Below are 268132 nucleotides of genomic sequence, written 5' to 3'. Positions count from 1 at the left end.
TGGTTGATCTGAAACAATAATTTTTCTTCTAAATTGGCAACATTCATGCTGATTAGAATCAACTTGAAAAATACCCCCCCCCCCCCCCCCGTCAAACACCCTTCACTTTTTTTTAAGTTTTATTTTCCAATTCAACTTAAACTTTTTACTAGGTTTCAACCAAGAAACAAAATTGTGCAGCAGATCAATAGAAAAATTGACAAAATTATACTATATCAGTCAATTCATATGTACAACAGCCTAATTTCATCTTGTGTACAACTGAAAAAATTACATTTCTGTGAAGGATCTGGCATCAGTACGGCTATCAGGAAAATCAATTATGTAATAGTAGATTCAGATTTCCTTTTGTAACATAAGAGATAAGGAATGTAAAATATGATTAATTAATGATCTTGTGTTCATGGAGCTGAAGCATCATCCAGCAAGAAAGTTTCAACAATAAGGATTCATTTGATTTCTTACCTCATCGGAAATAAAACAGACGAAAACAACATGCACTTTATTGTACATGTAGCATACCAAGCAAAGCATAATTGTAATAAATATCAATCTGAAATTTTTTGTGGGCAAGGTTTGAAATTTGCAAAAATTACGAAAAAGAGACAACCTCACCCTACTAATATCACTTCATAATTTCTAATAAATTGTGATTTTATTTCCAGTTTATTTTGTGTGATTTTGCACTGCACGCAGCAACTCCAACTTGCACTTTACACAGTCCTTATATATTAATCTACCATATTCAGAATTCCAAATACATGTACATGTACAAATAAAAGTCTACAGAGGTCAAAAGTATTAAAGAAGACAATGTACATGTGCATATGACATCTCAGACATAAACAGTCTCAATACACGTGCACTGTGGAAATCTGCCTTGAGAAATCACACCGGGAAATAAACCAACATTTAATTTTTCACGATTCTTTCCCATTATATGTTTTTTTTAATACATGAACAATTTTTTGAGTGGTATTCTTGCTCTCGATTAGATGCCTACATGTACTTTCAATACTGTATGCTATCTTTGACCGACACATATTACAAACAAGTACATTTATAGCGTTCCAATGTAATTCAAAATTACAGCATCACAGCACTAGCATTAGGTTGCATTTTATAGTCTATACTGTACACACATGTACAACTGAATCTCAATGTTCACTGAAATTACATGTACAGTATGATTTTAAACTATGAAACAGAACTTGCTCACTGATCTAATATTCTCCCTTATCTAAAGATCCATAGAAAATATGTTTATTTTACTAGAATTTCAGACATTCCAATGGATGTTCACAAATCATATTTGTGAGTACGCAATCAAACCATACTGTACATTATTGTCCAGAGCTACTGGAGTATTCCACACAAATATGAAACCATCCTAACTACAGCTTATGAGTATTAAATAATTTATGAAAACTGAAGAAATAATAATAGTATAAATAAAATGTCTGAATTCAATCCATACTACTACATGTCAATAGCAAATAAACAAAGAGACAAGAAAAAAAAATTACCAATCACAGATAATAACTTTCCTCGTATCGCATCACAATGTGCACTATATTTTTGATACTGGTACATAACTCAGTCCCGTTTGCTCTTAGGCGGCCGTACGGCGAGTAAAAAACGCCCGTTTTGACTTTTTTGTACCAGCAACGTATACATGTAGGTGGTTTGAATGAATTATCAAAATGGCCGTTTCCGACTCGCCGTACGGCCGCCATAGGGGAATTGTGACTGCAATGTAGATCATGTCCTAGGATAACACAACATCATTCGTGTAGCAGATTTTTACATAGGACTGTACAGGTCAATTCCAGCCAAATGTTGCATTTTTCCATTTTCAAAAATTTCTTTTCTGAGCAATTTTGTTTATACTGTTTATAAGTATACAGTTTAAGGTTTACAAAAACACACTTATATTTACTATACCCTCATTCATTCATAAAATACACAATGTGCACTCTGTTGCATTGTGGTACTAAGATTTCATAGAAAATGTACAACTTTCACCCATCCCTCGCACCTGGCAAGCAAAGGCTGCTGATGAAAAATTCCACTGTCCATGTGACCTCCAAGCTATAATTTAGCATTAGCTGTATTGTTTTACACGCTGCAGTTAAACTGTGAGGCACAAAATACATTTCAAGGTGTGTATGTTTGATGTCCCATAAGTCACAGTTTTGAGCATTAAGTTTCCCTCATATGCTGCCATAGACTCCTGGAGACAAGTATTGGACTTTTTTATCTACCATAGTACATGCTTGCTTCAACAAATCAAGCAGCATCTGTATTGGACTTGAAATAGCTATACTGGGGGGACATACATTTCAGTCCCATAAGTCACATGTCCCATAAGTCACATATACAGTTCGTAAACCATGCCACCTTAAAGCTGTCCATGACAGCAAAGAGAGAGACAAGAATGCTTAAAAGCTGGAGAACAGTATGCTGACTGTCAGAAAAAAAACAGTCTGAATATCATAGGCAGTGCATTGAACAACAACAAAAAAGTTTGCATTGTGTGCCCAGTCCAGAAAGAAGGAGAAAACTGAATATGATCGCTAAAATGCAAAGCTGAGTGCAGGTAAATTGGGTTTGTTTCACCCTAGCTTTTATTCATTTTTTAGGTCCAGATCATTCTCTTGGTTTTCTTGTCCCCTTGGAGTATGCATCCACTGTTTTACATATGATGTGAACTTGGTATATACATGTAGTTCCATGGAAACTATTAAAACCTATGTCAATGTCCCATCAGTCACAAATTTTGTAGTTGAGCGACCCTCTGGATCCTGTCAAAATAAGAGCACCAGTCCTCAGATGCATTTAAGGCTACCATGAGCAGAGCTATTAAAGCCCCTGTAAATGCCCAAAAATTGTTCAGAAGCTTGCAATTTGCTTGCAGTTTTCTCAGAATCATTCCTGCCGCCTGCCAATAGAAAGGAACATGCACATATAAAGAGGACCAAAGGGTGGTGTCACAATGTCATGAACATCGAATCGCCGGTTCTAAACCTAGTCGCAGCTGCATGATCGTCTTACACATTTGTATTTGCAAAAATGGTGATGTGTGTTGTCCCTGGTTGTTACCATCATTCTGATAGTCGTAAAAGGGCACTGGTTCATAAAGCTTTTCGTAACTTAAGAGCGACTTTAAGAACGACCGATGATCCTTGTGGTAAATGTCATCATAAATTGGCAATGTTTTAGCATATAAGAAAGGATCACTAGTCATTCTGAAAAGTTGCTCCTAACTTACAACAGCTTTATGAAATGGCCCCAGGTTATTTTGTTTAGAACCAGGCTGCCATTACACCATGACAACTAACATCACTTTGGTACTCTATAAATGATGATGTCCTTACAGGCATTCAGAATTTCTATGAAAGAGATGACATATCAACCCAAGCAGCTGGCAAAAAAAGAAGTTGTGATAGGGTGCATCCCCATGGTATATTTTAACCAACATTTTTTGTATTGCCTGAAGTGTATAGTTAATGAATCTTGATGTTCCCTTTGTCAAATCGTGTCCCATGGGGTTCCAAATTGGCAATTTTTGGCGGCCATCTTGGATTTTTCATGAAAATCAATTATTTTCATATTTTTTGCACAGACAATGGTAAATCTTCCATGTAAATGAATACAAGTATACATGTACGTGCAGTTTAGATAGTAGAAAGCGATTGCAACCGTTTTCTAGACAGTCCAATTAATGAATTTTAAAAAAATTTATGCCAAAATTTTAATATTTTTTGTCAAAAATTTGCCTGTGCACTGATATCCATCTGTTTTATCATAAACATCAACAGCTAATGAAAAATATGAGCATTTGACACAAAAAAGAGTATATTAACAAGAATATTGATCATACTTCATGGAAGCATTAATGTCTTAATTTCTTACATGTAATACACTGTAAAGGTCATTTTCTTACCATACTGTATGAGACAGATAGAGAAAAGCAACATTTATTTGTCCCATCTGTAACAAATATGTCCTATCGTTATGTCCCATCAGTCACAATTGAAAGTGTGTACATTCTTTCTAATTGTTCATTGTTCATCTGTTTGCTAAATATTTACATGTATGATTGTAATTGTTTATTGATTATTTTGTACTTATTTGATTACAGTTCTTAAAACTTGATGACAAGGGAGCTTTTTTTTGGTTAATGTTCCCTTTATATAAATGAAGTGCATGAAAAGATGTTTCTGCCCTTTGTTGAATTTATTTCTGACACAATGGCATGAATTATTAAAGGTGTCATCTTATTAGGGAATATTTATTCATGCTGAAATTAAGTTTGACTTAAAAAGTCATCGAGAGGAAATGTAAATTCCATGAAATGAGATAGGGTCCCATCAGTCACATTCACTTGTCCCATAAGTCACACACGATTGCACACAACTACTGAAACAAATGAAATGAATCAAGTCCAATTCAAGTACTGTTAGTGAGCCCTATCACTAGTTAATCTCCAAGCCCAAATCTAAAAACATTGTCATAAAACTGAGATAGATATGGCACTTTGAACAAAAGAGCCCAATTTGTGTGGTCCATCGATGTCCCATAAGTCACAATGACATTTCTGAATATCTAGCACCCTATGCAACCAAGCTGAAAGCATACATTTTTGTATATAGTAAGTTTAAGTATTCTTCTTACAGTTTAATAAAGTAAATCCATGTTTGTGCAGCTACTATTTCAGATATGCACCTCAGTTATGTGGAAAAAAGTATCAAATGTCCCATAAGTCACAATGGAATTGACCTACAGAACTTTATTAAAGAGCTTTTTTTCTCAAGACCAAACACGCTAATCAAACTTGGGAAGCCTGCAATCATATTGTAATTCAAACACTTGTCTCCATTAGTACCCACTTCACATAAAGATCTCTCCATGCAAAATATGTACACTATTCCGGTTAATCTTGCAATTTTTGGTAAAGATGTATTACTGAACAATTCCCAAATACTCAAATCCCTACTAGCATAACCCTGTTTTTATACTTGATCCCCTACCCCCCCCCTTTGCTTAATGTGATACTTCAACCTATTGTATCAATTGTTTACACATCTCGTTACTACTCACAAGAGCCGTTCACCCGCTCGTTGCACCCGATTCTCCACCGCTCGGAATTCAAAGCGAAGGATCGACTTTCAGAAGGGCGCCCTCTTCTCAGGTCGTTGGGTCTGTCTTCTTGAAGCCAAACGACAGCTTCGGGCGACTGCTCTTTTTGTTCAGGATAAGCTCCTGTTCGGCCTTGTGACGGCGCTTTTGCTCGCGCTCAAACGCCTGGCGCTCCTCGTCCATTTTGCGTTGCCTCTCGACCATTTCCAAGCGTTCCTCGGCCTAGAAACCAGATAGATAAGGAAGCATGTGAACACAAGTCCAAAAGACATAACTTCATTCTCGCAAAATGAGATAAATCCCTTTTAGCGGTTCCTGATCTACATTACATAAAAAATCTCATTACTTACCGAAAATTGAATTCCCACATTTGCAAAAATGGCTTTCGTGTATAATTTAGCATGTACATGATTGAATTTAGACCCCTTTTTTCTCCTTTCAAGTATAAAATATGTAACCAAAGAAATACAGATACCCTTCATGATAATGATCTCATTTTTCTTTCAGCAATTCAATGAATCAGTGAAAGAAATTCTGTAAAGAGTGCAAGTAATTTATAACCAACCCCTCATCCAAAAGTCAAGGTAAAGGAGAGAAAAAGGAGAAAAAGGGGAAAACTGAAAAGAAAATACCTGTTACATAAATACTGCACTCTTAATAATTAAATCATTATCATGAGAGTAAACTGTATGGCACTGAAAATGATAAACTGATATTGAAAATGAAAATAACTAGTTTACATGTCACATCTTCAGGAATTCCCCCGCTTGCAGCATGTTTTATTGTTTGCAATGTTAGTACAAAAGCATCTTACGTACATGTAAAGAATTCATGGCATGAATGCACAATCAGTAAATACTCACGATTTGATGAAAACCATCATGACAGGGGCAAGAATAACCATTTTCTTCCTAATATTTTATAGACATTGTCTTTAAAAAAAAAATAGAAAAAATAACACTGGCCAATTTCGTATACCACTGGCTAGTATACTGTCAGGCATTAGCAGTATTTTATTTTCCCAAAGTATACCCTATTATTGTAACTCTAGATGTATATTAATCAATATTATCATGTATTTTGATTTTGGGTGCAGATCATTCAGAGAGTTTAACCAAAATTCCCCATGAATATATCATTTTTATGTGATTTTTTTAAAGGTTTAATAGGATAAGAACATTTGGGGGACCAAAGGGCATTAAACAGGGATTGAAAAGCTAATTGATTGGAGCTTAAAGATTGAAACTAACAGCTACATGTACTTCTGTGTAGGACCATGAATGCACTCCATGTATGTTCATGGAGTTCAGAGTAACTTTAGAGGATTGGGTACACACAACATTTGTGCAAAAGGGTCCCAGACATTCATTGGCATTTGTACGGTGTATTCTGGGACCGGTTGCAACCGTGTTTGGGGGGGAAACAAACCAAGTTAAACCTGCAAGCCATCAATCAGCGGGTACTTTCCAACTCCTTTTCTTGGCGGATTCCGGCTTTACAGCACTGCAATCTAAATGGTAAAATTCCTGTACTTCCAGTTTATTTTTAGCATCAATTGTAAAAAACAACAAGGCTCAGGAGTGTCTGAAAATGTCATTAGAACGCGAGTACATGGTTTCAAGGCAGTTGTATGGACTGCCTAGTCCTGGCACTAAAGCGTTTAGCTGTGGAGGAAAAATGAATGGTCAGCTTATATTCAAATATCGCCTACTATATACTGTACAGTAGAATTCCATTAAATAGATCACCAACCAAAATGAATATGAAACAGTAAAGACATACATTTTTACATTACATTCACCAGTGAATCTACATGTACAGATTATTTAGAAGGAAAATAAGGAGCTAACATTACTAATTAAAGAAAAATAAAAAGGGAATAATATATATCTGTTTAAATTTATGAATCCAAGCTCTAGATCTACAATGTAGCAATTCAATTATAGGAAAGATAAAAAGACATAAAAAAACAGAGGAAATTAAAATAAATTTTTCAGACCATGTACAATATTTTGGCATATTTTTCCCCATACATTTAATTTTTCCATTAAAAAAAATAGAGGCAGGGAAGGTTTACTGTCTACTGAAAGTAAGAGTAAAAGAGCAACGAAATCTTTACCAAGTTTTAAGTCAATATTATCAAAATTTTATGTTTAAGAAATCCATATTTTTATTTACATGTAAGGTGTATGCAGGAAGAAAATTACCCCGGTTCACATTCTTTATTTTTATAAATAAAAAGGCAAGGAGAATGTTAAAAAAAAGCATAGTAGATGAAAGAAAGGGCATTTTTAGTACTACAGTATGGAAATGGTAATAATGTACATATCCATTGCACTCATCAGTAATCAAATTAAATAAATGCATTTTATTTTGGCCCTAACGACATAATGAACACACAACAAGAAACACAACGATGCTAGCTTATTAAAGGTCAAGTCCACCCCAGAAAAATATTGATTTGAATAAATACAGAAAAATCAAACTAGCAAAAAGCTAAAAAATGTCATCAAAATCGGATGTAAAATAAGAAAGTTATGACATTTTAAAGTTTCGCTTATTTTTCACAAAACAGTTATCACATCTCAGTGACATGCAATTGAGACAGTCGATGATGTCCATCACTCACTATTTCTGTTGTTTTTGTTTGAATTAAACAATATTTCATTTTTTTTACAGTTTTGACAATTAGGACCAACTGGACTGAACCATAGTATTATAGCAATGCTACTTCCACATGTTCAGGGAGGAATTAATCTTTGTTTCACTTGACAATGAGAAAATTAGAATATTTCATATATCATGAAATACAAAAGAAATAGTGAGTGGATGACGTCATCAGTCTCCTCATTTGCATAGTGACCGGGATGTGCATATAACTGTTTTGTGAAATTAAGCGAAACTTTAAAATGTCATAACTTTCTTATTTCACATCCGATTTTGATGAAATTTTCAGAGTTATTCTTGTTGGATTTTTCTCTTTTTATTCAAATCAACAAATGGTTGGGGTGGACTTGTCCTTTAAGAAGACAAAAACGTTTTATAATCATTCAGGGTTTATTTTATCGTGTTAATATCCTAAGTCCTCTATCTCAATTGGATTAAAATTCTTCTCAATATCATTAACAATGGAGGAAAAGGAAGATATATCATGGTATAGCCTCAGCATATTTAAAATTTCTGCAAATGTTAGAATCATGCAAAAATGGACTGTTAGAACTTTGAAATTAAATCACAAACAGATAAAAGTGAAATAGCTGAAAAACAATCAAACCCAATAGAACTCAGTACAATGTATTCCTGGTGTCATTATTCTACTACAAAAATACAATACCCTCATCTATTAAACTGTCATTGTACTATCATGTAGCCCTTCATAGTTTATTAAACTCCAAATGTTTATTTAAATTTCCTTCACAAAGACAGAAGGAAAAGGGCAAATCCACTACCACAAATCAACCTAGATATATTTTGTCTTTACTCTTATTCCCTTCATGTAAATCTTCCAGCGAGTTCTCAGCAAATAGTTCAAATATCGTACATGTAGTCAAGATTCCCCCCAAAACAGAATGTTGACAGAAATTTATATTTATAAAACCCTACAGGAATCTCTGCATTTCATGGTTTTTGACACAGAACACATACTATACACAAACATATGGCCCAGTAAACTTCATTTACAGTTTGATGTCATTGGTTATTTTCAATATCCATTACGAGTATATCTGTAAATTTCACGGGTGTATAATTTCTTGAAGACCAAGGACTGGCATCTAAAAATGCAATATTTTGGTTTGACTGACCTTTTATTTAACAAGAATGCATGAAATTGTCAGGTAATGGGTCCTGTTTAACCCTCAAAAATGATAACCATAAATTGGTTGATGAAAAAAATAACTTGACAGATTTTGTTGTTCGGTGATTTGATCAAAGTCACTTTAGAAAATTAGGATCACTGCAATGTGGCCAGTGGTACATGTACATTGTATTCCAGTTTTATATTGATAATGAGTGCAACAGTGAAAGCTCAATGAGTGCAGGTACAGTAATACAACAAGGATTAATCAATGCCATCCTAATTTCTGTACCGGTAATCTATATGTACAGTTCATCAATGTAACCTGATTTCCCTTTTCAAAACTCATAGTAAATCGGAATATAGAACCAAGACAATATACTGGAAATGTGGTCTGCTGGACCCTTTCATGACATGTATACATAAAAATATATTGGATAATACTAGGATGGATTTAAATGATTTGTCAAAGAAAAGCAGGAAATATAAAATATCATACAGATATAGATGAATGTTATCCTACATAGGGGGAAAAACAAGCAACAAAATTAAATTACATGATGCAATGTAAAGAAATTGTGTAGATGCAAAAAAAAATAGAGAGAAAAAAAACCTGTGGAGGGAAAATCAAACATGTTAACTTGTGGGGAGGATGAGAAGGTTTGGGTCGTCAGGAGAAAATAAAATTAAGTTCCTTTCTTCATATTTATCTACCCTCCCCTCAATTTCTTCCTCGTCCAGTCTGCATAAACTTATTTCTCTTTCCAGTCTTTTCAAAAAAACTTTATCAAGATTTTTTTTTTTTTTCTTTGCTGTTTTGGGTCTTTTTCTCAACCTCCCACAGCGACTAGACATCGACAACTCACCAATTTTCTTTGAGCTTCCTCAATCTTGCGCTGATTTTCATGCATGATCTTTTCGAGGGCCTCTCGTTTTTCCAATTCTTCCTCCTACAACAGGTTCAACAAGGAGAAAGAAGTACACATACACTGTAATATTCATCTAAACTGGCTTCATAATCTAGATGTAATGAATAAGCAATGATACTTTATCTGTATTTCGTGAACATCAGCAGGATTTATTACATCAGGTGAAATATAACATTATTTCTTTGTGTTATATGCCCTATAAAAGTCAGGGGCCACAGAATGGTTTTCAAAGTGGGGGGGGGGGGGGCTGAGCCTAAAGTGGGGAGGGGCTGACAATGCAAAAAATCACAATAACATGGTAATTTGTACGTTTTTGTACAAGGTTTGGGGAAATTTCAGACCCCCCCCCCTGCTTCTGCGGCCCCTGTAAAAGAATTGTTAATCACCATCATCAAGAGTTAATATCGAAAGGCTATGATAAACATTCAAGTACTGTATTTGTGTGTAAGGAACGAGGAACTGTTTGTGGGGGTCAGGACACAAGATATTATCTTTGTGGTTCTGGTTGTATTGCCTTTAAAGATTTTCAACTGACCTCTTTAGCTTTCTGTGCTGCCAATTCAGCTTCCCTCTGTTTCTCCATCTCCTCCATCATCTCCTTCTCCATGATCTTCTTAGCTTCCTCCACCCTCCTTCTCACTTCCTCTTCTATGTCATCTTTCCTCTTCTCCAATTCCTCCTCCACCCTCTGGGCCACCATCTCCTCCACTCTCCGAGTCACCTCTTCCTCTATCAGCTTGGCTTCCATTTCCTGCTGGCGTCTGTAAAAACAAAACACCCAAAAAGGATATGAAGTTATGAACAGTAAAGATCACTCATCATCGTCTGCCTGAATACTTGTAATGTAGTTGCCTCAGAACTAGGAATACTCTCCAGGGAGTGGAGATCATGCATTACATTGTATGCAGGAAAATCTTGATCTGATCGCAGAGATGATAATACATGTATCTGCCAAAGCACTTGAACTTACATGTAGTCATCATTCCAATGTGCTACATACACAATCCACAAAGAACAATCCATTTAAAAAGCCATGTTCCAGTATTTCAGTGTACAGATAAGGGGAGTCTACAATTTACAGGTAGGCCTTCCTTAATTTTTTTTTACATGTTATATGTTATCATAAAATCATAATCAAATTGTCAGATGAAAAAATACAATGATGCAGGCCTTCCTTACATCTTATCCTGCATCATTGTCTTATTTTTTTTCATCTGACAATTCAAGTTTTCAACCAGATATATTCTGACAAACTTTCCCCAGATTTCAATCACAAACACATGTCTCAATATCATTCACTTATCAGTTTGAAAATACAGTCAAACTGGACAACTATTTATTAGTAGTCTTGGACAACTTTTCCTAGACTCTTTACTCAATCACTTTGTCTTCCCCGCTAGCCAGGAGGCTTCAAGAGAGTAAAAATCCTTTACTGACGTAGGCTTACTCTCAATGAAGCCAGGTCTTCCTTCTCATTCACCTACACGAAGGACGCCAAAACCTGACCCCCTTTCCTTCTAAAAGATCTAGCCCTTAATCATGTACATGGGATAAAACTTCATTTCTGACATTTCTACGCTCTCGTTATTTTTTAACAAGAATTCATCAAAAAATTGAAAAAATATTGTGAAAAGACGGAAGAGACTTGCCCGATGTTTACGTCGTCACCTTGTTTCCTATTGTTCTCCGCCAGCGTTACGTTACGCGACGCACGCATCTGTAACGTTGGTGAAGAACAATAAGAAACTAGATGGCGGCGTAAACATTGGGCAAGTCTCGACTCGACGTCTCGTCCGTCTTTTTACAATATTTTTCTCATTTTTTTGATGAATTCTTGTTCAAAAATAACAACGAGAGCGTAGAAATGTCAGAAATGAAGCTTTATCCCATGTACATGATTTAGGGCTTGATCTTTTAGAAGGAAAATAGAAATCTCAGGGGTGAAAGTTTCAGGTTTTGGCGTCCTTCGTGTAGGTGAATGAGAAGACCTGGCTTCATTGAGAGTAAGCCTACGTCAGTAAATGATTTTTACTCTCTAGAAGCCTCCTGGCTATTCCCGGCACAGTCACAGATTTAATTTTTTTTTTGGTGGCGCAACAATTGCTTCGATTCTATTTCATTTGAATGTTACGGTTGAAATTTGCGGGTTGCGATTTTGTTGCAGACTTTGCAATTTCAGTCAAAAATTTCAATTTTTTCGCTCCAAAACATAAAAGATAATCTTTGCACCAACGGTTAGCCGACAGTGACGCCCAGCAAGTTTACGTCGAGCCGAGGTCCAAGTTCTAACTTCTAAGTTCTAACTAGGCCTAAGCCTAAGGCTAAGACTAAGTAGGCCTACCCTAAGTTCCTAAGTAACGCCGTAACTAACATAACGGACATGAGAAACCTATAAAAAAGTCCTTGCGAATTTTGCGGGGAAAAATGTGAACTTCACATCCAAACTCCAAAGTAAAATCAAAGCCCAACTTATCCTCACATTCTTCTCTGTCTTTCCAGTTCCACCCTCCTTTCTTCTTCTTGTCTCCTCTGCACTTCTTCGTGAGCATTTCGCTTGCTCAAATCCCTGCCGAAAATATCAATTTCAGGACTTGGCGTTTTCCGTTTTGATTTTGATCTTTCCCGTCTCCTCCTTTCCCGAGATCTTGATCTTGAACGACGAGATGATTTGCTACTCTTGTGTCTCTCCGACCGCTCTCTGTCCTTTGTCGATCTGTCTGAGTCCTTTCTTTCATGTCTGTCATGTTTGTCTTTTTTGATCTCCCGCGCCTTCGATTTTGACCGCGATCTCGATCTGGATCTTGAACGAGTGTGAGATCGCCTTTTCTTGCTAGATTTTCGCTCTGTTGATGAGCTCCTGCTTCTTGAACGAGGCATGATATCTTCTGATTCCGAATTTACAGTTTATAAACGATACTTTCACGTAAAAGTTCTTAAAAATGCAAGAACATGGGTCACCTTTTGGCCATTTTTGAAGCTGAATAATAAACGTACGCAAATTGCAAATCCGCAATTTTTTTCCGCTCACACAGTTCGCCCCCACGGTAACTCGCGATTAATTTTCGCTCTCTAAAAACTGCCATCTAATCAAAATTGATTCTATTCTTTAAATGACAAAAAAACTCAAAGAACTAAAGAAATATTTCTATAAATATATATCAAGTATGACGCCGATCGAATTATCATTGATATTTTAAACTGATTAGAGTAATTTAGACCCGGGAATTTAGAACGCGATATCTGTATTATACCGAAACTACAAGCAATTTTTGTGAGTTAGAAAAGGCCGAACTAGATTTTGGACGACTTGTTTCGATCGGGTGCAAAAGCGGAAATGTACTGAATGCATACACTGTGTGTGATATGGATATGATGGTCTGTGTATGGCGGGCGAGGTGGATAAAGCGTCTGTAAACTCTTGGGGGGTCAATGTTGGTTCGCGTGCAGGGCCTAGGGGATAAGGGATAAGCCCTTTTCGTAAAAGAGGGGGGCGGGGGAACGCTAAAGGGGAGGGGTGGTCGGGGTTCCCCATTTTGAAAATAATACTACGTTTCATAATTCAAATCACGGACAACTTTCCGATTTTGTAATGGTCACCGAATAATGGTTTTCATCCATGTGGAACAATTCACGCTGTACTATGTATGAACCAAAAAATATACCAAGGCTTATCACTTTTAATCATTGAGGCACCCTTCAAGACAGCGAATTTTTAGGTTTAAATTACTTCGATTTGATCCCAGTCTTATAGATTAAAAATGTAAATTGCTTGGAAATAATATAGTCCCCGGATATGGGGAAAAAAGGGATTTGTATGCCTACAAGTACAAGATTTATCTTATTCACCGTATGGGCCTATAGCATATAGTGTCAATCTTCTTATATTTATTATATAAATCATCAAGAATTATATCCACAATAATCAAAGCTGAACCGTCTTGTAGGCCTATGCCCTGCCCATTGGCGGCCGGCGCAAGCCCACAAAATTTAGAATTTAGGAGGGGTCTACCTGAAATTTTGTGATGAATACATGTAAAAAAAATTGACAAGAAAAAAAAAGGTCATCAACCTAAATTTTAGGGGGGACAAGAGACATTTTTAAGGGGGGTCCACCCGAATTTAGGAGGAGACGCAAGAAACAAAATTGACAAGCAAAAAAAAAAAAAAAGGTTATCAACTATAAATTTAGGGGGGAATTGTCCCCCCACCTCAATTTTTTTTCTTTTTTTTTTGGGGGGGGACCGCCGCCTATGGCCCTGCCCATGCCGTCAGGAACATAAGGGGCTGGCCATGCAAGCTATCGCCAATATAGCGGGAGAGTGGGAGACGCCATTTTTTTTTCACAATCGGCCGGCAAAAGCTGACTTTTATATTTTTATTTATTTTTTAAGCTGCAGTTTAAGTAATTTTTGCAACTATAAGGATAGGTCTATAATGCGAGAGCGACTGAACGTTTTGAATGAATAAACTGGCCGAAAATTGGGCCTAATGAGACAGTTTGCGATTAACCATAGAATATAACAGGGGCCGGCGGATCCAGCTTTCGCTAAAGTAGGGGCGGGCAAAATGTTTTTCACCTGATTTTTTTTTTCTTTAAAGGGGGTAGTATACTACCTAACAGTCACTTCATAGCGATCTTAATTGAGCAACATAAATATATAATAATCTTGTAAGCCCTGTTTAAGTGCGAGCGCGAAGCGCAACCGAAAACTGTTAAGAAATTTCATAGATTCTTTTCAGGATCATAATCATTATGATCCTGAAAAGGATGCGTATATATAATTACTGCGAGCACAAAGCGCGAGGAGAGATTTTTAAAACACGTTCTGGCCTGATCGAAAAGGGAACTGCTAAGGATTGCAGTTATATCCATAATCTGAAGACGATTAGTATTTCAACAATCAAATAATGCGAGCGCGAAACGCCAGCTGATTTTTTTTTACATAATGACCTAAAAATGGACGTTCTTAGCACTTTTTGTACAAGATAGGTAAGCCATATAACTATTTTCAGCGGGGAAATTCTGACCTAAAAACAGTTAGGAGACTCGATCTTTATAGGCCTTTTCATGTTTTGTAAAAAAATGAAAAGGGTGCATGGTAATTGGATATCTTCCTATACAAGCGCGAGCTGACGATTTCATAATTATTATTTTGACCTATAGGACTGGGAAATTTTAAAGACATTGTGCCATCATTATGAAAATGATGGCTATCTTGCTACTCCTCTTCATAAATGGGAGATAAAACTTATCGATATTCCTTTTATGAAAAAAGGACAATCAGAAATTCGTAAAAATTTTAATTTGTTGTTTTAATCTGATACATCCAATGCATGAGAGCACGAATTGGTGGATATCAAGGCCTGAAAACTAGAAATTTAAGCACTTTTTTTTATTACACGAAAGGTATATAATGTATTCGCCAATCAAAATGCGAGCGCGTAGCGCTACAATCAATCTTGAAAAGAGGTATTTTGAAAACCTTATGGAATACAAGGGGGAGAATAGTATTTTGACAAATCAAACAATGCGAGCGCGCAGCCCGAGCTGAAATGCACTATATACATGCACTTATTGCACTATACAGTCTGGTTTTCTATCCCCTTTCCTTTCGAGGCCTCCATCACTCTCAAGCTTATAAGATGGAGGTCTCCCACATAATTAAAGAAAAATGTATATATAGATATCATTTTCACAGTACAGTTGATATTTTATAATGTTTTGTATGTACATTATTCATTATGTTTAAACAATATTTGCCTAAGTAATATTGAAAAAAAAATTATAGGGCCTACTTGTATATACTTTGTTTTTGTTTTGAAATGTGGAAATAAAATAAAGCAAATCAAATAAAAATTGCTGATACTCAAACAAGATACTTTAATTTTACAAAGCACTTTTTGAAAATCAGTCTGTAAATCAAATAAAATAATGAAAGCTCGATGTCTGAGCTGAAGTATTTTTTTTATATTGACTTCAAAACTTCTATAGCTCTATAGCTATTAAGCAAGATTTGTATCTCATCGGACATGTAATGTGAGCGTGAAGCCCGAGCAAAATTTTTGTATAATGACATGAAAGGGTTTTTTCCCAAGCCTTCCCCTTATAACTTTCCTTTATTTTTATCCATTCGCATTCTTTACGTTTCTTCTCTCATTTCCCTTCTTTTTCTTTTTTTTCTTTCTTCCCCCTTTTTTCTTCAGTAGTTTTTTTTTGCTCCGCAAATGGGGGGCGGGCGGGCCCTTCGCCCGCCTGAATCGCCTATATCTCACTAATCAAATAATGAGAGTGCGCCACATTCTTTTTTTTTTCTTTCTATATTCCGACCTAAAACTGGACCGTAAGCACTTAAAGGACAAGTCTATTCAGAATGACGAGTTTCGGATTAAGAAAATATTGAATAGCTGTTCTATTCATAAAAATGAATCGGCTGTCATAGAGTGTAGAGCAGCTAGACGACTGATGGGAGCTCGAAGCACTATAGCTGGAAATGTTTACATTATGGAGATTCTAAGCACTTTTTGACGCAAATTCACCAAAATTGTGCACAAAATCCTCGAATTTTACTAACAGGACAAGTCCGCCCCAACAAAAAAAGGAGAAAAATCCAAGGCAAGCATAACACTGAAAATTTCATCAAAATTGATGTAAGAAAGTTATAACATTTTAATGTTTTGCTTAATTTCACAAAATAACTATATGCACATTCTGGTCTTATGCAAATGAGGAATTGATGACGGCATCCAATCACTGTTTCTTTTTTATTTTATTATTGTATATGAAATATTCGAATTTTCCCCTCCTTGTCATCTGAAACAATGATCAATTATTTCTCACTGAACATGTGGGAATTGGCATTGTTTAATACTATATTGTTCAGTCAAGTTGGCCCTTATTGTCAAAATACGTAAAAAATGAAATGAGGGAAGGACATCATCGACTGTCCCATTTGCATGTCACTGAGTTGTGCATGTTATCATTGTTTTGTGAAAACTAAGCGAAACTTCAGAATGTCACAACTTTACATCCGATTTTGATGAAATTTTCAGCGTTATGCTAGTTTGATTTTTCTCCATTATTTTATTTCAAATCAAAATTTTCTGGGGTGGACTTTACCTTTAAGAAAAGCTACAGCGACCAGTTTAAACAGTTTAAGCAACATTATTTATAAAGAAGACCTCATGTTCTCATACAGTCATGTGAAAATTAGAAATGTAGAAAGTCGATGTATGAAAAGGGGATTTTTTTGTAATCGTGAATACAGTCTAGGAAATACACTGGGTCTCATGCGAGCGACATGATGCGAGCTATTATTTTTTAAATGATTTTTATATTATTATAGGCCTATACTGACCCAAGAAAGCAACATTTTGAATTAAGAACTGTTTCTAGGAATCAATAATTGAAAATGATACATAGGGAGGGGAGGGGGTCTTCTTTTTGCCAGCAGCAGATTCCGGATCAGGGAGGCCGGGGCACTTTTTCTTCCGAAATTTTGTGATAATAAGCAAAAGAAAAACATAACTTTTAGAATTATCACAATCTTCTTTCTTATTCTCACACTTTTAATTATTATCCCCCACCCCCATTATTTCGTTCTCGGTACGTGTACCATTATTGCTCCCAGTAATAATTGAATTACGTAAAAAAATCAGAAAACTTTAATAGCAATGATCGTAGAAACATTTTTCTACGATCATTGATTCCATGTACGTTAACTTTTGTGTTACGGGACCCAAGTGGTTTCTGACTGGTCTGCAGAATTGGACCAATCACAGCTCAGTTATAGCCACACTTCTGACCACTGAGCTCCTTCTCTGAGACCGCATAGAGATCTCCAACTGTAATGCGGTAAGCTGTATACTATACAATGCAAGCCCTTATGCAAGCTCCGCCCACTTGTGGTTTCATAACATCGGCTGTTAAGGTGTGAATTATTGTCATTACGGAACATTTCACGAAGCTTACGAAGCTGTGTCATATCCATTTGGAATGTTTTGAGAGAAGTCGCGCAAGACGATTTTCTTAACATTGATAGGTATGTTGTCATTGCATTTATTCATTGATTCTTATGAATAAGATCGTTATTTATGTAGGTCGATTCTTTTGGAATCAGTCCCACACGCTGTATTTTGTGTATGCTTTGTTGTTATGAATTCTGCCTGAGCTGACGAAACTGAACTGAACTTCTGAAGGCAGTGAAGTGAGAGAAAATGTGCCATAGATCTAGAGCTACTTGCTTTTGTAGCAACAGGAAGCGAGAGGAGAGGAAGGAGAAGTAGAAGAAGAAGTAGAAGAAGAATGGGAAGAGAAGATGAAAAAAAGGGAGGAGAAGAGCAAGCCAAGAAGAAGGGGGAGCTGGAGAAAGAGGAGGAAACAAAGGGAAAGTCCCAGAGAGCTAGGGCCCTAGTGGCCCCTAGTAGCTAGTTTACATATATTGCATACCTTTAAGAATGTCCCCGGAGAATATAATTTATGCTCAGCATTCTAGCACAATTCACAACTGAAGTGAAGGAGAACCAGAAGGAAGACGAAGAGAAAAAATGATGATAAATAAGCAGCAAAATGAGAAGAATTAATAATTTAATGAGAATAAGATTGCTAATTGCTTCAACTGGAATGCAGTTGTTGAAACTGGTCAGACGGCCTCCAGTTGTTTTTTACTGGTCCGGTTAAAAATCAACTGGCCCAGTAAAAATATACTGGAAACCAGTAAAAATCTACTGGAAACCAGTAAAAAAAATACTGGTCTTACTGGTTTTTCCTTCTGGGAAAAGAAAAGTAAATGAAAAGGAAAGCAAGTCGAAACAAACGAAAATGACAGCCCCCCAAGAAGGGAAAGAAAAATTTAGAGAAGAAAGAAATAAAAAGGAAACCAAGGCATTAGAAATTTTGATCACCTAGAATTAGATATGCATATTATTATTAGAGGTCTTGCACGATTTCCTCAAACCTTTACTTTTCTAAATTAAATGTTAGAGTCAGATCGATTACTAAATAAATTATTAGTGGAACCCCCCCAGCATTTTAGAGAGGCAACAATAGTCTAAAATGACTAGATTGCCAATATTTAAACCACAGCAACAACTGAAGTGTATTGAGATCACAGGGCCCTGTCTTACAAAGAGTTACAATTGATCCAATCAATTACAACCATGGATGGCCAGCAACGTCATTATGCATATTTGTTCAAAATATTTTCTATGTTTAACTTATGCATTCATTCTTTTTCTTGAAAATTTACTGTGCTTCTCTATGTTTACAAAGGACAATGTGCAAATTTCCTGTAGGAAAAAAATATGGTATGGATGGATTTCCATAGAGTTACGATTGATTGATCCAATCAATCATAACTCTTTGTAAGACGGGCCCAGGTGTCTTCATGTGAAGGTGACTTCATTGCGGGAACAAATATCTTAGCCTTTTGTTTATCTTATTTCTCTTACATACTAGTCCCATCTATTCAAGTCTATGTCTTCGAGGACCATCGTAAGGAAGGGAACTCATCTGCTCCAAGGCCTGTCCCATTTCACCAGACAGCGGAGATTACTGCCAGGGGTCACCCTCACTGCTGCAGCCTCCATCCTTGGTTGGTTCGTGGTAACAAACCTGCACCCGAAGACCCAAGACCAACTGTCAGCATCCTCTGTCCACACATCATCGGAGAAATCAACCTATTCAAACAGGTAGGCCCACATTCAAATCTTCTGAGCTTTGAAGGTTTGCATGGTGGTAAGACTGAATGGAGAGTTTTGCGATAACACCATATACATGAAGGTTAATAGTCCTGAGAAGGACTGATGGTTTATCTTTCTGATAGTAGCTCTGAAAAGAACTGTTTTCTTGACATTTTAAGCACATAAGCTTTGCTCTTTGTCAGGAGTCAAATCTTGTGATTGATGTTACGTTCATTAGAATATCTTTTGATCACCAAGAAATGATTAGCTATCTAATACTGACTCAATTTGAGTCCCAAATGTGAATTACAAATGAAAGAGGTCTTTGCAACCATGGCTTTTGTTCTGGCTGTCATCTTAATGACTAAGTGATTCAAGGAATGTCATCCCTGGTTGATAGTGGTTCAATTCCAGATATAGTTAATTTTTGTCTTTCGTTTTGGGCCTGTTCCATGCCCTAGAGGTCTCCTCAGTAAAGCACTTGGTAAACATAAACTATTATTCTGTAAAACAAATTTATTTTTTTCGTTACAGTCTCATATTTGCACAGTTTTAATGTTAATGCATTTATTTGATGAAAGGAAATACATGTACCAGTTTTTAAAGTTAATGAACTTATGAAAAGTTATTTTTCAATTGAGAAATTATTCTCAAATTTGCAATTCATGGCTACCCTATTAATTAACGTTTAAATATTGTTCTCATTCATTTCAGTACCATGCCGAACATGAACAAGAAGAGAGAGGGAGCATTGTATGGCATGTTCATAGGCGATTCTCTATCAATGCCTGTCCATTGGTATTATGATGTTGATAATATAAAGAGAGATTTCAACGGGTGGTTGACTGGATTTGAAGCTCCTCGAAAACGACATCCAACTAGTATCCTGACCATATCAGCAACAGGTAGAGTTTAAAGGGGAATCCAGCCTTGGCCATAAAATGTTGTCATGGGAAGGAGAAAAAGAAATTGAGGAGAATGGTAATAGTTTGAAAGAAATCGGACAAGCAATAAGAAAGTTATAGCAGCTTTAAGATTGTGATCACTAATACTATGACTGTAGAATTCAAATTGGCAACTGGGTAAATAAATTATGACAAGGGGCAAGGACAATTTTCCCATAGGCCATGTACTTAATTATCAGGGATTTGTGGTTTTCTCCTAAGTACCCATCCCCCTGGGGCAGTAATTGTTTTATGTCCTCATGAACGAAAAACATAATTTGAAATTAAACTTATGGGAAAAATGACATTTTAGCCAGCCTTTATATGTATTGGAGTACATGGAAGAGTAGTCCTTGCCTTTACATCACTATGACATCTCATATGCGGCCAATTTGAAGTCTCCATGGGTATAGAGATTACCAATATTTACAACTTATAAAAATTCATAAGTTTCTTGTTGTTTGTCCAATATTGTTCAAACTTTCACCTATCAACTAGTCTAATTTTCCTTTTTCTTATAAAAACAAGTTTTTATTTGGGTTGGATTCCCCTTTAAGTTGAATATCTTAAAAATATCAATGTTCATGAGCATGATTGTTCCAAATATTACATAAGCGTGCAAGTTGGAAAAGTTCATTCAACGAAGCGAAGTTGAATGAACTTTTTCAACTTGCACCGTTGAACTTGAAGCAAGTTTTGTGCTCATCTCTGTGTGGAAAATGTGATTTGGAAGAGTTCTTTTGTGTTATCTTATCTTGAAGTGTTCATACTGAAATATATATGTTTTTGTAATTTTCTTTGCCGAATGAATAATAATGATAAGAATAATAATCTCATTTGCAATTGATAATAGTCATATTCAGAATACATTTTTAGTCCTGGGGCCGTTTCATAAAGCTGTTCGTAAGATAAGAGCGGCTTTAAGAACAACTGGTGATCCTTTCCTACGCGCTTAACCATCGCCAATGAATATTCCATTTACCATAAGAAAGGATCACCAGTCATTCTTAAAGTTGCTCTTAACTTACGAATAGCTTTATGAAACACCCACCTGGGGGGTGTTTCACAAAGATTATATTATGACTTAAAGTTGTACTTCAATGCCAACACGTACAAGATGTGCAACGTGCAATCCTATTGATCAAAACGCAGTTGTGTGCGTCCTCTTCACATGATCTGTCCAATGCGGTCACGCCTTCCTTCTACGGCACGCAACTAGACATTTAATTGCGACTCTAAGTCATACTTCAATCTTTGTGAAACACCCCCTGATCGAAAGGGGGTATGATTGAAGAATAATTTATGTATGGATTTCAATTTAATTTGCCAACTTTTTTGTGTACAGGTGTAAGCTGTCAGCAATATAAAGCTGTCATCAATTGGTTTCTTGCTTTTGTTAATGATTCCATTGGGCATTTCTCGTCATAATCTTTCCTTTTCTACTGACTGTAAGCAGGCAAGGCCAATATGCCTTTTGAAGATTAATTATAATAGTTCATTGTATGTGAACCTGTATTGGACACCATACTTACTTTAACTTTGAATATTTTGTTTTAGGTGGTGCTGGGAGATCAACATTCAGTGGGAAACAGAAGAGTATTATTGGTGATATTATTTTACATGGCAAGCTGCAGTACTGGACAAAGAATGACAGATCAATCCATTATCATCAAGGTAGGTCTCCACACCATCCCTTTTTTCTGCTGGTCGGACCTGATCATGTTGGACCAGTAGATACCTAGTTTTTCCAACTTTCACTGGTCCAAACTTAAAGGTCAAGTCCACCTCAGAAAAATGTTGATTTGAATCAATAGAGAAAAATCAGACAAGCACAATGGTGAAAATTTCATCAAAATCGTATGTAAAATAAGAAAGTTATGACATTTCAAAGTTTGGCTTATTTTTAATAAAATAGATATAGGAACGAGCCAGTTAAATCCAAAGGAGAGAGTCGATCAGTCGATGATGTCAATATTTCTTTTGTTTTTTTTATTGTTTGAATTATACAATATTTCAATTTTTACGAATTTAATGATTAGGACCTCCTTGCCTGAAGCACAAAATGTTAAAATAATGGAATTCCACGTGTTCAGGGAGGAATGAAACTTCATTTCACATGACAATGTAAAGAAAATCAAATTATTTCATATACCATATTATGAAATACAAAAGAAATAGTGAGTGAGTGATGTCATCAGTTCCCTCATTTGCGTACTGACCGAGATGTGCATATAACTGTTTTGTGAAATGAAGCGAAACTTTAAAATGTCATAACTTTCTTGTTCTACATCCGATTTTGATGAAATTTTCAGTGTTATGCTTCTTGAATTTTTCTCTTTTTATTCAAATCAAGTTTTTGTTGGGGTGGACTTGTCCTTTAAAAATAACTGGTCCAAAGAAACAATAAAAACATAAAAAAAGATTTCAGTGTATTTTACTGTCTTTTATTGCTGCAAGAATCTGACAAAATCACTGCAAGAATCTGAAAGAGTTCAATATGTTTTCGTTAAAAAGCATGAAGCTCTAATGATTTGCTCTTATCATATCCGTAAAAACAATTTTTTTGGGATGTTTCATTCTGTTTACCGCCTGCTTATGAGCTTCAGATCATCAACATCATCACCATTACCGAGCTTGAAATCATGATTTTTCCCAATCCCTGGGCGTTGGTGAAAGGGGAATCTGATCTTCAACACCAGCCATTTTGCTCGGTTCAGCAGACAACATTGTGCATCATTGTGCCTTAACAGAAATCTGTGCCTTGTATTTTAACTGGAAAATGTTCTTGTCATACTATCTGATGCAGTAATCGTTAGTAGTAGTAGGTGTAGAAGTGGCAGTAGTAGTAGTAGTAGTAGTAGTAGTAGTAGTAGTAGTAGTAGTAGTAGTAGTAGTAGTAGTAGTAGTAGTAGTACTACTAGTAGTAGTAGTAGTAGTAGTAGTAGTAGTAGTAGTAGTAGTAGTAGTAGTAGTAGTAGAAGTAGTAGTAGTAGTAATAGTAGTAATAGTAATAGTAGTAGTAGTAGTAGTAGTAGTAGTAGTAGTAGTAGTAGTAGTAGTAGAAGTAGCAGTAGCAGTAGTAGTAGTAGTAGTAGCGGTAGTAGTAGTGCTAGCAGTAGAACTAGCAGTGATATTACCACTTCTATATGTAGCTGTAGTAGTAACAGCAGTCTGTACTTAATAGTCTGAGATAACCCAAATCCATTTTCCATTTCAAAACTTTTTTTATTATCTTGTAGGAATGGCAGCAGGTGATAACACACTAAACGTCCATTGTGCGTTGAGGGCAGCAATCCAAGCATCTAAAGACACTGATGGGTCAGATGATGCTGTCCTAACCTCCATCATGACGGACTATGTCCATTTCATGACCACACCAAACACCCACAACGACACCTATGCAGAATCCTACCACAGAGAATTTTTCAAGTGAGTATAAATGGAGGAAAAGTAGTTACTTGTGAAAGGGGAACACTTAATTGAATATGCAACAAATACAATGCAATGATAATGATAATAATTATATAATATTGACTCTGATTTGGATGATGATAAAATTATTGACTAATCTTATGGGGAACATGAAATATATTGCCAGGAAAATAATCATGTCTTTAGACAAGGGGAATATGGTTCTTTTATGGGCAATATATTTGATGTTCCCCAAAAGAAGAGCCAGTCAATATTGTATTATCATACAAATCAGATATCTCGAACAAAAATCATGAAAATTTAGAACATTTTTTTTAAGAATAGATTTCTATTGTGTCATGTTTATATTACGGTCTAGGCTCAGCACTTAACCAATATGACGTACAAGTAAGTGCCCGGATCCAGCGTTGTCATTATTATAACAGATATTATTGGTGCGCAGATCATTATGAAGCGTATCTCTTTACATGCAATGTCAAATTCCTCTAGATGAGACCAGGAAAATACAATGGTATATTTTGCGCCATCTCTGCATGCAAAATTAATACGAGCATAGAGACCGAGCAAAATACAAGCAACATACATATCCCTTCCCAATATTAAGAAAATCTAGGGCAATACAGTTTTGTAAAGGGCCAGCTCAGATGTCTGATACAGGTGATAAATAATAATGATAATAATTATGATAATGATAATGATAATAATAGTAAACACATCATTTGTAATGCAACGTCTGTCTTGTGATCTGTTTGATGCACAGAGGAATTGGGACACCCCCACCCCCCCAAAAAAAAACGAGAGCTAAGGAATAAAAGATAAAATAATGTTTGGGTGCATGAAGGACATGGAATTAGCTAACAAAATTCAATAGATGATGGAAACGTACAGTATATTATTAGTCTGAAGACTATATGCATATTTCATTTCACACCAATGACATTCATATCTTAATGATACCATCAAATACACTCACAATCTCTGTTTGATTTCTGACTTACGACGACTTAGCCTTCCTTTGTCAAAACTCCTTTTTGCCAAAAAGCGTTTTGGGGTGTAGCAGCTACCGAGAACTTGCAATAAATTTGAAGCCAATTTTAGGCCACAAAATCAATTGCAAGTCCTGCATTTCATTGCAAATTCGTAATTGATTGGTTTGCATCTTCCATCATCAAGCTTATATAATAGCTTGAGTTAAAATTGATCTATGGCTCGTTTATCTGCATCTGAAAATTTCAATAGATAACAAATACTTTCTTGCAACAACCCCTTGCAATGCCATCCTAGGTGTTCCAATGGGGAAGGCTTTCAGTATTCTTGGCTTTAAATCTTTGGTTTAAGGCTTAACCTTTCCTCAATGATCTATTTCTCTGTTTGAAATGCTTGCCTTTGTGGGTAATTCCATCCCGTTTGGTTAAAAAAAAAGGCATGACAAGCTGTCCACTAACGTAGGTTTCGAGTCTTTCGACCATTCTATACAGCAAAGATCAAGTCAGATATGGCTAAGTTTTGATGTGCCAATGTGAGATAGACCTCCAACCGTAGAAATTCATGTTTGATCTTGAAATCTTTTCTGGATTTGTTGTAGTTTAAATCAACATTTTAACCCCAAAAATGCATTACATCATGATGTAAACCTCATCATTATTGTTATTGGGACACCAATTTTTGGGCTAAAGTGATCATTGGATAATGTTTACCTAGTTTAAATGAGACACAGTCTATCAGTTCCAGTATGTCATAAAAAGAAAAAGGACGCAAACCTGACAGAATGGCCGTTTTATTAAAAAATGTGGCTGATTTTCTTGAATTGTCTTGTGTTGATTACAGGAGCTGGGATGCTGCTGGTGGCCCCACCCAACCAGAGGAAGTGATGTCATTTGTGGAGAAACGGATAAAAAACTTGGAAAACAAACATCTTGATCACAATATTGATGGAATAGGTGCCGTGGTTCATCCAATCCCTCTTATCATCCAGAATGCTAACAAACCAGTCGATGTGGCCGCAAAGGTAAGGATGCTGTTAGGTGCGTGTGGGAGTTTTTGATTTTGAAACGGGGAACTCCTCTTCTTTGACAAACAAAGTTAAGATTTAGTTAAGATGGAGATAGTGGTTGAGCAGGATTCAAGCTTGCATCACGATTATGATTCCATTTCCTTCAACGAAGAATATCATTCATATTAAATTGTTCACTTTTAAAGAAAAGCTTTTCGGATGCCCTCTTATTTGAATGACTGAAAACAGCTTTTTTTGGAATAAAAATTTCTTTGTAGTCCTGTACATGCATTTCTGTGTGGAGTGTTTGTGACTCTCAACAAAGTAGAATTACTGATCATTTGGGCATTCCCCAAATACTAATTAGTGCATTATAATCAATATATCCCAATCTCTTTCAGAAAGTTTCTTCTAAATAACAGAATTGAATATCTGTAGGTTTTGGTGTCACTTTATGAAGCATTTCAGCCTGACAATTTGCCATTCTATGGCAGTCACCATAGAGACAGTCAGATGCTTGTGTTTCTCAGTCAATGAAAAGTTGATTTTACCGAAGCTGACTGACAAGTTTTTATGAAGCACTGTGACTCTGATATTCATTTTAAGCCAATCAAATACAAGGATCTTAGTAGCTTATAACATTTTTCATTGATAATCACTTGCAAATCATTGCTGTAACTCTTGAAAATTTATAAATCACTTGAAATATGGATAGACTCATAAAAAATGATAATTCAGGGAATAAAATGATAGTTTTGCTTTACAAATTTTAATAGCATTTTTGGTCATAAGGGAAAATCTCTCAAGTAAGTAAGATAAAGTCCTATGTAAAAATATGCTATACAAAAGACTTTATGCGTAGCAGTCTTAAAAAATGTGAAGCAAATTGCGATGTGATACCAGGAAAATTGTTCCCTGTAATTTCTCATTATTTGAGTTTGCACAGAGTTTAATATTTGCCAAGTCATGAACAACTTCAACATATCTTCTGTGTATTGGATATATCCTGTTTACAGGTTGGCTATTTTAAATACATTTGACCAGAGATTTGTTTGTTTGAGACAGGAAAGGCATGAGTTTCATTTAGACTGAAAAAATAATAATTTTAGAAAAATTAAGCAAATACAGAAGAAGTCTTGCGTACACTGTCATTCGTAGTATGCATTGCAGCATAAGAGTAGGGCGCCTTTGTCTTTCTTTTGCAAATGTACAATAGCATATACAGTGTATGAATATATCCATAAACATTGATGTTGCTCTTTTTATGTAATCTGACCTTTGTTTCTATGACCTATGACCTTTTACCCTCAGCAAGCTGTGAGATTGACTCGCATGACCCATGCCTCTGTCAACCTTGATCCCTTCGTTGATGTCTATGCTCGTACCCTTCATGGTGTCCTCAATGGGCAAAGCCTGAGAGAGAAAATCAATGAAGCTCTTCTGTCGCCTCCCGTTGGTAATTTCAGGCTGCCGACGCTATTTGAAGAATACTCCAAGAAAGCAAGAAAGTGAGTTTAAAGGCCAAACAGGATCTCTCAAGATCATTTGTGTTGACAATTTCAATATTGATATTACTAAATGCCTACTCGCGTATGATTGTATCTTTTTGTAACCTCGTAACCGGGCATCGCAAATTTGGTCTCAAAAGTTGCGCAAGACTTGAAAGTAAAAAGTCAGCGAGAGGCACGGTTGAAAAATTTTGCACGGCGGGTTAATCACCAAAAATGTTGGAGAGGATGGAGGGGCAAATTCTGCCCCCCGGCCTTTAAGGGTTAAGGGTTGTACGTTCGGTTATGTGAGATTGGAATATTAGATGACAATTGAGTATAATTCATATTATTGAATCATTACTTGAGCTTCTGACTGTCTGTAACATATTCTCAATTTTGTTCTACACATCCAGTGAACTGGATGAATTAATACCCCGTATGTTGTCCACATTTTCATTACCTCATAATCTGTGAGATAGACCTGCTCATGCTAAATACTTCAATCACTTTTGCTTATTGATCTTCATGTCATTGAAAAATAACTTTTATTAAAATGTTTAATTTTTCTGTTAAACAGTAGAACAATTTTGATACCATATATGTTTCAGGATATGATTGAATATGCTATAGCAGGATAACCATAACCCATTTTCCACACATTTTATTTCTTTTTTTTTTTTTCTGGGGGGGGGGGGGTGGGGAATATTGAATGAAAAATCCCACAATGACAACCAATTTTGATACCATATTATATTTGTTAATAATTGATTATCTGTACTATCATTTGAAAGATTTTTGTGTCCTTATTACCTTGTAAATTCATCAGAATTCAGCTTTTACACCAATGATGCTTTGATTTTTATTAATAAATCATTCATTTATTTATCTATCTGTAAGGTATGAGAAAGGCTCAGAGAAGAGGTTACAAATCTACCAGTCTGTTGTTAGTCAGTTGGGTTTGGCTTGCTACATGAAAGGAGCTATGACATCCATGTTTTTCCTAGCATATGAATTCCATGACGACTTTGAAGGTGGTGTTTTAGCGAACACAAACTGCGGAGGTAAGCCTCACATTCCAAGTTTTCTGTTTCCGTTTGTCATTTCAGTTGAAACAACTTTTTTCCCACTACTATTTTCTGCATTGTAATCTTCACAGGCCATCATACACTTGTAAGACTTAATATCATTTAAAAGAATCATGATATGGGTAACATAATATTTTTTTATTGCTATGAAAATTCAGTATTGTCAGTATCAATTTTGGAGTAGTACAGACCCGTCTTTTAGTTTGGAAGAATTATACATTGTATTTTCAAGTTAAACTATAACTTTATTGGATGCCTATTATTTTGTGATGATAATTGCTTATTTATTTCATGAATTACATGCGTAAGGGCACTTTAGGGGGAGAAGGGGGGGGCAATGTGACTTTTCCCTTCATAAAGATACATGTAGTTATGCACTTTAAAATTTGTAATGTAGTAACTTTCTTATTTCACGTCAAATTTTGAGGAAATTTTCATTGCTATGCTTGTTTGATTTTTCTGTGTTGATTAAAATCAACATTTTACTGGGGTGGACTTGACATTTAAGCAGCATTTTATTCCTTATTTCTCTTGAATCCAGGTGAGAACTGCAACCGAGGCGCAGCCCTTGGGGCTCTACTCGGAGCGGAAGCAGCAAGGACAGGCAAGGCAATACCCGATAGATTTAAATCTGGATTAAACATTCTAAAACCTGGTATACAGTCGGTAGTAGAGTCATGGTGATGAATATTCAAGACAGAAAGGGGGAGGGAAAAATTATTTAAGGGGCAATTCCATAAAATCTGTACGTCCGACACCCCATATGTGGGACTTCAATGAAATTTTTTGTCTCTGATTTCTTGTTCTTTTGACAGTCTATAATGCTCCCAAATGACCATGACTTGGTCAGTGTATGAAGTGAAGTAAAACCTGAGAAAAATGGGGGTCGGACGTACAAAAAGGTCGACTATTTTATGGAATGCCCTAAGGTAAAGCCTGTTAAAACAAAGTTTTGTTTTGAATAAAAAAATAAATTTGGCAAAACATGTTGCTGAACAGTTCATCCCAACTGGATTTGACCTTTGAGCTTTCAGATCCTGAGGAGCGTTTTATTGATATTTTTGCAAGACGAGTTTTCAGATCTTGGGTCCGTTGCGGAAAGAGTTGCGTTTAAATGCAACTCAAATAATCAATTGCAAGTCCCAAATACGCGCTGTTGATTGGTTGAAAATTAAGTTGTGCATGCATTTAGAGTTGGGATTGATTGCAACTCTTTCTGCAACGGGCCCCTGATCTTTGACATTTCCCCTTGATTCCAGTTGGCTGAGAAGCACTGTTGCCATGGTAGCTGTTGGATAAAACAGGACTTTTCCGATTAAACATCCGACAAGTCCTTTCGAGGAACGTTCCCTAGAAGGATTGCAAGTGACAAAACTGTTGATATCACCCACTCACTATTTCTGTTGTATTTCATGATCTATTTCCCAGTCTTCATTATTCATTTGTGTCATTGTTGCATTTCAGTCAGGAGCTACTACTGGTTAAATTGACAACAAATCATGCAAGTGGAATGGTGAATGTACACATTATGACATCATCAGCTTTCTCAATTGCATATCAACAGCCTTGCATGTGCATATAATTGTTATGTGGAAATCTGATTGTGATAAAAATTTTCAGTCTTCTTATTTTTCTTTGTATTCATATCTTCAATGTTTTCTTGAAAATTAAGCACACTTTAATATCTTTGTTAACAAAGGACATGTGCAAATTTCCTGTACAAAATATGACATTTATGGATTTCCATACATTTGAGGTTGAATGGATCAATCATAACTTTATGTTAGACGGGCCCTAATTTCTCCTGCATTCTCACTGTTCTGATTTGTCCCACAATGAAAGCGGCCAGTTTCGTCTCTACCCCACTAGAACTTGCTAACATTCTTTGATGATTGGATGTTTTTTCTTCTGTTTTCATGTTTGGCACGTGCTACCTACATTGTTAGAAAAAACTTATACCCTTTTCATAAACCTATCCTCCAATTAGCCGCCTAAGAGTAATGCGGATAATTCAATAAAAATTGCGTTCATAAACTCCGAAAATAAGCCGCATTATTTTTACGAGCGCCCGTAATTAAAAAGGCGGATAATCGCCATGACAACTGGACACGCCCCCTCCGATGCGGTTGTGTTGGAAAAGGGTGACCTTGTGACCGCACCATGGCAATTATCCGCATTATTTGGAAATGCGTTCATAAACTCAAAATCTTGTCCCGATGCTGCTATTATGCGGATAATAGCAGCATCAGAGTAATGCGGATAACTCTTGTCCTCCTCCAATTTTACGACCAAATTATGCTGCTATTAGCCGCCTAATTCATTTTAATGGGGTTTATGAAAGGGGTATTAATTGACTTGCAAGGAAAAGGACACTTTCTTGATAATCAACATTCGTGGCACATGTTTTCTGAAACACTTGAATTGCAATATCTTGTGGATGGTGATAGTTGTGAATAATTTATGTTTCTATTTTTTTGTGTTTTTATATATGTTGTAAATCATAAAATTTTTAAAAATTTTATCATTTACAGCATATGTACTGTATGTACACATATGACTATGAGAAATTCTTATTAAACACATCTGATACATTTGTATTTCACCATTTGTGGGATTGATTTGCTACATTTTTTTGGCTCCTCAAAAATGTTTGAAAGTAGTATTTCAATTATTTCTAATTCTCATTCTTATTTCTCTTTTCTCTTTAAAATGTAATACCCGGTGATAAAGACAATTTAAGTTTGTCTTTAAATGATATCCTATTGTTCAGATTGGGAAAGGCTGTACATGCATTTAAAACTTGAGATCTGACTCGACGATGATCACCAGTAGTTTTGAAGAGTTAAATTAACATGTTTTTGAGCTGTTGATTTGCTTTGCATCCTGTCAATTTATATTTCATTTCAAGCATTATGCCTTATCAATAAAAACATATAAATCACTGTTTAGTACATTTTGGCAATTTTTTTAAAAACAATTTTCGATTTACATTAATTTTCAGTCATATAACACAGGTATTCATTTTATCAAAGTATGAAAACAAGTAGAAGAATGGCATTGTTGCCAATTTGAGGATCAATTAAACAGATAACAGCTGGACCCTATGAAAGCCGCATTATACCTCTGTGTGCTACAGAGATGCATATAATACATGTACTGTGCTGAATTTCCCAAGTGTGTGCATGGGCCTGTTTCATCAAGTCTTGTTATAATAACAAATGCACAGTTTCTACAATAGGTTTTCTTTCAGCCAATCAGATTGAAGGATTCCGGTAGCTGAAGACTGTTATAGGAAATTAGTTATTTTAAAAAGTCTTATGAAATGGTACCCTTATCAGGACTGAGATAAGAGACCAATACCTATCAAACTTATATTTTCAAACCGTTTATAATCAAATTGGAGAGAATTTGTTTGTTACCAACCCAAAATTTCAAGTGGAGGTAAAGTATGCAGTGCTTCAATGAATTTGTGTAAAGTGCTCTATAAATTGGGCATGTTATTATTCATCATATTTATATCTTAGCAATTTTAATGACGGTGTTGCAAGCAGTTCTAATGGGCGATTTACACAAAAAATATAGATGCTGACTCAATGAAACTCCATGATTATAGGAATGAAAAATGTAGTTGATAGTTGATTAAAGAAATTTATCTACTTTTGTTAATACCAAATTTTTGAGTGGCATATGCTCATGCTCTATTGTAGGAGGTATTGTTTGTAAGCTTGTTATGTGCCCTGTCAAGATATGCAGGCAAGTTACAGGGGCCGCAGAACTGGAAAACTTAAGCCCTACCCCCCCCCTTTCAGTAACCATGTTCAGGAACATGAAAATGACCATCACATTGTATTTATATGCATGTTCAGCCCCCTCTTTCTCTTTTAAAATCATTCCAAGGCCTGTGGAGTTAAGTTTGTACAAAAGTGAATTCCTATTAAAGACTTAGTACTACAAAACATTTATTTTGTCTTTTCATGTCTAATATAAAATTGAAAACATTGTTTTTTTAACCCACCTTCAATTAAGTATATTTAGTATTGTATCTATATTGAAGAAACTCCTATATGTTCTATATGAATTTTGTTGGTGCATATTATAGGTATAGTATATATTTTGTGTATTGTTTATTAACCAATTGTGTGTAATATTTTAGAACTTGTGTGTGTTGTTTGCAAATGGCAATATAAGTATGGTATCAGTTTTAAGTTAACATATAAATGCATTGATGAAATGTGAATTATGTTATATTGTAATGGAGCTATTTTCATGATTAAATATGAAATTATGTGATCTATAATTTTTATAAACACTGTATTTAAGTTGACACTGTAGTTCTTTTAATCAAGGAAGAGCGGAAGAAATAGGAAAATCGAATGGTGAAAGCTTAGAAGAAATGGAGCAAGGTATAAAGTCATTATTGAAAGAAAATGAGATGACTAAGGCTGTAAACCTCAATTGACAATTTGGTAAAGATGTAAATTGTCGTAAGTTGTAAGGAATACTTTCCCATTTGTGTTGCACTTATATGAAGTACATGTATTTGTGGTTTCTCCTTGAAGCAGTTTCATCCAATTAGCGATAATCAAAATACATTTCATCACACATTGTCCTTGAAACAAAAAATTTTGGGGTACAATTTGTGAAGAATATCATTTTAATAGAGGGTCCGGTCACTTAGTGCATTGGAGTACATTGTAAATGAAGGAGTTGTTCAGACCCTATGTCACAATGACAAACTTTATTCAGCCAATTTAAAATCTGTATTGGTATTGAAACGATTACTTTTTAATACATTCTTATGGAAATTCATCACTTATTTTCAGAACAAGTTGATCAAACTTTCACATACCTGCTTCTCGGATCTTTCTTTTTGATAAAATAATTTCCCAATTGAGTGTGACTCTGTTTTACATGCAAATCTAAGCTACACTACAATCAAATGCAAGCAGCCATTAATTATCACATGATTTTAATATGACTGTCTTAATGTAAAGATCAACAGCTGGGAGAGAGGCAAAGACCTGGGGGCGTTTCATCAACATTTTTGTCCGACAAGTTGTCAGATCTGACAACTTTTCTGGATTTTGATTGGCTGAGAAGCACTGTTACTATGGTAACTGTCGGATAAATGGGAGATTTCGGATAAAATGTCTGACAAGTCCTTTCATGAAATGCTCCGCTGGGCCCTGTGCATAGAAGTTACCATAATTATGGTGAAATTGCCATGCCATGGTAACCTGCATGGAATCCTTGATTCTGATTGGCTGTTGATCAGCATTACCATGCCACGGTAATTAACATTGGATGGCAAAATTACCATAATAGTAAACTTTCATGGAACGGGGCCATGTATTGGTCAGAGTGGTTGGAATGGTTTAGAAAGGAGGACAGCGTATAGTTTCGAGTTAATGAGGGAGAAAAAGAGAATTGATTGATAGAGGTTCTCCTTTTTTGATTGGCTGAGAAAGTACCGTGTCTGAAAACCGACTTTGTTGTGGTAAACATCCGACAGGTCCTTCCAAGATAAGCGCCCCAGGGGCCCGTTGCATAAAACTTTTTACCTGAGATAAAGCGGGTTGTTTTTACCGGAGTTTTTGCCCTGTGTTAAAGTCAATGGCAGAAATCAGACTAACCTTAGTTTTCAGTTTTTACCAGAGTTTTCTCAGGTAAAATGTTTTATTCAACAGGCCCCAGATTTGATTGGATAAAGAGGAGGGATGACAGAGAAACACAGAGAGGAAAATGGGGCGGAGATTGTACAACAGATATCAAATTACTACAGTATTGTCGAATCTGCATTGACCTTAGTGAATTGTCGGACAAGTCGATACCTTTTTCGACCAGACTGCAAAACATGCATTATTTACCACTGAAGTAGACTTTGGCCCAAATCAAACATAATTCTTTGGTCCCAAGTGATTTTGCATGGGCAGATTACCTGTAGAAGTGGATTAGGGGGGGTGTAGAGAAGAGAAAATACAAAGATAAATCGGTGCCACCATGACACCATCACCATCACCACCATTATCATCATCACCATCATCATCAGTATCATCTCCATCATCATCATCATCATCTTCTTCACCAGCGCTGCCATCACTATCACCATCATTGTCACCATTATAATCACAATCATTGTTAAATAACAGCATTATAACATGATAATGATCACATGTTTGACAAAAATGATTGCAAACTGAGTAGTTTATTAATCGCAGCTTTCACACATGATCATATATATTCACAAAATACGCTAGAAAGAATTTCATACAACATATTGAATCAATAATATTGCTTAACTCTGTGTAAATTATTTTACAAAATATAAATCCAATGTTTCAATTTTAATTTTGAACATGTTGAACTTCAGCCTTTGGCTGTAAGATCATGTCCTCATTTTACTTTAAATAAACCATTAATTATTCGAAATGAGAAGAGCGGAAAATGAAAAGTGGTGCCAATAGTCATGCCTTGCTATGCAGGTGGGACAAAAAACCAAATTAATTGGGAGAACATATTTTTTTAAATATATATTTTAAATACACATGTACATGTAATTTTTCTCCTTCTAATGGAACTCAGCTTTCCTTAAAATCAATTGGAGTAATAAACATAGTACATGTAAGACAAAAGGTGATATTTATATCAATTGTATGATTCAATGCTGGGCCATAACATAACTTTTAAAATGTGACAAAAACTGTGTTAAGTTTTATTTTCATTCCAATTTACATGAAATATATAGTTGAAATCAATTGAAATTTTATATTCATTAGATTTACATGTACATGTATATCCCTGTGGATAGTGCATTGTTTGTCAGGGTAACAATAAAAATTACTGAAATGCAAAGCTTACAGGCACGCACTTTTTTTTAACAGGGGCAGCGGAAGAGGGGGGCTGGGGCTTCAGACCCCCACTTTTTTTCCAAAACCATGTACAAAAACGTAAAAAATTACCATATGATTGTGATTTTCTGCATGGTCAGCCCCCCCCCTTTGAAAACCGTTCCACGGCCCGTTTAAATAGTATTTTCTGTTATCACATGATTTACTACTGTCATTAAGGAAAGAATAAACCCAATGCATTTGTGACCAATAATATGAAATGCAATCCCTTAAGCCCATCTCACACTATGCAATCTAATGCGACGCAATTTTTCGAGAAATCTCATTTTGCATTAAATATGAAAGTGCCAAGAAGTAAAATGATTTTGTTTAAAGCTTGGCATATTCTTAGGAAAACTAAAATCATATTTTCACTTTGCGGCAAGACCTATGGTCGAAGTAAAACCCAAATCGGCCTCAAATTGACGCCGATGATGATGTCATTACAATTTGGAATTGAATTTTTCATTTTACTGGACTGAATTTCAATTTCAGTAGTCCGACCACTATTCTGAACTCCGATCCGTAATATTTTATTAGTTGGAATATCCATATCAAATGTTATCACAATTAATTTGAAAATGGGATCGCAATGAATTGCATAGTGAGACGAACATTATGGAAATGAAATGTGCCTCCTATTTCGACTTCTATCCTTTACAACTTAATTCTTTCCTCATAACATATCAATCTATCTCTTAGCACTGGTCAAGAAACAAAGCTGTTTCTTGGGTATAATTTCTTGCAGAGTATAAGAATTAGACAGAATCAAACTTCTACAATAGTACTTCTGGGGTAATAGACAAACTTCCATTTTCAAAATACACATTTGTGATTTAAACACTACAAGATTACAAATATAAATGAATCATCATTATCATATTGACTTGGTCAAGATACACACACACACAATGTTATTATTCTAGCATACACATTTCACACTATAGTACAAACTATAATTTTTCAGATATTTCATTGCTCTTAATAAAACAATTAAAATGTATAGAAATCATTTCTTTCACAATGATATCAATATATCTCCAACCTCAAACATTGCAAAGTGTATGCATTACTTGAATGTTGTTCCTCTTGACTATACATTTGAAATGCACTTTGAAGCTATCACACTTGTGATTTATACACTACAATATTAAAAATATAAATCATTCTTATCACAATGACTTGGTCAAGATACATTCACAATAATTCTAACCATACACGTTTCATACACTAGTAGAACCTCTATTTCTGACATTTCATTGCTCTTAATAAAACAATTAAAATGCATAGAAATCATTTGTTTCACAGTGATATCAATATAATATGTCCTCAACCTCAAATATTGTAAAGTGTATGCATTACATGATTGTTGTTCATTTTGACTATACATTTACACTTTGGGATGCACTTTATCAGATTGAGGCTAAATACACCTGAATACAAATGTAGCCTTTGAAAAACAGGTTCGCTTCTACTTTGATTCTAACTAGGTTATTCAGCTTTGGTATATAAATTCAGCATTGAAATAGCAAAGTTCTCTTGGAGAGCTTCTTTGAAAAAAGAAAGAAAGAAAAGACCATTCCTCATTCTAAATATATATTTACAAATATTTACTATATAAGAAGTTTACACATGAATACAAAATATTCTATAAAAAAATCACTTGTGATCATGTTTAGAACCTACAGGTATGTAATTCAGCTTTTGACACATACTACACACTAAGGAGGAATGTATATATTATCAGCATTTAAATTGGAAAAAAAGCTCTCTTTGGGGGAATGGGGGAAAATGGAAAGATTGTTGGCCCATTAAAATATATATTTACAGAAACACTTCTACATAAGAAGCATATACTAGAATTAGAAATATGTAGACTTGTAGATATGTAGCTTCTGATGATGTTTTATCTACACTAAAATGCATGATTATCAGATATAGAAAATTTGCAACAAAAATCTTCCACTGCTGGGGTTTTGAATAATTATTGTAAAGGCTTTATGAATGCGCAAGTTAAAGATACCAGTATTTTAACATTAGCTAATTAATAAAAATGCTTGCGAATCTGATTTGGCATCAAAGATCAAGAAAATAAACAATAATGACATAATGAAAATATTCTCAAAACAAAATTCACTTTGCACATGATGCTTTCAATACATTTATGGACTTGATTCTAGTAGTTAACATAGTTTTAAAAAATAATGTTCATGATATTTTTAAAAGTTTATATATATTCTGAATTGTTTATGAGGGGAACGTCTTTCAATGTGATGGGCATTATCAAATTAGTTAAAGAAAATGACAAATGCAACTATCACGCCAAAGTTTGATGTGTGCACCGAATGCTACTTTCCACCCCTAAATTCAACAAACATTGATATATGATATACATACTGTATATGTACAGATAAAAAATGAGTAATAAAATGGATATCAAGTGCAAAATCAGTACTTAAACAAAAAATATTCACACGGTGAGGCCTGCATTTGTGCCAGGCATTTACAAATGTCTGTACAATGCTATCCTATACAAATTATACTATGCTCTACAAACTCATACTTTGATTTATTGGCATACAGTTGTTTGAGGTTATCATCATTATTACCAAAATCAGAAGTACACAGTTAAGATAAATGTTTAAAATACAAAGAGAAGCTTTCCTGGTAGAGTCCCCAGATTATTAAAGTGAGTAGAATATCAACTGATGTCTTGCCGGAATACCTTAATACAAGAAAACACACCTACATGTATTAAGTATTTTTATTCCAAACATCTTCAGTCGTTTACAGAATCAGCATACTTTTGAACTGTTACATTTACATGTATGACTTACTGGGTTTTCAAGAGCAATGGCCTTATACAGAAAAAGACATTTTAAAAATGTTGAACTAGAACAATTAACACAAATATAACAATACACAACATTAAAAATCAATAGCTTTTATGACAAGACATTGGGACAAAAATATGAATATATATTTATGCATTATGATTTGCAGCATAAAGGGACTTACATGTATAATCAATAAAATAATAAAATATAATGCAGGCAAGACATTGTAATAGTATAAAGTATATATTGCAATAATTATAGAAATACATTGCATACATTCTATTCTACTGCAAGAGCTGGTAGCTGCTGAGATAATCTAATACAAGCAAATGAGTTGTTAATTTTCAGTGAAAAATTATCTAGTGATGATGTTTTCCATATTTCAAGTGATACTAATTCCCCAATCTGAATGCTTCACTCATGAATGGGTAAATATTCAAGAGTTGAGTTGAATGAATTCACTTGAATTGTAACCCAATATCAAGTGGGTTTTTTTAAAGCAAAGCACCCCCACACTGAAACACCAATAATGACATACATATCAATGAGTTATTATTTGCAATGATCTTAACCCTTTGATATTTCGTAGTTTTAGACATACATTTATAACTGATTGCCATTGTTTCACTTGATTTTCTAGAATGCCATAATTATTTCATTGTTCAGTGTTTTTATCTGTGAATAAATTAAAAAATTAGTAGTTTTAAAATTAGTAACTGTTCCCTTTCGATAAATTACAATATTTTAGTTTGTTTCATATCATTTAAGTAACAATATATTTATTTATGTTACTACTGTAAGTATTGTTATCTTTGACTCAGATTCTGACTTTATTTTCATGTATTATATGATGATTTATGTTGTTCTTTATGTTTTCATCAGGTCATTGATGAAAATGTTTTATGCTGATCTTTTGTACCTGAATAAATAAATATGTTCTAATAAATAAATAAATATCCACCAAAAAATAACAGTGCTATGGATTTTCTGTGCATAGAAGAGGTGGCCGATATTGTTATTGAGATCGATACATCTCATGCTTCGAGCCCAATTTATTTTGGCAATCAAGTGATAATTTTGTCATTTGCACGATGAACCAGTCACTGTCATTAGATTATGGAGCTTTACTACGCGTGAACACAGTCAATGGACAATTTTCCAACCTCCTGCTCCATATCATTACCTACCAACTGAAATAAGATCTCACCCCAACAAAAGAAAGAGAAAAATTCAACAAGCACAACACTGAAAATTTCGTCAAAATCGGATGTAAAATAAGAAAGTTATGACATTTTAAAGTTTCACTTCATTTCACAAAACAGTTATATGCACATCTCGGTCGGTATGCAAATGAGGGAACTGATGACATCACTCACTCACTATTTCTTTCGTATTTTATTATATGAAATATTTTGATTTTCTCGTAAGTGTCATGTGAAATGAAGTTTCATTCCTCCCTGAACACGAGGAATTCCATTATTTTAACATTTTGTGCTTCAGACAAGGAGGTCCTAATCATTAAAATTCGTAAAAATTAAACTATTGTATAATTCAAACAATAAAAAACAAAAGAAATAGTGTGTGAGTGACATCATCGAATCTCTCATTTGGATGTAACTGGCTCGTTCATATAACTATTTTGTTAAAAATAAGCGAAACTTTGAAATGTCATACTTTTCTTATTTTACATCCGATTTTGATGAAATTTTCAGCATTGTGCTTGTCTGATTTTTCTCTATTGATTCAAATCAACATTTTTCTGAGGTGGACTTGACCTTTAAAATTTCATTTGAAGAAGCATTCAGCATTAGCTAGTCATGACCCATCAGCATTCTTCTATTCAAGCTGTACCTCAATCTCTCATATAATCTAACATTCGGCCCTCTATTTTGATATTTTTGTTCGACTCACAACTTCAGCTTACTTCCTTAATTTTGTAGATTTTGGCTAATTGTAATAATACACGTCTCAATACTTTCACGTCATCTGCTTTTTAAATCATTGTAATTGTATTGTTAATTATATGTTTCCTTATTTCCTTCACATGTACTTACTATTTATGCCTCTCTTATGTTGTTGCTATATAAATGAATTGTTACGATTGTGATGTTATGCTACGTACATTGTCACATTGTAAGAATATTCTGTATATCATTCCAGACAATTGTAGTTGGCAAGTTTTTGGTGCAGGAGTTCATTTGTTTTGTATTTCAGTATTTAGTTTTGTAACCTCTATGCAGAAATGGTGTCAAGCAATGGCGGGCTTATTCTCGGAATTGCTTGACATATAAGCTTGGATGATGTCACATGACTACGCTCATTGTTTACTCGTATTAAAGAACTATGACCTAGTAATGATAATAGGACGCTAGCCCATGGTGGGATTCAAACACACGACCCTCTGATTACAAGGCGAGAGTTAGAATAGCTACACCATGATGCTTCCCTTTAATAAAATGTTATGTTTTTTTCTATCGGTGCATTCAATACATCAGACATACATTATTTACATGAACCCTTCTCTGAGAAAAAAAAGTATCCTCAGGATCATGAACCAGTGGATATGGGAATATATGGAACCTTATATTACATGACATATGCAGCAGTTGATTGCTGTATATGAGGTCAACAATAAAAGCTGCCCTACCCATAAATAAGTTATTATTTTATGGATTTCTAACAAACCCACAAAAGCATGATTCTTTCATTTTTCTGTTTTCATTCAACTCATTTTGATACCAAGGTGAACTCCCCCTTTAAGCAAGTAAAAGTACATCTTTATTTCTGGAAGATAGACATGATTAATCCCTCACTAGACAAACTTGAAGACTTGATTAACTTTATAGTGGCTGATCAGTCACCTGACACTCTCTGTAGTCACATGGTGCATCACATGACCCTGCACAGGCTTTTATCCCAGTTGTATGTGTCTTGTTCACCTACATCAGGGAGAGTGAAAAGAAAAAGGGAAAAATGCATATAATCAAGTTACATGCATTCATACAATTTTGCTGAAATGAAAAATAATCCTTGCTGTGAATAAAAAAAAAGTTGAAATCGTTTGATCAAGATCAAAATTCAAAATGCACCAACTCCCCTCAATACGGGGGAGTTGTGGTCTAGTGGTTATGACTCTTGTCTTTCAATCTGGGAGACATGAGTTCGATTCCTAGCCATGGCGCGCTTTCCTTCAGCAAGAAACTTACCCACATTGTGATGCACTCAACCTAGTCTGCAGGCACAGACCCTGATTGGAACTTTAATCAACAAGTGTGCCTCCATGCAAAGACTAGCACATACAGTACACAAGTCATGAGTAGGCTGCACATTCAGACCCTTAAGTCAAGTGAAGGGTTTGCCCAGCAGACTACACTCACCCAAGTTGGGGCTGAATGGATACCCCGTAAAAAGAAATATTCTTGAATGCTTAAGCGCCTAGGTAGCCATGCTACAGCCAGGGTAATAATAGCAGGGCCCGCTGGGAAAACCGTTTCCGAAACTGATGTGAATACCCTGGGTAAATATGCTGCTATTATTATCATTTATAATAATCTTCTATGTCAAATTTAGTCCGATGTGTGTATTATGTCTTGTGAGCATAGGGAAAGTTATGAATAGTTAATTTGCGTTACATGATATACTGCCATGTGTCATTATCATTGTAATAAAGTACCTGACATGTCTTTATTCTAGAATGTGCCCAGTCTTGTGAGTATTGGAAGAAAAATAAGGAAGTCGTTCCATCCACAAGAGTTGCAATGGACAGCCTGCCCGCCGCCTAGTCTGCAGCACAGACCCTTTTGAGTCTACTTTTTTTTTTGGTGACTTTTTTTTTACCTGATTGTAGGCCCGTTTCGGGTACACGTGTACACGCACGGTCAAGTCAGTGCACGTGTACTAAATTCCATCACCGTGTACACGGTAGCGTCTGCATAAAGCTTGCATGGGGCTACAAAGTCAGTGAACAAGCTCACAGCCTCACATTAAATCTTAGTTCTCAGACACTGCACATGTTTTAAATACTAATATGTCAATATATTTCAATTAATCCAGAGTGAGTTCACTTCCAAAATCGCCAATTTAATCCACATTCTTTCTGGAGACTCACGTTTTTGTACCACAAAATCGGTCTGCTCCGGTCTCGAAAGCTCGGAAGCGTTGCTCAATCACACTCAGAGTCAATTTGAGAATCACCAATTGCGATAGCGATCATCGCTTCAACTTACGTGTTATACGCTCGCACACATGTGCTACAAGCCTACAAACGCTCTTCAAATTGGCAACATAATAATGAAAATCAATCGATAACTTCAGTTACACTTATTCTGCAGCGATCTGTGCATGCATGTACGGTACAGTATACAAAATGCGCATCCAACGGGCGTCGGCGCTAGCTAGGGCCCTGCACTGATTTTCTTTTGCATTCTTTATTAATTTAATGCGCTGCTAAGCCGAGTAAACTTTTAATTTGCACCAATTTTTGTGGATTGTAACTTCAAACTTATCAGGTAAGCTTTAAAACTGTGACTTAGGCTATATAGACCCCTTTTTTATGACATGTTGATGCGGGTCCGTGTCGACATGAAAACAGAACTCGCTCTCACAGTGTTTACAACGTGTACACGACCGAAAAACACGCCGTGTACACGTGCATCAAAAATGGACTTTCAAAACGGGCCTACCTGATTGCTAAGAAAGCATGAATGCTTGTAAGCAAGCAACCAGAGGACCGACGGCTTAAGGTCCCCTCCGAAGGACCTGGTACTGAGGATTAAGGCCTTACCAAAGGGCACTAGCGCACCAAGTGGGAATCGAACCCGGGTCATTGGAATACGAATCCCCCGCTCTACCGACTGAGCTATCGCGCCTCCTGTCTTCACTCTAGTCATGGTATGGTTAATGAAAGTGTCAAACTTGAGTCTGAGCTAACAGACTACTACCCTTCGCCAGCCCAACTGTACACTGATTCTTACATAACCAGACCTGCCAACCTCCGGGAATAAAAAACTCTATTCTGTGATAAATAAAAATGTATTTTGCCCACAAAAAGTGTATTTCATTATAAAATGTGTGGCGGACTCGCTCAAGCTGCATGCAAGCTAAAATGCGCACTGCTCTTGCACATAAAAAAGAAAACAACATTGAAACATGTCTATATCTCACCCTGGTTTTAACAAAATGATTGGGAAAAAAAAAACAAGTTACCTGAAATTACATTGATCTAAGAACCATATTTGTGTCATTTTTTTTATTTTTATAAAAACATATTTCTTAAAGATAAAAGTGTACTGCCGTATTTCGATTGCAAAAACGTACTAAATATGCCCCCAAAACGTACTGGTTGGCAGGTCTGCATAACCCCCTTCTAACATGGTTTGGTGGTGGTACTGAATGAGTAGGAATGCAATATGATATTCAAATAAAATATAATGATCCATACCTTCTTCTTGCGATCCACCATCAGAATAATCCCTTCCTTCTTTCTCCCTCTTTTTCTTCTCCTTCCTCTTCCTTTTGGCCTGCCGCTTCCTCTCCTCCTCTTCAGAATCATGGTCATAACCGGATCCATCATCGGTCCTGTCCTCTGATTGGCCAAATCTGATGGGAATAGGCGGAGCCCCCGAGTACCCGGTATCACCAGAGGACAAAGAGAACGTCTCAATTTGAATAGCCCCCTCACCCAAATCCAGGTTACCTTTGGAAGATATAAATAAGAAGGATATCTTAGTGAAACTCAGTATGCTATTTAAAAAAAAAACCTTTCATTGGTTAATAGGGATGATAAGAAAATGTTTAAAATTTTACCAACCTTATCAATATCAGTATGCCATATTTTTTATTGCGGATGTTGTAGGACAAGAGTCTGTGATTTTCACTTGTACGCTATTATATCCTCGCATCTGATTGGCTCAGAACAAATCAGTATATGACTACATACATTGCTTCATGAAACAGTCCCCTGGTCAGGGGGCCTCCTCTCCCTCTTTCAAACAATTCTGTGTGGGTGGGGTCCATTTCATCATCACAATCTAGCTTTCCATTCCAACACTTCTTTCCTTCATTCCCAATACTTATCATCATTATCATCATTTGTATGTACAGTACACCCTTCTTGAGGCACCCTTGTAGAATCAGCTTCATCTCCACCAGACGGTAGTACCTTTTCCTTTTCTCCTTTACTCCCTCCTCTGTTCATCTCTTCATTGTAATTGTGATCATCATCCCTCCCAACCCTCCCTTCCTTCGTTCCAATCACTTACCATCATTTATATCTATAATACACCCTTCTTGAGGCTCCCTTGTATTATCAGCTTCATCTCCACCAGGTAGGAGTACAATTTCCTTTTCTCCATTCCTCCCTCCTCTGTTCATCTCTTCATTGTAATTGTGATCATCATCCCTCCCAACCTTTCCTTCCTTCGTTCCAATCACTTACCATCATTTGTATCTATAATACACCCTTCTTGAGGCTCCCTTGTAATATCAGCTTCATCTCCACCAGACGGTAGTACCTTTTCCTTTTCTCCTTTCCTCCCTCCTCTGTTCATCTCTTCATTGTAATTGTGATCATCATCCCTCCCAACCCTCCCTTCCTTCGTTCCAATCACTTACCATCATTTGTATCTATAATACACCCTTCTTGAGGCTCCCTTGTAATATCAGCTTCATCTCCACCAGACGGTAGTACCTTTTCCTTTTCTCCTTTCCTCCCTCCTCTGTTCATCTCTTCATTGTAATTGTGATCATCATCCCTCCCAACCCTCCCTTCCTTCGTTCCAATCACTTACCATCATTTGTATCTATAATACACCCTTCTTGAGGCTCCCTTGTATTATCAGCTTCATCTCCACCAGGCAGGATTACATTTTCCTTTTCTGCTTTCCTCCCACCTTTGTTCTTCTCATCAATGTGTTCTGAAGAAGTTGTTGTACCGCTATCAGAGGACGACCTTGCTCTCTTTGCAGGAAGAACTACACAAAAAACAATCATTTAAAAGGTAATTTAGCACAAATTAATAGTTTTCAGAGAAAAAAGAAAAGTCAGACAAGCAGAAAGGTGAAAGTTTTCAACCAAACCAAATTAAACCCAAAAATCATTCAAGGTAAATTTTGGTTACATTTTTTCATACCAATACCATATGATCAGAGGTCATTAACCCTAAATGAACTTTGACCTATATCATGTGACCTGAAACTCATGTCGATAATCTGTGACTTGCTTCCTTTATGCCCAAGTTCCATGAAAAAGTTGTGACATTTAAAAAACTAAAACTTGGTGAAAATTTCAGATGTCGGAAAAGTGGTTAACAATGTCTCTCTTCTGTTGCGCAGGCCAGACAAGAACGGGAAGGTATCATCAATAATTGCTTCCACATAGAAATTTTGCACCTGCATAAGGCAAAGTTCTAAAATCTCAAAGCATTGTTATCAATTACCTGATTAACCTTACTTAGTTATTCAATTCTATTTGTTTAGGCTGAAATAATGATTAATAAACTAACCTATAGATCCTGATGATGATGTAGATATTGAATCATCCTCTCCTCTGTCGATCCAGCCACTAACCTCGCCTCGATTTCGATCCTTTTCTGCTTCCTGAATAAAAAAATAAATATATTTATTAATATATATACATAAATAATTTGATGATTTGGCACTTAAGTGGTTTCCAGTTTGATCTCGTTCAATGTCTGCAATTATCTTGGATCTTTTCTTCAGTGGGACTTTTTTTATTACAGTTACTTTCTCCTCCAGGCGAAGATTTTATGCATCAGTGGAAATGCACACCTGAGAATTGACCTCCAGTCAAGACACCTCAAGTCACCTGACCTAAAGTCATGTTCGTGAACTTCAGAGAGTACTATTGTCCATAGCAATTTTGGTAGGGGAGGGTAGGGTTGTTTTTTTCTTTGACTCTATGTCCTATTTCTCTTCCCCTATCTCTGCTGGACACATTGCTTTTTTCGTAATTCTAATCATTCTCTTCTTTTCTGTTATAATTTACGTAATAACAGTTCCCTCTTTTCTTCATCATTCAAAGACCTAATTTGCTCTTCTTCGTATAATGATCATGAGTACAATGTACTCAATTTTTATTAACTTGTGATTAGGATCATAAATATTTTTGTCCAAAGTGGCTTACCAAAACTTTTAATATGTCTGTCATTTTCATTTTCTTATGTTATTTATTTAAAATGTCCTTCATGTTAATTTTCATATGTTACTTGTAATCTGTAATTTGTTTAATAATATAAATGTACATTGCAACAACATTTCATATACAAGTACTGATCAGTTTCCTACAATATTATTTACAATGTTTTGTTTATTGTTAATGTACATTGATTATTTGACAAATAAATTTTACACTACATTAAAACTGTTAATGAACTTTCAGCAGCATGGTATCAATTTTTTTTTTTGGGGGGGGAAGGGAAGGAACCTTTGGCAAGTTGAACTCTACATTATTTTGCATTTTATGTACGAAGCCATTTTTCCCATCAAGTGTGTGGAAAAATTGAAACATGCTTGATTTCAACAAGCAAACTTGTTCAAAGGCTTTCATTCACCTTGAACCTCTTGCGGTATCTTTGGATGGCCTGGTTGTTACCCTGGATGACAAGAAGACGATTGAAGCGATCCTTGAGGTGTTCCCAGTCTGGACTATGAGGCATCCCCCGGCTCCAGAGCGTCTCCTCCATCTCCAGAGCCCTGTCAAAGTAGCGCCGGGCATCCCGGTACCTCTTGGATGCCAGGTGGATGGCACCGACAAAGTAGAGACTGCGGGCCGTGTTGGGGTGCACTCCTTGAAGCGCTTGACGGCCTTCGAGGGCGCGTAACGCGAGTGGAAGAGCATTGTCGTACCTAAAGAAAAAAAAGAGAATGAACCGTATTACAAAGAATGAATTAACCCACCATCAACATTTTCCATGACTGATTCACTACAAAATATTTCTTTACCACGCTGCTCTCTGAAATTTTAGCTTTCTAGCTTCGTGCATCCTTTGACACAAAATTTGCAATGCACGAGTACCTTGCTTTGAAATTTTGCAACAATGGTGCATGATGTCAGACCCAAAATTGGTCTAAAACACGATTTTGTGTGCAACGTTAATGTGAAGAGATATGTGGCTATCACCCACTGACTGCATGTATGATCAACTGTTCAATCTGAAAAATAAGTTGAAGAAAAAGAATCTTAGAGACCATTGGAATTTGAAACCATTATCTACTGATTGCCGGGCAGCGACTCTATCACCAGGACATTGCTGGTCGATGTCACAGTCATAAAATAATAGGAACAAAACCCTCATCCACTCTGATGTTATTCTGACATGCATTTGGTCTGACATATTGTAAGATTAGAAAATTGAATCTTATTCACTAGGTATTAGCCAGAAATGTCTTTATATATCATTAAACCTTTCCCAGAAAGTCTTCCACATTCCATTAAAATAAATTTAACTACATTATTATGTACAGTATGAATACAAGTACCAAGTGTAAAGTTGATTTCTATGACACTCCATTCATTATTCCTGTTGATAAAATATAGGGCTCGGGATTTTATAACAGGATTTTCCATTCAGAATAAAGGAGGACAATAAAAAATTGAGGGGTTAAACATGTAGGCTTAAGTTTGAATCGAACAGTTGTAAACTTATAGCCTAAATATCATGGAACCAATTCACAAAATATTTTTTTTGTTCTACAGTGCAATAACTTTTTTGTTGTTATATTAGATTTTTGTGGAACATTTTGTTATTTTGGACCATAATTACCAGCTTTGTAAACCATGGTAAGGAAATGTCAATGAAGTTTTGTATATTAGCTATAAAACAATTAAGTGGCATTGGTGCAGTTATCATTTACATTCAATAAAGTCTACAAAGTCTGTCATCTTACTTTTCTTGAGCAAAGTAGCTCATTGCCATATTCTTGAGCGTAATGCAAGTCCCTGGCGTTCCATCCATTCCAAGAAGACGTTCCAACTCCAGGGATTTCTTGAAGAATTCTAATGCCTGCCCATACCTCGACAGCTCATGCAAGCATGCTCCAATATTCAGCTGGATGGTTGGAGTATCAACGTGTCTATCAGATCCAGTGATACGAGTGCACATGTCCAGAGCTCTGCGGAAGTAGTCAATGGCTTTCAGCATGTCCTCATGGATGTACCCGAACCGTTCTGTCTTGGCAGCAGACTGCATGGCCTGACCAAGGAGGTTCAGGGTCCGGGTCGTTAGGAAGTGATCCCCAAGAATCTCCTTGCGTATCTGCAGGCATTTCTTCAGCTGCTCAAGTGCATCTTTTCCATTGAGACGGCGAGTTATTACGTTGCCTCTGAAGTGGTACAGTGTGGCATAACTGAGCTGGACAGAGTAAGATTTCTGGTCTGGCAGTTCCTTCAGGATACTTTCAGCTTTGTCGAAGAGAGGCATGATGGCTTCAACATCAAATCCAAGATCCACAAGGTGCTGGGACTCATGGCAGCAGAACTCTGCACACATCTGTTTCTTTCCTTCTCTCTCTGCCCTGTCCTTGCAGCTTCTATAGAAGGAAAGCCTCTCTTTGGGAACCATCATCAGCTCCACAGCCATGTGGAGCCAGTCATTTTCCTCATCTGATGGGAACTTCTTCAACTTGAAGCACTCAAGCACATGCATGAAGTTGGCCTTCTCGTCTTGCTTTGCAGACAGTGCCTTCACAAAATCCTTCTGGAAAATTGTTGCTGTACGCTTTATTTTCTTACCAAAGTGACTCATGAATCGATCCTCACCCTTTTCATACTCTACCGCCAATGGATTATCCGTTTTTGTGCATAGCTGCTGGAGAAAGGATCTAAGAAGCAGATGAATACTGTATCTTGCAGATCCTGTGTTGCTCTTTCCTTCTACCTCTACCACATCACTTTCTAGGAGGCTCCTGTACTTCAAGGCCTGTAGATCCAGCTTGAGACCCACCCGATCCTTGTGGGGATATTCCAGGATATCCTGCGCTGCCTTCATGTTAAATGTCCCAGGTATCACTGACAACCTCACAAGGTTGCGCTGGTATGCCTCTGGCAGCTTCTGGATAGTGTTCATTAGGCTGTAGGCCAGCTGATCATCTTTAGCCAGACCAAGGTGTGTAAGGCTTCCAACAAGCCTCTGGGCTTGAACATCATCATGGCGTGACAAATGCTTGATCATGTCTCTGGGAGTGACGGTGCCATCCTGGAAGCGACTGGCCACAACCTTCAAAGCCAAAGGGATCTTTCCACATAGATCAGCCAATGTACGGGCATCTTCGTTTTCAACTTCCGTCTTGCCAGCATGGTATTTGATGATCTCCATAGCAGCTTCAATGTCCAGGTCATTCTCCCCATCCAGGCGGAAACAATGGAGGTGACGGCTGGTAATCCTTGTATGCTCTAGACCAATCCTTGAGGTGACGACCACTTTGACCTTAGGATTGGCCAGGTTGAGCATGTTGTCTATCAAGTCCACAAACTGGCTATAAGCCTGATTGGGTTTCTCTGCAGTCCCAGGGTCCAAGGGCTTGTCAGCATTATCCAGGATAATAACAGCCCCAGCTGTAAAAAATGAAATTAAAAAAAAATCTCCATTTTAAAAAGGAATTTAAAAGATTAAAGTCTCAATATCAACCTCTATAATAAAATATTGAATGTACTATATATCCCGAGATATATTCCACATAGATGTGTGTATTATCATATTCATGATCCTCAGTATTTCTGGATGTATATATATCATGCTTTAAACACAAAGCTAATGAAACGTACACAGGATGTTCAGTAATACTTGATTACTATTATGTCCATGTTTCATGAATCAGACCCATAAACTTTCAAAGTAATGATGGTAATTTAACAGATACCCACAATTTGGCTGAAGTTCATTGACCCTAAATGACCTTTGACCTTGGTCATGTGACCTGAAACGCAGGCAAAATGTTCAGTAATACCTGATTAACCTTATGGCCAAGTTTCATGAACTAGGTCCATATACTTTCTAAGTTATGCTGTCATCTCAAAAACTTTACCTACGGTTAAGATTTGGTGTTGACGCCGCCGCCGTCAGAAAAGCCGCGCCTATAGTCTCACTCTACTATGCAGGTGAGACAAAAAGCATAAGTTACAGGTTTTATCAAATTTTCCACAAAAACTCTTGTTCCCATGGCAACGTTTCTCCGCCCACAACAAAATCAATAGACGGCTTTGCTTTACCTTAATGGACCTTCATGCCAAATTTTGATGATGATCGGAGAAAAAAATGCAGATGGTAGAGCACTTACAAGGAAAAATCTGCGGCGGCCAACGCGGTGGCATTGCGACGAGGTCAAAACAGAGTTCGTAGGATACAATTAAGCACGATAGTGGTCTAAACTCTTGCGAGGTTTAAGTTATTAGTGATTGATTTTTTAAAAATGAAAAAATTCAGAAATTTTCTCAGTCACGTTGCTTTTCATGAAATCAGCAATGAATCAATATTACCATTAAACCAAAATCTGAATAATTACCCCTACTGCAGAAACTCACAGTGCTTCTTTGGGTCGTAGTGCTCAAGGTAAGCATAGAGCATATCAGGTTCATAGCTGCGGCACTCCACACCTAGGGCATGCATAATAGCAAAGAAGATATCCTCTACCATAGGGAGCTCTCTCAGATCCACGAAAATGACCTGTCCATAACGGATGAGCCTATAGGTGGACTCTTTCGCCAGTCGGGTCTTCCCTGAACCAGGCATTCCACTGATACCTATACAGTGAATACGATCGTAAGTCTCGTCTAGTATGCCTACAATCCTGTAAGGAAAACAATAATGGAGAATGAAGTGGTGAAATGACTGTCCTCAAATCCCGGCAGTTAAAACCATAAACCTTACTCTTGAGATTTAGAAATTGATGAATCTGCCACTGTTGCAAATGTGGCACGTACATCTTGCTTCTAATAGACAGGAAAGATCAAAATAAAGACTAAAAACAGACAAGTGGAATGCCTCTGGCCGTATCACGCGGTTCAATATAGCAGCAGTGCTGACTTTGAATACTACTCTAACTCGCACAAGATGTTCAGTGATACATGGTTACTCTTATGTCCACTTTTTATGAACTAGACCAATAAACTTACAGTGATATGATGGTTATTCAACAAAAAACCCCAACATGGCCAAAGTTCATTGACCTTACATGACCTTTGACCTTGATCATGTGACCTGAAACTCGAACAGGATGTTCAGTGATACTTGATTACTCTTATGTACAAGTTTCATGAATCAGATCCATAAACTTTCAAAGTTAGGATGGTAATTCAACAGATACACCCAATTCGGCCAAAGTTCATTGACCTTTGACCTTGGTATGTGACCTGAAACGCGCACAGGATGTTCAGTGATACTTGATTACTCTAATGTCCAAGTTTAATAAACTAGACCAATAAACTTTCAAAGTTATGATGGTAATTCAACAGATACCCCCGATTCGGCCAAAGTTCATTGACCCTAAATGTCCTTTGACCTTAATCATGAGACCTGAAACTTGCACAAAATGTTCTGTGATGCTTGATTACTATTATGTCCAAGTTTCATGAATCAGATCCATAAACTTTCAAAGTTATGATGGGAATTCAACAGATATCCCCAATTCGGCCAAAGTTCATTGACCCTAAATGACCTTTGACCTTGGTCATGTGACGTGAAACTCATGCAGGATGTTCAGTGATACTTGATTACCCTTATGTCCAAGTTTCATGAACTAGGTCCATATATTTTCTAAGTTATGATGATATTTCAAAAACTTAACCTCAGGTTAAGATTTCGATGTTGATTCCTCCAACATGTTCTAAGTTCATTGACCCTAAATGACCTTTGACCTTGGTCATGTGACATGAAACTCTAATAGGATGTTCAGTAATACTTGATTAACCTTATGGCCAAGTTTTATTAACTAGGTCCATATACTTTCTAAGTTATGACGTCATTTCAAAAACTTAACCTCAGGTTAAGATTTGATGTTGACGCCGCCGCCGTCGGAAAAGCGGCGCCTATAGTCTCACTTTGCTTCGCAGGTGAGACAAAAACCATGAAGAAGTGTGGGCTAGGTGAAGAGATAAGGGAGGATGTAAATATCAAAGCATTTCATTAAGTAAATGAGAGGGCCTTACCAAACCAGCAAAGACTATTGGGGACAGATTTTTCAAACACTGAGTTGTTTCCAACTGGGGAAAAGGAATCCGCCAGGGATGCATCTTATCGCCGCACCTCTTTAATCTGTATAGAGTGCATTTTTGTTGTTGTACAACCCGGTTTCCTCCTCAATAATATATTATTGATTGAAGATTGTGAGTGTGATTCTTTGTGTAAATGACTTCTTCTTGCGTATACGAGTCCGCAAGGGATGCATCTTATCACCATATATTTTCAATCGATACACACTGCATTTTTTTAGTAAAGTGCAACCTCGGCCCCCTCAATAAGCATAATACCCATGACTATTTGGTTTCACCGACAGTTGTCTGGGACTATGTGACTTATTTATTTTTTGTTTTTTAATTTTTTTTTTTCCTCTCGGTATTCAAGTTGTATCTGGCATCATATAATGAAGCAAATAACCACCTTATGGCTTTATAGCAATATAAATACACACAATATCATTCCTGTCAGTGGTAGTTTACTTAATATAAAAAAAAGCTATAGATGACCCGTACTGCTCTAATGCTACATAGCTTAGGAAATAAAAAGATATTCCATCACCTTAACCAATGGTACTTCCTGTAATCCCCTCCCCTCCTGCAGGACTCGCTGTTATGCAAGATTTCTATCATTATTTGTCTGAAAGGTAAAGCAGAGTCCTGAACGATCAAACGTATCTTAGACCACCCCCCCCAAAAAAAAAACATCTTGGACCAACCATAAATTATACCATACTGGGTAATTGCACATTAACTTCAGGGGCCCACAGCAGGAGTTGCAATCAATCGCAACTTAATTTACAACCAATCAACAACGCGTATTTGGGCCTTGCTATTGATTTTTTGACTTGCGTTTAAACGCAACTCTCTCTGCAACGGACCCCTGGTCTACATCCCGCATCATGCAGCACACGTGCACGCAATATTAACCTGACCGTGTTGAAAGCTCAGGCATATATAAATTGGGGAAACCCCCTTTTATCCATTTTCACTTAGTCTACTAGCACAGACCCTGAGCCTTGTAGTACAAATGGGAAGATGGATTGGGACCAAAGGCACTGGTGTAGGGCTTTGTCCGTATCTTGGGAAGGTAACTGTAATGGCATCTAACATTGGATCAGTAGGGGTCATCTATAGCTTACCTAAAGGTCATTTTTTACAATTTTTAATGATGTTTCATCCATGGTGTCTATATGGCACCCTCCCTGAATGAACCCCCTGGCTGGTCCAATTGGGTAGACTGCCCTCTCTTGACCAAGCAATGCCAATAATAGTGTACATTGTATCCATCAATGAAACAGGTACACGTATCAATTTTGCTGTATCACGGCAACTACATGCAGATTGCATCAGTTTCCTGACGAGACCATAGGGTTTCTGGAAGCATCTATTTTCTGTGACCTCAGGGTCATAGGGGAGGAGTCTAGCAGTGGGTTTACCAGTGGAATCTTTCCACCGTCTCATTTTGATATCCCTCCGCTGATTTAGAATATGAATGAGAGTCACGTGATTTTTTTTACAAGTGACATGCGAGGGTTTTTCCACGTTTTTTTTTGGCAGCTCTCCAACGGTTTTTCCAAACTTTAAAGAGCAGATTGGATCTTTTAACAGGAGTATGCATTTTCTAAATTGCTTTGTAAGCAACATTTGCTAAAAAAAGGGTACTTAAAGAAAACAGTAGAATATATTCAAATGGATTGATGATTATATCAATGATGATGATGGATGGGTAAGATATGTACATGTAAGCCTCTCTTTGTATAATTAGAAGAGGAACAGATGCCACATCTGGTCTTGATAGAATATGATTTCAAATGCCCATGAATGAAAATCAAATGCATCTCCTTCATCAAAAAAGATTAGTTTTGTCAGAAACAAGAGCAAAATATTTGTATTCCACTTAGATCAGATATGAAAATGAAGGAATCGCAGCAACCCACCACATACCTGTTGCTTCTGGGAAAGAAAGAAATTAGGAATAGCATGTTAGACCAAGAGAATAACGTAAGTTTCTGTGCGATAGTCTTGAGAAAAGCTTCTGATTGACAGGTCTATCCAGTACCTTTAACAGAAACAGAGAACCAACTACAGAGCAAATTGATCCACAATTTCCTATACAAACAAAAGACAACTGAACCGCACATTTAAATTGCTTCCGACGACAGGTGAATAGCATTATCATTCTATGAACACATGAGTTCATGAACCAGTGGGGGTGTACCGAACGCATTGTTGACATTACTCATGAACCAAAATGCAGGGAATCGCATATGCTTACTATATGAAAGAAAAGCAGCACAATCTTGAATAAATTTCTTTATTTTCATGACATAGACAGCATTTTTGGGTTCCTTTCAATCAAGATAGAAACAAAAGGTCACGGTCTGTAGTTTTGAATTTCAGCTTTCAATACAGAAAGCCACCAAGACTGGCTGGCAATGACCTGAAAATAAGCATGTGACTATCTCTATGGCTTCATACATGTAGCAAATTAGCGCTGAATATACAGGCTTCCGTATGACTTTCTAACATCTGTCCGGCACTTTCAGCATACATTCAGAATCTCTCTCCATCTACATTTAATTTTCAAAGTCCATATTTTACCTTTAAAAGACACGCAAGCTGGGGATTTCTATGAGGTAATATGAAGGCATTTTGCAATATCGTAAAGAGAAGGGGAATTTAGAAAAAAAAAGATGAATGCCCCGTTGCTTCTAAACAGTTTTCTTTGTTGTGCGGGAAAACCCAGGATGAAAATTGCCTGTTTATTCCTTGTCACGATCATTGTTACAAGTTAAAAAAAAAAAAACAATCTGCAACCATCCTTAAGTTACTCGTTGCAGAATGGGAATCCCAGCGGTTTTGAATAACTTGCCACCATTATAGTTCTTATGCTGGATTTCATGAAATCAAATTCATTCTTTTTTAACTAGAATCAATTTTTTTTCTCATCCCTATGCATTCTACATTAAATAGGACCATATGAGCCTAAGCTACATCAAATCTTTCAAAAGAAATTTGAATGATGGATTTTGCTTGCCAAGGCTTTGGCTTATGTAACTTAACAAATTCATTGTTCTACAGAATAAAGTATCAAAGAAAATGACATTTTCTTACTGCAAAATATAAAATTTGGCAGATGATCTAAAAGCGACATGGTACATGTAAAAAAAAAAATCTGATGAGTCAAGCTGCATAGCAGCGTCCCATCTGTTTTAGAATACCTCTCTGTCAACCCCATTACACCTCATAATTTGTTTTCATTACTAAATGGGCCACTGAGGAAGTTATTCACTAGCTTCGGTGCAATATGGAAGTTGTTCATTATTTGCCACAAGGATCATTAAAAGGGTCTTCCAGGGTTAATGTTGACATGTATCTATGTGATTTTCTATCAGAACTTAGTGGACACATAAAGATCGAGATTTGTTTCTTGGTCAATTTCCTTTTCACATGAACCCTGGCATGAATTAGAGTACTGTAAAATTGGAATTTTTGTGGATTTCGCAGCAAGATCGGCGAGCGCAAATTTGAAAACACGTGAATTAATGAACATCTATTTTAATGCAAGTTTTAATTGTATCGTTTTAGCAAAGAGACTGCATAATTTGACCTAGAGGGTAACATTTAACCAAGCAAGCTTGAGCTCCAAAATCATATGCATCGCAAGAATTTGTTCCAATGCGATCATTTTTTTTAACAGTCGCTTATCGTTATTTAAATTATGATATTGCTTGAAATATCAGTTGCTTTTGCTGTTTGATTGGTGTTTAGATCTGCTTAGTGTTTAAGAAAATGTCTTCTTGATCGCCAAGGTTTGTTGATTGATCCAATGCACTTCGAATAGCCGTAATTCCCCCGGTCCTTACCTGGTGCTCGGCAGTCCATACCAGGCCAGCAGCACCTCCGTTTTGCCTTCCCTGATGTCCGCCCCGCAAAAAAAAAGTTGCACTTATTGTCACAAAAGCTAATGATTGGATCAAAACAATGCAGAATTATGCTGATTTAGAGCTAGAATTATGATCAGAAAATACAATTTCGTTGCTGAAATGTTAGTGAAAACCATTCACAAATGGGGAAGAACTTTGTGCAGCGCACATTCAAGAACCCGCGAATATGTTTTGAAGCCGCCAAGCACAAAAAATTAATCCGGTAAAAATAACAGCGATTATAGTATTCAGTATTTGAAAGGAGTAAATTCTTGATAGGATAGTCATTAAAAAAAAGCAGCTGCAAATAGGACTATAAGCAACACTACAAAGCCACTGAGTCATGCAATTTTCAACAAGATTTGTTATTTGGAATTGACACAAAATAAAAAGTTTAACAACTTGATAAACTTGTTTCCCTGAATTCATGTTTATCTTAAAATTCATTTTCATTGGGTTTTAGGGGGGCATGCAATAACCTGTGATTGAAGAAAATGTCTGGTTCCCATTCGTAAGCCGATTTGGATATACTCCCTTCAAACTTTATCTGGAGGTGGGTATAAAAATGAGACATGATTTGTAAAAATGCCCTCATTTTATGTTTGTTGCTTTAGTGTCTGACCTAGGGTTTATTTGTATAAGCCAAAAGTATATATAAATTTTCAATAAACGCTGATCTCAAACCACAGCATCAATTAAGCCCTAAAGCATATTTTGATAAATGTGTGTGCATATTAGAGCAACTTTCTAAACACAGGCACTTTTTAAAGGACACTTAATTTGGCGTGATGCACTGCTCATTGGCCATTTATAATTGTGTTTGTACCATTTTCTAAGTTTTCCCATTTGTGTTGTCATATAAAAATGTAGCCATGTCCTAAAAGTGTTGATGTTGAAGGGCCGTCTGCAGGACACACCAGGATCGGGTGCAGGTTGGCTGTTCAAAACCAAAGAAGCAGCCCTCACAGTAAGCCCTCAGAAGGACAGGTAGTGGCTGATCGTGACCCGGAGGATACAAAGCATTTGAGGGGCAATGTATTGTTTGTGAACAATGCTGTGCCGCTCCAATGCTTTGTTTCCTCCGCGTCACAGTCCGCCACTGAGGACAGGATAATTTTTTATCTATAGAATAAAACGCTACTGAACCACTGTCAGTAACGGGGATTTGGGGCTGTAAGTCTGATAAGTTGGGCACCTAAGACCTTCATCGCCTTGGGATAATGCAGGCCCTCTGAAGAAGTCTTTCCTGATATCATTTGTGGGACCTCACCTATCCATGATCTCCTTCCGCCCAAAGAAGGGCCCTTCCAAGAGTGAAGGATTTCGGAAGACTTGGCGAACCACCACCTTGCGCTCCCTCTCATAGTTTTCCACCTGCTCAATCAGATCATTGCGGGAGACGTGCTCCAGCAACGTCTTCAGGTAGTTGGTGTCTCCATCGTTTATGAGGTTCTGGTTCTCCAGCTCATCAAAGAATGCAAGAGGCTCATCTATCTTCTGGTATGCAGGCCCCAGCCTATCCTGTTATGTTACATGTAGGTCAAGAAGTGGAAATAATTCAGTTAGGAAAAAGCAATAGTCTGATCTTCATTAGCTGATTGCGTTGGGACTGGAGGTCTGTCTGTATATGAGATTTAAGAAGTGGGACACAACTTAAAAGAAAATTCTAGGTCAGATTGGTCTATTGTCATAGAATATCTATTTCTTTGGGGTTGGGGTTATTCTAAATTATTTTGTTATGTTCATACAAAATGAAACTTAAATAAAATAAAATTGTAAATTACTAGCTACAGTACATGCAACAGTTAGCAAGGTTGGGAGAAATGGCCGATTAAAGACTTATCCTGATAAATAATGGTCAGATAGATGAGGTTTGACTATAAAGATTTTTTTCTTGTTAAATAGAAAATATTTTAAAGGGGTCTGGTCAGGAAATTTGGGAAACTCTATAAAACTATCACTAGAATGAAAGAAAAAATGACCCGTCTCACCTGCATCACGCGATTCAACATAGCAGCATTACTGACTTTGAAAACTACTATAACTCACACAAGATGCTCAGTGATACTTGGTTACTCTTATTTCCACGTTTTATGAACTAGACCAATACACTTACAGAGATAGGATGATAATTCAACAAATCCCCCAATGAGCCAAAATTCATTGACCTCACATGACCTTTGACCTTGATCATGTGAACTGAAACTTGCACAGGATATTCAGTGATACTTGATTACTTGTATGTTCAAGTTTCAAAAGTAAGATCAATAAACTTGCAAAGTTATGATGGTAATTCAACAGATACCCCCATTATGGCAAAAGTTCATTGACCTTTGACCTTGGTCATGTGACCTAAAATACGCACAGGATGTTCAGTAATACTTGATTACTCTTATGTCCAAGTTTTATGAACTAGACCAACATACTTTCAAAGTTATGATGGTAATTCAACAAATACCCCCAATCGGCCAAAGTTCATTGATGCTAAATGACCTTTGACCTTGATCATGTGACCTGAAACTTGCACAGGGTGTTCAGTGATACTTGATTACTATTATGTCTAAGTTTTATGAACTAGACCAACATACTATCATAGTTATGATGATAATTCAACAAATACCCCCATTCGGCCAAAGTTCATTGATCCTAAATGACCTTTGACCTTGGTCATGTGACATGAAACTCATGCAGGATGTTCAGTGATACTTGATTGACCTTATGTCCAAGTTTAATGAACTAGGTCCATATATTTTCTAAGTTATGATGACATTTCAAAAACTTAACCTCAGGTTAAGATTTTGATGTTGATTCCCCCAACATGGTCTAAGTTCATTGACCCTAAATGACCTTTGACCTTGGTCATGTGACATGAAACTCTAACAGGATGTTCAGTAATACTTGATTAACCTTATGGCCAAGATTCATTTCAAAAACTTAACCTCAGGTTAAGATTTGATGTTGACGCCGCCGCCATCGGAAAAGTGGCGCCTATAGTCTCATTCTGCTATGCAGGTGAGACAAAAACCAGAATATGCTGAAACTTGGCAACACAGGTTTTATAAAGTGGCATGTGTACGGTAACTGCTTAAAAAAGACTTGACAAATCAACACAAATACCATCCTTACATGTATTTTGCATAATAACATCCAGCAAATTACTGGTTTTCTACTGGGATCAACTGACACATTTGTTTATTTCTTGATCAAAGCACTTTGGTTGTCATACTGCTTAATTTTGTTCAAATTTACATTTATGAACAGTCTGAGATGTGTCTTTCTGCAGGAAGCATGCTAGGAGTTGCTTCCTCTCTGAATTGTCCAATGTAGAACACAACAGGGAATAAGGGAAAGCCACAATCCTGGATTTATGCTAGGATTTGTGCAAAAATATGTCGATCAGACTTTTGTAAAGGTACCTATTAAAGACATTATGTTGAAGACATAATGTTGAATAATGAAGGCCCAACCCCAACTAGACCTCCCTGTGGAACACCAAATCATCAAATATCATAGGTCCATGGGCCATAATAGCTATAAATACCATGAGGAAAACCATGAAAAACTATTTAAAAGAGAAAAGAATCAAACAAAAAGCAAGAGTAAAAAAAAATAGAGAAAGAGGGACAGGGAGAGAGAGAGAGAGAGAGAGAAGGGGGGGGGGGTATCGAAACAAAGGGCAAATTCATTAACCCTCTCCCCAATCCAATTACACAAAATCTACCTTGACAAGACTTTTAGCCCTGTCCAAGTCAGTTTTCTCAAATTCATCAGCAAGCAAAACGATCATCCACCGGAATCTGCTGATTGAGGTCAGGTCTGAAGACATCTTGGTATCCTTGCCTTATTCTTCCTCCGCTATAAAAGAACTACAGCTGGTTGTTGCAAGGGTAATGCAGAATGTAACTCATCAAGATTGTGAGTGTCAGTGAGTACCCCTTCCCTTGTGATCCTGCAAAAATAAATAAAAAATTGTGATGGTGTGGTCTAAACTCTAAAATGTATTTTAAAAAGATAAAAGTAATGTATGAATCTTTCAGTGAATGGCTTCTTTTGTTTAAGAGAAAGCCCACACTGTTATGACATCAAGCCGGATTTTGTTAAAGGAAAAAAATGAAGTTAAAAAAAGTTTAAGAAAGTTTGACAAAAATCCAGAAAAGAATATTAAGAGACTTATTTTTTCTAAAGAGAATTCAAATATGTAACAAGGTTAAACACCATGGACAAATTTGTTTACACTGTACATGGTAATGATGCCTATCAATATCATGAAAACTAAGAAAAGTCAAATCATAAATGCATGCTTTCAGCAAAGGAGTCTTGAATGAAACATGATGATAAATCTGCATAACACAATTGAAACTTCTGGTGAAAAGACAAAATTTCTGTGACATCACATGCGAGCAGCTACACTTTTTTGTCATACACATGTAATGAATTCACTTTAACTTTTAACCCTTTGAAACCTGAATTAATTGGGACGATCACGACCCTCACCCTGAATTATAAGCAAGTATAAAGCTTATCAAGGAATACATAGCACTTGATATAAATGATCTCATATTGTTAGGATTTTAACCCAGCCATGTCAGCGGGACCTTATAATCCACTGATACCCGGCCTGGCCCAGCTGATGTTGTTTAGCTTTCTGTACTACAGTTAATGATAATCTCAAATTCTGTCTAAAAAATTTGACGGTAGAAAATTCAATAATACATGTGGCTTAAGTGTAGTACGTACATGTATACGACTTGCCGTGAATTATCCCAGGCACTATTTTGGTCATTTTTTATATGCTAGAACCTAAAGGAAAGCTAACAAACAATGAAACTATAAATCAAAGTTATCGACTGAATACCTCTAAAATGACGTCACTTTTAAAGGTCATCCAATATCTAAAACCCTTGCCTTTCGCATCACATGACTTGAAGCAGGTATTCTGACTTTTGGGGTTCAAAGGGTTAATAATTGTCCATGTTGCCTGAAACCATTCTTTTCCCCATGATAGAAGCATACATGCGACTCAGTATTTGTTATTAATATTATACATGTATTGTACAGTATATTTCAAAGTACATAAGGAGAAAAATGACCCCCCAAAAATTGGGCTACTTCTGACCTCACCAGGCAAAATTTACTACAGTTGCAAAAGACCCCAAATGACAATATGAGGGGCTTTAAAAAGAAGTTTGCTCTTTGTGGCACTTCTATCCTGCATAATTTTTATCCTGCCAGAATCTCTCTCTCCCTCTCTCTCTTATGTCCATCCCACTGGCTCTATCTAGACCATCTTTTCCAATGTAAACCAAAATGTAGGACTAGGACACATCCAGGTAGGCTGGGTAATCACTTCAAATGAAAAGAGTCAGACACTTGTCTTAATATGCATCTTCAGTCTATTTTTGATTTTTTGGGGCTACATGTACATGTGCTTGTCACATCCTACTACATGTTTCTTAATCTGAATCAGTGGATAGGCTTTAACATTGCAGTGAACTGGGATTTTCCAGGGCTCTGGGAGCTTTCACACTGAACCTTACATGATTTTTTTTATTTCTGATCTTAATCCACTGTGACTGTTCATGAAAAGTATTTTAATATTGTCATGATGTATTGTACTTTGGTCTCGGTAGATGCGCAAGGCTAGAAAGTAAAACATCACAGAGCGGCGAGGCCAAAAAATTCCTTGCGGTCATGTAGTGATGAAATTCGTCAATGGGAGGTCAAATTGACACACTTCCAAATTAAGTAAGGGCTTAATTTTGAGTACAAAGACAACGTTTATTCATCTTTTTATTGTTAAAAGTGAATTCCTTGTCCAACAATACAACGTAAAAATTGCTGCAAAAATCATTAAAATAGCTTATGCAGAAGCCGAGATATACAATTTTGACAAAAATAGGTTAGGGTCAACAACCTTTTTGCCCCAAATCATTTTTTGGGTGGCATCCCCTCAAATGTTTGACCTATTTTTCTGAAAATGGTGCCAAAATACTCAGGAGCACAAGCTGCATCTATGGAGCTGGTCCTCTCTGTGATCTGGAACATCAACATTCTATAGCCCACCACTAATAAGAATCAATCTTTGGGATTCATGGTTTAGTGCCATCAATTATGGGCATGTGCTAAAGGGAAGCTTGGACATTGTGGCAAAGTGAAAGCATGCTCTACCAACCTGTAGCCAGAGTTTATTAAACCGAGTTTATTAAACCAGCTCATGTTTGTAATGTGCAAGAGTACAAGGCATTATTGTAATACATTTATGTGACATGCTTTTTTATATCATTGGAGTATCATATGGTAAAAACAAGTGGAAAGCCTCTGGCTGTCAAAGATTTTGATATTGATTCCCCCAACATGGTCTAAGTTCATTGACCATAAATGACTTTTGACCTTGGTCATGTGACCTGAAACTTGGGCAGGATAATCAGTAATACTTGATTACCCTTATTTCTATGTTTCATGAACAGGTCCATATACTTTCTTATTTAGTTATGAGGACATTTCAAAAACTTAACCTTGGTTAAGATTTCAATGACGACTCCGCCGCCATTGGAAAAGCGGCTCCTATTTCTCAATCTGCTATGCAAGCGAGACAAAAATGTTGAAATGCAAAATTTTGTTGTCATGTCATTACTTTGGTACTTTATAAAATTTTTAAATTCAATTTCCATACAGATCCTCAACAGTTTGTGCCACCATACACAAAACAGAGTGCTACATTATATTTCAATATGAACCATAAAGGAAAACCCGTTTCAAACTGAGATGACCAAGTTTTCATTTTTTGTTGATTTAATCATAACGGCTCCTTCAAAAGAGTCAGAGTCATTTTCAACTTCAATTCTGCACAGTTTTTTCCTCATTTAACCCCCTAATTATTTCACAAATTATTTGCTTTCTTTAGACTGTGCTCTGAGGAGCGTTTCATGAAAGGACTTGTTGAACATTTTATGACCTTTGGCCTTGGTCAGAATGTGACCTGAAACTCACACAGGATTTTCAGTGATACTTGATTACTCTTATGCCAAAAGTTTATGAACTAGAATAATACACTTTCAGAGCTATGATGGTAATTCAATTAATATCCCCAACATGGTCAAAGTTCATTAAACTTTGACCTTCGTCATGTGACCTAAAACTCGCACAGGATGTTTGGTGATACCTGATTACTCTTACATGTATGTCCAATTTTTATGAATCAGGTCCATAAACTTTCAAAGTTCTGATGGAAATCATCAAATACACCCAACATGGCCAAAGTTTTTTTGACCCTTAATGACCTTTGACCTTGGTCATGTGACGTGAGACTCTGACAGAATGTTCAGTAATACTTGATTATGTTTATAAAGTTTCATGAATTAGGACCATACACTTTCTAAGTTTTGATGAAATTTCAAAATCTTACCCTTTAGTTAAAGGTCAAGTCCACCTCAGAAAAATGTTGAATTGAATCAATAGAGAAAAATCAGACAAGCACAATGCTGAAAATTCATCAAAATGAAATTTTCAGTGTTATGCTTGTTGAATTTTTCTCTTTTTATTCAAATCAATTTTTTGTTGGGGTGGACTTGTCCTTTAAGAAATGATTTTGACGACGACACCGGCGTCAGAAAAGCGGCGCCTATAGTCCTGCTGTGCTATGCAGGTGAGATGAAAATGGAAAAATCAGACAAGTGGATCTGGTGAAAGTTTTAAGAATATAAGAAAAATAAAAAGAAAGTTATAAATTTTCTAAAGTTGTAATAAATTGGTAATCCCTTTCGTGTATACTGTATTACACAGATGGAGACTTCAAATCAGCAGCATTGGTGATGTCATAGTTATAAAAGACAAGTTGCCTGTTGCATAAAACTTTTTACCTGAGAAAACTCAGGTTATTTTTACCAGAGTTTTTGCCCTGTGTTTAGTCAATGGCAGAAATCAGACTAACCTTAGTTTTCATTTTTTACCGGAGATTTCTCAGGTAAAATTTTTTATGCAACAGGCCCAAGGACTTGTACTCTTCCGTATACCCAATTCATAAATTATAGTTCTTAAAGTCTTTTTTTCCTCATAAGTATTACTTCAAATTTAATTTTTTTTTTCATGAGGACATAGTACAACTTGTCCAATGGAATAGGTAGATGTGCTTTGGAGAAACCACAAATCCCTGATAATTAGTATATGGTCTATATAGGAAAGTTGTCCCTACCACTTGCCATAGTAGCCCTAATGAGCAGACATACAGTATAACTACATGTATGTAAGTTTGGAAATACATGGCACCAAACCCTTGATCCCATTGACCTATATTTGCATTATAATGGAGTAGCACAACACAAACAGGTTTTATTGCACTTGTTCCTTGTTCCATGCAAATTACATTGTGTGCAATGTGCAACACATGGCTTGTGCCAAAATACATACATATGTGTAGCCAAGCACAGAACGTCGCCCCCCCATCACTCTCTCAGTGCATGTGCTTGTTACTCCAGTTCTCTCTCTCTCTCTCTCTCTCTCTCAGCTCTGTGTGTCGTGTATGAATTATTACATCTTCTGTGTATACATGCTAATATTTACACACACAATACATAAACATCCCCAAAACACACCAGCAATTTTGCCTTTTAGTGGTAACGGAGGGAAGGCTCCAAAATGAACTAGGCTAGGTTAATGCACAGCTGAATGAAGATGTATTCAGACAGACTACAAATTTGAGAACAGGAACTTTCTGATCAGGAAATTTACCCTGACCTTCCTCGGTCACAAAATACCAGGGTTGGGGCAAAGAAAATATCCCCCTAAATAGTACAAACTTCATTGTCAAAATTACGAAACTCTCGCAGGTCTTCTTGACGTGTGTTCAAGCAAATGATGAGAACTCTCTCAACCTAGCAACTAAATAGGCGCAAACGATTCTGAATTACATGCCCCGCCTGCTAATCACACCCCACCTTTTATTTTTGTAATTTTGGGAACTTAGCCTGAGAAGGTCTGCTTCCAGTCGTAATGAATGTTGAAGAAATATTACTTTTTTTTAGGCTTACAAAAATTATAATAAATTTACAAGCATTTTCTAAATCAAGTTGGTCTGAATATGCTGAATGATTGAAGGCTAAAGAGGTCTTCATACATGCACCTGCCCCTGAATGTTCAAGACTTTACATTGTCAGATTATTCTCAGTAAATCCTCGAAAAAATCCATAATTATTATAATTTTGTGATCAATCGAAATTAATTAATGCTTTCTCCTCTTTCATGTGATAGATGGAACTATACATGCATACTTTTATAAGTAAAAAAAAATGAGTGAAGAGAGAGTATGTCACTTGATAGGCAGCATCTGAGTTTCAAAGTGAAATAACATTTTGAGAAAACCTATTTCCTGCCCTTATTACAGCTTAAACAAGAAGAAATGAACAAGGAAAATTAAGCTTGATGTTTTTCAATCAATTTAGATAATGAAACTGGTCTTCCTGCCACAACAAGCAGTGAAAGAATTTCATTTTAAAGATCAGCATAGATCTTCTCTTCTTTCACATTTTATGCCATGGAAACAGCCTATGAAAAGCGATACTGTGTTTTAGAGTTGATGGGACATTCAGAATTTGATTTCAACAGACAGAAGTTTGTTTTCCTTTCTCATTTTTCTTGATTGAGCTGTCATATCATAGGGCAAGAAATTTACCTCCTAAAAATATTATTTTTTTTCCAAAGTATTCAGGTTTCTGTACCCCAGATCTGTCAAATGACTTTTAGGCAATACATGTAGTTCATTTCTTTTTCTTACTCTCATCTTTTTTGTTGTTGAATGAAACCCATATTTTCTTTATTGTTACTTCTATCTATATTTATTTTTGAGGTCATAACATGATTCAACATTATATTACTGGATCACTTTGAGACAAGATTCAAAGCTTAATTGGGTGAGTATATGCATACACAGAGCACACCAATAGCATAGTGTAAAAGAACACAATGTACTCCACATTGTACAATGGAAGCACAATTGTGTTTGTGCTGGTGTATGCAACATTATACAGTCTACATGTACATGTATCCCTCTCCCTTTCTCTCTTTTTCTTTCTCTCTCCCTCAATTTTGTTATTCTATTTTCATTTCTATTCCTTCTTCCATTTTACAGAGGGCATTTTTTACATTTCTTATAAGATTATTGCTACTTCTCTGTGAAATCATGATCTAGCTTCATTTGTTTTATATTAAAAAAGAATAAAGATAATGAAAGGTCTGAGGGCTGCTTGCAAGACTACCTGTTCTAAATCATTGCCTCATATTACTCATATGCAAACACATGCTGGAATTCATGAACAAGCACTTCAATAATACAATTTTTAACAAAGAAATCTTCAGTGCTGGCTGATAATGAATTTGGTGGTTACACAAAAGAAAGGTACAGATGTGTTCAGTGAGTTTAAAGGGGACAGTCAATGAGCTCCAATATTCAGTATCCACAAAAAAGAAATAAAAGGGAGGACTGTCCAAGCATTGAATGACAATGAATTTGGTGGTTATACACAAGAAATATAATTTGGATAAATCTAATCAACTTAATTTACAATTCAAATTTAATGTAAATCATATTTAATCACACCTGATCCTCTTGCACTCTATACATGTATTATTTTGTTTCATACTGACTTGTACAAAAAAAATCAACAATAGCTAATATTGTATAGTACTGTACAGCCAGTGGAATAAGAGTGAATTTAAAAAACAAAAGTTGAAGAGGCAAGAGACCAATTTTGAGTGCAAAAAAGCATGACTGTGTTGTAATGTGATAAGTATCATACCATGTTCGGGATTTCAAAAAAATTGTGGAGCTTCGTCAATTCATGTCTGATAAAGCTTCAGTTTCAATGATTTATCCTGTTCAAGGTGATTTTTATGAGAAAAATATGGACTCTTTTTCTGTTGATTCTGAATTATGAGATTTCTATACACGTACACATACACTAGGAATATGAATGTGCATGGATTATCCTCTGCTATCATCGTCATCATCGTCATCATCATCATCATCATCACCACCACCACCGCCACCACCACCACCATCATCACCATCATCATCATCACCATTATCACCATCATCATCACCATCATCACCATCATCATCATCATTATCACCATCATTATTCATTTATTTTCACTATCATCAACAGGCTGATTATCCTCATCATTTAAATCATTGCCATTATCTAGTCATTGTCATCCTCACCATCACAATTACAATAAACATTGTCATCATCATCGTCACTATCATCTTCATCATCATCTTCTTCATCAATCATCACAGTGGCTATATTGAATATTGGTCACTTTCATTACCATCACCACCACCATCATCATTGTCATCATCATCACTATCATCATTATCATTATCTCCACCATCATCGTCTCCATCATCATCCTCATCATCATCATCATCATCATCGTCATCATAGTCATCATTGTCATCATCACCACCATCATCATCATCATTATTGTCACTATCATCAACATTATTAGCTAACCATCCTCATCTTTTCAATCAATGCCATTATCTATCTCATTGTCATCCGAGCACCATCACCATTACAATAAACATAATCATCATCATCATCATCATTTAAAGACAAGTACATGTACACCATAAGTAGAAGTTGATTTTAATAAAAAGAGAAAAATCTAACAAGCATAAAACTGTAAAATAAGAAAGTTACATGACATTTTAAAGTTTTGCTTAATTTCACAAAATACACAACCTGGTCGGTATGCAAATGGGGAGACTGATGACATCAGCCACTCACTATGTATCTTATCATATGAATTATGAAATATTTTGATTTTTTCCTCAATGTAAAGTGAGAAATTGATAAATTCCTCCTGAACATGTGGAATAAGCATTTGCTTACTATGATTTACTCAAGTTTGTCCTTGTTGTCAAATCTGTAAAAAAATAACTAATAGTATATAAAACAATTAAAAAACAAAAGAAATAGTGAGTGAGGGACATCATCTGCTGTTTCATCACTGACTCAAGTATATCATTGTTTTGTGAAAAATAAGCAAAACTTTAAAATGTCATAACTTTCTTGTTTTACATCCAATTTTAATGAAACTTTTAGCATTAGTCTGGTTTTATTTTTCTCTTTTTATTCAAATCAACATTTTCCTGGAATGGGTCTGACCTTTGAGCACTAGTCACAATATCAGGAAAAAATATACAGATTGGGATTGATTTGCCTGCAAAATACCCCCCCACCCAAAAAAAAAAAAAAAATCAAAGAGCCCCTGTACTATAAGTGGACTATAATGTAGCTAATTTAAGCTGGTGAGATAAGAAAAATAGCTTGACAAAAAAGATGCAAAAAAAGTTCCCTTTGTCATAGTATCTGAAAAAAAAGACCACAACCCCAACAATGATTGTTACCACCACCATCTTTCTTTTAGTATTTTTGGACATTATCCTCAATTTAAAAATGTATCCATACCAATCTACTCAGTATGAGAATTGGTTGATTGAAAGGGGGGGGGATTGGTAATGATTTTGCATTTGGATTAAAAAATGGAAGTAGGTGTCATATCCTAGTATTTATTGTGTTCAATAAATTGACAGAGGGAAGGCAGAGAGAGAGAGAGCAAGAGAAGTTACAAGCAGGGATATTAAAAACACTATATAACATGCAAATGCCATGAAATATCATGTACAAAGTCCTTTAATAATAAATTACAACATGCCAGATACATTTGCCAGATACATGTACAGTGGTATTTTGATATAGATATCATTGTTTTGACAAACATTGTTTCTGAAACAACATATTGAATCAACACCGTATTCACAAATACATTTGATTTCACATAGGCCTACTAAATGAGTGATGAAGGGGCCATAACTTTAGAAACAGTCATTGATGTAAACTTTAAAAACTCATTGTTTTTCAGAGCAAAGTCAACATAAAGAAAAAATTTCCTGAATGAGGAATAAAATCATTTGATAACATTTAACAATTAAAAAAAAATCTCCCTGCATTATATTTTCACAAATGAAATTGAAGGGGAAGTACACCCTGATGAAAAGTTAGTAGTAAAAGTGCCAGAAAAAAAAACAAAATATTGCTGAAGGTTTGAGAAAAATCCATCAAACATTAAGTTATTAGATTTTTTACGTTTAGATTTGTGATGTGACATACATGTACCAGTAGCTGTCTCATATGCTATGTAATATAAATGCATAAATGTCTTTCTTAATGGTTCAATGTGACTAGTTTTCTTTTTCTTTCAGGAGTGGGAGTGAAATGATTTGTCTGCTGATGATATAAGGTACAAAATAATTTCTTATTTTTTTTAACAAAATGGAAGTTCATTGATGCTTTTTATTCATGATACGTGGAAAGTTTCTTGCATATTGTCACACAAATAACAAAATTCTAATAACTTTTCTAATCTTTGATGGATTTTCATAAAACATTCACCAATATATTTTGTACGGTGAACTTTCTCTTTAATTATATCATTGGAAGAGTGGTAATGAAGTAAAATATAGTACATGCATACTCAAAAAAAGTAATAAGATTTCAAAAACCATTTTACAATATTTCTGTTATAGGGTCAGATTTTTGTTTTTATTTTCAATGTTAGATTTGTACCCACATATTTAAGATTAGCAAGTTGTAGTGACTAGTAAAGAGTTAACACATAAGCCCCTCCAGAATGACAAACTAACCAAACCAAAATACAAGTTATGAAATGATGTTGTCAACTCACAGAAAAGACAACAATCATGTCATTTCGTCATTGTCACTCTCATTAATTGACTCAAGTCAATGAACAAGACCAAGTCTCAAGACTAAGTCTCAAGTCAAGGAACAAGACTAAGTCTCAAGTCAAGTCTCTCATGATCATGAACTAGCTAAACTCGAACATTAGCATATCAAATTTTACAGCACATGTCCAAGTTAATTATGCATGGGTTAAGCTGAGAAAAAAGGTCTGATTGTCTATCTTTCAAGAACTATATCCCGACCTTGCTCGGGTTCAATGACACTATAATTTTTATGAATAGCTAGTATCTTTATTACGGCTTCGAGAGCGGAGTCAAAAAGCTGAAATGTCATTCAGTCTATTGAGAAACGGCGGGGCACTGAAGGGCATTGGCAGGTCAGCTAAAGACACAGGTGGTTTTCGAACATTCTTTTGTCAAACCTGACAAAAATAAACTAATAAGTATATAAAACATATATCAAAGTTAATTATCCTACCTGCATCTAACACTTTGGATATCTTGCAAGCGTCAATATCTTCAATTGCAGGAAATATCTTGAAATTATAAAATAATTTGGCCAGAAATCTTGTCCTCCATTTTGATAAGCTTTGCACACTGAGCATGCTCAGTACATTGGTTTGCTAGTGTTTACGGCTTCTCCACTAAGTAATCTTAGTAGACGAAAATGTAAGCTGGCGCATTATTACGTAACATTTGAAGACAAGTTGAAAAATCAACTGGTACTTACTGGGTAATTTGATCTTCAAGTAAAAAGAACTTAAAGTGTGATAAAAATGAGATACATTGGAATATAATATGAATGTGCATATAATGTACATGCAAATTTTTATGTTAAACAGCTCATCCCATTTAACGAGTCAAGTTGGGACAAACGAAATGCAACAGATGGTCAACGCTTTTGCCATTAAAGACGCACGTTTTATTGTGTGAAGGAGACAAAGACTGCATAAACAGATACAAATTAAATCCTTGACCATTTTAGTCGACTTAAAAAATGACACATAAATTCAGGTCTTGGATGAAACAGCAACTGTCGAAATATATATGCTCATCTCAAGTTCTGTAAAGGTTCCCCAGTTGGAAAAATAATAATAACCCCACTCAAGGGCTGCACATTTGGAATTCTTGCATAACTTAGCCGCTTGCCAGGGCATCTTCACTTGTTGGGATCCACATCTTTTCCCACAGAGTTCTGATGTTTTCTATCACATGGTGTCCCAACATCACAAATGGTTCATAGCAAAATGCGGCTCGAGCATTCATCTTAGGACTTGATATCATCTGGCTTTTCAATGTACAAGGTATAGTATCAGGCCTGTCCATATTACACAGTTCCTTCTCTGAAGGCTCATTTTCGGATTTTTCTTCAAGGGCGTCGTTGCTGTCGACTTCCTCTGAATTCGAACCCCCTTCATCATGTTGTAGAGCATATTCCTTTTGGAGATCTGGGGGGAAATGAATCAATGCAAAAACAAAACAACACATTGTTAGATGATGTTCCTGCGACTGCACCTTTTCTGTACAAGTACTGCGATACTCTAAACGAGGGATGTACTATAAATGTAAGAAGGAGAAGAGGAGGAGGGGAAAGAAGAAGAGGAATGAGAAAGAGAAGAGGAAGAAGAAGAAGAAGAAAAGGAGGAGGAGGAGGAGGAGGAAGAGGAGAAGAAGAGAAAGGAGAAGAAAACAAAAAAAGAAGGAAAAAAAGAAGAAGAGAAGATGAAGAAGAAGGAGGAGGAGAAGAAGAAGAAAAAAGAGAAGAAAAAAAGAAGAAAAAAAGAAGAAGAAAGAGAAGAAGAAGAAAAAGAAGAAGAAAGAGAAGAAAAAGTAGAAGAAGAAGAAGAAAAGGGAGAAGAAGAAGAAGAAAAGGAAGAAAAAAAAGAAGAATCAAAAGAGGATTTTTAATCATATTTTGGTCACAGCCCTTTATATTTCCCCGTTGACCATAGTTTTAATGTTGTGCATGATGAAATCGATAATTTTTAGAGCTTGGGTAATTTGTAAAGTAAGTTGAAAAAACACTTATATATTAAAGAAGCAATCTCTTTGGTAAATTTTAATTGCTTGGAGAATATTTGCTACGGTTTATGAAAAAATGTGGTACAATTTATGTAATTCAGCTTGAAGCTATTCTTCATTGAAACTGTTTTACAAGACTGGCCAAACATTATTATTAAGAGTCTATGATACAAAATAAATTTGTAAATCATTCTAAATAGCTTACGACAAAGATGCATAGTAGCACTTTGAAATTCATTAGAGAAACCATATTCCTTTCAATAATCCTTTAAATCCTATACAAAACGTTACAGCTTATGAAATAAGGGAATGCTAAGATACAAAATTAAAGATATAAATCAAGCATACTTTTTTTCATTTCCATTTCTAATTGGAATATACTATAGACCGGATGCTGAAATACACTTAATTCTATGCATTTTCTTAATGTTAAAAAGAGTCATCATATAAAATGTACTAACGTTAAACATAATGATTCTTTAGTCGTCTGTTTAAAGGGATACTCCAAGCTGAAAACAATATGATTTGAAGTGATAAAAGGCATACACACAAAGCACTGCAAATTTGATCAAAACAAGGAATAATGAAGTTACGAATTTTTTAAAGATTTGCATACTATTTCGGTGAAACAGTTCTTTGCATGTCTTCATGAATATTCAATGAGAATATTGACGATGTCATATCCCCACTTGTAAATTTTGTCCTCCAAGAATTGAAAAGACTGGATACACAACTAATTCAATGCATTAGATATTTATTGCTGCAAAATTACTTTATCACATGGGTTTCATATCATACAATATGTAATAGAAATATGAAAAATTATGGCCCGAATTCACAAAGGTGGTTTTGAAAACCCACGGTTGAGTCCATGGTTTATGCAGATTTCTCATATAAATTACGCTTAGTTTAGCGCTTATCGGGCGCGTATGTAAGAAATGTCCAATGCTGATGCGCGCTTGTGTCACAGTGCGCCAAATTGACGCCTGTAACCATGGTTAGATGCGCTATTTTATTCATGAATCCACTGTTTGAAGAGTGGACTCATGAATAAAAACAGTGGACTCATGAATAAGATTTTACCATGTATTTTACCATGGTAACAGGCGTCAATTTGGCGCACTCTGACAAAAGCGCGCATCAGCATTGGACATTTCTTACATACGCGCCTGATACGCGCTAAATTAAGCGTAATTTATACGAGAAATCTGCATAAACCATGGACTCAACCGTGGGTTTTCAAAACCACCTTTGTGAATTCGGGCCATAATTTTTCATATTTCTATTACATATTGTATGATATGAAACCCATGTGATAAAGTAATTTGCAGCAATAAATATCTAATGCATTGAATTAGTTGTGTATCCAGTCTTTTCAATTCTTAAACCATGGACTCAACCGTGGGTTTTCAAAACCACCTTTGTGAATTCGGGCCTTTAAGTTCATGTCAAAACATAAGAAAAGGGAAAGTGGGGACATGAAAATATCAACTCACGTAACATATTCATGATGACGTGCATATAATTATACACTATAAAAAGTATTGCTAAACTTACAAAAAAACTAAATAACTTCGTTATAATAATTTGCTATCAGATTTTGTTAAAACATTCAGCATTTTGCTCAGAGAATTTTACTCTTTTCATTTAGATATAATTTTTTTTTGGCCTGGAGTATACCGCTAGTACTGCTAAACGAATTCGGATCTACAAGGTCTCAATATTAGTTTGTATTGTTAATTACCTGATTACTGAAAATTGCACTTAATTATGACAAGATGGATAAAATAATCACTAATGTATATATATCATGGTTCTGTGTGCCAATTTTTGTTTTCTTTATGTGACAAACAAACTTTTTCACGAAGCATTTTAACGGCGTAGAATAAAGATATGTAGCAGATTCTGAAGCTTAAATAAAATCACACAAAGACATGCTAAGATTCCTTTATTTTTTTGAATGCATTTTCATTTGATTTTCAAATATTTTTGGACATTTCTTAAAAGAAAAATAGAGTGGAAATACATGTAAACATCGTTGAAATATTGAAATAAGATATAGGAAATACAAAATGAAAAATATATTGCAATTTCTAGATATGAAACTGACAGGGATAACACTAAATTGCAGTTTAAAACTAACGTAAATTCATCAGTGTTTTGAGTTATCATAGAGAGGTCCAGAGTGAACCCATACTTGTCAGCTGTGTCATTCCGTATGCATATCACTACAAAATAACATCGAAACATGGACTTTTCCAAATTACTGTTACCTGTATATGATAAAGGTTCATGTGCCGACATCATAATATGACGATACATGACTTTACACTATCCAAGTGGAGAGAGAGGAGAGGGGGGGGGGTGATGCAATAGTTTATTATCACCCCCGGAAATATGTTTGCTGCTTGAATTTAGGCCTATGGGGAATAATATGCATTAGTGATATCTGTACGCTAGTTTGTATTTTGCATACCATTGGCACGTTTACATTGGGAAAATTTGGTAATAGATTTCATTCAATGAATAAAAATCAAAGGGATCACACTTATATCTATAGTCACCACCACGATCTATAAGAATAATGTTGTAATAAACAGTTTTTGAATAATTCCAATGTCTTTTTGCTCTAGTAGGCCTTCTCGCTTCGGTTGTGTATTACAATTATTCTGTAAAGTGTTTTTCCATTTCCATTATAATCGACACACAGTAGCCTACGCCCTTAACAAATATTTATCACTATATTGTATTTTACGTACTTAATGACCACGTAAGAACGGAATACATTTATGTTTTATGGCAGAGATTATTTGTTATTTTGTATTTTAGAAAGATCATTTCTAATCAGTCACTACAGTCAATTTACGAGGTCTGCATGACTATCCAAATAGAGATAAATATGATTGAGCAGTATAACTTATTTAACACACACTCTGTATGATTATGTGATGAAAGCGAATTTATGCGCATTTTGGTTCTAAATGTCACAAATCAAAGGTAATTCACTCACCGTTAATATGGCAGTCACTAAGATGCAAAGGTAAAGAATCGGATAGCTCTGTTCTTGAAGGTAATGTCGCAAACTCACATATCAGTTTAAGACTTTCTGTGCTGGATTCCTCCAATAGTGTTTTGTTGGCCGCCATTTCTTCCTTTTGTCTATTCTGTGTATGTGCGTCCGCCCCCTCCATACAACAGACGTGGTAGCAGAATCAGACTATTATCATGCGCGTTTTTCACGCATCATGTATACAGGGAAGTGGTAGAAATTATAATATTTGGCGTCGGGTGAATGGGGTCATACATATCATTATCTTGATATCAGATTAAGGTTCGATCCACTGAGCGTATGGAGTGCACATAATTTAGGAGGGAAATCTGGTGGCCCTTGGGTTTCTAGTCTCTCATTTCAGAATGGATTTCGCAATATTTTCATCATCTTGGTCAATACAGTCAAGGTATGTACAATATGCATTGTATCATTTTATATAAATGTTATAATTCAAAGAACGGGATCGCAAAAAATACATTTTCAAGACTACTATTCTGTACAAGTATGTGAATCGGTTTAGTTTATGCGTTGCTTCCATCTTTATTTCTCATCTTTAGGCAAAACGTAATAAATAACAGTTATTTAATTTATTAATTTTATACAATTAATTTCTATTTCTTTTCTAGGAAGGGATCTATGAAATAAGTTTCGCCGACGATGATAATAATGAAATAAGAAGGAACTTTTTTTATCTCGCGCTCACTCATGCCGTTTTTTCACATGATATTAAAACATATCAATGCGCGATTTATATCAACTGGAATTTTCTAGATGTCCTCAGTTTTGCAACAAGAATTGAAGGAAACGTCACACTTTTAAGTGCAGTGATAGCCACAACCATGGGTAAAACCGAATTAGCTAGTGATATAACCGTAGAAACTTATACAGAATACTTTCCCCTAAGTGGATCTGAAACTACCGATAGTTCAGGTGAGACAAATTTACGTATTTTTTAACCAAAAGGAGACAATATACTTACTTACGGATACTTTTGGATGCTTCTGAGCGCAGTCTAAGACTCTGTATTTAGCTCCAAATTCTGTCTCCTCTTTAGGTTGACCGGATCATGTCCTGGTGGGCCAGCGTCAAACTTGTACTTCACTGGTTCACATCTCCAATACTTATCAAATCCATTCTCGAAGCTGTGGACACTGGGTGTATTTACTAATTCATTACTGAGACTATTCCAAGGTTTCCTAATTCTTATGTAAAAAGAATTCTTACGTTTCTCAATTACTGACCTAGGAATGTACAATTTTTATCATGTCCTCTGGTAGGCCCATGCACCTGACCCAAACCTGGCACTACCTCCTGGTCATACCTATGAAATAACTGGTATGTTTCGATCATATCTCCTCGCTATATGTAGGCTATTTTAGTTGAAGCTTCGGAATTACGAATGTATGCGATTATTTAAATGCCCCTTAGATGCTCAAAGTTAGGTTATTTTGTCCATTTCATAAGAATATATCAAGAAATTGTATTTCTAGCTTAGCCGGGTAATATAGGAGCGCCTTGAGCACTAAACAAGGTTGATATGTGCGCAATATAAATACCCTATATCATTATTATCATTATTATTTTATATGTCACCATCATCCTCATCCTTATCATCTCCATCTTCATTATTCAAATTATGAACAGATATTTAAACGTAACAGTCAACTCAAACAGTTTCGAATCTTGAGCAGCCGTTTTTTGGGCAATCTGCTTTCGATGACAATCTTGCCTCTGCAAATTGCAAGTGTTATAATAATTTGGTAATAGATCATTTTTGCTTGGAATAATATTTTTAGTACAGTTTTTCCATGATTCTACAACCATAATCATATATTGTGTTATTTCATGAAAAATATATTATACGAAAGATTTGCAGAAGTAACTTCATTTAATTTAACACAAGGAGATATTTTGGAAGTGGTTCATAAACTGGATCCCAGTAAGAGTTCAGGGTATGATGATCTTGATCCTAAGATCATTAAATGTAGTGTTCTTGCCATAGTTATCCAGTTTGTGATATTTATAATACATCTCTTGCCCAAGGGAAATTTCCTAGATCTAGCAAAAGTAATACCAGTTTTAAGAGTTTTTCAAACCAATTATAGACCTATATCTTTATTTTTATTGAATTGTTACATTAATAGGTAAATTCAACTTATTGCATGTTACCCCCTTCTCCACCCCCACCCCTGATTAATATATATATATATATTTATGAAGGGTCATTCATAACTGGTTTCATTTTTTACAGTATACAAGGGATCAGCCTAGACAGGCCAATGGCTTATTGCTGATCCCCCACATCCGCCGCTACTTTTTATTATTCACTGCAATCTGTCCACGTTTTTACAATTGATTTATCGTGTATTTTTTACTTCTTTGTTTCTGTTGTGTATATTTGTATGAAAATGTTTTCATATTGTATCTGTTATTTGAAGGTTTTTATGAGAGATGTGAAATAAATGAAACTGAAACTGAATTGTAGAAGTAAATAATAAAATCAAATGAAATAAAATTAAATAAACAAAATCAAATAAAATAGAATCTTTCATCCGACAGCGTGTCCATACTTCATTGGAAATCCACCACAAGCAAATGGAATGTGGACAACGACACTCCGTTTCGTTGTTGGTGGCATACCGTCGAAGAAGATCCTGGGGGAAATTATCCGACCGGACAAATCCTCCTCCTCCAGGTTTTACATCAAGGGAGGTGCTAAAACTGGAAATTTGAAGGCCCAAACTCAAGTTCACCTAACAGTCAACAATGCAGCTGGAGAGTGGACACTTAAAGTTAATTACGAAAATTCGGATAAGAAAGCGAGTAGCAAACGCTCTGTAGGTAAGAATGTAGATAATTTAAGTAACACATAATGGTAGCTCATAAGTTCATATATGCAATTTCATGTGGGACAGGCTTTCAGGCAAAATGTAACCCCCCCCCCCATTATGCCATGTTGTTAATTCTACTGTCAATTTTGCACGTTTTGCTCGACTAAAAAACAAAAGAAAAACCCGGCAATAAGCAAAAATTTAAGGACAGAAGATGTATCATCTTCCTCTAATAAATATGTAAAATTCAAATCCCAATCTCTTGTATAGTTTTCTACTGATTTCTAAAAAAAAAATGTCATAATTAATTGACCATATTCTGAACTAGAATTTAAATTACACTCTTGTTTAAAGTTTTTGTTGTCTCGGATAGGCGATTGTGACATGTATTCTTAATAGTACAAGTACAGTTTGTCAGCTCATTTTAATAATAATAATAATAATGATAACGGTATATTTACCCATGGTAGCCACTACAGTTCCGAAAGCTGTTCTCCCAGCGGGAGAACTGACTGGAAATAATTACCATTATAATTCTCTTCATCATGGCATGCTAAGAATTAAGTCACTTGGAAAGAGCCAACTAAGCTAGTAGTCTGGTCTGTTAGCGAAATTATGTAGACACGGTGGACAAAAACATGTTTTTTTTTTCTCCAGACCTTTGTTTAGGTATAAGAATTAGAAATGGGGTATGCTCCAAAAAATCTGACTGCAGGAACAGTGAAAAAATGGGTGAAAATGTCAGAATTTATGAGTATAGATTGGTCTGATATATAGACTAGCGCTTGTGCAAAACTTAATAGCAGTGCATTATTTAGCATTGATTTAGTTCTTGAATTCAGACCCTTTTTGAACAGATGTTCTGTTTGCCCTCACATCTCATCAATGCACTAAATAAAAATATCTGAATGCAGACGCTAAACAAGCCGAAGGGTGGCGGCGGAGGGGGTTGAATGTTTGTGTGTATGTAATATTTTGGTTTTGGGGTAAAGATGTGCAAGACACATTTTTTTGCATGTGTTGGAAATTGTGTTGCCATGGTACCAGTGTATTATGGCAAAAATAAGGTACAAATATTGCAGTTAGAACTACTTCCTCTGTTTTCATCTGAAATTTGGCACACATTGGTCTTGAGGTGAAGATGTTTAAGAAACATTTTTGTGTGTCTTTCAGAAATCTTGTTGCCATAGTAACAACATCATTTTGTGAAAAATGGTAAAAAAAAACTTACAATTCAAACTGCTTCATCAGTTTCCAATCATTTCTCAGGAAATTTGGCACACACATTGGTATTAAAGACATAAAAAGCACTTTTTGTGTGTGTTTCAGAAATTGTGTTGCCATGGTAACAACATATTATATGTCAAAATTTATGTAAAACCTTGCAATTTGAACTACTTCATCAGTTTTGAACCAAATCTCATGAAATTTGGCTCACACATTGGCCTTGAGGTAAAGATGGTGCAAGAACCATTTTTGTGTGCATTTTTCAGACAGTATATTGCCATGGTAACCACGTATGACAGCCAGAAATGCAGGAAAACTCATTGTGGATCAAAGTATACTTCCCCCTTTTCTAGTCAATTCTCATAAAAGTTGGAAGAAATATTCATCTTGGGGTAAAGATTCATATTAAGTTCTAAACTGCATTAAAATGTTCACGCCTGAGTGTGGGGGTATTAATCACCTTCAGTAATATTTCTAGGTGTGGGGGAGGGGCGGGATTGGTTCTTAATATCTGACATAAAAATAAGGAAGGTTAAAGGCGATGGCTATTAGGAACATAAACATGGTAAACACTCTTAAAATAAGCATCTCTCCAAGGACATAGGCTGGGGTATACTGGGTGAATGTGTAACCGTCCGCTGAAGCAGAGGAGTTCCGACACTGGCAAGCAAAACGAAGTGTGTACCCCTTCTACTTCCAACGGCTGATTTTCCAAACCTTAGTTCCACCTCCCCAAGATGTGCAACCCTCCTAATACCACTTTTAGTTCTACTTCCCTATGCTCAAACCAGTCTACGCCTTTGCCCCTCAGGCGTCTTTGCATTTTTAAAGCGATACATTACTCCCTTTTTTTTTGGGGGGGGGGTCTCTAGAAAATGACCTTATAAAAGTAAAAGTTAAAGGATTATGACTAGGAAAACTTAACCCTCCCCCCCAAAAAAAAATAGGGGGCTGATATATTTTTGAGCAAAGAAATGCCCTCCTTAAAAGATAAGAAGAGTCCTTTGCACTTCAGAGTTCAGACCATTCATTTGAAGTTTAATGCATTCTGCTTTGATAAAAATTGTTTACAATAGCCAATTAATAATTGTTTATTTATATTCACCTACTCAGTCTTTTATTCATATTTTATTCCTACTCTTTTTTTTTTACTTTATCACATCACTCTTGATTTTGAGCTTCACCATACCATCTTATGTTTCCTCTCTCCTTTTTTTATTCTCTCTCTCTCCAAGTATATTTTTTCTGACATATTATAAAGTGTACCTTTAATCATTCAACTAATTATAGAAATATATATATATATAGAAAAATATCTGCACTTGTTAATATAAATTCAAGGAAAAATCAGACAATAGGTTAAAGTTTGAACAATATCGGACAAACCATAAGAAAGTTGTGAATATATAAAAGTTGTAAACATTGGTAATCACTACACCCATGAAGGCTTCAAATTGGCCGCATATGTGATGTCATAGTGATTTAAGGCAAGTACCACTCTTCCATGTACAGGAATAATTAATTGACTAAAATGTCTTTTTTCGAAAGGTTTATTTCAAATCATATCTTTCTTTCATGAGAACATAGAACATACTGACGGGTTTATATTACGGCCCCAATGGAATAGGGATTTAGGAGAAAACCAAAAATCCTGATAATTAAGTACAAGGTCAATGGGAAAGTTGTCCTTGCGGCCTCGCCCCTTGTCATAATTTACTTACCCATTGCCGATTCGAAATTAACATACTAGTAGCCTCAGGGATCTTGATTTTAAAGCAACCATAACTTTATTTTGCTTGTCCGATTTCTTTTAAATTTTCACCATTTTATTTTTCTCCTTTTCCACACAACATTTTATGACAAAGGCTGGATTCCCCTTTAATATTGAATATGAATCTTTACCCAAAATGAATATTTGTGTCAGGTTTTGTGAGCATTGATTAAAAAAGGGAAGTAGATTGATCTACAATGAGTTTTTCTGCATTTTTGGCTTATCATTTGTGGTTACCATGGCAATATACTCTCTGACAAATGCACACAAAAAATGGTCTTGCACATCTTTACCTCGAGGCCAATGTGTGAGCCAAATTTCATGAGAATTGGTTCAAAACTGATGAAGTAGTTCAAATTGCAAGGTTTTACATAAATTTTGACATATAATATGTTGTTACCATGGTAACACAATTTCTGAAACACACACAAAAAGTGCTTGTACATCTTTACTTTAATACCAATGTGTGTGCCAAATTTCATGAGAATTGATTGAAAGCTGATGAAGCAGTTTGAATTGTAAGTTTTTTTCACCAATTTTCACCAAATGATATGTTGTTACCATGGCAACAAGTTTTCTGAAAGACACACAAAAATGTGTCTTAGAAATCTTCACCTCTAGACCAATGTGTGTGCCAAATTTCATGAGAATTGGATGAAAACAGAGGAAGTAATTCTAACTGCAATATTTGTACCTTATTTTTGCCATAATAAACTGTTACCATGGCAACACAATTTTCAACACATGCAAAAAATGTGTCTTGCACATCTTTACCCCAAAACCAAAATGTGTACATACACACCAACATTGAACCCCCTCCGCCGCCAACCTTCGGCTTGTTTTGCATTCAGATATTTAGTGCATTGATGAGATGTGAGGACAAACACAACATCTGTTCAAAAAGGGTCTGAATTCAAGAACTAAACCAATGAAAAATAATGCACTGCTATTGAGTTTTGCACAAGCGCTAGTCTATATATCAGACCAATCTAAGCTCATAAATTCTGACATTTTCACTCATTTTTTTCACTGTTCCTGCAGTCAGATTTTTTGGAGCATACCCCATTTCTAATTCTTATACCTAAACAAAGGTCTGGAGAAAAAATCTTGCTTTTGTCCACCGTGTCCACAAGTAGGTTTTTTTTTATGCTAACAGACCGAACTATAGGGAACATAATATTATTAGTGGTGGGCAAATGAAATGTTTTTTTTTTTCAAAACGGGTATATCCTATGTAGTATCCATAAATTAGCCCCCAAAAGAACCAATTTGGAATAAAATTATTGGAAATGTTTTTTTTGACTGATTTGAGTAGGTATGGGTGTCAACATTTACCCCCCAAAAAGGTAGGAGGAATACGGGTTGGGGAAAGTGCTTTTTTTCAAAGGCCAAAGGTCAGTGACCTTTTCATATATACTGTATAATGGTATCTCTGAGATGGAAAGGTGCAGGTTGGTGATAGTGGGGTCAAAATGCACAAATTCTTACCAGAATATCAAATAAAATAAAAATTAAGTACCTACAATGCACATTCACCGATAAAATTGAAGGTCAAAGACTTTCAAAGGTCAATGACCTTTGTTTACATTATATGCCATACTGTATAATGGTATCTCTGAGATGATAAGGTACAGGCTGGTGATCATGGTGTCAAGATGTACAGATTCTTACAAGAAGATAAGATTTAAGATTTTCGACACCATACCAATTATAATTTCCTTTGTCAGGTGAAGTTGACAAAGGAAATTATAATTGGTATGGTGTCGAAAATCTGTCTGACGGTCTGACGGTCAATTGGATCAGGGTCGCCTAGCCACTAACCCGTCTCTGTGGTCTAGTGGTTAAGGCACCGGCGCACAGTGGGCCAGAATGAGTTGAAAGTGCGCCCAAATTATATTCCGTGTTAGATTTTTACTTTAATATGTTGATTAAGGGTAGTTTTGGGCGTAAAATCGACTGAACATAATTTAAAGCTGATATTACATCACCTTGACACCAAATTTTGATTATCTACTTGAAATGTCTGTGAAAACACAGTTTACATAGTGCCTATATAAACTTTATGTTATGCATGTTATGTGCTTCTTTAAAGTTGGCCAGAGTGAATGTTAGTTTATGCCTAAAAAGTGTTTTAAGAGATGCCGAAAATAATTTTTACTGCATCATAATGATTACTAATTACATTTAGAAACAAAAATTTTAAAATCTGAAAAATATTAACCTTGTTTTATCAAGCTGTATTGACTTGTGTAAAACGCAGAGTATATAACACCACGAATGTATCACTAGTACGAGAGTTTTGGGATGAAATTATTCTACAAGTAAGTTTTTTTCCCTGGAAGAGTCGTGGGTATAGGCCTTATTTGCTTTAGCAACATTTATTTTGTTTAGATTAAGCCCGGAATTCATGTCACTTTCATGGAATGGAAGGGGAATTGTCCTCACCGTGCAAAAGCCAACGGCAATGTACCCCCATGCGGTGCGCTAAAGATGACTGCGCGGCATAAAAATGACCGTTTTTGAACAGGTTTTTGGGGCGTTGTGTCAAGTTAAATCGGCTCTAATATAAAAACTAATATAAAGGGGCAAATACGGGCAGCTAAATTTGGTATCGACTTAAAGCTTAGACATCGGGAAAAATGATGTTTATAGAATTTAGACGGAAATCAACGGAAATCTAAACTATTCTATTGTAAATGCAAAAAACATGGATTTTTCAGCCTATTTCGAGGAAAAATCATCCTGTAAACCTCTTAAAATGTGTCTTTTATCTACTTTGAACCCTTTCACACGAAAAAAGAATATTATCAGGATTATGTGGGAGCCATTTCAGATTCCTACATGAAAAACCTCCTGTGAAATGGCCTGTTTTCAACTATAGGATGTCATATACGCGACATTTCGCAAAATGTCACATTTTACGATTTGAGGTAGGAAATTAACAACCTTTATGCATATTCCGGAATGAAATATTTTGCTGAAATATTCTTCAAAGTATTGTCTTTCAGCTGGGCATGACAAATATTAAAAATCTGAAATTGCCCAAAATGGACTTTTGGCGCACTTTTGTTTCGCCCCGGCCTACTGTGCGGCGTTCAAAGCTGGGGGCCCGGGTTCGATTCCCGGCAGATACATTTTTTTCTAAAGGGTAGATAGCTCTGGGGAACTTAGCTTGATTTGGTTACACTTCGTAATTCCGAAACTTCGTAATTCCGAAGGTTCCTTATTCCGAAGGTTCGTAATTCCGAAACACGTAAATTGCGTATACTTCGATGTTCGTTAATCCAAAAACGAAAAAGGGTTCGTTAATCCGATCATTTGTGGCGTTATTCCGACGGTTCGTTATTCCGAAGGTTCGATAATCCGAAAACGAAATAAGGTTCGTTTTTCCGAAGGTTCGATAATCCGAAAACGAAATCAGGTTCATTGCTCCGAAGGTTCGTTAATCCGAAAACGAAATCAGGTTCATTGCTCCGAAGGTTCGTTAATCCGAAAACGAAATAAGGTTCGTTGTTCCGAAGGTTCGTTAATCCGAAAACGAAATAAAGTTCGTTGTTCCGAAGGTTCGTTAATCCGAAAACGAAATAAGGTTCGTTAATCCGAAAACGAAATAAGGTTCGTTAATCCGAAAACAAAATAAGGTTCGTTAATCCGAAAAATGAAAACCGGGAAAGCAGAGGCAGAGGCAATGGGGAGGGGGCGGGGGACACTTTTGCCGTTCAATTGTTATGAGGATGGGAAGGCAAGGGCGGCCGAACGAATTTTCGTTTGGGGGGTAAAGCCAAAAAATGAAACTCATACGTCAAAATGGACACTTTGGTGATATTTTCACCTTAAGATTATCATCTGCTTTTTTGAAGTGATTTCTTTTTATGGCAAAACGTATATTTAGGCTTTATTTTTCGGGAGAGAGTATATGAGCGAGCGGCATGGTAAAACAAATTCAAAGGTGAAGTTGTAAAACGTTTTCTTAAAATGGCATTATTGCGAGGTGTTGCGAGTGTGAATCACAAGCTAAAACTTTAGGGATTTCAATAACAAATTAAAATAATTTTTTTTTTAAATCCGAGCAAAATTTCTGCTGTCATTAAAAAGATGTGCATCTAACTATAAAGAATTAACACGAGCGCGAAACGCGAGCTTAAACATACTGACCAGAAAAGGAACCTGTTAAAGAAAGCATTTAGTGACCTCTTTAGGATGCATATTTCACCAATCGAATGAGAGTGCGAAGCGTAAGCTGAAAATTTGCAATTCCAGCCTGAAAACTTAACTTAACTTGTATACTTTAAAAAGAGTATTTTACTTCGAAAAAACACGAAAACGGCATATTTATTTTTGAAAAAGGAACTTTCCCATTTTGGAAAACATTAATTTCCCTGTTTTTTATTTCATTTTTGGGGTGCACGTGTCCCCTGCCTCCCTCCCGGCGGATCCAACTTTCGTCAAATAGGGGGGGGGGATTTTTTTTTTCAGCCATATTTTCCTCGATCGGCAGCTTAAAGTTGATAATTGTTTGTTTCTTTGAAAGGGTAGTCCTAACAGTCAATAATTAGCTTTATACTTATAAAATAAACTTAATATGTAATAACATGATAAACCCTTTTTAAATGATGCGAGCGCGAGCTATATTTTTTTAATATGATGGGCAATTATGGTTGTGATCTTCAAAACGAGATGCCTATGTAAATAAATTTAGATAATAACTGCGAACAAGAGGCGCAAACAGAAATTTTAAATGTACACAACAAAAAAGTAAGCCCCCCTAAACAAACATCAATAATTCCCGAACCCATGCGAGTTTTTAATGTATTTTTACATGAGTGTGTAAGTAATTTTATAATCTACCCTCTGAGTAAATGTTGTGGACGTATCTTACGTCATGCTTCAATGAGCAGCATTAGAAGTAAAAAAATGTCACTTTTCAAAAGTCACAAGCAAAATATCACGACTCTGATTCCATTTTATTGGAACTAATTCCACATTCTCATCATGAAAAATAGTCAGAAGGCTTGTAAAAAGTACTTTTTAAAAAACGATACAACTTTTTAAGCTAAATTTCACGGTTGAATAAACTCAAGTCCAAATTTGCTATAATTGGGTTTTTACACATTTCTAATAATAATAATAAAAATTGGCATTTATATAGCGCCATCTATCTAGAAATATTCTATTCCGAGGCGCACAAGAAAAGAAAGAAAGAGAAAGTTTGGATGAGTGTCAAAGTGCCAATAACTAATACTGTTAGAAAAGATAAGATTTTCAGTTAAGATATCAATAAAAATGCTATAATATGATGACAGTTATTTTGGGGAAGACTATCTTCAACAATATTCATAGTTTCACGGTTCAATGAACATTTATTGGAAACAAAAAAATGCGATTTTCAAATATTGTAGGCAAGTATTGCTTCATTTTGGTAACTGAAAATGATCTTTTCTCAACTTTTTCGTTATGTTCATGACCAATTATCATGCTTCAATGATCCAAAGGTGTCAAATTAAACATTTACGCTTGAATGAACATGTGGAATGTGATTAGCTCTTTTTTTACGTTATTGGAAAAAATGCAATTTGTAACTATGGATATATGGCACAAAACTCCTTGCACAGTTCATTTGATTTGATTTTCATGAAAATCCCGATGTTTAATGCATCAGTGAGCACACAATATTTAAAAATTATGCAAATGAGAATAAAGTTCAAGGCCTTGGCCCCACTCTGCACCGTATCGAAGGGTTATTTTGGTGTGCGCACCTTTTGGATAGTGTTACTCTGAAGCCATGTGCGAAGTTTCATGAAATAACTGTTGGCAGAAGTAACAAAAACCATCCACGAAACAAACCCTCATTTCATATTTGTTAAAATTTTGACTTCCTCTCTCATAGACTTGTGTACATTATTGGTGCATATGTTTAAGCATACGTAACCCCTTGTTCAATATGGTGGAACTTTTTTTTCAAGGCTGTCTTTACCAATGTCGTTTGGCAGTAATGTTTATCAACCTACGGGCAGAATTCTGTGCAAAAATGAAATCGATTTGTTTATTTATGGATGTGTGAGCACGCATCAAAGTGGGAAAATTGGTATTTTCAATGTCGCAGACTCATTTTAAAGGGTAATAAAGTGAATATTGGAGGCAAATTTGGTTTCAAAAGTGTCTCTAATTGCTGTAGTTTTTATCATCCACCATTTCTATCACCAAAACACTTTCCGAACTTTAACCATTTTCATGGTTGAGCGAGCACATTCGAAAACTTAGGAATGAATACACTTTATACTGCATAAATGTATACTTTTCCTAACAATTTCTCAGGATCAGTTAAATGAATGGACAGATCAGTGGTGGATCCAGAAGTTTAGATGGGGGAGGGGCCTATAATCGGGGGAGCCATCAACATTTTCAAATTTTAACATGATCTAACAAGTTGTAGAAGATACTACCAAAAAACCCCTATGATGATACGTCACAATACAGGGCCGCAGAGCAGTTTTCAAGGGGGGGGGGGCTGACCATGCCAAATATCACAATCGTATTACATTGCTTATGGAAAAAACTAGGGATCTGAAGCCCCCCCCCCCCGCTTCCGCGGCCCCTGCAATACATCATGATCACTCAGCCATGAACATACGATATCAAAATTTGGTATGAAGTGGGTAAATGATGGATAGTAAAACAGCATAACCCCATAAAATTCACCTAAAAACAATTTTTTGCCCAACTTTATATTTGCGCAATCTGATAAATGACTCTTGTGACTTTCAAAACTGGTCATTTTTAATTCAATCTTTAATTACTCATGCATGACTCAACCGATCAATCTCATTTTTCCCCAGGAGTTGCTTAATGAGTATAAGAAACCAAAATAAATTAAAACAAGGAAGTTATGAAAATTTTACACTTTGAGACTTTTCAATAAAGGGCGCTATTTATTATGGTAATGATCACTGATGCGTAAAAAACAAATTAAATAATAAACATGTTACCATTACAAAACGCTGAAAATGTCAGACCATAATGAATGAAAACAAGGAAGTTATGGCCATTTTACTATTTTCGACTTTTCAACAGAGGGCGCTATTTCTAGGGTAATGGTCACTGATGCGTAACAAACCAGTGAATTTTTATGAAGGATGTTACCATTAGCAAACACTAAAAATATTAGACCAAAATGAATGAAAACAAGGAAATTATGGCCATTTTACTATTTTCAACTTTTCAACAGAGGGCGCTATTTCTAGGGTAATGGTCACTGATGCGTAACAAACCAGTGGATTTTTATGAAGGATGTTACCATTAGCAAACACTAAAAATATTAGACCAAAATGAATGAAAACAAGGAAATTATGGCCATTTTACTATTTTGCACTTTTCAATAGAGGGTGCTATTTATTAAGACAATTGTCACTGATCTCTATGGTAAAAAACAAATTAATTAGTAAACATGTTACCATTGCAAAACCCTGAAAATGTCAGACCATAATGAATGAAAACAAGGAAGTTATGGCCATTTTACTATTTTCGACTTTTCAATAAGAGGTGCTGTTTTATAATGGTCACTGATACGTAACAAACCAGTGAATATTGTGTAGGATGATACCATTAGTAAACCATGAAAATATGAGAGGGAAAAAAAAACAAGGAAGTTACGGCCATTTTACGAATTTCCTTCTTTGCATTTCAATAAATATGAAAATTTTGAACATAGACTATCTTGGATTTGAATTTAGGGCAAGAAGACGGCATTTTGAAGGGCAGGTCGTTTTTTTTCAATATAAAAGAACAACTCTTAAATAATGTACTGCAACTAGTTAGAAGTCTTTAGCATGCAGGATAAGGGAGTTAGGACGGGATGAGGAATAGTATGCAAATGGACTTGAAATTTACAAAATTGCGCCGGAATGGTCATGCATGAGTGATTTTGGAAAATGGAAGACATGGTGCACAACTAGAGATGCTGGACAACATGTCTACCAAATTTGGATGAATTTGAATGAGGAACGGATCCAGGGCAGAGCTAACAAAAACTACGTAATAAACGAATGGGATTTTGTGGAAGAAGCAGACAGAAGATTGAAGACAGAAGAAGAAGACGACGGAATAGGAATACGGAACAACAGGGCATTGGCTGCTATTACTCAAGCATTTATTTTGCTTATATAGTTTGCCACTGCATTTGTTTTTCACTACTTTGTCTTAACCTTAAATTGTATTCATGTCTAAATATTGTTATGACACTGATATAAATTTTTCACTTTACACTGTACTTTCTACGATTATGTTTATGTATTGTAAATGCATTTTGACTTTACAATAAATGCAGAAACTCCTGCAAAAGAAATACTTGTCGCCTGTAGGCGTCAATGCAAAAAAGTGGAAAGTTTTATGCAATGGCACAGACATGATATTTAACACAAATAATGGCTAGTGTTCGTTCGCTTATACACAGTTAACAGGATACGTACAATGATACGTGTGCAGATGACAAACATTGTAAATTCAAACTTCCATTTCTTAAAATGAGCCGCGAGTTTGTGTCTTTTTTGGTCCACACAATATTCAATTTCTTTTTGCTTCTTAACAAAGGATCAAAAGGCTCCAAAGTTTGGGTCAACTTTGCTGAATTTACAAATGTAAATGAAGAACTTCAATATTAAAAATAAGTAGGATATGAAGTTATCAACCGGATCACCAAACATTTTTCTGAAATTAGATAAAGTAAAATTGGAATTAAACTTTTGTATTTAAACAGTTAACAAGTCTTGCCACAGGGATGAAACCTTTTCACAATCACAAAATATATGAACCGATGTTTCAGGGAATTTTAATGCACAATTCACACAAAGGGGAAACTTTCATTTTAATTTTAAAAAGAAAATCATTAAAAGCAATGCTTTGAAATAAAAATGCGAATTTTAGTGTCGAACATGTGAAGTTATTGCACTGTAAGATACTGCTCCAATGTTCATTACGTGCGTCAGGGCTATATTTTCCACTCAAGATATTATAAGCATAGCGGGGTAATTTTTAAATACCTATCAATTTGAGAATTAACATAATTATAATGAACATCATCACTATTATAGACACCAGCAGTTTGAAGATTGGGAATAAGCAATTCTTTAGGTATTCTGGATTAGAAAATTTTCTTCTGTCAGAACGGGTTATATTAAAATCCAAGATTAATTCTTCAAACAATTTATGGCCAGGGAGGGTGGATTAAGCAAATCTGATATCGTGTGAACATTTTTAATCATTCCATGCACCAAAGTAAAAAAAAAATTGTTTGGATTTGGAACTAATCAATCTGTTAAACCATAATGACTGACATGCACCTTAGTAAGAAAAACTACAATCAAAGATATCAAAAGTGGCCTGTTCTTGATATATATACCAGGTGCTTAGAGAATCAGCGAGTTGTGTACATCCCAGAGATCTTAAAACACATTCAGGGGCATATGCTTTCCAAAGAATATTTGAATCTTGATGAAAAGATTCAAAAAAGGACAATGCAATATATTTCCATGTCGAAGTTTATCTGTCATCAAGAAGATATTGAACCCAATATATCTTTTGAGATAGAGCATAGGGGTCTACCATTCGAAGGCCACATTGGCTATAATCATTGCACATTCAGTTTTCTTTAAACACTGTCCTTGCCTCCTTCCAAACGAATCTAAAAACAATTTATTCAAGTCCTTGTAAAATTCAGAAGGAACTTCGATACCAAAAACAGAAAAGAGGTATAAAAGTTATTATTATTATTATTAAAAAAATTGAGGTAAAATAAAAGACTTTATAACGCAAATTCTACCAATCAAAAAAAGATTCCTCATTTGCCAGCAATTAAAAGTCTGTTCCATTCTTTTCAATTTACCTTATAATTGATATCAAAGAGTGAACCAAAATTAAGTGAAAAATGGATTCCCAAAGATTTAAATGTATTTGTCTGCCACGTTATTCCCCGGTTAGCAAGGGGAAATTCTTGGCAACTCTGCTTATAGAACCAAAGTTGCAAAATGTAAAATTGACATAACTTCCTCGTTTTCATCCAGTTTGGTCTAATATGTTCAAGGTTTGCTTATGGTAACATTCCTTCATTATTCACTTGCTTTTTGCGCTTCAGTGACCATCGCCCTAATAAATAGCGCCCTCTATTGAAAAGGGGAATATAGTAAAATGGCCATAACTTCCTTGCTTTCATTCATTTTGGTCTCATATTTTTAGAGTTTGCCTATGGTATCATCCCTCATAATCAAAACGTTTTTTTACGCATCAGTGACCATAACCTTAATAAATAGCTCCCTCTATCGCAAAGTCGGAAAAATAGTAAAATGACCTTAACTTCCTTGTTTTTATCAAATTTGATGTCACATTTTCAGGGTTTGCCCATTGTATCATTCAAACAATCCAAGAGCTTTTAGGCATTAGAGACCATTACTTTAAGAAATGGCGCCCTCTAATATCTTGAAAATGTATATCATCCACTGATCTCTACAGTGATATCATCTAGAGTTTTCTCTCTCTCTCCTTCTGTTTGCTGCCCTCTATTAAATCACAGGTGCCAGTGCATGCACAATGTTTTGATACGATTGCAGTTCTAGTTGGTGTGAAGTCATTCCAATGAAAAATCTCTACTTCGAGAATTGTAAGTATAAGTAATGTCTAGCTTTGCATATTTTGAATGAGTTTGTGGAAGAAAGAGCTGAAATGAAATGTAATATTTCAAAAGGCCTTTTTTCATGTTAGAAGATTGCCTGCAAAGGTTATAAATCTGGTCATTTTTTTTTTTGGGCTTTCATTTGTAACCAGTTATTCAGGGTGGCGGAACGTATTTTCGTTTTGGGGGCAAAGCCAAAAAGGGGCATTTATATGTCAAAATTGGCATTTTTAGTGCAAACGGATATTTCACCATGAATTATTATCTGCGTGAAGTAGTTGTTTGTTGCGTAATTTTGGCGCTAATTGCTGTTAAAATGGCATCCTAGCAAGATGTTGCCAGTGCGAATCCCAAGCTCAAACTTTTCAACATTTCAATGACTTAGATTTGAAAGCAGTTTTGGTAATCATGAAAAAGTTGTGTATCTAACTAGCGCATTCGCGTGAGCTGAAAGTTTGGTATGACCACAAAAGGGACCTGATAAGAACTGCATTTAGTATCTGATTAATAGGACAGATATCTCGCAGATCGAATAATGCGAGCACGAATCGCGATCTGAAAATGTGTGATATTCAAACCTAAAACTGGAGATTCTAAGCACTTTTGTAACCAAGCACAAAATGAGTATCTCATTATTATGCGAGCGCAAAACGCGAGCCCCAAATTTGTGACATTCCATCCAGAAAACTGAACACTCTAAGCTATTTTGTAATCAAGGAAATTATGAGTACCTTACTATACGATAATCAATGCGAGCGCGAAGCGCGAGCCAAAATTTGTTTGTTTTTCTAGGTAAACATAAAGTGCATTGTTTCATATCAAAAAGGGTATTTCATTTTGAAAACGGGCACATTACATTCGGAAAAAGGGCACTTTCCATTTTGATAAAGGAAATTTTTATTCCCTAGGGAAATTGTGTGTGTGTGTGTGTGGGGGGGGGGCACTTGCCCCCTAGTTTCCTCCGCCCATGCAGTTGTTTATGTGCTTTGTGCGAGGAATTATTGTTCTTTCATAAAGTCTAATCAAATTTTCAGATTCAGAAATTCTCGACAATTTCAAATTTTTCGATATAAAGTATTATGAAGTCATTGAGCAGGGTATCACTATTATTTATTTTTTTGATAGAGATAGATTTTTTTATTTCTTTCACAGTTTACAAATCAAATTTGAAAAAAAATCAAAACACATACCCGCCAAGGATACGCGAAATAAAAACTTAATGGCCATTCTGCTAAAAGATCCAGTCTTTAAAGCACTCCTGGTCAAGCCATCCACTAATTTGTTCTCAAGGAACAATTTAAGACAAAAATAAGTTTGGATAAAGTCTTTCAACAAAGCATATCATTAGAATGGATTCCTGGATGGATAGAAGCACTCAACTGATCAACCTAATATTTTGTAGAGAGAAATACGATTCTTTTAGCGTTAGGAACTCCACAATTTTCAGCTATTCTGATTTTACATTATTTACAATCATAATCAGATGAAGTATCTCTAATACCCTAGTCACACTAGAGGCAGAATGAGCCCTAATGCCGTCGGAATGAAAATTCCTGTCACATTCCTGTATATTCGAAGTGCATTTAAAAAATTCTGACTGCATTCTGAGTGCATTCCAAATATTCGGGTCCATTCTTGTGTTCAACCCGAACGTTTTGCTCAGGCTCAAAACTTTCGAGGTGCATTCGAACTAGAAAAATATCGAACGGCATTCAAAGTGCAGTCCAACAGGACTCTTACTGCGTTCCAAATATTCTGACGACATTTCAACAACATTCGAAACATTCCGATTGCATTTCTTGAAGAATCGAATCGCATAAAAGCACGGCTAGATGTTGCTGCAACGTCAGTCAGCACTGAGGAGCATTAAAGTCATTTAATGTCATTTTTACAAATTTAGATCAATTAGAAATTTCCTCCCGAATGTGGCTCGAATTTGGAAAATTTTAATTCCTGCTGGTTTTGCTTGATTCCTGCTGATTCCGAATGAGTGTGACGGGGCTTACTTTTTGATATTCGGCCTTTCGGCTTTCATGGGCTATCCTGTCAAGGTATTCTTCAATTTCATTGTAATCTCTTGTGATATTCTTGACAAATAAGATCAATCAATCAATATCTCTAGGGGGGAGGCTCACTAACATATAGCTTTCTATCAACGAACGACTCCCCGCTTTATCACTTATTCCGAATCAAGCAGAACTGGCCGAAATGAAAGGACTATTGTTCGACCACACTTTGGTCATTTAAATCTACTTCGAACACCGTTTGAAAATACCCCTCGAATGTTTTGAACATGACCAAAACCTTCGGGACGGCCAAAAGAAATGACAAAAAAATATTTCGAATGCACACAGAATACAAACAAAATATTTAGAATGCGCGGATAATGTCCAAGAATGTAGCACTTTATCCGCCAATCTGCAGCAATTATCAATCTGACTCCATCATGTCCATTGCGGTTCATTTTGAAGAGTGTGTGATGATTCACCTGGTCAATTTACAGATTTTCAACTTCAGTTTGGTGAATTCATAAGTTCCTCCCAAAAATTTCTAGATTTTTTAAAACATTTTTTGTTTCCAGCTTCTGCTTGATTCCGAATAAGTGTGATGGGGTCTTTTTAAAGCAGTTTTTACGATAGTTTTTATATGCCAAATTTAAACCCTTTTCAACATGTTCACGCATATGGTATTTCTCTATTTCTTTCTCTCCAATTTACAGGTTTAACATTAAGGAATTTTCGATCGCAAGGAAATCTGGACTAATATACAGTATGAAAGTTAACCCTCTAAAGTGATAGTAATAATAATAATTAACACAGCATTTATTATGCGCCATCTATCTAGTGAACTATTCCGAGGCGCAGAGGGATTGGGAATTACAGATAAAATAATTTGCATATGTATGGGTGCATGAATAAATGAAATTAGCTACCAATATAAAGAACATCAAAACTAATTGTACAAAGCGCTTAGAGCAATTTCAATCGATTATGCGCTATATAAGTACCAATTTATTATTATAATTATTACAACTAAACATATCTAGATGCATTTATTTAAAACTGTTACGAAATTGTAATACGTTATCAAATATCCTAAATAACTGAGCAGACATTCAAATTGGAGTAGTAAAATCTTGTTGAGCTATTTCGGTTAATCAGGTGTTAAACAAATTATGCTAAAGGAAAATGGAACCCAGGTATCTAGTGAGCTCTTGTGAAAACAGATAAAAATCAAAGAAAAAAAATCAAGGAAAGTTTGAAAAAAAGAGATCTCAAATTTTGTTGGTATCCCCCCCCCCCATTGGAAATGTGACCATCATGTATGATGACACAATTATACAACTCCCCAATTGCTTTTCTATTTATTTTACATGAATTGTTAATGTTATCAAGTGTATTCACAGATTTTTAACGGGATGACATGTAATAGAAGTTTCATAAAATATATCATGGACAAAGAGTTTTACACTATCATTAGAATGTAAAAAAATCAACGTTTTGTATAAAATTCTCAGTCACAGATAATATACCCCAAAACATCTACTTAATATTCAATGTTTATTTAATGTATTAAGGGCAGAGTTATTTTCATGTGACATCACAAATTGTAGTAACATTGCCTTGGTGGATCTTTATTTACCATTAGCTAATTGGAGGAGCCGTGGTGTAGTGGTTCTGACTCTCGCCTTGTAAACAGAGGGTCGTGTGTTCGAATCCCACCGCGGTCTGGCGTCCTTTGGCAAGGCGTTAATCCACACTTTGCCACTCTCGACCCAGGTGCTAAATGGGTACCCGGTAGGATGTGAAAGTCATTGTAGCTTGTCCAGTATTGTGTGCGCCTCACAGGCGACTGACTGGAATACTCCCCAGGGAGTGGAGGATGTGCACACATTTGTGTGCGGGAATGACTGATTGAATCCGATGACCGGGGTAATAATATATCTGTAAAGCGCTTAGAAACGTCGTTCCGATGGATTAAGCGCTATATAAAAGCGGATTATTATTATTATTATTATTATTAGCGATTTTGACATACAAATGATAATAGTTTTCTTATTGTTTGCAAAATTGTTCACTGTGGCGTATATGAAGATTTCAGTTGCAAAGGGGTTAGGTCCATTTTTCATCAAAAATGATTTCTTTGTCTCAATGTATAGTAGCTTTATAAGATGATTCCAAAGGAAAGTTCCCATTAAAAAGTGAAAAAAAAATGGCAAAGAAAAATCACCTTTTTCAAAAAGGGGTAGGTCCAATCCAGTTTGCTTGCAAATTGATAATTTGATAATTTTTGAAAAAAATATAGAGAAAAAAACTGAAGACAGGTAGATTTCTTTTATACCCAATTTTATGTATACATGATAGGGTAGTACATCATGACAATTTAGTTTTTCTTTAGAATATTACAATAAGTGAGAGTAAAAAAACATGATTTTTCTCGGAATGGTTCAAGTGGACCTAACCCCTTTTGCAACCAAACTTTTCATATGTAAATTCCAAAATTCAAAATTATTTTAATAATATTTCTGTTTTAAAAAGCAAGCTTACCTTTTCCAATGCTTTCATTCTCCTTTGATATCAATAAAGAAACTCAAATTTTTTTATGTGCAATTGAGAGATTGCCATGATCGAGGTTAGAATAATTCAGTTTGTCTTTATGTCGTTTTCTTATTAATTTATCAAAGTTTACGTTTCAATACACGCAATTTAAATTGATATGTCAGCAGTTGTTTTTTATATCAAAACTTTCGACCCATATTGAACGTTGTCCTGGGTTCTCATTTTTTTCAATTAATCTGCTTATAATGACAATCCTCATGAAAATTGTAAATGCTAAAATTATTTGGTGGCAGGTCATATTTCTTGAGAATGAAAATTTATTCAGTCATTTTTCTTTATGCAAAAAACAATAATAAATTTTGTTTGTCATGTAATAAAAAGTCTCAGCACGTACAACTCAATAGATTTCAGAGATGGTGCTCTGAAGTTTTTCATGACTATATCATAAAAATCACATATTCAATGATTTTGTAACTGATTGAAACTCAATCTGTAATTACTGGGGATATGGTTTGTTTTATTTTACTTTGTGTTTGAAGGACATGTCAACCAATTTCCTAAAATCAATTCATTACATACAAACAGTTGTTTAGTAATTCGTAGAGGTTTTTAATATGAGTGTTAGGTTGATAATGTTTTGCAGATAATGCGAAATTACATCTGTGCCTTGTTATTATATTTAATTAGTATGTAAAATTAATTAACTCAAGTATTATAGGTGTTCATGAATCACACAAACGTATACTGTATATACAGTGTATATTAAACAGAATTATATTGAATGTTTAAAAATAAAGACCTCACAAAGTGTCTAAATAAAGTGATTTTCTGCCCGTGCCTCTTGTCGCAGCCTGGACTTACATTTAAACAAATAAAAACAAATAATTTATATCATACATAATCATATTAATGCAGGCAATTCAACAACAATTAAAGGTACATTTGACCAATTTGGAAGCTTATAAACTGGATCACCAAGATATAACCTGTATTCAGCTTGCAAATATTTTTAATACGAAGATTGCATTTCAAACTAACTAAATTTTAGTGTCATATGTCTCTATTTAGATACAAGAAATAATTCAACGCGTTTTGCGCTTTCATATATTGTACATGTAGGCTACATGTATCTATGTGTGAACGCCTTATAGTGATAAAAGTTTTATGCATTTTCAGTACTTAATAAAATATCAAGCGATATCAATAATCATCAAATGATTCTTTTTCGTTTGTTTAGTTAAAGAATATATGCCGATGAGTTAAAGGATTGAAAGAAAGAGAGGGAAAGGAACCATCTACTTATAAAAAGGTGAAAGACATCCGCAGAGGGGGGTGTGTAGGGTGAGAGGGAGGAAGAAAAAGAGAGAGCGGGAGACAGAGAGGGGGGGGGGGTGAAAAAAGAGGGAGAGATAAAGGGAGTGGGGGTGGAGAGAGATAGGGGGAGAGAAAGAGAGAGGTATGGATGGGGAGAGAATGGGAAAGAGGGACAGTTTTGAAAAGTCTATCAAAATTTTGAGAAAGAGAGAGATATGGATAGGGAGAGGGTGGGAAAGAGGGAGAGAGAAAGTGTGTATGTGTATGTGAGAGTGTCTGCGATGGTACCATTCATATAATTTTCGTTCTCTTCTTCCTATACAGTGCGTTTTAAAAAATAATTGGGACAGTTTTGAAAAGTCTATCAAAATTTTGAGAAAGAGAGAGGTATGGATGGGGAGAGAGTGCATGGGAAAGAGGGAGTTAGTGTGTGTGTGTGTGAGGGTGTATGTGTGTGTGAGTTTGTGTGTGTCTGAGAGAAGGGGGGGGGGGGTCGGTCGTGTGTTATTCATATAACATTTCCATTATTTTTAATTTATATAGATTCGGTAATAAAGATGGTCTAAAAAACCCGTTTACAGTGAGCGTCTGCGATGATACCATTCATATAATTTTCGTTCTCTTCATGCTATACAGTCCGCATAAAAATGAGACAGTTTTGAAACGTATATCAAAATTTTGTTTCAAATTATGATGTCTATATTTTGATGTCAAATGGATGCTCTGAAGTCTTCTCTTTCAATTGTCATTAAATGTATGATTTGTTCATGCTTGAGCGAACACGAAACATTTTTGCCAGAGGTTCAAAAAAAGTTTACGCCAAGTGGCAGAAAATGAGAAAATATTGACGATCGGACATCTAGCAAATCTGCAGACTTCCTCTTAACCTTTTCATTACCTTTTCCATAACTTTTAAAATCCATTTACAAAGCATTAATTCACTTGATATTTTCTTTTTTGATTTTCATTTAAAGGTCTAGTCCATCCCAGCAAAATATTGATTTCAATAAATAGAGAAAAGTCAAACTAGCATAACGCTGAAAATTTCATCAAAAACTGATTTAAAATAAGAAAGTTATGACATTTAAAGTTGTTGGATTTTTCTCTCTTCATTCAAATCAACTTTTGTTGGGGTGGACTTGTCCTTTAAATATGTTAGCTTTCAGCATTGAATATTCCTTGAAAAGTAAAAAAAATGTTGTGAACCCAAGCAGAAGATTTGCATCATTAATGGAGAGCTTGTTACTTATTCAAATCCTTATAATATTTTGCGAAATAAATGTATAGTGCCTTTGAAAAACATAAATCCTATTGTCGAGAGGATGTTGATTCCTTGAGCAAGTTAAATTGTGTACTTGACACGGTATTGGAAACAATTTTAATAGGGGGTAATGGCTTGAATTTGACATGCAAAAAAAGGCTTTTCACCAAAAAATGAAGCTCTTTTTGATTAAGGGAAATTTGACAAGCAAAAAGGGGGGGGGAGGTTGTTGCTACAAAATTAAGGTAAGTTCTGTTTAAAAAAATTGCTATGTAACATACATAACAGTTATCCAAGGGGTGCTGCCTATGATAAATACTGCACGTAGCACCCCCAGAACCCCCGTTTCCCAGGGCCAAGGTGCTTGACAGTATAACATTAATTCTTACATGATCAGTTTGATAATGTTCATGTCTTTCAAATGCCCCAAAACCTTTGTTGTACATGCCATAATTAAAATAAATTACAAGGTCTCCCTTTAATGATGTAAATCTTCTTGTTTGGGTTTTTTTTAAACCATGAAGGAATAAACCGGGCATGGTGGCTCAGCGGTAGAGCGTCCGCCTCATGAACGGGAGGTCGTGGGTTCGATCCTAGGCCGAGTCATACCAAAGACTTATAAAAATGGGACCTTCTGCCTTCTTGCCAGGCGCTCAGCATTTAGATTGGAGAAGGGTAATGATAACATGTTATGTTATGCAGGGCCCGCTGGTAGAGCAGTTTCCTAACTGAAGTGGCTACCCTGGGTAAATAAACCGTTATTATTATTTTTATTTTTTCATTAATACAACACATTTAAAGAAAATTACCAAACAAAATTGTGGCAAAGATAATGAAAACGTTAAGGGGTTAGTCTGCTGATTAGAAAGATGTAAAATCGTCGATATTTTCTAATTTTATGCCACTGGGCGCAAGCCCTTTTTTAACCTCTGACAAAACATTCCATGTTCACTGAAGCATGACTTTTAAAAAAAAATTGTATTTGAATAAGACTTCAGAGCATCTATTGATATAACAAAATAAAGACAGCATAATTTTAAACAAAATTTTGATAGACATTTCAAATCGTCCCGTTTTTTATACGCACTGTAATTTGTCACGCACACACCCACACTCACTTTTTTTTCCAAATAAGTTCACACCTGGTTACCAATAATGCATACAGCATTTCCATTTATTTTAAAGCAGGATAAAAGAGCATTGTAGATTAAATGCCTTGCTCACGGGCATAGCTGCCGCGGCCGGGGATCGAACCCCGGACTTTTTCATGCATAGCCAGGCGCCTTAGACCCATAGGCGGCGGAAGCGGGGGGACGGGGGGGGGGACAGGTCCCCCTAAAATTGAGGGGGGGGGACGGTCCCCCCTAAATTTTTAGTTGATAACCTTTTTTTTTTGCTTGTCAATTTTTTTTACATGTGTCCATCACAAAATTTCAGGTGGACCCTCTCTTAAATTTTGTGGCTTCCGCCGCCAATGCTTAGACCACTCGGCCACGGCACCTCCTCACACACACACACACACACACAAACACGCTTTCACACTTACACACACACACACATACACACACACACCCACGCACACATGTATATATATATACACACACACACAGCAAATCAGCAGACCCACCCCCACGTTCACACACACCCACACCCATTTCCACACACACACATACTTACACTTTTTCTTTATATTTCCTTTACCCCAACTGAAATTTTCTATATTCTTTTATCATCACAATATTCTCTTTCTTATTTCCCCCTTAAATATTTGAAAACCAAAAACATCAGAACCTTCGGAATACATTCTTTTAATTTCATATATATATCGCAATTGCCCATAACATATATAAAAAGCCTTAAAAGTTCTAACCGATTCTGATTGTGACACAAACACTCAACTACAAATGGAAAAAAAAACATTAATAATATGCATCTGCTCAGTTTTATTATACGATATAAAACACAAGCGAACATTACAATTTATAAGGATAAATAAGAAAAGATAATAGAGTCACACAATTAGTTTAGAAAAATACTTCAATAATAAGTAGAATCAGCATGGAACTGTTCTAAAGTAATCAACGGGTTTCATTCATTATTTACAACTAGATTAAGATTGTGTGCGATGATATTTCAAAATGGCCAACAGATGGTGTGAGATCTAGGTCCTACAGCAATTACAAACAGTGGCATTAGGTTAGTGATATATTTACTTAGTTATATATTTATTTATTTATTTATTTATTTATTTATTTTGTTTTATTTACACACGGTGGTCTCTTCAGTACAAAACTGTTTTACAAGAGACCCTGTCAAAATACAAACATATTACAATAATATACAAGATAAAAGAGAGTATAACTTCACACACATCATACAGAGAAATTTCAATTAACTGTAAAACCAGAAAAAACAACAGATAACACCAGCATAATAAATGGAAATTCTTAAAAATATGCAATACATTAAAGTCAATGAAGGATGAAGACAAATCATGCAAGCAACTGGCATTTAACGTCATTAAAAACATGATTATGGAGGTATTATCCTTGATTTTTTTAATTAAAACTAAATTTAAAAGAATGCTAAATAGGTAAACGTACGCATATTCAAACGGTACATAAAGATTAATTTTAAAAATAAAATAGATTACAATACAACATGAACAAAATTAATTAGTATTTAACAATTTTAACATGTACATTTGTGCTTTATATGGAAATACAAACAAACAAAATTATATATTTAAAAGTTTGTACCAGCATTGGTACCAATCCAATTGTATTGTTCAATATCACAGATAAATTCAATGTACCAACAGGGGCGTCGATCCATTTTTCAGATGGGGGGGGGGGCAAAATTATGAATCAACGTTCCAAAGGTGCTTGATCACACAAAACAAACACACTTACCCACCCCACACACACATAATAAATTAATGCGAGCGAGAAGTACGCGAGCTGGAAATTTTGATATTTCGATTTGAAAAAAAAAATTGAACATTTAATGGACGTTTTTGATAATGAACAAAATATATAGGCCTACCCAATAAACGATTATTACAAATCGAAGCGGGGGTTCTTTCGAGGTTTACATCACAAAACGGGGCATTGTATGAACCTATTTAAGTATGAAATGTATGGGGTTTTCGCTAAAGAAATGATGCGCGAAGCGCGAGCTGAAAATTTTTATATTCCAATCTGAAAAGCGGACATTTTGAGCAAGATTTAAATAAAGAACGAGATTTGTATCTCAATCTCGCTCGTCGATTTCTGTGTAAACTTACAATCTTATTTTATTTTTGCACATCCGGTGGGGGGGATGGAGCAAAATGATTTGCTTGCCCCCAAGAATTTTCATTGGTGGGGCGATCGCCCTCCTCCGAAGATCGACGCCTCTGTGTACCAACACATATTTTTCTTAGATGATTTTGGATTTTTTTTTCAGATTTAGATTTCTTTATTTCCGTTCAACAAAATAATTAAGTATCAGTAGAAGTACATGTTCAAAATAATACATACAATTCAGTGACATTTCATAACAAACTTTAAGATAAATTGACTGAACGGAGGGAGTTGCCAATATTGTGTGGATGTTCTCATATCTGACTGTGGGTTTCGCTGTTAAAATAGTATCGAATGATGAAATTCAAACGTTTGAAAGAGATACTCGTGACATCATCATGTATACATACTGCTTATCCAAAAAATTCCCTTTACTATTATATGTATTACAGATCATTAAAAAAAAAGAAAAGTCAAGTTATTTTTTTTTCAAAATTACCTGCATTGCATTAGTCTTTAGTACCGTATATGCGGCACCAAATACGCCATTTGGCTGCCGACTATAGCCTATAGTCACCAATATCGAAATAATGAAATTAGACAATTCTGATGGTTTTGAGTAGTTCACGGAATCAACGGAATTTTCAAGGAAAGTATTATACAATAAGTAGTAAAGACAGCAAAACGGCGATTTCAATCAAATAAAAATCAATTGAAAAAGAAAGAAAAAAAAAACAAGTTGATGGAAATTACATTTCTATATATCCTAAAGAAACGGTAAACGAAAGGATAGAGACTTTTATTTATAGAGGGTGGAAACGGTGAATAATGGAGAGCGCCAAGCACCCCCCCCCCTCCACCACTCCACTGATGTCCCCTTGTCTAAAGCTGATATTTCCTTAAATAAAAGAAGAAGAAAACTTCTTCCCAGTTCGAGTGAGATAATACAAAACGCGTGACTGACAAGGCCTCTTAGATTTACCACGACATGATGATTCCACTTTGAATACTTTGGTTTGGTTGGGACGACAGATGATAACTCTATACAATGTAGATCAGAAGCAGGAAAGACGGATAGCAAAGCTGAGTCCAGATCTTTGGCCAAGAATCTCCATCTGAAAAAAACACAAGGCACCTTAAGATTAATCTCAATTGTGGTTTAACGTTTTCACCAAATTTATCTATTTTTAACATTGAAGAGTTACAGCAGGGGCAGCGGAACGGTTTTCAGATGGGGGGGGGGGGAACCGACCATGCAAAAATCACAATCAAATGGTCATTTTTTACGTTTTTGTACACGGATTTTGAAAAAAAAAGTGGGGGAAGGGGAAGGCTGAAGCCACCCCCTGCGCTTCCGAGGCCCCTGTTACATGTACATGTTTAGAGATGACGACATCGACGAAATGGCAATAACAAGAACTGGGACAATGAAAAAAATTTCAATAACAAAAACCTACAATAAGTTGATTCGGTTTGCTAAACTTTCCCCTTGTCTACAAATTAGGAATAAAAAATGTTGATGAAGATTACACTTTCTGTTTTTTTTGTAAAAGTTGATAGGCCCTTCTGACCCAATATTCTATTGGTTAGGAAGAAAAGTCCCCATGAGCAGCCAAATACTTACTTTTATGATCCATAAAAGTGCTAACTTAAGCATTATTTATTCATGATGAAATTTTTGACTTATTGCTTTGTTTTAACATTATATCTTATTCAATTGGTATTTCATGGGAATGAAATGATATTTCACTTAATAAAGATTTGGAATGTGTACCTTTATTTCTTTCTTCCATCACTCATCCAATCAATCAAAAATTTAAGCCAACCATCGCCTGGTTTTCCAATGCCCCTTTCTGTCCTGGAACATGCTGCATGAAAACGAAAAGGAATGGAAATGCAAAGTTTTTCAAATCCAAAACTCTAATGACTGCAATAAATATATGTAAATAAATATATGTATAATCTCCTTAATAATTAGTCAGTGGTTTTTAGGATATCGAGAAACAGAAAATTTTCCTAATTTGCAATCATATTTTTATGAATATTAAAATCCTACACGGTTTAAAGATAAATAAAGGTATTTGCATTAAAGACATTTCGTGAGAAAGTCTGTAAAACCAAAATTGAATATTACATTATCAAAGTAGATTATACAGTTGCATTCATTGGCGGCGGAAGGCAAAAAATTTAGGGGTTTCCACCAAATATTGGGATGGACACAGGAAAAAAAAGGTTATCAACCAAAATTTAGGGAAGTCCACCTGAATTAAGGGGGGGGGGGACGCAGGAAAGTAAATTGACAAGAACAAAAAAGGCTCTCAACTAAAATTTTTTAGGGGGGCATCCCCCCTGCTTCCGCCGCCTATGGTTGCATTAATCGAACTTTGTGAAATCATGAAATCTAAACTGAAAAAAATGAAGATCACCAACAAAACTAAGCACATGATGGTCAGTGCATCAATATTGCTTGGAAAAAGACCCGACATCGTGCATTCAATTTCTTCCAGTATACTTATATTTTTATTCATACATACAAACGTCTGGGTGGTCTTTCGGTTGGAATCTCTACCAACTTAATTATAAACAGTCAACACAGCTAGGATTATCCATGGTTGGGAATTTAGCCCAAGTCCCCCAGATTAAAAGATGACAGTCATAATATGGAGAGGCGCGATAGCTCAGTCGGTATAGCGGGGATTTCGGATTCCTGTGACCCGGGTTCGATTCCCAAGTGGAGCGCTAGTGCCCTTTGGTAAGGCATTTAGCCTCATTACTAAGTCCCTCGGAGAGGTCCTTAAGCCGTTGGTCCCCTGGTTGCTTGCTCACAGGCATTCGTGCTTTCTTAGCAGTCAGGTAAAAAAGCTCGATACAACCACTAGACCACGACACCCCCACATTTGATATTATATTAGATATTATACAGTTTATTCTTGTTCGTGGATACTCACCGCAACCAGATGGGGAGGACTGAGTTGGTTCGTCCAACTCTATTCTGTCATCCTGCCCGCAATAATCATCTTTCCAACCCTTCTCCTCCTGACAATCACCCATGTTTGAAAATTTCGTAAAGTATATATATATATATTTTACTAATGGTGCAATTCCCGCTTATCTGCTACATATGATGACTGAATGACAAATATATTTGTATTTATACCTAGAGCTGGTGTTGTTTCTCATTATTGAAATGAAAATAAGACACACCCCATTCAAGGAATGAAGGAGGTCGCTTAACGTGACGTTCATCTACTGGGGTTTATCTCTTTCACCACCATCATCACCACCGAAAATAAGTTTTTTTTTAAAATAAATATATGTAATTTGAAAAAATCACAGAAAAAGTACTAATTCAGTGGAATGTACTATAAATTCTTTTTTTTTTCAAAATAAAGCGGACTGAATCTGTATATTAAACAGAAAGAATGGAACTATATTTTGGGGGTGAAAAGAATTTATGTTAATTACATGCCCGATTGTTGTACGATCGACGAGTCCTACAGGAAAGGAGGACAATTTAAGGCTATTTGTTTGCATTGCATTTTAGATTGTATCATGTTTTAAGTAGAATAGGTATACTTTTCCGCTTTAATTTACGCATCTTTCCGGCTAAGAAAGAAAATATTTTTAACATAAATTGATGGTTCACTGATTGGAAACGTATTTTTACTCGATGATCATTCACTATTTTGTTTTTCATTATACCATTTCATTATCATTCAGTGGCTTATTCGATAGACATGTTTCGCTGCAGCAAAAACGAATTGCACAAGCTTTACCGGGTATTACAGGGGGCCTCGTGGTCTAGTGGTTACGACTCTCGTCTTTCAATCAGAGAGACGTGGGTTCGATTCCCAGCCATGGTGTGTTTTCCTTCAGCAAGAAATTTACCCACATTGGAAAACTGTGACATACGGTCGCTCTATTTGAAATAAATTATTGCTTCCAATTTGCATGCTGAGATTCTGCGTTAGCAGTGTGCAAAATATAACCATCGTCAGAAGGAGTTGGTACACTCTAAAAAAAAGTTTACCAAATATTGGGTAAAATTGAAACATTTTATCCAGCAGACGTGCATGTTCCCTTTCTACCCAATTTTGGTTAAAATTTTACTCAATCTTTTTAGAATTGACTGGCAGAAAGAGAATCACATACCCAAGGCTCTATGCTTACGTTTCATAATGATAAAACAAACCATCCAATCAGATTTAGAGGGAACGGAACTACTTTATTTCTTTGCTCACCCCTTCAGTGTGCTACTTAGATGCATGTATGCAGATAAGATAGATCATAATTCACATTTGAAGTCATGGCAGGAAGAAGTGAAACAATAAAAATTGTCTGGCAAGATACGTATGATAGCCCTGCTGGATGGTTGGAGACCAATGACGAGGAAACGAGTAGGTTTTTTTCATATATACATTAATAGGGCGATTATTTCACGCACTCGTTGAACCTTTTGTATAATTTTGTACATACATGCAATGCTATGGTTTGTCACTGCTAGTATTCGTCAAATGTCAAATGCTGCTTTCCTTCAATGCTTGCTCTACACGAACTTGGGTGGGGGGAGGGGGCGAGGGGCGAATCCCCGAGGAAAAATAGTTATCGTTTATCCCTAAATACGTTAAAATGTATATTGAAATCGTTTCTTCTGTCCAGCTATAGCTGGACAGAAGATGGACTTAGTTAAGACGCACTGGCCGAGCAAACATAATGTATTTGCCTTTACGTTTTTATTTGATATTTTGTTTATTTTTCTCCTTTTTCGCTCACCCCCTCCCCTCTCTATCTTTCTTACTTGTCCACTTTCCCTCTCATTCTTTACCCCGTGGTTTCTCTATATACGCTTATATTTGGTTTTTCCAATCTTCATTGCTAATTTCATTATTATTTCAAGGAACCTGCAGACATTACAAGTTCTGCTTTTTATGCAGGTTGCTTTATATTCAACTTTTATTTACTGCCATTGTCATCATCCTCTGTATTCTGTATGTATAAAAAGGATTTCTTGTAGTATGTTATTAGATTTTGTTGTGAAGTATGAAAATAAGTTAAAGAGAAATCCCAGTAGTTGCAGTAAACACTGATTTCATGAGAAAATCTGTAAAACAAGGCCTAATTGTCAGTATATCATCGAGGTCTAGATCTGGTACAGTTACATTAACTGAACTTTGTGAATCTTGAAATCTACGCTGAAAAATGTTCACACCGAAGATCCCACCACAGAAAAGCGCACGTGGGACAATGTATATAATATTGCTCAGGCGTCGGGCTCGACGCTCTACCCGAATCCTGTGCTTATTTGCTGATTTCTCAGCAATTACACAATTTCTTCCAGAATCCATTGGCTCATGCGTTTTATTTATACAAACAGACACTTTGGTGGTCAATTTATTGGATTCTGTACGAACTCATTTTGATATCGTTACCAAAACTAGCATTTACCTTTAAATCAAATTGAATTCGATTCAATTAATTTTTAGACTTTGCCGAATAAATACAAGGCTCTAGAACTAAAATTGATTCAAATTAGCTTAGAAACAATAGATCAGTGTTTTCTTTTTCTGAAATACGTTTTCCATTCATTTATGTTTATTGGTCAAAATATTTATTTGTTGATGGCCATATTGGATGAATGCAATGTAGACGTCTTTCTAACTTTCTGTATGAATGTGGACCTCCAAAAAAGTATTGTATGGGAAGTAAAAATCTGCCGTAATTTGTTCTGAGTGAAAAGTTAACTGAATAGAAGAATAATCATAATAAATAAATATAATAATATCTTTATTTTCTCATTTACAGACAAGCCCTATATTTTAAAAAAGGCCAAGAAATTAAAGAATTGGCGAGTGCAATTCAGTTTTCATTACTTTCCTGAAAAGAATGTTAAGGCCCAGGTTACCAGCCCGGAGGGTAAACACTCACCACCCGTTACCTTTCCTCATACCTCATTATCAGCAACGAAGGAGAAACTTATCAGAGTCGATATAAGTGCAGCCAGGAAAAAGACTGGAACGTGGAGATTGACTGTATACAATGAGGGCGGTGCAGGAGTTCATTCAGAGATAAAAATTGAAGGTTCTGATTGGTGTTCCCTGTCCTGATCACATGTAATTGACTAATCCTCCTACTTTCTCTTCATCATTCATTAAGCTTTACTATTGCCATCAACCAATTTCTGAATTGGTAAGTTTAATTGAATGTATCAGCCTATATTGGATCAGTTTTATATTTCTGGATTCAATCTAATTCAAGGAAAACAAGCAGAATTACTCCTAAGACAAAAAACGAGTAAGTGCTAAATTATATATATATAAATAAAGAAAGATGTATCTAGCTATACCTTGTTATATTTTGCTGCTTGTTTGTTTACCGAAATTTTACTCTGTACAAATTCATGCAATTCAGCCTTTGGCTGGTAATTGATTTTTACCACAATAAATACCATTTATCTATCTATCTATTCTCGAAAGTAAAATATGCACAGTAACTGATTTGTTCATCATGTTCATTGCATGAGTGTTTTTTGGTGTTCACATCTTTCATATTAACTCCCCAAGAGAATGCTTTTGTAACTTCAGAATAAACCTTCGATGCTTCCCCCCCTTAAAATCAAGTGTAGTAAAAAAGGATTTAATAAATAATGGATGGGGAGAGCCCTGCTATAGGGTTATCCACACCTCACATTTTCTTTCTCTGTCATTATATTACAACCATTTACAAGAATGCATTATGGTACTTTTCTTTCTATTGTTGTATTAAGTACACTTTTCATATTTTACGATATTTATTTATGCTTACCTATAATAATTTGTATTGTATAATATTATTGTTTGTCTTGTATAATATTATTGTTTGTACTGAGTTGTCGACATTGTTGAAAATGTGGTATGTTTGATATTTCAAGTCAGCTTTTACCTGATTCATTGACCAAGTTAGAAATGCGTTGAAGGGAACGGTATCGTTCATAATAAATCTTGAAATGTGTCGAAGTGTAATGATATTCCTTAGTTAAGTATATATGAATTCTAAGATTGTTTTGCGTATTTGATTTGTTTATTAGGCTCTTTCGTAAACTGGAATCGTATAGTACTCATCATGCTTTTAGAAAGTAATTGATATCATGGAAATGAACTTTTTATAGGATACAAAATTTAAATTGATTTTCATGGTGCATCAATTGATATAATTTTGTTTATTTTGGGGGCAATTCAGTTTCCACAGAAAAAAACTTTGAAAGATCTAAGTAAAGAAAGAAGTTTGCAAATGTCGATCAGCACACGGTAAAACGCGGTTTAAATTTTGTGATATTTGAACTTGAGTTGATAACTTGTTAATATGCACTTAAGTAATCCCGGATGGATGATAAAGACAATCGAAAAATTACTGAAATATCTTTTTTCGGAATCTTCATTTTCTTATACCGTTGATTGTAAAATATACATTTAGACGATTCCATGATAGAAAAACTAGCCATTTTCACAACATTTTTCAACCTGCTGTCCAAATGAACAAAGAACTTTAATTTGCTTTGTGGTAATATCAAAGTACTGCTTGGTAGACATGCAAAAAACTGACAACCAACAAAATCTATGTTGTACATAGGTGAATTAGAACTTAAAATATTGCATGTCGTACGGGACATTTCTGCTTCTCGTACGACACACAAAATTTTCACCTATAATTAACCCATAATCAATTTTAATGTGTTGGTCATTGGTTTTTCACATGACTACCCTCTATAGCTTTATCATTGAAAAAAATGATATCTTTTTGCTCAAGCATTCGGCTAAAAATAGAAATTGTTGTCAAAATGTCCCGTATGACACGTATGGAATCGCCCATTTATGGTATTCAAGATACTAACAATTTGCTATATTTATAGTTCAAAGGTGATAGAGAATCGTATGGTTGTTATATTGCAGTACAAGTGAGATACAGTACAAGAGTTGTAATTGATTTGTCATGAAATACATTATTGGGAGAAATAATGACAGTATGCAGCGGAGGGGGCAGGGTTTAGTTACCCGTCATAATTTTAATACTTTGGGTTGTTTTTACTGATTCTTTTTTTCGAAATTCACCAAAGTTATGCATGAAATCCTTCAAAATCACTTCACAAAATGCAAAATGCTCGCTTTCATTTTTCTTTTCCGAAAGAATTTACACGTCCTGCCCCCTATAATTTCGTTGCGTACGGCCATGAAAAAAAAACTGATCAAAAAACGTATGCAAATGACTTTTCACAAAAATGTGAACTTATCATCATGCCATGATAACGTTCATCTAATTCAAAAGCCTATCTCAGGAAAAAGGTAATCGATTTTACATACATATAGATGAAGAGTAAGGTTTTAAGTTATAAATCGAATCTAAATTACAAAGACATTTTATTGTATTATTAGAAGCTATTACATGATTACAAAAATTTGAATTTTCAGATCTAAAACACCCCTTCATACAATGTGATTTTGAATGATAAAATATTATTCTTGGTAAATAGGTACCCGGTGTATTTACTTTAGTACATTCTGTATCGTCGCCATTGTCTTTCTCAATTTAAATTCATGTCTTTGATATCTGTGATATCAAAAATCATTTCCATTAGTAGGGTGGCAGAAGTTAATAATCTTTTGTAATATTTGACTCATTTTGATATATGAATACATTAGGTAATATGCCTCGTCGTTTTTGTTAAAGTTTAAATTAAAATTACTCTTTAAAGTGTGAATTTTTTCGTTCGTTTTTATTCATAAGACAGATAGAGACAAAGAGACAGGACGAGCGCTAGAGAGTGAGAAGGGGGATAGATGGGGGGGGATGAAAGAGGAGAGGGAAAAGAGGGGGAGAAAGACAGAGATTAAGAGGGAGAGACAAGTAGGGAGAGAATACGAAAGAAAGAGAGTGCGAAGGGTAAAGAGAAAGAGAGGAAGAGGGGGAAGGCGGGTTGGGGGAGGGGGTTCTGGTATTTCGAGAGAAATAAATGGGAAGGGGAAAGTATAAGAGGAGACGGAGAGAAGATACGGAGGAAGAGAGGTGTTTCGACAGACGGGAATGGGATAGGAATATCACAAGAATAACAACATGCTAAACTCCAAACTCAAGTAAACTTTTAAAAATGATCCTCTCTATCCTTCTTTCTTCCTTTCTTTCTTTTCTTTCTTTCTTTCTTTCTTTCTTCCTTCCTTTAATTCTTTATTTTTTCTTTCCTTCTTTCCTATAATCTTTCTTTCTTTCCCTCCTTTGTTTCTTCTTTTTATTTCAATCTTTCTTTTTTCTTCTTTATTTCTTTTCTTCCTTCAATTCCTCCTTTCTTTCCCTCTTTTGTACCTTCTTATTTTATTTCAATCTTTCTTTTTTTTTCTTTCTTCCTTCCTTTCTTTCTTTTTTATTTCGTTCCCTTTTTCCTTTTCTTTCTCTTTTTCTTTCTTTCTTTCTTTTCTTTCTCTCTCCCCTTTCTTTCTTTCATTTTTCTTTTTTTCTTTCTTTCTCTTTCTTTCTTTCAGCCTTTCTTTCCTTCTTTATGGTATTTCGAGACGAATGAATTGAAAGGAGAAAGTAAGAGGAGAAGAAAATAATACGGAGGAAGTAAGATGTTTCGAGAGAAGGCAAGGGGATATGAATATCACAAGAACAATAACTCCAATCTCAAATAAACTTTTACAAAGGATCCTCTCTATATATTCTTCTTTCATTTCTTTCTTTCTTTTCTTTCTTTCTTTCATTCATTTCTTTCTCTCTCCCCTTTCTTCATTTCTCTTATTTATTTATTTCTTCTCTCTCCCCTTCCTTTCTTTCTTTCCTTCTTTTTTCTATTCTTTCGTTCTTTCATTTATTCTTTCTTTCTTTTCTTTCTCTATTTATTTACTTATTTACTTCCTTCCTTTTTTTCTTTCTCTCTCCCCTTGCTTCTTTCTTTTTTTCTTTCTGTCATTTCTCTATATCGTAGGGAGTTTCGTTCCATGACGGATTAAAAAACCTAGATTGTTAAATCCACCCCATGAAGAGAACAACCAAGAAGTCTTTGTCAAAAATTGGTGAATCAAAACAGCAGTTTTGTGATTGATTCTGGACAAACGACTTATTTTCAATTTTTCGTCTGCCTCGTTACTGGTGCTCCGTTCCACCAAGTTTCGACAAAGACCTCCCAGCTGATCTTTGTCATTTGACAGGCATCTTCGATGCTTTTACTGTGTTCTTAAACTCGTCGTGCGTTCCGGAGCAAAAACCTGCCATTGTTTTCTGATAATCCTCCTTCTCCTGTTCACTCTCTATTTAGTTCCCCCTTCCTATTTCCGCGCTCTCTACCCCTCTCTCGATCTTTTCGCCACCCCCCCTATATCTCTGATCTTTTTATGCCCCTCCAATGTGTGTGTCTCTCTCTCCCTTCTCTTCCTTCCTTACTCCCTGTACTTTGCCCCCCACCCGTTTCTCTTCGTCGGACGAGGTGCTTTTTCTTTATTTATTGTTCATTATTACAACAAAATGTTTCAATTCTAATGTCATTTGATATGTATACTCCTTATACTACATCTCGACTTTAAAAGTATTTTTTTTTAGAATTCAATTTATTTTGTGTTCTGTATAACCAAACCTAATCGGGTATCATGACATTTATATCACATACATTCTGAGCTACAAAGCAATCAGTCTTTTCGATGAAAAAAATCTAATCTCGTCCCAAGATGTTTGTGGAAAAAATAAATAATCGACAACTATTTATGTGAAAATAAATACATAAAAGTACTACTATGATGGTATGAAGTTTGAATTTCATAATACAATCTCGAATAACGAAAAATAAAATTTGAAAGCAATACATTTCATTGCAGAATATTAAAACGTTTAAAGTTAAAGTCCACCATAAAGATTTAGATTTGAGTCATTAGAAAAAACGAGCGTAATGTTGATTTTTTTTATCAAAATCGAATGTCAAATAAGAAAATATGAAATTTTAAGCTTTCGCTTTTATTTTACAAAACGGTTATAAGCAAAATTCAGTGATGTGCAATTGAGATGATGAGTCAATGATGTCCCTCACTTAATGTTTCTTCTGTTTTTTATTGTTTGAATTATAAACTATTTCAATTTTTCCAAATTTGACAATAATGACCAACTTGACTGAACCACAAATTTTAAAACAATTGCAATTCCACATGTTGAGGGATTAATAACGCGTTGATCTTTGAATAATAATAATAATAACAAGAATGATAATATTAATGATAACTGTTAATAGCTATACTGCTCATGAACATAATTATGATTATAATAATAATAATGATAATAATAATAATAACAATAACAGTTGGATTTATAAAGCGCTTTTTGCCTGAGGATACAAAGTGGTGCTATTATTACCCCAGCTCCAGCTCGAGCTACCCTCCCCGGCGTTCATTGCATTCAAAGAATTAATCCTGCCGGCTAAAAAAGAAAGTCTATAATACTTTTACTAAAACAAAGGAGAAATAGAAAAAATATTATCTTAGTAATGCAAAAAAATTGTATATTTGAAAAAAAAGTAATACCATCACAATTATTGATTAGTTTAATTTATCAAAAGAAATATATGCATGTGTAGTGATTTGCAAATTCAATATGTAAAATAACGATCAAGAATGTTCCTTAAAGGAAACCAAAACCTCAGAAGAGAAGCAATCTTATTGGAAAGAGTAAAATGAGAGGAACTATTCAAAACAAGTTTCATCAAAATCTGTTGTGAAATAAGCAAAGTATGGACGTTTAAAAGGTCATGTTGTACTTTCTATGGGGATCCTCAAATTGGCAAACATGCTCCAAAGTGGCTGATTTTTATGGACAACTCTCCATTTGTTTTGTACACAATTATTTCAGATTTTCCCCATTATCTTTCAAATTGCATATTGTATCATTCCGAGTATAATGTATGTCATGGGAAAATGTAATTTACACCACATATGTGAAATATGTAAAATAAAGGGGAAAATCTGAAAATTTTTGTACATAACAATTGAAGAGTTGTCTTCAAAATCAGCAATTTTGAAGCATGTTTGCCAATTTGAGGAATCTCATAGAAAGTACAACAAGACTTTTTAAACGCCCATAACTTGCCTATTTCATAACCGATTTTGATGAAACTTGTTTCAAATTGTTCCTCCAATAAAATTGCTTCTCTTCTTGGGTTTTGGTTTCCTTTAAACAATTCAATTCATACTACAGTACCCTTTTTTACGATTTAACACACGATTTCCATCACTGATAATATCAAAATTGAATTCATCTAAAGAACTGAATACTGTAGAACTGAATATCATAGTAGAATACAAATATATTTTGAAACATTTCAAATTTTCCTATAAACTCAGTGACCTTCCCTAGTTTCCGTTCTAAACTATTACATCGTTATAAACTTATCAAAACATAAAAAATAATTGTAAAAAGTACTGATGCAGAATTTTTAAGGCTAATCCTAATGAAAGTTAAAGTTCATTAAAGACCTGTATAAGGTAAATAAAACCAAACCAAACCAGAGATAGAGAAAGAGAGGGAGAAAGAGAGAGAGAAGAAAACAAGTGAAGAATATTTGAATACATTGAATAATACGTTGTAATCACATTTTAATGACTAAGTAGCCTCATACATCATATCACTTTGATATATAATGCTAGAGACAAATCATCAATTGGCTCTAATAAAAAAAGACTGAAATGTCATCCTTTTCAAATGTTCTACTTATCATGTGCTATTTGAATTTTTTAATTGAATGGGTGCAGGGGATAATTCCCCTTCAGTATTTGCTATCACTAGTCAGTGTTTGTAATACAATAGATATCACAAATTTGAAACTCACATTGTCTTGGTGACCTTATTTTTCAAAGTTCCCTTATTCTATTTTGATTACGTGTTTTCCTCCGCACAAATCACAAATCCTCCTAAATCAATAACGATTTTTTTTCTCCATGTACATGTATATACAATATCTTAACAAATGATTTAAAAATTCAAGGTAACTCTGTGGGCCTGCTACAATTTATTTAAGATGACTTACGGATTGAGTTCAAGCTGCTTCTAAAGGACAAATAATAATAATAAAACAATATATAGTGTACTAATCATATTGCTTCGTTTTAAGGAAAGGCTAAAATATGTTTGAAGAACAAAGAAGAAAAAAATGAATTAATGGAAATGTTTATCAGCTCCATTGCAATCAAATATGAAGGTGAGACGATTCTTCTTTGGCAGATACGCAGAAAGTGATATTATCAATGAGCGCTGAATCCATCTGAAAAATACAAGAAGACGTACAAACATTAGATTAAAAAGAGTATAAATCAATCCACCCATACACGCAAATACCACATCTTAGAAACACACCCCTTAACACACCAACACACTGTCTAATCAGATACAAATCGTGAACGCGTCAGTATAATACTCTTGGCTTGAACTTGTTTAGCACATCAATTTAATGTAGGATAAATAAATTAAAAGGATATACAGTATTCTTGAGATCGAACCCCCAACTGGTAATAATAAAATAGTATAAATTATGATAATGACAATAATGATGATAATGATTATAGTCATAATAAGAAGAAATAATATTAATACTAACAATAACAATAACAATGATGATAATAATGATGATAATAATAATAATGATACTACTACTAATAATAATAGATAACGATAATAACAACAACAATGACAATATTAATGATAATAATGTTAATAATAACAATGATGATAATAATACTAGTACTATTAATAATAGTAGTAATGATGAACGATGAACTAAACTTGTATCGCGCCACATCCACCCTGGAGAACGCTCGAGGGGTGTTTGTGAGCGAGTGTAGTGTGATGGATGCACTGCAAAACATGGTTATTTCAAACAACCCCCCAAAAGAAAGTTTAACTTAACCATTAACCATCAGCCAAACATTGTAAGACAGCAATGAATGCTTCTGTATAACAGATTGCATGTTTGTTTTGCGAAAAGGAAGAAGCAGATACTAATTATGCAAGGTAATTTTGCATAAGCACATGATGATAATAAAAAATGATTGCTAGTTTACCTGACTTGAATCACTTCTTTTTCCTACTAGCTCCTGCACGTTTGGTTTTTCCACCAGCTCCTCTACGTTTGATTTTTCCACCTGCTCCACCACGTTTGGTTTTTCCACCAGCTGCTCTACGTTTGGTTTTTCCACTAGCTCCCACACGTATGGATGTCCTTCCAGATCCCCCACGTTTGGTTTTCCCACCAGCTCCTCCTCGTTTGATGCTCCCACCTCTTGCCTTAAGTTTTTTCGCAGACTTTGGAGTTCCCTTACCTTTCTGAGATTTTTCTGTGTGTTTAGAGAGGTTAAATGATTAAGTAGTCTCGAAGGCATAATTTTAAATTCTTGTTCCATTTAACACCCTGCTTAATGTACGTATTCAGACCTTGTTTCTAACTTGTAAAAGAAAAGAGTGCGCCTAATACGTTAAGTAGGCCATACTGCCCTGAGTCCCCATTGCAGGAAGAACTGCAATCAAACACTTCTTCAAACATCAAACGTAACTTGACTTTCAACCAATGGAATGTGCGTATTACACTGCAAAATCTCTGATGTTGATTTAACACCAGCCCGAAATCTATATATGTCCACACTAGAGAAGTGTTAAACAACACCATTTTCGTTTTGGTCTAACACCAGGTAGGTGTTTGTACAACACCAATAAGTATTAAAACAGCATCGGCTTGATTCCAAACTGGTGTTGTTTCAATACTTCTCTGATGTGGACATATATAGATTCCGGGCTGGTGTTAAATGAACACCGGAGCTTTTGCAGTGCAACGTGTTTACGTAAACATGGTCAAAGGTCAGGAGTCAACTGGTATGAAGCCTAGAGTGGTACTCCTAGGGGTAGTGTGCTCGATCCCTGTCTATATTCTTGGCATAACATTAATGATCAGATCTTCCCAATTCAATGCCTTTTGCGGATGATAAAAATCTTTATGCCTGCTCAAATTTATCTGGGTCTTGTCAGCAACTTCCCAATGACATGCCACTGTTAGAAAGCTGGGCTGAGAAATGGCAACTTTGCTTCCACCCAGACAAGTGTATTGTTCTGAAAGTTGCTCGTGTGCAGTCTGCATTTGAATATCACAGGGGTAAAGAAGATGATTCTGTATTTCTTAAAGTCGGGTAGTGAGGGACCTTGGAGTACTAGTTGATGCACGACTCACCTTCAAAGACCTCATCTCACAAACTGTCTCTAAATCAAATAAAGAGCTGGATGTAATGAGGAATTCAGTAAATTTGGACGAAGGGACAGTGAAACTTATATGTTTAAGATTCCAATAAGACCGTTATTAGAATATGGCCATTCAGTTTGGTCACCGTTTAGAATAGGTGATCACAAACGGCTAGAGAGTGTGAAACAAAGAGCAATCAAGCTAATCCCACGACTGATGAACTTGTCCTATTTAGAGCGGCAGCATCACTTGAAACTACCATCTCTTCTTCACAGACGTTGAAGGGGGAGATATGATTTATTATTCATGTATAAGTTTATGAATGGTATCTATGACTCTAGCATAGATCTGCTTGTACAAATTGAGGACGGGAGGACTAGAGGTCATTCCCAGTAACTTGAGAAGCAATTTGCAAGGCTTGATGTAAGGAAGTTCTTCTTTTGAAATCGAATTATAAGTTCTTTGAACAGTCTTCCAAAAAATCTGGTTTCAGCACCTTCTGTAAATTCCTTTGATAATCACTAGAAGGATATTGCTTTACGACTTTGAATAATGGATTGTCTGTCTTGCCACATGTAACTAATTGAAACTGATAGTGTGGATCATACAGTTTATTCCCTTGGATTGAATAACAGGCATAGTCCTAAAGCATCGTTGGATAAAGTAAGTAAAGTATTTTTTTGTTGTTCAGAAAAAGTGACACTGTAGTGCAAGCAGTGGCCACGACTGGACTTTCCTTTATAAATTATATTATGCTATGGTTAGACCAGGGGCTGTGATCCTGGAAGGGCATAGTTCCCACCCCACTATTTGAAGCACTGAAAAGTGCCCCTTTCATGCAAGGAACATTCCCCCCTTGCACCTGAGAAGGACCCGTTTTATTTGTGAGCAAGTGCCCCTTGCCTTCTTGTAAGTGCCCTTTCTTGAATCAGTCCCCTATTTAACCAAGAAAAGTGCCCCTCACGAACGTGTTCTGTGTCTATTTCATATCTGAGAAGAACCCGTTTCGTGTGAAACAAGAAAACAATCTTCTCATACTACTTATGAAGGGAAAAGACTTGTTAGAATAATCCTTCGTGCCTTAGGTTTATTTTCTGAATATTATGTCTAAATTTATCTTTTTAATTGGGTTTTCGTTTTAAAATATCAACATTTTTGCTCGCTCGCTTAGCTCGTAGCTTCCTAAAATGTTACGTGATACGACATATCTAGCCCCCTTAAACTTTTGGCTATTACACCGCTGTAGATCTTTTTTAAGATAGTGCCCTTTTAGAAAGAAATGGTGCCATGTTTCCCCTGTGCTCCATATTTTCAACTTCGCTCCGCCGCCCCTGAGTTAGACTCGAGGATAGGGTCTAGTAGGCCCGTATTCCATAAACGAGATAGGCATGCTTAAGTCAAAAATCTAAGCATTTTGTCTTATTTTCTGTCTAAGATAAAATTCTTAGCAAAAACGCGTATTCCATAAAGAATTGGCTAAGAATTTTGTCTTAGAATTTGGCTAAGAGGTTTTGCGCAACTAAGACAGATATAGGATGAATGGCTAAGTAACTTTTCTTAAAACTGCAGATTCTATATTTCATAAATACAACATGGCTAAGAATTTAGCCCTAACTTTAAGACAGCTGTGAGTTGTCTTAATTGTATTTAGTTTCAAGGTAATTCAGCCAACAGAATTTATACCTATATTGCATTTCGAGCTCCTGCCTTATTTTTTAAACCGATTTTCATGAAATTTTGAACACACATTGGTCTTAAGGTAAGGAGGTGGAAGATGTTTTTCTTTTTCAGAAATTGTGTTGCCATGGTAACAATATATTATGGCCAAATTTTTGCCGTTTAAAATACTTCATTAATTTTCTACCAATTTTCATGAAAGTTGGCTCACACATTGGATTTGAGGAAAAGATGTGCAAGACACATTTATGCATGTGTCGGAAATTGTGTTGCCATGGTAACGGCATATATTGGCAAAAATTATGTATAAATCTTGCTGTTCCAACTACTTCCTCAGTTTTTATCGAATTTTCATTAAATGTGGCACAAACATTAGTCTTGATGTGAAGATGTGGAAAACATATTTTATGCCTATATAAAAAATTGTGTTGCCATGGTAACAAAAAATACCAAAAATAAATGAAAATCTTGTGATTGAATTACTTTATCAGTTTTCAACTGGTCCATTCTCCTAAAAACTTGGCATACACATCAGTCCTGAGTTGAAAATGTGCAAGAATATTTTTTGTCTGTATCAGAAATCGTGTTGCCAAGGTAACAACATATCATATAATGAAATTAGGTGAAAATCTTGTGGTTTGAAACCCTTTTTAGTTTTCAACCAATTCTTATAAAAGTTGGCTCACACATTGATTTTGAGGTATAGATCTGCAAGACATATATTGACATATAAGTCTATATTGGAAAATTTGTTGCGTGAACCAATTTTTCTTTGGCCGGTCGAGACAAGTATTTCCTAATAAAACCAATATTTCGCAATTGGTAGCGAACTGATCTACAAATAAAAGAAATGTGATTCTGACATGTGAGAATAAAAAACTATACCAAGATTGCAACAAGAACTTGACAGATTTACAGTGAGGCCAGAAAATGAGATTGAGTCGATGTGGATTTTACTAAGATGTACCGGTACTTTGGAGCCAAAAAGAAGAAATTCACATTTGGCTGGATTCAACTTAATGCTACATGTAGATCCCTAGGCTGCTTCCTTTTTCAGAGCCTACTGCAAGATGAATAGATCTAGACTAGCCTACATTTATTATTTTTTAGAACTAGAATCTATATTTTGATAGATTCTACAAGTCTCTTCTTTAGATCTCGACCTATAACTATTAGCACCTAGATTGTTATAGTTCTTCTTGTACTAGATCTAGATAGGGTCTAGCTTTTAGTCTTATTTTTCGTCTAGATCTAGGCCTACGTTAGAGATTCTAGATCAAACAGTAGACTAGTCTGACTAGATCAGCCAGTCCTAACGTTAGGGCTACCGGCTAGGCTAGTTGTAATTAGTTTCAATAAAATCCAAATTTTTAAGAAAAAACAACTTTAGTCACATTTTTGCAAGTTTGTTGCAGTGACCTCTGCAGCAATTTATCATTAAGAAGGTCACTGAAGGTCATAGAATTTAAGTTTGGCTTAGCCATATCGCCTGACTTGAGACAAATGTCTTAAAGTTTATAGAATATCGTTAGGGAAGATTTCTTAGACAAGCAAAATGCTAAGACAAATTGCTAAGACTTAAGCAAAAACCTTATCTTGTTTATGGAATACGGGCCCTGATTCTAGACCCCCAAGCAAGGGTACATGTAATAATACATAACAGGAACGGCAACGCTAGCAGTTGGTTTTCAGATCTACTTACTGGGAGGTAGGCCTAGTAGTTTGGTGGTTAACTCTATTCCATCCAGTCTGTAATATGTCCCTCGCTTCCAAGTTGCCTTTACTTTAGTTTCAGTCATATTTATTTAGTTATCCTCTAGACCTATAGACAATGATACCTTGCACTATGAAATTATATTGACTATTTAGGCTTGAATTCAAAATGGCGAAATTTTTGGAATCTAGCAACACGTAGGCCTATACATTTTTGAAATAGTGCCGGCTGGTAATGAATGCATTAAAACAATTAGGGGCGGGTCTTAGCTTACTTGTAGTTTTCTCGGTGCAGACCTTGTTCATGAAATCCCCAAAATGCACGTCAGAAATCCTGAAAATGTTTACACTCATTATTTTCTTTTAATCTTCAAAAGTCTCATTTCGTGAAATGTAAAGAGGAACAATTTTAGAAAATGGTGGATATGTTTAATATTTCAAACTTTCTCCTCCAGGGCGCTGTGAATTTATTCATGTTTTTGTTTTTTGCTTACAATTCATTTCTGTAAGATTTCCTACTTTTTGTAATTTCAATCGATTCATCAATTAGGTAGGTCCATAGTTTTAAATGACAGACTCCATATGAGAACAAAAATGATGATCAAATTCAATTTTAATAGAAATTTGATTTATAATCATATTGTAATTTTAGAAGGATGGTAAAGTACGATTGGCCCAAGGAGTACCTAATTAAAAGAATCGGATTACAAAAATAATCACAATAAACACGTATATAGTTTTCATTTCATAATTTTGTCTAGGTCCTATTACCCTACTTTAGGCCTATTTTCATCTTATAATTTATCGAAATTATCATAAGAATAAAATAATATATGCCCCGTATCAAGATATTTTTGATAGCACAATAATCGACACTGATATGGGTGATATCCTAAATTATAAGGAAGTAAACAGAGTCTCAAAATATATACCAGATAATTGTTTTACCTCGTTTCTAAAAATAAAATACTTACCAACACCTCATTTTTAGGGATTTGTAGATTTTTTGACACCTTAAATCCAACACTCAAGAATAGCACTTTAATTACAAAAAACTTCTTTGACCACTCTCAGTTCAAGAGGGGAGGGGGAGTATTAAAGTGGAATTCCACCCAAACGCTAAATTGATTCAATTAATATCAGAAAAAAGGTATGTCGAAATTTTGGTTACACTTCGTATTTCCGAAGCTTCGTAATTCCGAAGGTTCTTTATTCCGAAGGTTCGTAATTCCGAAACACGTAAATTGCCTATACCTCGATGTTCGTTAATCCGAAAACGAAAAAGGGTTCGTTAATCCGAACATTTGTGGCGTAATTCCGACGATTCGTTATTCCGAAGGTTCGATAATCCGAAAACGAAATAAGGTTCGTTGTTCCGAAGGTTCGTTAATCCGAAAACGAAATAAGGTTCGTTGTTCCGAAGGTTCGTTAATCCGAAAACGAAAAAAGGTTCGTTATTCCGAAGGTTCGTTGATCCGAAAACGAAATAAGGTTCGTTTTTCCGAAGGTTCGTTAATCCGAAAACGAAATAAGGTTCGTTAATCCGAAAACAAAATAAGGTTCGTTTTTCCGAAGGTTCGTTAATCCGAAAACGAAATAAGGTTCGTTAATCCGAAAACAAAATAAGGTTCGTTAATCCGAAAACAAAATAAGGTTCATTAATCCGAAAAATGAAAACCGGGAAAGCAGAGGCAAGGGGAGGGGGGCGGGGGACACTGTTGCGGTTCAATTATCATATGAGGATGGGAAGGCAAGGGCGGCCGAACGAATTTTCGTTGGGGGTAAAGCCAAAAAATGAAACTCATACGTCAAAATTGGGACTGTGGTGATATTTTCACCTTAAGATTATCATCTGCTTGAAGTCATTGTCTGTTTGAAAGTGATTAAGTAGAGAATAACTTTTTTGAAGTGACTTCTTATTATGGCAAAATGTATATTTAGGCTTTATTTTTCGGGAGAGAGTATAATGAGCGAGCGGCTTTGTAAAACAAATTCAAAGGTGAAGTTGTATAACGTTTTTTGTGGTCAGTTATTCTTAAAATGGCATTATTGCGAGGTGTTGCGAGCGTGAATCACAAGCTAAACTTTAGGTTATTTCAATAAAAAATGAAAATTAGTTTTTAAAAATCCGAGCAGATTTCTGCTGTCATTAAAAAGATGTGCATCTAACTAAAGAATTAACACGAGCGCAAAACGCGAGCTTAAACATACTGACCAGAAAAGGAACCTGTTAAAGAAAGCATTTAGTGACCTCTTTAGGATGCATATTTCACCAATCGAATGAGAGTGCGAAGCGCAAGCTGAAATTTTTCAATATTCCAGCCTGAAAACTTAACTTAACTTGTATACTTTAAAAAGAGTATTTTATTTCGAAAAAACATGAAAAACGGCATATTTATTTTTGAAAAAGGAACTTTCCCATTTTGGAAAATATTAATTCCCCTGTTTTTTTATTCCATTTTTGATGCCCCCTGCCTCCCTCCCGGCGGATCCAACTTTGGTCAAATAGAGGGGGGGGGGGATTTTTTTTAGCCATATTTTCCTTGATCGGCAGTTTAAAGTTGATTTTTGTTTGTTTCTTTGAAAGGGTAGTCCTAACAGTCAATAATTAGCTTTATCCTTATAAAATAAAGTAAATATGTAATAACATGATAAACCCTTTTTAAATAATGCGAGCGCGAGCTATATTTTTGTTAATATGATGGGCAATATGTTTGTGATCTTCAAAGCGAGATGCCTATGTAACTAAATTTAGATAATAAAAGAAGCGCGAACAGAATTTTTAAATATATAAGCTCTGATCTGATCTAAAGGGGACATTTTAAGAACTTTTTGCAGTTAGCCATGAAGACGATGCGTGTTTTAGCCAATGGCGGCGGAACGTATTTTTTTTTTTGGGGGGGCAAAGTAAAAAAAAGGGGGCCAATAGGGGCAATTTGGTGCAAACGGATATTTTCACCATTAGATTATCATCTGTGTAAAGAGGTTGTGTGTTTTTGTAGTAACTAAATTGAGCACAATTTTTTAAGTGATCACTAAACATGCTAAAGTTATATATTTACGTTTCATTTCTGCGAGCGTAGAGAGCAAGCGGTTTGGGGGAAAAAGTCAAATCTGAAGATGTAAAATTCACCTTTTTGGTCAATACTGTGAAAAGGGCATCCTTGTGAGATGTTGCGAGCGAATCACGTGCTCAAACTTTTGGAAATTTCATGTGGGCCTAGAATGATGATATTGATATAGATATCATTTACCCAGGGAAGCCACTTCAGTTCTGAAAACTATTCTCCCAGCTATTATTTTTTTTACAAGAATGCTATAGAATGTCCAGTTTTCAGGTTGGAAAATCGGGAAAATTTGGCTCACGTTTCTCGCTCGCATCAAGTATTGTTTATTGAGGAACTCATTCTATTCCTGGTTACAAAAAAGAAGTATGAAATGTCCAGTTTTCAGGTTGGAATATCACACATTTTAAGCTTGCGGTTCGCGCTCTCATTATAGTTCGTGAGATATATATTCTATTCATGAGTCCCTAAATGCAGTCCTTAAAAGATTACTTTCTGAAGCCTGTTGCATAAAACTTTTTACCTGAGAAAACTCTGGTAAAAACTGAAAACTAAGGTTAGTCTGATTTCCGCCAATTACTTTAGCACAGGGCAAAAACTCCTGTAAAAACAATCTGAGTTTTCTCAGGTAAAAAGTTTCATGCAACGGGCCCCAGGTCAGTATATAAACAAATTACAACTCGCCCTCGCATTAATTCTTTAGAAAGATACACATCTTTCTCACGATTACAAAAAATGCTCCGAATGCTCACTTCACGTCTTGTTACATGAAATGTCTACTAGTTTCAGCTTGCGATTCGCGCTTTCAACATCTCACAAGGATCATTATTAGTATTATTTTTATTTTTATTACCAGCAGAAGCTGTTATTAAAATGACATCCCCTCCAATACAAATCCTATTATCTAGAGGTTGCTCGCACGCTTCCAACACACTTGATCCCCTGCATCTTTAATTAAACCATTTGCTTATAGGCAGCAATTGCTCAGATAAAATCGAAATTAGCCTATGCTTGATCAGGGCGCCATTCTTAATGAAATACATGCTTTGGCCCGAACACACATCATCGATCGTTATTACTATCATTGCATAATATCGTGTAATCTTGTAATGACAACATCGTTTTTGTTACCAAAATGAATTATTTTCATTTTCGGAAATACGAACCTTATTTAATTTTCGGATTAACGAACCTTATTTCGTTTTCGGATTAACGAACCTTATTTCGTTTTCGGATTAACGAACCTTATTTCGTTTTCGGATTAACGAACCTTCGGAATTACGAACCTTATTTTGTTTCGGATTAACGAACCTTCGGAATTACGAACCTTATTTCGTTTTCGGATTAACGAACCTTCGGAATTACGAACCTTATTTCGTTTTCGGATTGACGAACCTTCGGAATTACGAACCTTCGGAATAACCGAACCTTCGGAATTACGAAGCTTCGGAATTACGAATGTATGTGGAAATTTTAATACAAAAAAAAATCGGTTAGAAGTAACGGAATTATGAATTTTTTGAGGATTTGATTTTGTGACGTCATCGGTGCATAGCTCCATGTTGTGTTTTGCAATGTAAACTCCCCTAAATACAATTTAAAGAAATGAATGAACGTTGTTATTTTGCGCAGGGTATATGTCACCCAAACACATAACAAAAATCATCAAGTTCTATGAAAATGTTGGAATTGAGGAGATATCGGGGAACTGCCCACGTAAACGTCACAAATTAAAATCTTTAAAGCTATTATAAATTTCCCACATAATATTGAGTGTTCCCTAATAGGCGCTTCTTGCCCAGATGTGCATTATGGACATGGAACGATGGGACAATAGGACTTGCTTTTACAGTAGCGTACAGGTAGTCCTATATCATATTTATCACGTAATTATATTGCTGTTTGGTGTCTTATTTAGATTCAGATATTTCTTTTTTCTATAATGCAATCAGGTACAAATGTAAATTCAATTTGTTCGCACGAAATAATGTAGAATGCCTCATGATACCTGCAAAGATTGCATGATACATATACTTAAATACAAATCAACAAACAAAGATAGTGAAATTAAGATAAAGGCCGGGGAGGGGGGGGGGTAATACCATTTAAGGTATGGCTATTATATTTTGCAGGGATTGAAAAAGGAACAAATGTGTTCAATATGGCTTTAAATATTAAAAAAAACTAAGGGATTGGAGCTGCTGAAATTTATTTTCCCCTCCAATGAAAGAAGAACCCCCGCCCCTAATAAAAAAAAATGGTCAGTGTCCTTCGAGAAGCTGATGACGTGCTAAAATAATGATTCCATTCTATTTTCATATTTCTTGTGACCACGAGCATAAGATTGATAATAGTCTCTTAGCTGCCCAAAGTGCATGCTATTATGAAGGGAAGTGAGACTTGCCCAATAGAGAAAAAATAGGAAAAAAATGCGTGGGAAAAGGTCAAAATTTAAACTGATTTTCTGGATATACGTCATTGCATAAAATTAGATTTTAAATCGCGAAAAGTCAAATTTCATTCCCTTTGCTCTCTAGCGACTATTTTAAATAGAATTTTCACCTTTGTTTGCCAGGTTGTGCGCTTCCATAGTTTTGATTCATTCACTGAGGAAATGAACGGCAAAGTTCTGTTCTCAGTAACGGCAGTCGCATGGTCTTTCTTAATTACGACTGTAGATGGCGCTCTTGATTTAATTGAACCAATCATGTTTAGTACAGCAAATTCATTTCATCAATGACCAAGGTTTTCAGATATTCGTCATGATAGTCAATGTTTGGATGTTGTAAAATAACCACTTAACATGCCTAAAAGAGTGGATTAAACTTGTTAATTTAGGGAAGAGAAGCACATTAACAACACGTGATCTAGGGTAGATATGAAGTTAGTGCTAAAATATGCATGTATTTACATTATGAATTACGAAAGAGAAAGCAAATCTACTCATCTCTAGACTTACTTTTACGAAACGAAGAACAGTTTCATGTCAGATCCGGGACTCTTCTTGAACTCGTATGAATTTATGATAGATATCGTCGTTGGCTCTTGGCGCCGACGCACAACACCTAATACTACTTCGACGACGACGACGACTACTGCGACTACTGCGACAACTAATACGACCTTCACTGCTACTGCTACTTGTGCTACTGCTGCTGCTACTACTTCTACTACTACTTGCTACACTTGCTGATTTTGTTAGAATACATCAAAATACAGGAAGTACTTTAATTGTAATCATTATTAATATACGCATCTCACTAATAAAATATTACGAGCGCGAAGCGCGAGCTGAAAATTTACGAAATTCAGACCTGCAGAGGGGTATTTTAAGGTTTGATTTTAGGAATTCACGAAGATCATACGTATTTCACTAATCAAATGATACGAGCACGAAGCGCGAGCTGAATTTGTGTATTTATTTACTCCAAACAAGGACTATTTTTTAGGAATCCATGAATAGTATACATATCTCACCGTAGTCATCTAATGCGAGTGCCAAGCGCTTGCTGATTTTGTTAGAATTACATCAAAACACAAGAAGCACTTTTTGTAGTCATTGTAATCCTGATTATCATACACATCTCACTATTCAAATATTGCCAGCGCGAGCTGAAAATTTAGACCTGAAGAGGGGCATTCTCAGGTTTGTTTGTAGGAATTCACGAAGACCATACGTATTTCACTAACCAAATGATGCGAGCGCGAAGCGCGAGCTGAAAATTCTTGATATTCAGATCAGAAAGAAGGGGTATGCGAACGTGTAAGCACGGACAAAAATATTTTATATTAAGACCTTAAAATGGGGCAATCACTTTAAGTAGTCATGAAAAAGAAGCCACTACATAATCCCTTAATGCTTGTGGTTTTGTGTCTCACTTTTCCCTTTGACTCTTTATTACCTTTTCTATTTCTCTCTCCTTCCCCTCATTCTGTTTCTACTACTTCTTCCCTTTCTTTCCTCATCCTTTTCCTTCTTCATCATTTGATTCTTTTCAGTATCTCCTTCCCTTTTCTTTTACCCTTGCTTCTTTCTTTTCACCTTTTGTCTCTGCCTGTTTATTCCTTTTCCTTCTCATTATCACAGTCCTTCTCTTCACTTTTCAGTTTTTTTCTCAACTCTTCCTCCTTTTTCGCTTTTCTCCATTCTCTTTTTTTTCAACACAAACATTATGCACTCTATTTTTCATCTTTTTTTTGTTTAAGGATGTAATCTGGTACAATACAGACAAATTCTACTCTTTCTATCTTCACAGTTTACTATGTTGAAATCGAATTATCTACCAGTGAGCTTTGAAGCTCCTTGCTATAACTTCAACAGTTTTGTTTTTAAAGTAGCCTCGTTACCGTTCTCTCTTGTCCTTTTGTTTCGTTCTATATTTACGCTGTATTCCAAATTAAGTTGTTTTCACTATTGATCAATTACTCCATCTCGTTTTCTATGCTATTGTTCTTGTTTGTTTTTTGTTTAGTTTTTTTTCATCCGCTTTCTAATTTAATTGCTGCTTCGTTTTTTTTTATCTTCTGCCCCTTTTCTCCTCACTCTTGTTATTCTGCCTATATTTTTCTCCTTATCCTTCGTCTCTTGTGTATTCATATATTTAATTTATTCCTTAATTGTATATGATCTGGTAGTTTTTTGCATAATTTGTATGTCTCATCTATGACTTTGTATTTTTTTGTTTTAGTTCTGTAATTCTTAACGTCATTTTGAACTCATTTTGTCTTATAAGTTTCTCTTTGTGTACCATATCTGTTGTTTTATTGTATTATGTTTTTGTTGTTAAATGCCACACTTTGTTTATTCCTTATGATTTCAATCTTTTACATTGTAAAAACTTTTTTATAATTCGGCTCTGTGCTGTGATGGAAGTTTTTTTTATCTAAATAAACCATTTTGAATTGAATTGAAAAAACAATAGTAATTCAAAGTGCGAGGAAACATATTTTGTGTATATTAAAGACCCTGACCGGTGTAAAAACAATCATATATCAAAATAAAGGTAATGGTTCATAGAATACAAATATACCAAAGATATTACATAATATATCTCCTTCCATTTCTTAAAAATATTAAATAAAAATCAAAGAAACTTCTCCTCCAATGTACGCTTCGATTGAGCACCCCTACGTCGCCTGGAAATGATGGCGTCACGTTGTGTCTGGAGGGTTGTGATTCCATAGGTTTGTATACAAAAGCATTGGGTAATTTCTTCCATTTCCATGTTATGAATCCATTTTTTTTTTCGTTTCCAGATGAAAATGGCACTCAAATTTATTCACTGTTCAAATTGATGTAAACCTACAACTATTCACTACCTTTTTTGTGATTTCTTTGTTTGGCTCTTATTGGGCCTAAATTGCTATGTCAGGAAAAGTTGTTATACATAATTAAAATGCAATTAGAATTGAAATCTGCGCCAAATAAGCAGGAAATAAAATATGGCAAAAACTAGATCAAAACTGTAGATTTCATAAATTCAAGCTTGTGGGAAAAAATATATGTGTATCCCTCTGTGATAGAAGTAAAGAGAATGAAATGCGTTATCTTGAAAGCAAAAAAAAAAACACCCAGTTTTACTGTGTACAAACCTATGGAATCACGACGCTTCTTACACAACGTGACGTCACGGTATCGAGGCAGGTGAAAAGCACAATAAAGCCTATTTTCTAAGCCGGGTTCGAAGCCCGATAATTGGAATATTCTTAAGCCAAATACTCAGCTGGGCAGCGATGAAAATGCATAAAGCATACATTGCTGTATTTAGAAGCTTATAAGCTTACGATTGGTATATAATTTATCAATTTCATTTTTGGGTCTGGTCTGGGTCTTTAACTTGATTTGACAACGTCAGGTCTCTCAAATATACTTGAAAACTAAAGTGTTCCGAAAAAAGTATTTGATCTATTATATAAACAGACAATGCGAGCACCAGGAATAGTGAAGAAATAGGTCCTGATCAAATTATGTCCCTTCTTTTCCCTCTCCTCAATTTTCACCCTTCCTTTTCTTGGGGGGGGGGGAGGTCCCATGGATCGAAGTAGTTATAGTAGTAGTGTAGTGTTCCGAAAAAAATATTTGATCTATTACATAAACAAACAATGCGAGCACAGGAACAGTGAAAACATAGGCCCTGAGCAAATTATGTTTCATAAATTTATGAAAAAATTCTTATAACAAAACATTATTATGATATAATATAATATTAAAAGGAACAAAAATGTCTTCTTTCCCATTACGTTTCTCTTCCTTTCTCCCCCTCTTTTTCTCATTTTCCCCGTTTTTTTTGGGCGAGCCGATTGGGGTGGGGGGCACGTGCCCCCATGCCCCCCGTAGTTACGCCACTGACTACTACTATTTCTACTACTATTACTACTACTACTACTACTACTACTACTACTACTTTTAAAACTCCTTCTACTACTACTACTACTACTACTACTACTACTACTACTACTACTGATACTACTACTACTACTATTACTACTACTACAACTACTAATACTACTACTACTACTACTACTACTACTACTACTACTACTACTTCTACTTTTACCACTCCTTCTACTACCACTCCTTATACTACTAAAACTACTAGCCTACTAATACTACATTTACCACTCCTTCTACTACTACTACTACTACTTTGATCCATCGGATCCCAAACCCCCAAAGAAAAGGAACGTGAAGATTGAGGAGAGGGAAAAGAAGGGACAGTGGAAGGAAAGGGAAGGGAATCGAACAAGAGAGTGAAAAAAGACAGAAAGAAAAAAAGAAAGGAAAGAAAAGAAGGAAAGAGAGAGGGGAAGGAGAAGAGATAACAGGGAAATGTAAAGACGAAAAGGGAAGAAGAGATAGAAAAAGAAAGGGAAAGAGAAAAGGAGAAGGGAAAGACGTTAATGGATGAGAGAAAGAAAGAGGGGGGAAGGAGGGATAAAGAGAAACAAAAGAGAGAAACGGGAAGGGGAGAACAGAATAAACAGTGCCAGATAAATTTTAACTAAAGGACAGTCTCTCATTTATAATCAATCTTTCATTCAATCAAGCATGCAAGCAGTGAGTATTGAGCACGATGTTATTCAATTCCATTCACGTTTGTAAAGTAAAATGATATACAGTTCAAGTTCAAGCTTTATTTTCCATTTCCATTATCAACATTACAAGCAAATACAAATCAAACATACATTATAAATATAAACAAAAACAAATGAAATGTGATAACAATGATTACAAATCAATTACAAGTTACCAAATATTTGTAGAATAGTTTTAATAGAATCTGATATAGAAATGAGGGGATCCACTAAAAAGCATTGCTTGTAGAGCGTGGATCCCCTAAGAAAGTATATTAACCATTTGAGAAATGGGACTCATTCGCAGGTGTAATGGGACTCATACAGGACTAAGTCATCCTCATAAATGCTCTTCGGTTTTCGTTTTAAACACCTGTAGTAAGGTGTGTATCAAACGAAGACCGAAGCCCCCATAAACAAAAAAAAAAGAATATCTCAAGTTCTCTTTGTGTCCAATATTTCTGCATAGTGTGACCCGGGAGAGATATTTTTATCCGAAAATCAAACTGAATATAAGTCTTCTGAATACGTGTCTTGGTTCTCGGTTCCGGTTTTCCATGTCCTTTTAAACACCCAACTACGATGCCTAATGTGTAGGATTTTGAAATTTATCTTTATTCTTCGGTATTCGGTCTTCGATTTCAGCCTTCAATCTTCAATCTGTGGGGGTGTCGTGGTCGAGTGGTTACGACTCTCGTCTTTCAATCAGTGGTTCGATTTTCAGCCATGACGTGTGTTTCCAATAGCAAGAAATTACCCATATTGTGATGCACTCAACCCAAATAAGGTGAATGGGTACCCGGTAGGAATGTTTCCTTGAATGCATTGAACGCTGGAAGCTAGCTCGAGCTCAAGCCGCGGTAATAATAATAATAATGATAACAATGCGCTTCGGAATAGATTATTTCTAGATAGATGGCGCTAGATAAATACCTATCATTATCATTATACTTTGTTAATCTTCATTTCGCATGAACAAACTAATTCGATGCCTGATGTGTGGGATATAGAAATTTGTCATCGTTCATCAAAAGCGACATTTCTTTGTTGTATGGCTGGTAGAACTCTTCCAATATTTTTCTGGTCTCCGGCAAGAAGTGTTTTTGTCTTTTGTTAACGTTGAGTTGAGGAGAATTAATGATTTTATCCACTTCCTTGTCGTTCAGTTCTCCTGTTGATGAACAAAACATTAAAAAAGAAAATGGTTATTCCAAGCTTGCCTAGCGAAGGACGTGATTCAATCTGCATTTACAGTAATCATTTGCATAAAATGAACAACTACTTCCACCAGGCGAGGGTAGGGGGGGGGGGGGGTTGTTGGGAATTATTTTCGACATGGACATGAAATCATGAGTGCACCTTTATGGCGGTGTGCATATAACCGTTTCACACAATATTGCCAAAGTGTAAAAATTCAATACTTTTGTCATTGTTTATTAGAGTTTGATGTAACGACCAGCGTTTTACTCTGTGAATATTAATTTATTCATTCAGAAATAGTTATTTTTCAGCCCGGGGTACCCTTTAATGCTCACCAATGGGAGTCAATTGGGTTGTTACCTCATAGAAGTCGGAAAAGCAAAAAAAGAGTCTATTTTATAAAAAAAAGTCGACATTTTCCTATTTAAACGAAAAAATCTAAGCAAATAGATTGGTCCGTATTCCGAATTCGGGTTTAATATGAACTCTGGTCTAAAATGGTGGTTTACCAATAATATATTGTGGCACCAATATCTAACAGTAGAAGTCCAATACAAAACAATCGCTTTGTTTGACCCCAAAAATTAAAAGCTATCTGGGAAATAAATTTTCTCCACATTACAAATGAGCGAGACCGCACTAAAACGTAAGAAACATACAATTTAAACAAAATTTTGATATTTTGTGGCATGGCTTTCCATAACGATTTTAGTCCAGAGCCCAATGACCACGGTGTAAAGTTGAATTAGACATCGGCGGGTACGGGCCATTAGAGTACGTGCCATTGTGTTTAACTTACTCAAGTCAAGAAATTCAATAATCTTTCTATAAACTTGAAGTGGATTGGCTTGCCAGTCTTCCAATCGTACGACGAGAACGCCATCACGTGAGAAAGCTTCCATCCAATCACGGGCATACACATAGTAGAGTCCAACTTGGAGTTCAGGTATTAGATTATATGGCTGAAAAGGGGAAAAAGTTTGTCTCTTAAACATGAAAGGGTTCTGTACGAGTTGCATGAGTATAAAGTATTACATAATCATTTTTTTAATGGTAAGAAGGTTGATTTTAAGACCTTTTTGGAGTGTAGAGAATCTATATAGTCAAAATCCCTTGTGACAAAATAGTTTTAGGGTGTGTTTATGCGCCACTTTTTTTTTTACTCTAGAATCATGATTAGAACCATGATTCAAATCATGATTCTGCAGAATCGCGATTGCGTTTAGTCCAAAGTGAAAATAAAAGTCTTTCAAATCACAAACATGAAACACGGAAAAGGGGGCGTTTGGAAAGACGTTTTTGTAGAACCACGAACGATAAAGTTCGTATAAACGCAATCGTGATTTGAATCATGATTACATGACGTCACTGTGTCGGGCTAGTTTCGGTTTGACTCTTGGAGTTTTAGGGTGCGTTTATCGGCGCGATTCTGAGGAGAAACAGCATTGGAATGAAGGTTGTCTAAGCGCTGATTCTGTGATATTGTGATTCATGTTTATGTTTTAAATCATGATTCAGATCATTATTCAAATCATGATTCTGGCTTGAGGTCGCATAAACGCAACCTTAGCCTAAAATCGGTGATTCAAAACAGCAGTGTCGTCCGTGACTCTGGGCAAACGACATTTTCGTCGGCTCAGAATTTGACAACGATTAGCTGTCCTCCATCAAACGTAGAGGGCAGCAACACACAAGCGCTTGTCGCTTTTGTGTTACTGCCCTCTATGTCCTCTTTCACCAATTTTTGTCGACGAAAGCCTCTAAATCTAAATAGTTGGGTCAGCAAAATGTCGTTGGGAGACATATCCACGCTAACGTAGTGAAGAGAGTAGCGCAACGTGTGTAGAAGACTTTTATAGAAGTTGTTCAGCTCTTCATTTTGATTTGACTGGCATTCTCAAAAGATTTACTTTGATTATAATGTTATAAGATCGTTCTCCTTTAAAATAGCGAAAACTAATGTCCTGTTGATATACGCAGGCGCAGATCCAGGAGGGGGCCGAGCCGGCCCCGGTCCCCCCCCCCTATTTTTTGACAACCTGCAGAAAAAAGTGTACTCCTTATCTTGATAGAAACTACAAAAAGCAGGAAGAAAAGTAAGAAAGAGCTGTTATACCCATGATGTGTAATTTACAGCCTCGTAACGGCCGGCCCGACCCCGAAGGGAAACAAGAAAAAGATGAGGGGAAGAATTGGAAAATAGACTTTATATAAAAAAAAAATTCGCTCGCGCATCGCGCTCGCATTGCCTATGTAATGAATCCCATTCAAGAGGATTAAATGGCACATTATATATCAAGTTCTGAAATCAATTTGCACACAATATTTTAGCTCACACATCAAGCTTTCATTATTTTGTTTGATTTACACAAATTGTTATATCAAAATTTTCAGCTCGCGCGGCGCGCTCGCATTGTTTTTTTTATTTGTGAGATACCTATCCTCTTTGGAAATTCTTTCCAAAATTTGTCAAAATGTTCCTGTATCATGTCAGTATATCAAAAAATTAAGCTCGTGCTTCGCGCTTGCATTTTATTGTTTGAGACACACAAGCTTGTTCTTTAATTTTGAATAAAAACGTGCTTAGACGGTCCAGTTTTTAGGTCGAATATCACTCTCATTATTTAATTGGTGATACTTATATCCTCTTCATTAATCACTTAAAACAGTCCTATGAGTCCCGTCACGTTACTGTAATAATATTTCGGTTCGCATTGTTTAGTTGGATACTTATCTTTGTTCATGATTATAAAACCTGCTCAGAATCTTCAGTTCAAAGGACATAAAATATCAAAGAATTTTTGCTCCCGCTTCGCGCTTGCATTTTATATTAAGACCACATGAGATACCTTATCTTGTTTATAACAATAAAAACTAACATATACTTGAAACTTCAGTCTTTAGTTAGGACTACCCCCTGAAAAAAAAATAGCATTATGGCGGCCAATCGAGAAAAATGTTGCTGAAAATATTTTTCACCCCCCCCCCATTGGCAAAAGCTGGATCCGCCCCTGATACGGCCAAATTAATTTCAAAACAAGGTCTCAAATGTGCAGAAACTAGAAAGTCCATTTCATGTTCTAGTTTAAAAAAAATGTAATTTGTCTCTCTTCAGTGGTTTTGAACAGACAATCTAACATTTTCGGTAAATGTCCTTACCCAAACCACAATTGTTTCAGGGCACCCGTATTAATATGATAAAAAAACGGAATAGTTGCACGCCCAAACTAAAAATAGGCCTTAATATCATCAAAATTCATCATCAAATATGGTCATCCTCAATACCCCGATAAGAAAAAAGCCCCGTTATACTTACACAATTTGCAGCATATGCACAATAGCGAGGGTTATGCTTTTCCAAACAATTTCTTAAACAACCGATATTCTTGACGACGAAATTATGAAAAGTCTTTTCATTATACCCTTTTGCAGAGCTGTGAGTATACCAATACCACGATATGGCCCTGCATTTTCAAGGGAGACAAAAATGTTTATTTCATTTATTTTAAATAAATACACTCATAACAAGTCGACATCATAAAAAATAGACCAAAGTCATTAAATCAACTTGAAAAAGACATGTTAAAGAAAGTTACATACAAAATTATCATGTGTATAAGATTTTTTATTTATAATTTGTGAAAATGGAGGATCCCACTGAACTGAAATTGAAATGAAAGAGTTTATAAGCACATACATAATACAAAATAATGACAAATTATCACTTGAAGCTGAAACAAGACATTATACGTTGATTAAAATGCTAATAATATAGGCCAAAAAATATAACTAGTTATTATTAAGGTCGTGAAGTATTAATAGACACCTTCGTTTGGCAACATGATTGGCCACAAAATATTATGCGCATGCGCAATACTAGGAAGAGTATTTTTGCACAAGCAATATACATATCTATACGGAAGCTTAAAAGTACCCCCAGAAAAAGAGATGAGAAGACGAAAAAGAGTCAAGATGACAAGAAGACGAGGAAAGAAGACAAAAAGACGAGATCTTCGATTTTGTAAAGTCGATTTGACGAGACTACAAGATCCTCAATCTCGTCAAGTCGATTTCGTCAGGATGATAAGATAAGAAGACAATATCCCAAATCTCATCAAGTCAACTTTGTCTACACGAGACTATAAGAAGACAAGATCCTCAATCTCGTCAAGTCGACGATACAGAATCTTGTCAAGTCAGCTTTGTCAGGACGAGAAGAGAAGATGACGAGATCCATGATCTCGTCATGTCGACTTATTTTTTAATATAATATCATTTCCTCTTCCCCCAACACGTTTCTCCTTCTCCCTATTTTTTTCCTTTCCCCTTTTTTCCAGCCAATGGGGGGCGTGTGCCCCCCCCCCATCTGCTGAAGAAAAAAAGTTACGCCACTGAATGCTTCCAATCACCAGAGTTTAACTGCGCTGCCAATGTAAGTGCTCAAGCATTCACGGAATTTCTTCCTACCGGGTACTCATTCACCTGAGTTGAGTGCAGCACAATGTGGGTAGATTTCTTGCTGAAGGAAAATATGCCATGGCTAGGAATCGGACCCACGTCGCTCAGATTGAAAGACGAGAGTCGCAAGCACTGGACCACGAAGCCCCCACAAAACGTAGGGGGCAGTTTAATTAAAACTTGCCTTTCTGTGGGATTCCTGACCATAAGAATAATCTTTGCATTGGGTTGAACTGCCCGGAGGAGTTGGGCGTTTGTGAACACTGGCTCCGAAGCATTTGGAAAAGTCCTCGTCCAATTCAGGCCAATGGTGTAGCTTGTGGAGATGGAGGCATCACCTGAAATTTACGACAGGTTTTAGAAACGATCAGGAAAAAAAATGATTCAATGTACTTTTGTCTGACGAGCATAATTTTTGAAAGAGACCAATTCTTGATAAAAAACGACATTACGAGGTCTGCAATTATTTTACTCCTTTCAATTTAAGCATATATTAGTAAGATCACAATTTTGTCTCATTAGAAATTGTAAGAAATTGAATGTCTCCTTTTATTCAAATATATAAGTGCACTGTAAAAACTCAGGTGATGATTTAACACCAGCCCAGAATCTATAAGTCCACACCACAGAAGTATTGAAACAACACCAGTTTAGAATCAAACCGATACTGTTTTAATGTTACTTGGTTTTGTATAAACACCTATCTGTTGTTATAGACCAAAACCAAACTGGTGTAGTTTAACATTTCTCTGGTGTGGACATATATAGATTCCGGGCTGGTGTTAAATAAACACCGGTGTTTTTGTAATGTGTTTACCTCACTGGGAAGTAACAAGAAAGACACTGAAAAAAGAACTATCACTATTATTTTACTGTTGTGTTTGTTCATCTCTTTCATCATCATTATAAATGAACAAAATTTTCATCATTTCACAATCAACTTTGTCTTACCTCACAGACTTTCGCCTACTGGTTTGTAAAGGATTCTTTAAGTGAGACCCTCGTTTTACTAGTCAGACGCCTTACCCATTCCCAAGACTAGCTCTGAATCGCCGTAGATGGGGTGGTTTGAGTATAGGCGGTAGTGCTCCATGATTACTGCGAGAGTCCGGGTGAAGGCATAACACAAAACTTAGTAATGATCGTAAAACATTTTTCTACGACTGATTTCATTGACTACTGTGTACAATCGATCGTGAAAATGAAGCGTACGATTAATTGCTAACCTTTGTGTTACGGGACCCAGGAGATACATTCGCTGGGATGTGATTTTCTTTTTCGTCAGTTCTTATGCACCCAACACGAGATGGCCTTTTTAAGGCTTCGAATCAGACTACAAATTTTGGAATTTTTAGAGTCTTGCCTCAATATTTAATTTTTGAATTTTTTTGAAAAATTGTTCTCGGCGAGACTCGAACCTATATGATTGCTTTACTAATTGAGCCACATGCATAAATCGAGCTGTTCGAGGGGTCGGAAAATACGCTATATTCTAACGTTTCGTGTCGCCATGAATATTCGTGAGGCGTACGCTGACTAATTTAATCTACTATATCGTTATTCCCATACACTTATAGCTTCGGTATTCTGCCCTCTTGTGTGAGGTGCAGACGGAAAAATGGTTGACGGGATAAATTGTATTGCCCAGCATCTCTGGGATTCATGGGCCTAATACATGAACTGGCAGGCAAAAGATATTCATTCGAGCCAACCCATTCTTTATTTTTAAATTTGATATTGCTTATTATAAAAAAATGAATGAATATGATTGACAATCTAAAAATGATTCTAAGGAGGGTACCTACTGAACTTCCTTTTTTTCCAAATTGGAAAGATATATCACCACTTTGGAACTATGTTTTTTTACGGGCGGAAGAATTAGGTCCATTTTACTCTCTCAAGTGATGAAATTGATCCTTTCAGGTGTAGTCTTCATAAATCCTGAGTTATTTTTTTAAGATGAGCCGATCGAGGTACCCTTTTCTGGTCAGATATGAAATGTCAGACATATATCCTATCCACTGCATTCAACCCTCGAATTTCCTCCTTATTTTTTATGATTATTTTTTAAAGTGCCACTTTGACACACGAGCCTATGGGAAATTATTCAGGACTGTGCCCGGGGGGCCACTTACATTGACGAGTGGATACAATGCGCGACCAAAAAAAAACACGTAAAAGGGATTTCTTCTTCAAGATAGGGCACGTTACGTACGTAACGTTATAAGGGTGTCAAAACACCAAAATAATAAAAAAGGGTATATAATTTCCCTCGGAAAGTTACGTGTTTAGGGTCGGATTTGCGAGGGTATAAAAATTAAGTCTAAAATGTTTTATAAAGGATGTACTTTTTTGCCCCAAGAGTCAACACTACTGTTTAGTGTGGGAGGTGGGGCTGTACTAAACCCAAGGATGTAGGTAAAGCTAAACTTGACGGCCGACGTCCGTGACATAACAATTGAAATATTGCTGTACTTGTTTAGGGGTGCAATTAAGGGAATACTTGCCAATACTATCGTTTTGTTTCCAATACTTGTTAAGGGTTGGGGTTCACACGCCGATACTTGTTAGGGGGAGCATTTTCAGAATATGGAAAATACGTGTATAGGGTGCTTTTTGAGACCCGCACATGGTATCCACTCGTCAATGAAAGTGGCCCCCGGGGGCCTGTGATACATCTGACAGCGTCAGACAAATAAAGTGGGTGGTGACCAAGGATGTAATGAGTGTCGATCCTTCTTTTTCGAGCTTGTGAAGTGATATTTGCTCATTCTCCGCCTGTAGCTTGTTTTCAGCCTTTTTTATCCTAAACCTTTTCTCCGAAATAAACATTATTGCAATCCTGGCAAGGAATTGTAAATACCACCCCAGGTATTTTCTCGGACTGTCGCACCACCGCCGATACTCAAACTACCCCATCTACGTCGAGTCAGCGCTAATCTGAAAAAAAAACTTACAGGAACCAGAAGGCGAAGCTTTCGAGGTAAAAACAAAAAATGATGAGAATTTGTTGATTAGAACATTATTTAATAATCATATCAATCGGATGGACTTGACATCACAGTCCTTGGTTGCATTGCCAAATGAAGGTTTTACATAGCATTAGTGATCTCAATAATGACACGCTCAAAACTTTATTATTTATTCAATCTTCCTCAAACTTTCATCGAGTTTATATGAATTCAAATTGTTTAATTCAAGGGTTTCATTCTTTTTCAAAGATATGTCTAAATAACGAGGAATCAAATTTCTAAATACCGAAAATCTTTGGATGATAAGGTACTCCTTCTGCCGTTGAAACTCTGTTGTGGATTAATTTCGAAACTCCAGTTGATTTGTAAAGATTAAGATACCATTCCAACGAACTATCATCTACGCCTCCGGTTATCTTCCGCATGGCCAGCACTGCAAAAATGTTAAAGATCAAGTCAACCCCGAAAAAAATGAATAATAGAAAAAAAAGTAAGGCTGAAATTCTGCAGGCCGATTATTGTAAATTTCATCAAACTTGGATGAGAAAATAGAATGTTATGACATTCTAATGTGTAACTTAATTTCACAATCAAAAGTTATATGCACAACCTGGTAAGTATGCAAAATGACACATCCTCAAATACCTTTATGATCACCGTAAGAAACCTCTGCTTTGACTCACCAATAATAATAGCAGGGCCCACTGGGAGAACAGTTTTCGTAACTGAAGTGGCTACCCTGGGTAAATATACCGTTGTTATTATTTTATAATAATAATAATAACGCCAATTTCCGACAATCACTCTTTGGTTGTTCCTTACCATGAAGGGCATTTTGACGATACGTTTTCTAGGTTCTCGAATACGTCATGCGTCTTTTCGTGTAGGTGCAGTTTGTAAGTAGATCAACGGTTTACAAACCTGGGTGAGTTTCATATAGCTGTTCGTAAAAAGTTACAGACAATAATATTTTACGCACGACTGGAACCTGTTCTTAGGCGCTAAATCAGTTACATAGGGATATCATTTAGAATCAAGAAATGGTCACCAGTCGTAACTTACGAATAGCTTTATGGAACGGGTCCCTGAAAGAAAAAAAATGTACTTTTAATTACCTTCTCGCCTATGAATAGGTGTTCCAGTAAAACCATGGCGACGAGGACCCCACCAGTGTGGCTCTTTGGGTACGTCGACAACATCAGGATGGGCAACGATCTTCGACCAGACATCAGTCGTGCCACATTTATACATACCAATCACATAAAAGTAAGGAAGACAGTTGAGTTCCGTACCGTTTCGTACCCAACATGGATTCTTGAAGTTGCTGAGGAAATGCTGGGGAACTTTCTCAAAGATCTGCATGATTACGAATCAAATTACATGTTTTAGCTGGTTAGGTTGGGTAAGTTTTTGTGCACATTATATGTTTGAGGGTGGGGTTGACATAATGCTAAAGTGACCCTACTACAACCTTTCAAAGTCTTTAAATTCAAGTAATCACCCGAATATGTGGCATGGGTTCATTTTATGAAAGTTACCAGCATCAACAAATAATCATTTTCTGACAGCTCGTTACATCTTCAACAAGTCGGACTTTGAAATAGAGGGGCAAGGGTTCGAATCCCAGCTAGCCGCGGCGTGAATTTTCTTTAGCAAGAAATTAAATCTATGTAATATTGTGCTGGACTCAAACAAGTTGAGGTAGCTCTTCGCAGGAATTGATTACTTAAAAATCTCTTAGCGTAAAAGCTGCTCTGCTAAATAGACAAGACCAATATGGGGGAGAATTTGAGTTCAAGGAACATTTTGGGGTAAAAGTTGGGAACCGGTCAATTTCACCTAATTTGAATGTGCTGAATCTGACAAGACCGGACCCCAAGCCGATTTTTTATGTTTTGACCACCTTATTTGCATAAACAAAATGGCTGCCAAATTGACTATTTATAATCTTATTTCTACAATATTCATTTATGATATTTGCTTTCACCGAAATGGATACTGCAAAATCCTGCATACAAAACCTGTACCTTTTAGGAAAATTTGTTATATCTGTTTGCTGCTAACTAATTATGAAAATTTATGCATATTTTGGAAAAATGTGCTATAATTTGATAATTAGACCTTAAAAAATTATTATTCTGTGTACAAATAGCATTAGTATCATTGTGATAAATGTTTGGCCCCTAAATATAATATTTAAGTCAATCTTTATATATATATTATTTTTCTTTGATGTTTGTATGTTCTTGTATTTTTTGCCATTTTCTTTGTATACGTTTGATATGAGATCTTTAAAAAACTAAAATCAATGGCAGACAAATATTAAACTTCAATCATTGAATCATTTTATAGACTTCTTTTGCCGCAACTGTTAATTGTACTGAGGAACAAATACACACACATGCTCCCACACCCACACTTTTATATACATGTAGAAAGTAATATACATGCAAGGTATTATGCCCAATATAAAACACATTGATGCTGATCCTATAATCATGACAATTACCAAATTGAATGAACCCAACAGAAAAGAAGGGTTTAGAAGTTAGAAGAAGTGTAATCACGCTGGAATTAGATTTTTTTTCCTTTTTTTTCTTGAAATAATTATATTAAAATGTCTTATATATCCTTTATAATTAGATAACAGACCCAATAATCAATTAAACGCCTGATTTATGCAGTGTAGTTTATCAATCGGATTTAAGTATCAGTACATGTTTTATGTTTTAGTCAGTATTCCACTCGTTTATCTTAATAATATGCATTTTAGTGCTCAATCTTGTCATTTTGGCCCGGCCATTGCCATTGTACTTAATACTGTTTGGGCCAGTGGGCTATTTTAGATATCAAAATACAGCAATGTTCCCATACATGACATAATAAATGATATATCTCGTTAGTAATGATGATTTGCATATACTAGATGTTCATACATCGCGATTTTTTGCAGTTTAGTGCTCATTTTGTGAAAATAAGTTTTTTCCTATTCATATTGTACATAAGTATTCTAATGCCTATGGCGGCCATTTTGAATATCAGGAAAATAAATATTTAGTCACCAATTGTTTTTCAGAGAATTTTACTCCTGCCTCACAATTTCATGCATTTCATAGCCAATATGCGGACAATTTCATGATTTTCATGGATAATTTGCATATTTTGGCGGCCATATTGGATTTTTCAAATTTGTGCAAAATGCTCAAGGTTACACGGGTGGCATCATTCAGATTTGTAATCAGCACCCTCGAATTGACAAGAAACCATAAGAAAATATTGCATATATAAGAAAACAAGGTTTTGCCTCTTCTATCCTGGACTATAGAGCGATACATATTCAATAATCAAAGAAAGCAAGTGCGAGCTGAATTTTTTTGACATTCTAACATGAAAAATTGAAATTCTAGGCATATTTCATAATCGTGGGAAGGATAGGCCTATTTAACAACTAAATAACTAAAAAAAACGAGAATTAGAAATGAAACGAGACATGAAACGGGTCACTTTGGCATGTTTTGTAAATCATGAAAAGAATTAGGTATCCTAAATCAATAATGTGAGCGCGAAGCGCGAGCAGAAATTTTTAGTCTGAAACTGGATAATTTAAGCATGTTAAAAATAATGATCAAGCTGTGTATCTCAATTAACTTGCGCACGTGTGTTTAAGATTTATACCTAGTAAATAGACATTCTAAATATATTCTTATCATGAAAATCACTAATGTGATCGCGAAGCGCGAGCTGAAAATATTTGATATTCCTATCTGAAAAATTGTCAATTTGAGCATTAATTCAAGCACCATGTAGGAAAATTGTGAAGAGGACATTATGGATCGCTCTTGATGAATAATGTGAGAGTGAAGCGCAATCTGATATTTTTGTTTTTATATTGATCTAGGACCTGGACATTCTAAGGACATTTTGTCATCATATGAAAATGATGACTTTCTTCTATTTTTTCCTAAGTGCAAGATATTGCATTCTGAAAAAAAAGGACAATTTAATTATTGAGAATTCATGAAAATTTAATTTTTGTATTTATCAATCTAATAAGCCTATTGACAGCTCGAAATATATATTGCTTTTATTCCTCTACTCTGGGTTTTACGAATATTTGTGAAATATATCTCATTAAATAAGTACTAATTATAGGAAAAACAACTTGCCCGCCCAAGCACATATGAATAGCCACCAAAACCAAAGGAAAAGACGGCCAAATAAAGAAGTTGTGGCCAAAACTGTGATTTTGGGGGGTTTTGGAGGCCATTTTGGATTTTGGCCAGGCCACTTTTTTCTCGGACCCGAGACAAAAAATATTGTCATTTCATGTTGAGATACATTACAAGGAATAAAAAAACTGTTGCCATATTGAAATTACCAAAAAAAGTATTTTTGACCCATGTATAGCCCACTCCTACTAAAAAGGGATATTTTGAGATCTTTATGATGTACCTGACAAATCAAATAGCGCGAGCTGAAAATGTTGATACTGAGACAATAAAACGAACATTTTACAGCACTTTTTGAAATCAATTCATAAATTGAACACAATAATGAAAGCAGGGGCGGATCCAGCTTTCGCCAATAGGGGGGGGCCGAAAAATATTTTGATCAACATATTTCTCGATTGGCCGCTACAATCTGGCTTTTTTTGTTGGTTTTTCAGGGGGTAGTACTAACTAAAGACTGAAGTTTTAATTATATGTTAATTTTCATTGCTATAAACAATATACGGTATCTCATGTGGTCTTAATATATAATGCGAGCGCGAAGCGCGAGCTAAAAATCTTTGATATTTTATATCCTTAGAACTGAATATTCAGAGCAGTTTTTATAATCATGAACAAAGATAAGTATCCAACTAAACAATGCGAGCGCGAAGCGCGAGCCGAAATTTTATCATATAGTAATGTCATGGTCACATTTGTTCTACGGCGGCCGTACGGCGAGTCGAAAACAGCCGTTTTAACATTTTTTGTCCAACTACATATAGGTGGTTTGAATCAAAATTGATAAAACGGCTGTTTTCGACTCGCCGTAATACCCCCATCTCACTAGATGGCGATTCCGCTGCGATCGTCAAAAATCGACAAAGCGTGGTATATCGTAGCTTGAACGTGGCTTGATCTTTTCAATCTTCTCCGTCGTACCTTGATCTTTTCTGAAGCGGCAAGGATCGCCACCATCTTCCTGGTCGCCACAAAATTTTGAACATGTTCAAAACTTACGTAGCGAGATCGCGGAGGTGCTAAAGCGCATCATAATCGAGTAAAGAGCGTATTACAAACGACATATTCGTAGCTGTAACGAAGCTCCAACGCACAAAGCGTAGTAGAAGCGCATTAAAAGCGGCATCGATCGCCCGTGTTTTTCAGGCCCGTTCCCAAGACAATTCTGCTACGCTGCTTCCGTTTACGAGGCGACTGCCTTGCGCTCGACACGCTTCACACCGTTTCCACCACGACGCTTTCCCTTTGGGTGGCATGTGGCACACGTTCTCAGCCCGCTGCAGGCATTCGCGTTGCGCTTTTGCTGCGCCGCTGATGACTGGCCAGCGATTGAGCAGCGACCGTCTGCGCTGCTATGAAACACCGTGCCGATGGTAGGGGATTATCACATTTTCAACAGATTACGAGGCGACACCACGACGTTTTCAAATATACTTCCCAGAAAAAGGACCAAAAAGGGAAGCTGCCCAATATGCCGGCGGTCCAAGAGGAAGCGAACAAGAGGTTATGGTGGTGGTAGAGGAGGAGGAGGAGGAAGAGGAGGAGGAGGAGGTATAGTAGGAGGATGAAAATCTAACTGCTGAGCCAGCTTGAAAGAGAGAAAAAAAGACGCTCGCATGTCTTGATGACGAAATGGGTTACCTCCGCAAAAATATATAAATTGAATATGTTTTAAAAATAGAATGAATTCTAACTACAGTGACAGTAAACAATATTAAAATTTTAATGATTCGATCACTGATGTATTGATTGGGAAAGCACACTTTATGGGGATTCTGGCATTGTGCCCCCCCCCCCCCTTATGAGTGCTCTCACATCAGTAGACCACTTCTTGAAAGCAAATTTGAAAGGAATCTACCTAACAATTTTGAGTGACAAACTTTTGTGGAAAAAAATAAACAAAATATAAAACATTTTTATGCTCTTTTATGAAATTCTGGATGCATTAGGCTCATCGACATCTTTTGAGTGAAATTTTAATATATATTGTATATTATGACATAAGTGACAGCCAGGATCGGACCCAGTATCTTTTTGGCCTCCTCCTACTGTCCTCGTATCAGGTCCTCGTATTCAACTTCTAATTGAAGTTGTTGTATAATGCTAAGATGTATAAGTCCAACCAAATTCTGGACATCCATCTTGGTCGGAGGTTGGCAATCGACTGAAAAATGTCTCATGTGCCGCGATCAATATGCCGATTGCTTGAAATCGTTTCAAGAGCCCATCATGAACGTAACACAATCGTTCCATTCGTAGCACCACCGTACCGAGGTCCTAATTAGCGTATGGGCCTCGTTGTACGGTCGCTTTGATCGCAGAAGCAGCGCATCACATCTGCCTCAAATCGTGGCAAGAGAGTGGCAGCGTCGTACTACCAGCGTATTACCATCGCCTTCAGCGCAGGTCCGTCGCAGTGAAGTTGTAGTGCAATCGCCTCGCAGGCTAAAAATAGAATTCGAGGACGATTCTGCTACGCTTTGCGGGATTTAGACAGATCGCCATGGTCGCTATGATCGCCCATCCTAGTGAGATGGAGGCCGCCGTAGAACAAATGTGACCATGGTATAACGTGAAAAGTGACTCAATTAGGAACTGTTTTTAGTGATTAATGAAGAGGATACAAGTATCACCAATCAAATAATGAGAGTGCGAAGCGCGAGTTCAAAATTTCTGATATTCCGACCTGAAAAAAATGAACAGTCTTAGCGCGTTTTTATTTAAATAAACAAGCTGTGTGTCTCAAACAATTAAATGCGAGATAAAGGAGCATTTTGACAAATTTTGGTAAGAATTTCCAAAGAGCATAGGTTTCTCACAAATCAAACAATACGAGCGCGCAGCGCGAGCTGAACCTTTTGATACACATCAACAATTTGTGTAAATCAAACAAAATAATGAAAGCTTGATGTGCGAGCTAAAAAAATGTGTGCAAATTGATATCAGAACTGGATATATTGTATATTGTACATGTATATATATTGGTTATATATTAGTGTCATTTAACCCTCTTGAATGGGATTCATTACACAGGCAATGCGAGCGCGAAGCGCGAGCGAAAAATTTTATATCAAGTCTATTTTCCAATTCTTCCCCTCACCTTTCTTTGGTTTCCTTTCGGGGTCGGGCCGGCCCTTACGAGGCTGTAAATTACACATCATGGGTAAAATAACTCTTTCTTACTTTTCTTTCTGTTTTTCGTAGTTTCTATCACGGTAAAGAGTACACTTTTTCTGCAGGTTGTCAAAAAATAGGGGGGGCCGGGGCCGGCTCGGCCCCCTCCTGGATCCGCCCCTGGAAAGCTCGATTTAGGAGCTGAAATATGTTTTGTATATTGACTTCAAAACTTGATATTTTAAGCTCCATATCAGCTTATTGAGGAAGAATCTAATGTATGCCTATCTCATCAAACATGCAATGGGAACGCGAAGGGCGAGCGAAAACTTCATATAGTGACATGAGAGGGTTTTTTTTCTTCCAAGTCGTCCCACACCTTATTTTATTCACTCTTCTTCATCCTCTTTTTTCTCCATTCTTTTCCCTTCTATTTCTTCTTTCAAAATGCCTCCCTTTTTGCTCCGCCAGTAGGGAGTCTTGGGCCCCTTGGGGCCGCCTATGTAAATTTGACAAGCAAAAAAAAAAGGTTTCACTACACTATGGAAAATAATACACGCAGCACCCCCTGGGAAAATCTTGTGGGTGCTTCAGCACCCCTGCTTCCCAGTTCCATGTATATGACAACATAATACATGTACTATTACCAAAACATGTGCCTCAATTGGGTGGAAATTATGAACAACTTACCTCGGGTGCCCATTGGACGAGTTCCTTCGTCGCACCGGGCATCTTATACCATTTACACGATAGGCCCTGACATTTTTCTTCATCATTATACGAGAAAAGATTTGAAAAGTCTAATGGTTCATATTTTCTATACACAAGTGTGTAATTCACTTCTCCTTTTCGTTGTAGTATCGTTGAATTCATTTCTCTCGACAAGGTAGTGGGTCGGTCAGTAAACGTCTCAAGTTGTGAAGGTTCTGTTTTCCTCAGCTCGGCTTTTTCTCTCCCATCTGTCATGTTTACCGTTTCTTTACCGATATCCGTATCATGATTGTTCGACGCAGGTTCAGCCTTGATATTACCATTTACTGTCTTTTGTACACTCACATTCTGTATATTTCCTCTTGAATGCTTTTGTCCAAAATCCGCAACCTGTCCACCGTTTCTCGTGATTAAGGTTACCTTAGGAAGCGGTTGGATGGTCTGTTTTTTCGTCAGAGCCGTAGACGATGACAGAATGTACAGTGGTAACAGCACTGCGATTGCAACAGTAAATACATAACTCAGCACCTAAGGAAAACACAGATGATTACATCGTTAACAGTGGTAGTGATACTAATTGTGATGATGAGGAGGAGGATAATAATTATTTTGACAATTATTATAATATCACTTAAAAAAAATATTAGGCCTACTAATAAAAAGTATATTACAAAAATCACGTGACCTAATGGATGGTAAAGATCGGATCTTTCGGAAAGGATTTTTTTGTAAACTTAGTGTACAAGAAATTGCACAAATATTATAGGTTACAGAATGGTTAAGACTGTTTATATTTTCTTAACGAAATTCATCAAGTTAGAAGTATGTGATATAGAAAAAATCTTATAGCGTAAAGGATGGTTTAAAAGACATATTTTTTTGCAAAGGAAATTCCGCAACTTGGATCATTATGCTCCAAATTGCCCCTAAGCAATTGCCCCTTCTATTAATTTTGGAAAATCTGTTCATGCTCAAGTGGAGAAATACTTTCAAGAAACAAAGCTAATATATAAATTTCAGTCCGGCTTTCGTAACGGATATTCCACTGAAACTGAAACAGAGGAATGAAGTTTCACATGGGCGCATGGTTGGAATGGTTCTCCTAGACTTACAAAAAGCCTTTGATACTGTAAATCATATTATTATTATTATTTGTTTTTGGCGTCACCTGTGCCTGGGGGGCGTAAAGCGAATCACTATAACCCGCAGGTCTCTCCTCCCGATATAACTGATTGGGGGGAATGCAGGTGGACCACTACACCGGGGTTTCCCCCTACTCTTATACGAATAGTGCAGTGGGTTCTTAACGTGCAAAGGGGGCGACTCTCTTCTACACGGGGCCTCCATTTAACGTCCTATCCGAGGGACGAAGTGTTTTCATTGTAACTTAGCCTGCAATCTATGAAACATGAGAGAGACGTTTACACACAACGCACTGACTTCAGTCATCCGCCCAGGGTGGACTAGAACCTACGATCTTTGGTTCGAATTCGACGGGCAGACGCGTTACCGACTGAGCCAACACCGCATAACATACTATTAAAGAAATTATAAGTGACGGGTTTAGACTCTGCATGTCTGACATTGTTATATTTATCTAACCGTCATCAAGTAGTTACCATGCAGACGGGTCTTTATGATTCACTGCCTATTAAATGCGGAGTCCCTCAAGGAATCATTTTAGGCCCCATTCGTTTTATGTCTTGCATCAATAATATGTGTACTTGTATAACGAATCTAAATTAATTTCATATGATGATGATAGTGTCTTGCTATATTCGGATACAAATCCCAAGATATTTGATAAAAAACTTATGCAGATTTGGCAAATTGCATCAAATGGATGTCTCACAACAAGCTTAGTTTACACGTTGGGAAAACGGAAGGCATTTTGTTTTGTTCGAAACGAAAGTTAAGATATGCACACGATTTCAAGGTTTCATATGATAATCAGGTAATTGACAGAAAAGATTCAATAAAATATTTGGGAATTAATTTAACAAGTAACCTATCATGGACGGGTTTGGTAGACTCAATCGCTAAAAAAGGCAAATTCACGCTTAAAATTTTTGTATAGATATCAAACCTGTTTGAATATGAAGTCTATACGTATTTTATGCTTTGCTTTAATAATACAATGTTTATTCGACTATGCTAATGCGACTTGGTACGGTAGTCTGGATGTTACGGATAAGAAAAAGCTAAAAATAATTCAAAATAGAATTGTGACATACATATATGTTCTAGGACCAAGAGCACATGTCGGATATAATGAACTTGAAAAGGCAGGATTACTTTATGTAGATCACAGGTCACAACAATTAATATTACACCACGTGCATAAAATATTCTATTCGGATAAATTAGATCATTATATAGTAAACAATTTCACCCGTGTATCAAATATCCACAAGTACGATACTCGAAATAGTAATTGTAATTTCGTATTACCAAAACGTGAAGGACATATAGGGAACCCTTTTTATTTTAATGGCATCCAAACTTGGAATGCTCTTCCTAATCAAGTAAATGCCGTTAAATGTTTTTCTCAATTTAAGAGTGCATTAAAGAAGCACCTAAAACTGGAAGCTGCTCGAGAACAGCATTACCAGTAAAAATCACACATTTTGTACAGTTGGCTTCTAGTATTGTAGATTATGTATACATTAGGATATGTTAAAATATAATCTTGTTTAACATATTAGGAAGATTATTGTTTGCTTCAGATGTTTGCAAATTATTTGACTGATGGATATGTATGTACGTATTTCAGTTTCTTTTTATTTTTTTAACCATATTCCAGTACTTGTCGTTTACAATATGTTAATGTTGTATACTAACTATAGGACCCCATTGGAAATAAGCCTTTCTGCTTTATCCTGTTAAGGTATTCTTCAATTTCATTGTAATCTCCTGTGATATTCTTGACGAATAAAATCAATCAATCAATTTGATTGAAACATTCACGTAATACCAAAGTGTAAGAAAATAGTATTCTGCTCCCATCTATCTCCACAATTGCTATATTTGCGCAAAATATGCTATATATGCCATATTTCAAAATCATAGAACCGCCACTAAACATGCTAAGACAATCACATCATCATAATAATAATGATAATAATAATAATCGAAATAACGTCAAAGTTTACCCAGGGTAGCCACTTCAGTTCTGAAACTGTTCTCCCAGCGGGCCCTACTTAACACGGTTTTAGCCGGCTTTAGCGCGGCTACCTTGATCGGGCGCTCGAGCGTTCGAGGTAATTACTCCTACTGCGTACCCATGCACCTAACCTGGGTCGAGTGTAGCACAATGTGGATAAATTTCTTGCTGAAGGAAAACATACCATGGCTACGATTTCAACCGGCGACCCTCCGTTTGAAAGGCGGGTTCAGAACCACTGGACCACGATGTACACCATGTTTATTGACTGTAAAGCGAGACACTTGTCATGTTTACGTGATATAAATAAAATACTCGACAAATAATGAAATTCCTCCAATATTGTAAATACCTGAAATATGTAGAAAAAGGAGGTAGATGTTCACTGTTCAAAATGATTCATAAAGTAATTGACTACGAGGGTTACTTGATACGCGTACAACTACTATAGAATAAGACGATGCAAAGCTAAACTTACCTTTTTCCCGACTGAACTGGTCATCTTTGCTCAGAAGAAGAAACGAGAATTTATCATTGCGCCTATCATTGGAATCCTAAGGTTGCTTCCATGATCTGGGCCTTGGGATACTGCACAGAACTGGACGACAGGCGACAGGTCTTTGCGGTGTCTCTGTGAAGTGGGTTGCAATGCGCTGAATTTATTTCAATTTAATCAGGATCAATAATTGGTTGTTCTCTCTGATCTCAGTAGTGTTTGCTTAATTGTGTAATACTTTGGGCGTTTAAGTTCCCCCTCCTTCCTTAATACAAACATTAGTGACTTCAAAGTTTGTTTAGGTTCTTATGGCTATTATCCATCGTACAAAGACTGTTGACTAACTTGACCGATCGAATGACACGAGAGACCGAAGAACGTATACTGCAGAAACTTCGGTGTTGATTTAACACCAGCCCGGAATCTATATCCATGTCCACACCGGAGAAGTATTGAAACCACTTTGGAATCAAACCGATGCTGTTTAAATACTAATTGGTGTTGTATAAACACCTATCTGGTGTTAGACCAAAACGAAACTGGTGTTGTTTAACACTTTTTTGGTGTGGACATGATTATATAGATTCCGTGCTGGCGTTAAATCAAGTTTAGAGTTTTTGCAGTGCTATTGAACTCGTATCGCTCTCTATTGCCTCTGGTTTATTTGAAATCGCAACTGGGCGTTGTAATCCAAGATAATTCATGAGAGATTTGAGGTTCGAGTCCTCGTCACGACTATTTAGAATGGTGACGTGAGATGTAGGTCCCAGACGTTAGTAAACATAGCTCATTGATACAGGTCTGTGATACTCAAACTTACATTTACACTGCATGTAAGCATCAACATTAATTCATATAGTAGACTTGTTAAGAGGTTGAACGCTGCATTTTTGAGTACAAATGTCCCACTTGGCACAAATGTTCCTTGAGTCAAAAGAAAAAGATTCATCCAAAGAGACACGCTGTCTCTATGCAAATAAGCAAGTAATTTGCATAAATTTGCATATTATGTCGATATAGTAAAAACAAGTATTTCAGAATATATATTTAACCAGAACTGCCCTAAAATTGGAAATAAAGACTGAGGGTAAAACAGGGAAGAAAATTGTCATAAAATAATTGAGATATCCTTGTTTATTATTACCTAATTTACATAAATTATGCAAATTATAATTTTAAATAGAGTATTTTTTCATGAATCCTGAACTGTTTTTAAAAAACAGCAACTAATACACAATGTCAACATTCTACATGAAAGAGAATATATTAGCGAAAACATCGATATGCTTCATGACAGTATTAGTGTCTTAATTTGCTTAGAAAGAGGGCAAATATGTCAAAATGTATGACGTGATATTGCACTAAAACGAGACCAAAACAACCTCTATGTCACAGTCACACTCACGAATCGGACAATAAAGCGATCAATGGTATGTCATTCGAGATAACACAATCTCAACACAATAGCTTCCATCTGCTTCTCGTATCGCTTTTGTTGGTGTGTCTGCCACACCGTAATCTATGATATATACGGGCAAAATGCATTTCGGTATCGGTAAAACACTATTAATTTTGTTTTATTTGTTTCTCTTGGAAAATTTACAGGAGACATTGCTTTGCAGTTTACTGCTTTTATGAAACTCTGGCACATGAATCATGACGAATGTATCCTACCTCAATCCATATTTTAACTTTATCAAAATATATATCTTTTGGAGACCCCGAAGTGGCAAAACTGCTTCCCCCAGCATTCCCGCTACTTTACAAAACCAGTTTAACTTGTATAATCGACTTGGAAAAGACAGATGTATGAGACATCAGTTAACATGTTTCCTGAAGAAAGTATTTTTTTGTTTATTTAAGCCTACGCCCACGGGAGCCCTCCGAATTTATTCCATCCCCTCCCCGTATTTCGACTTTAAATTTAAAAAAATATCGTGTTTTAAAACCATCGGCAAGGTTAATTGCGTTATTTGGTATAATAAAGCAACTGTTATATCTATATTTTTATAATTACATTCATCATTATTGATATTATTATAATTATTACACGCTTCCACAGAAGCCCGTCGCACGCAAAGGGTTAATATTACTATTATTGTTCTGCCGTTTGTAATAATTCTCTAGCACAGTAAAGGCTATAACCCAACAGGAGATTGTCTAGGATACCCTTTCCCTTTTTGGTTTCATGTATTAAAAAATAGTTTATTGTCTTTAGAACTCTTAAAAAATTACTTTTGCTAGTATTGATATCTTGGAATAGATTGAGGATAAAATACTCTACAATTGACATGTAGAAGAGCTGTGGTACGTTGAAGAACAGCCACACAGCTCTTTATTTATTCCACTCTGCTGAATTCAAATATTTTTAGAGCCCAATCGGAAGAAAGATGCATTTCTACTAAACATATAGAAGATGGTTATATATCTCATAAAATATAAGTTCGTGTACGTGACGGTGGTCTGTCTAAGTTGCCCAACCGTTTATTTTGTTTTGACAATATATATTTAGAATATCGTCTAAATGAAGCCCTCATCTGGAAAAGGGCACTTATTAAAGGCAGCATGTACATTATATAGAGGAGGCCCTGGTACTTGGAAGCGGGGGCTGAAGCTTGTTAAATTTCTTGGGACCAAAATTTTACATTAAACCTTTTTTGCTTTTCAAATTTTACTTGGATTAACTTGGATGTTGAGACGTAAAGCAATATGATTATGTGCCCCATGAAGAATTTACATCAAGAAATTTAACAAGCAAATAAACAAAAAGGATTGCACTAACACACGCAGCACCCCCCCCCCCCCTTGCTTCCAAGTACCAGGGCCTCCTCTATATAATGTAGATGCTGCCTTTAATAAGTGCCCTTTTCCAGATGAGGGCTTCATTTAGACGAAATTCTAAATATATATTGTCAAAACAAAAAGGGTTGGGCAACTTCGACAGGGCCTCCGTCATGTATATCGATTGTGCTGTATTAATGTATTATATTAATCAATGAGTTTTAACCTGGGGTTGCCATTTTTTCAAGCAATCTGCTTATGATGACAATCCTTCTTCTGCAAATTGTAAATGTTAACTAATTTGTTATGAGATCAGTTTTGTTTGTAATGATAATTTTAGTACACTTAGTTATGATTCATGCCAAAAAAGTTCTCAATATACTATGTTTGTTATGTTATGGAAAATGTATTATATACGAATGATGTGATTGCAGAAGTAAACAATAAAATCAAATGTACACGAATTTATTTTATGCGATATAAAACAATGCCTTCTATGTTTTTTTTTTCAAGAGGAGAAAGTAAAGAGGCTTTACTGTGTGTAGTAGAAATGTATCTTTCTTCCGAATGGGCTCTAAAAATATTTAGATTTAACATAGAGTGGAATCAATAAAGGGGTTTTAGTATTTTAGAGCTTACGTGTGGCTTTTCTTCAATGTACCACAGCTCTTCTCCATGTTAATTGTAGAGTATTTTCTCCTCAATCTATTCCAAGATATCAATACAAAAAAAGTAATTTTTTAAGAGTTCTAAAGACAAACTATTTTGAATATATTAAACCAAAAGGGGAAAGGGTATCCTAGGCATGCTCCTGTTGGGTTATAGCCTTTACTGTGCTAGAGCATTATTACAAACTGCAGAACAATAATAATGATAATAATAATAACAACAATAATAATAATAATGATGATAATAATATTAATATAGATAAATATGAAATATAGATATAACAGTTGCTTTATTATACCAAAAACGCAATTTGCCTTGCCGGTGGCTTTAAAACACGATATTTTTTTAATTTAGTGTCGAAATACAGAGAGGGGACGGGGTAAATTAGGAGGGATCCCGTGGATGTAGGCTTAAATAATAGGAAAACTATCTTCAGGAAACATGTTAACTGATGTCTCATACATCTCTCTTTTCCAAGTCGATAATACAAGTCAAACAGGTTTTGTAAAGTAGCGGGAATGCTGCGGGGGAATGCAGTTTTGCTACTTCGGGGTCTCCAAAAGATATATATTTTAACAAAGTTAAAATATGGATTGAGGTGGGGTACATTCGTCGTGATTCATGTGCCAGAGCTTCATTAAAGCAGTAATCTGCAAAGCAATGTCTCCTGTAAAATTTCCAAGAGAAACAAATTAGAAACAAATAAAACAAAATTAATAGTGTTTTACCGATACCGAAATGCATTTTGCCCGTATATCCCATAGATTACGGTGTGGCAGATACACCAACAAAAGCGATACGAGAAGCAGATGGAAGCTATTGTGTTGAGATTGTGTATCTCGAATGACATACCATTGATCGCTTTATTGTCCGATTCGTGAGTGTGACTGTGACATAGAGGTTGTTTTGGTCTCGTTTTAGTGCAATATCACGTCATACATTTTGACATATTTGCCCTCTTTCTAAGCAAATTAAGACACTAATACTGTCATGAAGCATTTCGATGTTTTCGCTAATATATTCTCTTTCATGTAGAATGTTGACATTGTGTATTAATTGCTGCTATTTATAAAACAGTTCAGGATTCATGAAAAAAATACTCTGTTTTAAATTATAATTTGCATAATTTATGTAAATTAGGTAATAATAAACAAGGATATCTCAATCATTTTATGTCAATTTTCTTCCCTTTCTTACCTAAGTCTTTATTTCCAATTTTAGGGCAGTTCTGGTTAAATATATATTCTTAAATACTTGTTTTCACTATATCGACCTAATATGCAAATTTATGCAAATTACTTGTTTATTTGCATAGAGACAGCGTGTCTCTTTGGATGAATCCTTTTCTTTTGACTCAAGGAACATTTGTGCCAAGTGGGACATTTGTACTCAAAAATGCAGCGTTCACCCCTTTTTTTGCAGTTAACAAGTCTACTAATAGGCCTACAGGTAAATGTAAGCAAACAACTACCCGGTAACATAAGTGGTGTTTTGACTAAACTAAATCATATAAATCGTACATTTTGAAGAGCGCCCCCATCTTCAAAATGCTTTAAAGCCTGTGTATAGCTTTGGTAAAGGGTCAATAATGTGATTGATAATCGAATACCATCTAATATGACAGTCTTACTGAAGCGTAGAGACTGTTAGATATTTTTCCAACTGCACTTCTCTGAGAAAATTTCAAATATTCAAATCTTGGATATATAGCGCCCTCTCTCGGCGATGCTTGTTTTAAATTTAAAAAATGGGCATTCAAGCACTTATCTTATAAATTTAGTGATTAGATATCCAGAAGTTACAGACAAAGAACATATCTTGAAAGTTTCAGCCCATTCCATTATTTGGAATGGGATTTAATTGAAAGACAAAAACACACAGATATTTTAATTTGATCGGGAGACCCGATCAAGTTAAATTTCCATGTAAAATCGCAAAATTTATCCTGTAAAACACATTTTCATTTCATATCCTCCACATCATAACTGTTATAGGACATATCCATTCATATTAGCTAGCAATGAATTGGAATAGTGATAGGTGCATTTTGGTGGATTTACCAAAACTATACACAAGCTTTAAAATGCATGATGCTCATGAAGATACTTACTGTGGTAATAATCCTCATCACAATTATATTTATCCGAAATGTACATGCGACCTTTCAATTTTCAACCATCATAACTACACTTCAGTAATGTTTTTTTTCTTGGCTAATTTGAAGTTAGAGCGCTCCTAACCTTTCAATGTTTTTAATTTACAGCGCGTCCCACCCCCATGTCCCTTTATGTCAAAATAGTGTTTAACATGCTAGAGACAGTGCAGAAATACTGCATAGCTGCAAAATTGGATAAGGCACTGCGGTTACATTACAAATCAATACCAACGAAATATGCACAGAAGTTCGAATATGAAATGAGCTTTCGAGTTTTCGACATTTAATTGGGGGTGGGTGGGGGACGCATACTGGAATTAATTCTGTATCTGTATCGTTCAGTACCTGTACAAATACCAGTAATGGCACATCAGGCTAACTACGGTGTGGAGTGGCTCGAAGTATTAATTGATATTTTATTTACTTTTGAAGGAGTCCAAAGATAATGAGTTTATTATGTCTGCAGGGAGTTTATTTCAGTTGAGTATGGTTGATACAAAGAAAGAATCCTGGAATTCCCTAGCATTATGCCGGATCTGCTTGAACTTTTTTTGGTTGTGTCGCGTAGATCTTTCATTGAATAGGACATAGTCCTGAATGGGGATCGAGACTAGTCCATTCACCATCTTCAACACCATGCAAAGCCTTCGCTTGGTTCTTATAGTTTGGAGTGTAGCCCAGCCTAAATCCTTTAGGGCCCCTGTAACAACACTATCTTCTCTTGTGTAGTTGTTAGTGCAGAATCTCGCTGCTTGTCTTTGAATTCGTTCGAGTGAGTTGATGTTTTTTGCCTGAGTGCCGGATCCCATGCTGATCTTCCATGATCTTCCATGGTAGAGAAAAGGGGTTACCTCCAAATGTAAAGGAAATTAGAGATAAATTAATATTGAAGATAGAAAAGAAGAGAAACGGCTTGCAACGAAAAGGGGAACTTTGGCATTTCATTTAAGAAAATGGGAGCACTTTGACGAATTGTGGAGCGTTGTGGCCCAGTGGATAAGTCTTCTGACTTTGAAACAGAGGGTCGTGGGTTCGAATCCCAGCCACGGCGTAATTTCCTTCAGCAAGAAATTTATCCACACTGTGCTGCACTCGACTCAGGTGAGGTGAATGGGTACCCGGCAGGATTAATTCCTTGAATGCATGAGCGCTGAGAGGCAGCTCGAGCTAAAGCCGGGGTAATAATAATAATAAAAAAAACGCGCCTCGGAATAGAATATTTCTAGATAGATGGCGCTATATAAATGCCTATTATTATTATTAATCAGCCTCACAATCTTCCACCACTTAGTAGGGTTTTTTTTAAACATTATTATTATTATTCTTTATTCATCGTTTATGGGGGTAGGAGGGGGGGGAGGGTTAAGTGTAACTAAGGGTCTTTTTTTTAAGTTGTGTGTATGTTTTCTATAATTAATATAACTTCCTCATTAATCAGTTTGATTGAAGAGCATGGTAAACGAGGGAGGAAAAAAAGGTTCTCACATAACTTGAGTTTTATATACGGACTATAAGTGTATTTCCGTAATTCAGCTAATAGAGATTTTTGCTGTTGTTGTACCCGGATTCTGTTCTGTATTTATCCCTTCGTGATTATAAGTTGTTAAAGAAATGTGAGCAGATTGATTCTAACTTAAGTTTACATTTGAAATTCATATATATCCCTTTTCTTACCATGTTAAAAGGTTTATGCGTAAACTTGTAACAATCATGTTAATGACGTCATGTTATATATAAGAATAATTGTAGAAGAATTTAAAAGCAATTACATTCATCTATTAGTTATTTCCCTTTAAGAATAGCCAAGAATTGTAAAGAACATTCAAGAATGTCTTTTTATTATGCAGGCCTTGCCTATTAAAAGGCCAAGGAGTTTTATTGTTGAATAAGGAAAAGCCAAACAATAGAATTGTATTGGTAGTGGAAATGAATAGGCTTAGGTATTTTGTTTACACTGTTGATTTCAATGAGGTCATTCAAGAGTGTTCTGGATTTTGACTGCTCCTGAAAGGAGAAAGTTCTTTGGAAGACAATTCTAGAAGCTTGTAGATTAGTCGAAATTTGAGAATGATCTAGAACACTTGTAATTAGTATAAAAGCTGCAGATTTTTCAAGATGATCATCACATCATATTAGATCACACCATCACATCATATGAGAGCAGGAGATCACATCACATCATATGAGAGCAGGAGATCACATCACATCATATGAGATCACTTCACCAGATCAGATCAGAGCAGTTTATGCATCAATGAACTGTTTGCAGTTATTTTGAGAAATTATCAGTTCTCATCGAGATCATCAACATCATCAACCTGTTCAATGAACACGCTTCAACCCATGGATTGCTGAAATTGACTGTTAATCATCATCAACATCGTCTTCACGAACATTTCAACTCGTTGCAGTGACTTATTATTATTCAAACAGAATCCTTATAGGCTCAATCCAAGCAAGTTGGAAATGGTGAATAATGAAATACAGTTTATGTTAGATAATGACATAATCGAACCGAGTCAGAGTAGTTGGAGTTCTCCCATTGTAATGGTTCCAAAGCCAGACGGCTCTCAGAGATTTTGCATTGATTACCGGAAGGTAAATGCAGTAACTAAGACTGACTCGTATCCAATTCCTAGGTTAGAAGATTGTATTGATAGAGTTGGAAATTCTGCCTATATCACAAAGATAGACTTGCTTAAAGGATATTGGCAAGTGCCACTGACTGACCGAGCCAAAGAGATATCAGCCTTTGTTACACCTGAAGGCTTGTTTCAATGCAAAGTCATGCCTTTTGGAATGAAAAATGCACCAGCAACCTTCCAAAGGTTGACAAATCAAGTGATTGCCGGACTTGACAATTGTGTCGTATACATTGACGACATCCTAATATACAGTGATACTTGGAATGATCATCTGAATCATTTGCGAGCACTGTTTGACAGGCTGGACAAAGCCAATCTAGTAGTGAATCTGATGAAGAGTGAATTTGCCAAGGCAAAAGTCACATATCTTGGTCATGTGGTTGGTCAAGGGCAAGTGCTACCAAGAGAAGCCAAGATACAAGCTATCTTAGACTTCCCAATTCCCACAACTAAGAAAGAATTGCTCAGATTCTTAGGTATGAGTGGCTTCTACAGGAAATTTGTTCCAAATTTCAGTACAGTGGTTAGTCCTCTGACAAACCTGCTGAAGGCAAAAGTGAAGTATGTTTGGTCTGACGAATGTCAAAGATCGTTTGAGAAATTAAAGGCCATTTTGGTGAATGAGCCTGTTTTGGCAGCTCCAAACTTCACAAAGCCGTTCAAAGTAGCTATTGATGCATGTGATGTTGGAGTAGGAGCAGTATTGCTCCAAGAAGATGAAGAAGGCATCGAAAAACCAGTGTGCTACTTCTCTAAGAAACTCAATCGGTTTCAAAAGAAGTACTCAACTATTGAAAAAGAGGCCCTGAGTCTCGTACTAGCCCTTCAGCAGTTTGAGGTGTATCTAACCAATGGAGAGATTACAGTCTATACAGACCACAATCCTCTTGTGTTTTGGAGAAATTCAAAACAAAGAATCAAAGACTGTACAGATGGAGCCTAATGCTCCAACCATTCCCTTTGAAAATTGTACACATAAAGGGAAAGAATAATGTAATTGCTGATGCTCTATCAAGAGTATAAAAAGTGAAATTATTCATGATTTTGACCAAGTGTGTCATTTGAAGAAAACATCTTTGATGTTCATTTATTTTAACATGTTCGTTAAGTACTATATCTTTGTACACGATAACTGTAAATGATTTATCAAGATGACTTTGAACAGTTAAAAGAAAAAAATAATCTTAAAGAAACCTTTACTACGGTAAAGCTTTCTTTTCCCCGGTGGGGGAGGTGTTATATATAAGAATAATTGTAGAAGAATTTAAAAGCAATTACATTCATCTATTAGTTATTTCCCTTTAAGGATAGCCAAGAATTGTAAAGAACATTCAAGAATGTCTTTTTATTATGCAGGCCTTGCCTATTAAAAGGCCAAGGAGTTTTATTGTTGAATAAGGAAAAGCCAAACAATAGAATTGTATTGGTAGTGGAAATGAATAGGCTTAGGTATTTTGTTTACACTGTTGATTTCAATGAGGTCATTCAAGAGTGTTCTGGATTTTGACTGCTCCTGAAAGGAGAAAGTTCTTTGGAAGACAATTCTAGAAGCTTGTAGATTAGTCGAAATTTGAGAATGATCTAGAACACTTGTAATTAGTATAAAAGCTGCAGATTTTTCAAGATGATCATCACATCATATTAGATCACACCATCACATCATATGAGAGCAGGAGATCACATCACATCATATGAGAGCAGGAGATCACATCACATCATATTAGATCACACCATCACATCATATGAGAGCAGGAGATCACATCACATCATATGAGATCACTTCACCAGATCAGATCAGAGCAGTTTATGCATCAATGAACTGTTTGCAGTTATTTTGAGAAATTATCAGTTCTCATCGAGATCATCAACATCATCAACCTGTTCAATGAACACGCTTCAACCCATGGATTGCTGAAATTGACTGTTAATCATCATCAACATCGTCTTCACGGACATTTCAACTCGTTGCAGTGACTCTTATTATTCATCGGACTTCAACATCAGTTTCATCATCGCCATCATTGTGAATTTTCGCCAGTCAACTGGGATTTTATCATTTGGATTATTACTTGGATATAATATCATCACTTCGGGATTTTACATCGGACACTTCAAGAGATTTATGTAAGATCATTATTTGTTTTATTTATGTATAATTATTTCCTGTAATAAAAAAAAGAGGAAATTAAACTTTATACATCAATTTCTGATTGTTATTTGTTGCAGTATCGTAACAAATAATTTTGGGGGCTTGTCCGGGAAACGAAAACCAAATTTGAATAAGCCAATTTGAAACTAAAACCAGTTTTTCAGGAAACGAAAGCCAATTTGAGACGAAAGTCAGTTTGAAACAAATCTCAATTTGAATTGAAAACATTCTGGAAATTTTTGGAAAGTTCTAGAATATACTGTACTGTGTTATTACTTGGTTGTATTTGTGTATATTCACTATGGCTACATTTGATGTTGAAGAATTTCTTGCAATGACAGAATTGTCATATGATCATTTGAAGTCACTGAAGAAAGATGATTTGATAACAGTTTGTGATCATTTGGGTGTATCTCTAGCCCCAGGTTTAAAGAAGGCAGAGATAATTGACTTGTTAGCTAGTCACATGAAGCTTACAGAGGAGCCTGAAACTTCTATCAATATGTCAGAGGATGCTCAGATCCAACTGGCAAACATTGAATTGGAAAAGGAAAGAATTAAAGAAAACCTTGAGAAGGAAAGAATCAAAGAAAACCTTGAAATGGAGAAAATAAACATTGAAAAGGAGAGAATGAGATTGGAGTACCAGTTAAAGTTGAAAGAAATGGAGTTAGCTCATGCAAATACTAATACTAACTCTGTTAAAGATAAATCTCCCCAAGGCTTTGATGTGGCGAAGAACATTCGCCTTGTGCCAAAATTTGATGAAGAGGGAGTTGATACATATTTTGTGTCATTTGAAAAAGTGGCCAAGAGACTGAATTGGCCCGAGGAATACTGGACTCTTCTCCTCCAAAGTGTTTTTGTTGGAAAGGCTGCAAAAGTCTATTCTTCGCTCTCTGAAACGCAATCATGTGACTATGCTACAGTAAAAGAAACAATTCTCAATGCATATGAGTTGGTACCAGAAGCGTACAGACATAAATTTAGGAACATGCAAAGACAAACAGGCCAGACGTATGTTGAATTTGCTAGGGAACAAGAAATGATGTTCGATAAGTGGTACAGATCACTGAAAGTTGACAAAGATTTTGTTCACCTTAGGGAAGTTGTCCTCCTAGAAGAATTCAAAAAGAGTCTTCCTTTTGGCATTAAATCTCACTTAGATGACCATAGAGTTACTGAAGTCAGTAAAGCAGCCATAGTAGCTGATGAATTTGAGGTCACACATAAAGGTAGTGGAGATAGGCCTCCTTTCAAGAATTATTGGAAAAAGAAAGGTAAAGGGTCATTTGAATCCCACAATAAACCTAGTGAGGGAAAATATGCAAGCAAGGACAAAGACGCTAATAAGAATCAGGCTAGTGGGGGCACAGAATCAACCAAACGGTCTGAGAGTCGTAGTTCCAAAATTTGTACTCATTGTCATAAATCGGGACATTTGAAAGAATCATGTTGGAAATTGGTTGGAATGCCAACCAAAACTAAGAAAGACATGGGTTTTGTCAAGCAAACAAGTGTTCCCTCGATGGAGTTTGTTCCATCAGAGCCCAATCAAGATGTTGAGAGTGTTTCTCTGGTATTTGCTGATAAAGTCAAACAGGTTGATGAAACTTTTAGAAGTTTTTTGCATGATGGTGAAGTATCCCCTTGTTCGACTGGTGCTGCTGGTAGGTCAGTGGTGATCCTTAGGGATACAGGGGCTGCACAGTCCCTGATGGTGCCAGGGGATTCGGCTCTTCCTCCGGAGAGTTCAGAGAATGCCAACGTCTTAGTTCAAGGTATTGGCCCAAATTTCATGTCGGTTCCTTTGCATAAGGTCGACTTAAAGTGTGACCTAGTTAGTGGTCCTGTGACTGTTGGTGTCGTTCCAGAATTACCCATGAAAGGTGTTGATTTCTTGTTAGGTAACGACTTGGCTGGAGATAAAGTTGTTGCATCTCCAGTGGTTTCGGAAAAGCCCGTTGAGGTAGCTGAAACTGAATTGTTGCAGGAAGATTTTCCAGGGATTTTCCCGGATTGTGTTGTTACTAGGTCTCAGACTCGTAGAGCTGAAAAGGATGATGCGGAATCTGCTGATGTAGAGGAGAGTACTGATGTCTGGTTAGCTGAAACCTTTTTCAAGGATTTGAATGGGGATAGTGTTGAAGGCTCTGTTGCTAACAATGATAGTTTGTTTAGTAAATCCTCCCTTGTACAGGCACAACAGGCAGACCCAGAATTAAAAAGCTTGTCACAAAAAGCATGTTCTGAGGCTGAGGCTGATAAGGTTCCTGAGTGCTTTTATGTCAAAGATGACATTTTGATGAGGAAATGGAGACCTCCCCGGAGACCAGCTGATGAAGATTGGTGTATAATTCACCAGGTTGTAGTTCCTCCTTGTTACCGCACAGATATTCTGAAAATGGCTCATGAGTTACCTATGGCAGGTCATGTCGGTATTCGGAAGACAGAAGATAGAATTATGAGGCATTTCTATTGGCCTAAGATGCACAAAGATGTTGTGCATTTCTGTAAGACATGTCACACATGTCAGATTATTGGTAAGGCACAGCCTTCTATCAAGCCTGCTCCATTGATACCCATTCCTGCATTTGATGAACCTTTTACTAGGGTTCTTGTTGATTGTGTCGGACCCTTACCCCGAACAAGGTCGGGTCACAAATTTCTCCTGACGATTATGGACTTGTCTACACGGTTTCCAGAGGCGATACCTTTGAGGAGTATCACTGCAAAGACAGTGGTGCAGGCGTTAGTGCAGTTTTTCACTAGGTACGGTCTGCCGAAGGAAATTCAATCTGATCAAGGGTCAAATTTCATGTCAGGAATATTTCAGCAAGTTATGAAGGAGTTGGGAATAAAGCAGATCAAATCCTCTGCTTATCACCCACAGTCCCAAGGAGCGTTAGAACGCTATCATCAGACTTTGAAGACCATGATTAGGGCTTATTGTGAAGACTATCCCGATGACTGGGATAAAGGGATCTCATTCCTACTGTTTGCAACCAGGGATTCCCCGAATGAGTCCACAGGTTTCAGTCCATTTGAATTGGTCTACGGTCATGAGGTTAGGGGTCCTCTAAAGCTTATCAAAGAGAGGTTTATGGTTCAGGATGATGATGTAAACCTTCTAGACTATGTGTCAAAGTTTAGAGAAAGGCTCTCAAAAGCTTGTGATGTGGCTAAGGAACACTTGAAAGAGTCGCAGGGAAAAATGAAAGCTCAAGCTGACAAAAATGCAAAAGAGCGAAGTTTCAAGCCTGGAGACAAAGTATTAGTGTTGTTGCCTTTGCAAGGTGAGCCCTTGAAAGCTAGGTTTAGTGGTCCCTACATAGTCAAAAAGAAATTGAATGATGTCAACTATGTGATCAGTACCCCTGATCGAAGAAAGTCTCAAAGAGTTTGTCATGTAAACATGTTAAAAGAATACTTTGAGCGAGAGGCTAGTCAGCCAATAGGTACAACACAGGTCAAAGAAGAAGAAAAACATGTAGATGTACATGAAGAAGAATGCTATGGAAAGACAGATAATGAATTGTCTTATACAGATGTATCTAAGAACGAACCATGTGGTATAAAGTTGTCTAACTCAGAAATGTTAAGAAATATGGATGAGGCATTAAAACACCTGCCTGAAGATCAGAGAAATGATATATCTGGCCTGTTAAGAGAATATGAGAATGTATGTAAAGACAAACCAGGTCGTACACCTTTAACTGTACATGATGTAGACGTAGGTGATGTAAGACCTATCAAACAGAATCCTTATAGGCTCAATCCAAGCAAGTTGGAAATGGTGAATAATGAAATACAGTTTATGTTAGATAATGACATAATCGAACCGAGTCAGAGTAGTTGGAGTTCTCCCATTGTAATGGTTCCAAAGCCAGACGGCTCTCAGAGATTTTGCATTGATTACCGGAAGGTAAATGCAGTAACTAAGACTGACTCGTATCCAATTCCTAGGTTAGAAGATTGTATTGATAGAGTTGGAAATTCTGCCTATATCACAAAGATAGACTTGCTTAAAGGATATTGGCAAGTGCCACTGACTGACCGAGCCAAAGAGATATCAGCCTTTGTTACACCTGAAGGCTTGTTTCAATGCAAAGTCATGCCTTTTGGAATGAAAAATGCACCAGCAACCTTCCAAAGGTTGACAAATCAAGTGATTGCCGGACTTGACAATTGTGTCGTATACATTGACGACATCCTAATATACAGTGATACTTGGAATGATCATCTGAATCATTTGCGAGCACTGTTTGACAGGCTGGACAAAGCCAATCTAATAGTGAATCTGATGAAGAGTGAATTTGCCAAGGCAAAAGTCACATATCTTGGTCATGTGGTTGGTCAAGGGCAAGTGCTACCAAGAGAAGCCAAGATACAAGCTATCTTAGACTTCCCAATTCCCACAACTAAGAAAGAATTGCTCAGATTCTTAGGTATGAGTGGCTTCTACAGGAAATTTGTTCCAAATTTCAGTACAGTGGTTAGTCCTCTGACAAACCTGCTGAAGGCAAAAGTGAAGTATGTTTGTTCTGACGAATGTCAAAGATCGTTTGAGAAATTAAAGGCCATTTTGGTGAATGAGCCTGTTTTGGCAGCTCCAAACTTCACAAAGCCGTTCAAAGTAGCTATTGATGCATGTGATGTTGGAGTAGGAGCAGTATTGCTCCAAGAAGATGAAGAAGGCATCGGAAAACCAGTGTGCTACTTCTCTAAGAAACTCAATCGGTTTCAACAGAAATACTCAACTATTGAAAAAGAGGCCCTGAGTCTCGTACTAGCCCTTCAGCAGTTTGAGGTGTATCTAACCAATGGAGAGATTACAGTCTATACAGACCACAATCCTCTTGTGTTTTTGGAGAAATTCAAAACAAAGAATCAAAGACTGTACAGATGGAGCCTAATGCTCCAACCATTCCCTTTGAAAATTGTACACATAAAGGGAAAGAATAATGTAATTGCTGATGCTCTATCAAGAGTATAAAAAGTGAAATTATTCATGATTTTGACCAAGTGTGTCATTTGAAGAAAACATCTTTGATGTTCATTTATTTTAACATGTTCGTTAAGTACTATATCTTTGTACACGATAACTGTAAATGATTTATCAAGATGACTTTGAACAGTTAAAAGAAAAAAATAATCTTAAAGAAACCTTTACTACGGTAAAGCTTTCTTTTCCCCGGTGGGGGAGGTGTTATATATAAGAATAATTGTAGAAGAATTTAAAAGCAATTACATTCATCTATTAGTTATTTCCCTTTAAGGATAGCCAAGAATTGTAAAGAACATTCAAGAATGTCTTTTTATTATGCAGGCCTTGCCTATTAAAAGGCCAAGGAGTTTTATTGTTGAATAAGGAAAAGCCAAACAATAGAATTGTATTGGTAGTGGAAATGAATAGGCTTAGGTATTTTGTTTACACTGTTGATTTCAATGAGGTCATTCAAGAGTGTTCTGGATTTTGACTGCTCCTGAAAGGAGAAAGTTCTTTTGGAAGACAATTCTAGAAGCTTGTAGATTAGTCGAAATTTGAGAATGATCTAGAACACTTGTAATTAGTATAAAAGCTGCAGATTTTTCAAGATGATCATCACATCATATTAGATCACACCATCACATCATATGAGAGCAGGAGATCACATCACATCATATGAGAGCAGGAGATCACATCACATCATATTAGATCACTTGATCATCACATCATATGAGAGCAGGAGATCACATCACATCATATGAGATCACTTCACCAGATCAGATCAGAGCAGTTTATGCATCAATGAACTGTTTGCAGTTATTTTGAGAAATTATCAGTTCTCATCGAGATCATCAACATCATCAACCTGTTCAATGAACACGCTTCAACCCATGGATTGCTGAAATTGACTGTTAATCATCATCAACATCGTCTTCACGGACATTTCAACTCGTTGCAGTGACTTATTATTCATCGGACTTCAACATCAGTTTCATCATCGCCATCATTGTGAATTTTCGCCAGTCAACTGGGATTTTATCATTTGGATTATTACTTGGATATAGTATCATCACTTCGGGATTTTACATCGGACACTTCAAGAGATTTATGTAAGATCATTATTTGTTTTATTTATGTATAATTATTTCCTGTAATAAAAAAAAAGAGGAAATTAAACTTTATACATCAATTTCTGATTGTTATTTGTTGCAGTATCGTAGCATAATGACCTCATGTTATATTGTGATATGAGGAAGAAATAAAATATGATTTAAAACATAAAAAATGCAGCAGAGGCGTATTCTAGGATGGGTCTTAGGGGATTTGTATGCAGTTGATTTGACCTCCTTATTACATCCCCCAAAGATTTCGTATGATCACGTTATGAACACTCTGTGCCTTGTTACAGACATATTTGGTATGTAGGTGTCAGCTCTGGGTGTTCGAAAGATGGAGCTCCAAGTAAGGATGTGTGTCGGCACTTGAGGCTCCTGACTGCAAACCTTGTATTTGTGGTGAGGTGGGTGTCTTTTCCCAATAGTTATCGTTCAGTCACAAGTCCTGTCATTTTTCCAGCAGATTTAATTCGCTATGGAGCACCCTTGACTTCTGGTCTGCTGTTACAGGCGTATACAATATACAATCATCTGCGAACAGCCTTGTGTGGCAGGATAGGTTCTTCGGTAGATCGTTGATGTAGAGGAGGAGCCAAAGTGGGCCGGTGACGGTCCCTTGTGGTACACCAGATGATACAGGCACCGATGACGAGCCTTACCATTAATAATCACCTGCTGAGATCGTCCGCTAAGAAAGTTCTTGACCCAGGCTGATATTTGGCCATCCAAACCATAATACTTCAGTTTAGTGATGAGTCTTTGATGGGGGACTTTATCGAAAGCCTTTGTAAAGTCCAGAAGTGCTACATCAACCAATTTATTATCATTTAACTGATTTCATGAGTGGTGAGGATTAGGTGAGTTTCCGTAGATTCCTTAGCTCTAAAGCCATGTTGGTTGCCAGACAAAACATTTTGGTTCTCCAAGTGCTTCCTAAATTGACTATGTACTATGTGTTCCATAATTTTACAAATAACAGACGTCAGGAAGACTGATCTGTAGTTAGCTGCATCTTTCCTATTTCCTTTCTTGAAGATAAGATAAGATAACGGCTAGATTGGCGCTCCTCCAATCCATAGGAACATTACCAGAGTCAATGGAAGACGAAAACAGGTCTTGCAAGGTTGATGCTAGCTCCTTTGCACCTATCTTAATGAACCAGGGAGGAATTTTATCAGGTCCCGGTGATTTGTCTTCCTTCAAGTTCTCAATGCCTTCTTTGGTAATGGAAAGTTAACTAATCCCCTGGTGTGTCCCATGGTTGGGATTTCACTATCTGTGAAGACACTTTGGAATTGTTTATTTAATTAAGCCGTATGTCAGAGGGACATTTTTTTATTCATTTGTTTATTTATTTATTATTATTATTATCACTTTATTGGGGGTGTTTTGCCATTTTTGCTCACACCACCACCACGGCCATAGCACGCATATACGTCTCTATGTGCTCCCAAAAGGGACTTTGGAAATTATAACCGGTCAGGGTTAGGTTTATTGTCATTTATATTGCTTCAGCATTTGAAGGAATAACTTCCCTTTAGGTATCTTTTTACCCAACCTAAGGTAAGTGCAGCACATTTAGATTAGCTACACCCCGGTGGCTGGGGGATTCGAGCACACGACACTTTCTTTTCTTATCCCGTTCCCGCGATCAACTCCATTCACCCACAATTTGCTTTTTCAGCTTCACAAATGTCACGTCTGTGGTAATCATCGACAAGGAAATATTATGTAAATAAATGTTTAATGTAAATCAATAATAAGCTTGTACTTTACCCCAACATCTCTCAGAGGTCGGTGACACGCGGTTCCTTTGAATGTTGGTATGTATGCAATTGATTAGCATTGTCGGGTAAGCCATCAAACACCTTTGAATATAAAATTATATAGATGCCAAATAGTCATATTCTTTATTCTTTGCCGCTGTTTACTATACACTTTGGTGTGGAACATTTCGTTAGAGATATTTGGATTAATTACTAACAAGAAAAAGCAGATTCGAAAGCTAAGAAAAGGGGAGGGGGCAATAATTTAAGTAATCTATTTTATTTGTTCTTTATCGGCCTGATGATCACTCCGAGAAGAATAAAACTACCATTAGCAGTGGTGTACCCAGGATTTTCAAAGGGGGGGGGGGAATTCGTCCGCTAAAAAGTCGACAGGCAAAATAAAGTCTTTAACCACAAATGAAGGATTACGTACTAGAAAAAAATTACAAGCAAAAAAAAATAAACAAAAAACAAAACAAAGGTCTTTAAGTTGAAAAGAGGGAGCCACTTGTGTCTCGTCAGGGATCAGTTGTGGATCATCAGGGGGGGGGGGGGCAGTCTGCCCCCCGCCCCCCCCGCCTTTAGGTACGCTAGTGGCCAGTAGCCACAACTAATCAATTCAATTCAATTTCATTCTCGATTAAAATCATTCTGAGGCAACTTTCACTCTGATTGGATATTATACAGATATTGCCTATATACCCAGAGTTTGAATATAACATTTTCTCTCCCCGACGGAGTTGTATTTTTTCCCAAGGGATTATATTTTGCCCGAAGTGCGCAGCGCTGAGGGAAAATATTCTCCAGAGGGAAAATATAGCCATGGAGGGGAGTTAAAATGTTATTTTTTTAAAAGGTAGATGAATATAAATTTAAAATATAAGATAAAAATATATGAACATATAATATACATGCAGTATCTGAGCCATATCGTACGTATCCACGATGAATATTATATAAATAGTGTACGTAAGCGCGTGCATGCAGTGCCAAATAATGAACGATGTGCGAGAAGAGCCAATTGATAAACCGCATCGAGGTCTGCAGGACCATGAAGACCGAGTGCGGTATATCCATTTGGCGAGTCGAGCACAGAGTTCATCATTTAGGTCTTCTATGAACAAGAATGCGTGCATTGTTTGTTTTATACAATCCCCTCCCCTTGTTACTGACTTGCCCCTAATGTTATACATGTATTTGATCTAAATTCTAGATTATTCTACATAATTTTAGACCTCGCAATAGCTCAGTCGGCAGAGCGGGGGATTCGTATTCCGGTGACCCGGGTTCGATTCCCACTTGGTGCGCTAGTGCCCTTTGGGAAGGCATTAATCCTCAGTACCAGGTCATTCGGAGAGGACCTTAAGCCGTCGGTCCTCTGGTTGCTTGCTTACAAGCATTCATGCTTTCTTAGCAATCTGGTAAAAAATCACCACCAATCCTGCACTCTGACGTCAGAGTGCGGGATAGTACTTTTTGTATGACGTCAGAGTGCAGGATAGTGCATTTTGGATGCGTTAGTGCAATTTGCTGAATATCATGTGATCCGATTTTGACCATTCAGATAACAGAACATTCTTGGGAGTTGTATAATGACCCCTGATTACCACATGTCACACACAACCAGGTTGCTTCCCCGTCAAATCTTTACATTGAAGCAATTTTATTAAAGCTAAGTACCCTTCATGCGCAGTAAGTAAATAATTATGCTGAACGGTACTTGTTTATTGCAATCCAATTATCGGAAGCAGATTATCAAACCGAACCGGTGCTCACGAGTTCATACCCCAGGCAGGGGGTAGATCCAGGATTTTTTATTAGTGGGGGAGGGGGGCATTTTCTCGAGGAAAAATTTGATTAGCAAAAAAAAGGTCTTCTCTTTCAAAGAGGGGGGGGGGGGCACTTTTCTGTTTTAATGGCATTTTTACATACAAATTTCAATTGCGCCTTTCAAGCCAGCTCCCCCCCCCCCCTCCCCTGATCCCCCTCTCGATCTCTGAATTTTAAAGAACAATGTATGTTACATTCTGATCAGGGCATGAATTCCCCTCGTGTTCCTTCTCGATAGCACTTGTTTAGAGATAATTCATATTATTCGGAACTACGGGAAAGTGTTTGATTGGTGGATAGTTGATTACGACTGGAACGCGTCATCTGTTGCCGAAGCTAGGAGTTTATTCAAATTAGACGGCATTTGCATGTCACCCCTCTTACATACATTTAGCCATTGATAGGCCTATAAGTTGTTTTTATTGTCCGAGCAATCAGTACCCCCGCCATAATATCACAGCCTTCAGTCAGCAAACAACATTTCAGGACTGACCGTTTTCATGGACTTTGGTCTCCCCGAAATTTCAAAGATTCGTATTAAGGTTCGTATCCCGTATACTATTTGATTTTCATAGATCGTAAGAACAGAATGCTCAATTTGGATTTGTTCTGTTTTAAATAGGGACTTTGACGATTATACAATTCGTTAGATTTTATGATAGCTATGGTTGGATTTTTTTTTAAATTTCCTACATGTAATTCATCTTCTCCTACAGTATTGTTATTTCAAAGTGCAGAGCAACGAGATCATAGCTAAAGTTGGTTTGCTCGATAAAGTTGGTTCTACAAAGGGGAAGTATATTGGCATATAATTCCCCTAAAAGAGATAAGTTATATTAGAAAAAATGGATGATGGCGCATAATCGTTTTTCTTATCACTCTCCTGTTTTTTTACAATAACAACAAATGTTATTTTGTGAGATTTTAAAACGGAACAAGTGATGATTTGTATAAGCAATGCCGTGCAACATTTTAAACTTAAATTCTCTTAATCTACTGTTCAGAGTACATTGTCTTGGTCTCATAAAAAATGTGTTCAATTGAAGTCAATGTGTTCTTTGTAGTCAATTGAATCGATCGTAGAAAAATATGTCTACGATCATTCCTACGCTTTGTGTTAAGGACCCCAGATCATCCTAAGATTCGAAACTGTCGAACAATTGCAAATATGCCGTTTTGTCCAAAGTCCAAGACGACACTGATGTTTTAATTAATTCACCAATTTTTGACAAAGGCTACTTTGTCATGAAGGAATTTCGACAATAGGTTCTCTATACGTTCCATAGAAAGCGTCTGCTTATTGGGTTGCAAAATCTCTCTATTATCTGGACACGTGTACATATTGTAGGATGTCGAAATAGAACATCCTTATTCATCATTGATAATTATATCATAGTATCTATTTTCATAGTGATAGATTAAAGAGCAAATGCAGTGGTAATGAGATGTTCATAAACTAGTATTTTAAAGTTAACGAGAGTCGGGATCTTCAATTGTTCATATTTTCATTTAATGGGTTACAGTGTAACGATCGCGTGTCTACCTGCCCTCATTTAAGTCCTACAAATTAACCAATTCATTGGAACAAATTTGTATACAATGTGAGGTGAGGATCGTTTGTAGCTCATATTTAGATTTTTTTTCCCCGAAATGTTTTTATCCGTAAAATTCTGTTTTCTGTACAGTTTTTTGTTTGCTTTCTAATAATCTTCAGTCACAGTTCCTGCCCAACTACACTTTCCTTTAGTTGATTCCCACTTTAATTCAAACTTTATGTTACATGAAGTACTAGCTGTTTTCTGTCACTGGCTGAAATAACTTTAGAATTTGAATTAGGCCTACTTCATACACCTTTTTAAAGCACATAAACCTGCAAATGTATTTTGTTTTCTTTACATGCATCGCTTTTATATGAAGAAGCCAAAGACCAACCAACACTGTCGGAGAATCGTTACCATTTCTCCCGGAGATGTCGGGCTGGCAGAGGAACAGGCGGTGGGTAATCGTCTTCGCATCGTTTTTTACTATTTTCTTCGCAGATGGGTGTTTGTCGACTACAGGGCTCTACTTAACACCGTTGAGAGACTATTTCGGCTGTTCCATGGCAGAAATCAGCGCAATCGCGAGTCTGGTTGTGCTGTTTTATCATGTCGGTGGGTTCTACGTTGACATTAAAATGGAATTTTCGATAGGCGACGTACGGAGGATTTACGAACATAGTAAATGTATTGTCAAATGACAAAGGGCAACGATCGGGCGCGCCGGAACACTTTCAGTTTTTTTGGGGGGGGGGCAAAATCCCGAAGGGGGCACAATATTTTTGACAGTGTGAGATACCGAAGCGATCGAGGGGGAGAGGGCGTGGGACCCCCCCCCCCCCACGGTAAGGACTTTGTGTAAAAATGGAGTTTAAATGTTGCGTTTCTAAGATAATTCAAAAATAAATTTCTTGAGAATTAAACATAGAATTCACTACGAAAGACTATATACTCAGAGTTTATGAGAACCTATGAAATCTACGCGCAAAACGATCGCTTAATTCGGAATGTGGTTTTCGTGTCTGATAATTTTATTACGTAATACGCTTATATTGACTCAAAATACCAGAAATTACATTTTTCATGCAATATCCTTTCAGAAATATTTATTTATGTACATTTACATACACGGACGACGCGAGAGAGCACAATTATTATAAGTTTCAAGGAGTGTATTAAGCAGAAGAAGCGTAACAACAGAAACAAAATACATTCTAATGAATGTCTTTTTAAATTCAAAATGTCATACTGTTCTGACGTGGCAGACGACGATAAGCGCTTAAATCCCCATTCTATTTAAATCATTTCTGACCTCAGCATTTGAGAGAGTCCCTGATTATCCATGCATAGGCAAAACGTTTCATATTTTGTAACTGGAGGAAAAAGAAATATGACCTGCTTTATTATTGTCTAACAGTTTAAAACTTTTCTGAAAATTTAAAACATTACTCGATTTATGTGTTTCCTTTGGCATGTTTTGTATGGCTGGGAAGCACTTTTGGATGACCCCTTCAAAATCTTCTTTTTTCTTTACATATTTTCTGGGGAAAATGTGACCATAATCTAGTAAATGATGAATATCAAATTCCAGGAAATATTCATTTGTAAATAATCATGAACTAACAAACTACGGCAGTTCATAATGTACATTATGTAACATTATTTAGAAAAAAAATTACATTCCAACATCGAATGTGGTTGACGGTACACCATGTGGAGTTTTCGAAAAAAGTGGATAGAGGAAGAAGTGAAATTGATAGGAGGAAGTAGACAGTTGATAGTCGAGTAATTTTTTGTTCAAACGAGCGTAGTCCTGATAAAGACAGTAAACCAGAAAAGGTTGAAGAAGAGGCTTGATTAGTTGATAGATGAGTACTCCTGCTCTGCACTCCATTCGCCGACTCAAGCTATCATCTTCTCATTTATCCAATAAGCAACTACTCAATCCTCTATAACTCTTTAAACTTTTCGGTTTTACAGCTATTTCCAGATTCCATATGTTGCTCGAGTAACTAGCGTTCACGCCCGTTGGTGATATCGGGTCCGGGGAGCGTTTCATGAAAGGACTTGTAGGACGTTTTATCCGACAGTTACTATGGTAACAATGCTTCTCAACCAATCAGAATACAGGAAAGTTGTCAGATCTTACAACTTGTCGGACGAAAATATTGATGAAACACAACCCCGGTCTGAGCGTTTCTGGGCGACCGCGCGTTTGTTATCCGACACAGCCAGCATGCAATTTTTTTAGTCCGGGGGGGGGGGCACTTACATTGACGAGTGGATACCATGCGCGACCAAAAAACACGTAAAAAGGATGCCCTTTTCACGATAGGGCACGTTACGTACGTAACGTGATAAGGGTGTCAAAAACACAAAAATAATGAAAAAAGGGTATCTATTTCGCTAGGAAAATTACGTGTTTAGGGTCGAATTTGCGGGAATGATAAAACAAAATTAAAATGTTTTATAAAGGATGTCGTTTTTGCCCCAACTGTTCGTGTTTAGAGTACGATTTGCGCGAGGTGTAGAAGGTGGGGTCGTACTAAACCCAAATAAGGTAAAGCCGACAACCGAAGGACCCGTAACAATAATACATTCCTGTACTTGTTTAGGGGTTCATTTCAGGGAATATTTGCCAAGAGTATCGTTTTGTTTCCAATGCTTGTTAAGGGTATGGTTTCACACGCCAATACTTGTTAAGGGGTGCATTTTCAGAATATGGAAATTACGTGTTTAGGGTGCTTTTCGAGACCCCATGGTCGCGCATGGTATCCACTCGTGAATGGAAGTGGCCCCCCGGGCCCCCATTCCACAGAACGGAGACCATGGAAAGACCACTGAAAGACTTAAATTGGTGAGGTCTTACAGCGGTTTTCAAGATCAATGAAATTTGTCATCTCTGTGGAATGGCTCAGAAAGACCCCTCAAAGAACTCTGAAAGACTGATGGATATTTCTTGTCGCACTGGTCTTAGACTAGTCCTCTCGAGACCTTTCAATGGTCTTTCAGAGATCTTTTATGCAATAAGTGATCTTTCTGAATTCTTTCCATGGACTTTGCCTGGTCTTCCAATGGTCTTTCAATGATCTTTCAATAATCTCTCATGAGTCTTACATTGATCTCCGCAAATATCTTGAGAGACTGCCGAAAGATCAATGAAAGACTATGAAGACTTTGAAAGTTCATCGAAAGACCGCTGAAAGACTGCTGAAAGACCACTGAAAGACAATTTTCCTGTAAGACCGTTGTAAGACTGTTTTGAACCGTTTCAAAAGGTTTTGGAGCCCATGAAGACCACGAAGACCACTGAAAGATTTGTCAGGACTCGCATAAGACCTCAAAGACCATTGTAGGTTCATTGAGAGACCTCTGAAAGATCAACCAAAATTCGTGGTCTTTCAAAGGTCTTCCAGCGGTCTTGTTCTCTGTGGAATGGGGGTTTAAAAGGTTAAACGTTATCACACTGTAATAAGATGGAAAAGGGGCTTATCAAAGGTATGTTTCACAGAGGGACATGTTCGTCAAAAGACGCAAGGCTTACTAAGATGTGTAATTGCCCCGTCAGGGGCGAAATTTTTTCATTTTTGACAAAAGAAATGACAATTCTTAGGCAGAAAAGTGCCTTCATCGTTTACTTTTGTCCTTAAATAATATCATTTTTCTACTTTTAGGGGGGGCACATTGGGGGGGGCAAAATCTCGTTTTGCCCCCCCAAAATTTTCTTTGGGGGGGGGGGCAAGTGCCCCCCCTGCCCCCCGCTTCCGGCGCCCTTGGCAATGATGTAGTCCTTTCGAAAACCCGGCGGTGAATCGAAACAAGAGATTAGTCCTTGATTCTGGACAAACGATGCAACTTGCATTTTCTATCTGCTCTGAAACTATAGAACGAAATTGCTGTTCCGGTTCAACGATTTTCGACATAGAATTTCCAGCCGGTCTTGTCATTTGGCGAGCATGTTCAATACATTTGAATAAATTAATGTTTCAATAAATCACCTCCGTACGGAGCCTTCTAAAATCTTAATTGGCCCAATTACATGTACATGTATGTCGACATGGCGGGATACGTTATCTAGCCAGGTCGAATTTGAAACCTTGCATGTAGACATTGAAAGATACTTATTTTGCCAAGTTGACTTGTCAGAAAAAATTGGAACCAGTGGGATTCGAACCTGCCATCTACTGCTTTCCGGGCAGCGAGTCAACCACCAGGCTATTCTGGTTCACGGCTAAGCCACGATGAACTGGAATTCGAGTACCCTCGATCCTCTTCTTTCTGACTCATTACTATTCAAATGCCGTCCGCCGTGGACAATAGATAGTAAAAATTAAGAGGCTTTTATAGGAGGAAATTATAATTTGTTTAACAAATTTTCTGCATTACTCCTATCTGTTTAAGATCAGTATGCTCGATCTGTAATGAAAATCGGCATTACCCCTATTTGTTTAAGATCAGTATGCTCGATCTATAATGAAAATCATAAATCATAAGTCAGAAAAAATTGGAACCAGTGGGATTCGAACCTGCCATCTACTGCTTTCCGGGCAGCGACTCAAAAACCAGGCTATTCTGGTTCACGGCTAAGCCACGATGAACTGGAATTCAAATACCCTCGATCCTCTTCTTTCTGACTCATTACTGTTCAAATGCCGTCCGCCGTGGACACTAGATAGTAAAAATTAAGAGGCTTTTATAGGAGAAAATTATAATTTGTTTAACAAATTTTCGGCATTACTCCTATTTGTTTAAGATCAGTATGCTCGATCTGTAATGGATTTTTTTCTGACTTATGATTTATGATTTTCATACAGATCGAGCATACTGATCTTATGATTTTCATTACAGATCGAGCATACTGATCTTAAACAAATGGGAGTAATGCCGAAAATTTGTTAAACAAATTATAATTTCCTCCTATAAAAGCCTCTTAATTTTTACTAAAACCTGTATGTTGATATAGTTGCTAAATCGACTTATATGATTACCATGCCGACATAAATCTTTTCGATTTGACAAGATAACTTAGTTCGTCTTGTTGACATAAAAATTTGTGTAAGTCGACTTGGCAAGATTAAAGTCGACTGGTCGATGCAACTTTTTTCATCACCATCATGTCTTACTTTTGCTTCTGTTCCATCTCTTGCTCTCCTTGTCATCTTTCTTTTATTTCCCCCTCTCCCTTTCCCTTCTCTTCCCCTTTTCTCCTCTTTTCTCTTGTATTTCTTTCACATCCCCCTTTCCCCTTTTTCCTTCTCTTATCTCTCTTTCCCCTCTCCCCTTCCCCCCATCATTAACTTCGATTGCATTTTTTTTCTTCAAATTTCAATGAAACCACACGAGCAGGAGGTCTATCCGGAACTGTTGTCAACCGAGTCGGCTACAGAACCGTGGTTGTGGTTAGCGGTTTCATTGCTGCACTTGCAATGTTCGTCAGTAGTTTCACGTCTTCCCGGATACTACTAGGATTCACATTTGGAATCGTAACCGGTAACTCTTGTGTTTTTATTATGGTGTGTGTAAGAGTGCCTATAATACCCTACATGTAAGGATACCTATCAACCGGGGACATCCTACAACCGGGATCGAACGTCCCCTCGTACATTTGATTAATCTTTTGGTCTTATTTCTTATCACCAAAATAAAACACAAATACACTGGTATCAATGATGCCAAAAGCATAAGATGATGTGTTAAATGAGCAATGAGAATTCTCAAGGGTGCTCGTTTTCTGGATCAAACTCCGGGTCCCATCGAAGAGTTTTGCTAGATTCAAATGAAATCCACCCTGGGATATATCTCATATGTGTAAAGAAGAGATGGGTACCCCGTTCACCAGTACACCTTTGATGCATCTTCTTTTCTCCTGTTTTTCAATTGTGTAGTAAACGAAGTGGAATCACCACCAGAAAAGTAACCCAAAACAACTCTACAAGTTAAGACTTTGATCCGTTCTCCAAAAACGCTTTAAATGTGACTTAATAATAATTATCTTGAGTATCCACACAAAATCAGAATTCATGGTGAATTAATGCTACTGACACGGCATGTCATCATTGTAACACCGGCATAGTCATCATCATACGTTACTATGTTATTACCAATGACATATCATTGATCGGGTTTCCTTGGTGTGAAAGTAACTGCAAATTTGTAGGCCAGCTCAGCCATGGATGCATGGAGCTTATTAAAATTTATGTTGCTTATTTACAGGATTTTTCTCAGGATCACCCTACCCGGGATGTTCCTTGGCAGTCGCCTCCTACTTTGACAAGAACTACACCACAGTTTGGGGCATAACTTCTGTTGGTACCTCTCTTGGCGTGGTCGTCCTACCGCCATTAACCCAGTACCTGATCGACCATTACGGATGGAGAGGCGCTATGGTGCTTTCCTCGGGAATCATGGGCCAAGTGATAGTCAGTGGCATGCTCCTGCGTCCTGTCATGAAGAAGAGACGCCCTCTACGACGAATGTCTTGTAATCGGTCCCAGGATTGTCTTGACGACCAAATAACCCACATGGAGACCATGATAGGTAGCTCGATTTCTGTTTCAAACGGAGGAACTCTACAAGGGTACTCAAAGATTATACCAAGCGTTAGTGACGACTCGACAAATCAACTAGATAATCACAAGGTATGTGATCACTATGAACAGCTAGACAATGACAAGGGACATGGAGGAAGTCCAAAAATGCGTCTTGACTCGCAAGGACGTGCAATCAAGAAGACAGAACTTGATGACAAAGACGGTGTAGTTTCCGATGGCAACGACATTGTCAAAGTCTTGAACCTTAAGATGAGCTCCGAATCTGCCTGCACAAGAATCTGCTACACTTTAGGTGTCCCTCTGATGCGACATAGTTTTAGAGTTGCCCTCATCGTTATATCACAGTTCACTATCGGCATGTGCTTCAATTTCCTCCTCAGTCACCTTCCTGGTAGCTTAGTCCATCGTGGTGTGACCAGCCAGACTGCTTCTTTGTTCATATCTCTCATCGGGATCGGAAGCATGGTTGGTCGAGCGGGATACGGGTTCCTGGTTGATTTTGGCTGCATATCAGCTAAAAACCTCTATGGCATTAGCATGGCGATATTGGGATCATGCGTTATGTTATACCGAGTAATTAAAACGTATTGGATGTACGCCATTATGTCATTCGGCGTTGGCGCGTCCAGTGGCATCACTTTCGCTCTTGAGGTCGTCCTGTCACGTGTGTATGTAGGCAAAGAACACATGGGAAGGGCCATTGCTTTGATATTCCTATCACATGGTACAGGTGGATGTGTTGGCCCGATCCTTGGCGGTAGGTTACACACTTTTCATTATACCTATAGTACATCGGTAAAAGTTTTTTTTTTCAGTTTTCAGTGACGCAGACAAAGTGAACGTAACAAAATTAAGAAAGAATACGGAATTTTACCCCCAAAAAAGAAGTTTTCACGGTCTATATACAGTAAAATCATGAAAATCAAAGAAAATGCAATAAAATGTAACATGTGCTAAAGTGAAACAATGCGAAAGATCAATCCATCCAACTTTTTTGCTTTGTGTATTGGAAGCTTTCTCTGCATGTAAACGTAGAGGGTTTTTTCCCCTCAGATTTTTACCATTTGTCTATTGTTTGAAAGTCTAACGTCAAGTTAATTGTTTTGACGAGTCACCCCCCCCCCCCAAAAAAAAAAGGCGGAATTGGTTCCGCCGATGTTCAAACTGAGTCTTGTTTCTTGACAATACCTGGTCAATCACCGTCTACACCATCGAAGATTATCAATTGATGACGATGACATTGATGATGATGGCGATGGTGATGATAGTGATGGTGAAACCACAGTCAGAAGTACAACACCCATGTTTTTATTTATCCTAATTTGACGACGTTGTTGGCAGCAACTATACTAGCGATTATGATACTTATGATGAATTGAATAATAAATAAACTAATCAGAAAGTAGTAAATAATTGAATGTTCAACTGCAGTAAGAGTCATCAGAAAAAAGTCCGAATATATGTACCTTTACCACCACCATAGTTTTTTTTTGCTTACTTCATTCATTAGATATTGAAATTACTTGTAATAACACATCAGCATGTGTTTGCTCTTTCAGGATGGGCTTTTGACGTCACCGGAAGCTACGATTATCCATTTTACATATTTGGTGGAATTGTTGTTCTTTCAAGCTTCATGTTCCTACTCGAACCGAAATTGGGTGAGATGGAGGCATATCGAGCATCGAAGATATTGCAATATCATCATTATGACGGACAGAAAACAGATGGATGTGACGGAGAAAAGATGACTTTTGTTTAAATCCGGAAAAAACATTTTTAACATGTACCATTTTATTGCTGTTATTAAAGTGCTATACCTTTCCGTTCATATTGGACGAATTTTGAGTTGTCGAGGATATTTCTCGTTTTGAATTATACGTGATTTTTGCGATTAAACCACCCTCATATCCTTTAAATTCATCAGTGTTTCTTTCTGTTGAGTTTCTTCCGTCAAACCAAAGAGCAGGCGCGGATCCTTGGGGAGGGACCGAGGGGGCCTTGCCCCCCCCCCCCCCTTCGGCTAAAAATAAAAGAGAGAGAGAAAGAAAGAAAAAAAAAGAGGAAAAGGGGGGAAAGAAAAAAGGAAAAGAGAGAGAGGAGAGGGGGAAAGAAGAGGGGAAAAGAGAGAGGAAGAGGGGGAAGGAAGACGAGGGGAAAGAAAAGGAGGAAGAGAAGAAAAGAGAGGGAGAGGGAGGAAAGAAGAGAAGAAAAAAGAGAGGGGAAAGAAAAGAAGAAGGGAAAGAAAAAGGAAGAAGGGAAAGAAAGAGAAAAAAGAGGAAGAGGGGGAAGGAAAAGAAGAAAAAGGGAGGGGGAGGGAGAAGAAAAAAAGAGGAAGAGGGGGAAGAGAGAGGAAAGGAGAAAAAAGGAACGAGAGGAAGAGGGAAGAAAGAAGAGGAAAAAAGAGAGAGAAGGGGGAAGAAAAGGGGAAGGGAAGAGAAGAAAAGGAGAAAGGAAGAAAAAGAGGGGAAAGAAAGAGGAAGAGGGGGAAGGAAGAGAAGGAAAAGGAGGGGAGGGGGAGAAAAAAAAGAGGAAGAGAAGAAGAAAAAGAAGAGGGGAAAGAAAGGAAGAAAAAAGGGGAAAAGAAGAGGGGAAAGAAAGAAAAAAGAGGAAGAGGGGGAAGGAAGAGAAGAAAAGGGAGGGGAGGGGGAGACAAAAAGAGGAAGAGGGTGAAAAGAGAGAGGAAGAGGGGAAAGGAGAAAGAGGAAGAGGGAAGGAAGAAGATAAGAAAAAAGAAAGGGGGAAAGAAGAGAAGAAAAGTGGAGAAGAAGAGGGGAAGGACGAGAAGAAAAAAAGAGGAAGAGGAGGAAAGAAAATGATGTTAGAACCAAAAGGGCGCTGAAATGATGTTCGAAGGAATGTCAAAATGCTGTTCGAACTTGGGGCAGAATTGATGTTTGAACGGGGGGGGGGGGGGCGAATTGATGTTCGACGTAGGGGCGCCAAATTGATGTTGGAACTAGGGGGCGCCAAATTGATACTCGAGCTAGGGGGGGGGGCGAAATGGTATTCGAACCAGGGGCGCCAAATTGATGTTGGACCTACAAGTAGGGGGAGTCGAATCGATATTCGAACTAGGAGGGCGCCGAAATGATGTTCGAAGGGATGCCGAATTGATGTTCGAACGGGGGGGGGGCCGAAGTGATGATCGACCTACATGTAGAGGCGCCGAATTGATATTCGAACTAGGGGCGCCAAATTGATGTTGGACCCAGGCGCGTACGCAAGGGGGGTTTCGGGGGTTCAAACGCCCCCCCCCCCCCCCTTTCGTTTCGTTTCGTTTCGTTTCCTTTTTTTTTTTTTTTTTTTTTTTTTTTTTTTTGCTTGTCTCCCCAGAGGTCGGTCTGGTCTCTGGGGTCTGGTTACGGACAGTTCCCCTACCCAATAATGTATATGACAGCAATAATGAACAGAATCTCATGTTTCCGACGAAAAACACAGAAACAATTTCCGCTCGCTTCGCTCGCTCCATTTTATTATATCTTTTATTTCCGCATGTCGCCGACATGATCACGGTATCGCCATTAACAAGGCCATACATGATTATCATGATGTATACTTATGAATACAAGTGAACCAAGACAAAGACATACGTTTTCTTACAAAATATGTCTTACCAATATGAAAACCAAAATGACGGAAAACGCTAAAATGTCGGTTAGCTCGCTCCGCTCGCTCGTAATAATTTATGAAATTCCATAAGTATCTAGTCTCCTGTTCAAGGCCGTATTATGAGTGTTACGAATAGAAGGACATGTAGCATCGACTAATACTTGATTTACTAACAAACTATTGACAAGAAATGTATGTTTTGACGGGAAAACGCGAAAATTTCGGCTCGCTCACTCCGCTCGCTCGTAATCATTTATGAAATTTCTTAAGTTTCTAGTCTCTTGATCAAGGCCATATCATGAGACTTACGAGCAGAAGGACATGTATCATCAACTAATATGTAATCATTACCAACAAGCTATTGAGAAGAATTGTATGTTTTGACGGAAAAACGCAAACATTTCGGCTCGCTTGCTCCGCTCGCTCGTAATTATTCATGACATTTCTCAAGTTTCTAGTGTTCTGATCAAGGCCATATCCAGGCGCGTAGCCAGGGGGGGCGGTCGCCCCCCAAAAAAAAACGTCCCCAAAAAGAAAAAAAAAGAAGGGAAAAAAGGAGAGGAGAAAAGGGAAAGGGAAGGAAGGAAAGGGAAGAAAGGTAGCTTTGTGTTTTTTCTATTTATTCTTTATTTTTTTCTCAAAAGAGAAACTCCTTCACTCTTCTTGCTTTAAATTCATATATGAATTTTGCTTCCGCGCTGCGCGCGGTTAAATGACAATATTGAAGTTCTCCATTGTTCCCCCACCTTTTCTCTAACCCTGTTTTTCCACCTCAGCTATGTGCTTCTTGCCAGTTAAAGTTAAAATTGTATACATTAGGGCATGAATTTGAGTAAGGTTAGGCCGAAGTAAATGTATGAAGTTATCTTTTTTTTCAATTGATCGCGCAACTTCTGGTCTGGTCGGCTCCGAGCGGGTAAAATCTTTATATCAGTTTCTGCCGTCACCTCCATAAAGTCAGCTTCTCCCGCTTTTCAGCTCATTACTATAAACAACCATAATTTGGGGGCAAACAGGTTCCTAATTTAAAAAGAGGAAGGTATGGAATTCGTGTCGTATTAAATAAAAAAGTACAATATTTTTTTATCAAATTGTATTAAACTTCATGTCATTTCCCTGTATACATTCATCTCCTGTCCTGTTTTGCGCCCTCAGTTTGAAATTTTGAATGACACTTAAGTTTCTTTATATTCAAAATGAAGCGCTTCAGGATAAGTAAAAAAATGAATCATCCTTTATTATATAGATAGATAATTTCAATAAATCACAGAAGTTTCAACTTTATGCGCACTATTTTCCTTGTAATGAAGTTCAATAATCTTAGAAAATCAATTGAATTAGAGACGATTGGGTATTAGAGATATCTACATTTGATGAAACGTCCGCCCTTTGAAATTTCAGAGTTTCATTGCTCATCGTGGGGAGGAATATCTTCCTCTACCAATCTTCTCCTCTGTTTTGCGAGTTAAAAATATGCACTGATGCTAAATTGTTTGTAATCAGATCTGATCTTTCCAAAGAAAGTTTCAATATATCTTTGAGAATACCCTTTTCTCGGGACCCTTTTTATGGCAAGAAAATTGATAAATCACTTTAGCTTCCGCGCTTCGCGCGGAGTTATTATCATTTTAATTTCCTCCATTGTATACCTCTTTTGTGCGTTTACAATCACTTTTGAAAACAAGGTTCAAAATCGCAATATAGTCAACCGAATTGGAGGTACTAGAGACAAGAGAAACGGCTCCTTTTCATTTTAATTTATGAAACACTAAAAAACTCCCCCTCCCTGCAACCCACCCCCTAGGGAGCGCGCTCTGTAAGTGTTGGCACGCTTCGCGTGCATTTACCGCCCCCTCCAAAATGAAATCCTGGCTACGCGGTTGGCCATATCATGAGTGCTACGATCCGAAGGACATGTAGCATCGACTATGATACCAACAAACTATTGACAAAAAGACGAGAACATTTCTGCTCGCTCGCGGGTCATGACCGCACTGTTACATACCCATCCCCACTTAAATGTTATTGTCTTATTTGCAGCGCTGAAAAAAAAGAAAAAAAAATCATCACCTCCCCCCCATCACTTTTTAGAGACTGGGCGGGAGATTAAAAAAAAAATCAGCTCGAACCCCCCCCCTTTCAAAAATCCTGCGTACGTGCCTGGTTGGACCTACATGTAGGGGGAGTCGAATCGATATTCGAACTAGGAGGGCGCCGAAATGATGTTCGAAGGGATGCCGAATTGATGTTCGAACGGGGGGGGGGGGCCGAAGTGATGATCGACCTACATGTAGAGGCGCCGAATTGATATTCGAACTAGGGGCGCCAAATTGATGTTGGACCTACATGTAGGGGCGCCGAATTGATATTCGTACTAGGAGGGGGTCGAATCGATGTTCGAGCTAGGAGGGCGCCAATTGATACTCAAACTAGGGGGGGGGGCGCCGAATTGATGTTCGAACTAGGGGGCGCAAGATTGATACTCGAGCTAGGGGGGGGGGTGATATTCGAACTAGGGAAGGCAAATTGAGTTCGAAGGGATGCCAAAATAATGTTCGAACTGGGGGCCGAATTTATGTTCGAACGGGGGGGGGGGCAAATTGATGATCGACCTACATGTAGGGGCGCCAAATTAATATTCAACTAGGGGGCGCCAAATTGATGTTGGACCTACATGTAGGGGCGCCGAATTGATATTCGAACTAGGAGGGCGCCGAAATGATGTTCGAAATGGGGGCGCCAAATTGATACTCGAACTAGGGAGGGGGGGCCGAATCGATGTTCGAGGTAGGGGGCGACAAATTTATACTCAAACTAGGGGGCGCCGAATTGATGTTCAAACTAGGGGGCGCAAAATTGATACTCGAGCTAGGGGGCGAAATAATATTCGAACTAGGGAAGGCAAATTGAGTTCGAAGAAATGCCAAAATGATGTTCGAAGTGGGGGCCGAATTAATGTTCGAAGGGGGGGGGGCAAATTGATGATCGACCTACATGTATAGGGCGCCGAACTGATATTCGAACTGCCGCCTTGTTGTTGGCTCATTGTTCCATATTTTGAAAGTTTGAAATGCCGTGGCCTTGAGGTTTTTAGGCCTTGGGTTTCCATGCCTTGGCCTTGGCCTTGGGGATTGAAGCCTTGTTCTTGGGTATTAAATCCTTGGCCTTGGATGTTTGAGCCTTGACTACAACACTGATGGATATATTGATAGATGTTATTTACAGAAATTTTGAAGTTTACTTGCACACACTAGAAATAAATGTTCAGAATTGGACCCCGAAAGGTTGATGCAAAATCAGCAATTTTTGAACCCCAAATCAGGGGTTCAATTTTTGAACCCATAGGGTGCTGATTTTGCATGAACCTTTCGGGGTTCAATTTTGAACCTTTATTTCTTAGTGTGCAATATGTAAAAGAGTAAATGAAACTTTCATTGTAATGGTGAAAGTTTCGGATGCGTTTTTTATTTTTTGACGAATCGTCAAATACTCAAGTAACTGAAATAACTCTATGGTTTATATCGTTCCTATATTTTTGTTTCATGTAGTAATGCGTAAAAGACAGCTATATACAATTGATGATGCGACACCTTTTCGTTTCCAACCTACATTGGGAAATCACGTTTTATTTTTTTAAACGAATTCCACTGAAACTATTACGTGGATTTACTCAGGCCTAAACTGCATTGCTATCATTTACATTTATTGTTACATCTTGAAATAGTTGATGTATACAAGATATATGGGAACTTGGAATTCATGTTTCACTAGTATTGTATGAAAGAGAGAGATAAGAACTTATCGTCCAAAATGATGCGAACTTAAGAGCATTGTTTTCATATATAAAGACACTAAGATAAACGTAGTGGGAAAAAAGATATTATTCCTTATAATGTTATATCACTTCGAGTTATTATTGTTTTATGTACAATAGTATGCTTCTTTTTCATGACTACTTAAAGTGGCCCATTTTAAGGTCTTAATATAAAACATTTCCTTCGCAGTAGTGGATTGGTGAAATATGTCTGCTCTCCATGAATTCCTAGAATCAGTCCTTAAAATATCCCTTTTTCTGATCTGAATATCAAACATTTTCAGCTCGCGCTTCGCGCTCGCATCATATGGCAAGTGAACTATGTATGGTCTTCGTGAATTCCTACAAACAATGTCCCTCTTCAGGTCTGAATTTACTAAATTTTCAGCTCGCGCTTCGCGCTCGCAGGATTTGATTAGTGAGATGGGTATGTTAATCATGATTACAAGTGCATTATGTGCATGTTTATAGATGTAATTCTAACAAAATCAGCAAGCGCTTATCGGCACTCGCGTTAGATGACTATGGTGAGATGGGTATACTCTTAATGGATTCCCAAAATATAGTCCTTAAAATCTTCCTGTTTCGGGTCAATATTTACAAAAAATTTCAGCTCGCGCTTCGCGCTCGCATTATTCAGTGAGACAGGTACGTATCATGATTACAAAAGATTAATTATAGTGTCCCTTTTTAGATCTGAATATCAAAAATTTTAAGCTCGCGCTCGCATTATCTGACCAATGAAATACATATCCGTTTAATGGCACTGTCCTTAAAGTGACTCAATTAGGTCAGTATACCTGGCAACTGGGCGCGCTTCGCGCGCTCACTAGTGACTCAAAATTTTTGCTGGTGCCCCCCCGCCAATGCCATGACCCACGGTATGCCACTGTCTTTAGTATCTTATATTCTTTTATATACACCGTTTACACGCATTCTGTTTCTTTTGAAAATCTATTTGGAGTATATAAAATTTGAGCAAGATTATAAGATACATAACCTTTTGATACTTTATATGATTGTTGCAAGAGCGGAAGAGCCAATGTTTGTTGATTAGGATTGACAAGACAACTCACTTTTTTGAATGGATTTCAAGCGAATAGCAAAATATCATATAATATATCCAAACACTTACAGATCTAAGTAGGCAGTGCACTCCCAATTAGTAAATGCTGAGTGCTGACTACTGAGTCTACCTCAACTATAAAATTATAAGCATGTAAATTTATATCTTTTCAAGAATATCTTACCCAAAATAAAACATTAATTTTTCTTTCATGCAGAATATGCAATTTAGTTATTGCACAACCAGTTTTCATACGCGGCGATACAGGGGCGTCATCCCCGTAAGATTGTTCAACCCCTGAAGCAAAAAGTAGAAAAGAAAAAAAATGGAGTACCTACAAGAACGAAGAATGCCTACAATGCAAGAGAGGTTTCTGTGAGAAGTAACTGAACTAGACATTACCCATTCGGCAATGGGAGTCAATATTTCGGCACGATTATTACTTGACTTAAAATTAGGGCCCCCTAAGAAATCCTGGATCCGCGCCTGGCTCCCGCTCACATAATTCTAGCAGGGCCTGCTCTGATGAGAAGTTAAACGAAATTGAAAGCATCAAATGGTTAAAATAGAAATCGCTCGAGTTTCCCGCTCGCATTGATTATTTTTTAAAGTGATATTACATTTATTCATGAAAACATCATTATAAAACTATTATTCAATTGCCTCTTCTTCATGCATAGGCGGATCCAGGTAGGGACCTGAGGGGCCCGGACCCCCTTATTGGTAGAGCAAAAAAAGGGGAAAGAAACAAAAAGGAAGGAAAAGAAAAGAGAAAAAAGAAAAGGAGGAAGACGAATGAATAAAATAAGATGAGAGGAAGACTTGGACAAAATATTTTATGTCACTATATAAAATTTTCGCTCGCGCTTCGCGCTCGCAATGCCTGTTAAGTGATCCACATATCTTGTTCAACACGGAGCTAAAATATCAAGTTTGGAAGTCAGTATACAAAACATATTTCTCCTTGGAAATCGAACTTTCAGTAATTTTTGAGATTTACATATTGATTTTTAAAAAGTGCTCTGTAAAAATGTCAGTTTTATGGTCTGAATATTAACATTTTCCAATTGCGTTCGCGAATTTTGATTTATCAGGTACCTATTATTTTCATGTATTCCATAAAGTTTTCAAAATATCCCTTTTCAGGTCTGATTGTCAAAATGCATCAGCTAGGGCTGCTATGCTTGCATTTTTGATTGGCAGATTATGTATATGTCTCAATATTGATTGTATAACAAACTACTTAAAATCCCCTTTTATGACAGTTTATCAAAAATTTCGGCTCGCGATTTGCGCTCGCATTAATGGTTAAAAATATATCAACTAATTAATGATGCATCCTATTCATAAATAAAAAGGGGCTTGAAATGTTCAGTGTTCAGGCCATATTATCATCAGAATCCGCGCCCTCATTATGCATTAATACTAAGATATCAATTTAATAATTAAATTGTCACTTTTGTTTTATCTCGCGCTTAGCAAGATGAACAGGAAGATAATAGTAATCATATTCATATGATAACATGTCCTAAGGATGTCAAGGTCCTATGTCTCAAAATTAAAGTAATAATGAAACATATCAGCTCTTTATCAAGTGCGATTTATATCCACCTTACAAGTTTCCTACAAAGTGTTTGAAATATCAGATCGGAATATCAAATATTTTAAGCTCGCGCTTCGCGCTCGCTTTTATTATCATGATAAAAGATTGTTTAGAATGCCTAGATTCTAGGTCTAAATCTGAAACACGCGCGCGCATTTTCATTCAGTTATCCAGTTTCAGATCACAATATCAAAAAATTCTGCTCGCCCTTTGTGCTCGTATTATTAATGTCGGAAGATCCCCTTTCTCATCCCTTTCATGATTTACAAAACATGAATAGAGTATCCCGTTCAAGGTCGAAATCTTGGTTTTTTTTCGCTCGCGCTTCGTGCTCGCATAATTTGATTGTGAAATATGTAATGTCTTCATGGCTAAATGCAAGCAGTCCTTAAAAGGCACTTTTCGATCAGTTCAAAACGTATACAAACATTTTCTGCTCGCGCTTTGCGCTCGCATTATTAACGTAGGAAGATCCCCTCTTACTCATCTTTTTCATGATTTAGGAAACATGAATAGAGTGTCCCGTTCTAGGTCTAAATCTAAAATTTTTCCGCTCGCACTTCGCGCTCGCATCAATTGTTTAGTTATACTGTATAGCTATCCTGTTCATGATTACAAAAACTGATGAAATTTCCATTCTTTATGTAGAAATGTCAAAAATTTTCAGCTCGCGCTTCGCGCACGCATTATTTGATTGTTGAAATATATAACGTCTTCATGGCTAACTGTATGCAGTCTTTAACAGGACTGGTAGGCCTACCTTTCCGATCAGTTCAAAACGTTTATCAAAAATTTCTACTCGCGCTTCGCGTTCGCAGTAATTATTGCAGGCACATCTTCAGAATGTTCAAATTTTATGAAACAATACATACAATTTTAAAAAAAATTTGCTCGTGCTTCGCGCAGGCATTATAAAATAAGGATTATGATACTATACATTTATGTTGATTTCAAGTATAAAGCTAAAAAGTGACTTATAGGACTACCCCCTTCAAAGAAACAAACGAAAAAAAAAATCTTCTAGCGGCCGATCGGGGAAAATATGGCTGAAAAAAAAATTCCGGGCCCCTTTATTGGCGAAGGCTGGATCCGCCCCTGATTCATGTGCCTATATGAGATAAGATAATTTAACATGCATTTAAGGCACTTATGATTGCCTGGGGGAGGGAGGGGCCGCCATTTTTCAGAAAAGTACACAGGGGCGCCAAAATCAGGTCGAATTTGGGCCCCCTCCCTACGAAATCCTGGATCCGCGCCTGGGGGTGCGACCCCCCCCCCTCCACTAGCTACTTTGAATATTGTCGGTAAATCGGGTAAATCTGCGCTACCGTCGGGGGAAAATGAAGAAAATGGGCGAGGGAAAAAAAGGGAAAAAGAGGACAGAAAAAAGGGTAGAAAAGGAAAGAAAGAAAGAAAGAAAGAAACAAGAAAGAAAGAAAGAAAGAAGAAAAAAAAGAAGGAAAACATCAGAGAGAGAATGGGACGAGGTTTTGTGTCGGTGTGATCAAAGATGCGGAGTCTGAGAAGTTTGAAAATGATAAAATTGTCTGTTACGCAAGCACATGAATGTTGGACTGACGCCTGCCGGGAAAATGACAAACTGTCGGGTCACGCAGGTCTATTCCAACTCCTCTAAGCATGTACCTTGTTCTTGCTCGATATTTGAGTTCCAGTATCTTTGTCAATAATTCAAACTGCATACTCTTATCGAAATGCGAACGTGGGAGCTCTCTGTACCGACAGTGATTAGAATGTCCCGATTTAAGGTCCAAATGTCATAACACTTATAGCTCGCGCTAATATAGTGAGGATAGTGATATCCATATCCTCTTCAGTTTTCCTTCATGTTGGACAGTGCTCTAAAAGTTCCCTTTCGGGTCAGTGATAAACAATTTCAGCTCACATTTTGCGCTCGTATGATGTTTATTGAGGTTCACAGCTAGTTCACATATAATGCAGAATTTGAGTTTGTCTTCATAAAAACGTGTGAAAGTGTTAAGTTTTTAAGTCAAAACTTCCAAAGTTGTCAGTTAATACTTAATTCTTTACCGTCAGTGAATATGTCCCGGTTGAAGGTCTAAATTTCATACTAATTTTCAGCTCGCGCTACGCGCTCGATATATTTAATAAGATCCATATCATCTCCATAATTTTCCTTCATCTTGGACAGTACTTTAAAAGTTCCCTTTAGGATCAGTATATAAAAAGTTTCAGCTCGCGCTTCGCGCTCACACTATGTTTATTAAGAAACACAGCATGCCCAATATACATATGCGGAAGGTGATTTATTTGTTCTTCGTATGAAAACGTGTCAAAATGTTTAGTTTTTAAGTCAAAATATTCAAAAATTTAAGCTTGCGCTTCGCGATCACATCATTCATTGTTACATTTTCTTTTCACGATTATAAAACTTGCATGGAATGTCTGATTTTAATAGTCTTGAATCTAAAACGAACAGCTCGCGTTTCGCGATCGCATTACTTGTTTTATTAGATACCCATCCTGTTAATGATTTAAAAAGGGTTTAGATGTCCAATTTTCGGGTTGTAAAATACAAAATTTTCAGCCCGCGCTTCGCGCTAGCAAAAATAGCATAGTTCTATGCACATGCTATTCATGGTTACATTGCTTTAAAATGTACTATTTTAGTTCTAAATCTGAAGAAAAATTCAATTCGCGCTTAATTTTTTTTTCTGTGTTTTGGATGAAAAAGGTGCTTAACGAGTTTATTTTTCAGGTCGAATATCGAAAATTTCGCTTTTATGCAAACTAAACATAATATTGAGGGATGTAAAAAATAATCGTAGAGGTGTCTTTTATGACGAGAATACAATCGCTTTTTGTGACCAAAATAGACCGTAAGAATGCAATAGATATTCCGTTAATTGCCACGCCGTCTCTCATCATCCCACGAAAAATAAATCTTGACCTTTTTTAAGGTTGAAAAACTTCGAAACTTACTTCTGAAACTAATGACGACTAGGTTTATGAAGACAATATAAACGCTTAAGTGATACCATTCTGCATCATATCCGGTGTTAAGAAAATTGATAAAATGTTTATAAAATAAACTTGACGTGGAAGAGTACTTTAAACCCTTACATCCGACAATCAACAATAAACTCTAAATAAACTATCATCATTGCACATTCATATAGAGCATATAGGCCAACCGCAATCAAGCAGGCACGCAATCGAGGTGGACATTTAGGTATGACCTTGGCCATGAGTTGATTAAAACCAGCGATTTAGAATCAATTGTTAAATGCTAGATCTAGGGCAGTCTGTGTTTCTCTGCCTTCTTAAATTCTGTTTCAACTCTTCATGGCCCTTTGGGAAAGGGTAATAACCCCATAAACATGAAAAAATTGTGAAGAGAATAAAGTCAGTGATCTACAGGGCGTGAGAGACGCTTGCTTCCCCCCCCAAAAAAAAAAAAAAAAAAATCAAGACCCAAAAGAGAGCGAGAGCGAGAGAAAAGGGAGATACAAAAGGTACGAGAAAGGGTGGAATATGAATATCATGCCAAAATTTAGTTTCTAAAATAAAAATGTCAAAAGTTTTGCCGGAAACACCGTATCGGGCCCCCTCAAAATGTTTAGCTCATTACGTCACTGAAGTTTTGCCTTAGCAACGAAACTCCCTCCAATCTGATCATCAACACACATTCCCCCAAAACCGCAAAGCTTATTAGTGTTCGTTGGTGGTATGCGAGTGAACGAAGCGACCGAGCAGGAACTTTGCTTTTTTGGTGGGGTGGCTATTTTCAGACATTGAATCTGACAGGCCTGGTGCACATTTTCGAATGGAATTTTTGTGAACTCTTTAGGCCAAAAAGTTAGAAAATATCGAGTTAAATCTTCTGATTAGGATCTCTGCCCCTACGGGCCAATGTCAGTTCAATTGCTATTCAATAAAGACATAGGCCCGTATTCTGAAGTCAGGTTTAACTTAAACTCAGGTTTAAAGTTGTGGTTTAAGTATGGGAAGCCAAAAGTATCAATTTTTTATTAAGTTGAACGTTTCTTATGTTTACTGTGCTTTTTCCTGATTCATCGATGGTGAAGACAATAATCTATGCATACTTCCTAGACATTTATGAATGATTTGAGAGCCAAATGAGCTGAAATATGATATCTCTACCATTAGTGATTTATGCAACAATTGGCTATCTATACTTAAACCACAACTTTAAACCTAAGTTTAAGTTAAACCTGCTATCAGAATAAGGGCCATAGACTACATCACTAGGCCACAGTTCATAGAAAGTTCACAATTTAAAGGAGAATGAAACCTTTGGAACAAGATAGCTTGTGTGAAAACAGAAAAATCAAAGAAACAGATCAACGAAAGTTTGAGAAAAGTCGGACAAATAATGAAAAAGTTATGAGCATTTGAATATTGCAATCACTAATGCTATGGAGATCCTCAAATTGGTAATGCGACAGAGATGTGTGATGTCACTTGAGAACAACTCTCCCTATTAATAGTATGTATTTCACTCAAAATTGCCTCTTTTATCACATCTATCAGTAGATCATGTGTTCTTTTCCCGCTCAAATTATAGACATACATACATACTTTGCCCCCCCCCCCTCCCTCATCATTTTTCTTGCTTTCACGATTTATCATTTAAAGGGACTTCTCTCTCTTTCCTTCTGTTTGCCCCCCTCCCCCAGCTCACCCTCTCTCCCTCTCAAAATTTCCTCTCTCTCTTCACTTCCCTCCCTCTGATCCCCTCACGAGAGAGATATCTCTACTTTTCACTCTCTCTCTCTCTCTCATCCTCTTGCTCACTCTCTACCCACTCTCCTTTATTCTCTCCAGATCGAGTTCAATAGTGTGTATGAAGGGGGCCCCCTATATCGCATGCGCACCTAACTATTTAGATTAATATTAATCATGATTTTTCTTTAATTTCAAGAAAATCTTCAGTTGATAATGTTCCTTGTAGTCCTACAAGTACATGATATGTGTGCCAGAAATCTCATAAAAATTTGAAATATATGATTTTATTGACCACAGCCACTTATTTTCAGACTAAACAAAACAATGGTGCCCCATGTCTGCGCACCCATTCACTATACACACGATTTGGGAGTTTTTCTGCATTTTGAGGCCGTCAGATGGAATGCCCGAAAATCATTGTTTTTCCACCATTTTGGGTTTTTGATTTTTAAATGAATATCTTTCAATTTATTGCATGTGTAAAGTCTGTGGTCGTCGCGTATCATCTTTTGCTAGAATCGCGTCAATACAAGTATGGGCAGACAAGGGGCCCTGTGCAGACTTAGAGGACCTTACCATACTAACTGTTCACAGCATACTAAATTTCAAAATTTGTATGGTTCTCAGTGATAAACAATTCACCTGTTGGAAACCAAATGGCTTTGCTCTAACACATGATTTCCATAGAATATGTAATCACAGTCTATAACATGTTAAAAACCCTGGGTGCATAGTTATTCAATGATGAAAATACAAAACACAAACTATAATTACATAAATAAGTAATCAAAATCTTCAAACATTTGAAAAAAAACATGTGAATTTGTTTTTATTTAGTGACAATGATCAATAGATACAAATATGTAGTACACAATGGTCTAAAAGCTACCCAATAATCATGTGTAAAACATTCTCTGAGATATATTTCTGTTTTATATCCTCTACTTTAAAATCTAGTTTTTTTAGCACCGAATGAAAGAGTGACTGACATGATTGCAGCTTCCATAATTTGGTAACAAGTTTGTATCTACATTGTAGGTATCTAACAGAAATAAACATATCACACAACGAACATCTAAGAATCAAGTTCACAATGTGAGATCAACTTGGTTACTCCCCCCCCCCCCAAAAGAAAAAACAATTTGCAGTATGCTGTATATGGAAAAGGTAGAAGTTGCTCAATGCAGAAATATTGCAGTATTTTGTCATTAAGTACTCTTCGCAACATACCTGCTATATAAGCATTCACAAGAGTGTAGCTACTGCCAGCACATAATACGCCTGCCTGTAACATGGAAAATGGAGTTATTGGTCAAGCAAGAAAAGTGGAAGGTGGCGACTTCACCTCTGACCTCCTTACCTCAAAATCAATACATATGTAGAATTGCTGAGATCTATGCTAGCATCATACACACCAAATTATATGAGCAAAGGTTAACTTCAACTCAAGTTATTGCGTTAACAAGGACTTTAAGTCATTTGTACTGTAGTGACATGGTGGTTTAAATCTAATGAGATAAGCACCAACTTTGATGTCTTCATTATTCATATATTCTTTGGAATTGTGTTTTTCATTTACATCCACAAAAAAATACAATGCGTCCACGAACGACTGGTATTTCACAGTTTACCAAGTACAGTACATTGTGCAAACAGGCTATGATATGCAATAAAGTAGGAATGCAACAAATACCTTCATAAAAAGTTCATTGGTGTGCTATTCTAGTCACCTGGTCTATTCAATTTCTTCATCCTGCTATGTAAGGCATGCTTACATAATATCTTGCTTTGAAATCTGCCTATCATACTTCATAGGCAAATGAAAGTTCATTTGACCAAAATTGTCCATGAAGTACACTACGAAAGGGTCTATTAACAAAGAATCTTCCCTGGTTACTTATCATTGGTTTTGGGGTAGCCCAGAAAGAAAAAAAGAGTTGTTAAACACATCCTGAGATGATTTCTAACCTTGTGAAGAAGCAAAATGAAAATGAGGTGAAATTCCAGGGGGGGGGGGCAGATTCCACCTGATGAGTGGATACCAGGCGCAACCATGGGGTTACGAACACCCCCCTTAACAAGTATTTTCCATATTTTGTAAATGCACCCCTTAACAAGTATTGGCATGTGAAACCCTACCCTTAACAGGCATTTGAAACAAAACGGTACCCTTGACAAGTATTCCCTGAATTGGCCACCTAAACAAGTACAGCAATATGTCAACTGTCGGCTTTACCTTCACTTAAATTTGGCTTGGTACCGACCCACCTCACACACCTCGCTAAAATCGGACTCTAAACATGTAGTGTTGGGGCAATGAGGACATCCTTTATGAGAACAGTTTGGTCTTTTGACCCTCGCAAATTTGACCGCAAACATGCATCTTTCCTAGTGAAATATATAACCTTTTTTCAGTATTTTTAAACCCTTACTGTGTTACGTACGTAAGGTTTTTACGTGTTTATTTGGTTGCGTCTGGTATCAACTCGTTAATAGCAGTGAAATAAGTGAAATAAGATTTAGCCCTGTTCCAGACACAGTCACAGTCGAACACAATTTGAAAAATCAAATGCAACTCGTTATTCAACCAATGGAATAGTAATGATAATAATTCCCAGTTCTTGGAAAAGATTTGGCAGCTCTGTTTTAAAGCCATCCAACTGCATGATATATTAATGAATACATTTGAATTGAGCTATGAAATGTAAAATACGGAAAACATAATTTCTTAACATTTTAAGAATTCACACTGAACAGCAGCCAAGTCAATACGTCATGTCAAAATATATCTTGACTCTAGAAAGCTTACACAAGTACATTTAAATAGTTAACCATAGTACATACTATGGTTAGGAAAACACTTAACTGATATCCAACGTACATCACACATAGTACGATCAAGGTATAAAAAGGAAGCCCAATGATTTATACACCATGTAAATGCTCAACTCTACTGAGCAGCTAGGCAAGCATCTATATGTTTGTTCAAGTCCTTGTTCATAGTTCCACGAGGCAGCTCTTTGGCACATATCGGACAAACAACCCGCTTCTCCACCTTCTTCTCCCCTCCTTTCTGCAACGAGGTTAAGAGCGAAGACTGCTTCTTGCACTTCTTCACTGGAGGCGCCGAGATGCGGCTGCTCCCCGAAGTGAGCACGCTGCCATTGTTACTGTCCTGCAAAGGCTTCTTGACAGAGGTAGCAGCGAATTCCTTTGGTCCAGGGCCATCTTGGGTGGATCCGTCGCTGCTTGCTTCGGAAACCGCATCGCCAAGCTTCCTCTTCTTCCGACCTCCATCTTCACAGTGCTCCCAACTGCCACCACCGACATCGTCATCATCAGTACTTACTTCTTTAGAATCTGAGCTTGAATCCATGGAAACGGGCTTCTCTTTGACCTTGAAATAGCTTGTTAGTGTCGGAGCAGGGGTCATGGCCTTGGAGACGAACTTGGCTTGGACAGGAGTCTCGTCCTCAACGATGATGACCTTTGACACGGCAGTGGGGTCAGGGGTAGATTCTTGGTGATTGGCCACAGAGGGGCCCAGTGGAGAGGAGATGGATGATGGCCCTATTCCTAATTTCTGTAATATAGAAATAATAAAGCTGTTTGTTTTAAGTAATGAATAATAAAATAATAATAATAAAAGCTGGATTTTTTTCCTTGTTTTTTTGTTCTGCTCTGAAGCGTCTTGAGCATCTAATCAAGATGGAAAGAGCGCTATATAAATCTTATGTATTATTATTAATTATAAAGTGCTTTTTGCCCAAGGATACAAAGCGCTGCTATTATTACCCTGGCTTTAGCTGCCCCGCCCACATAGGCGCTCAAGCATCCAAGGAATTTCTTCCTACTGGGTACCCATTCACCCCTCGCCTTGGTTGAGTGCAGCACAATGTGGGTAAAATTCTTGCTGAAATAAAACATGCCATGGCTGGGAATCGAACCCACGTCCCTCATATTGAGAGATGAGAGTCTCAACCACTTGACCACGACACCCCCATATTAAGTTTGATCCCTTATATGTGGGACCTTCCTAATATCATGTCTGTTTTCTATTTAATATGACAAATAAACGTCATGGAGCAAAATGGAAGACAAACAGAAAAAAGTTTTCTATTTTATGGAATGGGAAGTTCCAATCTCATAACTAATTACACATGCTGATCAATGCATAATAATGATAACAATTGTAGGTATTTATATGGCGCCATCTATACAGAAATAATCCATTCCAAGGCACATTGTTATCATCATGACATCATAGAATTAAAGGTTTGTTTTATCAATTAAATGGAAGCCAGGAAATTGCAATTTTGGGTGTCAAACACTTCAATCAAATGTATATAATTGGGTATCAACATTTGTTCTGTCTGTTGTTGTTTTCTATATTTGTTTTGTATTCCTAATTTTTCAACTTGTTTTTTTTTCTCGTCAATAACAAGATGACTTATTTGAGTTTTATCAGTATCAGTAAAGCAATAATACATACATGAATTTTCGATAACAATGCATTTTGCGCTGGATTCGTAAAAAAAATCACATTGTTAAACAATTTTGGTCTGACATGCACCGAAAAAAATGATGGGCAATTTTTGAACCCTTTAAACAGTCGTCGCTAATTTGTCTTAAAGGTTTCACAGGGCTTGAAAAATGTCCAGAAAGCATGCCGCATGATCTTTTCCATTTATGATCCTATCACAGGAAATGTCAATAAAGTGCTGAATCAGTTACATGAAATTTGGTCGGGGGACAATTGCTCCGGGCTTTATTTCATCTAAGGTAGTAGGGTTAGGGTTGCAACTGAGTTTTATGTTAGGATTAGGGTTTGGTTTAGGATAGGGTGTAGTGTTGAATCCAGGGTTGAAGTTGGTCATTTAATAAGTGTGTGGAATTTACCAAGGAGCAATTGAAGCCTGGGCAAATGGGCCCGCTAAATCAGCCCTCAGTCTTATTTGAGTTGACTCTTAGCTCAACCAACAGGCGTAAAAATACTATATAATGCTTTCTATTTCATTAACCCAACCCCTTACTGATCTGATCACAAACCAAATTGTTTTTACTTTCACTCCTTCTTTTGAATAGAACTCACCCCATATCACATACCTTTGTAATCTTATGTAATTACATGTACATTCTCAAATTTATCTCATATATCCAAAATGTATCAATGACTCTGTTGATAACTTTCAAGCTAAAGATGAGGTTTGAACCTTAAAACATGTTCCATTCATAAAAATGTTATGTTCTCGTAAATATTTTTGTCAAGCTAATATCGTGTCATTCTTTTGGAAAAAGTTGAATCTTTGAGAAACGACCCTAGATAATAATCTAGCAACGTGCAACTTACACTTTGAACCTTCTCCAGAGCTTTCTTTTCTCTGAGATCGTCTTCCGCTATGGGTATGAGAATGTTGGGATACCTTACGCCAATCACTCGCTTCCCGTTACTCAGCTGTACCCGAACGACTCGCATGTTACTCTCTGTTTTACTGGAATATGAAAATAAAATACCTGAAATAGAAATACTCTGAAAATTCATTTTTCCCAACTGATTTAGGCCTGGCAGCCACAGTGCAGTGCCAGATCGATGTTGCTCTATCCCTTAAATTGTTAGATGCCAAACGGGGTAGCAGCAACTCCCATCTTTAAATGTCATTTGGTCTGAAGTGGCCAGGGTTTGAACTCCGGACATCCCAGTTGTGAGACAGACACTCTACCAACTGAGCCAACACACACTGGTAGCTACATGTAGATAAATGGTATTTATTATAATAAAATCCAATTAGCAGCCAAAGACTGAGTTACATAAATACAGAGTAAAATGTTAACATAATAGCAAAATGAAAGATAGGAAAAGGGGGTACAGAAAGACTATGATACACAAAAGAAATGAAAGTAAGAATATCAGCAAGAAAGACTAGGAAAACAGAATCACAAATGAACATTATACACAATGAATTTGAGAAATACTGAATAAATGATGTTGCCATGTGTGTTATTAGTTTGATATTTCGAAAGGCTGGGTTTTATGAAATACGTGTCTTTCAAAAATAATAACATCAAAAGCTATGAAAAAGGGGAGGGATTGAAAGAGCCTATTGTAGCTATAATTACTGATTTATTTGTGATTACTGTTGGTTTGATGTTGAAATAGAAATATACATAATTTTAGGCATCAAAATAGCCAAGCCATTTTTATGGATAAAAGAATAATGCATCTAATCTTTTATTTAATTTTTAACTTGTTTTTTTTTACAGCATGAAGAAGAATAATTTCTCATTCACATGAGCTTATTTTAATAGCTTTTGAATCTTGAAAGACATGCTGTACAGTATTCCATAAAATCTAACCCCTTGTAAAAATATTGAATTGCACAGAATCACCAATAATAATAATAATCATTATACTTGCTTATATAGCGTTTAAAGCTCGAGGATAGTTTTGGTGAAGGATCATAAAATCCAGTTGTATATGGGTCGTGGCTATTGAATAACAAGAACTGATCATAATGCAATATGAGAGTGGCAAAATTTCTACTTGAAAATGTCTAAATTTTAAATAAACTCAGAAAATGAAGTCATTATCCTCGGCTGAATTTCACCGACATCTTACTCAATCTACCTATTCGCAATGTTCAAAAAGGTCATTTTTCACAGCGCCCACTTTCGTCCATGACTGAGCATTTGTTTTTCACGTGACCGATATCTACTTTACTGGAAAACAAAATTCTTCCGCGCATCGTCTGCTATCGCTAGGCTACACGGAATGCATGCAATGCTTTAGCATCCAAATTTCACCGCGAGGTGAGCGCGGGAGCATGGCCGGGGAAACGCCGAGCAGCCACTGTCGTAAAGTTGGTTTGTATTGAGCCAGAGGAATTGGAGGGATTATCTGTTGTAGACTTACCTTCGCTATGCTAATGCCATCACTCAGACTTATATATATATATGTATTTATATATATAGTGTACCTATATCCATAAAATAGTATCGTTGAGGTTCCTGAGAAGATTTTGTAGAGATTATAAGACGACTACAATTTCTGCAATAGTTGGTCGAACAACCAAAACACAGGACACCGGATGCGATGCACAAATCGCAGCATCGCCTGACGATGTGTACGGCGGGCCGGCCGCTGACATTCACATCATACTCATCCACGCGAACACTTCTGACCGCATGTAATACGTGCCGCAGAAATCTGCATTCTCTTTCTTATCACATGTGACACACAGCCGCCTCTCGACCAAATTACTTTTTCTAGACTCTGTAAGCTCTGCGACTCTGTAAGCTCTGCCCTCACACATTTTTCTTCAAAGAACAATTTACATGACTGGCGTCGTCATGTGATTGTAATCTCAATAAAATTCAACAAATTTCTCCTTTCTATTGTCTTATTGCTGACAGTTCTCCCCCTAAATTTGAGGTGGGGGAGGGGACGGTGCTCCCTAAAATTTTTGTTGATAACCTTTTTTTTTTGCTTGTCAATTTTCTTTCCTGCGTCCCTCCTAAATTCACGTGGACCCCCTGAAACGTTTTGTGTCCTCCCTAAAATTTAGGTTGATGACCTTTTCTTTTTTTTTGCTTCTCAAAAATTTTTGGTGATCCACTCCTAAAACTTAGGTTGACAACCATTTTTTTTTTGGGGGGGGCTGTCAAATTTTTTACCTGTGCCCATCCCAAAATTTCAGCTGGACCTCCCCTAAATTGTTTGGCTTCCACCGCCAAGGTGTTGCCCCCTCCTCTGTATTTCCATCTAAATATGTAAAGCATTTTCAAGAAACAACATTTCAACTAATGTAAAGAAAAAAAAAATGCACATTTTCGAAATGGCAATTATTGGGACTTTGATCCGTAAACAACAAGAGACATCCTTTTTTATCATTATCTTATAAAGTGCTTTGCAGATTTTCGCCTGTATCTTTTGCTGATAAATCTCTATGATCTTGGCCCAGGGCCGGCGCTAAGACTCAAACGTAATATTTTCACCTGCAGCCTACCCCCCCCCCCCCGACCAGCAAATCGATACTTTTCTTTTGGGAGGGGGGTGCAAAGTTCCAATGCATATCTAACTGTATGTATCACAATCCTGATCGCAAAGAATTCCATTTCGAAAATATGTAAAGGTCACGATGGAGAAATAGGCTTTGTGTATTACATATACTACATCTCTTCTATTTTAGCATCTGACGTGGCGTACCTAGGATTTTCCGATGAGGGGGGGGGGCAATTTGACAAGTAAAAAAAAAGTAAAAAATAAAAAAAAAACGTCTTCAACCACAAATAAAGGATTTCGTATCAGAAAAAAAATTGACAAGCAAAAAAAAAAAAAAAAATAAAGTTCTTCAACTAAAATTAAAGGATTTCGTACAAGAAGAAAATTTGACAAGCAAAAAAAAAAAGAAAAAAGGTCTTCAATTTCAAAGGCACGGGCCACTTGTTTCTCATCACGCATCAGTTGTGACTCGTCGGGGGGGGGGGGGGGGACATGGGTTGTGACTCGTCAAGGGTTGGGCAGTCTGCCCCTTTGTAGGTTCGCTAATGTCCGCTAATGTCTCCAAGGTCTCCCCCCCAAAAAAAAATATTAATAATAATAACATTACACTCAAAATTACCAGGAACTGATCGCTTCTATCACCGACATGCTGTATAAATAGCACGGACCAAGTTCCCCCATCTATCTCTTACCCCGTTTTTTTTTTTTTTTTTGGGGGGGGGACAGAATCATATGCCATTGTGGTACTAAATCAGGTGCACAATACGTTCGGCATGGCGGGGGGGGGGGGGCACGATATAAAACAAGTCGGGAGTCAGTTGATATTGATCGCGCTTCTTGCGCTAAATAGCCATATAAAATGACCTGAACATGGAAATGGAAATTTATTTGACGACCGTTTATACAAGCTATAGGAATTCACGAAAAGCTAGCGGATCGCTGCTAGCACGAAGCGCGAGCTGATATTGTTTGTATTCAAACCTGACAATAGTACATTGGAGGAGGCCTACATACTAGCTTGTTTTGCAATCATGCCGTGGAATCTATATAATTAACAATTATAATAAGTAAACAATGCGAGAGCGAAGCGCGAGCTGTGTTTTTTGAATAACTATATTGACCCCCAAATCGAACGTTTGACATGTAGGTTTGTGATGAAAAGGATATAAAATCCAAGTACAAGTGCGAGCTCTAAGCGCGAGCTTGTTTGTTTTTTTCAGACTGGGGTGGTGGAATTACTGGGAGAGTGGAGCACTTGCCACCCTTTCCACTAAAAAAATAAAACATATAATTTTTTCAAATTGAAATGTGCCTTACAAAATTAATGCCCCGTTTGAAGTAAAACAAAATACATTTTAGGCTAGAAAATGACAAATTCTGGGCTGGCGCTTCGCGCTCGTACCAATATTTGTTCGTGCAATAATCATCCTGTTCATGGTTACATTTCGTGATAATTATTGATATTCTGATGTGAAACTGGATGATTTAAGTGCAGGCTATCGCGCATGTTTAAGATTTAGACCACATTCTGAATACATTTGTTTAATGGAACATTATGGAATACAAGTATACAATATGAACTTGGCAAATCAAAGAATGTGACCACGCAGCGTGAGCTCAAAATGCTGATATGTATAGACCATAAAATTGATATTTTACAGAGCACTTAAATTTGTAAATGAAAAAAAAATGAAAGCTCGTCCGAGCTAAAATATGTTTTGTATATTGACTTCAAAACTTGCTCCATATCAGCCTATTGAGCAAGATATTAATCTATTCGAACAGTTTTTCTTGCGCCAAGCGCAAGCAAAACTTTTATATGGTAACATGAAAGATTGCAAGTCTTCCCCTCACATTATTACATTCACTCGTCTCCCTCCTCTTATTTTCCTCTTCTGTCTTTCTTTTCCCTTTTTGTTTTTCTTTCTATCTTTTATTTGCTCTGTCAATTTTTTTCAGGGGGGGGGGGGGGCACGTGCCCCCAGGCCCCCTCTCCGTAGCTACACCACTTCGGGTCAGCGGTCACTTCGCCCCTGGATACGCCTATGCACAATTTTGAATGATCCTGCATGTCTTCATTACATAACATTTTCATTTTATTTAATCCCATTCAATATCATATCTATCAATGATTGTCAATATACATGAACCTCTATGAAGGGGCTAGTTTTTGCTTGTATTTCCGCTCAGAGTTTTAGAAAGATGCAAATTGGTCGCATCCCCTGCCATTATTTTGGACAGCGTAGGTGAACCCCTTTTCTTATCAATCATGGCAATGATTCTGGTGAAGTTACCAAAGAACGATCGGTCAGAATAATTTATGTAATTAATTTTCAGTGATATCGAAGTTGAATGGCCATTTTCAAATTAATGAGCTTGCCTAGGCAAGCTCGTTAATTTAAAATGGCCATTCGTATAGGTTTTTTAGCTTATAGAATAGGAAGGAGAAAACAATATCATTTTGGATATTGAAACAAGGGGAAGATATAAAGAGGGGATGCAGGTGGCAATTTTCGTAGATTTAGCTATATCGTGCAGGACTCTCTGGAAAAGCATGTATACTCAAGAAACTAGCCTTGGTAAAAAAAAAAACCGGGAATAGATAGATAAATAAACAAATAAATAAATAAATGAATGAATGAAAAAAAAATAAATGTAAGCCTATGTCTTCTATGAGCAACTGTAAAAATATACGGGGTGCGTCTCTGCCCGGATCCGCCAAAGATGATATGCCATGAGTGTCGATCGGGGGGGGGGGGTGGAGATGGGGAAATATACCCCAAAAGAATTCAGGTGGGGATGGCTTGTAAAGTCGCACCCCCCCCCCCCTATTATATTGAGGGCATCGAAAAAAACAGTATATCTCCAGAAAAAAATCGATCTTACAAAATACATGAAATCAATAAAAAAAATGTCAACACAGAAATACACAAACGAAAGAAAAACAAAATTTGTTTTCCAATTCAGTTATACTTTTTTTCTGAAGTTGACAAGTCTGTTTTGAAACAGTTACACATTTATCTGTAAATGATAAGTGAACTTGCCGATATCTTAGGGTAATTTCATGAGCCATGAATAAATGCAAATGTTTAGGCCCTCTCTCCATTCGATGGTGCAAAGGTAAAATTGTATTAACAACAAATGCATTTTATATATGTTATCTGAATTCATAGGCGAATCTATAGGGGACGAGGGGAACGATTCCCCCGCTCCTATTTGCGGAGCAAAAGAAGAAAACGGGAAAAGTTAAAGAGAGGAGAAAAGAAAAGGAAAATAAAAGAAGGAAGACGAGTGAATAGATAAGACGATGGGAAGACTTGGCAAAAAAATATTTCATGCCACTATTTTCGATCGCGCGAAGGGCTCGTATTGCTTGTTCGATGACCCATATCTTGCTCAATAGGATGATATAGAACTAAAAATATCAAGTATTGAAGTCAACATACAGAACATATCTCAGCTCTGACATCGAGTTTGAGCTTTCAATATTGCTATATAGTGCTTGAAATAGTGCTTAAATTACCCCTTTTTAAATTACCCCTTTTTCAGACCGGAAGAAGAACACACTAATGATTGAGATCGGTTAAATATTAAAATTTTTCTGCCCGCAGTTCGCGCTGGCATTATATATGTAGGAAGAAACCAAATTGTCCAGATTTCATGACTTACAAAGCATGAATTGAGAGTTCTATTTTTAAGTCAGAATTTCATCTTTTTTCTGCTCGCGCTTCGCGCTCGCATTTATCGTTTAGCTTTATATCCTGTCCTTTTCATGATTACAACAAGTTGTTAGAATTCCATTGTGTCAAAACGTCAACAAATTTCAGATGTATACCTATCCTGTTCATGATGAAAAAAAATCAAACGCTCAGTGCTCTTTCTCACTTCATAAAAGATGACGTATGGAATATATAGGCGAGTATAAAGTCAGAGATCTTATCATTATGAGCTACGTTTCGTTGACAAACCAAAATTACACTTTTATGTCGGTAATTTATTTTGATTATTTTTTCCTCGCTCTTTGCTTGGTCCGTAGAAGAGGTTGAGGAGTAGCGATTTTGTAAGTCGTGTAGTTGAACAAAGTAATATTAAAAAAGAAAGTGTTTTTATAATGACCTATAGTAAAAAGTATTATTTTAACATTATTTAAAATTTTGTTGCAATTTATCGATTGCAACAATTTTTTTTTGCTATTCTCTCATGAAAACAGTCAGATGGACAATTCTGATAATATATTTCTCCCTTTTATAATGAGAGGTTGAAATTGTTTTCCATTATGTGAATGGATTGTTTGTAAAAAAACAACAACAACGAATTTATACTGCGATGAAGTCTTGAAGTCATCCTTGTTGACAACGCGATCCAGTTATTCCCTTTCCTTCAGTTCTTTCTTTCTTTATCTATTTATCTATTAATCTCTATTTTCTTTCATTGCATTCTTTCTTCCTTTCTTTCTCAATTTCCCCTCGTGCAGTTGTGAATTGAATGGAGCGGTCCATTTGTACAAGGCCCATTCCTTTTTTTTCAATTTACTCGCTGGCGGATTCGCCGCGGCTGCATGTGCTGGTCTATTTTCAGTTGGTATGATTCCAATTCGTCTAATTATGAACTGGTTTACTGGGGTCTACCATCATCAGTTCGTCCACTCACTGTTTTGTCTAATAACCAGTCAGGTCAAATACCCATCTAAAGTCCATATACCCCCGTATTTAGTCTAATTGGACTAAAGTGTGAATTGGTAGAAATGAATAAAAATAAAATGAAATTTGACCAACTGGTTATGAAATGAATGAAAATAAAATGGGTATTAGGATAGGCCAATTGTTTATGAGACGATTTGGTCACTGTGATAGACGAAGATGAAATGAACAAATTGTTGTTAGACGATCGAAGTGGATGGATGATCGAGAGGACGTTTTGGCAACACGAATTAGCACTTTACCGCTGTGCTTTACGGTGGGTACAAAAACAATGATTAAAAGAGGCGAGCGTGCCCCCCCCCCCCCCGAAAAAAAGCCCCGCACAAATGAAATAAAAGAGGAAAACCCAAAACACGAGGCCTATATTCGGGTCGCTCTTTATAGAGAATGTAAATTCCTAAACATCATCCCTCACATTTGGAGATCATGCATATAAAAGATAACACTTTTGCGATCCAAAATAAAGTCGTGTCATTTTTCTATCGCCAGTTATGAAACATGTCTATGTCTAATAATTGCATATCGTCATACATCGAATCCCCGGGACCCACAAACTTTTTACTCATATAGTTAGTATAGCTTATGTTAATTCTAGGACGTATGTGAAAATCATCCATCAAAATATGGAAAATATACTAAACTCGAATGACACTATATATACAGAACTTTATCAAGTTACTTTCCATTTCCACATTTGAAGCTTGGTATTATATAACCTCGATTGAATTATTTCTGCAGAGGACACGTATACATGCATGTAGTGTAGGAACATAACCGTGCATATAACGCATACATAAACCCATATAAATGTCTATATACATGTATATGGCCTTTCCAGTAGACCGATGCATAATGCATTGAACTCTGCATGACCTCCTCTGGACTAGCAGTATGACCTTATTACGTAAAGTTCATCTGCTCTCGAATCAACACAATTCCATGCATAGTACACCCATAGAGCTGTTACACATAAAAACAACTTCATGTAGTTTATGATTTCAGACACGATCCACACAGTGATGGTTTGTTTCTATTTTTTTTAGCGAGTAAACACTCCCGTAAACACTGCATATCCAAATATAAATTGCCCCCGTCTTTTGGCAATTAGAGATCAGTTATTCAAATACACTCATTGTAGCATATCGTGGTTCCACTTTTTTTTTAATGGGATGATGAGGGTTTGTTTATCGTCGGGGTTTAGTCGTCGATTGGCAATGAATCTAACTTCCAAGGAATAGGAAATCAAGGTGCATTAGCTATAAGACTAAGTTCAGTGAGGTACGTATCGTTCAAGTATTTTCTTTTGTTCTGCTCTGCCGTTTGTTGTCACGTTATGCAATAGTGCGTATACAGAACGGGCTTAGCAAAACTGAGTGACTATAGACTGGACAACTCCTCTTTTCAGCGGACTACATTTTGTTCCCGCGTACGTAGCTCAAGCGGTGGTGCGTGTATACTGCAGAGAGCTAGCTGGAGGCCGAGGCAGTGCATGCAAAATAAATGCGTGGATTTCGGTGATAGAGGGAGACAGCTCGCAACCTGCTTGCCGGAGATCGCGCGTCAGCTTGATAATTCTGGGATACCCGACAGGGTTAAATTACAAGGGAAATTGCAAAATTAATTATGTAAAACACCATTTCATTTCATGTCATCCACATCATGACTGTTTTAGGGCATAAGCATTCATATAATATAGAAATTAATTAGAATGGTGACAAGCAGATTTTGAGGAATTTACCAAAACTATCCACCCTCTTTAATAATCACTTTGTCAGAAGTCTCTAAGCGCTCTACAGTATATGCAGCATAATTACCCTGGCTTAGCAGTGCAGCTGTTACGCGCACTGCGTTTCAAGGAATAAATTCCTGCCAGGTACCCATTTACCTCACCTGGGTTGAGTGCAGCACATTGTGGATCAATTTCTTGCTGAAGGAAATTACCCCATGATTGGGAATCGAACCCACGACCCTGTTTCAAAGTCCGGAGACTAATCCACTGGGCCACAACACGCCAATGTACGAACCTGAGTTGAAGTCTTCCTGCGTGGTGTTGTAGGGTGATTTCAAGTGAGGTCATGAGGGTCAAAGTGCCACCGCAGATCAGATCCAACTGATACAAACGTGCACCAACTGAAAGAGGAAGAGGAGTAGAGATCAATATAAAGAAAAATAATAGTAATAATGGTGTATTTACCCAGGGTAGCCACTTCAGTTCCAGAACTGTTCTCCTGTTGGTTCCATGACATATGCTCCGGCGACAATTGCTCTGCTTTTAATCCCACACACTAATCGAATGACCAACTTCAACCCTGGGTTTAACACTATACCCTACCCTAAACCTAACACAAAACCCTATTGCAACACTTACCCTACATCTTACAAGAAATTTAAGGGGAAGTTCACCCTGAAAAAAAGTTTATTGTAAAAATAGCAGAAAAAATAATAAAAAATATTGCCGAAGGTTTGAGAAATATTCATCAAATAATTAAAAATTAGAATTTCAATTATTTGATTTGTGAAGTCATATGCGAGCAGCATTCCTACATAGCGAATGGTAAAAAATCAATGAAATGTCATTTTCTCAGAAAATTGTTTTCACGGTACCTTTTGTATATCAATAGACAAATTACTTCACACCCGATCATGAATAGAAAACAAAATTAAGTCATCAGGAACCATACAGAATTTGAAATTCATGCATTTTATATTACATAACACATTGGGCAGCTGCTCGTTTATGACGTCACAAATCCAAAACTTTGAACTCTAATAACTTTCTTACTCTTTAACGGATTTTCCTCAAACCTTCACCAATATTTTTCAATATTTTTTCTGCTATTTTTACAACAAAGTTTTCTTCAGGGTGAACTTCCCTTTAAGCATGGAGCAATTGTCGCAGGAGTAAATGTGTCACCCTCCCTGCAGGCCCAGTTAATATCGTTACCCCGGCTTTAGCTCGGCTACCTACATGTAGGTGCTCAAGCATTCTTCCTACCGGGTACCCATTCACCTCACCTGGGTTGAGTGCAGCGCAATGTGGATAAATTTCTTGCTGAAGGAAAACATGCCATGGATAGGAATCAAACCCACATCCCTCAGATTGAAAGACCAGAGTCACAACCACTAGACACGATGGCCCGTATTCTAAAGTCAGGTTTAACTTAGACTATGGCAAACCAAAAGTGTCAAAATTTTATTAAGTTGTATGTTTCTTATGTTTACTGTGCTCTTTCCTGATTCATCAATGGTGAAGACAATCACCTATTTATACTTCCTAGACAATTATGAATGATTTGAGAGCCACATGAGCTGAAATATGATATCTTTACTGTTAGTGATTTATGTGACAATTGGCTATCCATACTTAAACCACAGCTTTAAACCTGAGTTTAAGTTAAACCCGACTTCAGAATACGGGCCAATGCCTCCATCAAAGGAAAAACCCAGTTTGGTGGATTTCCATATTGAACACGCCATTTTGGGTAAATGACCAATACAGACAAGGCACTAGCAATATTTTGTCTCACCCACTTGTGCAAAATAAGTAGAGATATTGCAATCTCCTTTGCCATGCAACAGATCTGTATCCACACCTCACTGTGAAATATCTGGTATGGAATGTATTCAAAAATAAAATTTGAGAAGGGCTATTTCATGAAATGCTTCTCCCTTTCAACCTTCCCCTGCACCTACTCCACACCTTTGATATAAATGACATTTTTGGAATGCTAATTTTCAAGTGTGCTGGTTAAATATATTTGTGGGTGCAGTATAGCTGAGGGCTCTAGGAGATGACCTTTGACCTTACAACGTGACCCTTGAAGCCATCATAACATGAACGGACCCCAAGTGCATCCATCACCCAAGTTTGCTTGCCATTGCACTATTTGAGTCGAATATCAAAAGGTTCAAAAGGAGAGACTAACCTCTACAGGTGGATGCATGTTTACATCTTGGTCCATGGATACAATGATCCTTAGATCTCTCGTAGTAGTCTTTCCATGGTGTCTCTAAAATAACAATAATGATAATCAACATTATTTGTATAGAACCTATCACAAGACATGTCTCTAAGCACTTCGGAAAAAATAGAAAGAGAGAAGGAATTTCAGTATAAAATTCTAGTAATACTGTAGTTCACAATAGACTATACAGTGCATATCAAAAAAAAGTTTACACTTTGAAAAAGTCCTGGGAATTAAAAAATACACAACACGTGGGTAATTTTTTCACATATGATCTTGGGTTTGGGTCTCATTTATCCAATGAAAGTAAAAAATTTGTCAGAATGTTACACTTGAGTGAGCACTGTCCATTTCTGTAAAGCTCGCAGAAATCTGTTTGCGCAGAAATGTTCGTTTTCATGCTGTGTCAAGTCGAAAGGACGAAATCAAACTGACACTACGAAAGATTTACCATACATTTCTCTTGCACTTTCAGTCAATTGGAATAAAACGGATAGATTTAAGCATTTTGTGACTATTTTGCCACCCAAATTGAAATTTCAACATTCAATAAGCACAACCTTTACCCTATTTGTGCCAGCTGGATCTGAGGACATAACTGAATCTGAACAAAATTTTATATCAGACATCTCCAGCATTTTTTCACTAAGTTTTTATCATTGAAAGTTGGTTTACATTTCATTTTTCATTTAATACTTGTTTCTCCACACTTTTCCCAAGCTTAGCGATGATTAACAAAATGAAAATCAAGCTTAAGCCATTCCATGTAAATCACAGCTCAGTGTAAAGCAAATATCGTCACGATGGCCTCGGTGTGTGGGGTAGTGGGGTGGGGCAAAATGCACTCTTCGAAGTGTTTTGGGCAAGGAAACAAGTCAAACAATGTAGACGATATCTTCAAATCACTTTTACTAGCTAAATTCCATGTGTTCTTCATGATTAAGGGCTACTTTTATTCGCATAACTATTTCAAATTTCTGCGCAAATCATTTTTCACTAACTTTTCAAAAGTGGTGCTCACTCAAGCGGAAATATTTTTCGACAGTTATATCGTCATTTGCTTTAATGGACCTGTACCAATGTTAAAATGTGGAACAATTTTCAGGATATTACAAATGTATAGTTTTACAGGATTTTATCAATGTGTAAACTTTTTTTTGATACGCACTGTAGAGACTTGAGGGGTTGCATATGCTACATGTCACATGTATTCATTTTTTTTAAATCTGCTTGTTTTATATTTTGTGGTAGACTGTTCCAGAGTTAAGGGGATGCTGAATAAAAATATTGTAAACCATAAGACCTGGGTATTGGTGGCAGACACAATTAAGAACAGATGAAAGCACTGATATTTGAATATTGGTCATGCTGTAATGATCATACAGTTTTATTTCAACATTTATTTCTGTCAATAAAAATCAACAATTCAGTAAAACACATTGCACAAGCACATTTCTTTCATCATATGCATTCTCAATATATAGGCATTTATAAATTAGTGGCATATTCTCGAAATATGTTTTCCAAACTTTTCATTTGACTTCATAATAGTGATTGCATGGAAAACAAAAGTCACTGAAAATAGGGAATTTATACTGTTTTTAAAAACAACTATTTCAGTCTAAGTAAAACTGTGCTTTATTTTACAAAAATACAAAAGATAACAAAAACTCACTATGATAAAAACATTATAGTTATGATATATAAGAGAAAAGGTACAAAGATTTTATTTTAAAATGAACCATGTTTATACATTTATTCTAATAACGTATGTGATTTGACTTCTGCAAACATGCAATGTTTCATTGATAGCAAATAAAGTTACTTTATTACATATTTTTGATCCAGTATTTATTACATATTTTTGATCCAGTAATACTGGATCAAAAATATGTCACCTGCCACCCACAAAAAGTCATAAGAGAGGTTCACTCTAAATAACCAATATATTAATTTATCATCAAATAGTTCAAATTCAGCATATTTAACAGAGTAGCTCTTCTTCATACTGTCAAATTTTAGGCTGATAGTACGGAAGATGTTGATCATCGTGGTAGTACAGAATCGGTAAAGGAAATAATCTGTTGTCTCATGATGCGGCAAACTGAAGTTGCGACGTTTTGACTGTAACTGCTAGTCTTCGTCAGGCAATGAAGTGGACACTCGCTGCGTGCTCCTTTGATACCGTAAGCTGCGTGCTGTCGGTGCTGGAACCGCCGCGCTAGTGTCCACTCCATTGCCTGACGAAAACTAGCAGTTGCAGTCGAAATGTGGCAATTTCAGTTTGCCGCATCGTGAGACAATAGATTATTTCCACTACCAAAGTTTTAGGTTGTTAAATAGAAGATGAGAGGAATTTCTTTGACATTACTTTCTGAAATGCTTGGATGGTTCAATGAGCTTGCATAGCATGTACATCTCATGCTGAAGAAACCTTAACTTCCAACCTTCTTTTCTGCACATTCTTTGAAGCTCCCCCTGAATTTGTTTGACATTCAATCAGGTACTTGAATGGAGGTTATTGTCAATCAACTTCTGCAATTCAAATATCATTTTCAAGTGGAAAAGTTTTCAGTTTTCAATTTTCAAGTTTTCAGGAGACATAATATTTGCTCCTGCGACAATTGCTTCGGTCTTAATGTCTCAGAGGGTGTAGGATTAGAGTTAGGATTGTAATAGAGTTTTTAGTTCGGTGTAATGAAAAAATGAGTATGAGGGTTTATTTTGTTTTGGAGGTGGGATTTTATGGTTGGCTTAATGTACAGATTTCCTATACACTGTTAGAAAATTTATCCTTAAAATAAAAGAAGTTCCTGCAGCAGAGTCTCAAGAACACCTGTAATCTTACCAAATTGCGTAATCTTACAGGAAATTGGTATTTAGTGTATGGAACCTTATAAATTTACTTGAATAAAACACCCTTTTCCCCTTTTTAAACAGACCTGTTCTGTTAAATTGCAGAAAAATTCTTGTTTTATGAATTTACAGAATGATTCTGTTATTGTTTTCTGCAAAATCTTCTGTTTATTTTCTGTAAAATCATGGTTTTTTAACAGTGTAGTAGCAATTGTCATAGAACCGCTTTTTCAAGCTCAATAAAGAACCTCTAATTTTCTTATTCCTTTTGGGCAACTTATTGTCAGTTTTGGGTCACATATGGAGACTTTATCACGGTTTTGATTGATGATCTTACCAGCGTCCTCTCTGTTTATCGGCTGGTACCGCATCAACAGTTCTGAGATGTCCTCATCAAATCCTGACACACCAGTATTGGGTCTAACCATAGAAAACACAAAGGAAGTACATGTAGCTTCATTGAGATTGATTCGATTTTTCATATATTTGTGTATTTCATAAATACATGCATGCATGTTGTGATACCAAGCCTTCACATCTATTGTGAGAGATTGGTCGACAACAAATCTACTCAAGGAATTAATCCACCCAGGTAACAATTAACCTCACCTGGGTAAATTTCTTGCCCAGAGGAAACACCCAATGGTTGGGATTTGAACCCATGACCCCCCGGAATGAAAGACCACCAGACCGTGATACCCACAAATAATAACATCACTTCTCAAAACATATCAAAGATACCACAGATAAAACTCATACATGTATATATTATAATGGTATGATATAGCCCCACTGCATTTAGCGCCATGAGCGTCTGCTGATGGTGTGTGCGCTCTACAAATATACACTATTATTATTTATTATTATTATAAGATCGACTATGATCATACATATGTGATATACTGTACATGTAGTTTATTATGATGTTATTAAGTTTCATTGATAATACGTGTTGTATTTTTCATGCATTCAAGTATGGGCATTAGACTGTTCAATACGGTCTCATAATGAACAGCAAGTTTTGTCCAGTAGTCTTTTGGATATTCGTCAGATTTCAGTCTTTTATACTCTGGTATTGAACAGGCAATTTATCGATGCAGACCAATGTACATGTTTTTGATGCATTACTAATACAGATTATATCGAAAATATTCATAAATCTTAGTTTCTCACCTACAAATCTTATAGAAGTGGGTCGAGTTCTGCTTCTTTGTGGCAAGTAGGTACATGTACCCACCAAACTGTTCTCTCTTTGAACGATAGAAACCATCATGTTTTCCTTGGAAATTATCTGCTCTCTTAACGGCTGCCTCCCAGCTCATACCACGGTCCACCTCTAAGGATACATGACTGTATTCAAAGATAAGGGAGAGTAAGGATAGCAAAAAAAATGGAAAGAAAATCATTCAAACGATCTTAAATTGTCTGACCTCAATAAAAGAACGAGAGAGATCATACGGTTCCCGCAACACAATTGTGCTTCATTGTATTCTTATGCTTGATTAGATTGAACATTGTGGCCCGTATTCTGAACTCGGGTTCAATTGGTCAAAAGTCATTGTTTAACTATGGAGAGCCAACTGTGACACAATTCTTTAATACAAGAACGATTTATCAGCTCCTCTCATACTCGGGTCATTCATACATATCTGTCTATGAATAATAACTGAAATAGTTTTATTCGCCATTGTACCATGATGAAAGCATGCAGTAAATATAGGTAACATACATAGTTAACAAAATCATAACATTTTGGCTTCCCATAAATTTAGCAAAATCAAAGAATTGAATTAATCCAGACATCAGAATATGGACAAATGTACATGAACAACTGGTCTGTGAAATAAAATACTAAACTTGTGCTTCCGGTGCCTTGGTATTCAACTTTTGATTTTCAGTGAAAAAAAAAACATATTTCAAGTACATGTATTGAAGTACATTATGTACCATTGCCTTCTATACTATAAAAATATTATGAATGAGGCACTTCACCAATATACAGCAGTCCTTCACACACACACACACCACCCTCCCAATGGTACAACAGAGGAATTACCTTTTTGAATGGTGCAATAATGTACAACTTGGTGAATATATTCTTTAGCTAAGAAGTATCACGACAAGTACTATTCCTCTCAAAACATTAATTTATTCAAAAAATATTTTCCCCCTGTATGCTATCTCAATATATACAATTCAAGACAAGCTATTGATAACACACAGTCAATGAGAGACCATGAACAGTGTTTGCTCCCCTTTAAAGGACGGTTACCCACCTGACTGGAGAGCTTGTCTTGGCATCGGTGAACAATGGACGAGGGTTCCCTACCATCTCAATACTTGATGCCATGATATCAACCAGTCCTTCGTTATATCTGCAATTGCAAAATATCAAATAATAATATAGGTATATTTACACAGGGAAGCCAATTCAGTTCTGAAAACTGTTCTCCCAGCTGGCCCTGCTATCATTACCCCAGCTGTAGCTGGGCTGCCTAGGCGCTCAAGCCTTCCATGGAAATTCTTCCTACCGGGTACCCATTCACCTCACCTGGGTTGAGTGCAGCACAATGTGGATAAATCTCTTGCTGAAGGAAATTACGCCATAGCTGGGATCAGATATATATTTCATTCAGTCAAACTTAAAGTTGAAGCAGTTTTACAGACCAGAGTATGGAAAGCATGAATTATCGGCATCTTCTTAAAGTCAAATTATGCCCCCTTTTCCTCTGAAGTCTCAGATTCTGTGCTAATCACTTCAACTCATTTCTAATTTCACATGATTCCCATGCTGTTGCCCTTTAACTATATGCAGTGTAAAACACACTGTATATATGCTGTGATTTCAATTATGGGGGGCAATCAAATTTCCTTGACTTTTCCCTATTTTGAGGTATTTTCATCAAATTTCCGGACTGGAAAAAAGTAAAATATTTTTTCCTGATTTCCCTGACAGGGAGGAAACCTTGCTTCCTAGAAATCTCCAAAATATTTGAGATTTTTGTTATCTTTTTTTTTTAAATTAGGAAAGCTTTGTGATTGTGTGTGTTCTCTTTGTGCAAGGGGCCATGCTAATCAAATGATTTTTGAGTTGCTACTTATCATGGCAAAAATTTCCCCAATATTTCTTAAATATATCCAAAACCTCAATGATATTACCCTTGAATTAGATGGGAATGAACAGTAGGAGTGTGAGAGATCACAAATAAAAGAGCTAAACATAAAAAACAATCAAGATTGCTGAAAATAACAAACAAAAAAAAGCTGAATTATATCAAGCTGGAACTAAGCTGAAAAAAAAATAGCTGAATTCATCTTGTCAAGCTGAACTCTCACATCCCTGAATTAGACACCACGAACTGAAGATTAAATTGGTTAACATTGGCTTGACTTTTAAAAAATCTGAGCTAGAAGGTCACACTTGTCACCTGTGTCTGTGATACTGTAAACGCTGTTATTTTCGCGGGAATAATTTTTTGCGCTTGGCAGCTTCAATGCACATTCGCGGGTTCTTAAATTCGCGCTGCACACTCCATAATCACAAAGTCACTTCCTTCTTGCCCATCTGTGAATGGCTTTAATCAAAATTTCAGTAACAAAATTGAATTTTCTGATAATAATTCTAGCTCTAGGGCGGCATAATTCAGCACTGTTTTGATCTTATCATGAGCTTTTGTGACGGACATGTGGGAAGGCAAAACAGAGGCGCTGCTAGCTACTGGCCTGGTATGGACGGCTGAGCACCGGGTAAGGACGGGGGGGATTACGGCTATTCAAAGTGCATGGGATCAATCAACAAACATGGGCGATCGACCCAACGTCTTCTCAAAAACTAAACATATCTAAACACTCACCAATCAAACAGCAAAAGCAATTTATATTTCAACCAAATCATAATTTTAATACCGATCTGCGACTGTTAAAAAATGATCGCATTGCTTTGAAAAAACTCTCGCGATGCATATGAATTTGGAGCTCAACCTTGCTTTCGTAAATGCCGCCCTCTTTAGGTCAAATTATGCAATCTCCTTGCCAAAGCGATACACGCAATTGAGCTGCGGTTCGAAACTTGCATTTAAAATAGATTCTCATAAATTTGCGTGTTCTTAATTTTGCCGCGAAATACACGAGAATTTCCACACCGCGAAAATTTCCACTTTTACAGTATGTTACCAAAATGAAGCCCAGAAAAAATTGCGTTCAAAAATAATTATTTAGTGCTTCAAAAATTGAAATATAAAGTGACCGGAAACACCATTTTAATTTCATTCCATACACTTATGTGTACTATTTAGGCGTCTATAAGACGCCTATTTACAAAATTGGGCTTTGCCTTGTAGTTTTAGCTTTTCATACTCAATAATGGTTGTTTTCAGGGTTTTTTAGTTCTAATACATGTACTTGTACACATGTTTCATCTTGGTTTGAGAATTTGTTAAATCGGCTGCTCACAAAGTTAAACAATACCTTTAAAAAAAGCTGAAATCATCACTCCCAAAACACCCACAAATTAGACAGACTACAAACTCACCTCCCTTCCTTCCTTGCTGCGGCAATCGCTGCTTGGAGAACCCCAAAGAAATAGGTGAAGATCTAGAAATCAATGAAAAACAAAGCGGCGAAAGTTGGCACGCACATTCTTTACCACATAAACTACAACATCATACAAAAAACAATTCTGAAAAAAATTGTTTTTTAATTATCACGAATAAAATGTGCAAATTTATTCACGAATAACGTTATTTGCATATTTAACACCCTGTTTCACTTCAAATTTTCTTCTTTTCTGCAGATGTCATCGTTGTAATCTAATTTAAAGGTTTCAAAAAAGAAAATCGCAAAAGCCAATTTTTTCCTTGTGTATTTCTTCGTTTTTTCATCTTTTGTTTTTCATTTTTTTTCAATGGAAATTATTACAGACCATTTTACAACTGAATTAAACCCTAAATTAATTAAGCAGCCCAATTACAATGATAAATAACCACCCTTTTATGAAATTCATCTTCCATAGACTTTGTACACAAAGTATCACAATGAGACATTTTCGGCAGGACATTGCCTCGTAAGAAGTCATGTGACATCGCGTTGGTATACCCGTATGTCGCGAATTTGGTCTCAAAAGTTGCGCGAGACTTAAAGTCGTAAAATTTGGGGCGGTATCTTTTTGCATTTCGGAAAGCATCGAGGGGGAGCCATCATGCCCCCCCCCCAGTCATTTTAGGGCTAGGAGCATGGAAATTTATGCGGCGATAGCGCAATCAACGACCAAAATCTGACGTTCTTACCATGTTCTGTCTTGCCACGGTGAGTCCGAGGATACGATTGAGGAACTTGCCGACGCCACTCTGATCCTTATCCTGGATGACTAAACTAGTGTCTATAACGCTGGCGACGCCCATCTGGACCAGGCAATCCTATGAAAAACAATAAGTTGAGAATGTCCAAATGCTAGTTACAGTCTCGGATCAGGCTTCTATGCAAGAATAAACTTCAAATTTATCACCATTGTAAACACTGTAACATAACAGCAGTGCAGTGTCAGTAATTCAAGCATTGCAACGTCAGTAATTCAAGATTCAATTTTTTAAAAATATTCTTATTTTCTTGTTTCACAAGAATTTGTTTGCAACCAAAAACTAGTAAAACACAAAAAAAATGAAACTGACATAAATCATGCAAGAGCTCCCATGGTTAACTTCTCTCTCTCTCTCTCTCTCTTAGTTCCTGAGTTTTTTTCTACAGGGTCCAACAAGAGATTGTGTAATTTTGTTGTTTTATTTCAGGGATGATAATACACGTCATCCATCAATCAGAGACCCATAACACAAAGCTTCACAATCAATGTACAGCACCGTTTTCTTACAATTGATTGCACTGACTATCAATGCATAGTTAATCGTGAGAATCAAGCGTATGATAGTGGTACCCAAGTCTGTGCACCTTAAAATTTGAGTAAAGACTTAACATGAATTTCTTTTTATTTTACAAAATCTTTCAGTTAATAATGTTCCTACTATTATTACAATTAAGTCTAATATATATCTCAAAAAAATTTGAAAGAAATTTAGGATTTTCTCGGAAAAAACATTGGGCAGTCATTTTCACATAGAAAAAAAAATGGTACCCCATGTCTGTACTCCCATTCACTTTGCACACGATTCAGGGATTTTGATAAGAAATGATGCATTTCGAGGCCGTCACTTGAAATGCCCGAAATTCACCCTTTTCTCCCACCATTTTGAGTCAGAATTTTTAATGAATATCTGTCTATGTATTGCATGTGTAAAGTCTGTATTCACTGCGTATCTTCTTTTAATAATAATGTAATAATATATCTGTAAAGCGCTTAGAACCGTCGTTCCGATGGATTAAGCGCTATATAAAAGCGGATTATTATTATTATTTTAATAGAATTGCGCAGATACGCATGTGTGCAGACTTGGAGGAACAGACTTGGGGAACTTGCCATACAGTTAATGGACATGACCTCATATGGTTTGATACTTTGACCCCTAGATGACCTTTAACACCATCATCCTCATGGACACACATGTGGCATTACCCGAGGATGATATGTATGAAGTATGAACATAACTGATGCAGAAATAAGAGCAAGGTGAAGAGCTGAACAAAAACTGTAACATTTTTGTAACAGACCAGCAGACTAAAAGACCAACATGAAAAGCCATCACTAAGTCTCTGCTGAAATTCTTTCAGGTGAGACAAAAATTACTGATTATTGATTTCATGAAACGTTGCCCTGAATATTGTGGATCTATCCCCATTCATCCAATCCCCTACCCCAAAGGAATATCAAAGTAAACTCAAACTCACCCTCATATGATCGTTAAAGGAACTAAAGTCCATCATTCCTCTCGTCATGAGATTCAACGGTACTCCTGCGACAAGTTCTCTCTGCCATAGAGACAAAAAAGAAATTCACATTAGCCTAAATTCAAAAAAAGGTGGTTCTGAAAATCCATGGTTGAATCCATGGTTTATTCAGATTTCCCGTATAAATTACGCTTAATTTAGCGCGTATCGGGCGCTTGTATAAAACAAGTGGAATGCCTCTGGCCGTCTCACCTGCACCACGCGGTTCAATATAGCAGCAGTGCTGACTTTGAATACTACTCTAACTCGCACAAGATGTTCAGTGATACATGGTTACTCTTATGTCCACTTTTTGTGAACTAGACCAATAAACTTACAGAGATATGATGGTTATTCAACAAAAAACCCCAACATGGCCAAAGTTCATTGACCTTACATGACCTGTGACCTTGATCATGTGACCTGAACCTCGCACAGGATGTTCAGTGATACTTGATTACTCTTTTGTACAAGTTTGATGAATCAGATCCATAAACTTTCAAAGTTATGATGGTAATTCAACAGATACACCCAGTTCGGCCAAAGTTCATTGACCTTTGACCTTGGTCATGTGACCTGAAACGCGCACAGGATGTTCAAAGATACTTGATTACTATAATATCCAAGTTTAATGAACTAGACCAATAAACTTTCAAAGTTATGATGGTAATTCAACAGATACCCCCAATTCGGCCAAAGTTCATTGACCCTAAATGACCTTTGACCTTAATCATGAGACCTGAAACTTGCACAAAATGTTCAGTGATGCTTGATTACTATTATGTCCAAGTTTCATGAATCAGATCCATAAACTTTCAAAGTTATGATGGGAATTCAACAGATATCCGCAATTCGGCCAAAGTTCATTGACCCTAAATGACCTTTGACCTTGGTCATGTGACGTGAAACTCGTGCAGGATGTTCAGTGATACTTGATTAACCTTATGTCCAAGTTTCATGAACTAGGTCCATATATTTTCTAAGTTATGATGACATTTCAAAAACTTAACCTCAGGTTAAGATTTCGATGTTGATCCCTCCAACATGGTCTAAGTTCATTGACCCTAAATGACCTTTGACCTTGGTCATGTGACATGAAACTCTAATAGGATGTTCAGTAATACTTGATTAACCTTATGGCCAAGTTTTATTAACTAGGTCCATATACTTTCTAAGTTATGACGTCATTTCAAAAACTTAACCTCAGGTTAAGATTTGATGTTGACGCCGCCGCCGTCGCCGTCGGAAAAGCGGCGCCTATAGTCTCACTCTGCTTCGCAGGTGAGACAAAAATGTCCAAAGCAGATGCGCGCATTTGTCACAATGCACCAAATTGAGGCCTGTTACCTTGGTGAGATACGTTATTTCCTTCATGAGTCCACTGTTTGAAGAGTGGACTCATGAATAAAATAACATGGATTACCACAGCAACAGGCGTAAATCCAGCTAATATTATCATTATCATATTTATTTTCTCTATAGAACTAATAAGCCAAGTAAACTTTTTTTGTATCTTGTGATTTCTCAAAATTCATTGTTTCAATCTGACTCCACATATTCGAATGACGCAATCTGAAAGATTAGGGACCTTTTTCATAAAACTTGTTGTGATAACAAATCTGCAATAACAGTTATAAGCTACTGAAACCATTCAATCTGATTGGCTGATGGTAAATTTGTTATAATGAAACATGACCAAGATGTAGCATTTATAATAATATGCAACATTTATAGTGCTTTAAATGTTTCTAAGCGCTGCATACTATTACCCCGGCTTTAGCATGGCTATCCTGATCGGGCACATCAAGCATTCAAGGAATTCCTTCCTACAGATTACCCATTTACTACACCTGGGTCGAGAGTGGCAAATGTAGATAAATGCCTTGCCAAAGGATGCGAGTGCTGCAATGGGGTTTGAACCATGGATCTTGTGGTTCAAAGTCCGAAGACTTATTAACTGAGCCACATCTCTACAAATTATCCATCATCCATCTATTATCCATTCAAATGACACTAGAAAAGTACCTTCACTACTGTGTGAATAGCAAAATTTTTATTTGCACACTGGAAAATGAATATGCCATTTGATGTCAACATTCAGAAATTGTATTTTTTCCTAAAATAAATTCAATGGCAAAAAGAAGCTGCTGAAAACTGCTTATCTAAAAAAGAGAGCCAATGGAGTAAATAAGAGAGTCAAAAGGGGCCTAAGCTTTCGATCCTAGCAGAATCTTCGTCAGAGGCAAAATGACCATTCATGTCACCTGTGTTTGTGATAATGTTGTAAAAATGAAGCCCTGAAAATAAAAATTGCACTCGAAAAATCAATATTCAGTGCTTCAATAAAGTGAAACAGCATCCTAATCTTATTCTATATACCACAATGTTTTAGTGTAGTAGGTTTCACAGTACACCATGTACACACAAGTGTTGGTCCTTAAAAAGGACCACTAAAAACTGCATAGGTAGAGTTTGGTTGGTCCTTTTAAGGACCAATATTTGCCCAAGAAAGATACACAGTGTACCGTGAAACCTACTACACTATTCTTCTTCACCATGGAAAGTTTCAGAAGTTACAAAATGTGTTACAATTTATCTCCCTAGGATTAATACAATATATACAACACACATCAAAGTGTAGGATTTTTCAAGATGGGAATTTTGTAATGTGAACCTACATGTATGGGTGACACAACAATTGCTCCTCGAACAATTGCTCCAGGCTTAATTTTGTCATAAGGCTTTATGTTAGGTTTACGGTAGGGTATAGTGTTAAACCAAGGGTTGAAGTTGATCATTCAATTAATGTGTGGAATTTAGAGCTGAGCAATTATCACTATAGCAAATGTCATGGAACCAACCCATGTCTTTAATGAAAGGAATGAATCAAATGAAATTGTTATTAAAGCTGCTCTGTGGTGGATGTGAATTACCCTACTGATGGCATGATACATGCTCCGGAGCGCTGAACGACCGTAAGGTGTGTCAAAGTTGAACTGGGTCAGGTCAGCCCCGGTAGCAGCTCGCCTATCTCCCTGAGTAAGAGCACCTAGAGAAGAAAAAAAATTAAAAAGACATATTGTACAAAAATTTGAGGTTCTGCTGGGACAAGATAAATCATTGTTTCTACTGTTGCAGTGAATTTTACAAATTCAAATTCCATTTGATCACTTTTTTCATATGCAAAATCAATGACCTTCATGTTTGTATAACTTATATTTTTGTCTCTGATTATAAATCTCAAAATGTGCTAATTTGGGGTCTGGATACTCTTTGTTGTGCTTTTAGCAAGTGTACCTCTAAACAGTTATATCTTAACTTATTCATTTTTTTGTATTTTCAACCATTTGTTTTTCATTGTTTTTGCAAGGAAATTTGTCAGTGACATTCATGCAATCATAAATAGCATAAAAATAATCAATTTGAATCGGTGAAAAAAAATATTAATAAATTTAATTTTTGGCTGAAAACATAATATGCATTGAAATTGTACATGAATTCATGTCTTTTGATCAATTTTTGGTGCGACATGCACATACAAAATCATGCGGAACTCCGGAACCACATACCCGGATATAGCAAAAACGGTCTTAAAGGTAAATGCTAGTTTTGGTAACGATATCAAAATGAGTTTGTACAGAATCCAATGAAATGACCACCAAAGTGTCTGTTTGTATAAATAAAACGCATGTGCCAAAGGATTCTGGAAGAAATTGTGTAATTGCTGAGAAATCAGCAAATAAGCACAGGATTCGGGTAGAGCATCGTGGGACAATGTATAATTATTGCCCGACGCTCTAAGCAATAATTATACATTGTCCCACATGCGCTTATCTGTGTTGGGGATCTTCGGTGTGAACATTTTTCAGCGTAGATTTCAAGTTTTCGCAAAGTTCAGTTAATGTAACTGTACCAGATCTAGATCCTCGATGATATACTGACAATTAAGCCTTGTTTTACAGACTTTCTCATGAAATCAGTGTTTACTGCAACTACTGGAATTTCTCTTTAAAAGATGGAGGAGATTCAAAGGCAAAAGTGACTACATGTTGCAATGCAAACGTTTCACGTTGCAAGTATAACGCCCAAACATGGTGGGGGCATGGGAGTGTCAAATGAGCTAATAAATTGAATCTGCACTGATACGGACTTGTGCTGCAATTGCCTTTACATTCTTAAACCACAATATGAACTATTTGACATCATAAAATGGTCCATGCTCACCCAAGGATTGCAGCCTCCTGGCTACAGCTGATGCAAACCTTCTCTCTCCCCCAAGGTTTGTGGTTAACAGCTTATATAACGGGCCACTGAAATAAAATAAAAGATAAGGAAAAACATGGGGAAAATTTCCCTTTACAGATATGGTACAAGGGAGCATAAAATAAGAGATGCAACAGATTAAATTTGTTAAAATCATGTAGAATGAGACATTTCTACACAAAATATGTGTTTTCCATGGCTGACTACAAAAGAAAATAAGTTTGAAAAGTTTGGAAGCAGACTCAAGTCTGAATTGTGACAAACAGAGGGTCGTAGGTTCAAATCCCATCCATGGTATGATTTCCTTTGGCAAGGTATTGGCCCACAAGGTGCTGAACTCAACCAAAGTGAGGTAAATATGTACCTGGCAGGAACATATTCCTTGAAATGCTTCCACATCATAAAAGGCTGAGGCTAAAGCAAGGGTCATAATATCCAAGTCCTTTAGAAGAATTTGCGATCAATCAAACATCAAAATTATTCCTTAAAATCAATACTTAATCTTGCAATTACAAATTTGCAAATTAATGTCCCGTCGCCCTTTTGTCATAAAACAAATGAATTCTTTGAGTTAAGATCAATCACATAGGTCCAAAAATCAAACCCAAGTCTTACAATTGATAGCTAGTATGGTTCTTAGAACATTAATCGCATTGATTTTAATACTGAATTTGAAATTCATCTATCAATCACAAATCTATATTGAATACTTGCAACTGAATGCAAATAGGTTGTTTTCACATTTTACAACTGGGATTAAGGGGTTTCAGTAGCTTTTAATATTGCAAATTTGTTTACTATAATGATTTTCATTTAACAGACCCCCTGTTCTTCACTCCTCACCTGCTTTGGTTAGAGCGATGTGATCTCCCCATCTGCTGAACAGCCTTGTCCGCTGACCATGGTAGCTCAATGGTCAAATGAACCCTCCTCCTCTGGTTGGGCACCCTGGTATCGGAATGGAGAGAAATACCAGTACTGGCTGCATCGGAGATGATAGCTACTAGCTTCTGACCATTCATGAAGTGATTCCTCTGTTAAAAGATGAACAAGGTTGGTAAATGTTTAAACCTATTTTAACCAACCTGAAGTTATTGGTGTCAATTCTTTAATTTTCATTTTTTATCTGGTTGGATACCCTGGTATCGGCATGGAGGGAAATACCAGTACTGGCTGCATCGGAGATGATAGCTACTAGCTTCTGACCATTCATAAAGTGATTCCTCTGTTAAAAGACGAACAAAGTTGGTTAATATGCATCAGAATTTAACCAACTGGTGTTACTTTGTATTTTTAATTTTTCTCTGATTGTGTACCGAAGTATCAGAATGGATACAGATACCCTGGCCCGTATTCTGAAGTCAAGTTAAACAAACTCAGGTTTAAATTGAGGTTTAAGTATGGCTAGCAAATTGTTACATAAATCACTAACAGTACATATATATCATATTTCAGCTCATTTGGCTCTTAAATCATTCATAATTGTCTACGAAGTATAAATAGATGATTGTCTTCACCATCAATGAATCAAGAAAGAGCACAGTAAACATAAGAAACGTTCAACTTAAAAAAAAATGTTGATGCTTTCGGCTTCCCATACTTAAACCACAACTTTAAACCCGAGTTCAGAATACGGGCCCCTGAGTGTAAATGCATCTGAGATGATCGCTACTAGCTTCTGACTATTCGAGAGGTTTTCCTCTGGAAAGCATGATCAAAGTTGGTTAATATTTAACTTGAAGTTATTGATATCAATTTTTACTTTTCTCTTTTATCTCTGGTTTGGTACCCTACATACAGTCCATTGAAATGTGTGGTAAACGAGGGATTTTCGTAATGACATAGAACTGTGTATCATCAAATTATTCATTATCATCACTATTATTATTGCTTTTGGTCATACCTCTTGGACGTTGAGACTGTCCACATCTCCCGATTCTCCAGACCTCAGGACATACTGGACAGCGGATCCCCCAGGATTGACCCTGACCACTCGGCCTTTCCTACCGGTCATCTCGGCAACACAGCTTGCTCCACCAAGCTGGTCTATGATATCATCCAGAGGACTGCCATAAAACAAATAAAGCACAGGGACTGTTGATGATCATCATTATTTACATCATTTAACTGATACAACTTTGTAGGATGCGGGCATCTGTGATATAGTAATGTGGACTCCATAAAAAAGTTAGCATTATTACGTTTTGCGGAAGATGTGAGTTTCAGTTGAAGTTTTCTTGAAAAAAAGAGCAATATAGTAAAAGCTTAGAGGCTTTGAGAGGAGATGTCTGCAGAATTCTCAATATAAGATGGCCACAAATAATAACAAGGAAGTACAAGAAATAACCAGGATCATAGACAAAATCAGAAATAATTCAAAGAAGGTGGCAATGATTGGGACACATACTGCACAGGACAGTATATTACTACATATAAAGACAGCACTACGCTGGACATCACAAGGGCAAAGAAAGAGCGAAGGACCAAAAGGGACATGGTGAAGCCTCATGAAATACCTCCCAACTCTCCTCCCCTCTTCCCAGTAAAGTTGCAATATACGAGATAAAAATCATGCAAAATAATGTAATATAGCATATGACGGGACACTGTTGAAAAGCTTTCAGTAAGATGTTTGGAGAAAAAAGAGAGAAAAAAATGAAAATACCTATTTGGCAGATCAATCTGCTGGGCAAATCCAAGTAACAATTCCTTTGCTTTACAGCTCCATTCATCAGGTTCAGGCTCTAAACCAGTCTGAAAGACAGAACATATGATTCTAAATCACAACCATGGTCTTGCAAAGAGGGGGTGCAGGGGGAGCTGAAGCACCCCCAATATTTCCGGAGGGGGGGGAGGGTGCTGCGTGTATTTTCCCTAGGCAGTACCCCCTGGAATTCTTGTAGGTGTGACAAAATGGATAAATAGAACCAAAAGGACCTACATTTTGTATTGGAACACTTTTTTTTTGCTTGTGAAAAAAAATGACCTATGTTTTGTAGTGAAACACTTTTTTTTCCAAATTGACATCAGCACCCCCTGGAAAAAAATGCTCCCAGGGCCCTGAACACATCTTGGACTGTCTGTGAGGTTGGTTTATTCTAAGTTGATTTCTTTAAGGTACAAGAATTTAGTTGCAGCAAACAATTATTTCATGAGAAAGTACCTAAAATCAAGGTTATTGTCACCATATTATCACTGATCTAGATCAGGTACATTGCCGTAAAACAAACCCTTGCAAAATTATGAAATCTTAAACTATCATATTACGGTTACAAATCTAAAAAGTTTACTGTTGTCTATTAAAACCCATCTTCTTTCAATTTCACTTCATAAAACATTATTTTACACCAATTGTTTTATTAAATTTACATGACATTTTGTTTGGATTATTGAGTGTATATTCCGTGTATTTTGTAATGTATTTAGCACTTCAACTTTTGGCTGCTATGAAATTTTTCTAAAAAACCATATAAATTCAGTTCAATAAGAGACATGTATGACCACCTTCATGAAAACATAACATGTATCCACAATAATCACATTATATTACCTCTGTGAGGCTCTTTCACAAAGTCAAAACGGGGCCACGTCTTACAAAGAGTTGCCATAGATCCGATCAATCAAAACTATGGACAGCCAGCAACGTCAACATCTACATTGCTTTGACTGTTGACTGTCCGTCTCCTGAAGACGGACAGTAAACCTGTCCGAAACGTCGAGTCTCTCTACTACTCATCATCTCTACTCGCCGACTCAAGCCAGCATCTCCTCATCAGCTCTACTACTCAAGCTGTTCTCCTCAACATTCCTTCTGGTTTACAGTCCTTTTCAGGACTATTTTCAAGAAAGAATACTCTACTCTCAAATCTCCACTTTCTCGCCTATCCACTTCTTCAAACAACATCTAACATCTACATTGTATCATGTTTGTTTGTTCAAAATATTTTCTAACTATGATGTACACGTATATTCATGCATTCATTGTTTTCTTGAAAATTCACTGTGCTTCTCTGTTTACGAAGGCCATTGTGCAAATTTCCTGTAAAAAAATTATGACACAGATGAACTTCCAGAGAGTTATGATTAATTGGATCAATCGGAACTCTTAATAAGACAGGGCCCAGAATTAAAAAACGATAGATATCTATTTTCCCTTTATTGAGGATGTGAGAAGACTTATTTTCAATGGATACATGCAACTGATTTGTTCAAAAACCTTTAAACTGTAAATCACTTACTGGGTGTACGACTGAAGTTGGAAAATGTTGCTGGATGAATCGGGTCAATATTTCTCTGGCAACTGACACAAACCCAGGCAGAGTGGTATTATGTTTTGTCATCTCACTCTCAAGACTTGCCTGTAATAAAGATCACATGAGAAATGAAACCAGTCTTACCTGAAAGATCGCAAACACTACTGATTTCATCGCAAACACTACTGATTTCTACGCAAAAAATTATAGGATGGCTAAGAAAGGGATATCAAAAAATATTTCACAAGTAAGAATATTCCATGATTCAATACAAGCGCAAATCGGCAAATCGGGCCATAAACGAGGGGATTATTTATTTATTACGAGGGGGGTGGGGGTTACAGCTTTTGTCAGTACAATTTCTTTCCTAAGTATAATATTGAAGCTCATTGTCACATTGTGACTCCATATTTCATCAGAACATTGATGAAAAACAGCATTTTGCTTATCATAATTATACACAAGTTTGAATATATTCTAATAACGAATGAATGACATGAAAATAGTAGATTTAACAACAAAAACAAAGTCAGGAATGAACAGGCCTGTGAGTGGGGTTTCAAAAAAATAGCGGAAAAATCTGAAAATTTATTTTACTATTTACTATCGCCAAGCCGCTGCATTTGCCCATCAAGATTCACGGTGTTATTAGACCAAGAGCTTCAGTCTCTGTATTTTGGTTGTTCCGCTGAATTGCGTTGACTCACTCGCCAATACATAGACTGAAGAGCTTGGAGGCCCGTACATACAGACAACATATTTTAGCAGTAACGTTAGATCTAACAGTGGAAACCCGATTTTCCAATCTTTTTTTGTACATAAAATGTCACATTATGAAAAAGAAATCACATCCACATTTACGAAAAAATGTTAAAAATTCAGAAATATCGTACCTTAGACCGCAGTTACCGCTAATTCCATGTTCGAAACATCGTCATCTTCGATCCTTTCGTTGGTCAATGTAAGTTGCCATCTTGGATGACGTCATCATCCTTACAGACGTATTTACCAGTCGCAAAATATCGCGATTTGAGCCGCTGCTTTGTGCTTGTATGCCAATGACGGCAACAGTACACGGTGTGATCTGCAGCAGTTTCATATTATACTACAAATTCGAAACTTCGCAAAGGCAAAATACAAGGCCATGTATTCACAACACACACATTCTGCTCGCATCCATTTACCTAGACTTGTTTTCCAGCCGTTTTGGATAAAATAGCGGAATTTTGACTTAGAAAAAAATGGAAATGGAACACAGGAAAAAGCGGAAATTGAAATCGGTCTTAAAAATGAAAATAGCGGATTTCCGCTAAATAGCGGAGATTTCACAGGCCTGAATGAATGATGATCCCAAGAAATATCTCATACAATAAGAATATTATTTTAAACAATATAACTTTGAATGAATGATAATCCCAAGAAATATCTCAAACAATGAGAAAATTATTTTGAAGAATATGATAACTTTGAGGTACCTCTCCTGTGGTCTGAAGTCCGATAACGACACATTTCCCTTCTGCTAACGATGACTTGGCTTGTTCCACGATCGTGGGCACCTTCACGCCAAGACTATCAAACAAAATCAATAACGACAATTAACTCATTGCCCGATTTGTCTAAATAGAAAAACATACTGCAGACTGCCACCTTCAACTCAAGTCACATTTCTTTCACAATACACTGAGGCCCGTATTCTGAAGACAAGTTTAACTTAAACTTAGGTTTTAAGTCGTTGAAGTATGGATAGCCAACTGTTACATAAATCACTAATGGTACAGATATCATATTTCAGCTCATTTGGCTCCCAAATCATTTATAATTGTCAAGGAAGTATTAATAGATGATTGTCTTCATACTTATTGCAGGAATGGAAACGGGATGGACAGATGAATGACCTGAAAACCAAAGTTGATGGACCAACTTACCAAAGCTGCTTGAAGAACCTCTGATGGCACGACCAGAACATAGACCAGATCCTTCCTGGCGCTGTGTTGGTCCTTCCAAGGGCTACCTCTAGCGATCTCTGAACTTCGGACCTACATGTACACAGTCGACACAAACACTTTCAGTTTACAAACACAAATGCCAGTAATGGTAACATTCCAAAATGAGTTCTATCAGAATCCAATAAAATGAACACCCAATGGTTTTGTGTGTGTGTGTATGATAGAAAAAATGTGCCTAATAATTCCAGTAAAGAATGTTATTATTGAGAAAAAGCATGGGATTTCCAGTGAGATGTTGAGTCTTTTGGCAAGCAATAATAATGATACAATGTCAATGTCCCTAATGTGCTTATCTTTGATGGTGATCTTCAAATTTACCATATTCAATTCAATTTCAATTCAATTATTTCCACCAACTTAAAAAACTTTCTCACATACACACATACAATTGAACAAGGTATAATAAATATCTTTAGTGGAAGGATCATCAAAGGCACATAAATGGCTTGTTGGAAAAGATCCTCACCTTGCGATTGCAAGGCTAGATTCAGATCAACCAGACCACATCAAAAAAGTGATACTTTTTTTATCAAATTCACTCCAACAATTTTGGTTCAATCCATGCTATTCTCAAATCTCTACTCACCATACATGCGTCGCCATGTCATACATCTTGATCTGTTCCTCTGTCAACATCGTCTCCACGGTTTCAAACTCCGCTTCCTGGAAGCTGAGACCACGAGACACGTACATTCCGGATGCTTTCATCTCCATCGCCAGCATCTCCGCGGCACCTACATGGACATGGACAAAAATTGTAGATTTGTTTTGCTTATATTTGTGACCACTAACAACCATGACTACATGTATCATCTATACAAGCTGAAAATTAGAGCTGAATACAATGAAAGGATAAATGAATAAGTAAATAAATACACAATTCAATGAATGAACAGATACAAGGATGGATGGGTGGATGGGTGGGTGGGTGGACGGATGGATGGAAGGAATGGTGTTCAGATGGAAGGTTGGATTAATGGACAGATTGGCGTAATAAACAAATGAATGAACGAATAGACAAAAAATGAATCAATGAATGAAAATATGAATTAATGCATGTATCTTTATGAATTATATCTCTATGGCTTTCTATAAAAGAATTAAGTACATTTTCATGGTGTTTCTAATATTCTGCAGGCCTTCCATATAACACAGTATTATAATTACTGATTGAGCTACCCTACTCAATATGAAATTATTTGAAAAAAAAAAGGAATACAGTTATGAATAAAGAAACAGCAAGAGAAAGAATGAAATGAACTAATAAAAGAAATAATGTTGAATGTATAAATGAAAAAAGAGAGAAATGAATGAGAAGTGATAGGAGATGGTATAAAGAAGATCGGCTTACCTAAACCTCTTCTTGTGATGGTATCTAGGAAATGTTCAAAGGTCTTGAACGAAGCTCCTTCACCCCACAGTCCCAACCTTTCCATAAATGCCTGAATTTTATCAACAAATATATGGTCAGTAATCAAATAACTACATGGATGCAAAAAAAAATATAAATATACATATCAATCTGTTGATCATTACTATGCTCATATGACTTTTAAGAACTTCCCCTTTATCATTGAAATGAATAATTAAAAACCTACTGTGTACTGTATTGCATTATTTGACTGCAACTCTGAATGGAGCTTATTTATTGAGAGATATAGACATCTTATGCTATTCATTTATTTTTGGGGGGCACTCCAAGCCTTATTCAAACTTTCAATACCAGTACATTAAACATTACACAACTCATACAAAGATTCTTGTCATTCGATTGGTTGAAAGCCATTCAATATTTGAACCATTTTGTGCAACATGCAAATTTCACTTTCCATTGTACAGCGCCTGTGCATTTTTTATTTTTCCATTGAACAGTTTAGCTCTAGTTCGTTCGTTCATCCATTTGCTAGCTCATTTGTTCGTCTGTTCATTCATACATTCATTCATACAATCCTTCCTACCTTCCTTCATACATTTAATCATTCATTCACTCATCCATTGGGGGTGAAATTACTTTTGTACATTGAAATAACTCCTCATGCACTAGCAAAACCAAGAACACTGAATACTGCATTAATTAAATGAGTGTTATGCAATTAAAAGTAAATGCATTTATCTTCAACCATTCATATTTTAAGAAGTGAATAGATTGTACTGACCATATTTTTGACATCTGTTACTCCTGTTGCACTGCAGTAAACAACCCTAGCTTTTGGGAGCAACCTGGGTGAAAACAAATGAACAAACAATTGTAATATCAATGCTGTTTAAATGGCGCAATCTATCTAGAAATAATCTTGTCAGAGGCTCGCTGATAATATTCACCCGGTTTTTGCTCGAGTTGCCTTCCGGCGCTCAGTGTATTCAAGGAATTAATCCCGCAGGGTACCCATTCAACTCACCTGGGTTGAGTGCAGCATAATGTGGTTAAATTTCTTGCTGAGAGAAAACATGCAATGGCTGGGATTTGAACCCATGTCCCTGAGATTGAAAGGCAATCTCTGTGAGGGGGAGGTGAGCAGTTGGGCACTAAACAGAATTTGAAACCAGGGGAATGTTTCATGAAAGGATATGTCAGACGAAGCCCCATTTCATGCGACAGTTACCATGGTTACATTGCTTCTCAGCCAATCAAAATCGAGGAAAGTTGTATGACAACTTGTCGGACAAAAGCGTTGATGAGACACCATCCTGAGTTCCGTAACACAAAGATCGGCGATCAATCGCTACTAAAGGACTGATCAATCAAGATCGATGAAACATGCGCAATTTGTCAAAACTACTGACAGGGAACCAATCAAAAGCAGTCTTTTCCTACTCAATGCAAAGCTTTGTGTTATCGGTTTCAGGATGACAGACTGGCCATAGAGCTGAAGAGTATCGTTACCATGGTCAGGGCTCGACACTAGCAGCGGTCCGACGGTCCCAGACCGGTAAAAATCGCTGTCGGGCCAGTAGATTTTCAGAAATTGGAAGATTTACTGGTCCGACATGACCAGTAAAAAATATCATTGTCGGGCCAGTAATTTTTCCAAAAATAGCAAGATTTAAGGGTCCGGCATGACCAGTAATAAAAACCATTGTTGGGCCAATAACTTTTCCAGAAATGGTCAAATTCACAGCAAACCATTTCCCCCCCCCCCCCCGTTAAATTCTGCAATTCACACACAGAATACACACAGAATGAATCGCACGTAATGTATACAGCATGGATACAGTGTACATGTAGTCAGCCACACAACTCACATGGTAAATTCTCCACTGGCCGCACGAACGAAGCCTGGCTAAACTCTGGCAGAAATCTCTCACAGAACTGTCAAAATTCAAGGTTCATACTCATGAAAGGCTCTTATAATGTCCATATTTCCTAAAAATTGGAGCAACTCTGTCATTTGTAAGCAGTAAAAGGAGAAATTTTCACTTCTGTTTTGGTTCAAACAGGTTTCGGGTGATATCGTCTGAATACATAATAGCCCCACATATGCATTTATGTGTGTGTTGATACACTTGGTATCTGACTTTCTTTCGTAGCTATTTTAATTGAGCCAAAAAGAAACTGATAAATTATTTATGATAATAGTTTTAGCTTTCTTCCTATCTTTCTTTCCTTCTTAATCTTTCTTTGTTTCTTCCCTCGATTTTTTTTGTTACTGTCTTTTCTTTTAATTTCCATTTTTTTCTTTTAATTCATTTTTTCTTTCTATCCTTTTATAAAATATTTCCTCTATTTCCATTTTCTCTCTCTTTCTTTCTTTCTGATATTTTCTTTCTTTAGTTTTTGAGTCCATCCATCCTATATTCATCTCTTCTTCCTTTCTTTCCTTCCTTCTTTTTACCCCTTTCTTCATTCTTTGTTTCTTTCTTCCATCCATCATTTTATTTACCCTTTCTTTTTTATTTCTTAGCCCTTTCTTTATTACATTCATTCCTTCCTTCTATCTGTCTTCTTTCCTTTTTCCCTTTGTTAATTATATCCTTTTACCTTCCTTTCTTTTTTTTTGACTGCTTGCTTCCTTTATTCTTTTGTTCCTTCCTTTCTTTGTCTCTCGGTCTTTCTTTTTTTTCTTCCTTTCATCTATTCCTTTACCTTTTTTTTATAATTGCTTGCTTCTTTCCTTCCCTTTCTTCCTTTATTTATTTCTTTCCTTCTATCTATCATTTTACCTTTCCTTCATTTCTTCCTTAATTCCTTCCTTCCTTCGTTCAATCCTTCCTTTCTTTCTTTCTTTCTTTTGTCTGTCTTTCCATCTCTCCTTTTACCCTTTCTTTTTTATTGCTTCTTCTTTCTTTAATTCCTTTACTACTTTCTGGATTTGTTCTTTCTTTCTGTATTGCTTGCTTCATTTCCTTCCTTCCTTAATTTCTTTCTTTTCTTTCTTTCTTTCTTTCTTTCTTTCTTTCAGTCTTTCTTATATTTGTCCTTCTTTATTTCTTCCTTTCCTTTAGTTCTTTCTTTTTTTTCTTCCTTCCTTTCTTTTATTCTCTTTCTTTCTTTCCTTCCTTCCTTCCTTTCTTTCTTTCTTTCTTTCTTCGTTTCGGTCTTTCTTTGTTTCGGTCTTGCTTTCTTTTTGTCCTTCATTTTTTTGGGGGGTAACGAAAGGCTAGAAAAATAAACTTGCGCATTTTCTTAATGTTTTCTTTGTTTTGGGGACCAGTAGATTTGGGGTTCGGACCAGTAAAAATTTGAAAAACTGGATATCTACTGGTCCGACATGAATAGGTTGGACCAGTAGAAAAAATGGGTTAGTGTGGAGCCCTGCCATGGTAGATATGAGTGAATGGCAAAGTGACTAAAATAGTAATTTTTTAACAGGCTACCTTCTGAAGAAGAGTCAGAACCACCACCATAATGAAAATAGTATAACCTGTAAGTTAACCTAGTTCTGAGCTTCACATGAAATAAAATGGAGATGTAACCTTAAAGGGATGGTCCGGGCTTAAAATATTTATATCTAAATAAATAGAGTGAAATTCACAGAGCAAAATGCTCAAAAATTTCATTAAAATTGGATAACAAATAGCAAAATTATTGAATTTTTAAGTTTATTGATATTTTGTGAAAACAGTTATATGCAAATCATCATGAATATTCATTAGGTGGGCTGATGTAACATCCCCACTTTCCTTTTTCTTATGTTATTACATGAAATCATAAATGTTTCATTTTTTTCATACATGTGTCAATTTTGAATAAACCTAATTTCATATAATGAAATACAAAAGAACAAGTGGGGAGATGACATCATCAGCCCACCTTTAAATATTCATAAAGACTTGCCTAGAACTGTTTCACCAGAATAATGTATATCTTTAAAATTCAATAACTTCGTTATTTGTTATCCGATTTTGATCAAATTTTCAGCATTTTGCTTTGTGAATTTTACTCTATTTATTGAGATATGAATACCTCCAGCCTGGAACATCCTTTTAAATTCCAGTATTTCACAGCAACAAAGGTAGGGAAATATCACTCGTTCCAATGGATGCAAGAATAATCATTGAGCATCCAGAAGTTTGTCTTACCTTTGGATTGATGTAACTGCCATGGCTATTTTTGTGCTATTCTTTTCTTTTCCCTAGAAAATATAAAATAAAATGTATACAGAAGTAAGAATATTAAAAAGCTCATGTACATGTATGAGTATCTAGCTACATGTATCAGTTAACCCTATCACTGGTGTGACACTTGAAGAAACAAGTGGAATGCCTCTGGCTGTCTCACCTGCATCACGCGATTCAACATAGCAGCAGTGCTGACTTTGAAAACTACTATAACTCGCACAAGATGTTCAGTGATACTTGGTTACTCTTATTTCCACGTTTTATGTACTAGAGCAATACACTTACAGAGATAGGATGGTATTCAACAAATACCCCAATGTTGCCAAAATTCATTGACCTCACATGACCTTTGACCTTGATCATGTGACCTGAAACTTGCACAGGTTATCAGTGATACTTGATTACTCTTATGTCCAAGTTTCAAAAGTCAGATCCAAAAACTTTTAAAGTTATGATTACAATTCAATAGATACCCCCAAATCGGCCAAAGGTCATTGACCCCAAATGACCTTTAAACCTTGGTCATGTGACGTGAAACTCATGCAGGATGTTTGGTGATACTTGATCAACCTTATGTCCAAGTTTAATGAACTAGGTCCATATACTTTCTAAGTTATGATGTCATTTCAAAAACTTAACCTCAGGTTAAGATTTGATGTTGACGCCGCCGCCGTCGCTGTGGGAAAAGCGGCGCCTATAGTCTCACTCTGCTATGCAGGTGAGACAAAAACATGAAGCGATGTGATGAGAGCTTTACACAGAACAGATTTACTGCAACACGGATTTTTGGGGGGAGAGGATAATGAGAAAAAAAATACTGTCAGTACAAATGGCAGCCCATGGTGATATACTTTAACAAATTATGTAACAAGTGGAATGCCTCTGGCCGTCTCACCTGCATCACGCAGTTCAATATAGTAGCAGTGCTGACTTTGCATACTACTCTAACTCGCACAAGATGTTCAGTGATACATGGTTACTCTTATGTCCTCTTTTTTTGAACTAGACCAATAAACTTACAGAGATATGATGGTTATTCAACAAAAAACCCCAACATGGCCAAAGTTCATTGACCTTACATGACCTTTGACCTTGATCATGTGACCTGAAACTGGAACAGGATGTTCAGTGATACTTGATTACTCTTATGTACAAGTTTCATGAATCAGATCCATAAACTTTCAAAGTTATGATGGTAATTCAACAGATACACCCAATTCGGCTAAAGTTCATTGACCTTTGACCTTGGACATGTGACCTGAAACAAGCACAGGATGTTCAGTGATACTTGGTTACTTTAATGTCCAAGTTTAACGAACTAGACCAATAAACTTTCAAAGTTATGATGGTAATTCAACAGATACCCGATTCGGCCAAAGTTCATTGACCCTAAATGACCTTTGACCTTAATCATGAGACCTGAAACTTGCACAAAATGTTCAGTGATGCTTGATTACTATTATGTCCAAGTTTCATGAATAAGATCCATAAACTTTCAAAGTTATGATGGGAATTCAACAGATATCCCCAATTCGGCCAAAGTTCATTGACCCTAAATGACCTTTGACCTTGATCATGTGACCTGAAACTTGCACAAAATGTTCAGTGATGCTTGATTACTATTATGTCCAAGTTTCATGAATCAGATCCATAAACTTTCAAAGTTATGATGGGAATTCAACAGATATCCCCAATTCGTCCAAAGTTCATTGACCCTAAATGACCTTTGACCTTGGTCATGTGACGTGAAACTCATGCAGGATGTTCATTGATACTTGATTAACCTTATGTTCAAGTTTCATGAACTAGGTCCATATATTTTCTAAGTTATGATGACATTCCAAAAACTTAACCTCAGGTTAAGATTTCGATGTTGATTCCTCCAACATGGTCTAAGTTCATTGACCCTAAATGACCTTTGACCTTGGTCATGTGACATGAAACTCTAATAGGATGTTCAGTAATACTTGATTAACCTTATGGCCAAGTTTTATTAACTAGGTCCATATACTTTCTAAGTTATGATGTCATTTCAAAAACTTAACCTCAGGTTAAGATTTGATGTTGACGCCGCCGCCGCCGTCGGAAAAGCGGCGCCTATAGTCTCACTTTGCTTCGCAGGTGAGACAAAAACTGTTGATTTGTAAAGTTGGAAAGCCCTAAAAAAATTCTGGATAACATTAAATATCATATTGAAATCATCTCCCACCGGTTCACCAATCATAGTGAAAGAAATACAAGTACATACCTACATATAAAAAGATGCTCAAAAAATAAGACAATAAATAACAAACAAGTGGAATGCCTCTGGCCGTCTCACCTGCATCACGCGGTTCAATATAGCAGCAGTGCTGACTTTGAAAACTACTCTAACTAAAACAAGATGTTTAGTGATACATGGGTCCTCTTATGTCCACTTTTTATGAACTAGACCAATAAACTTACAGAGATATGATGGTTATTCAACAAAAAACCCCAACATGGCCAAAGTTCATTGACCTTACATGACCTTTGACCTTGATCATGTGACTTAAAACTCGCACAGGATGTTCAGTGATACTTGATTACTCTTATGTACAAGTTTCATGAATCAGATCCATAAACTTTCAAAGTTATGATGGTAATTCAACAGATAACCCCAATTCGGCCAGTTCATTGACCTTTGACCTTGGTCATGTGACCTGAAACGCACACAGGATGTTCAGTGATACTTGATTACTCTAATGTCCAAGTTTAATGAACTAGACCAATAAACTTTCAAAGCTATGATGGTAATTCAACAGATACCCCCGATTCGGCCAAAGTTCATTGACCCTAAATGACCTTTGACCTTAATCATGAGACCTAAAACTCGCACAAAATGTTCAGTGATGTTTGGTTACTATTATGTCCAAGTTTCATGAATCAGATCCATAAACTTTCAAAGTTATGATGGGAATTCAACAGATATCCCCAATTCGGCCAAAGTTCATTGACCCTAAATGACCTTTGACCTTGGTCATGTGACGTGAAACTCAGGCAGGATGTTCAGTGATACTTGATTAACCTTATGTCCAAGTTTCATGAACTAGGTCCATATATTTTCTAAGTTATGGTGACATTTCAAAAACTTAACCTCAGGTTAAGATTTCGATGTTGATTCCTCCAACATGGTCTAAGTTCATTGACCCTAAATGACCTTTGACCTTGGTCATGTGACATGAAACTCTAATGGGATGTTCAGTAATACTTGATTAACCTTATGGCCAAGTTTCACGAACTAGGTCCATATACTTTCTAAGTTATGATGTCATTTCAAAAACTTAACCTCAGGTTAAGATTTGATGTTGACGCCGCCGTCGCCGTCGGAAAAGCGGCGCCTATAGTCTCACTCTGCTATGCAGGTGAGACAAAAATGAATGCTACTTACCGGGATGAAGTGTTTAGCTTTGTGGCATTCATCAAAAATAAGACATCCATCAAATTGATCCCGCCCACACCAATCAATCAGCTGCTTTAAACGACTCTGACGACCTGTCACTGTAATGAAAATAGTAATAATAAAAATGATATTGTTTATAATAATAATAAATAATAAGTTTTTATAATATTTATAAAAATAATACATTGTGTTTATATAGCGCTTTACAAAACGATTAAGTAGCATAAATTAACCCTATCTAGACCGGGGGGGGGGCCTCAGAGGCCCCCTCCTCAACGAATCGCGCAATATTTTCGCTGAGCAAAATTTTTTGATTGCGCCGCTCGCTGACTTTTTACTTTCAAGTCTTGCGCAACTTTTGAGACCAACTTTAAGTCACCCGGGTACATGGTTCCAAAATTACGCAACATTATGTAAGTGCACGTCAGACCGAAAATTGCTCAAAAACGTGATTTCGTGTACAAAGTCAATGCAAATTGTGTTTTCAACCAAAATTCATAAATGTATGATTATTTTAGTTTTGCTGGTCTAAATGTTTTTATTTTATGCTTTTTATGATCACAGAAGAGTCCCCAACAAATTTCATTGAAAAAACAATGAAAAACAAAAGGTCAAAAACATAGAAATACATAAGAAATTGCAAAAAACAATAAAATACATAAGAAAATGATTTGATATCACAATTTCTTTCAGGTACACTTGCTTAGAACACCACAAAGAATTTCTTTACCAAAAATTAATACATTTCAGACCTGTCAACATTTGAAAATGGAAAAAAGGAGTCCACGAATCGCGCGGAAAGCCGAACTCCCAACGGCGGGGGTCAAGGGGCCCGTCTTAGAAGCTGGAGGACATTTAGGAAATTTCACCCTAAAAACAAGCCTTCTGAAGCCCTTCTTGAGCTTTTTATGCCTTGTCCTTTCTCTGGAGCCTTTCATAAGTGGCTTTTTTTGGCACCATGTATTACCAGTACCTCTCTTGAGAAAGTATGGCAGTTTCTTTCTACTCTCCATAGCCAATTTATGTACCATCAGAGAACTTAATGTTCTTGTGCTCAGGCTTGCTCTCTGCTTAGTTTTGTTCTTTACCACGATGGAAAATACTCTTTCACAGTCACTTTTGCTATGAAAAATTAGCAGAACTGCTTTCATTGTTTTGCATAGGATTAGGAGGGAGTCTCTGTGTGCCTTTAACAGACTAAAAAAAATACAGCAGGGGTCTAAGTAAAAGTTTGCAAGAATCGGCACTGAAACGGCAGACTTGTAAAATCCAAAGCATTTAGCTCACTAAGCACAAAGCACATATAAAAATATCAGGGAAACATACATGTATTAGTTAAAAATTTTACCGTTTCTAAACCCTCAGCTGGCGAAACAATCCATTTCCCACACGGTATTCCAGAATTAGAACGGTAGTAGCTAGTAGCGGAGGCACGCAAGCGCTGCGCTGCATCGTATGCATAGAGTTACATTCGCACTACACGCGCTATGAATCCTCGCGATCGCGGGCGAACTGTCCAATGTCAATACACACGATCGCTGTCGGATAAATAGCGCGCTGGCCGTGGCTTGTTGCGCTTCGTATACGCACACACGGAGCACAGGCCCATCACGCGTTCTTATCCATTGAACTCTGAACTCCACGTACGCGCGCGTAGTGCATGCGTTTAATTAACGTTACGCACGGTATATAGGTACGATCCGACACACGTGCGTACGTACGTAAATGTAACATATTGAGAGGACTCAGAGAGAGAGAGAGAAAGAGAGCCGTAGGCAGACGGAAAGTGCGTCATTTCCCAAAGAAAAAAGAAAATCATCTGAAATACAAAGAAAACGGAGTTCTCCGCTTTTGGGCCGCTATAAATTCTGAAAAACGGAGAAACTCCGGAAAACCCGGAGAAGTTGGCAGGCCTGATATTTGGAGCTTTATTTAGGGAGTTAAAGAAAAAGTATGATTTTGCATACTAATTACGCATAAATTAGCATAATCACTTAATAGCAATTCACATGAAATAAATTACTATACAATCTTGTAGATTATGTCCCAGGCAACCCGCGTGCCAATTTTTGGCGCGATCGCGCGGTCCACGGCCGAGATCTTAGGGGGGGGGCCTGGAACCCCCCCCCCCCCGCGGCTATATGAACTCCCAAAATACCCCGGCCTAGATAGGGTTAATACCATTGAACAGTTTAACAAACAAGAAAAGAAATGTACATTGTAAAGTACCGGTATTTTCATATCACAAATTACAAATTAGCTAAGAAAACAGCCTACTCAAGTTGGGAAATGCAAAATAATGATAATAATAAAAACAATGACGTTTAGTAATTTAATAGTTCGAATACAAAAAGTTAAACAAACTGAATTATCAGAAATACAATATAGATTATGTTCGAACAATAAAGCAGTGCATTAGCTAAACATAAACAAACAAGAAATAAAGGAATACTCACTTCATATTGACAAGATTAACTTAAAACTTAAAGGAAGAATTGTAAAGGTAAGATTTGAGAGAAGCTTTGAATGATTCAAATAATATTAACAATAATAATAATACAGTAATGCCACTTAGAATTGATAAAAAAAATTTCTGAAATCATCGAGAATGACCCTTTTCCTACAAGGCAAAAAAGAGTATTCTATGGCCAAAAATAAGTTGACAAAAAAGTCTGAATTTAACAGTGGTGCTTCAACAGTCATTTGAACAGTGGCTACGCATTTTGATTCCTCAAATCGGGAAACAACTACTAGTAGTACACTGGTATTGGGATGCAAACACTATTAAAACAGTCACAAGATATAATTATGTGCATCAACGTACTTACCACCTTTTTGCACTGAAGAGACAAGAGTTGCATATGTACTGAATACTATACCCTCCTTCATACTGGCAGAAAGACCAAACGCCCTAAAGAGGAAATCAAACAAACATGAAGTGACATAATCCAGAGTAATGGAATGTCAACAAAATTGTACAACCCTTATCCCTCACTTAGTTATCTGAAATTTCTTTACTGGGCATCTTGCTATTCACTTTCAAGTCATACACATCTTTCGAGAACAAAATTGCGATGCCTCATACTTTTCTTTTAATTACCCATGCAAAAGTGCTCAAAATGTGATTTTCTTTCCAAAGTCACTGCAAGTCCATTCATTAATCTTATTTATTTGAAGGATATGAATATTTATACTTTCATCAGCTGTAATGTATTGAATTTAGCATCATCATGCTACAAAAAGGTTATGTACTAAAGTAGAGAACATAAAAGAAAACCTGGCCTGGTTAGGTAACTAAAAGGGGATAGCAAAGTTTGAAAATTAGAGCAAATTCTAAGTAGGGGAAGGCGGGGTAAGTTGAGCATAGGGGCAAGTTGAGCCACCAGCCCCAGGGCAATAATGAATGAGTCAGACATTGTGGTGGTGTCATTTATTGATGACCCATAGCATAACCCCTAACCCACCACATTGTTTCCAACTTTGAAACAAAAAGTAGTTTTTTAGAGGGAAAAATATGAATTTCAGCCAAAAAAGCAAAAAAGAGTGTGAAATAGATAAGTGCTTTATAAACACACACGTCTTTAAATATAATAAAGACATGATAACAACATTATTAGTCCAGGTATGGATCTTCATTCTTGTCATAGTCTTTTATATGATGGATGCATAATAAATGTGTGGATACAAAATTATCGCACTAAGTTCGGACTGGGGTAAGTTGAGCCAAACAGCATGGGGCAAGTTGAGCCATGGTAATTCCTATGGTAATGTATCTTAAAAAACAAACAAACCATAAAAATCGATTGAAATGCAGGCTGAAAGGAGCAAATTTACATGACTGCTCTTTTCCTTTTACAGGATGTTAGTATTTATAGAGAATTAGCAAGTGAAAAGACTTTAAACAAAAAAATTGACATGCTGGTTCTCCCCATACATTTTGTACATAGTTTTTGTGGTTCAACTTACCCCAGAAGGTGGCTCAAACTTACCCCATATATGGGGCAAGTTGAGCCATTTGACATCGTTTTTTTCAAAGGTCACAATGACTTTCAGTGTGGGGATAGAAAGTTATATATAGGTGGAAAATATTTCAGAAGAATCAAATTTCAAGGCAAGGTACTTATTTCGACACGATTATTAATCATATCAATTCTAACAGGCAAAAAGCAAAAACTGTCACAACTTACCCCGCCTTCCCCTACTTAATTCTCCTATTTCCTACAAATGTATTTGTACATTTACCTTTGTAATGATTTGGGATTTGTATTTGGGGTAATACATACAAATCACGCCTTCTAAAGCCATATATCCTACAGAAAAAATCAATCCGGTTAATTACTAAGTCCTATATGCAAAGTGCTAGTAAACCCCTTTTCAAAAAGATGAATATTTTACCTCTCCATGAACTAATTACTTTAAATACTCTAATCTTTATGTACTCAGTTAAAAATCATATTTTTCCATTGAAGTATTGCAATATGTTTTCACTCAATTTAAATGTTCATTCTTATGCTACTAGACAAAAAGATAATTTCCAAGTTCCGAAAGTGAGACTTTCTTCTTCTTTAAGCTTTAGTCGGTATAAAAAAATGGAATCAACTCCCAACTTCACTAAAAGATTGTTCAACTGTATCCTGTTTCAAAAAAATGTGTAGGGCCTACTTAATGGAAAATCTATAAAATCACCAGGGTTTGTGTGTGTGTGCATGTGTATGTGTTGCTGCGTGTATGTGTGTATGTTTATACATTAATAGATTTGCTGATAAAATTTGTGTTTTCTTAGTTTTCTGTTTCTGATTGTAAATTATGTCAATGATATTGTTTTGGGGGCCATTATCTACAAGCAGTTTGCTTTTTTATTATGGTCCTAGCCATATTTTGTTTGCATAATTATGTATGATTTGTATATACACATTTTTAGGGTTGAATGAACTTGAATTAAATGATATTGGTAAATATGACTTTCACTTTGTACACATCTTATAGAAACACATCATCTTGTTTCTGTATTCAATGATCATAAAAGTTGTAATTATATTATATATTAAGCATTCCTCACTATTGCGTTTTAACCATTTAAGTGATATGATATAAAAAGACAGTACACCAGTTAACTCACCTTGTTTCCCTATCCAGGTGTTGGCAGCCCTCAATAATTTTAATATGACATCCAAGATCACTGACATCTCTGTTTAAAACAAAAGGATAGACAGCTTGTTAAAGGGATACTCCAGGCTGAAGATACGTTTTTTCATAAATGTGTAAATGATGTGTCTCTATTATGATGAAATAAGTTGCATCAAGAAATATTTAATGCACTTAATCAGTTGCCAACCCAATTGTTTAAGTTCGTGGTAGAAAAAAATTGAACCTAATTTCATATAATAAAATACATATACAAAAGAAATTAGATAACCGGCCCACCTAATGAATAATCATTAAGACATACCTAGAACTGTTTCACCAGAATAATACAAATCTTTGAAATTCAATAACTTTGTTATCAGATTTTAATCAAATTTTCAGCATTTTGCTTTGTGAATTTTGCTCTATTTATTGAGTTATAAATAACTCCAGCCTGAACCATCCGTTAGCAGGGCATTTGCTCAAGGGCGTTTCTGCACTGATGAGTAGAAAAAGAAATGTTTTGCTAAGGGCGTTCTTGCACCAAGGCAAACTGTGAAAGGCTGTTTGTAATGAAATTAGGAACTTATTTCGTAAAATAGCCTTAAAAATGTACATACTGAAGCTTTTTGACGTGTACTCATTGGAGTAAAACTGGTATTTGCAAGTAACAAAGTGTAAGCGTTGTGGCCCAGTGGATTAGTCTTCGGACTTTGAAACAGAGGGTCGTGGGTTCGAATCCCAGCCATGGCGTAATTTCCTTCAGCAAGAAATTCGTCCACGTTGTGCTGCACTCGACCCAGGTGAGGTAAGTGGGTACCTGGCAGGAATTTATTCCTTGAAATGCCACCGCGCTGTAAAAGGCTGCGGGGCTAAAGCCAGGGTAATAATATCCAATGAAGCGCATAGGGACGCATTTGGCAGTGATATGCGCTATATAAGCATGTTGGTATTATTATTATTATTAAATATGAAGGAGATTATATAAGGGTATATTCATACCTTTGCGCGTCTACTCTCAAATCAGCTGATATACTGAACCATATGTGCTTTCTCCTCCCTCTGACATAGTTATCAAGAATAATACCAGATATCTGGGAACAATACAGAGAAACTTATCAATGATCATTTTGATATAAATCACATAGAGACAAGGATAATTCAATACAGGAATATTCCCATCTATCTCATACATGATTATGAAAGATGGTTTAACAGAAAGTGAACATAAATGAACCAATCTTCATCCATACTTTTCAACTTTCCATGGTTATCGCTATTTTCTCCTTGCACATGTACATGTAGGTATCCTTGTCAAACGTCTTTGGCACAGGAATCCCCCACAAGCTGCTTTTCATTACCAATTTTCACTTTTCCTCATAGACAAAACAATGGAGAATGTAATAATAATAATTAATAATAATTAGACCATTTATATAGCGCAGTCACTATGTAAGTATACTCTACTGCGCTGTAGTGTAACAGAGCTCCCAACAATGCTACTGCTCAAATAAATTAAACAATTATGCATATAATACAATTAACCAAAAACTTCTGAGAAAAGATGGGTCTTCAATAAATGTTTGAAGATGGTAACAGTTGGCGCTTTTCGTATTTCCAGGGGTAATTTGTTCCAAAGCTTTGGAGCAGCACAACTGAAAGCACGATCTCCAAGAGTTACTTTTGTTCTCAAGTGAGGTAGCTTTAGAAGCAGCTTATCCTGTAGGAAAGTCGCTATCAACAGATGCAACAGTGTCTTCATAGCGGGATTTGTACTTAACCCTTTGAACCCTAAATTAGTTCAGGCCGCATCCCACACCCGGATTTGCACATATTGACTACACTACATGAAAAGTAATATGATACCACACTTTCAGCATATAATTTATTCACGATCACCACTGCTTTTAATTATCTTCATGTTAATTATTGAATTCTTCTCTTTTCTTTTGCATTCCACACTGAATAGGCGGTAATGATAGTGTCTGCTTTAGGCTCAAAATCACTGCATTGACTAGAGTAAGATTTATCAATAGCTCCCCCATAGTCAGGAAGTGACTCACCACATTTTATACTGTGCATTACCGCACATGCCACACAAGCCTCTACAGTAGAGTAGCATGTTATGGCCATTTTTATGCTAAAACCTTCCAAAATCAATACCAATCTAGAGCAAAATTATCGACTAAATATTTCTACATTACAAGAAAGATTACATCATTTTTAAAAGATCACCTGAGACTTGAAACCTGTTTTTTAACTCTCATAACAGTCTATAGGTTATTTGCAAGTTCAATGCTGGGCCCGTATTCTAGAAAATCGGGTTCAAAGGGTTAAAGAATTTATTAATGAAGTATCTATGAAATGGGCTGCTGGAATGTTCTGATCAAATCAAAAATTTTAGTTTGAGAATTTTCATATCATTTTATTGCAAGGCATCTAAGGTTTTAATTATAAGTTTCCATATTTTACCTGTCGCCCTTTACCGACTCCAGCAGCATCACCTATGAAGAAACCTGCCCGGCAACCATTGGCCAGTATCTTCTGGTGTCGTTGACACTGAAAAGAAAATATAATTGACATAAAGGGTGAGCAAGAACAAAACTGTTTTGCTCTTCTTTTTATCAACATATCAAATTGATTCTTGTATTAAACATTGGCACAATCATCAGTGATTTTATGGACTGGCACAAACATGGCTGGTCTCCAAAACAGTTTCGAGATAATCACATTGAAAGTTTTCCTGACACTCATAACTGCCAGAGCAATTATTTATACCAATTTAAACCATACAATCTACCCTTCTATAATATGCAGAATTTTGTTTCGCGATTCAAATTTATTCGTTAAATATTTGAAATGAAGCACAGGTATGCATTTTAGAAACTGCTAATTTGTACAAAGAGTTAGGTTTAGGTCACACAACCTGTCCGGACACACAGCAACTGGGTAAACTGTGGCTGGCTCTAACCCCCATAGACAGAGTGTCCAGTCCTCACTCAGTTAACTGAGAATGAACACCAGGTCCATTCATTGGGACTTAAGTTTGCTATGGATCCTAAGCAAGTTAAGCAGAGACATGTACCCTGCAAGGGACCGTGCATATGGCACTTTGACAGAGTATATAAGGCATGCTTTTACAACACACTTGCCGAAATGTCGAGACTGGGTGGTCCTTTTAAGGACAAATACATGTACTTGCCCAAAAAAGATACATGGTGTACCATGAAACCTACTACACCACTCTAGATGTATGATATAATGGTTTAAGATTTAAAATGTGAGTCGGTTCTTGCAGACTAGGTGGTCATAATGGGAGACAATTTTGTTGGCCACTAAAGACTAGTTTTCACTATGACAAGTGGTCTCTAATAGACAGGTTTGATTAGTACAAAGCATTAGAAAAGAACTACTGTAGACTAAATAAAATGCTGAATAAATATACGTACCGCATATTGAATTCCCTCAAGTTGAAGATCGCTGAGCTTGCCATCCTCTATGATTCTATGTGGTATAGAAGAGGCAAGTTTGTATGTAGGTTCTGGAAGAGGTACTGCCTGAAGCATAACAAAAGTAATGATAAAAAAAATCCACATTTCATAGTTCGAAATAGAAATCCACGAATAGAAATATTCAGAAAATTAATTTTGCCCATTTGATCCTGGGCCCAGCGCTGCCAGCAGACACTTCAATGAGGCTCTATCCCTGAAGTGTCAAACACCAAATGGGTAGCAGGAACTCTTTTGTCTGATGAAGCCGAGGTTTGAACTCTCGACTTGTGAGACGGACGCTCTACCAACTGAGCAAACACATGATGATGATGATGATATCATGAGGATAATAATAAATACTGATAACATAAATGATAATAACAATAAAACAATAATAATAATCATATTTACCCAGCGTAGCAATTTTAGTTCCAAAAACTGGTCTTGAAGTGGGCCCTGCTATTATTATCATTATTACACTTACTCTAGCTTCGCTACAAACACTGCAGGTGCTAAACCATTTGTGGAATTTCTTCCTACAGAGTACCCATTCTCCTCATTTGTGTTGAGTTCGGCACAATCTGGATATATTTCTTGCTGGAGGAAAACACACCATGGCTTGGGATCGAACTCACGTTTGTCTGATTGAAAGACTTATCTATCCCTCTAGAGACCACTGCATAATAATGTTTATATTTGTTGTTTTGTTTTCTTTTATCTTTTGATCTGTTTTTGTTTTATATTGAAGTTTGTTTAATTTAGTTTTTTTTTTGTTTTAATGAAATGATTATTCTTATCCCTATTTATTCTTTGGTACTAGCCGCATCCATACCATATACTGAATTTCATTTTAACTATTGATATTACTTGGGTATGTGCGTTTCAACAAGCCTTTTTATGGCTTTTTTGTGCATGCCCGATTTCCATTTCCATTCATTATTTTGTTCTTCTATATTTTTATAATTACGTGCCAACCATAATTTTATCATCACCACTATTTGTTTCAGTTCTGTCCTGTTGATATCTTTGCTTTGTTTTATGTTAAACAGTTATTCATTTTACTTTGTGTATACATACTTTTGTTATCATTTTGCTCTTTTTAATGAATTTGGAATATAATAATATTTTTATAGCGCTTTACCAGAATGGCTCGAAGTGCGTTACAGCGCATTATGTTATTATCCAGGTCATTGGTTTTATTTCAATCCCGCATGATAAGTGCACATTTCCACTCCCGGGGGGCATTCCTTGCATTCACTGCAGCCTCATAAGCGCTGGTAAATCCATACATACATCTTTCGCATCCTACCGGGTACCCATTTAGCACCTGCTTCAAGAGTGGCAAAGTGTGGATTAACTCCTTGCCAAAGGATGCTAGACCGTGGTGGAATTCAAACACACAACCCTCTGTTTACAAGATGAGAGCCGGAACCACTACACCACGGCTCTTCCATACCTCAGGATTGGTCTACAACCAAATTTTGGAATACAAAGAAAATTTGATGCGAATATTGAGAGAGACATGGAACACCTCACTATCTAAAGTTTTTAATCATCATGCAAATACTTGCATTCAAATCTGTGACTATGCTACCATCATAAAAGCCAATGGAATATTAAATTGTAATGGTGTTACAGCAGTTGTGAGATTGGCTGCAATTTGAAACCAATTTGGCCTTCACTTGAATATCAAGGCTTGGAATCATCCAAACTTATATATAATTTGAACCTGAAATAAAGATTATGCTGTACATTTCTTTACACTTATTCCTTTCCACTTCGCCCTTTACTCTTTGGCTGGCACTAAAATAGTCTAGCTACAACATTGATCATCTGATCATCAACAAGATATTTGCTTACCGAGAGTGATGCTGCCTCTACAATGTTTCCAGGATGCGTGATGGCACCTGGTATCACGGTGGTTGCTTGGTAGCCAGAGAACACTTCTTCACTGTTATACAAGAACACAATAAATGACAGTCCATTCAATTGATTCTGGGGAGCTTTTTACAAACAAATCCTCATGTCAGTGCAAGAATTCCTTAGGAATTTTTTTTTCGCACACTAAATCGGTGCAGAAACGCTGTTAAGCAATCTCCCATAAAGGGCGTTTGTTTGTGCGATGTGCAAAAGTGCGGTGTTAAGGGCATACTTTATACCTCGGTCAAATTTGTTCTACGGCGGCCGTACAGCGAGTCAAAAACAGCGATTTTATTCATAATTATTCAAACCACTTATAATGTACAATGTAGCTGGTACAAAAAATGTTAAAACGGCCGTTTTCGACTCGCTGTATGGGTACCGTAAAGCAAATGTGACTGAGGTATTACTTGCGCCGACAGACAAAATGGTCAATGATTTCCGCTGACTTTTGTTACAAGCTACTGAAAATCCATGCATCTCATTGACTGAGAGCAATAGTCAGCGACGATCACTCGCAATACTTTTTTTCTTGAAAGTTGAAATGCTCTCCTAGATTCATTGTAAGCAGGGTGATGGAAAGCTTTGAGCAGACAAAAACCCTTATGTACAAGTTTCATAAACTAGATACAATCTCATTATGACATTTCAAAATATACCCCCACCACGGTAAAAGTTTATTGACCTTAATCATGAGACCTAAAACATGTGCAAGACGACAAGTGAATATGTCCAAGTTTCATGAACCAGGTCGGTATACTTCCAAAGTTACGATGCCTTTTCAAAACCTAAACCATGGTTAAGATTTCAATGTTGATGACGCCGCTGTCTTCGCCACCGCCCCTACCGACATCAGAAAAGCGGCACCTATGTATGGCAGTGAGTCCAAACTTCGCGCGTGTCCATACTTCGCGGACGGTCATTATCTCAAAAACTAGCCAATATCCTTAAAATCTGATATCATTAACGTGAAAAGCGACCTAAAATTACCCTTTGGTGAAAGTTTCTTGAGAATGAGTTCAGTATTCATGAAATATTGGCAAAAGATCGGCAAATTTGTCACCGCTGGCGTCTGTTTTGAAGAAATCAACAAGCATCACGATATCACCATTTTGCAAGCAGAAATCATCAAAAATGTGAGTTAAATGTGGTACTAACCGATTCCACAGCATTTTGTCATCATTCTGATATAAATATTTCACTTTTTGAACTTGAGTTTTTGTTTAAATCTCCACAAAAGCTTTGGTGCGCGAAGTTAGGTCACACTTTTTCTGAACGGTTTTCCAGCACAGCCCGCATTCGCCGATCGGAATAGAATTTTGAGATCGCGATGCGGGCGAAACCCCTTGACCTACTTTACATTTTCGTCCATGATTTTATAGTTTATGATCTTGCCGTCAATGTGGTAACTGTTTCTTGAATTGGTTTTGTATAAATTATGAACATTTTGTGAACAAAATTAAGCCTGATGAATATTTTTGAAAAGTGCGCGAAGTTTGGACACCCCATCATTCATGTAGACTCGCTCGACTATGCAGTCCAGAAAAAATCATTGATAAGATACTTAATTGAAAACCCACATCACATTGACTACCTTGAAATAAAACTCAAAGATGGATCCATGCCTCCTACACTCTTTTGCGTATTTGATATTCACTCGCAACTGTTATAAGGTACTGAAATCCTTGCATTCGATTGGTTAAGAGCAAATTTTTTGGTTGAAAATCACTGACAAGCTGCTTTGATAATCAATATCATAGATTGATCCATGGCTGTTACATTAGTTTTACTCAGTGTAAAGTCCACAAACTCCACTCTCTAGGATTGTACTTGTAGCATAAAATCCACCACTTGGACAATCAATTTTTCATCTCTGCTTTATAAATGAATCAAATTTCATTAATCCTGGCTGATTCCTTCTTTCCAAAAATGGCAGCGATATGTCATTCTCTACCAGAATGATTTACTTCTAGTCTGGTTGTAAATTAATTCTCAACTGTTTTGCAGAAACATTTACAGTTTGTAAGTCCTTACTTCATTTACATTGCAAATAATATTCCGGTGGAGCTTTTACTTTTTCCATTAAGAGCTGGCGTATCAGAAAGCATTCTTTAAAAAATCATGGGCTATTCAGAGTTGGATCTTTTTCAAGTTGAAGAATAAGAAAAATATACTAATTTTCAAGATCTCTGTGTACTTCAATTCTAAGCTACTTAACAAGTACAAATTCACAAAGAATATAGGAAAATATTCAGGACGATTTGACTTGGTGCCAAGAACCACTCACTTTCCATCTACGTGTACAAAAACATGAGCACGGACAATCATCAACTGTGGAGAGCTAACAGAAATCAAAGAATTCAATAAAAAAAAAGCAGCGGTGATCGCGAATAAATTATATGCTGAAATGGTATCATGGTACAAGTAGCATACAGTGAAAAACACACACCGGGGCTTGGGGGGACTTTTGCCTCCAAAATGCTCAAAATAATGCCTTTGGAAATCCCCTTTCATTGCAATGTAAAGCTTATCCAATGTTGCAGATTTAGGAAGAACTTTATGAAAAGTAGCTGAAAAAAAATTTGCCTGTTTTTTTAATGAGATATTCTCAGGGGCCGTGGAACGGTTTTCAAAGTTGGGGGGGGGGCTGACCATGCAAAAAATCACAATCATATAATTTTTATTTACGTTTTTGTACATGGTTTTGGAAAAAAGTGGGGGGGGGGCTGAAGTCCCCCCCAACCCCCCCCCCCCCCTGCTTCCGCGGCCCCTGATTCTGTAAACTCACCTAATGGCCAATGGAGTGTTTTTGTCTAAGAGGAATGCAATGTAATGGTCAAACTCAGCGATGTAGGCTCAGACGCCTCAACGAATTTGGTCTCAAAAGTTGCGCTAGACTTTAAAGGTAAATGCTAGTTTTGGTAACGATATAAAAATGAGCAAAATGAGTTCGTACAGAATCCAATGAAATGACCACCAAAGTGTCTGTTTGTATAAATAAAATGCATGTGCCAAAGGATTCTGGAAGAAATTGTGTAATTGCTGAGAAATCAGCAAATAAGCACAGGATTCGGGTAGAGCGTCGAGCCCGACGCTCTGAGTAATAATTATACATTGTCCCACGTGCGCTATCTGTGTTGGGGATCTTCGGTGTGAACATTTTTCAGCGTAGATTTCAAGATTTCACAAAGTTCAGTTCATGTAACTGTACCAGATCTAGATCCTCGATGATATACTGACAATTAAGCCTTGTTTTACAGACTTTCTCATGAAATCAGTGTTTACTGCAACTACTGGAATTTCTCTTTAAAGGAAAAATTCAGTGAGCTGCATGGTAAAAACAAATTGGGGAGGATTTATCATTAAAAATGTTAAGGGGGGCACTAGTATGCCCCCTCCCCAGAATTTTTAGGATTAAACCCAATCCTACCTTACTGCCTCCTGTACAGTCTCCTCAGACATTCTCTTTAGTTCTTCATCTGTGGTATCAACTCCTGCCATGCCCTCTCTTCCGGCTGTTGGGGGTGGGGTCACGAAGGATGGGGTGACATTGGGAGGGGCGTATCCTAAACGTGCTATCAGTTCTCCTGAGAAAGCCATCTTTTGCTGGGAAATGAAATACACAGAAAAGGGGGATTTCCAAAATAGTTAATCCAAATACAGGATGCTACATAAGCAATTATTGCCCTATTCTTTGGGGAAAGTAAAATTTAGAGTTGGGCATGTGTCTTGAAGTAAAATTTTAAAACAAACACTTCCTGCCCGAATTGTACAAGCAAAATTCTCACAGTGAAATAAAATTTTACAAAGTTTTCACAACAAAAATCCAAAAGAGAGAAAAAACAAAGCTAAAAACTTTTCTTGATTCATATTGCCAGCCAGTTTGCAACATTTTCTTTGATCTGTATACACACAAAGTCAGGACACATACTGGTATGTAGCTGGTGGCATCCGCCAAGCGGTCCTGCTGACGTGGCAGGAAGGAGCCGATAGTTTGATTATTTTTTGCTGCTAGCTGCACCGACACAAACTCTGACTCAGAGTGAACCAGATTTCTTCCCTTCCTTTCTTTCTCTGTGTTCATCTATTTTCTTAATTATTATTATTATTTTGTTAATTATTATTTGTTTGGCGTCACCTGTGCCTGGGAGGCGAAAAGCGAACTGAATCACTGTGACCCGCAGGTCTCTCCTCCGATATAACTGATTCATGATTGGGGGAAATGCAGGTGGACCACTACACCGGGGCTTCCCCCTACTCTTATACGAATAGTGCAATGGGTTCTTAACGTGCAAAGATGGTGACTCTCCTCTACACTGGGCCTCCATTTAACGTCCCATCCGAGGGACGGAGTGTTTTCCATTGTAACATAGCCTGCATCTATGAAACATGGGAGAGACGTTTACACACAACGCACTGGCTTCAGTCATCCGCCCGGGTGGACTCGAACCCACGATCTTTGGTTCGACAGGCAGATGCGTTACCGACTGAGCCAACACCGCTCTCTTTTTTTTTCCTTTTCTTTATTCCCTTCACTTTTCACTTCAGCTTCAATTTTTTTTCATTCCCATCTTTTTCTACTTTCCTTCTCTTTCCTCAAATTGCTTCCTTCTCCCTTCCTCTGCATTTTCTTTAAATTTTCTTCCTTTCCTAATTCCATGAATTCCCTCTTTCTTCTTTTCTTGCTTGCATTCTTCCCTTCCTTATGAGGCTTATTAAGTATCTTTCAACATCCTTCCTTTCTTTTCTTCTCTGCCTGGGGCCATACCACCATCTCATTTTTCACATGAACTCACAATTTCAGCAATGTTCAGGAGCAGCTGTTCTGACTCGTCTCGATGATCAATTTTAACTGTGGGAAGAATCCCCGATGTAAAGGTAGACCTATTCTTGATTTATTCAGCCGTCCATATCGGTACTGCAAAAATCAACAGGGAGTCAACCATAGTCTGAGGATGAGCTAAGAAAAACAACGGAGATACCTCGATCTCAAACCCTCGCGATCGTTCGTCCGATCCCGCTAGCTAGCTTGCCTAGCGCTACCCGCGCGCCGCGCCGTTGCGGGGCGCGGGCAGGTTCGGGCAAGAAGGTTGGACGTCGTGAATCAGAGCTGATGGCCAGCTGATATGCGTCACAGCATTGGTTTGGATGGGATTTTTTTTAATCGTAGAACAATATTGTAAATTATGCAACAGATACTTTGAGTGTTAGTTTTTAGCCACAGACCTTAGTGATGAATATTCAGCAAATAAATTTAAAAAACTATTTTCTTTCTTTTTTTTTCGGTTAAAAACTCCTCTAAAACTACACCTGTGGGGAGTTAACATCAATTGGAGCGAGCCAGCATGAGCGCAAGCATGCAGCATGCAGCGCATACAGGCATAACTTTAGGCCTATATGAGCCTAGACAGCTGGCAGCCGTCTGTTTCGAGGAGTTTTGATTTTTTAACATATTTTTTTTTAATTTCTCCTCTGTATTTGGTGAGAGGGTGAGAGAAGCCAACGGAGTTCAGCTGAACAACCAACATAACAGAGACCGAAGCTTTTGGTCTAATATGAGCCTAGCTAGCCTATAATCTGTTGTTTAATTTGCTAGCTGATATGTGTCAATATTATATAAGAATTGTGGATATGAAGGATGCAGAAACCCCGGGCAGAAAATAACTAATAAAATACGAGCTTTGTTCGATTATTTGCTTGTGCCCGCTGAATCTGCAACTACAAATAATTGGCATATAATTATCATTATTATTGTCATTGATGAAGGCATGATCGTCGTAATTCATCCAACTCCCTCTTTTCGATTTTTTTAGGAACTTACTTAGTGCCCCAAATACTGACATGTCTATATTATTATGTAGGTGCATGTTCCTGGAGTTGATATTTTATGAGGACCCAGCTCTCTTCCCTGACAATTTTTTTTTGTGCAGTTTCAAAATGACTCTTCTCACAGACTAAAAAAAAGAGGAATCAAATACGCTGTGAATAATGTCCTACAAAAAAAAAACACGTGCTAAGATGTGTACACAATTCAGCGCGGGTAAATTAAACGATATACCGCGACTGAAAAGTTATTCAATTTATTTGAAAAATAGTAATTTCCAGTTAAAAGGAAGATTTGCTCCCACTACCAGAATTAACTATTTACAAATATTTTCTCCCTGATTCTATCCATTTTGACAAGCGGATTGGTAAGGCCCGGGAGGGGACGTCAAAGATACTTGTTATTAAAAGTGAATGATAATCTAGACAGCATTGCACGCAGAATTTGCGCGCAAAGGTAACTGATTATGTAATCAACACGGCTTTTTTCAAGTCGCTATTTAGTAGACTTGTTAAGAGGTTGAACGCTGCATTTTTTAGTACAAATGTCCCACTTGGCACAAATGTTCCTTGAGTCAAAAGATTCATCCAAAGAGACACGCTGTATCTATGCAAATAAGCAAGTAATTTGCATAAATTTGCATATTATGTCGATATAGGAAAAACAAGTAATTCAGAATAAATATTCCACCAGAACTGCCCTAAAATTGGAAATAAAGACTTAGGGTAAGACAGGGAAGAAAACTGTCATAAAATAATTGGGCTATCCTTGTTTATTATTACCTAATTTACATAAATTATGCAAATTATAATTTAAAACAGAGTATTCTTTCAAGAATCCTGAACTGTTTTATAAATAACGGCAATTAATACGAAATGTCAACATTCTACATGAAAGAGAATATATTAGCGAAAACATCGATATGTTTCATGACAGTATTAGTGTCTTAATTTGCTTAGAAAGAGGGCAAATATGTCAAAATGTATGACGTGATATTGCGCTAAAACGAGACCAAAACAACCTCTATGTCACAGTCACACTCACGAATCGGACAATAAAGCGATCAATGGTATGTCATTCGAGATAACACAATCTCAACACAATAGCTTCCATCGGCTTCTCGTATCGCTTTTGTTGGTGTGTCTGCCACATCGTAATCTGTGATAAATACGGGCAAAATGCATTTCGGTATCGGTAAAACACTATTAATTTTGATTTATTTCTTTCTAATATTATTGGTTTCTCTTGGAAAATTTACAGGAGACATTGCTTTGCAGGATACTGCTGAAGCTCTGGCACATGAATCATGACGAATGTACCCTACCTCAATCCATATTTTAACTTTGTTAAAATATATATCTCTTGGAGACCCCAAAGTGGCAAAACTGCATCTCCCCGGCATTCCCGCTACTTTACAAAACCAGTTTGACTTGTATTATCTACTTGGAAAACACAGATGTATGAGACATCAGACAACATGATTCCTGAAAAAAATATTTTTGTTTATTTAAGCCAACGGGAGCCTTTCGAATTTACCCCATCCCCTCTCCGTATTTCGACTTTAAATACAAAAAATATCTTGTTTTAAAGCCATCGGCAAGGCAAATTGCGTTTTTTGTTATAATAAAGCAACTTTTATATCTATATCTTTATATTTACATTCATCATTATTGATATTATTATAATTATTATTAATATTATTATTGTTATTATAATTATTATTAATATTATTATTGTTATTATTACTATTATTGTTCGGCCGTTTGTAATAGTGCTCTAGCACAGTAAAGGCTATAACCCAACAGGAGCATGCCTAGGATACCCTTTCCCTTTTTGGTTTTACGTATTTAAAAATAGTTTATTGTCTTTAGAACTCTTAAAAGATTACTTTTGTTTGTATTGATACCTTGGAATAGATTGAGGAGAAAATACTCTTCAACTGACATGTAGAGGAGCTGTGGTAAATTGAAGAACAGCCACACGGCCCTTTATTGATTCCACTCTATGTTGAATTTAAATATTTTGAGAGCCCAATCGGAAGAAAGATACATTTCTACTCAGTGGCGTACCGTGGGCCACGGCATTGGGGGGGCACCAGCAAAAAAATCGAGTCACTTAGGGAGCGCGCGAAGCGCGCTAAGTTTTTAGGTATACTGACCTAATAGAAACATTTTAAGGACATGCAGTGCTATTAAACGGATATGTGTCTCACTGATTGAATAATGCGAGCGCGAAGCGCGAGCTGAAAATTTTTGATATTCAGACCTAAAAAGGGACATTATAACCAATTAAATCATGATATGTACCTGCCTCGCTATACAATGCGAAGCGCGAGCTGAAATTTTTGTATATATTGACCCAAAATGGGGAATATATTTTAGGAATCCATTAAGATTATATATATCTCAGCAAAGTCATCTAATGCTAGTACCAACCTTTGCTGATTTTGTTAGAATTACATATAAACACATTAAGCATTTTTTGGAGACATGGTAATCATGATTATCATACACATCTCACTAATCAAATACTGCGAGCGCGAAGCGTGAGCTGAAAATTTCGGAAATTCAGACCTAAAGAGAGGCATTCTAAGTCTTGTTTGTTTGCAGGAATTCACTAAGACTGTACGTATTTCATTAACCAAATGATGCGAGCGCGAAGCGCGAGCTGAAATTTTTTATATTGAGATCAGAAAACTAGACATTTTAAGGACTGATTTTAGAAATTCATTGAAGAGTAGACATCTCACCAAACAACTAATGCGAACGTTAGCACGGACAGGAAATGTTTTATATTAGACCTTAAATAGGGCAATCAATTTAAGTAGTCATAAAAAAGAGCAAATGTCACTACAGGAAAAAATTATGACTCGAATTGCGAGGTAATATATTTGGTGTACATTATTGATTTGAAAAAAAGGAGGTTTTAGTACATCAGGATTATTTATCTCTTTAAACGGTCTATGCGAGCACCAGGAACAATAAAGTCATAGGCCCTGTGAGCAAATAATGTTTCATAAAGTTCGAAAAAATGCTTTTTCATGTAATATAACATAATTATAATATAATATAACATTTATAATGAACATAATTTCTTCTTTCCCCACTACGTTTCCCTTCCTTTCTCCCGCTTTTTCGCCCTTTCCCTTTTTTTTGGACAGCCGATTGGGGGGCACGTGCCCCCCATGCCCCCCCGTAGTTACGCCACTGTTTCTACTACACACAGTAAAGCCTCTTTGCGTTCTCCTCTTGAAAAAAAAACAAACATAGAAGGCATTGTTTTATTTCTCATAATATAAGTTCGTGTACGTGACGATGGCCTGTCGAAGTTGCCAAAAACCGTTTATTTTGTTTTGACAATATATATTTAGAATATCGTCTAAATGAAGCCCTCATCTGGAAAAGGGCACTTATTAGAGGCAGCATCTACATTATATAGAGGAGGCCTTGGCACTTGGAAGAGGGGGCTGAAGCTTGTTTGATTTCTTGGGACCAAAATTTTACATTGAACCTTTTTCGTTTTTCAAATTTGCATCAATAAATTTTACAGGAAATAAAAAGGATTGCACTACAAAATGAATTTTTGGGTAACGTTTCTTTTTTTTTTCGTTTTGTCACATCTGTCGGAATTCCAGGGGGTGCTATCTAACGAGAATAACACACGCAGCACCCCCCGCCCCCCCCCCCCTCGTCCGGAAAATCTTGCGTTGTGCTTCAGCCCCCGCTTCCAAGTACCAGGGCCTCCTCTATGTAATGTAGATGTTGCCTTTAATAAGTGCCCTTTTCCAGATGAGGGCTTCATTTAGACGATATTCTAAATATATATTGTCAAAACAAAATAAAGGGTTGGGCAACTTTGACAGGCCACCGTCATGTACACGAACTTATTTTATGAGATATAAAACAATGCCTTCTATGTTTGTTTTTTTCAAGAGGAGAAAGTAAAGAGGCTTTACTGTGTGTAGTAGAAATGTATCTTTCTCCCGAATGGGCTCTGAAAATATTTAAATAAAGGGGTTTGAGTATTTTAGAGCTTACGTGTGGCTTTTTTTTCAATGTACTACAGCTCTTCTACATGTCAATTGTAGAGTATTTTCTCCTCAATCTATTCCAAGATATCAATACAAACCATGGGCGGAAATCCCAGGGGGGACAGGGGGGACGTGTCCCCCCTACTCAAAATAGTAGGGGGGACACAATATCTATGTCCCCACCTACTTTTTTGGGTCTTTGGTGATGCTAAGAAATATATCACTCAAAATGGGAATAAAACGTACGTTTTGGGACGAGATGACCTTTTTTTTATTAATTTTTTTTTGCTTGTCAAATATATTTTCGTCAAAATGACCTTTAATTTTAGGTAATACCGTTTTATTTTTTTGCTTGTCAAATTTTCCAGACTCTTGTCCCCCTACCTTTTGGGAAAAATTTCCGCCCCTGATATACAAACAAAAGTAATCTTTTAAGAGTTCTAAAGACATTAAACTATTTTTGAATACATAAAACCAAAAGGGAAAAGGGTATCCTAGGCATGCTCCTGTTGGGTTATAGCCTTTACTGTGCTAGAACATTATTACAAACTGCAGAACAATAATAATAATAATAACATTAATAATATTATCAATATAGATAAATATGAAATATAGATATAAAAGTTGCTTTATTATACCAAAAACGCAACTTGCCTTGCCGGTGGTTTTTAAACACGATATTTTTTATTTAGTGTCGAAATACAGAGAGAGGATGGAGTAAATTCGGAGGGCTCCCGTGGACGTATAGGCTTAAATAATAATAAAAAAACTATCTTCAGGAAACATGTTCACTGATGTCACATACATCTGTCTTTTCCAAGTCGATAATACAAGTCAAACTGGTTTTGTAAAGTAGCGAGAATGCCGCGGGGGAATGCAGTTTTGCCACTTCGGGGTCTCCAAGAGATATATATTTTAACAAAGTTAAAATATGGATTGAGGTAGGGTACATTCGTCATGATTCATGTGCCAGAGCTTCATTTAAGCAGTAACCTGTAAAGCAATGTCTCCTGTAAATTTTCCAAGAGAAACCAATTAGAAAGAAATAAATCAAAATTAATAGTGTTTTACCGATACCGAAATGCATTTTGCCCGTATGTATCACAGATTACGGTGTGGCAGACACACCAACAAAAGCGATACGAGAAGCCGATGGAAGCTATTGTGTTGAGATTGTGTTATCTCGAATGACATACCATTGATCGCTTTATTGTCCGATTCGTGAGTGTGACTGTGACATAGAGGTTGTTTTGGTCTCGTTTTAGCGCAATATCACGTCATACATTTTGACATATTTGCCCTCTTTCTAAGCAAATTAAGACACTAATACTGTCATGAAGCATATCGATGTTTTCGCTAATATATTCTCTTTCATGTAGAATGTTGACATTTCGTATTAATTGCTGTTATTTATAAAAACAGTTCAGGATTCTTGAAAGAATACTCTGTTTTAAATTATAATTTGCATAATTTATGTAAATTAGGTAATAATAAACAAGGATATCCCAATTATTTTATGACAGTTTTCTTCCCTGTCTTACCCTAAGTCTTTATTTCAAATTTTAGGGCAGTTCTGTTGAAAAATTTATTCTGAATTACTTGTTTTTACTATATCGACATAATATGCAAATTTATGCAAATTACTTGCTTATTTGCATAGATACAGCGTGTCTCTTTGGATGAATCTTTTTCTTTTTACTCAAAGAACATTTGTGCCAAGTGGGACATTTGTACTCAAAAATGCAGCGGTAAGCCCCTTTTTTGCAGTTAACAAGTCTACTATTGGACGGTTGCTGTTTCATTCAACAGTTACTGGGTTCATGATACCTCAGCCACATTTCCTCTACGGCGGCGTAGGCCTACGGTGAGTCGAACACATGCAGCCGCATAACATTTTTGTGTACCAAACTGCTGCTGTTTTCGACTCGCCGTTAAGCGACTGAACAGGGACCGCGGAAGGGGGTGGGGGCTGGACTTCAGCCCCACCCCCAACTTCTTTCCAAAACCGTAAAATTGACCATATGATTGTGATTTTTTTTGCATGGTCAGCCCCCCCGGCCCCCCCCCCCCCCACTTTGAAAACCGTTCCGCGGTCCCTGCTAAAGTATATTTTGGTAATTGAATACTATAGAGGTTGATAACTGAATAAATCTATTTCCAAGAAAATAAAAGGCCCATTAAAAGGCCTCCATCATTTTCAAGCTCCAAGCTTAAGGTGGAGGTCTCCCACATTTATATATATATATATATATATATATATATATATATATATATATATATATATAATGTTCAATGATTAAAGAAAAATATAATTTCCACAGTACAGTTAATATTTTTAGTACGTTATTCATTAAAAAAATATTTGGCTATTATTTAAAAAAAATATACCTGTATATACTTTGTTTTTGTTTTGAAATATGGAAATAAAATAAATCAAATCAATCAAAAATCAAATCAAAATTATTGTGTCTCACCGGGGTGCCGGTCTCCCGCCCTTGAACAATCTGAGCTGGTGGGGGACGTGTACGTCCCCCTGTCAATTACCCCCCCCCCCGCCCCCACCTGATGTGATGTATGTATAGTGAGCGATAACTCGGGTGATATGGTATTAAACGTTACATCTCAGTTTACAAATTATATAATATGCATGGGTGTATGGTGGGCTTTAGGGGTGGGGGAGCTTGGGGACTGAAGCCTCTACAAAAATCGCTCACCCCCCCCACAAAAAATGTTAATAATGATGATTACAAAATAAAATTTTCAAAATCGACCACAAAGAAAAATAGATATAATGAAGGTCCTTATATATGCGCGTGGTCCTGGTATTGACTTAATAATGCACTAAAATCAAAGCTTTTATATAGTCTACCGGTATCTCGGTCGCCACACGGCACACGCTCCATCGCAAAAAGCAAAAGAATATATCCCACATTGTCTAAATGCAAAAAAAAATGATACTCTCTTAAAGAGCAAGTATACATGGGCGGAAATCCCAGGGGGGGACGTGTCCAGCCCCTACCAAAATTAGTAGGGGGACACAATATCAAATGTCCCCCTATTATTTTTCGTCTCGTATGATGGAGAAAAAATACATCCTTCACAATCGATACAATCCATGTATTTAGGACTAAATGACCTTATATTTTGGATGAAAACCTTTTTTTTTGGGGGGGGGGGTTGTCAATTATTTTTGGGTTAAAAAATGACCTTACATTTTGGGTTATAACCCTTTTTTTTTTGCTTGTCAACTTTTCCAGCCCCTGGTCCCCCTACCTTTTGGGACAGATTTCCGCCTATGCAAGTATAACAAGTCAATGATCTCCTACAGCACAATGGAATGTCTTGTATTAAAAAAAAAATACCTCCCTACTTCACCAAACACGAATGTTATATGTCGTAAAATCAAAGTTCGGACAGACTTTACGTTTTTTACAGGCCTATGATTTTTTTCTAAGGAAATGATTGGGAGTCATGATGTCGATGCATGTTTCGGATGGGGGGGGGGGGGGTCAACATGTTCGTCGAACACAGAACACACATGGAGAGCGTCGAAAACCTGGCAATATGAATAATGAATTTTAATGTCAAGTAGGCCTATAATGACTTTATAGTGCTATGCAATGCTTTTACAAAATGTGCGCCTTGAATAGACCGGCTGTATAATTCGTTATTGAGAGGGGTCGTCATTCCGAAGGTTTGTTATTCCGAAGGAATTCGTATTTCCAAAATACGTAAATTGTCTCTTCCTCGATGTTCGTATGTAGTCCGAAAACGAAAAAGAATTCGTTAATCCGAGCAATTATTTTGTGGCGTTATTCCGAAGTGCATATAATATTGGAAAAAAATTTTTAGGGGCTAGGGGACGGGGGACTATATTATAGCTGGAATACTCGTCGTTACTGGGGATTTATAACAATTTCTGACATTTTATTATGTTTGGGTGAGTGGAGCCAACGCAGTTCAGCGGAACAACCAAAATACAGGGACTGAAGCTTTGGGTCTAATATTATTATAGCAGCTTGGTCTCATACGTACATCATGTTGTCATTTTCCGATTGTATTGCCAAAATACGTAGCAGATGGAGCAAAAAAAGTATACTCAACGATGCGAGCGAACGAAGCGAGCGAGACTCTTCCCTTTCCTTTCTTTATTTTTCTCTTTTTTTCTTAGTTTTTTTTTGGGGGGTCCATGTCCCCAAGCCCCATATCTGTTCGCCAACAGTACTCTTTGTGATTCAAGTTTTATTATTTGAATTTAAATTCTCAAATTCTCATTTTGTATGTTCTCCACTTATTCAACATAAAAGTGTCCAGTACTGTCGGGGGGAGGGGGGTCCTGCACGGGCCGCGGATCCGCCGTCAGTGTCAATTGACAGCCAAAAAACACAAAAAGGGGAAATAAAACCGAAAGAAAAGGGGAAGGGGAAAAGAAAGAAACTTATAGTGGGGAAATGAAGAAAAAATGAGAATGGGAGAGAATAAAATTGAAAAAAAAAATCGGTTATTATAAAAAATAACAAAATCACGGTCGCATAATTTTATCTAGCCAAATACCCATCCTTTTCATGAATACAAAATGTCCAGTTTTTAGGTCTAAACGTTAAAGAAAATCGCTCGTCCGCTCCTGCTTCACGTTCAAAACAATAATTGGATACATATATATATATATTTTATATTTGTTTAAAAAGTGCTGAAACTGTCCGTCATTTCAGATCCCCCTATTGGCTGAACAAAAAAGGGGGAAAGAAGGGGGAAAGCTAGGGAAAAGAAGGGAACTTGAAGGGAGGAGAAAAGGGGAGAGGTAGAAAAGAAGGAAAACGAATTAATAAAATAAGATGAGGGGAATACTTGGAAAGAAAACATTTCATGTCGCTATTTAAAATTTTCTCTTGCGCTTCGCGCTCGCATGTAAGTTCGATGAGATGCATATGGCTTATATGAAACTTAAAATATAAAATTTTGAAGTCAATATACAAAACAAAAATCAGCTCTGAAATCGGAGAGTCACTATTTTGTTTGATGAACAAATTCACTGTTGAAAAAATCTCGGTTCCGCTTGAATAAGCACCACTTACTTTTGAAAAGTTCGTGAAAAAATTATTTGCGCAGAACTTGAAAATATTGATATGAACAGAAGTAGACGTTAAACATGAAGAACAGAGACTTTCGTTCGGAAGGTTTATATATCTATGCCTGTTTACACACATACATATATATATATATATATATATATATATATATATATATATCAAGGGTCCTTTCTTGGTTATATATATATATCCTACATGAGTTTCACGTCACATGACCAAGGTCAAAGGTCATTTAGGGTCAATGAACTTTGGCCGAATTGGGGATATCTGTTGAATTCCCATCATAACTTTGAACGTTTATGGATCTGATTCATGAAACTTGGACACAATAGTAATCAAGCATCACTGAATTTTTTTTGCAAGTTTGAGGTCTCATGATTAAGGTCAAAGGTCATTTAGGGTCAATGAACTTTTGCCGAATCGGGGGTATCTGTTGAATTACCATCATAACTTTCAAAGTTTATTGGTCTAGTTCATTAAACTTGGACATTAGAGTAATCAAGTATCACTGAACATCCTGTGCGCGTTTCAGGTCACATGACCAAGGTCAAAGGTCAATGAACTTTGGCCGAATTGGGTGTATCTGTTGAATTACCATCACAACTTTGAAAGTTTATGGATATGATTCATGAAACTTGTACATAAGAGTAATCAAGTATCACTGAACATCCTGTTCGAGTTTCAAGTCACATGATCAAGGTCAAAGGTCATGTAAGGTCAATGAACTTTGGCCATGTTGGGTTTTTTTGTTGAATAACCATCATATCTCTGTAAGTTTATTGGTCTAGTTCATAAAAAGTGGATATAAGAGTAACCATGTATCACTGAACATCTTGTGCGAGTTAGAGTAGTATTCAAAGTCAGCACTGCTGCTATATTGAACCGCGTGATGCAGGTGAGACGGCCAGAGGCATTCCACTTGTTAAGTAATATCTGGTGGTCAAGAGTGTCAAAGGCTTTGCTTAAGTCCATGAATACGCCTATTATATGTTCTTTATTTGCCATTGCATTTGTAATTTTATCGTATATGTGTATTAACGCCTGATCAGTCGAATGACCTTTCCTGAATCCATATTGGTTAGAATTTAGAAAATGAAAAGTATCTAAAAACTTATGGAGTCTATTGTAAATAATCTTCTCTAATATTTTGGAAATGCTGGGAAGAATAGAAATAGGCCTGTAATTTGTTATTTCATGCAGATTGTCTTTTTTAAAAACAGGATTTACCTTAAGGGTAATTTGCAATTTTTAGGGAATCATGACATATTCCAGTGCTAATTGACAGATTAAAAATATGACACAAAGGAGAGGCAATATAGTGTATGATCTGCTTAAGAAGGGAAGTACTAATTCTATCAATTCCCTGTGATTTGCTTGATTTGAGATTTTTTTTTATTTCAATTAATTACTGAACATTTGTTGGGTTAAAGAATAAAGAAGAGTTAATGGGTGTGGGAAGAAATTTTCCAAAATTTTCATCAGTTCTGTCAAGTTTGTTTGCCAAGGAGGGTCCTAAGTTAACAAAAAAGGAATTAAAGGTATCAGCTACATCTTCTGAATTTATCGCAAGATTATGAGCTGTGAAATTATCTTTGGGTAATATTTTGGGTTTCTTGCCAATCAAATTATTTATAATCTCCCATGTTGCCTTTATGTTTGATTTGACTTTGTAAAGCTTCTCGTGATCATGACCAAAATCTGATCATACTTCTCAAGTGATTCATCATGAATATTTTGATGACCCTAAATTATAACACAGGCCACCCCACCTGAAATATTGGGGGATATCCCCCGGAATCGGCACGCATGCTACATACCATCCGGGGGCCACTTACATTGACGAGTGGATACCATGCGCGACCCAAAAAAAAACACGTAAAAAGAATGTCTTTTTCACGATAGGGCATGTACGTATCGTGATAAGGGTATCAAAAACACCAAAATAATGAAAAAAGGGTGTCTATTTCGCTAGGAAAGTTACGTGTTTAGGGTCAAATTTTCGGGGATGATAAAACAAAATTAAAATGTTTGATAAAGGATGTCCTTTTTGCCCCATGCAACCTCCGTGTTTATAGTCCGATTTGCGCGATTTGTTGGAAGGTGGGGCCGTACGAAACCAAATGGTGTGTAAAGGTAAAACCCGACGACCGTTACAATATATCGCTGTACTTGTTTAAGGGTTCATTTCAGGGAATGCTTGCCAAGAGTAACGTTTTGTTTTCAAAACTTGTTAAGGGTAGGGTTTGAGACGCTAATTGTTAAGGGGTGCATTTTTAGAATATGAAAAGTACGTGTTTATAGGGTGCTTTTTGAGACCCCATGGTCGCGCATGGTATCCACTCATCAATGGCAGTAGCCCCCCGGGATATATCAGTGTATTTTTAAAAATATGTTCGGACCACGCCGCATTCCAATTCAGACAAATAAAGAAATTGAATTGAATAGATTGAAATCATGATCAAGGTCAAAATAACATATCAGTGCTCGCGTAATTACACAGGACACATGATCTAGACGAGGAATAAACACAATGAGCAAAATATGGGGCAATATATATGTTCAGTGATTCATATAAA

General features: G+C 36.6%; 6 protein-coding genes and 3 long non-coding RNA genes across 9 annotated transcripts; 3 read left to right on the top strand and 6 right to left on the bottom strand.

Moving 5' to 3' along the window:
* Positions 1-4862: 4862 nt before the first annotated feature.
* On the bottom strand, positions 4863-12892 carry LOC121430031 (arginine and glutamate-rich protein 1-like). The gene is made up of 4 exons (XM_041627302.1): positions 12347-12892; positions 10403-10628; positions 9805-9888; positions 4863-5364 (listed from the first exon to the last, which is right to left on the bottom strand). The coding sequence occupies exons 1-4, from the start codon at positions 12742-12744 to the stop codon at positions 5191-5193; spliced, it is 882 nt and encodes a 293-aa protein (XP_041483236.1). The 5' UTR covers positions 12745-12892; the 3' UTR covers positions 4863-5190.
* Positions 12893-17755: 4863 nt separating this feature from the next.
* Positions 17756-30439, top strand: LOC121429744. Its single transcript, XM_041626942.1, has 9 exons — positions 17756-17906; positions 19322-19554; positions 20260-20450; positions 22047-22163; positions 23729-23918; positions 25749-25929; positions 27226-27422; positions 28302-28465; positions 29031-30439. The coding sequence occupies exons 2-9, from the start codon at positions 19340-19342 to the stop codon at positions 29171-29173; spliced, it is 1398 nt and encodes a 465-aa protein (XP_041482876.1). The 5' UTR covers positions 17756-17906; positions 19322-19339; the 3' UTR covers positions 29174-30439.
* A 9494-nt stretch (positions 30440-39933) lies between these two features.
* On the bottom strand, positions 39934-75365 carry LOC121429514. The gene is made up of 11 exons (XM_041626577.1): positions 75124-75365; positions 70570-71539; positions 60051-60278; positions 57600-57850; positions 50751-51016; positions 48119-49784; positions 46783-47077; positions 45715-45808; positions 45002-45184; positions 43654-43908; positions 39934-41152 (listed from the first exon to the last, which is right to left on the bottom strand). The coding sequence occupies exons 3-11, from the start codon at positions 60153-60155 to the stop codon at positions 41103-41105; spliced, it is 3165 nt and encodes a 1054-aa protein (XP_041482511.1). The 5' UTR covers positions 60156-60278; positions 70570-71539; positions 75124-75365; the 3' UTR covers positions 39934-41102.
* A 570-nt stretch (positions 75366-75935) lies between these two features.
* Positions 75936-94888, top strand: LOC121429515. Its single transcript, XR_005971944.1, has 4 exons — positions 75936-76095; positions 77725-78006; positions 91556-91642; positions 94374-94888. It is a non-coding gene; the product is annotated as an uncharacterized LOC121429515 (long non-coding RNA).
* Positions 94889-102236: 7348 nt separating this feature from the next.
* LOC121429402 lies at positions 102237-105203 on the bottom strand. The gene is made up of 3 exons (XR_005971928.1): positions 105021-105203; positions 103847-103940; positions 102237-103187 (listed from the first exon to the last, which is right to left on the bottom strand). It is a non-coding gene; the product is annotated as an uncharacterized LOC121429402 (long non-coding RNA).
* A 9705-nt stretch (positions 105204-114908) lies between these two features.
* Positions 114909-120888, bottom strand: LOC121430326. The gene is made up of 3 exons (XR_005972016.1): positions 120675-120888; positions 116130-116402; positions 114909-115333 (listed from the first exon to the last, which is right to left on the bottom strand). It is a non-coding gene; the product is annotated as an uncharacterized LOC121430326 (long non-coding RNA).
* A 10044-nt stretch (positions 120889-130932) lies between these two features.
* Positions 130933-151758, bottom strand: LOC121430182 (carbohydrate sulfotransferase 15-like). Its single transcript, XM_041627460.1, has 8 exons — positions 151150-151758; positions 147488-148036; positions 140570-140810; positions 139741-139887; positions 136667-136820; positions 135341-135488; positions 132824-132986; positions 130933-131995 (listed from the first exon to the last, which is right to left on the bottom strand). Exons 1-8 carry the CDS (start codon positions 151171-151173, stop codon positions 131805-131807), a joined length of 1617 nt encoding a protein of 538 aa, XP_041483394.1. The 5' UTR covers positions 151174-151758; the 3' UTR covers positions 130933-131804.
* Positions 151759-171497: 19739 nt separating this feature from the next.
* LOC121429838 (monocarboxylate transporter 12-B-like) lies at positions 171498-181272 on the top strand. The gene is made up of 5 exons (XM_041627083.1): positions 171498-171812; positions 173188-173423; positions 178155-178298; positions 179022-180116; positions 180919-181272. Exons 2-5 carry the CDS (start codon positions 173240-173242, stop codon positions 181119-181121), a joined length of 1626 nt encoding a protein of 541 aa, XP_041483017.1. The 5' UTR covers positions 171498-171812; positions 173188-173239; the 3' UTR covers positions 181122-181272.
* Positions 181273-194941: 13669 nt separating this feature from the next.
* On the bottom strand, positions 194942-255696 carry LOC121429488 (protein FORGETTER 1-like). Its single transcript, XM_041626534.1, has 31 exons — positions 255409-255696; positions 254043-254218; positions 250553-250643; positions 248651-248758; positions 247674-247760; positions 246204-246295; positions 245197-245265; positions 242906-242988; positions 240066-240175; positions 236618-236670; positions 233254-233317; positions 232449-232539; positions 231684-231831; positions 231017-231127; positions 230567-230660; positions 229077-229196; positions 227504-227592; positions 226742-226904; positions 225682-225872; positions 224800-224885; positions 223509-223624; positions 220537-220617; positions 218988-219116; positions 218234-218295; positions 215979-216077; positions 214876-215052; positions 214040-214122; positions 210808-210891; positions 208906-209011; positions 199533-199674; positions 194942-197765 (listed from the first exon to the last, which is right to left on the bottom strand). The coding sequence occupies exons 2-31, from the start codon at positions 254210-254212 to the stop codon at positions 197133-197135; spliced, it is 3732 nt and encodes a 1243-aa protein (XP_041482468.1). The 5' UTR covers positions 254213-254218; positions 255409-255696; the 3' UTR covers positions 194942-197132.
* Positions 255697-268132: the final 12436 nt, after the last annotated feature.

Source organism: Lytechinus variegatus, chromosome 16 (genome assembly GCF_018143015.1).
Source record: "Lytechinus variegatus isolate NC3 chromosome 16, Lvar_3.0, whole genome shotgun sequence".
NCBI classification, from domain to species: Eukaryota; Metazoa; Echinodermata; class Echinoidea; order Temnopleuroida; family Toxopneustidae; genus Lytechinus; species Lytechinus variegatus.
The sequence above is the reverse complement of the archived record's forward strand: the minus strand, read 5'-3'. Positions and strand labels throughout refer to the sequence as shown.

Bases quoted from the DNA above. Each gene is read 5' to 3' on its own strand.
- LOC121430031 (XM_041627302.1), bottom strand. From the start codon at position 12,744: ATGCCTCGTTCAAGAAGCAGGAGCTCATCAACAGAGCGAAAATCTAGC. The intron at 10,629-12,346 runs GTGAGGATAAGT...TTGTTTTTACAG, and splicing joins CTGGAAAGACAGAGAAGAAT to ACGCCAGCAGGAAATGGAAG. The intron at 5,365-9,804 runs GTGAGTTGTCGA...TCTGGTTTCTAG, and splicing joins AGGAAGCTCAAAGAAAATTG to GCCGAGGAACGCTTGGAAAT.
- LOC121429744 (XM_041626942.1), top strand. From the start codon at position 19,340: ATGTCTTCGAGGACCATCGTAAGGAAGGGAACTCATCTGCTCCAAGGC. The intron at 22,164-23,728 runs GTAGGTCTCCAC...ATTATCTTGTAG, and splicing joins ATCAATCCATTATCATCAAG to GAATGGCAGCAGGTGATAAC. The intron at 28,466-29,030 runs GTAAGCCTCACA...TCTTGAATCCAG, and splicing joins AGCGAACACAAACTGCGGAG to GTGAGAACTGCAACCGAGGC.
- LOC121429514 (XM_041626577.1), bottom strand. From the start codon at position 60,155: ATGTCTTCAGACCTGACCTCAATCAGCAGATTCCGGTGGATGATCGTT. The intron at 51,017-57,599 runs GTGAGGTCCCAC...TTTTCCTTACAG, and splicing joins CGGAAGGAGATCATGGATAG to GATTGTAGGCATACTAGACG. The intron at 47,078-48,118 runs GTAAGATGACAG...TTTTTTCTTTAG, and splicing joins AGCTACTTTGCTCAAGAAAA to GTACGACAATGCTCTTCCAC.
- LOC121430182 (XM_041627460.1), bottom strand. From the start codon at position 151,173: ATGACCAGTTCAGTCGGGAAAAAG. The intron at 140,811-147,487 runs GTAAGTTGTTCA...GTAATCATGCAG, and splicing joins TCGTCCAATGGGCACCCGAG to ATCTTTGAGAAAGTTCCCCA. The intron at 131,996-132,823 runs GTAAGTTAAACA...GTTCATCAACAG, and splicing joins TATTGAATTTCTTGACTTGA to GAGAACTGAACGACAAGGAA.
- LOC121429838 (XM_041627083.1), top strand. From the start codon at position 173,240: ATGTCGGGCTGGCAGAGGAACAGGCGGTGGGTAATCGTCTTCGCATCG. The intron at 178,299-179,021 runs GTAACTCTTGTG...GCTTATTTACAG, and splicing joins CACATTTGGAATCGTAACCG to GATTTTTCTCAGGATCACCC. The intron at 180,117-180,918 runs GTAGGTTACACA...TTGCTCTTTCAG, and splicing joins TGTTGGCCCGATCCTTGGCG to GATGGGCTTTTGACGTCACC.
- LOC121429488 (XM_041626534.1), bottom strand. From the start codon at position 254,212: ATGGCTTTCTCAGGAGAACTGATAGCACGTTTAGGATACGCCCCTCCC. The intron at 230,661-231,016 runs GTAAGTTGGTCC...TTTGTTTGATAG, and splicing joins AGGTTCTTCAAGCAGCTTTG to TCTTGGCGTGAAGGTGCCCA. The intron at 199,675-208,905 runs GTTCGTACATTG...TTCATATTCCAG, and splicing joins GCAGGAAGACTTCAACTCAG to TAAAACAGAGAGTAACATGC.